We start from the raw sequence: 288,358 nt of genomic DNA, 5'->3' as shown, positions 1-288,358 counted from the left end.
TACAGATTTTTCCTGATATGCAGCAGTACTTGACATTTCATTGGATTCTTCCTGCGCTTTTCCATTAGTGCATTATAATAGCACCAAACCTCAACTCCAGATTACATTTGCTTGATAGAAATGTAATTGCATTCTTTTGTGTGCAGGCGAATCTGTGTGTATTTTCCCATTTATAATTCAAATGCCTTGTCACAGCTGAAGCACTTTCTCCCGAGCAGGTCAGAGTCAACAACATTATTTTCAAGTGTAGACCCTTCAGGGTTTAGTAATCAACATCACAGTTCATCAGTTCTATCACGACTATCCTTCACACATAAATCATCTCAAATATCAGCTACAGTGGCACTTCAGGAACACTTAATCAACAGACTTTCAGACACATAAATACATATTTTTGTCTGCATACTGGCTGTGCCTCGCAAGGTCCTTGGCCACCGGTTCGGTGGCTGCATCCTCACTTTGACGGTGCTGGAATAATGATGCAGAGTCTGTACTGTGCCCTCCCTGTGAGCAAGCTTGTACAGACGCACAGATATTCTTGTCTCGCTTTAATTAACGTGACAAAATCCTTTTGCAGGGTTGCTTCCCGTGCCCCTTTGATTAGCTGTGGATTAACAGGACCTTTATGTTTTCCTCGCTGCACCCATGTTTTCAGCACAGGTTAGCTCCCCTATTACTAAACAAATGAATTAGTGCCTGGAAATGTGTCATGCATATTACCTTTCAGCAGGAGGCACATTGAGCTGGTCAACAATAAAGAGCAGTTCAAGGCGTACCATCCAGCAATTCTCGTTTGTGCTGCTCTTTAAAGCTTCACCTGATTTACTGGGATGCTTGTTTATGCTTAGCAATGCAAATGTGTGTCTTCCAGCAACGTATATCATAGACCAATTAAAACATATGAATAGAAGTGCCTCTTGGTGATTGGTCATTGTGTTAGTCACTCATGAGCAAAGTCCTACCTCGTAAAATGCAAACACAGTCACAGGCATTAAAACAAGGCTGCTAAGACCAGCGGACAAAACACCAGACTGCCATTGAGTCCAATAGGGTCTGCAAGAAGACCTTGTAAAGTGTTACATTCACAGAGAAGACGTTCACTTTTATCTTTTTTTTTTTTTATATAATTTTTTTTTTTCATTGTATTCACACTTTAAGGAGGATTTGCCGACCTCACGCAACCTCAAGGCTAGTGATTCAGACGTGAGAGCTACATCTGTGCCAGTGGAGTAACATTAGTTCTAAAGCCATAATGTTTTGATTTTCCCTCATATTAATCTGAAGAGAAGCCCTGTGACAGATTTGAGATCGTTCAACGGATTATTCAAGTGATACACAAAGTATTGTATTTCAATTGCAACTAATTTCAAAGAAAACAAGTACAATCCACATGTCTGGCACATGACTTTTGAACAATACAAGGTGTTGGTATGAAATAGTTGAGATAAACATTAGGACTCATTTTACTTGATCTGCCCACTCAAGATTAAAGTGTGTGGCCCCTGAACTAAAAAGAGATTAAAAAAAACACACAAAAAAAACATTCTATTAAAACAAAGAAAAGACAATTTTATCCAAGTCGGCACGAGTTTGAATGAGTAAAGAACATTCCAGGTGCTCTTATTTCGTTTATTTTCATCTGTATTTTTTTCACCAACAACTTAATTGTGTTGGCAAACTTTTAAAATAAAATCTCTGTCATATGCTGTTCTATTTCACTCCTTTACCTTCCCCGTGGCATGTCCTCAGCGTCAGCCATGTGTTTGTGTTTACTTGTGTTGTAAACACTTTCCGTATTGTTATTGTGTATTGTGCTGCGCTGGTCTTTGGCTGCATTAAGCGTCCGTGGAGACCAGGCATTTCCCTGATGTATAAGATGAAAGACAGAACAAAATGCCCCTCATTTGGTCCCAGTTGGTTAAGTGTGTTCTGATCACTGCCAAGGTCTGGATGAACAGGAGCCGCACAAAGGACCGTGCCTTGCAACCACACAGGCTCACAATAAAAAGGGATTTGCCTCAGTTAAACGTCTCGCGCGCTGAACCCCCAGAGGACAGCTGTGTTGGTGGCGTTGCACGGGATGCGTCAACTTTCTCAGAATTGATACCCCAGTTCAAAGCGTTAATTTTAGTTGCATCTTTTTACTTTTCGTTATTCACAAACTTTGCGGTGCGGTTTAATTAAAGCAAGCAGTCAACACAAGCACGCTCTCACCGTGTCCCCCCTCAATAAAATGGTAATAGAAGAGTAAACACCGACGGGAAGGTTAAAGGTGAGAGGTTAAACTTACAACTTTGACCTCTGGGGGGGTTGTAATTTCACTTAATGTGACCTTGTATATTGATCCATTTCCAGCTCTTGAGTTAATAAGTCAGCCGTCATCCGGAGGGTGGGGGGGGGCTACGTCAGTGTTAAATGGCACAACACTGTTCAGCGGAGAATCATCTTAAGTTTTTACGGCTCCCGTCTCCTCCCCTTTAAACTTGGTGCACCTTCATTAATATTACTTCATCCTATGATCTCTTCCTCATTGTGCATGAATGCATGGTTATCCATCTCAAAGCCTCCCACCTCATTTTTATCCTCTGTGAAGGATAACTCTTTGTGTGTGATTGACCTATGTTAATTCATACCTTTTTTTTTTGCATAAAAGCCCTTTTATCTTCCTCTTCATGATGAAAGTTCGCTCTTCTGTTGAGTTTGTTGTTAATATATCATGATCTGATATTGTTTAATATTACATTACCCTTTCATTTTCAACAATATATACAGTGAGTCCTTGATTATTGTACATAGGAAAATAGCATAGGAAGGATTCAGCATTTTCTTTTCAATATAGATATGTACTTGATCATATTGTTATTCAGCTTTGTTCCTCTCATGTTTCACCGATTTACATTTTTTGTCTCACACTCTTCTCTTTCTTCCTCTTTGCACCTTCCTTTTTTTTTTCCATAACTGTCAGCTGGCTAAGTATCGTATGTACTATAATGGGATGATTTGTTGTTACGGAGTCATCTGTCACCAAAAGCTGAAATAATGAAATGAGATCAGGATCGGTACTGTCTTGTCTGTAATGAATTATGCAGGGGGTCAGGGGCCTCTGTTTTGGTTATCCTCCACAGCACAAACACGGACCTCAGGTAGTACACTCATCAGTCCTGCTGTTTACCACCATATGGAGTCAATGGACTGGGACACTCTGCCTGTGCTAACACACACACACACACACACACACACACACACACACACACACACACACACACACACACACACACACACACACACACACACACACACACACACACACACACACACACACACAGACGGAGGCTTATTAAGCACACACCCTTATGCCTAAAGTCAATTTCATAGTGATACCAAAGATGGATGGACAAATATGTATTTATAGTGTCCAATATTGCATCATACAACCTTGAAATTAACAGTGAGCATTTCTGGAAGGAGAGAAACAGAAGGTCACCAAACAGAAGACATAATTTAAAAGTAGTAATTTGAACGAGAATTCATGCTGTTGTGTCCAGACAGACAGACAGAGTTGGGAATTATGTACATTTCACTGTGTTGGAAAAATAAATACAATAACTTGACTGATACAAAATCAAAAGGATCCAAACTGTGTAACATACTACATTTTATTTTATTGAGAGATCTATTCATATGAGGCAGAAGCTGCACTCTGCAGAAGTGCAAACTAATTATTTGCCCCCATTTATGCTTATTATGTGAATTTAAAATAGATGATAGACATTAAAAGTGGTTGATAATCCAACAATCACATGAAAGATAAATTATGAGATCAAATAAGAGACAGACACCAGGGATTAAAAAAAAGACTTTGGTGCAACTAATTTGCATGTATTAGACCAATGGATGATAGAAGGACTGATAGAATTAAAGAGGTGACTGTTTTCATACAGTTTATTCTGTTTAAGTTCTCTTATCAATTACACTATCCCCATCTGATGGTCGTTGAGTGAAACTGCTGCCTCTTCTAAATAAAACTGCCAGGAAATAAATCTGAAAAAAAAAAAAAAGAATAAATTCCCGTCTTATTATTTTAAAGGGGACAAAAACACGCAGTTAAACACATCAGGCCTCTGGATCAATATTTTATCTTTTTTTTTTTTTTTTTTTGCACGTCTGTCTGTGTTTAATTGGACGAAACTACCAAACAAATTGAATTAGATGTTCCCGCCTCTGTACAATTGAGATATCTGTTACAGATGATGTGCCGTATAATGAATGCCTAATTTATGTAATTAGACCATTAAGCATAATCCGAGCATATGTTGTGAATGCCCTGAGGTCTTCTTTCAGGTACTCCCTCTGATGTTGCCCAAGAAACAGCTAATGGACCGGCCTGCCGTCAGGGGCTCTGATAATAATCCCGGCGTTTGATGGAATAACGGAGAATTATATTTCCCACCGTATGGGATGTGACAGGTATTATTTTTGGTTGTGATCACGCGTTTTTCGATTCCCTTTTTGCGGGAATGCATACTCAAGGGGGCAGTGTGTGAAGGTGGCCTTTAAGTAGTGTGGGTGTCCCGTCATATAGGCTGAATCTGCCGTGGAGCGGGTTCTTGTGAGAGCTCTCCCGTCTGCTAATTAATTGTCATTCTGCTGAATATTCATACCTGATCATCAGCGCGTCCTTAATTGCTCCGTAAAGCATCTCTGGGGGCTGAAAACACCGCGGATTTAATTAGAGGCGCAGGCCAATTGGACGAGTCGGGAGCTATAGCGCACTGTACCTGTCTTTTTTTTTTTTTCTTCTTCTTCTTCTCTTTCTTTTAACGCACCGGCCAGCACGCGGCAAATCCCCTTAAGTCTACAGGCCTGCTCATGATCATCTGCTGGGAGGAAATTGAAACAGCTCACGTGGAAAATTGCGGGCAATTTACACGCATTCATTGGGATTACAAATGTTTGTCTTAAAAGGCAAATTTGTGCACCTCTAGCGACGATTTGTTTATTTATTGGTTGGTTATTGGCCTAAATCTACATTGCCTGGAGTCTGCCATGGAGCTTCGTGCACGCAGTCTGCAACCAGGGAGTAAAGCACCACCTGGAAATACATGGAGGGAGAGAGAGAGAGAGAGAGAGAGAGAGAGAGAGAGAGAGAGAGAGAGAGAGAGAGAGAGAGAGAGAGAGAGAGAGAGAGAGAGAGAGAGAGAGAGAGAGCGTTGAAAGTATCTTTAAAAGCAATAAAAAAAATGTAATCCGTATTTTTGCATCCACGTACAATCTAGACTCATTGAAGAAATTAATTTTAATTGACTTAAGCAGTTATGCTTTTAAAACCTCATCCCCTGAATAAGTGTTTTCCATTCCCTTGCACACTGAGTTTAAATTTCTCCTCATCGTTTCCTGAATGGCAACTCCTCCGTAGGTCTGGGTGGCAGCATATCTCAACTCGATTCAGTGTGACAATATTGTTTGGCTATCATTCGCTGCTTTAGGATGAATGGCATCGATCCTCTTTTAACAACATTTGTTTCCTATTGTGTTCTGGGGGCGCAGCAGAGGAGGGCAGACGTGTGAAAGTGGCTGTTTGATTCTCTTTTTCATCCGCATGACCTCAGCTTTTGTGTCTCGTCACCCTGGGAATGTCACGCCTCACTACTCTACTTTAAGATGTTTCAGAAAGTGGCCTTTGTTTTCGCTCCTCTCTTTTTTTTTTTTTTTAAAGCTCACACAAAATTGTTCTTGGTCCCCCCCCCCCCCCTCATGCTATAAAGGATACTTCAGGCTGAGGCACGGTTCACAAGTGCAATGCAATTTGGCTTATCCCAACCTTTGTTCGGTTTTCTACAAATGACCAAACATAGTGCAGACTTGATCTACTGCTGCTTGAACTCAGAAGTTTGGGAGCGGGTAAAAAAAAAACAAAAAAAAAAAACAGCCATTCAGATACAGAGTCATGGTGGTATTTTCAGTGTGTGCATTCGACGAGGGACAAAAGGCCTACCAATATCCCATAACCCTGAAGCTCAAAAAGCCACTGCGCCTGCGAGTGAGGGGAGTCAAAAAGGAAGAATAAAACTCAACACTGCATTTGTGGATCGGTTGGTTAATGCCGACTGCAGCAGGTTAACTTGCAGGGCGCAAATTTGCACCGGTTTTTGGTGCAAATAAATAAAACGGATTATTCATTTCAAATGGAAAATGGAAAATCACGCGTAAAAGAGAAAGGCGTGAAATCCACCAGATTTGCGGCACGCCTCAGTTTTTTTTTGCTGTGCGATTTCACCATTGTATAATTTCCTAATTAAACTCATTTGCAAGAATTAAAAATAACTGTTACCTGCGGACCGATCTGCCCGCCTTGAGCACGGACATATTAATCCGTGTGAGATCGGATAATTCAACTTTTCGTCCCGATCTGTGACTGTGTGAAAAGGTTGCGCGTCAGAAGATGTTTGGTACTTGGCAGTGTGTTGTCATTATCCGCGGTGTTTAAGGTAGGTCGACAGGGCCATTTCCTTTTGGACGAAACCTTTTCAGCTCAACGTTAATGTGAAATGACAGCTGTTAAAAGCCACTCTGCGGGGAAGAAATACGGCAAATGTAAGTTGATGGGTTCAAAATCTAGAAATATAAACTTCACAATCTTTCAATTCGTTCCACTTCACATATTTAGTAATTACATGTAAATGAAAAAAAAATAATAAATACACGGGTTATATTTCCCTCCCTTTTATTTAATTTGTCCTCGTCATTCCCGTTAGAAAATAAACGAGTACTCATTTATTTGCACTGACTGTGGCTTTTAGTTCGGTAAACATTCAGGACGCTCCTCTGCAGCCTGCTCCATGGTTTCTGGGCGAAAGCAGCTCTGAGTCCCCCGCAATGCGATTCTTTTCGTAATCCATCAGACTGGTGATGGGGTGCACTGTGGGTTTATGGGGGGAAATTAGCATAAATTATGAGTAAATCTGCGTGTGCGTGTGTGTGGTCCCTGGCATTGCAAACCCTCCAAGCGGAAAGGTGGTCCTGGCCAAAAGCTTGAATAGCAATAGCTCAAAATAGGCTTCCCATTTGGTTTTCACATTCATATAATTGACTTATGGATATTTTATACAGTTTTCGCCACACCATCCTCAAGGGTTTATTTGCATTTCTGAAGTACTTTTGAATCTTCTTTACATAAACACAATAGACCTGATTGCCTCATGAAGTTTCACTTTGAACAGCATTGTTTGCATTGTGTTGATGTTTTCATATTGTCTGCTTCCTTTGCTCAGCTTTGGGCCAAATTAGCTTTGAGGAAAAACTAATAGTGGGCTCATCAACAAACTTGCTCATGGCAAATTATTTTGCATGGCGTCTGCGTTTCATAAACAATGTTACGAGTGTGATTAAAAGCTCCTAAAAATAGGTTTTCTCAGCTTTTTTCCCCGCCCCTTCTTTAAAACCAGCATTAAAATCATTAGTTGATCAAAAGGTTGATAAAATACTTCATGGACATCTATTTCATACCCATGCGCACAAAAGAAATACATTTTAAAATAGTATAAAAATAGGTGAACAAATAAGTACAATTTTAAAAAATCGCATAAGCGCTTTAAACTGCAATATAACGTATACGCCAAATCACATCTAGTCTGAGCTGCTCGTTAAGTGTGACCATAAAGTCCGCAGGAGAAGTATTAGCGCATACCTTCACACCCTGAGTGCCATCGCAGTTCAATTCCGGTTCCCGAGTCTTTTCGCCCCTTTTTCTGTCTTCAGATGGAAATGATTTCCATTGGCCCAAGGTGTCCATGTAAATAGGTGTAAATGAAACCAGATTATGCCTTCCTCCCAGCCCCCTCCTCCCATGGCAATTGTCATGTGATAGCAAAGAGGTGGCACATTAATGGAGCGCCTCTACAGGGGTCTTTTCTGCTCATGTCACTACATAAAACTATCAGATGGTTAGAGGAAGGCCATGAAGGCATACGCTTAGCGAGTCTTATCGAGGACGCCAAATGAAGTCTATTCAACTCTGCTAGCGGGACAAGCTGACTTACTTTGCAAGAGAGACTTACGGCGGCCGTCACTCCATAAATGTGCAGCGGCTCCTCCGTTGCTCGCCTGCACACCGCGGAGGCGCTCAAAGCGGCTGCTTTACGCACAGTGCAACCTCCAGCTTCGTCCGCACTCAAACTTTCCTCAGCAGTTGTTTTCATGAAGAGAAGCAGGCTTTCGGTGAGGACTTAAAGGAGAATATTTTTTTATTCTTTTCTTTTTTTTTTACTTGCTTTCCTGAAAACATCGAGGATGCCTCGTCCGGGGAGAAACACGTACAGCGACCAGAAGCCACCTTACTCCTACATCTCTCTCACTGCCATGGCGATCCAGAGCTGTCCCGAGAAGATGCTGCCCCTCAGTGAAATCTACAAGTTCATCATGGATCGATTCCCGTACTACAGGGAAAACACCCAGCGGTGGCAGAACTCTCTGCGGCACAACCTGTCCTTTAACGACTGCTTCATCAAAATCCCCCGGCGTCCAGACCAGCCAGGTAAGGGCAGCTTCTGGGCTCTGCACCCCAACTGCGGGGACATGTTTGAGAATGGAAGTTTTCTGAGACGCCGCAAAAGGTTCAAAGTGCTGGGTGTGTCTGACCACCTGGCCCCCAGTAAGCAGTCGGACGCTGCGCATTACCTCCAGCAGCAAGCCAAACTCCGGCTGAGCGCCCTGGCCGCCACCGGCACACACCTGCCCCAGATGTCCACCTACAACCTCGGAGTGTCTCAGTCGTCAACCTTCAAGCATCCCTTCGCCATCGAGAACATCATCGCCAGAGAGTACAAGGTCCCGGGGAGCCTGGCGTTCTCCACCATGCAGTCCATGTCGGCCGGGTACCCGCTCCACAACCAGCTGACGACAGCCTGGCCCCACATGTACAACACCAGCGTGATCGACACGGCGGCCCCCATCTCCATGGCGAGCAGCGACTACAGTGCCTATGGCGTGCCCATCAAGTCCCTGTGCCACGGTGGACAGTCCCTACCGGCCATTCCCGTGCCCATCAAGCCCACCCCGACCTCCATGGCCGGCTTCTCGGCGCTCCCTCCCCACATCCCCGCGTTTCTATCAAACTCTCCGCAGTCTCTGAGCCCGACGTCCCCACAGACAGCGACGAGCCAAAGCAGCCCCGCGACCCCGAGCGAGACTCTCACGAGCCCGTCCACACTACAGTCCGTGGCTGTGCACTGACACCCCCCCACCCCACCTCCCCAGGCTCTCTGCGGGCCCCCTCCCTCACCAAACCCAAAGTTTATATTTTCTGCCGTCGGAAAAACTATCAAAGGCGAGTTGCAGTTGCATAACGATTTATTTGTGTAAGTGTTGAATGTGTCGCTTTAAAATTGTGTTAAGTCCAGCACAGAATCGCACAGCGAACTATTTGCTCTTGAAAAGATAAATTATTTGATAGTTCTATTTTTCATTTTGTTCTGAGACGTGTTGATGGAGGGAGCGTTTGTTTTGGGCACCATACACTCTCGGTTTCCCTTTTTTAAGTGCTTACAAATCCTGTGGTGGTTTTTCAGTTTTATCCAACAAGCAAAACTTTTGCACAGTTTCTGTGTGACCACTGTAATGTCAATGAAATTGCGAGGCAATGGCTCCTTGTTTTTGTTTGCTTTGAACACTGGAATGATGGGTAAGGGCATACCAAATAGGAATAGGATTTAGATTTGTTCTTATACCGTCACTGTAAAATAGAAAGCAAATGGAAACCTTTTCAAAACTGAAAAGTAGTATTGTGAGACGTCCTCAAAATGCAAGATGTGAATATTGCAAATAACTGATACTGAAATGTTGTAAAATGCACTTTTTAGTTTTATGTTTTAGATATCTATTTTCCAGAAGAAAAAAAAAAGTTCTGTGAAGCATTTAATTTAAAAGGCTGTGGTGACCATGTGTATCAGATGCTGTAAATTTGTACTTTTTGTTTTTTTTGTTTTTAGGTAAAGCATGCATTCGGGAAAAAAAAGTGTTGTTACTGTTGTTACTGTTGTTGTTGTTGTTATTGTTGTTTTGTTTTATTATTTTGCAAGCATGCGTGCTTTGGAGAAGTGTGCAAATAGTCTGCATTGAACTGGGAAAAAAAATATGGTCATCGAAATATTTTCTCATTAAAAGTGACGTAAACAATCAAAAAGTTTCTGAATATGTCATCTTTTTATTATTATTATTATTATTATTATTATTATTATTATTATTATTATTATTATTATTATTATTATTATTATTATAGGTACTTGAATTTTTTTCCAGTAGCAGATTGGAGCAATTTTTGAATGGGTAAACGCTTTATTTAATAGTAATAATAATATTATTAATAATAATAATAATAATAATAATAATAATAATAATAATAATAATAATAATAATAATAATAATGTAGCATTGTGGTGTAGGGAGGCAGACAGACTGTGGGGAGAGAAGTGAATCGAGCAGCATTAGGATTCAGGGAGCTGTGATGCTTCATCCACAGCGCAGACAACCGGGCTCATTCATCAAACAGGCCCAACAATAAACATTTAGAACAGCTACGCACAGCGTCCAAATTCCTAGATAATTCCAACATCGAATAAAATAAGCACCGTGTTATTTATTTAAAATTTTTTTTACTTTAATTGTGAATTAAGTATATTGTGTTTTTTTTCCCCGCTTAAATTCGAGGGAACGTCATTCAACAGGTTTAAAAATAGAGAATGTGTATGTATGTGAAAATGCGTACCAAAACACTTTAAAAGTTTAAACTGTAAAAAAAAACAACCAAATATATCTGTATAGAAAGAAGCAGCCCTTTTCGGGGCATTAAACAAATACATTAGAATTCCGTCACTTTATGCAATCCAGTAGATCAAATAAAAGGGTCTCGGGCCACTTCATTCTCCCTCATTCACTTGTATTGAAAAGGCAAAGAATGGTAAACTTAGACTGGGCCACCAATGTAGATTTAGCCTTTTTTCAGCAAGACAAAAAGAGTGATTTTTCACAAACACATTGCTGACTGGGGAACTAGGAAACGAGCTGCGAGACCCTTTTGGAATTTAAATCCACCCCTCCCCCCACGGACTGTTTGTACAACAGTGTTAGTTCTCTCCTTTTCTCTCTCTCTCTCTCTCTCTCCCCCACACACTTTGTGCATTTGTGTGTGTAACATTAATTCTCAGTGTGGATGATTACATGTATTGAAACTTAAAAAAAATAAAATAAAAAATCCAGATTACATCTGAAAATCTGATTGGTTGGGAGAATTGCCTGATATGGAAATTAAATCCTTTAACACCTGTGTCACACAAATCTACAACGATGGGTGGTGATATATAAAGAGTATTTACAGCAGAATTATTATATTAGTACGTTTTTATATTCACGTTAATTTCAGTGTACTCTGTCCTACATATGTGTTGCACTGTTTAAGGGTTTATGTGACATGGAAATCCATCTTTGAAATAAAAACCATAAATAAGCAGGTGAATTTTAAATCTGCAGAAAGTTTTTATTCTTTTTTTGCCCAAAACAGAAACAAAGTATGATGGAATTTAAAAGCTATTTAAAAAAATAAAAAACAAATCCAGAAGTACTCATTTCTGCCATAAAATGAACACGGTTGTTTAAAGGGTAAAAAGTCCACGTGGGTATTTACAATATTTGCCTGGTCTACATTTTCTTTTTTTTCAGAAACACATTTAGCTTCTCTTGTGAAAAAAACAACAACAAAATAAAACATGACCAAATGCATTTGATCTTTAAAAACACATGAAACCACTTGTGTTATAATGTTGTTACAGGTGGGAGTCCATACATGCTTCATCCCTGACACTCATGAACTTGTAACAAATTGTCTGGATTACAGTTTTTCAAATAAAAGATCTCTTATATGCCAAGAATTTTTGTCAGTATTTTTTTTTAATTACTTTTTTTTTTTTAAATACAATCAAATGAAGTTATTTTCCATTTTTACCATAAAACAAATATATCAGGTTGTTGAACTCCAACGTATAACCCAAGACTGCATTGTCCTTGTTCTTTCAACTATGTTCCGCTTAGACAAAGAAGAAGGTCATCTTAGGCAGGGGGATGAAATATAGACCCACATGCAAAACCCCAATGTTGTAGTTTAATTAAAATAATTCATTAAAGTGCTGGCCCAAGGTAATTAGCATGTATAATTTATGATTTGCTTAATGCATGCAGGCAGTGGCCTCTGCAATAAACTCAACTTAACCTCAAGTAGGGAACTGATATGGACAGGGTGCTGTTATTTACTGTGTGTTTACTGTTTGGATATTTGTCAAGAGGAAGCAAGTGTCTCGGAAAGCCCTGGCTGTACACTGTACACAAACAACTTTATCTTTTATGTGTTTATCTTGCAGATTTATGCTCACTCGTGAGAGATGCTGTCAGATTTGTTGTGTGTGTGAAGGGGAGAAAGATATTGGGAATTGTTTTCTTTTTCTTTCTTTCTTTTTTTTTATTCTTTTAGTGTTTCTGCTCACCGTTATTCTGCTGGTCACTGTTGTTGAACGTGGTTTATGCTGCTGACAGAATGAGGATGGAGACAAACAAAGTAGCTCATCCCCTCCTGTCAGCGCTGACTTCAACAAGAGGCCAAGTAACCGGCGATAGACAAAACTTGCATAATTATACTCCGCAAATGTGTCAATCCTTGACAAGCCTGTGACATGGCTAGTGGCTATATTTTATTTCCTGTAAGTACAAGCAGTAGGTTTTTTTTTTTTTTTTTTATAAAAACAACAAAGCAAAACCAATATTTTTAGATGGAGCTGTGGACCATGGTAAACAGATTATACTTGGTGGCAAACAGTGCAACACTGGGCTGACTTGACAGGCAGAACAGACACTTTCAGATGCACACAGATAAATTGTTCTACTTTTGTGAAACATGTGAGCCTACAATCTATCTGAAATCTACTCCGAGGTATGAAAAAATACAAATAACGTGCCATTTAATCCTAGAAACACCAACGTCGCAAGACTTTCGCGCAGACAAAAAAAAATAAATTACAAAATCCAGGGAGAGAATTAAACTCCACAGGTTTCAACTTCCTTGCCCGTCCTCATAGTGCATGTCATCATTATAACAGTATGTGGTTAAATCATCTGTGTGACCGCCAGGCTAAATACATTACATGGCTGTGTCAGAGGGCAAAGGGCAGGTATAGTGGGCAGCTGGAGGGGAGAGACAGGAAGGGGGGAATGCAGCAACATTCAAGGCTGGCTCAGCCAAACACCCATGTGTGCATGAAATTAGAGTGTCAACATCTGATTCATGCTGCTGGGTGGTGACTGTGAAACAAATTATATCAGCGGGTGGCAGCGGTGAAATTCTCACCGAGCTGCAGCAGGCAGTGGCTGCGCAGAAGTTATAGCAGGCCATAGATTCTGTTTTATAAACTGTGAAACTTTTTTTAACTCAATAAATTCAGAGGCTTTCCATCTCACGCGTCGTCTCGCCACAAAAGCAGGGTGAATATATTTATATTTTGAAGAATTGTGTTTTCAGTAAAGCCCTCAGCTGAACATGGAGGATTCTTTAGGCACCCTAATGGAAGGAGGTGTCTTAAATTAGGTTCAGTAATGGGATGACAATTGTTATTCAAGATAAGGACGCGTATTGTGACAGGCATGATGGTTTGCAAAGGAAAGACTTCCCGCTTTCATTTTTAACAATTATCTATTTATAAAGGATAAAAACACTTTGTTCTTACTTTTTGCTTGGGTTGCGAACAGCAACCTTTTTCTAAGGTGTTGAAGTACCAAATTACAAATACTAACATTACTATAATGAAGTATTATTTAGAATGACTTTTTTTAAGTATGTAGTTTCATGCATAATTTTTATTCGTACAATAATCTACTGTAATCTACTTTGCAGAGTACACCGAAAAATTGAATCAATATTTAATCCCTTTAATCATAATTTTTGTTGCCAATAAGAAACATTTTTTGACAGAAAAAAATCCTGCCTTATATTTACATTTGCGACCGCTGAGTAATTTTTCTATACTTTATTGTTTGTCTGAGAAATGGGTTTTCAATGGATATATTATATACAGTTAAATTGAATCATTTATAGAAAAAACAACCAAATACAGCAGTTTTTCAGAGGAGTACATTTGACCTTTACTTGAGCATTTTAACAACAGTACATCTACTTAAAAGTGAAAACAATTTAAACAGTGTAAGAGTATTCGTACCTGAGTACAACATTTTCATTACTTTCCCACTGCTGCTCTTTGTCAACCTTTTACCTCGTGTCAGTAAAACACAGAGACTTTGAGATGGCACTCTTGGAAAGGAAATAAGTAATTTTGTACCTCATAAACAAAGCTAATTGCACAATTAATGAATTTGTGTTCACGAGGTAGAAACTGCACTGAGTATTCCCGAGATCCTACTTTCCACTTTCACACAGAAGATGCAGCTGTTCCGTGTGCACAGATGGATCACCTGCAGTTGCGTGAGGTTGTGCAAGTTGTTGGGCGGGTTGAGGCAAGGCCAGACTGTCAACCAACAGAGCACAATTCATCAAACTTCAGGCTCCAGACCTGTCATTATTAACTCCCAGCCATCACATTTGACCCGCTTGCAGTCTGCTGCTTTTTAATTACAGTGTATAAATGGGGTCAGATAAGTGGGCTTATCTGATTTGGACGTTTTAGTCATTCATTGTTCACATTTGTGGACAATGATGTAGATGTCAAATGGATGACTGCAGGAAAATGTACTACAGATTTTTTTTCAAAAAGTGTTTTGATGTGCTATATATAGTTCTATTTTTAGACTTTTTTTAGACCCTCCCTGCTTGTCTGGCGCATCAGCTGGATTAACAGCCTATCAGCTAATTGTATAAATTAATGTAAGAGTCCAAGAAGTTCTTCAGTTAAAGGTTGACCGGGCGCTTTAGTGTGGGAAGCCAGCTAAACAACCATCCAAACAAGTTGCTTTAATGAGGGTACTTATCAGATTTGACACTGCAATGTTTTTGCTTCTCAAGTGCTTTAGCTGTTAGGTGTGAGAACTGTAACAGATTCTGTGGATTCTAGCAGCCTCCTATTTCCCCTTTTAAATGTGAGACGAAAAGCTAATTCATCACCTTTCTTTGGGATCTTATCTACCCTCTCCAGCCATAAACTAACACTTACACAGGACTTCAAAGGTGCGCTTAGGTAGCAGAGGTGAGAAAAAGGGGCCTGCATCCACTTGGGACCGGTTCCTTCCAGAGATGAGCTGGAGCTGATTAGCAGGAGTGCGCGGCGAGCCCCGTGGGGCAGCAGCTGGAGGAGAACTCCCCTCGGGATCAGGGGAGAGGTGTACGTTTTGACAGCTCCCTTCTGTCCCCTCTGGATACTGCAGGGTCAGGGCACCCTCAGCGGGCCTGGGCTCCACGCTGGATAGGAAGTCGGCAGTAATTGCCATTCAGCCAGTGGGACAGAAACAGAGACAACAATAAGCAGTGAAGAACACACAGCCCGTTTCCTCTTTGTCTCCGTGTTTGAGGAAGGATGCTACCTCCTCTTAGACAGAACAAAGCTGCAATAAACCTCTCACATTCAAATACAATCTTGCAGAAGTTGAGGAAGACGACCGTTTCGGCGAGGCCAGAATAGATGCTGCGCACTTGGAGGCTTTCACGATCCCAGAGACGGTCCAGATGGCTTCTTCTTCTTGTTGCATGACAAGACTGCATTGTTTTGTTAATGTAACTTCATCGGTCTTTGATCTAATCTCATGTTGTCATGCTCGGTGTGAAAATCTCTATTAAGTGCATGATCCTGCACTACGCTCATTGTGATTGTGATAATCTCCTACATTGAAATACCACTTTGTTCCTTTGTTTCTTTGTTAGTGAACACAATGTGAGGTTAATTAGCAGCCACTGGTAACCTCTGCGTTCCTGGATACTTCATCACAGCTGAAGTGTACTCTTCACCGGGTAACAGGGGCTGCTGGCACTAACAAGACCAAACACAAGGCCCCCAGCCAATTGAAAGTAAGCAGAATACAAATGCAGCACTGAGTTAATCCTTTTCAGAGTAACACACAAGCCCCAAAAGTATAAACTGTAATTGTCTCTTCATGTCATTAATTGCTCTCATCATTGTTTTCCTTCTCGTACTGAAAACACACAGCGGAGGATTTGACTAAACCAGCACAGCGTCACTATTTGCAGATAAGGTAGCAGTGGTCACATTTCTCAAACATTAAAAAGCTTTAATGTGGTTAGGATCGGATTCCAAGGTGTCACAGTGTAATTTAGCTTCTTCTGTGGCGCAGAAGCTCTCAGCGCAGTGCATTTATCTGCAATATTGCCCTTCCGCCACTTCAGATCTCCCCATTCCCTGGTGGTCTAATTTATGTTAAGTCACAAACCTCCCCTATGGCTGTTTTGAAATGTTCAGAATGGAGACTGTGTGCTCCAGGTTTATGCCAGCACCACAATCCCCTGTGTAATTGTTCTCTATGGGAAAGCACATCTCAGTGAAACCATCTGCAAGTCCATGGGGCAGTTTCCTAAGAATGAGTGGACTTCTTAGGGGGTTCCACCGCAATCCAGTTTCTCTTGTGAAGCAAGTAATTAATTCAAATCTCAGGAAGTCAATAGCTGCCTGGATCAGAGGCATGTAGCACGCAGCTGCTGATACCTCCAAACACACCGCTTGTCTTCTCAGGAAGTCGCCAAACAAAAAGGTTACAATGGGCGCACACATCCACACAAGGCTGGAATAACGCCACTTTTTAACTGTGACTTTTTTTTTTTTTTTGTCTGTGTACTCTTATCATACAGTGCGTCGCACACTTCATTAATGAAATTGTAATGATGATGAGAGTTATCTATACACTTGGGAAATGTACAAATGATGTAACGTCATGTCAGTGAACATGCTTTCAAGGTTCTGGTGCTCCTCTAGCCATAATTATTTATCTCTTGTATTTATATTTTTCTTGTAATTATAGTGACTATAAGATATTAAAAACATTAACATGGCAGGCTCCCTATTTCCACATGGTTCGTATCATCTTCATGTAGAGTTGAGTGAAAAGAAGCCCCAGATTGTGTGGCGGTTTTTGTGATGATGCGCTTAAAACAAAAGTGGTGTTCTTTCTCATTTTCGACTTTTTTTTTGGGGGGGGGGGGGGGGGGGGGCTCATTAACTTCATTAGCAAAAGCACAGAATGATGAAATGCAGTGAAAGAGCGAGGGCAGCACTTTAAGAACCACAAACGAGCATCACTTGCTGCCTCCATCTTTCTCTTCAATGAACTGTTAAGTAGAGCAGACAAGAAGAGCCTGTTACTTTGAGATAGTTACTCCTGAAGTGGACCAACTCCATTTTGTGCAACGGCTGAAAACTTGAAGGTGTTGGACTGCTTGCAGACTCTGTCTGTATTTCCCAGACATGATCTCAAACTTCAGTTCTCCTTCACTTGCCTGTATGATCTCTGAGCTGTCAGACTTAGATTACTGTGAACAGGGGGGGGGGGGTCTCTCCAATTCACAGGCAGTAAACTTTTCACTCTCCTTCTTCCAAAGGACGGGGGAAAGGGTTGGGCTAAATGCCTTGCCGGGCTGCTCCCCACACTTCATTGTTATCGAGCCCATAGAGGAAGCCACTGCTGTGCTTCCAGCCTGTCTCTGACAACAAGTGTAAATAAGGATCTGAATAACAAACAGAGGCATCCGAGCCTGCGTGTCACAGTGAGCTTCACAGAGCTCTGCTTCAGCCCTGCGCTGGCCACCTTAATGACTTTGTTGTCAAAGGGAGCGTGCAATGGTCAGCTAATTTCTTTTCTTTGGCATCATTGGATGGCACTGTAGCAGACAAATGAAAAGCAGAGACCTGTGTGTGTGTGTTGTGTGTGTGTATGTGTGTGTGTGTGTGTGTGTGTGTGTGTGTGTGTGTGTGTGTGTGTGTGTGTGTGTGTTATTGGCTAAGGTCTGGTCGAAAACGTCAAAAAGCTTGACATGAAGAACATGAGAACATGAGAACAAGTTTTCCATGTAAGTTGCGGTGAGGCTTGTACTCTGCAGTTTGCTCTCGCTCTGGTTGTTTATTCACACCAGTTACATGATGAACAACTTGTGGGAAATGCCTCAGTACAGGATGATTGGCAGGACACACAGGCCCTGCAGCACAGAATAAATTACAGATCTTATTTACGATTCACTTGTTAAGTATCTCAAGTAAGTCTAAAGTGGAATGGTCATGCGAGATTCACGACCTCGCCTCGTGTATCATTATTTAATGGAGGTAAAGGAACATTATGAGCAGTGTTTGACACGTCCAAAAAGCTCTATTTGTTGCCAACAGCACTTGTCGAAACCTGTTAACATTTTTTTGTTTGCACGTGATTTTCTGACTGTGGCTAAATCCTCGTGGTGTCACCCGAGTCCGTCTCCACTTGACCTTTGATAGTCAGAAGCCGTCCTTCTTACTGCATGGAGTGTGTGTGTTGTGCAGCTTGATTGAGAGCCCTTGAGCATATCAGCAAGTTATGAGTCTACCTCCTTCTGACATCCTCTCCCGGTTGGTGAGAGTATTGTGCCGAGGCTGGAGAAGTGCTTGCCCTTCTGGCCACAAATCAGCAGAGAAAGCAAGCTCGTATCTTCAAAGGGCGAGCCTCTCTCTGTGATTTACAGCCCCCACAGAGACAAAGTTAGGCACGGCCACTGTCTCTGCACCTGGGCCTTTATAAAGCAGCCAGGATGAGCTCTTTGCCGAAGACATTCAAATGTACAAGGAGCAGATTAGGCTGACTCAATCTTCTTTTGCCTGGAGAGAGAGAGAGAGAGAGAGAGAGAGAGAGAGAGAGAGAGAGAGAGAGAGAGAGAGAGAGAGAGAGAGAGAGAGAGAGAGAGAGAGAGAGAGAGAGAGAGAGAGAGAGAGAGAGAGAATAAAAAAAAGAGAAAGAGAACCCGGCTGACTTCAAAAAGGCCTCTTTCCCTCTCCTTTTTGAATGAGTGAAAGGCTGCGGGAATGAAAACAGCCTTGTGTATTCAAAGTGCTAATTCACAACTTATTCCTCTAATACACTCATGGAGCACTTTTAATTGTGTTAGTTCGCATTCCAAAGACATGTTTGTAGCTTTTAATTGGGGCTCTCTTTGAAATCATTGAAATGTATGACTTGTGGGGCCAACTTAAACAGTTCTTATGTGCTTGGCTTGGAGGCTTCACGGCTGCCTTTCATTCCCATGCCTGGGTGGCAATCAAATATTGGTTGTTCGATAGAGTGAAAGTGTTCCTGCTACTATGCAAACACAACGTTGGTTGTTTGTTTGTTGCATTGGTCTTTGTTATTGTCGTCGCAAAATCATATATTTTTCTTATATGACATTTCATTAATGTTTATTTACTATTTGTAGTTTGAAAAGTTCACATGAAATGTGAAAATCAAACATGGAAATAGTAAAATGTTTGAAATGCAATTGTTAGTCGAGATGCTTTGAAATGATAGCCTTATTATATTAAGTGCAACTTTCCAGAAAATTTAAAAGAAATAAATTAAAAATACCAAACTGAATGTAAACATGTTAAAACAATAGTAAAAAACACCTCAGAAGTGGGATTGATTTATGACATGATTTCACTCAGGTATGTATTCATGTCAGACTGAAATGCCGTTGGAAAAGACGGTGCGTGTTTCCTCCTGAGGGAGGGGCGAGGGTGTTTTGGTGGCGTTAGAAGGGCCACAGCATATCTCTGTCAATCTTCACACATGTCTGCAGCCTTCAATAGAATTTGGCAACCTCTGCAAGTCGCAGTTACTTTTTTCAGATAAACTATGGACTTCTTTCTCCTTGAATGAATTCTTTCTTCAGCCATTCTGCCTTCCTCTCCTGAATCATCCTTTAATCCAGAGAAAGAGGCCGGAGAACTGGCTGTCATTTAATGCGGCCACTGCCAGGACTCTTAGCTTAAATAAAGTCAGTGTAGCATGAATCTAATTCTGTGGATGTATGGGCCCGGGATGGTGAATGTTGCGTCTGGAGAGCCAGTCCTCCTCAAAACCTCCGTGCGAATGCCTGGCGACTGCACGGTTACCCACAGTGAAAGGACCACCCACTTAGGGTTGAGAGGGGATTTGAAGCTTCCCTGCCTGCTCATTCCTTTCCAGGCCTTTCTGATACTGTTTGAGCTCATCCAATTGTGCCGCTCTTACCATTATTCTATAGCTTTCTGAAAGTAAGTGTTTCTTTTAGGATTCCTGTTTATTTTGATGCATCTTGAAGGATTTCTTTGTGTGTTTTATTAAATCTTGCAAAAGCACTGATAACACAAATTTCAACCTGAGTTTTGCCGCACTAAAGGTGTCTGCCCGAGTTTGCATAGATACATTAGTACATTAGTCTTAAACTTTATAATAATGTTTAAACAGAAATCAGCTCCCCTTGTTTGGATTTTGTTGAGCCACACACAGCAGCCCAGGGGCTTCCCTCTCTGCTTTTTTTCTTTGAGGTCTTGTATATTTGGATTTCCCGCTTCACTGCTCCACCCCAACATGTTCATTTCCAACTGCCCATCTCCATTTACAACCTGTTTTTATCAACTTTTTCCACAAAGCACAACAAAACAGAGGGAGGAGAGCCTCGCTGCTCGTGAGGGGGTGGGGGTGGGGGTGGGCGAACACGACCAGAAACATTGTCCATGAACTTCTCCTCATCTCCATCCCCCAGTGTTATAGACAAACAATCCTTTCCATATGCAGAGGACGGGGTCGTGGCGTTAACAGAAGGAGGAATGCTTTGGGGAGAAAATATTGTTCAGCAATGACACAGAAGTAATTTGGGTCTCACTGAGTGATTTCATCAGGGCCTTTTGTTGCCTCAAAGTGTTTGACCCAGAGGTCCCTGTCAGCCCTGTTGTTAATGGGAGCCGGAGCAGAGTGACAGCCCCAGAAAGTAAAACATTTTACTACTAATAGTGGGCCTCCAGAGGCTTAGGCATAAATATTTAAGCTCTTCTCCCTTGTCCCAAATACTGGGGGGTCTCCATGGTGCATTTATCTATAATGCAAGAAAAAGAGCAAATATATCCGCTAGATGTTACTATACCAGTTTGCTGTCAATTGTTTTTGGAGCATGGTACAATAAAATGTGTTTTAGGGGGAAATGAAGTAATAGATACTGTACCAATTGCAAAGATGCAAAAATAGGGGCTTTAAACTGGAATTACTGGTGTGATCATTAACACGATCTGAGGAGAGCTCCCTAAATTCGTCCAGCATGAAGAAAAGGTACTAGCTTTGGCCTGTTTCTCAAAGTAAACTTCATTAAAAAGGCTATATGGCTTGTGAAGGTGGTCTGACGTGCCTTGAATGATGGTCTCCACAAACAAAGCTGCTACACAAGCCATCGAATTATCTCTGTCAAACTTTGGCGTAATCTGAGCTGATCCTCTTAAAAATATTTAAATGAAAACATTTGCACATCAATGGGCTCCATGGCAACACTGTGTGTATTCTTCTTAGGGGTGCCTCTTTAACACCGAGCTTTAGAAAAGCACATCTCCTCCGTTGTGTTGACAAACAACAAAACAAACAATATTAAATGGAGGAGCTGAAGTTTTTCACATCATTGATGGATAGAGGAATCTGAAAGGCTGAAGGGACTCACGCTGAATGAATACTCAAGTTTGAGACGTCGGTAATTATATGATTGGTGCTCGGGATGTGTCGTTATACATGGGCTATAAACCAGAGTGAGGGCATTTTGAATAAGATGACCAAGGTTGTGAGAGTGAATCTAATTCAGGACTCTTCATAAGTATTCACTGAGCTGCCCCATCAGTGCTTTATAGCTGCGTATTATTGCTCTCCACGGGCAGAGACCTGAGAGGAGCACCTCTCCCCCTAGTGGCAGAGAACACGCCAGCACTTTTGAACTTAAAATCCACTCTCCCTGCTCAGTCTTTACCCAAACATTTCTCTGTTGGCTTCTGAATACATTATGAAATCCTGGGATGCAACTGCTGCAGCAAAATGTGATTATGTTTGTGAAAATAATATTGCTTCTGTGCTACTTCCTCTGCATGCAGGGGAAATGGGCGAAGCATTAATATAGCTTGTGGCTTAATCGGGTTTGCGATGGTAGGTTAATTAATTTGTGGCTAATAGGCACAAACATGAGAAAACAAACTTCTTTACTTTAAACTCGGGCTGTACATGCATCTAAGTAAGTAATGTAAATTATGCAGATTGTGTTGATTATTCTGACAAAGAGGTTTTTGTAAGAAGTGCTTTAAAAGATTAGTGCTTCCTGGCATTTTATCAATTGCACACTTCCATAAATAAGCTGTGGATTTGAATTATTAGTCTGCTTTGCTCTAACAAATATTGTGCTGTGATTAATGACACGGGTCATTTATAAGTTATATAATATCATCAATTTCACAATACAATAGCATCTAAACTGTAAGTACACTCTGCTACAAGCTTGTAATATACATTACAAATATGAGCCTTTACAACTGATGATAATACTGTCAATCTTTTGCAGGAATGACAGTGTTAGTATCTGTGTTCACACAATCCAAGAAGCCAATTATACTCTCCTGTCCTTTACAAGTGCACTTTTATCTTCAGCTTTCCCAGAAGCAACTGGATCTCTGATGCAACACACACACAAAAAAAGATGTGAGCTTGAACTGGGCCTTGTAATTCTGCTGCAATCCATGCCTGGAAACGGATAGCTTACAGAAATAGAGCCCCCCTCTGGTCCTCAGCATAAAATCTGCTTTAATCAGCAGAACATCAATTAACAGTTAGAAATAAAATGTCACCTTGGTGTTTGGGGGGGTGGGGGTGGGGATGGGGGGTTGGGGGGGGGGGGGGGGGGGGGGCTGCTCCCCTCAAGCTTTCATTGGTAAAACTTCATGAAAAAAAAAAACTTTTTTATGGTAATCTTCTGATTGTACTGTGTGCTGATGCCATTTTCATTTACTGGAGGCACTAATGATGTTTGCAAAGTTTTAAAACTCAACAAAGCACTCAGGGCCAAATAGTTGTACCAGAAAAATGTTATTGGTAATCTAAGTTTTGGATGAGAAAATGTTGATTTTGATATTCAGTCAGTTCAGAAATGACAAAGTTACTAAAGAAGATAAGTTATAAATACAGATGGTAGAATTTAATATGATTTGAATAGCAGGTTGTAGTCTGATTTCATTAAAGAATTTTAGATATGGTAACGCCTGAACTTCACTTGATTTGAATAGAATAGAATAGAATAGAATAGAATAGAATAGAATAGAGTAGAATAGAGTAGAATAGAGTAGAATAGACATATATCAGCAATTTTTTTCTTTCATTTTGAATGTAGTAAAAATATTACTTGAAATATTGACCAGAATAATCTTTTGTTTATTTCTGTAACTAAAGGCATCTTCTTAAATGTTTTGGTGTAAAGCCAGGTCATTCTACCTGCTCCCTCTTTCTAATGATTTGGCCCCAACAGCGGCGTTAGATCTCCCCCCGCCTAAAATGCAGGAAGTATATATGACACTGCGCCGAGGTGGGACTGTGCAGCATATATCAGCCAAGTGCTTCCCAGGTGATAATTCTTTGAAGTTAAACAGCCATAAAAGGCTTGAGAACTCTGACCTTCACAATCTAACTAAGCAAGAGAAACCAATGATGTGGAACAGACCCATCGCAGCACTCACACGATGATAAACCGCGCTCCAGCTTTGCTAAAAAATAACTGTATGTCTTCGATGACATATATAGCGCCAGCATTTCAATACGATCCCAATTTATTTTGCACTAAAATGGTTTATTGTCGGCTATAAAGCATATGCAGCAAGAGGCGGAAGGACGAGGCTGCTTCAGTGCAGCGGGAGTGTCTCAAAGGCACATTGTTCTCTGCGCTGCTCAAGAGCACATCTCAGTGATGTGTCTCAGCTCCTGCAGAAGGCCGTGAAAAACTATCAAAACTTATAAACCTTATCATTAGTCTGCCTCTTGTCAGTCATTCCTGCTACTTTACTAACAGCTAGCTGTTTTCGTTTGACGACTTTCGACAAACTTGAGAAAAACTTCTATCGGGAGTGGAAATTTTGACACAACAACATATGAAGTGTTTTATAACAAGCGCACACACACCCGCGCACACACACACACACACACACACACACACACACACACACACACACACACACACACACACACACACACACACACACACACACACACACACACACACACACACACACACATGAATTTACAGACATTTAGGATCCTCAGCAGTGACTTTGTGTCAAAAAGTTATCACAGAGGGTGAAATGAAAAAAAAAACAAAAAAACAAAAACCCCTTCCTGCTTTGCTTGTTGTGGGACTTGTGTCATGATGCGGGGTCATTTACAATCCTATAACATATTCAGACGCTGAGCAGATAAGCGGGCGATACATCTTTCACCATGCTTGCCCTTCACACTTGTCATAGCAGCACCATAAACAGCATCCATAACAATTGAATCCACAGAGGGGAAAACCTCCGATATGCAGAGGAGCCTGGAGCTAGGGCGTCCTTTGCAAAGAAATGGATATGTTTTTCAAGTCATTGTGAAAATAGAAAAGCATTGTTCTTCTCTCTAGCACTATATTCTCAGCAGGAAATTCATTTTATTTAATTTTATTTTTTCTTACAGAAAACAGCTCCACAATTAATAAATAATGTAGTATTTAGCAAGAACATGGTTTTATTTGTATTGTTATCACTGTTCTATTATTTGTACTTTGTGGAGGAAATCTTCATGGCTCTGCAATTAATCACAATTAAGAAGATTTTGACAAGAGCTTGGGGAGAGAGGAGACAAAGCCCTCTTTCTATATTCCCATGGAGAGCACTGTGAACTGATGGGAGAGGTATGCAGGCAGCTAATGAGATACATTTGCAGTGGGTCTTGTTATGATCTTTGGTTTCCTCTGTGTTAAGGGAGACCATTGAGGGCTACAATCGCTGGCTGGAGAAGAGAGGACGCACACCTCTTTGTTTCTCTAAACCTCCTCCTTAGATCTATTACAGTGCATTTCACAAGGCTAAGTACCATTTAATTTAGTTGCCCTCCCATATTTATCTTGTGCTTGTGATTTATGGGGTTTGAATCTGTGCACTGGAAATGTAGGGGATCTCTTTGTGAGGTCGGCCCACAAAATTCTATGTTGAACAAACAGTTCATCCTTGTTTTGATTAATAATTAGGTGAATTACTTGTGCATATCGTAATAATGATCATTTTTGGTACCGGTACATGTGAGAATAATGGTAGTACAACATAAACTCCCAAAATAAAAAAGCTGCTTTTCCGAAGCTGCAAAGGTAAATTACCTTTGTACCCTGATCTGTACTCGGGAGCCCTGACTTCATCTTTATAAAAGATCCTTCATAGTTTTATTATTATGTTTCTTTTCAAGCGAGATTTTCTTCATTTCTGGTGTTCAAGCTTGGTTTTGAGAACAAAGTCGGCGCTCATGACTTTCCATTAACTACAGATTATTTGTACTTTGTACAAAGTACACCTTTAAAATCTTTAATACGCCACAACTCACCCCAAATAGCTTCCATTTCTATCTTAAACTCAGAGCATGAGTGACTCCAGTGTTGTAAGTGGTGAGAGGTTTAGGGAGAAAACAGCACAGCAATAGGGAATGAAGAGAAAAATATAAATCCTTCTGTTCTCTGGTCACCAACGGATAATAAATGCTGTGCTCTGACCTGTCCTGTTTATCCCTGACTTTACCTTCATAGAAATCCCAGCTTTGTGACAGTAAAGCATTTATATTTATATTTATATTATTCTATTTCTTCTCAAGCTGGGTTTTAGGGGGAAGCTCACCATGTTGCATTGCACTATTGTAGGGAAAACTGCTGAAAAATATAGCTACAATACAGTATCTTTAAAACAACATCTTTAAAAAGCGGTGGGGTTAAATCACAAGTTACTTAAACAAAAGAAATACCCAGCTACTTTGCATTGTAAACATGTGCAGTACTTTAATCATCACTCTCTAGGATGTTTAAATGCTGCGCAGACAACTATGTTGCTCTGATAGATCAGCTGAGCTGTGAGCACTGTGTGTGTCAGAGTTAGTTGGAAATCAGAAGTGGTGGACACATATACGTTGGTCTTTGTGAGTGTATTTGTCGAGAAGGAAGTCCAACATTTTCAAAAACACACACATTATTCCTAAAACTGCATTTCACTACACTGATAATGTGTGCTTGTGACAAACACACAGCTCAGCCCTAAAATCTCGTGTTTCTATAAAGTGAACTGAGACCAACAGAGCAGGCCTCAGTCGTGCTGATTTGAAGAATTCTCACCTGAAAAACAAGTACGCTCTCTTGTACTTACAAGTAAAGAAGAGGTGTGAACATACTTTCACATTTCTAAGCCTGAGAAACACTGATAAGACAGAGGTCAGGCACCTCGACATCGAGGAAAGTTCTTTGGAGAGAGCTGCTTGTCAGCACTTGTCTGTATGTGTGTGTGTGTGTGTGTGTGTGTGTGTGTGTGTGTGTGTGTGTGTGTGTGTGTGTGTGTGTGTGTGTGTGTGTGTGTCTGTGGGTGCGTGCGTGCGTGCGTGCGTGCGTGTGTGCGTGTGTGTGTGTGACTGGAGGTGTTTAAGGTGTGAAGCGCTGACTGCTTTATGAAAGTCTCGAGACTCTTCAAAGTCCAGAGCGTGTGACATAAAGAGGCGCCGATGTGATGAATGGCCCCGTCCACCTCTCTAATTTCACTTTTGGAAAAGAAATGATCTCGTCTTGTCCGTGTTTGCGCTGTTGGTTAATTGCTCTTCTTGAGCCGTGTGGAGAAAGTGGATGACAAAGTGAGTCCACCATCTGCAGCAGCTGCTGACTGGAGGGTAACGCCCCGAGAGCACGCATACTGTCCTGACACTGGCATTTCTTACTGCGTGCCGTTCATCCAGGAGTCAGGAGCAATAACACCACGCACTGAATAATTTAGCCATCGCCTCAGTTTAAGTCAGCGATCATCCTCAAAGAGAGCCCTGAGGGGGAATGGCCCCGAGGTAGCATAGTTTACACATGTTCCACTTGGCCTGAATGCTGTGATTAAACAGTCTTCTTGAGTGCAAATGAATGAGTCGTATGTTGATTGTTCTCATTTTGACTGAAGAAATTTTCTCTGGTAATTGTGTGTCAGCAGCAGGAGAAATAGTTGGGGCCAGGAGGATTTTTTATTTTTTTTTCTGTCCCTGTTTAGTTTTCTAAATGAGGTTTGAAATATAAAGAATTTTTGCACTGAAATCAGTGTGAGTTTAATGAAGACAAACTGAAATGATGAAATATGCTTCATAAATGTAACAGTTTTGTAGACTATACACATACTTACCTAATATGTCAAATTAAAAGCAGCTAACTTGCACGAGAAGAGTTATGCTTTTGGTTGCCTATGAACCCCAACACTAAACAATGCCGTATAATGTTAATAGCACTAGGAAGTCTTTCTTCTAACAAAAAAAAGAAAATTACTACTTGGTGTGAGACAAAACGTGTAGCAATGATGTACTTTGAAAAGCCTTGTAATATAAGATTATTCTTGGTAAAGAGTGGAGATTTGTTGAGTGATCTACAGCTCCGTCCCACTTGGCGAAGAGCTGAATTGTGTTTGATTTCATAAATAATTGCAGTCATCAGGGACACACATTGTTTTAGGCTTAACCGTGTTGTTTACCCATGCCACATGTCGGAGGGAGAGACACTGTTGTGGATACACATCGCCCTCAAGGAATCTTACCCAGGGCTCGTGGTTGGCAAGTGTATTAAAGGCTTCTCCAGTGTGTGTGTGTGTGTGTGTGTGTGTGTGTGTGTGTGTGTGCGTGTGTGCGTGTGTGCGCGCGTGTGCGTGTGTGTGTCTATGTGTTTGCATGTGTGAATAACTGAGGGAGAAAACTTAAAAGGGGAAAGAAAAACAACATGCATCTAGTACTTGAGGTATTTAGGCGAAGCTGTAAGCAAACACATCCGTGGCTAATGAGGCCTGGCATATGGAGTGATCATTGGAATTCATCATAGCTGAGTGTTGCTACAGTGCAGCAGTGTTCTGCTCCATCACTTAGACAACCACTAACGACAGTAGAAAAGCTATTTTTTTCCGCCCGAGTGTTAACAAATTACTGACACATCTGTGGGCCAGAGAGGGAAAGTTGAAAAGAAAGGTGATTGATTGTTCCCTTGTTGCCTTCCTGTCAGCTCACTTTCTGTCAGCAGAGGATACATGAAAGATGGAAACCATCTACGCCTCTGGCCCAAATCCCTCTTTGCACTCACAAATGTAGAAATTCTTCGAAAATAACAAAAAGCAAGAACTTTTCTTGTCCTCGTGACCCCAAGAGTTTTCCGAGCGAGAAAGAAAAGGAACAATTGTTTTGGAAGAGGTGTGGCGCTCACTTCTACGTTTGCTCATCAGAGCCTCATGCAGAAGTCTCAGTGGTGGACTGTGAGTGTGTGTATTTCATGTGTGCAAATGTGTACACTTGCATTGGTGTGTGTGTGTGTGTGTGTGTGTGTGCTAAAGTGAGCTGAGAGGTGGAGGCAGCAGAGGCAGAGCTGATTAGGAATCAGCGGCTCTGCTTCCTCTCACTGTGTTTGGTGCTGGAGATGAAAGGGAGTGGAGGTGTGGGTGCAGGTGCTTGAATCTTCATCAGAGCGCTTCGCCTGCACAGTGGAGGGACTGCTACATCCCTATTATGGGTGACTGCAGAGAGCACAGTAGTCCCAGTCACTCCTCAAGAAAACAGCAGCGCAGCATATCCGGCGTGGAGCCAATTAGGATTGAGTGAACAAACATATGCTTCTGTCTCTCTTTCAGAAAAAAATAAAAAAAATCTTGATGAAAGTGCATATTGATGCCATAAATTAAAGGGAGCACAATAGATTGTTGGGCGTTTGTGTGTAAATGTTTAATTAACCTGTTTGCCTACCTCACTGCTGCGGTTTGCAGCTCAAGAATCAATCTACTTTGCAGCCCATTTAACAATACAAGACCTGGCTTGTATGACACATTCATTGGGGACAGCGAGCAGTTGTTAATGTCTTCAAATTAACAAAGCCATTAACCCAAGTGATAATGGTCTGTTTCATGTCTATGTGCAGGTTGTCCAAGGACGATAACTCGGTATAAAACCCTGGGCTAATTTGCTTTATTGCTCCAGGTAAATTATCATTGTTTTAATGATCACAGACACATATTTAAATCAGGATGCTGATGGTCTAAGGTGTGCCACAGCTTTATATGGCAGAGAAGCAGAGGTGGGAAGTAACGAGGTATTTCTTGACTGTACTTAAATAGGTTATTCATGTATCTGTCTTTTTTTGGCTCTAGTAATGGATGATAATGAGGTTTGAATAATAATTGGAAATGTTATACTAAATTGTAAAGTACATACATGACAAAATGAATGAATGAAATTGAACATAAATATCTGTACTTTCGACTATTCACCTCCCGGTAAATTGACTTTTCACTCCTATGACAACTTGACAAAGGAGACGCAACATACAGGTTGTCATCCATCCATCCATTCATCCATCCATCCATCCATCCATCCATCCATCCATCCATCCATCTATCCATCCATCCATCCATCCATCCATCCATCCATCCATCCATCCATCCATCCATCCATCCATCCACACACATATTCACACCCACACCTATGTGCAATTTAGAGACACAATCTACCCTGAATACAAATCTCTTGGACTGTAGGAGACAACCGGAGTATTTGCAGATCGTTCTCTATACAGGCATAACATGCAAACTGCACACAGAAAGTGCTCCAAAGATCCAGGTAGAACACACACACACCCACACACACACACAAAATCAGCAGCAACAGTTAACTTCCTGTCTTTCAAAATGCATTACAGTGATTTGAACTGGCTGATAAAAATGCAGAAGACCCTTTAGTAATTTAGTTTTAGTTTTACTCTCCTTATTACTCAAATCTCGAGCCTCCACTGTGACAAACATAGTTTTACAAACAATCATTAGAGAAGGTCGATGGGTTTACTGAAGGAGGACATGCAATGTTTGGTGTAACAGTAGAAGAGAGAGGAGAAAGCAAGAGGATGAGGATGAAGTTATGTATATAGATGAACACATATCCACCCCTCACCCTTACTATTATTGTGAAAAAAAAAAAAACAACTAAAAACATGTATACATTTCAGAATTAGTACTTATTTACCTAAGTAAATGAATTCAATCAACACTTCGACTTTTTTCATCAATGTCGCCACTTTTACTTAAATAGGAAATGTGAGTATTTTCACCACCACTGATAATTATAAACGACAAAGGAAATGCTAATATTAATTAAGAGTATTTGTATTTCAAAACATAGTTGCCATTCATTGTTCACCCTCAGCTCGTAGCTTCCCTTCATTCAAATATTGATTAAGCTCTTCAGCCTTGTGTGTGAATGTTGTGGATGAGAAAATCTGTCGGGGAGATTTTTACACCAATTAAATTCTCCACGGTTTGTTTTGTTTTTGCTTCCAACAGTACATAATAGTGAACAGCCTGCACCCCCTCCCTTTTTTTTTTCACAGAGATCACAGAACACAGAGGGTGGGGGGGGGGGGGACATGATGACCCCATCCCAGAGGAGCCTGCTGTTTTGCCTGCAAGGTAAAGAGCTGCGATGCAGAGGAGTTTTTTGATTTAATCACCGTGCTCCACAGTGCACAATGTGTACTAGGAGGAGATGGCAATTATAACGCCCATGCCGGCCTGCTGTCCTGCCCGTGTGGTGATGTATTCCCCGGGGCAGCGCAGGGAGACAGTGGCGGGGGCACCGCTACCATGAAAGAGAGCAGAAATCCCCCCTCAGACACACCAGGCTCATCACTCTGCACTCGGAGCCAATGACGAGCCGGATCACTGGGGCGTGCCACACTCAGTTAGAGCCTCCGTGTGTGCAGTATAAACACTTCAAAACAAGGTGCATTGTATTTATTTTTTATTTTTCGTGTTTTCTTTTGTGTGTACTTTTCTGCCAATACAGGAAATCCCTTCACCACACTGACCCGGTTTACTTTCTGGCCTCAAATCGATTTGATTACACAGCTTTGTTTACTGTGCTTTCACACTGTCTTTACTCCTCGTATTAATGCCTCTCTCACAGTCCAGATTTAAAGTCCTCTTTTGATTGTATTGTTTATACTAAGCGGAGAGGAGATGGTTTTATGATACAATATTGATATTTCCATAAATAAGTACTCGCGCCAGCTCTCCCACATACTGCATTCGTCAGACTTTTTCACACTGAGAGGAACTAGCGCAACAACTTTTCATATTGGATCAATCCTACAAGGAATATTGTTGTTTATTGGCAAACATCCTGACACATCATCATACACAATGAAGCGGGCATGAATAATTAATATCCTCTCATACAAAATATTCACTCGCACTCCAATGGTGTTTACTCCCCTGCAGACATCCATACTGAGGATAACCTCTGCTGTTTAGAGGAGCTCTGCGTCTCACTTCTCTGCTGCTGAATACTGAGAAGTTACAAGAGACGCAGTAACAACATGAAAGCGGCAAGAAATAGATCAGTAAATACACAGCAGCACTGTTTAAAGAGTGGCTTGAAAACACCGTGATTGTGTTTTTCGAACCAGGAAAAATAGTGTGCTTCAGCAAGTGCAGCGGAGAGAGAACTGGTTGAATGCAGAAAAGGCTCGGGCGAAGACAGGTGAGCGGATGATGAGTTTCATCAGGCTTCCCGAGTTTAAATAAACATTTGCAGGCACAGAAGATTCATTTATAATGCATACCAAGTAAGATCTGTTTTTCTGTAAATAACCTTGGAAGAATTGGAAGTTTTTTTAATTGCATTGTTTTGAATTTCTTGGGGCTACATTTATTACCTCTGCCCTGTCTTTGTTTAGTGTGTTTGCTCAGGTTTGGCTCCAGCTGTTAACACATATTTGGATTGGATTGGATTTGACTTGCTCCGTCGATTTACGGCCTTCCGCCTTCAGTTTCCAAAAGCTGTCACATAAATTATGCCCAAGACAAAATTATTGTTAATACTTGTGCTCCATTTTAGCACATCCAAAGTTGGTACCTCTGGTTTCGACGAAAACCAACAGACTTACAAGTGAATTTTGTATACCTTAGTGAATGTAACCCAGTTGGGTCCTGTAGACAGTGTGTACAGCTGAATATTAAACTGGTGACTGACTGACTGATGGAAGTATGGTGCAGCCCTGGGGAGACGTCTTTGTGGGAGAAATGACACTCCCCTTGTAACTGTCTCGGAAGTCAGCGCTATCACATTGTCAAACTCAGAACTTGCTTCCCTCATTTCTTTTATTTTCCCCCCATCTCTGCATTCAAAATCATTCCCACAGCCTAAAGCTATGAGCGCAGACTTTTAGTGCACGTCCGCTCTAGACGGGAAGTGTGGGGGACGGGGCGCATCCTGGGCCACCCTCACCAGGGAAAGTGACAGCCTGGATAATTGGCACTAATCAAGTGACTGCTTGGATTGAGTGAACGTCGCTATCTGCTCCCAGAGAAGAGCAGGGTTGACCCACAGAGGTAGTGCCCAAGGCCTTCAGTCTCTCTTACAATAGATTCTGTCAGTCCTCAGCGTGACAGTCATCATCTACCAGCACAGTCCCTCTTTGGTCAATATTCACAAAAAAAAAAAGAAAAGAAAAAAAAGAAGAAGAAGAAAGTCAGAGCTAGAGAGGGAAGGAGGCGGGGGTGGTGGAAGAGGAGAGGGAGTAAGAGAGACGTTTCCTATTTCACATGAAAACGAGGATGTTATGAAGAGCATGCTACATTATTCTTTTTTATAATTTCTCTTACAGCTATTGCTTTGAATTACAGAGGACTTTTTTGTCAAGAGCGAGAAGGAGATGAATCAAAAATTCATCTGAAGAAGTTCTGCATAGGGTGAAGCGAATATACCTCTGGTGGAACCAACATTTGCAAAAGTTCTATCTCCTTAAGCAATTATTAGCGGTGATAGTTTGACATGTACAAGAGTTGTCAACAACTGACTTTAAACAAAGTACAAAGCAGAAGTAAACAGTGCCCAGGGCAAAATTAACTTGGGGGACTAGCCATCTCATGAATTATAAATGGCTATCTATTACTGCAGTGAGTGGTGCTACCAGGAGGCTTCATTCACTGGAAAAGACTAACCTATTTTCAACACATCTGAAAGTCGAGTGACAGCAAGACACGAAAGAATGCAATTCAGGGAAAAAGGAGCTTGTTATTTAGTAAACGAGTTGTGTAATTTCTAAATTGTACCAAACTAACCGAGGAATGCCCCCGGGGGTTTGTGTCATCTGCTGTACACATTTGCCTCCTAACTGCCATTCAGTTGCAAATTAATTCCCTTCACAGAGCACGTTTTAATCCATCTAATTAGCAAAGTGGCCAATACGTAAAAGCCTATGTTTTATCTTTTTAATCCGCACCTCCCCAAAGCTGCCTGGTAATAAGTGAAATTATGTCGGCTCTGATGAGAACACGCCGGGAGGATTTTTTTATTTATTTATTTATTTTTTGACAAACTGGACTTTTGTTGAGCGTTTCTATAGATTAGTAATCAAAGTGAGGGGTGGGCCTCCCCTGGGAGTGCAGCATGAGAGAAATCTGGGGATCAGGGGGATATCGTTTTCTCATATGATGTTTCTCTTTTTACATTTTGAGAAAAAAATGTTATGAGAAGAGATGTCATCAGTAGGGTAAAACTAACCTGTCTCAATACGGTCTCACCTCAGCTCTCATTCAACGCTGGGTGATTCTGCTTCACAATGACGGGAAGAGACAAAATCCAAGGACCAAGAAGCAACGCCAGTTATCCCCTCCTGCTTAAAGCCCAACAACTCAGAAGTGCCTGTTAAAAACACATTTTTCAGACTGGGTTTTATTGTAAATGCAGGATGCGGTTTGTTGGCGGGACACGGCCCCTCTCTGGTCTGCACCACCCCCACCCCCACCCCCGCTTCTGCCGAATCACTTTTTATTACCAATGAAGATTGAATTAATATTCATAGTGATTAAAGCTACTTGAACAGCAGACCAGACAAAATACATTAAATGATTGCATTTTAAAAACACAAGTAACTCTAATGCAGGACGTCCTGGATTTCAACAATAAAAGACACAGTTGTCAACAGCTGATTGGGAAGCAATCAATTACATTTGTTGATTTATGTACTGTAGGTCAGAGGCTTCTATTTTGAAAATGGAAGCTATAATAATTTTCTGAGACATTAAGTTGTGAAGCTTTGTGTTTCATTGAAATGAAAGTCGCCGTACGGTTCAAGCTTCGTCAACAAATGCTGTTGATGGATTCTGTGTTTTTGCAACTCAGACATTTTGCATCTCTGGAGAAACAAGTTTAAACTCAGACACTGGAAGAACAAAAAAAAATCCACAAGATCAGCCCCCTTTTTATTTCCTCTCCACATACCTTCAGAGTATTTTCCCTGTCATAATTCTCAAGGTGGAGATGTAGTACATCCATTGACCTGAGATGACAAAGAAGAGGGATTTAGAGAAGCTCCCAGATGCAGTGGTGCCGCAGCCACAAGGAGTTTGGCTGGTCAACATTGATAAAAGACAACAGCGTGTCCTAACCAGGGACTTGTGCTTGCCAGTGCCTTCTGGGCTCCGTCTCAGGAAGATGGTGGGACGCCTGGATTGGCACCTCTCTGGATACGATAACCACTGGAGAACTGAGAAGCCTGAACTGCAAAGACTCCCTGTAGATCACGCCACTCACCAAAGGCTTCTTTAGACATGAAGAGTAAACAGATGCTGAAAGTCAATTAGACAGAGCATTTCTTTTTTTTTTTTTTTGAGGATTTTTTCACTCCCTAATGAAGAAATATAAAGAAAAAAAATTGTCTTTTAATTCTAAAGGATATTAACCTTTTTTGTTGTCACACAGGAAGCTGGGCCGATTCCTCAGATTGTCAGATCCTAACAAAACTGGATGCTGCAGTGGAAACATCGCCGCTATATCTGTGACTTTCAGCACGCCACACTGAAGACACAGTTTGCTTTTCCAACCTTGCGTTCATTCCCCTGTTCCTCTGCTTTCTCCTTTTTGCAATTTAAGTCTTTGCACAGCGTGTGCAGATCTGCCTCCTCTTCAAAAGACCAGTAAATACAAACCCCTTTCTTACACCAGTGGAAATAAATACATAGCTGCATGCGATAGGAAAACAACACTGTGATCTGACTCTACAAACATGGTGATTGGCAGGTGTAAGGCACAAAGTGGGCTTCAAGCGCAGCTTCACACATTAATTGTAGCTGCCGTTAAAGGATGTTAACCAATATATATTCAATGCTCCCTTTTTAGACTTAGTTCTGAGGAGGCACTCTTCAAGCATGGCAGCGTTGTGCGAGCAGCAGCGCTGCGGATTTCTGGAGACTTGAAATGCCTCCTTTCGTCGGAGCGTCACTGCAGAACAACATTCCCTCCAGGTGTTTATTGGCAACAAAATAAACTTAAAATAACTTTAGTTTGTTTTGAATTGAAAGTCTTCATAAATGAAAATAAACAGTGCCGCAGCGATATGCTCCCGAATTTTCCTCCCCATACAAATGAATATATATTTACTTTGTGTACTTTGGTGCATCAATATTTAAGTTTCTCTTATTTGATTTGAATGTTTCGACAAGGTCCAGAATTATTTATCACCCTGGACACGCCGAGGACACTTGTGCTTTGTTGTTTCTGATTAAGGGCCCCAGTTACAAGCCTATGCTAATCTGAAGAACACAGGATTGGGTGAAGAAGTTTGCAGATGAAAGTCGCCGTGCGCTGATAAAAGGGACAGTGAACACAACGCCGCATAACATTAGCAAGGTGCAGTTACTTCCACTGACTCATAATTGTCCAACATGCCTGGGAGATACACAGATGAGTTGGTGGGACTCAAAAAAAAATCCTCGCCCCTTGTTTTGCATAATACTCAGGGAAGCAGGGAGGGGCAGGTGCGAGTGATCTTCCTACTGTCTCCAAGTCATTTTGTTTATCATTCAAATGCAAACCTTGTTCCATTATCCATGAGGGAGCAGCAGTTATGTGTTAATGTCCCCTACTTCACGGCTCATCCTTCGGTCCGTGCTGACAGCACCGTACCCGTCTCCATGTCACAGATGATGAGAGACAAAAGGCAGACAGAGGGCAGCAAAAAACAGGTAATTACCTCATACCTACACTTTCATACAGGCGACTCCCTCAGCATTCACGTCCCCGTGTAATATAATTAGCCTAACCAGGCCACAGTCTGGTGATGTGTTTGAGGACACGGAGACTTTGATGAAATCTGAGGTGTCAAGCTGACATGAAGGGACGCCAGCACTTTTGCTCCCCTCTCTCTCTCTCTCTCTCTCTCTCTCTCTCTCTCTCTCTCTCTCTCTCTCTCTCTCTCTCTCTCTCTCTCTCTCTCTCTCGCGCTTGTGTTTATGCTGCATGCAGTAAAAGAGCTATCGCACAGGGATCCACTGCCTTTATGGGCTCTATGTGATTGATTATTTAGTGAAAAAACTCCACAGCCGAAATCAGTCTGAAGCCAGCAAATAAAGTCAAATAACAAGGGAGAGTGCAGGTCTGAGGGAGGGAAAGATCTCAAGATGTTTTTGAAGCGAGTCAGAGTCGCCAAAGGCTAGAAGCTCTTCACACTTTCATATCCCCCTTTTTAATATTTCTCCCCCATTTTAATGATGTGCTTCCTATCCTTGAGTAAAGTTCTTCATAGCCAGCCTTTTTGCCAGAAAGGATTTTTTTCTCTTTGAAATAGAATGTAAGTATATATTTAGTCTCTGAGTTTAGAGGCTTACAGGCCAAAGCAGATATTCAAATTTGTGCTTTTATGAATACGCATATTGACGGTTGTCTGGCAATTGCCAGAATGTTAACAATATTTTAATAAATAGTGTGCGAGCTCTGCTTTCAAGCGTTGCTGGGGGAGCATAAAGGTTTGATTTTTCATTCGGCAAAAAAAAAATTACAATAATGCAAATAGTTCTTAACTTACTTCCAGTTAAAATAAAAAAAGGTAGGCATCGATACGGTATTCAAAAAAAATGGTGATGCTTTCATATATGTCTCATGAAGATAAACAGGGTTGATCATGCACACTGAGTCATTTGGATAAATCATGGAGTCTTTGCATGAAGAAAAATCTAATATTGATGATGATGATGGTGGTGGAAAAACTTCCAACGGAGAAAAACAATGAATACCGAGCAAGCAGGCTACCGACAAGCAAGTCTGTCGGTACAACAAAGCCGAGCCTTTGATAGAGCCAGTTTCACAGAGATCCGCTCTCCTTGCGAGCGGCTATAATGAAGGCATCTCACCACACTCTGTCCGTCACAAGCCAGAGCCGAGCTCCTCCACTCAGCCCTTAAGGCCAGCTCAGTGTACCTGCTCCTCTTCTTCTCCCCGACTGAAAGAGGCACTCCTCTGATGAAATACAGCCAGTGAAGTTGGAATGTGTGGCTTTCTGTGGAGGTTTATCGAGAGCTGGGATCCATCATGTTGAAATCATAAAGACTGCACCACTGAAATACGGAAAATTAGGAGCCTGCGTGAGAAGCAACACACATTAAAGATGGCTGCAGTGTTAAAACCAGTGCTGGCTATGAAGTCATGCCTCATTGTTACTTGCCTGTACTTTTGGCAGTAATGCGTCATTATGGTTTTTGTTCAATGCCTCACATGAACTCTGTTGTTTTGTTTGCTGCTTCCTCTTCATTCATTCATCAATCTGTTTCTTTCAAGAACAGGTGTCACTGCTCAAGATCCAACAAGTGGAAGCGTTTGCAGCACATTTGAAACCACCCGACTTCAGTAAAGACCAATTAAGTCAAAAAGACCAATACAATAACTTCCAAATAACTGATGTCTCTTCGGCTGAATGTAATAAGTGATTCAGTCATCAGACCGATCCACACGGAGGGGACGGCTCAGCTAACGTGTCACAGCAACAGCATCTGTCTTCTTTTCCTCTTCATGAGGTCCTGGTGGCAACATGGAGACCAAAGAGGCCCAGACACCCTCCTTCCCTCGCAACTTCCTCCTCAAGCTGCTCCCAGATCAATTGAGAGATTTAATCTCTCCAGTGGATCCCGGGCTGACCTCAGGGCTTCCTCCCAGCACAAGTTGCATTTCCAATAAATTTCTTATTTTTGTTTAAGCAAGGACTACTTTTGAAGTTGAGACTTTGAGTTTAGTGGCGTTGTTTGCACAACACCGAGCTGTGCAAGTACAGTGATGTAGTGGTTAACATTGCCTCTTCACTTTGAGTACATCTGGATGGACTATTCTATTTGCATGTTCTCCCTGTGCACGCATGGGTTTTCTCCAGGTACTTTGGTTTAACCCATCAGTGGAACGATGGGTTGTAGGTTAATCTGTGACTCTATTCTTTGTTAAGACGAGTGTGATTGGCTCAGCTGGGATCGGCTCTGGCGTCCTGCTCCCCTGAACTGGATGAAGCGTTATAGAAGATGAATGGATCGGTCAAAACCAGTCAATATTCTTTTTTGAAAAAAAAAAAGAAAAGAAAAGATAAAAAAAAACAATCCCTTATCAGATTTCATTTCTAGGCACAAATACTCCATAGTAAGTTTTTTAACAATCCCGCTATATTTACCAGCCGTGTGTCTCAGGAGCTACCGCACTACAGCGGTAGTTCACCGTTTTACATTAAAAGGTGGTACACTATTGCTGAACCCATTGTTCTGTATCAAAATATTAACAACTTTACGGCAAAGACGTTGAAAAGGGGAAATATGTATAGAGCAGGCCTCCCCCTCCTCCCTGTCTCGAGGCAGAGATAGCCATTGAAAAAAAGTGCTGGTTCAGTCTCCCTCTGTCTCTGGGCATAGCTTTGATCAGTCCCACCTCAAGACTTATCCTGGAGGGAACACAGCACTTCTATTCTCCGTGGCTAATCATACTTCCTGTCTTTGTCTTTATGTGCTTTAGACAAGCGTCAGATAGAAGCACAGGAACAGATATGCCCGGAAAACCTGGAGAATAAAGCCTCTGGTTGTGCTGCAGCTCTTCTTCTCCAGCAGATTTCCTCATGAATATTTCCACTGTTTTGGAGAGGGAGGATTTCAACTCGTTGCCGCTGTGAGACGACAGCAGTTCGTCTTCTTTTTTTTTTTTAGAGAGAGACAGAAAAGAAAGCCTTTCAGAGTTCAAGATGCCAGAATAAATGTACTGTATGTCACCTGTCTGAGGTGAATGATGTATTTTTAGACGTCGGTACAGTTGTTGGATAACAAAAGATTCAACACTTCATTGTATTTATTGACATATTGGAAAAAATCCAACCCCTCTGTGTTGTTGGACGGTGGTTTAAGATTTAGTTTGTTATCTAATGTCTTTTCACGTTTTAAAATCAATAAGGGCAAGCACATAACTATTCATACAGGGGAAAAAAATGTTTGGAGGAAAATGTAAAAAATTAGAATTCATGATATTTTATGATCGATACCTTAAAATCTTTCACTTGATTCCTGCTCAAATGTTTTCCCCAACACCCTTAGCGTCGTTGAGTTCTACTTATGAAGTACACTAACAAGAGCTCATTAAATGTGTTAGTTTGTACTATTAAACTTCAGATTCCTTGCCGGCTGTACAGTGAAGACATCAGTGTCTCTCTTTACTCTGAGCTCTCCCAGCACTTTGTTAATCCGGAAGAGAAGAGGCCTGAGCACTGAAATGGTTAATAAAATAGATTCACATTCACAGCAGATTCTTTGAGGCAATATTGCTCTGCCTGCCACCAGTGGCACTTTTTTTTTCTTTTTCTTTTTCAACCAAGAAATGTGCTTTGTGTGTTTCACACAAGTATAGAAAAGACCATTTATGCCAGGAGCTAAAGAGAAATAGACAAAAATCTTTCTTTCTTTTTTTTTTTCAGTGAGAAACGAAAGCCTATGAAAAACATCTTGTGCTCTATGTCTGAACTGATTTCCATATCCATGACCACCTGAGGGAGGTCAGGCTGCTCCGGCCAACTTCCTCACAGGGAGAAGGACTGACGGTGACAGGGACACAAACCCTGAGTCAAACGCTGTATTCCACCCGTTCCAACACCCACGCCACTCATTATCCTCACTGGCACCATCCAGACTCTCACATGGATATAGAAATTAATGGCCACAAAAAGAAAACAGAAAACAATCTTTTTTTCTCCCCTTTTTACTTCTTTCTTGGTGTTTTTCTCCTTCTGCTTCAAAGCCTGCAACGCTCTGCTGTGCCCCAGGGTTAATTAACATGAACCAAACAGTGAATGATCAGAGAGAATGGGAAATCTCCAAAGGTTAAGTGTCACATGGGAAGCGTGTTGTCAGAAGACGAAGAGGAGGTATGCTGCTTTTTTTTTCTTCTTCTTTTTTTTTTTTTTTTACATGCACGTTTAAAATCAAATGTGAGAGGAGCAGAGGGAAGAAATGTGTAGGCACCTTTCCAAAACTTTGCATTTCTCCTGTCAGAAGGGCAGAGCCTCAGCGTCTGGCTTCAAACAAGGTCTGTAATTCTGTGACATTTTGACGAACAAAAGAACTCTCGCAGTTTGCTCCAACTTGCCGATCTTTCGATGGATTTATTCACTATTCTGTATATCATTAGAATTCACTTTAGCGAAGTACACACAACACAATTTGATAATGTGATAAGCAGAAGCTCGCAGGGAAAGAAAGAAAGAAAAAACAAAAAACAACCCACATCAATCACAAAGTTAATCACTGCTTTTATGGACCTACTCATTGAAATTGTGTCTCCTCTTGGTATCCGCCCCGCAGGGAAAAAGAGAAAATGACTTCATGATCCACAGATATCCTGGGTAGCATGTCTTGCAGGTGAAATAGTGTGAATTTCCTCTGTAATAATTAACATGGGCTCCTCTTCTCTCCCTGTGGCTTGCCGCTGACATTTGGTTCATGCTTGAGTGTCTGCCTAGCTGATTTCAATCTCTTGCATGAAGGTGAGGGTGTGTGTGTGTGTGTGTGTGTGTGTGTGTGTGTGTGTGTGTGTGTGTGTGTGTGTGTGTGTGTGCGTGCGTGCGTGCGTGCGTGCGTGCGTGCGTGCGTGCGTGCGCATAGGGTCCAGTGACCAGTCTGACAAGGACATTGCATGCAGGGTCTGCCTTCAGTCGATGGGATTAAGCATCATGACAATATGGATTAAAGACCTCCTCAGTCAAACCCGAACCTCCAGCACATTAGAAGCTGAAAGCCAAAAGCCCGAAACACAAAAGAGTCTCGTCAGTGTGCCGCGTGTGTTCCCGCAACGCCGCATGATGTAAAAGGGTGATATCTCACTCACCACTGAATAGATATTTGACAATTCCCGAATTTATCACACCGATCTCTATACATTTTGTCCACCGTGACATATAGCATTGATTTACGCCATGCACCAAGGATGAAAACACCTCAGAATAGTCACCTCGTCCACCGCTGCAACAGGCCTTATTTTACATTATTACATTATGTATGCAGGCTTGAGTATGGATAATGGATGAATCTAAAGCAAAGCAGTTTAATTACCCACCATCATTCTGTCTCACCTAGCTGCAGAGCACACATCTTATTAGCCATGGTGTAAATAAACATTAATATGCCAGCCTGATAAAGACTGTCCTCCCCCCCTACTGCAGTTCTTGGTATATTATCATCATTGCTGCAAAGTACACACTCCCAAACTGATCCAACGGCATGTGCAAACAACAGAAGTGATGCTACAGCCGGGGCCAGACCATTACAACCACTCCATGGAAAATTATCATTAGTGCATCTGGCTTTAGGCCACACACACACACACACACACACACACACACACACACACACACACACACACACACACACACACACACACACACACACACACACACACACACACACACACACACACACACACACACACACACACGCACACATACACACACACACACACACACACACACGCACACACGCAGCCCCATCAAAAGATTCAACCCAGCAGACAGTATTCACACTGAAACGTTAAACAGACTTTACTCGCATGGTGTAGTTTTAATGTGCGTCACACAACCCGCCACATCCTCTACGGCAGCGACACATGAACATGACAAGACAGGGAATGGAACCGCTGCCACAGTAGCACTCCTGCAAGTCTAACGCAAACCCTGCGAGTTTCTAATCTTTGTTTAAAAGTTGATCAAGAGGCGTTCTGGCATGTGAGTCGGGCCAGCAAGTGGCAGCGGTGGAGGCACAGGGGATGGAGGCTGTCTCCGTGGACCAGCTGAAGGAGGGGAGACGTAGATATATATAGAGGGATATAGATAAAGAGGATGTAGGTTAACCAGCCACAGGGTATTCTCGGCACGTGGCAATAGAGGAAAAAGCTTGAAGCAAAGAGAAAACTCAGCATCCAGTCCAGCTTTGAGCATCAAACCGATCCGAGAGTGTCGACTTAAATCCCTCCAGGCAGGCTTTTTTTGTTTTGTTTTGTTTTGTTTTGTTTTTTAACAATGTGCATTGTGACTACTATCTGACATGATTGACTCAACGCAATTAAAAAGAAAGCGTCTGTTTTTAAGGCGCAAACTGTAGCGTAAGTGTAATCACTATATTAAGCATCCTGCACTGAAGCAGTACATCCACAGTCTGCTTCCCAAAAATCTTTTTTCTTGCTCGTCTTCTCCAGATGACAGAAGCTGAACTCTTCAAAGACACACTGTGTTACATGTACACAAAGCTCCTTTACAAACTTCCCCGTGTGTCTATTTCTGCCTGTAGATGGACTGACTGCAGCCAAAACCCAGGAGGAGACGGGCCTTCTTCTGCTCTCTTATGTTGTTTCAATCACCAGTCGACTGTACAAAGGAGGCAGCCTGATGGCGTGATGAGTGCACAGCGCTCGTCTGCCTGTGCTGTTGTCTCAGTTTGAGCCTCATAAAAGGAAACGGGCCTGACGATGCCAGAGGCGGAGGATCCGGCTGTACGGTCTGAGCAGAGAAACATCAGCACAGCGCCATTCTTCAGAAGGAGATGTCCTTCAGTGTGGTGCCAACTCTCCCCGGGGCAGCAGCACAAGACACAGCCTCTTATTTACCATATACAGGATCTGTGCGTGCCCTTAATGAGCCAGGATATTCAGCATCACACAGACAAAGGCCACGCTTTCACTGAAGAAGCTGTGGTTTTGCTGAATTAAATAATGATAATTAAGAAAATATTAATCAAACTCTGGCTCTATAGATGTGTTGAGGGAGCGGGTCTTCCAGCTTCGCCTGTAGGAGTTCTCATTTAGAGTATGCCTGCGACCTATAAGAGCTGCAGGCAAACACACACACGCACACATACACAGGGAAAGATGCACACAATTAAAAGCAGACCCTGGTGGCCTTCTACTCTATAATTAAACACCCCTCGGTGCTCCACACAGAAACACGGAGCCGGGTTCAGATGTGTCAAGGAGAGCGGAGTGAAGGGAAACATGAAGAAGCTGTTGGTTCTCTTGTGTCGCAAGTTTTGTTCAATGCAATGAATTAATAAAAAGCACAAACTAATACCTTCCCGATGTGCAGTTGCTATGTCTGGCGGGCCAGCAGTCGCTTCTACAGCTGTACTGTGAAACTTTAATGCCGCTGGATGCCTGAAGCACCGCCCGGGCTTTTTCTCTGAGGTGAGGGTGGGGCGGAGACGGAGGCGACGTCTCATCAAGTCCACTGGTTTTCAAAGTGTGGGGCAGGCATCCCCTGGGGGGCACCAGAGAGCCTCAGAAGTGGAGCAGCAGCAGGAGAAATCTCAGGGTCAGGGGGACGCCTTTTCTTTGCATCTTTTATTTTTTTTATTATTATTTATTAGATGGTTAAACTAGTAATCGTTTTATTAAAGGACTTTTTTTTTTTTTTTTAAGTAAATTTACAGAGAGGCTAATTACAATTTTATGCCTAAAATATGTTACTGATGAAGCCATATTCACATTGTGATTTTTCTTAACAACAAAAACTAAACGAAATGTTCCAACTGTTTCATGTAATGTGTTTTCGTATATGCTTTTGTTACACATCTTACATACAATATGTCAATTCTTATTATAGTTTATGATTCTTATTCTTCTCATTCTAACAACAATACAGTATAGGCTAAAATGAAGAAGAACGAAACTCCCTGTGCGATCTGAACTGACTTTTTCTGGCCTAATCGTTCTCATCACACCTGAGAAAAGTGTGTGTTCACTTGTGAGCACTTGTGTGTTTAGTTCATGTTGTGCTGCCTGACAGATGGAGTGTCAGGACCTGAACAGAGCTTAAAGTTTGGGCTAAAGAGCATTGGGTTTAAAAATGAATTCAGACCTCTGAGAATAAAAGGAATGAAGTTTACTACTTTAGCCACAGAGAAAATTAGATTTTGAAATAATTTATTGTTCACAAGTGTAACAGCAGACGTGGCTGCAGAACATATTTAAAGATGCTCTAAGCATCATTCAGTGAAAAATGATGACTTGAGCGTGCGTGATAGTAGAGGTGATCGACGTGACGTTACAGCTCTGTGCTCATCCTGCCACATTAAAATAAAAATAAAAAATCACGATATTATGGACGATATAGCCAATCCCACCGTATTTGAAGAGAAATATGATTTTTCTGAGCTTTAAAAAAAAAAAAAACGCAGCCGTCTGAGAGGTGGGAACAGTGTTTGATTACATTTGAAAAAACAAACAAAGCAAAAACCCTCCTCGTAGTGTCTTTTTTCCTTCATACAAAGTAGTCAAAACTCCCTCCTCAAATCCAAATGTTATTAGGTGATTATATGGTATTATTCTTCACCTTTTAGACTTCAGAGTGCTTGTCATTTGGCTCTAGTTGTTATGGTAATGCGAGGCTTTCCATCTCCTTCCCAGCATGCTCTGTGTTTGACATTCATGGGGTTAAAGTCCTCTGAATGATGAAGTGCCAGTGTTTGGGACAGTAAATTGCATCGTTTCAATTGAGAAGAGAGTTCCCCTTGGGTTTGCTGGAGGTCCCAACGGGCTGGCCTTGAGCAGAACAGCATGTTGTACATCCATATAAAGAAAAAAAAAGAGGGGAAAATATGGTGGTACTTTTCTCTTTATGATGCAAAGATTAATCTGTCACCACATCCCCGCATAAATCTCACTCGCTGCTTTGCAAAATACAGTTTTATCTTACTTTACACTATATTTTATTTTTTTTTATTGCCCATAAACACAAACCATCACAAAGGGCTAATGTTCTCATCAATATTATTACAAAATGATCATAAATCCAATCCCTTGTTAAGATTTGAAGCCATTTCTCTCCTCAGCTACTCAAGCGTTGAGAACATTAGACAGAAGCTTTATTTTATCAAGCGATTTCTCCCTCAATAATAAATGATCCTCCATCCTGTTTGAGCTACAGTACACCACTTTATTTTCATCAGATTATTGCACGTTCCCCTTCCCATCCGGTCCTCATCACTTTGTGAAGCAGTACTAATCCTGCCTTTTGGGGCTATATTTTTTATTTTTTTTCGTATCCTTCAGTAGAAATGCCTTGACAACACTGTGGTGGTTATTTCATCCTGAGAGACCACAAACTAAACAGCAGAAACACGTTGTATAGACGCTTGTTTAGTGCTATGCAAATCACCCTAGCCGGGGGTAAAATTAACATTTTCAATTAAAATATTAGCACCAAACAAACACAGAAAAACACACTAATGATTAAATCATCTTGATAGAAACTCATCATAGAATTTGAGGGTGATTTCTTACATTTCTTCAGATAAAGAAAAATGAAGCAGCGTCAAACACATATGACTCTGATTTTATGAAGATGTGAATCTATATTTTCACAGATGAGCTCAGTCGGTGAAGTTTGAAAATGAACAATTATTGTGACCATTTTATTTGGCAAAAACCTTCCAAAACTTAAAAAAAAAAAAAGAAAAAGAATACAAAAGCCGCATAGTTTTTATGAAGGTGAAAATGTTTAGTTGTTTCATTTTCAATTACTAGAAAAATAGAGACGAAAGATAATAATAGAAGGCATCATTTGATATTTAAAATTACGTTATCATATTTATATAACGTGACAAAACATTTGAAGCAGGTGTCATAGTGAAGGCCTCTGGAGCTGTTTTTAACGCTGTTGTGTCGCCCTCTAGTGGTCATTTGACAAAACATCTTTCAATAAACTTGAAATCATTAATAAGAATTGAAACGTTCATTCTTTTGTCTGTATTTTCTACACTTACAATACATACATAAGAGAATAAAATAGTATTAAGTTTTTTCATACCTCATGAGATTGAAACATTTGTGTTATTCTTTACATTTGTTTAGATGCACTAAATATAAAATATAGGAATTTTTCTCTTTTTAAATAAAAGTTATGAATCAAATATCACTTTTTTCCAGAGGTACCTCTTGGTAAAAGGCAGTAATAAATGAAACGGTGCTCCAACAATGCAGCTTTATTACTATCCGTATCATAACAAATATAAACTGGAATACACAATCTTTTTTTTAAATCAATCAAAAAGTGAGATAATTCTACTTGAATTTTGCATTCAAATGGGTTCAGGAAAATTGAAAAAAAAAAAAAAAGGCTTCAGTCACAGGAGTCGTATCCAGAAGCCAGAGTTTCCAGTACATGTGCTTTTAATGTAAGACGAGGCCTTTTAAACCAGTTTCTACTCCTCTGGTCCACAGAGGCTGAGCAGAACCTTCTCGTAGTCTCCTTTGGTGTGTTCCTGCCAAAAGGAAAGACACAGAGCGGGTCAGAGGACCAACAAACTTCACTGGAAATCAGAAATTAGCGGCAGGTTGTGAATTTTACTCACCAGAATTGTCTTGTGCAGGGACTGACCGAAGGTGGCCTTGTACTCCGAAGCCACCTTTTTCAGGTCGACCTCGCAGCGGGACACAATGATCCTGGTCACGATCTTCTCCTTGGCTCCTTTACTCTGCATGGACGAGCACAAGTCAGCACTTAAAAGTTGAACGCGCTCGATACTTAAACCCCGGCAGCTGACGCAACGCCGCGGTAAGACAACTTCAGCCAACTTTGGATCGCTGCAGTTAAATAACACTTTCACAGGCAGTCGTGCTTCTTATTTGTTCTTTAAAAACGTCTCGCGGTCGAAATGGTCACGTTTCCACAAGAAGAGTGGGGGTACCTTCATGGCTTCATGGAGTCTTTTGGCAAAGTACAGCTGCTTGTTTTCAAAGCACTGAACTGGAACAGAAGGAAGGTTATTTTATTAAAGTATTTTCAGTCTAAATGAACATTATTAACAGAATTACAGAAGAGGCGTACCGAGCACCAGGAAGGACTTCTTTAGGTCTCCCTTCACTTCCTTCTCGATGCTCTCCTGCATGTCGTACGGGCTGTAACTCTTGTACCTCTGGAACACTAACGAGTGGAGGGGGGGGAGAAAAAAAAAATGACTCTTTGCTCTTGATAAGGACAGAAAATACACATGGTAAGAAAGCAGGTGTCGTTACCTTTTTGCAGGTGAGGGACACTTCTCTCAGACATGATGGAGATCCAGGTCGCCACATCGGTTCCTTTGATTTTGACTCCAGCATCATACAAAGCCTGAGACAAAGACCAGTGACTATCATCAACACCTTACGAGTTCTTTGGGGCGAATATCCGGTGTTTTTGTTTGAACGTAAACATTATTCACACATCAAAATGATCATATTTGTACTTTCAGGAGGGGAAACGCACCAGAAAATGTCAGCGTTAGAATCACGAGGCTCTGAATTCATTGAATCATTATTATAAAAAGGTCAGTGATTTGGTTTAAGCTTTATTGTTGAAGTGACACTGATGTTATTGTTGGACCCATAGCTTCCAAATCATTTGTATTCAAGCCGGGAAGTGACGACTTACTCTGGCATCTTCATCGATCTTTTCATAGTCCACAACAGAAGATGGCTCGTCTCTCTTTGTCTGAACGGAAATAAAAAGTCGCAAAATTAAAAGAAAAAAGGTTTTACTTTTCAGCCCCTCAAATTTCTACGGTGAATTGTAAATTCTGAAGATGTGCCAATATCTCACCTGCACCAGAGCCAGAAGCAGCTTAGCAAAGTTTCCAGATGTGTCACCAGCCACGTCTTTGTCCAGGTCCTTCTTAATCACTGCAAAGAAACACGTTTTCATGTCATCGGTTCTTTGACTGAATCACAACCGGAGACCGACATTTATTGTAAAATGGAATGGTTCATCGTCCTACAGTTTGCTCTATGAAACCCAAGTAAGCTAAAATAAAAACAAATACAAAAACAAGATATCAACCAGAAAGAATTTCCTATATAGAAAATATTGCAATGCATGTTTAACTCTCGGCATGAAACTCTGAGATGTTTCACACTCACAGTCTTTGTAAACCTTCTTGATCTCCACCAGTTCGGCGCTGCTGCGTGAGCACAAAATCTCAATAAGAGTTTCTTCATCTGTTCCCAAGCCCTGAAAGAGACAGAAACTTTAAAGCAATCGCTTCACTTCGAATCTTTCTGCAGAAACAGCGATGTACCGCCACTGCTCCAGCAGGGGGCAGTATTGCTCTTTCAATGAATCCCCGATTACCTTGATAGATCCTCGGATCTCTGAGGCGTCATACTGGGCTGTGCTCTTCATCAGTCCAAGGATCACACTTTCTAGAGAACCGGACAGCGCCCCCTTCAGGGCTGAGATCATGTCCTAAAAAAAACAACACATTTTGTTACTTGTGTTCCCCACATTTGATCAAAGAGACACTTAACAGAGAGGACTTTACCTTCTTTGCCCTCCTCTCATAAGCAAAAGCAATCTCTCTCCTTTGGGCGTAGGTGCGTTTTGTCAGGACATCAATGATGGTCTGCTCATCCACTCCTGAAATAAACCAGATGCCTGGATTATATATGAACTGTGAGGACTGTTGGATGGCAGAGTAACGAGTCCTCCTCCTCAAGATCAATAGGTTTGCTGTTAAAAAGCAGCATGTTACTGTCGACAGGCTACAGACGTTCCTCCTCCTGCTCAGTCAGCTCTTGTGAAGGTTATATCCGCTAACAGTGATTGGAACACAGCGACCATGAGTTATGTACAATTGAAAAATGCCATTGCTCCCATTTAAAATGAGAGCAAATGTACATTTATTTTCACATCAACAGCTCAAAGCCTCAAACAGTGAATAGAAGTTAAAGTTGTTGTGTAGTTATTCTAGTTAAGCTGCTTTAGGTTTAGAATGCTGGGAGACCTTCTTCATTGCACTGAACGTGCAGCCTTTTCTCACGTTCCATACATTCATAAGTCATAATTACGCGCCTCTAAATTCTTCTGTGGTCTGACGTCGACCTCGGTCCTCTCCTATGACGTGATTGGCAATATAAATGAAAAGGAACTCAAAAGTTCTTTGATCAGAACTTTTATTCACCGTCATAATGGGGGAAATTTGTTTATAGATATTATTCTTTCAGCGAATCCCCAAAAGCCTTCAAAGAATGATCTGCAGTGAGTTTTGGCAGTTTTCAGAAGATCGTTTGCTCCAGCACATGACATGGCCATAAGGTATCCCCCCCCTCCCCTCCTACTCTCATTTGCAGAGAAAACATCTTTCCACATAGAACACATTCTTTATCACAACAAAGTGGTCGGGCTGCTGAAGACTGAGCCTCAGTGCTGCCAGCAGCTCTGGCAGCACTGAGGCTCAGACATGGAGGTGTGCCCAGCATGGCCACAACAGTTTAAGCTGCGATGCTGACTCACAAATACCAGCGACTCATCTGTTGGGAGAAGCTGCAGACTCCAGCACTGATGGACTTTTGAGTACCACACCCACCCCCACCCCCACCCCACACACACACAAGCTGGATCTTACCTTTAGTTTTGATGGCAGTGTCGATCCTGGCAGCATCTCTGTCGGGGTCAAAGTCCAAAGCAGGCACCACGGTGGGGTACAGTTGCTCACTGGCCTGATGATTTAAAAGAAAAAAAGCAGGCAAAGTGATGAAAACACATCCTCATTCACAATGCATTAGTGCGCTATTAAAACCCCCCCCCCCCCAAAAAAGTAGTTATGACTTACCCCAATGTTGAGCGACAGCTGCCCGAGAAACTCCGATACCAAAGCCATCTTGACTCTCCTGAAAAAGATGAAAGAAGACAATTAGAACTCTCCACGATTCCCACAGTGATCGTTCTCAGTTTACACATGCTCCAGGCCTCGCTTATTATGACTGAAGCTAGAATCACTTGAGCCAGTTCTCTTTTGAACAGAGGCCGTTGAACAATTACAAGGCGTCACTTTCACCCCCCCCCGTCAGTGTTTATTCAATAAACCACAAGTCGTTCAGTTTGTTTTGCCTGCTCTGCGATGTTACGACTGGAAACACAAAAGATCAGAATCTAATGGAAAAGTTCCAAGTGAAACCACCAAATCTTAAGATTCAGTACACTTGAACATCATCTGAGCTTCTAAAGTCTTGAAAACTTGTTTTGGGATGAATCTGGAACTTTACTCTAGAAAATGATCTGAAACATTAGGTAATTGTTTTCTCAGCAGCCGGTTCCTTCAGAAACATCCAACACAGAGTGACACACCCTGGAAAAAGCTTCTGTGCTCCACTCTGCTGCCAAAGACGACTACACTCATGCACACAAGCGAACTCGTACAGGAAACAAGAAGCAAAACTACTTTTCACAAAGTTCACAAAGGGAACTGAAGTCACTGTTTCATACTGAAGATTTGAAACAAACTAAATCCTTGAGACTGCAAGGCGAGGTTAATTTGGGCGACAAACGCAGTCATCCAGCACCACTGTGTGGTATTTCAAACTTACCTCAGTCAGAAGAAGTTGCAGAGATGTGTCCTGGTGGCGTTTCAGTGGAATGGGTGTGGAGCTCAAACTTTTCCAATGAACAAAACGGCTTCCCCCTTTTCAGCTCCTCTGACTCACAATCCCTCCCCTTTCCATGCCCTCATGACTCCACCCTGGTCCAGCACATGCGGCTGAGCCATCGTCAGGCAGCTCCTGGTGTTGAAATCCGGAGCAGCTTTTCACACAGTCGCTGTACAAAAGTATCTGCTGTGTCTCGTAGGATCGAATCCCGACTCCAGGGCCAACATGAAATCAACTTCAGTGTATCATTTACAATCAGAACGCTCCCATAGAAATCCAAAAAGTTTATTGTTTCTCTCTTCGTATAAAACACAAAACATATATGTGAAGAAAATAAAACAAACAGATTCAATTTTCTTAAAGTGCTTCAACAATCACATATTCAAAAGGTATTTCCTGTTCTTCTTTCATTTCCAGCTCCTGCAGCCACTCCTACTCTAAACAGACTTCTGAATGAGCTTATTAATATACTTTTTACGTTTGGCTGCACGTCTCCTTCGCTTGTTCTTGCTCATATTCCCCTGTGTCTCCAGGTTGTTCTTTGGCCCGGACGCGGTGTTGTTGGATCCATCCTTAGCCATCTGTGTGAAGAGAAGATGGTAAGGTTTTCAAGAAAAGCGAAAATCAAGAAGCAACATGCAAATAAATGCTAAAAAAAATAAGCATTTTTATCCATCGCTGCATGAAGTTCTAATACCGGAGATATAAATACTCCGAAATCTCGTTTCAGCAGGAATGTTTTTCCTCCACTCTGAAGACGTGTTCAAGTCCTCACTGTGTTGAAATGTGGACAGGCATTCAATGAATGTCAACGCCTATAAAGCCCGCTGAGCTGCTGCTGCTGATACTGGTATGTCCACCATTGTTCCCGTGTTGGTTTGGGGCTTTTGCGGACAACTCTGCAGCACTCGGCTGGCTCAGCTTGTCTGATAAGAAAACGGCAGAGGGCTTTGCAGTGACCACAAGTTTACCACGGAAGCATTTCACTCAAAGTGGCTTTAAGAGAATCCCTGTCAAGTGTATTTAAAGGTGCAGACGCCACTTATGTGGTATAGTCCCATTTGTTTCATTGTAGCGTCAAGTGGCCTGACCAACCTTGGGGAATTGTTTCGGTGGGAAGGTGCAGGGCACTCGGCCGTGTTTACGGTGAAAGTCCAGGACCACCACCGGATTGACGGGTACCCAGGGCAGGAGGCCGGAGGCCGGGGCTGGAGGAGTCGAGCGGTGCACCTGCTGCAGGTCGTACAACTCCCGACTTGCACCATCAGCTGCTCTTAACAGGGTCACAAATGGCTTCCCCGCGCTGTGTGTGATCAGGTATCGTCCTTCGTCCAGCCTACAGAAGCCACAGGAAGTCACAGATTAGGGTTCAAAACCAACAATCTGAAACATGCTGTCGCGTCGTTGGGGAGTCTTGATCTCTTGCTGTTGCACGACGACAGGAAGTCAGGTGAACGGCGCTTCCAGAAAGGAGAATGTGACACATCTATCGTGTCTCATTGAGCAACGGATTGAGTAATCCTCCAACACAAACACGAGGTCAGAATAACCCCGAGGCTAAAAGACTGAACTGAACAAGAATTGCATCAGATTAATGAGTGTGAACACGTAGGTGTGCCGACAGCTCATCTGCAAAGTCTGCACATGTTCTCCAGTGTGTTTAAACGTCATGTGAATTCTGTGTGCATTAAAACCAAGTAACTAGGACGAGGTGAACCTCTGTTCCAACCAGCTTGAAGGGGCTGAATTAGCTTTCGCGGATTTTTACGACACAGAAAGTATCAAATAAAGTGTATTGATTAAAAAAATAAAGTGTATGAATAAATAAACATTTTACTTTTAAACCTAAAACCAAAAGAAACGATATTTCTGCAAACTACCTTACAAGGTAATGGCAATAAGGGCGCGGGCGCTCGGCTACTCCACAAACAAATCTAATACAACCAAATGCCCTCAAGACCTTACCCAGTAAGCTTTTTCAGCAGGTGGTGCAGGATGTTCAATGACTTGGATAGCCTGAGGACGGAGAAGACACATCATCAAGTGGTAGTCAGTCTACTTTGGCTGGAATTAGAATTTCAGCGCCAAGGCGACAGGCGCCGCGGTGAGGACAGCTTCCTCTGATGAAAGGATCACCGGTAAAGTGACTGGATCTCAAGATGACAACTTCAAAATGCGCGGTAACGTAATCACGGTGGGGTTATTAGGTTAATGATAATCGTGTGCACACAAACACTGTTCAAACGGCACTCACTTGAACCCACAGGAGATGTTCTGCTTCCAGTCGTCAGGCAGCTTCCTCAGCAGAGCTACTTTTGATGTGAGCGCATTGATGTGAGCTGCGGAGTCAAACAGAGCGGGTGAATGATACACTGACGACAACAAGAGCCGGCGAGCGCGCACATCAAGAGCCTCGCTTCATCATCCATGTGCCCCCCCCCCCCCCCCTTATTGCTTACAAAGTAATTAGTCTGCAGTGCTTTTCCAACATTGTTACAAGCTTGAGTGGGTGGTAAGCATCGCTTGTTGGTCTTCTCCCTCCCTCTCTGCCTCCCACTCCAGCTGGTGGAGCCTGCCGATTTCAACAGTGCTTTTCATTCAATTATGGAGTGTTTTAACGGCTGTAACTGCAGCCAGGAATAGACAAACACCACATGATGAACCGCACGACAGACTACAAAACAGAGAACAAAGAAGGAAGTCTTCCATCAGCTGGGCTCCTTGACATAAGGTCATTAATTAGGGAAACTGTATTTTCACGTATAGCTGGAAAGTCCCCACTGCTTTCTTTGTTTTATCATAATACTGTTCCCAAACCGACACCGTTTTAATCAATATGCAGTATTTCTTTCCTGTTGCCACTGAGAATTTGACGTGCCAACTTCTCATGTGTATAACTTCTCCAGACGAGAACATTTAGAAAAGAAAAACAAACAGAAACAATTCCTTGAAGCAGACAAATAGTTATTACAGTGGTCAGCAGGACTAATGCAGTGTGACCAGTATAACCAGCATGTTTGTAAATGGAGCTTTTCAGTACCATCAACAACATGCTTAAATACTGAAAAACGGCCAGATATTTAAGATTAAAGTTAAGTTGAAGAAAAGGGGGAGAAACAATCACTTATTGAATATCTTTTGGGACAATTTCATAAAATCTAAATAAATATATCAACATTATTCTTTGGAAAATGTAGAATTTCAGTTATGTGGTTTAAACACCTTTGTTGACAAAGCTATACTTACAACAGTGAGGGGGAAGCCTAAGAATACATTGTGTAATGTAGATTATGTGAAACATGCAGAACTGTGTGATTTGACTGGAAAAAAAAAAAAACTCTTAGCAAAGGTCCTCGGATAGAAACAAAAAAACCAAAACTGTTATGGAGGGGGTTGAGATTACGTAAATGTATGGACCACATATTAATGACAGAAAATCAGTGGGAGTCTCTCCCTGAACGCTAAACTACAGGTTAGCAGCACATGTACACATGAAAAGACATAATTGAAGCTAAAACATGTTGCTTTGGTCGGCCTAGGCATTTCAGTAATCACCCCATAATCAGACACGGCTGTAGTTATGGCAACAAAACAAACGGATCCAGTCCACAGTCGCTGCAGGATGGTGAGTCATCTGCTGACTATTTCACTGGTTTGTGGGAGGATCGGCCTCGTGGCCCACAGTGAACTCAGTGAGTGAAGGAAATGATGGAAGAAGAAGGAAAAAAAAAAAAAAAAAAAAGAGGCTTTTTTTAAGACCCATAAATGTTACTTTGGTTTGGTCTTGAGCTTTTTTTTTTTACCAGAAAGGGCTAAAGAGCTGCTCCTTCACACTTTGATTTAGTTTGGGGAACATTGCTGATATTATTTTCACTAAATTTAAAAGCAGATTCAAAGTGGAAAAAAAAAAGAAGAAGAAGAAAAAAAAAAAAAAAACTTTACCAATGTAAGACAGTGTGCTGGAGTGAAGCAGCGTTTCAGTCCACAGCTGGCACACCTCGCCGTTGGTTAAACACTCCACGCCGTAACTTAGCTGGTACTCCAGTTTTGGCAAGACGTGCAACGGCACAAACTATTGAAGTAAAACACAATGAATTAAATGCATATCGGAAAACCTTAAATGAAGATTTTTTTTTTCTTCTTCTGAGTGACGTGAAGATACCATGTATACCTGATTTTGGCTGCTGCCCACGTTTCTGCTGTGGGTCAGAGGAACTGAGCTGCGCACCATCAGCAGCATGCTCTGGAGACTGTAGAGCTTGTAGAGCAGGTTGCCTTCCACAGGAGCCTCGTAATCGTTTTCGTCTTCTGCAGTTGCCTGCAGGTCTCGTGAAAGTATTCCTGTACGGGTGGAGTAATACAACAGTGGGTGATCGATCGGGAGGCAACGAAAATAAATACGATAGAAGTGCATTCCACAATATGAAAATAAGCTGACACTAACTTTCATGCTCTGTGGTACTGGCGTTGACAAGTGAAGATCCGTGGGAGACGGGACCGGATATTCCGTCCTGTTTCTGTTCACTCCGATGTCTCTCCAAGTACGAAGACACGCAGGGTTTGACCAGGGACGTGGGATGAGAAGGAGCTGCATGCTCCGTTCGTTGACCGGGTGACTTGGGAGAGGGTTTCACGGCGTCACTGGAGGACTTGAGCATGGCCGTTTGCATGCGCAGGATCTCACTCAGTTGGTCTCCCGAGACCTTTTGTCTTTTAGGCTGACGCCGGCAGGGTGCAGCTCCCCGAGGAGAAGGCCAGTGTGGGTTTCCCGGCTGAGTGGCGGGAGGACCGCAGCAGTCTGCAGAACCTGCCGGTGGATTAGGTCGACTCCTTGACATTGCAGACACAGAATCATCGATGACGAGCTTTTCATCGTCGGAGTCCTCGGTAAGAGCAAAGTCTTCAACCTCCCGAACACCGTCTTGTCCCGTCTGTTCAGGCTGTGGTTCAGTGTCATCATTCACAGCGATCTGACTCATATCTGCCATCGGCTCTTCAGTGCTTGTCAGACTTCCGTAACTATCTTCTTGTGCACTTCTGAAGTCGCTCACCGGATGTTCGCTCAAATCTTTAGTCTTCCTTGACTGTGGGGAACCTGAAACGTCTTTGCTCTTAAAACAATGATCCTGCTTCTCCTGCATCGTGTTAGTAGGTGTCGACTCCCCAAATGTCTCCAGTTCAGTGATGTCCACGTCAAAGTCAATACCGTCGTTACGAGGCTCGCAACTTTTTCTGGGGTTTTGCTGAATAAAAAAATAAATAAAACACAAGCCATCAAAAGAGGCAAAGGAAAGGATACAGCGCGTAGAGCGCCATCTACTCAAACATCAACATACCTGAGAGTGCTGGTGCTCAATGTCAGGCAGTTCTGTCAACAAATTAAATATATTTTTACTTCCATTCCTCTTGACGGAGAGTTTCAGACTCTCCTCGTGGAAAAAATGACTCCTCTCTCTCACTGTCATTTCAGTTTTCAGTAGAGGTGAATCTATAAACACAGTCTTCTTCTGACTACTGCCTGGAAACGGACATAAAAAAGGAAGAAAATAAGAGTGACAGCATCACAACACTGGCTCATTTCATGCTGCATACATGACATTTTATTCACAAACACAATCTGATACACACATCATTACACTCTGGCATTAGTTGCTGGAAGCAAAAGTTAGATTGCTCCTAAAAGGAACACCTCCCTTTCTACACACTGTGCATGAGGCCTCATGTCACACCAGACGCGTCTTTTTATGAGCTGATGCAGCGCAAATATGTGAACTAAATAATATTCTGCAACTCGGATGATTGACAGGCAACTTCTGATCCATCAGTGGGCAAAACGAACGTCAGTGCAGGTCGGGGCACGGCAACAACAACAACAACAACAACAACAACAAAAAGAGTTTGAAGCAAGAGAGAGGACGGTAAGAAACTCTGGCTTCACTTTTTAAAATGTTAAAAACACCTACGGAAAGATAAACCGTATCGGATCCTCTATTTGCTCAGAAATGGCCCTGGTCTGACCCAAACTTGGAATGGTAGAAAGGACACAGACTGGTGCTGCTGTACCTTTTGCTTGGTTTAATTTGACGCACACGGGCAGTTCCCATTGCTCCCCAAAGTCAGGGCCGTGGTTGTCCAGCAGCCGGACCAAGGCGTCCCGGGTCAGACAGACGTGCGGCTCATAACAAGTGCACAGCTTCTCTGCATTCCCGTCACGACTGATTGTCTGGGGAGGGAAAACCAGGAAAGGTCGAGCAAACCACACTACAAACTGCATCGGTCCCATACAAGTGACTACCCAACAGTCGAAATACAGATCAGACACACACTTTAACATTACTGTGTGTGTGTGTGACCTGGCATGTTGCAGAGACACAATTAGCACTGCTTCTGCTGAGCAAGACAAGAACACCCTCTGGTGTCTTAAGTGAAAATTGCAAGAGCTGGAGTGAAGTTAACAATAGTCCTGCGGCCATGAATCCCATTCTGGCAGTAAAAAAATCTCTGTGACTTTCTTTATTGGAGCAATTAAAAAAAAAAAAAAAAAAGTGAGACAATTGCTTACAGCATGCATGTCCTTAGCTTTTTTAGCTGGAGGATTCTCTGATGAAACACTCTGATAATCCGATGCAAGCTGTGCATCAGCAGGCACTATCTGGTGGTCTGTAATATTCACAGTGCCCTGGAGAAATAAAAGAAGGGGGGGGGGGGGGGGGGGGGTGGGGGGTGAATATGGAAATGGAGGAAGTTAATCAACACCAAACGACTGATTCTGCAATACAACACTACCAAGCTGAGCAGAGGCAGAGAAGAATGGACAGTGACATTTCTGAACAACTCTCCCCTCGTACCACTGGGCCAACGATTCAAAAGTACATTACCAAGGTTAAAAGCTGTTTTTCAAAGGTCAGAGCCAGTTCTGGGTTGAATGTGCCGCCAGTCAAACTGGTCAGCTCCTGGATCTGGTAGAGCTGAGGAAGTGTCCTGGTGTACTCTAAACAGCCCCGGAAGCATTCCTGAAAAAAGACGTTTGTGAGCTGCGTTAGAACCTACGAAAGACAAACCACAGCGATGTGATGACAGGCGCAATCCTCGCAGTGTCAGTACCTCTGAATATTGCATCGCTCCTTGTGATATGAAGTTGTAGTCGTCAGCACATATTCTTGCCACATCTTGCAGGTACCTCGTAAACTGCATCACTTCGTCGTTCACACGTTTCTGTAAGTTCTGAAAGGAAAGTGCAGATGAGGGGAAAACAGCAGCGCAAACCCAACTGCTAAGACTCAAAAACCACTAAGGCAAATAAAGAGCCGACACGCGAGTACCTGCGGGGGGTCGGCCTTCTTTTTGCTCGTCAAAAAGCCAAGATATATGTTCTGCTCTTTGCTGGAAAGCCTGGACATGCATGAGAACGGCACCCTGGGTTCTGGATAGGCAGGCCCAGCCTCGCTTTTGATGCGCTTCGGTTTTCCTTGTGACTTTTTAGCATCGTCACTGTCGCCTTCAGCAACACTTTCTGCACATGGATCGTCAGAATCACAGCTCTCCCAACAGGACGCTTGGCTGCTGTCTTTAAACCCGACCGCTTCAGAGGACGTCTTTGTAGGCTCTACATCACTGTTTACACTGTTTTAAAGAATGCAAAAAAAAACAAACAAAAAAAACCCCAGGTAAAAACTGTTAGCTTTTAAAAATGAAAGGAAATGCAGCGTTGGATATAAAATAGAAATGTACACTATACCTTTGGAGAAGGGTCCACAGTTCTCTGACATTTGGGGCAAGTGAGTATTTGTCATAAAGTTCTTTGGTAAAGAAGGGACCCTCAGGGACTGCATGCTCCTCCCTTAAAGTTGAGAACAAAAGTCAATGATAATAAATAGTAGTAATCCCAATCAGATTAACAGTACTCGCCTACGTGCTTGGATTGGATTTTAGTTTCGTTTATGCAAGACTGCAACCCGAAGTCATGTTGTAGTGTATACTACATCATATCATGTAAGTACAACCAAGTCTCATGTGCTTCTTTCTGCCTTTCCAATATGGAATAGTAATGAACTGAACTGAAATTAAAATCAAAGCGTCTAACAAATCAACACAAAACTGATCATTTCAGACATTTATTGCAAAATATCTTTTTTTTTCTGAACATTATGATTAACAGAAATTATGCAATATTTAATTTTCTACGCTACAAAACATCAGTCAGAAGTGAAAGGTGTATTAAAATGTGTTTACGCATGTGATGGACTGGCGACGTGTCCAGGGCGTACCCTACCTTCACCTACAGACTCTGAGCTGGATCAAGCAGTGTAGGAGATAGAAAACCTGACTTTTTTTTTTTTTGTTTTTTGACCTTCCCTCTCTGTAATTACTTTTTATAATGACAAGTCATCTTTCATAGAAGTTACAACTAGTCACACAAATATTCCCCAAAACATGTTCATCCATGTTGTTCATCCATGTTGTTCATCCATCCATCTCCTATACCACTCCATCCACCTAATTGCAAAATACATGCATGAGGTTAATTCTAATATAACCCTAAAATGCCTCTAGGTGTGAGGTGAGAGTGTGTGGCTATCTCTCTGTGCTGGCCCTGTGATGTTCAGGATCTACCTTGCAGTTGCATTTGTTTTGATTTTCCTTTTGTAGTTCTTTTGATGATATGTATTCTGGGAACCTTTATCAAACTGTGAGAGACATGAACCAAATTATCTTTATTTGCAACCGGTTAAGACGTGGAACCTAATAGTTTTTCGTGCTCACCCATAACAGTCTCACATCCTTTCTCCCTCAGTGAGTTAAGGCCGGGCTAAGCTCTGTGTTTATTCTCAACATATCATCAATGGAGCACTGTTTACAGTAACGTCTACACTCAAAGTTTGGAGTAAAACCAAAGTCACACATATTACACGCTAAGAAAATAAAGAAAATAAATATAACAATATTGTTTACAAGATATCCCTGAATATTCACACTGACTGCATTAGTTAATTTGTTTGGAACTGAATTTCACTATTTGTGAAAGGGAGAAATCATTCTGTTGCCAGTTTCTTGGTAACATCCAGTTTTATTTGGGGAAATGTGTTTAAAATTCATAGAAATTCAACAATCAAACTACAGAAAAGAGCTATGAGATTAATAAATAAAGCTGGTTATTTTGAGTCTATAAATCCACCATTTATACACATTTAAAATTGTACAGACAAGGTGTATTTAAAAACATGTTAGCTATTATATCCAATTCAGAATAAAAGCCTTCCTGTTTGTATTTAACTTTTTTTTTAAGTAAAGAAAAGGAAAATATAATTAAATATTAGAGGATTGTTTATGAGAATTGTTTATGTGAATAGCTCACGGTCAACTTGCAATAACACTGTAAAATACTAATAATTAAGGGTTACAATTCAGACTGATCTTGAGAGAAAGAGAATATCATTGATTATGGTATTGTTATGTTGTTTCGATCTGTCTTTTCTTTCTTTTTTTTTTACTTTTGTTGTTTTGGGTTGTAGATACTCTCGGTTATTCATAGAATTGACAGGATAAACAAGTTATTTGTTGGTATTTTTCTACGTGTTGAATTATGATCAGAAATAATCTCTTCATTCACTCACCCATTCATTTTAAAGCGGCATGCAGCATCCTAGAATAGTACTCCACGTTGAACACTCGTGTTGTAAGAATAACAGCGAATAGTGAACAGACAGTGTCTATAAACAGGATGTTAAGTCGAGTTAAATGATCTTCACTTACAGCTGCGGATGAAGTTTTAATATTAAAGCGTCGATACAGAACAGCTGAGTTCAGCTAACACGAGCTAACTCAAAGTTACAGTCACTTCAGTTTTAATTAAACATCTACGACGATAAACGGACGTACGGTTCGTGTCGGAGAAAGAATGTCACTCACCACTCCAGCTCCATCGTGGCTGTTGGTTGTCTATGTGTTTAGAAGCGATGAAGATATTGTTAAATACATTTCAGACGTTTAAGTCAGTTAACATGTTGATTTGAGAGTGGAGTCTTCCTCTGGTGAAACGATGCTGACACAATGAAGCGGCTTTGTGCTCATTACTGCCCCCTCTGGACAGAGTCCGTAACTCACCCACTCTATGCCCAGTTTATTATAAACTGATTAAATTGATCTCTTGGGGAAATTAACACTCCTGGTCAACTTGAAATTTTGACATAATTGATTAAAAACGTTGTTGTTGGTTTTTTTTTTAACCATCATTCTTGTCAATTATCATTTGTTTCAAAGTACCAGTAGATAATGACCAGAGATGTAATGGAAATGTATGCTTAGTTACCCCATTACTATTATATTGTTTCATTGCACTTTAAAATACAACGTTCTCTATTCAAAAACTGCTCAAGGTAGCCATTAGTTACTTTTTAATAACACAATAGCAGGCTTTGAATTTAATTTATTTATACTAAATATCTCAAAATTTCTGGGACAAACAATAAAATGTAAATGATCCCACTAAGGTTTTTTCTTTTCTTTTCTTTTTTTTTTAAATAAATGCAGATATTAAGCAGTACTTTTGTTTGTCAACTGGATTATTTTAAACTGCAGATCAAATGGATTGATTGTTAATCCAAATTGTGACCTTACTCAGTAGCTTCTCGTGAAGTTTAAAAAAGCAAAGTCGATTACATGGTGTAAATTCCACTTCCATTCAGTTTCCATACCACTTTATCCAATTCAGGGAGTTGGACTTTTTCCCAGCCAGCAGTGGGGCTGCTCGTCTGAAAAGACACCAGTCCACCAGACAGACAGTCACACACTTGCATTAACACATGCAGGGAATTGGAGGAAACCAAGATACTACTTGATCTCAGTGATATAATTGTATTTGGTTACTTGCACTCCTTACAACAGATATCTTACATTTAACCTGATGTGTTTCTAATGCCAGCATCAGACTTTACGGTCCACATCACCTTTTTTTACAACGATCGCCTGTGAATTATTCTGCCGTGTTGTTTTTCATCCTATACTGTCTATAATATCTTGCTTCTATTGAATGGAAATAATATTAACTCAGGACTTCATGATTCTGTAATGATGCCAGGTTTAAGGAGTCTTTGTGTATGCTTTGCACCTTTTCACTTGGTGTTTTTTTTTCTAGGTTCTTCAGTTTCGGTGCATAGGTGTGAATGCAAGTGTGTGTTGTTGTCCGTCTTTCTGCGTTTGGAGGAAATATTATCTTTGTAAACGTTTGCTTTGACGACACTTTTCATCTGTTAGTCATCATTGCTTGCTGATGATAAACAACATGTATTACAAGTGAGTGATTTACAGAAACATGCAGGGATGACTGTATAAATGTGCTTATTTATAGTACTTTTTAATGAATTGTATTTAATGGAAACAGTGTTACAGTTAAGAGCATGTCTCATGAGGTTTTAAACCTGAAATGGTAAATTAGACTGCATAACAGGGAGATTTGAGGTACGCAAATATCAGATATGCCTGCTTATGTGCAATATATACTTGCTGATTCCTGTTTCCAGAAAATGGTCTTTTCTTCTCCTCCTTACCCAAAACAGCAGTTTAGTTCAATCAGTCCAAATCATCCCACATCCATAAAAAAAAAAAAAAATAAATAAAATATAAGCCTCTTGCAGGGGTGTGTGACATCTGATGAAACTTGGAGATGTGGTTTGCAGCTCCTTGGTCCATGATTGACCTACCTGGACTTCCTTAATGAGGTTCATATCTGCTTCCGACATGGATCTTTTGGGTACAAGCAGCATTATTTGGCAAATACTTTTTAAAATGTGAGCAAGCTCTACCAGCAGACAAACAATTACCCAAACTAAAACCAGCCACTGCACGTGTCTCCTTTTGAAAATAATGGGCATTATTTAGATGTGAATTTATGCTGAAATTACAAAGTCTACACAACCTAAAAAAAAAAAAGGTGAAGTTGAACGGTATATATGGCAACGTGATTTAAAATGTATGGAAGTTATTCCACAGCCTCATCACAGTGCAGTGCGTGAAGCTTAATCAAAATCACGAATGTAATACATGGAAAAATTTAATGAAAAATTTAAATTCCTTGCAGGGAAATTGAGTCATTTTTAGATCAAAGCTCAGAAGCACCACCTGTTACTGAGAATTAATGGACGAGCGCTAAGAAGGATTTTTCATTGAGATAATCTGTATTATTACCAACTCGCTCCAAAATTGATGTTTTAAGTTCACTGTACTAATCTACAAGGTTGACTTAGGTTTGGTGGATATTTCTAAAAAAGAAAGAGAAGCATGTTAAAACAAAACTAATCATTCTTTTTCATTAGCACCTTTTCATATGGGTAGAATCTGTTAAAAGCTGAATGTGTAAGCAGCTCATTAAACCAGGAGTCTTATTATAAAAAATAATAACAGTATTTATTTTATCAACTGCTGTTTTCTTCTTGTTAATTTATCTTGAGAAAGAAGAATTCAAAAGTTTAAGTTTGAATAAATAAATACCAGCAATGGAATGAATACATTGAAATATTTACAGTACATATATAATTTTACTTATACTTCAGTACAATTTACACTAATGTTATACTACTTCCAAAATCATTACTTAATTTCTCAACAATATTAATAATCAAAACCTTGTTATCTGCATTTTTGTTGTTGAGAAGTTCTTTATTTTAAGAGAAAGTACTTCTATTCTTTTTAACATTTTTATTTAATATGGTGCAATTATTACCTTTATAACTGTGCCTTGAACATAAATATGTTTTGCAAATAACTTGAATGAAATGAATGTAAATTGTTCAAATGTAATTATGAGTAGATGTTGTGAAGAGAACCTTTGAGTATCTTTTAACGCCTGGTATTTTACTCATAATGGAGTATGCTTTAGGCAACAGAAGTTGTACTTAAGTACTCTTTCCATCTCTCCTAAATTAAACACTGAACAACACTGATCAACGCTATCCTACGAGTTGGGACACTTGATGACGACCCAAAAGGACAACAGAGAGCAGACACCAGAGACAGATAAACAATCAGGAAAAAAAGCCCATTACAAGCGGTAAATTTTATTATGGGATAACAGCACATAAAGCACATCTAAAATCGATGTGTCCAATGCACTTTTAATAAAGGTAATATTAAAGGTACAGTTTCTAAGTACAATATAACAACATTCATATTAGAATGAAAAGTATTTAAAAGACAACATTAAATTTCTTATTTTTCTTTACAGCTGTATTTACAAAATGAATCAAAATACTTATTTTCATATTTAAGAATCAGACAAGAAGGAGCAAAACTACGTTTGTGAATCGACTACCTGCTAAAGAGAGTTCAAAAGAGCTGGATAAAAAGGTACATGATCATCTGTCCCCATTTAACATCAGTAGCAAACGTGTGACTTAGAAATTTTGTGACAACCACACACGAGTTTCGGCTCTCCCACACTTTGTACTGCGTCTGCATGGGAAACGAATCCACCCCAGCTCCACCCACCCTTCATGTAAAGTTACCCTGTCAGACTGAGGGCACGTTGAACACAGAACATTAAATAAATCCAGATGTGTTGTGTGCCTGTTTGACAAACACAATACAAATACTTAATATACAATGCATTAGTAAAATTTCTGCTCTCAGTGAAAGAAAGAAATTGCGTAACACGAACAGAAGATGGGGAAACGTGGATCTTGAGTTAGTTTTTGCGTCGTCTGAATAAAACAATGTGCAGGTGAACGTTTCTGTCATCACATCCGCAAGAATTTTATTGACCATTTGAGATCAAACACGAAAGTAACCTTCCAGTTAGGTTTCTGAAACACGGTGAGGGGTGACATGTACACGCTAAACAAACCATCTATACACTGAAACCCTCCAAACCCACATGAAAATGATCAACAACACATGAAGAAAGAATCCGAGAAAGAACTTTTTTTTTTTTTTTTAAGCAACGCGAGAATTGTGAGAATTCATTCTCATGTACAAAATACATTGTCACTTCAGTACACGTCTGGAAAAAACCACAAAAAAAGACAATCAAAACCATGTATGCATTTTGTTACACCGAGAGGCACTCAGTGTGATACGTCGTGTATTATTGCGAGCATATTTGAACTGATATTTGCTACAGATTCGAGAGAAAAAGGTCAGCTTCGACTTCAAATGGCAATTCCTTTCATGTACATTTTGAACCCTTCACATGGCGCAACAGGTTTGTGCCACTGGTCCGAGGAAAACCGCTGTTTCAAGGATCGTCTAAAATTGGGAATTAACAAAAGCATACCGAGGCCCTGTTTAACGAAATCCAAGCACCACTTCCCGGCATCAGGTGAAGAACAATGCAGACACGGGAGGTAAATAGTTAGAATCTTAAAACCTGACAAACTATAGCCTCAGTGAGTGGTTTTTTCTTTTTTTTTTTTTACAATCAGACAAAGAAATAAAACAAAAACAAAACACAATACTGCTGTTTCAGTTCGAATATTATAATTCTCCCACAAACCAGAAAAGCAACCTTAAATAGCTTGTTTTTATTAGCAGATACGAGCTTTGCTATAAGTCAGAAGGAAATAAGTGCCTTATCCCAGGACGAGCACGCTGATACAGGTGCTGGCTGGGTACCTTTTTTTTTTTTTTTTTTAAACCTCTATCATTTTTATTATCATTATTATTTATTGAGTCCTAATATCAATAATACATTAATATGCAATGAAATGAATGAACTAATAGGGTGGCCCGGTTTAGGAATCAATACTTTGTTCACGAAATTAACTTACCTAGCACCGCACGTCAGGGCAACACAAAAAATAAATGTCAGCACACCCTATCGCTATCAAACTAATACTAAAGGAGGGAAGTAAAGTAGAAACAGCTTTATCGTACATTATGATGTAATTGATAAACGGATAAATATTCTCACTGGGTAGGTCTTAGTAGCAGTATTTTCCTCTTACCTAAACAGACAGAAGTTACGGAGCTACCTTTATACACGTGATCAATAATAACATTAAATATGGTGAATTAACAGCCGAGAATGAGGGAGAGAGAGTGAGAAAATAAGATATACAGCATACAGGCCATGTCAAGTTCATAGTTCTCCACCTGGGAACAGAACCGGTCAAATATACAGATGGAACATAAAAGCATCCACGAAATCAACACAAAAAAAACCAAATAGTGATAAATAAGAAGTGTATTTACATGCAGATGTTCAAAGACTATTATGCACAAAAGAATGAAAAAATAATACACAGACATATATTATTGCTTGACATTCGATTATGGCTAAAAGTTGCTTCTTGTTTTCTTTTTCTTTTTTAAAAACTATATTCTTAAATGCAATTTTAATCATAAATTCTTATCACCTGTGCTTTGGAAAATTAGTTTTGTTATAATGTGATGACTGACTCATAAATTCTGGGTAACACCACTGGCAACTTGAAGCGTGACATAACACTGATCTTCACAATTTAGGGTCAGGGAGACTCATTTCCACAATTGACGGTCCAGAATTCATTTCAGTCCATCTCGGCCCAGACTGTTGCAGTGCTGGTCCGAGCCAAGTATGGTCATTTTTTTAATTTATTTTTTTTAACACTCTGCAGACCCATGAATTGTTGAAGGCATTATGTCATGCTTTTAAAAACCTACACCTATTATGGATGGATCAAGCTCAGCATTTCCCAAAACCTTTTCATTTTTCATTTAGAAAAAAAAAAAAAAAAAAGTCCCAAAAAAACCCATAAAAAATAAAGAAATCAAACCCTTCTCGTCCAAATAACCCTGTTCCTCTGTAATTATTAAAGCCTTGTCTGGGGTTTATTTTATTCACACACTGTGAGAACAGAGACACACACACGCACGCACACACACTATTGCTTTTTACAAACAGACAACAGAGCAGAGACAGAGGGACCAGCACATTTTACGGAATACTATACACTGATTGAATAGCACACGTTGCGTCGATCCCTTACTTACAATGGGATCGATCTCAAATGAGAATATACAGAAGGACATCACTTCTCAGGCCTGTGTAAAGGCTTCGTTTGTAGGTAGATACCAAGTATCCACGTGTTTGATGACCAGTTTCTGCTTTCCTGCCGCTATTGTAACCACACAACACAAAAAAAGAAAGAAGAAAGAAAGAAAATGGGGCTTTGTTGTGTTTGATTTACATTAAATGTTAGGAATCAGCTGTACGAATGAAAGTCAATTCAAAAAGGATGATGACTGCATCGTGGAGACCCGTAATTGTAACGCAAGGCATATTGCTTCTTATCTTTTTCTAGAGCACATTAACAAGCAACTCAACTATTTCGACTGGAATGAAAATCAAAGCTGAACACATTGAGAAAAGTAGGTGGCCAACTTTGGCCGACCATTCACTTACAAAATACGTAATTGTTGATGTGACTTACAAATAATATATATATATATATATTTTTTTTTTAATTTAAGAAACACACCATACATTTTTGCAAAGAATTTTTGAAAACAGGAAACTAGCCAGATCTCTATTTCTCCATTATTTTTCTGAACAGTAGGTGCTGTGCTACATGCTCAGTGTGCTATGCCAAAAAGTTCAGCCAAGCTCCTCTCATCAGTCGAGTGCTTCAAAGAGATCTTCTTTTTTTTCCATTTTTTTTTTTTTTTTCTTCTCGAAGATCTCATAAATTCACAAAAGAGCTAATCAAATACTCTGCAACTCCAGAGGGGAAAGCGAGCTGCTTCTTCGGTCTACCTGTTACCTCCCTGAGCGTTCACGCCTCGTCGTCTCTGCTGCTCTCGCCGGGGCCGCCGGGCCTCTCAACCTGGATTGTCTAGCAGTGTTCCAGACTGGGTTTTTCTTTTGCTTTTGCTTTGAGACTGAGGTTTCCTAGTCATAGAGGGCTTGTGCATATCCAAATAGCATTGGATCATAACAGAGATTATTACTCAGGTACAGCATATCTACTACAAACCCAAACACAACAGATTTAGTATTGCATAAGAATATTTGGTTTGCTAACAAAGAGGGTTATCATTTGTAAAGACCCTGATGACACCATAACTGATTTTTTTTTTGTGTGTGTGTGTGTGTGTGTGTGTGTGTGCGTGTATAAGTGACAGAAATATGTTTGAAAAACAGCTCTTTATAAAAATGATGGGATTTGTAGTTTTTGTTTTGTTTTTTCAAACTTGACTTGGCGAAGAGGCCCCGTATGGACATGAGTAATGTAAAAGTGATGAATTCTTTTTAACCTCAACCACTTCTCGTGGAACATCCCTGAACAAAAAAAACCAAACAAACAAAAAAAAACACAACTAAATAAATCAAATCAATACAAATAAATGACCTCTCAAAAAAAAAAAAAAAGCACAAAAGAAACTCTTCCCTGAGGGGTGACAGCACGAGGCGCTAACACCTCGCACAAATTGCACGGCAGAGGAATGATAGTGTGCAAACACAAAACAAAAGACAAACAATTGGATTCTACGTTACAGTGGGTGACAGATGTGTTAACATGCTTTCTTGGGTTTCTAAAGGGATATCACTTTTTTTTCCTTTTTGCTCTTTTTTTTTTTTTGAAATGTTTTTTTTTCTAAAAAGATTTTTTCTAGAAGCCGCTACTGAGTTTTGCTGGAATGTTTTTAGGAATCCATTCTCCATTATAGACGAGTAGACTGGAAAGCGGAAGCAACGACTACTGTTTGGCACATCCAGGGTTGTTGTTTTTTTTCCTTTTTTTTTTTTCCTACCACTTCACTACCACACTGACAAGAAAGACACACTCAACAAAACAGAAGCACAACAACAACAAAGCATTCTGAAAATAGCACTTGTCCTACCATTTTTATGTTTCTCCCCTAATCATACAAACAACAGCTAGTCTAATTATTGCAGGAATATAGTTAAGTGCTACCTGACATCTTTTTCTCTCCCTCGTTCTCTTTCATGAGTTTATTAACCAAAACAAGTTACAAAAATAGAAGCTTTACAACCAGACAAGGCTTTGAATATTCACTTTCCCTTCACTGTTTTCTTCTGTGTCCTGTTACAGCTCTGCTGGGTCGAGGCCGCGGGGAGAAGGCAGGTAAAGTCACACTGAAACACTCGGAAGTCGTTCAACAGGAGATCCTAAATGTGCTTTTAGGTCAGACCCTGGATCTCTGTCATTACCGTGAACTTGCATGTTGTATCTTTATCTTCCACTAGATGGAACAATTGGATTACAGTCGCTGTGGGATTTTTTTTTAATATTATTTATTTTTTTGCAGTCCAACCACATGGCGATTCATTGTTGATTTGAGAGACATTGCCGGGACACATGTTTTCTTTTAGCCTTTCTGTTATATGAAAGTTAGTGCATTGCAAATGTAGTATACCTCAGGTTTCTTGTATTTTTAGAAGAAAAAAACAAAACAAAACAAAACAAAAAAAAAGCAGCAGACAAATGCTAAGGAATCCAAAGAACAAAAAACCCTGCAAACATCACTGCGAGGTTTGTTGGTTGTTATTTTGTCTGTGCGTGCTCGCTAAGCGGAGTATCACAGCTGCCTTTTGACAGGTGTCACACCGGCAGTGGTTGAGGAAACGTGTGATAGAGTGCCTTTAGCTTGCCTTCTCATCCGTGCCTCTTTTTATTCACCAACCAGCAGCCACGTCAGCCATCCTAAAAGACATCCCATTCTCTTCCAAACCAGTATCGTCCGCAGCCCCCAGGACTAACCTCTGTGACCATGATTCAACTTGTATTTCTTGTGCACATGCAACACAACACTAGGTAAATATACAAGTCTTAAATTAAAGAAAGGTGTAAATAAAAGTGCCTTATCAATTGAACAATTAAGAATGGTCTAACTACTAATATCATACATGTTATTTAAAATAGATTCTATAAACATTACTTTTTTCTGTATATTAAGTACTTATGACCATATACCCTGTAGTACATTATAAAACAGGTGGAATGGACCCTTTTCATTGTGTTGGTGCCCTGTGCTTCTCCAGGGCACCTGTCCAGAGAAGGATTAATAGCAGATGGCCTTACATGATTTCACTATGCAACAATGGTGGATGGAGTCTTTGACAGCTAAAATCATTGCGTTTTCTTTAGAATTACCAGAATTCTACTGTATTTCTTTTTTTTTCTTCTCTCTTTTAAACGATTGTCCATAGAGGTGCCAATTGCATCATTTTGCCAATGGAACCTCCCTCAAAGTTGCTGTGAGTTTTCATTCCAAGCACGGTGTCCAAAAAGATACGACCCAACACGAGAGAGAACGATGGCTGAACTTGACCAAAATGTGCGCGTTTATCAGGTATTTCTTTTAGTTCGATGATTTCAGTGCATGAGGTTGGCAGGTTTTGTCGACAAGAAACACAAAATGTATTTCTTGAGCGTATTCTTGAAAATAATACTGATGCGGTCATCTTTTAACAAAAGAGGTCTTCAGCAATTATTTATTTCAATTGTTTGATCGTGATCATGTATCACATGTGCCGGAAAATAGTTTTTTTGTATGAGGAATACTAGTAACAATTAATGAATGAAGTCATCTGTGAGTTTGATATATATATATTAAAAAAAAAAAAAAAAAAGCGCATAAGAGGGTCAAGTTCAACCAAACAGAAATGATTTGTTCCTATCTTCTCTTCATGTCCCGTGGGGTGTCGGGTCCCACACGTCTTCCAAAAGAGAACTAAATTCAATATAGTAAACCTTGACAATCAACTCCCTAAGCCCTCCCCTCCAATGTAAAAGAAGTTGAACAGTGTGCCATCTGTCCGCTCTGGTTTGTGCAGGGCACCAGTAAAGTGTCTCAGATTCCTTCTCCACATTCCCCTACGGTGGGCACACTGGCACCTGGCAGGGCTGCTACCCGTCAACGGGCATGGACTGCTCAAAGTCTGATCCGAACAGCTCCTTGTATAAGGGGGGGAAGTGGGCACGTACAATGTCTGGGTATATTGCTTTGAAAGCTGTAAGCTTCTCTGTATGCCTACTGCACAGCGCTCGCAGTGTCGACACTTTGCATATCAACTGTGGAGAGAGAGAGGAGACAGGCTGTTTAGATTCACAGGGAGGCAAGGACACGGAGCTGTGGTAGTGAAAAACATTCCTCCCTACAGTGTATTCCTTCTCACACAGGGGCAAACAGACTTGTAAATATTGAGACAGGCGCTCAGGCACAAGGAAAACGTGACACTTTATATTAGGGGGCTGGTACAATTGATGAATTGCCACTTCTCTCAGGATAAAAGGGCGCTTCATGTTGTATTATGAATGCTTCACAAGAAATCAGTGTTCATTTAATCTAATACACTGAAAATGGTTTATGGCCTGTGGATAAAGATCCTAAACAGTGGGAGATTACGCCGCTACAAGAGTACAACATGCTAAGCAGACAGCCACTTTCAGGGATAATAGATGGGAGTGTGTAATGCACTGCACTGTACCTTTGTGAGAATTCCGTCCTCTCTGTGGTTCTTCTGCAGGACGTGCTGGAGAGCCAGTTGTATCTTTTGCTGGAGTTTCTCCACCTTCACCTTCTCCTGAAGCCATGACCGATCTGGAGGGTAAATATTCACAGCGTTTTTAAGCACACACAAAAAAGAAACAGGCTAATCAAAAAAATAAAAAATAACTAAAGCAAGAACGCAGAGCGAGCACGAGAAAAAGAAATTAATTTTGTTGGAAAAACAGGAGGATAACAGTGTTCATTGTTGTGGGGAATATATGTCTGTCTGTCTGTGTTTCTTTGCACTGTGAATGACACCTACCAGCAGACATCAACACAAAGGCAGAGAACAGGGCGATCTCATCCTCAGACAGGTGCATAGAACACAAGTTTTTCCCAAACTCGAAGACGGAGCTGATCAAGTCGTCACAACCTGCCACAGCAAAGGACAGAGAGAGGGGGCTCAGGATGAGGAAGACCAAAGAACAACATTCACTCTTGATCTTTATTGGGAGAGAGGCACACATGGGGGAGGGGAGAGGAAGGGGAAGGAATGAAAAAGAGCGGCATGCTGACAGCACATGGGAGCATCTTACGCAGAACAGGCAATGCTTTTACTGAGTTTTGCCTCCCAGACGAGTCACTTTTGGCAGTTGGGTGGTGTTATGCAAGCCAAAATGAGGTCACTATTGAGGCTTTTAGTTAAATCAATTATCGGGAATAGAGGGAGACAGGCGGATGCCACCGGAGCTCGGGAAGCCCATCACTCTGCCTCCCCACAGCACAGAACTCTGAACAGGACATTGGGACACATCCTCACAAATGCACAAACAAAAATGGGGAATGGTAAGCTCACATCAGCAAATCTGAATTTCTACTGTCAATATGAGACACATTTATTTTGTCACAATGTGGCTGGAAGCGCACGAAAACCCATGGTGGAAAATATCAGTGTTATCACGGCAGTCAAACACAAACTCTATTTGCTTTTGCCTGGGATGTTTTATGTCAGACTATCAATGATAGTTTTGATAGCACTCTCCCTAAAGACACTCCGTCTGGCTTTATTTATTCCACAGTTACAGGAGCCATATGCAGCAGATCCTCACTAACATCTCTGCTCTACCATAAATAACTGTTGAAGAGACAGCAATGCCAGGTGAGGAAGGGATGAGCGCTCAGTGTTTACTTCCAGGCATTCAGCATTGTGCAGAACAGAACAGCAGACTCTAATTTTGGCTTTTACACCAAGGAAGGGAGCAAGGCACTGTAAAACACACACACACACACACACACACACACACACACACACACACACACACACACACACACACACACACACACACACACACACACACACACACACACACACACACACACACACAGCTGACTCCACTTACCTAATGACTTGAACACATCAGGTCCGGCATATTTTCCATCAAAATAGACTGTGTTGTTTTGCGAGTCAAAGGCACGGCACATTCTGACAAACACAACTTCCAAAGAGCCTGTGGAGACAGACAGGAACAAGATGCTGAATCTGAGCTTTGTTGCTTTTTTTTTTCTTCCTTCCTTTCCTCACAGTTACACATCAGTCGGGGGTGCAAAACACATGATTGCGCTTTGTGCTAATCTTCCACAATATGAGTAACGCAGCCACTTTGAAATAAAGAAGCCTGCCATCAGAGGGGGAAAAAAATAAATAAATCGCCTCTGCAGATGAAAATATCATCGACAGAAGGCTATTCTTCTGTAACGACATGCCAGATAAAAAATGTACTTCATTCAGCAGTGACAGTGCTTATTCATTCAACCTTTATTTAGCTAGATAGGTATTTATTATATCCTACAATTTGCACCACTCTGTGGGAGTGGATAAGAGGATCAAGAAAATGTAACAGAAGCCATGATTGCCTCTAAGGGAGATGTTACTGTTTTAAAATGTCATGTCTGACGAGGGATCTCATCCTTTATTTCATTATTCCCATTGGTTGCGCCAATGTAAAAAGAACCCAGAGAGGGACCCTGGAGAGGCGTTTGTTTGCTGCATGTTAAGTGTTTAAGTGTGTATCAGTGTGTTTGTGCATAAATTCAAATTTGAGTTTATGCACAGCCACAGCAGATTTATATGGATTTCGGTGCATCGAAAAAGAAAATGAGACTATCAGTAAGAAGTGAATGTCAGGTGGGGTTTTTTTTCTACACTCATAGACTCAAAGCTTCATCTTATTTAAATCTGTCGTGCAGTAAGAATTTTTAACAGCTGAAAAAAAGGAAATCTATTTAGTGTTTTTTGATTTTCATGACCTATAAGCTAAAATTCTAAAGAATGAAACATAAAAGCTGATGTGTAATAAAGCCCAAATATATGAAAAAAATTGAATAAAATAGGAATACAACAACATACTTTTTCTAGTGTATTTATATATTCTAAGATGCACCTGCGCTAGTATATAGCAGCAGATATTTCTAAGTGTTGTTATTGGAGCTCAGGAATATACAACTAATCTAATGCCGAGTCCTTCTCGGCTGTATTTGTACTGGACAGAGGCAAACAGGCAGAGTCAGAGAGGGGAAACAGGCGGGGTGGGGTCTCCTCTCGGTGACACTGTCTGTGCGTGTGAAGAAGAGGGCTTTGTGTAGTCAGGTCAGCTACGCCCTTGTGACAATGCCGGGGGTGGGGGGTGGTAGTGGTGGGTGAGTTTGACGGCAGCGGGCCATGTTGACAGGCTGTCATACCTGCTTTCAGCAGCACTATCTGATCGTTCTGACACAGCTCCATGAAGCCGTCGATGCGCTTGGCAAACTCCACCACATACTGAATGGCCTCTGTTATTTTGATAGCACACAGCTGCCACATGACTTCCCGGGGCTGAGCACAGAGAGGACAGAGAATGGGTTATCTTAAAAACAACGGCTCTGATTACTGTAGCTGCTGCGGAGGGCTCCAACGGCCCAGTCGTGGTCAAGTTACCTTGCTCTGGTAGCTCTCCACCTCCTCCTGCAGAAAAGCCTGCCAGGTCATCTGCTGCAGCTCCTCTCTCAGATACTGACATGTCTCCATGTGTGACTTTGAGATGTTCTGGGCCAGGTGTTCTGAAACACAAGCATTGTCAGAAACCCAGGAAGATCACAGTGGAGATGTGATTGTTACCAACACAGCTATGTGAAAGTGAAGACCTCACTGATGAAATACGCCACAGGAAAAGAAGATTTATTTACTGAGCTTTCAAGAAGGAGGAGAGGCGGATACGCGTGGGTTTTTTTTGACTGGGAAAAGGCTTGTTGACATTTTCTTTTACTGCCTGCAGGAAGCTCCTAGCTTAAGGTTGAGGCAAAGCCAATCTAGTTATGACACAAATGCATGGAAAGGAGGAGGGGCGCCATGTTACTCACTGAAACAAAGGTCACATTTTTCTCTGAGAGAAATATTGAGAATAAGAATTTAAATGGTTTTGAAAACACATCTGTTAAAAGGAGTTCCTAGGCACAGGGGAGCCTAAAAAAATGATTTCCCCCGACGCCTGCCCTGCTGGATCCTGATTGGCCCTAATTAATGGAAACTAATTACAAAAAAGAGGCTCTTTTAATGAGTGTTGGAGATGAGTCTCCAACCTCCTGCTATTTTAAGCAACCTTTGTGTCGTTTGCCCCACGGTTGAGCTGTTCTCTCCCCCTCCTCCATTTTTGCCGTCTATCCTCTTGCCTCTTCCTCTCTCTCCGGCTTCTTACCTAGTTCAGCCATGGACACTGTGGGGGAGGTTTCTCCGTTGGTGAAGGAGCAGTAGGGGAAGAAGCCAGAGCCTGGAGCAAAGTCGCAGATGGGCTCCGGCTTGATGCCGTTGATGTCCAGGCCCGACTGGTCAGGAGAAGGCTGGATGTCCAGGTAAAAGCTGCTGACCGCCGAGTCCGGTTTGCTGCCGTCAGGGGTGTGACCGTCCATGTATCCGCTGAGGTCGTCGTGGAGCTCCGTGAGGCCGTTGGCCGAGAGGCCATAGCTTGGTGTGAGCGGCTCCGCCTCCCCGGGCTGTTGTTGGTGGTCACGCTGCTGCTGCTGCAGCCGGTGCTTCTGGACCTCGGCGTACAGGCTGTCTCGCTGCTTCTTCGACATTCGGCCGAACTTCACCGCTGTGATTCGCAAAGATAAAACAAGAGTCAGACTCTGCTGAAACCATTTAAAACTTAACACATCATCCAGAGGCTTCTTCAAGTTGACCAAGAAAATGACCAACGGTGGAATCACTTACTTTATAAAGCTTTTAAAACACACACATGTACAGCTAACTAAGAGAAAAGGTATATCACAGAAATATCCATTGACTTGTTATTTTTACAGTCACAACATACCAACTATTTCTATGATTCTTAAAAATGTTATATGTTATAATTATGGCCTCTATTTGAATCGGAAAAGAAATCTGACCCTAAGAAATACTCTGATACGTTGACATGCAGTATTTTAGATTTGTTTGTATTTATAAGATGAAATTTAAATAATTTGAAAAGGCTTGATATAGTTCAGTTTATGTATAATAAATGTGAAATATATGTAGGTATCACAGTTTGAATTAAGTTATGGAAAAAAAGCATTTTATCATTGTATACATTTATTTTTTTAACAATTTCATATAACAACTATTTAATTAATTGTTTAATGGTCGTTTAATGATAGGATTTGGTCCAAAAAAAGGTATAATTCCATGACAATCATGAGTTTGACTAGTGAAATTATAAACACTCTGATTGTTTAACCTGCTTCCTCAAAAGAACAAGACGTTATTTTCTAAATTTGGCTCTCCTTTCCTGACTCTATAAGGACACTGACCGTTATCTCTAAAAAATACCAAGAGGATCACACTGACAACAGACTGATGATCTGAATTCCTATTTTGATTCCTCATCTTGACATCTCTGACATAAGACGACAACAGAGAGAGTAAACTCAGAAGCACATGACAATTATAATGTGTAAAAAAAAAAAAGAAGGAAAAAGACAAAATTAAAAATTATTGTTTAAAGCAAACGATTACATTAAGAGAGTCTTTGTAAGTCTTCCATTTGTTTTTAAACAAAAACAAAAGACATTGACAAAATGGAAGACTCACTTAAATCTGGATATTCAAGAAATATTTACTCCAAATCCTGTGATAAACAACTACAATATGATAACATTTCTTAAGAAGCATGGTAATTAATAGAGAGCAGGTGAAGACACTGGTAGACACGACCTACTACACCACCCTTCGGTGTATTACTGTGTATAATATCTCGTAGCCCCATGTCAATATTTTGACAAAACATAACATGACAGACTCAAGTTACATCACAAACCACCTGCAGAATAATGTAAGAACAGTATGAGTGATACATTATTGTAAAATAATTCTCACATTTGAGGAGACATCAGGAATTCTAATAATGACTCGAAAATGAGCAGCGTCACAAGTACAAAGTCAAAAACTGGAATTAGCAAAGAGCTGATCAGCCCCTCAAACATGAGCCAGGCTAAGTTGCTGCCTCCTGTTTCAAGGTTTCCAGACTAAACACTGCTGCTGCGAATGAGACTCCTTGGCTGCCGTTCTGGGGGCCTGGCAGTGAGTCAGCCGGCCACTGTGTGTGTGTGTGTGTGTGTGTGTGTCTATGCACGGTGGAAAGTGAGCGACACAGAAGAGAGTGCGGGCAGATGGGCTCTGGTGTGTTCAGTGAAGGTAAGAGTCACCTTCGTCTGTCCTGCGCGTGTGTGTATATATAAAGTGTGTGCATGTCTGTATGTGCAGAGGAGACTATCTACTGCAAAGCATGCACTTTGGAGTTAATTTAGTCACGATTATGTGTCCATGCGAGTACGAAGATGTGCCAGGCTCTGTGCGTATTCAGGTTTCTACTTGTCGGTGTGCACATTGGCCTATATATTTTTTTTTAAACTGGAAAATATCAGAGATCTGGTCTTTTCTGATAGCATCTCCTCAGCCCAGTCTAGTCTGGACCAGCCTGGCACAGCAGGGGCCCCTCCTGTATACATCCCCACCTGTGTGCTCCCATTACTGCAGCTCAGCTGCAGCGGCACTAATGACAACCTCTAACAACCACCTATTTCATCAAACCTCGTTTCTATCACAGCAACAAATTAGGCCCGCAGAAGAAAGCGCTGGCCCACCACTGGCAAACAGCAAGCACAGACCCACATCTTAGCATCTGTTCATGTTGAGAGTTTGTGGGAGAGGTTGTTTGTGTCCAACAGAAAATAGTGGCATTTCAACATAATCACCCGGGTTCAAGACAACAAAAATAAATAGAATATATAAACAAGACTGGGTTCTAATAAGTTCTTCTCCTGAAATATAAATTTCAAAATGACATAATTGCTGTGCCAGTTATTGAAAATGTGTATTTGAATAAGAATTACTTTTATAAAAAGTAGTGAAGTTACTATAATATGGAATTTTAAATAATGAGCATTTGGTTGCTGTGACAAATGAGTTGAGCTCCCTGTTGTTCAGTCTGATGACTGATTCAATCATTAAGCTCAGCTGAAGTTACCTCAGCCGAAGTTAGCTGCAGATCAAATGGTTTTGCACACATTACTTTGTTCTGTGTAATTTAATCAGTCATTATTAAAGTGGAATTTGTTCAACTGCAACAACTTCATGCTCCTGTTTTCCAGTCTTCATGCCGGAGACTAAAAAGCACCTCTCCTTGAAATAAGCTGATCTTTGAACTGATGACAATGAATAGAAGCAGCAACAAAGCGCAAGGCTGAATGTAAAGTATAATTCATGCTTATTTAGAGCCACAAAAGCATAAAAAATTATTAGGAGTCAGTTCTGGGAGGAGCACGTAGAGAGAGACAGCAGCTCTTCAACCATTTTCACGAGCTCACTGAAACGTCAGGAATTTTTTCTTTCTTTCCTCTTTTTTTTTTTTAATTTCACGACAGTTATCAGTTAGCCTGCCTTCGCCCGTGTTTAGCGCTGCCTGACCGTGAGGTGAAAAAAGCGATATAACAGATTGATAATAAATTACGAGCAGATTATTGCAAGAAATAGTGGCATTTCCATGGAGCTCACTGTGCACAGCAGCAACACTGAAGCTTCGATCCGAAGACACTTCAGCAGAGCAGATTATTGCCCACACAGGGGCCTGAACCTGTGCTCTTCACCTCTCACCACTCACCACGCCACACTGCTGGACCCACCCACTTGTTTCTCCTCTTCCATAAAGCACTTACCGTCTCGTGACATGCCCACTGCCAGGCACTTCTGCAGCCGGCAGTGCTGGCAGCGGTTGCGGCTGGTGCGGTCGATCAAGCAGTTCTTCTGACGGGGACAGGAGTACGCCGCATTGCTCTGCTGACTCCTCCTGAAGAAGCCCTGCGCGGGAAAGAGGTGTGGAAACACCCTGGGGGTTAATGGATGAACCTCTGTGGGTGGAAACATGCTGTGCAAATAAGGGACCAATTTGTGTCTTCATTGTGCTTTGCTACAAACAGAACAAGCCAGTGATTTAAAATAAATCTAGTGGCAATTTAAAAAAGAAAAAGAGAAAAAGGTCCTGCTGCTGCTTAACGTACACATAATTAAACTACTGTGATAACATTTTCCTGGCTGTACTGCTATAATGTCTGGTAGTTAAAGAGTGCATTACATCGCCAGTGTGTGTGCAGCACAGGGATGGTGTGTTTGGGTAGGTATGATAACAGTGGATGGTATTTTTCTTCAGTGGGGTTATTAGAGTTGATTAACGCAGTCCTGGCGTGTGCAGTGCTAAAGGATCGTGAACGCACACAGACAGGATTTCTCATCCTTTGGCTTAATGAATTGATTCCAGCACATCATTAACATGCCCCACTCTACTGCTCCATACACATATGTCTTAATTAGCTGCTCATTGGCTGTTTAATTACAAGAAAACAGCTGACAGCTGCCAAGTTGCTTTATAATGGAAGCCATTATGGAAACAGACTAAAACTGCCAGTGACAAGCAGCACTCTTTAATAATGCTATGATTTATGGTCCAAACTTTTGTGCTCTCACATATCATTAAAGGCCTCTCTGCCTGGACTAATTAGCAATCATTAAAGATAGATTTCAGCAGTTTATTCTTTAGTGTTTCGCCCCTTCCAGCTCCTGTGTGAGGGAGAAGAGCACAGTGAAAGGAACCTCTCGCTCTCTTCTACACACACACACACACACACACACACACACACACACACACACACACACACACACACACACACACACACACACACACACACACACACACACACACACACACACACACACACACACACACACACACACTGGAGCGAACAGCAAAGGTGCAGGCTGGCTGAGGAATGCTAATGATGTGCCTGGTGACAAGCATGGGGACAAGAATACACTCTAAGCACAAAATTCCCCTCACTGTGAATGGCTGGTGCATTTGAAACAGTACAAAAGGTGGCTTCAATAGAAGCAACACACTGAAGCAAACAGCCAACAATCTGCTATAATTCAAAGCACTCTCCTTTTGATCATTTTATTTCAAGAAGAGCGGGCTGCAACAGAAGTACAAAAAATATATAAAAAAAAAAAAAAAACCTGCAAAAAGACAGGTCCCTGCAAGGGAACGGCAAGGCAAGGCAGAGGAATGACTTTGTCCTACTAATTGTGGCTTTCTGTGATGTCTGCTGTGATGCTTGACCACTTTAATGATCACGCTGTGTGTTTACACAGCCCCTCTCCAAATTGTCGTAAAACTTCAGCAACATTTTCAAATGTTTTTTTTTTCCCCGAGCAAGCAACTTTCTTTTACTTCCTCAGTTTCCTCCCGTCTTTTCCCTCTCAGCTCTTCTGTCCCTCACACACACACACACACACACACACACACACACACACACACACACACACACACACACACACACACACACACACACACACACACACACACACACACACACACACACACACACACACACACACACACACACACTACCTCCCATGATACAAACAAGTTCAGTTCCCTTTATGCTTACCTTACAGCCTTCACATGTTATCACGCCGTAATGGATGCCTGATGATTTGTCTCCACAGATCTTGCAGGGAATTATTTCGATTTGAGCTGCGGAGAAGAAAAGAAAATGAAAGGTAAAAAAAAAGAAGAAAAATCAACATTTTGCTGTCACAAGTCACTGTACAACATCCTCACCATGGATCCATGTTGGTACATGAAAGAGCACTGTGCTTCTAAAAACATCTCATCCGGTGGCTTTTAAATCCTCACATCCACTGAGCATTAGCTGAATATTTACAGAGTTTTGTGTGTGTGTGGTGTGGTGTGCGCGTGTGTGTGAGTGCTCATGCACGTGTGTGGAGGGAAGGAGGCCATTTTAAGTCCTCACAGGCAGTCAATGTAAACACAGTGTCAGTTTGCTTCTTAAACACTACTTACATAAGAAAGAAAACTCCTCTATGAAGAAAACTCTAATATACCACAGTAGTAGTAATACAAATCTTGCACTGCGACAAAGACTCACTTAGCTACATGAGGAAACGTATTCCCAGTTGGAAAACTTCCCTTCATGAAGCCTCTTAAATTTTAAAAACCATGAAAAACCCCAGGAGTAAATCCACTGCGGCCACAATGAATCATAACATGCCCGCTGCACTCGAAGGGGCTATGGCAGTGACTGTGAGAGCACCTTTGGATGTACCACAGAAAAAAAGGGTTCAGTTGCAGTTTGACTGTGGTGTTGTGCTGTTGACGGGCCCTCTGATTCTCCTGCCACGGAGGACAAAAGCACAGAGAGGACAGGCCTCATCCATCGTTGGCCTTCTCCTCAGGAGTAGACCACAGGGCAACACAACAGAACAGACAGAACACACAGACATCAGAGACGCAGAACTCCCAGCTCGTCCCGCTGTTCCCAGCTTTATCACTGCAGCCACTGATGCTGCATCCCTCTCCACCGCCGCCGCCACCCCCACCCCTGAATCCCTCCCTCCAGAGATCTCTATCTCGTAGCCCTCCTCCACATCTTTAACATCTAGGTCCCGACATCCCAACCGTGCACTCCAGCTCCAGACAAACGCCACTATCTGATCTAAATCGAGGAAAGATCACCGCGGGATATTTTCTCACGATGCAATTTTTTTCTCTCTTTTCCAACCCACCGCAAAGCCCACCAATCAGAAAGCAGGGGGAATTAGCAAGTCTAAAAAGCGGTGGCACATTCATAGTGTCACAGGGTTACATCAGCCTCTCCCCCTGTAACCAGGCCTAACTGTGTAATGCCTCGGGTCTCTTTCAAAGACTGGAAGCCTTAAATATCCCTTATACACCTTAACAACCAGCCTCTTTAAAACTGGTTTGATCACATCAAAAGTACTTTTGTTGGGGTTCAGTCCAAAGATCCCTGCCCCTTTTAATCAGCTGCCTCAGAGCCTGTAATGTGTCATGTGGATAATGTCCTTGTCCCTGAGGCATGCCCCGGAGAGGCCCTTAACACAGAGCCTCTAATCCACTAACCCCACAGCCACACTCTGCTCATTCAGGGATCTCTGTCTGTTCTCCTCGCACTGTTGGAGTCAACATTACCAGCCATGTTTACTTGGAATTAGCCTACATTTTGGCAAAATGAACAAAAGGGAGTGGTGGAACATGCACAATTAATTCTCCTCCAGACAACACCTCCTGCGATTTGCGTTTCTCACGTACAATAGAGGGCACTACACCTCGTCGGCCCGGATTAGAGTGAAATCCAGGCAGGAGGCGGGCTTTGACAACCTAACGGAGAGGGTTAATTTATAATTAATCTTTTCCTTACTGTGCACAGTTGCTTGTTATTTCATTTAGGTCTATCTCTGTATGAGTGCACTCCATTGTTTGTTTTTGTGTTCTCCCTGCATGAGCATTAGCAGTGCAGTGTGCTTCGACTCCTTTAGCATTTTCAGCCTCATTACTTACGTAATTTGTTCTGACATGCACTCACAACAACTGAAGCGTGCTGTAATTATGACTAGCTGTGGTTTTAGCAACCTAAAGGTTGCAGCGACAGGCCCCAGCCATCGGGTGGCAGTGCAGGGCTGTGGTTGTGGTCGTCTTGCCAAGTTAAGCCAAGCTTCCACCCACCCTATCCAGCCCACAGGCTTTGGCTCTGAGCTGCAGCCTCTGATAGCTCGAGGCTTAGACTGCTGCTAGCTTCCCCCCACCCCCACAGCGAAGCTCTGAGATGCCTTCATCTCTCCTGAAGAAGCGAAGCTGGCTGAGTGGTTGCTCAGGCCTGACAGAGGCTGTGCCACATCAGGTGAAAGCAGTGGGAGTAGAGACACAGGGGTGCCAGGCTGGGCAGGGCATACATTCACACAAGCATGCCTCACAAAGCCCTATCTACGGCAGGAAGGACCCAAGTGCACACAGTCTCACCCGCTCACTCACTCCATCGCTGCACAAGCCCCTGGATGTTCAGTGCACTCAACGGTAAAAAGGGTTTGTCTGTGGACCAGCTGAGGCAGGCGTTGCAGTTCCATGTATGAAAAAAGACATCCTCCAGAACATAAAAATATTCCCACACTGGCGTGAGCAGCTTTACATAGGCGAGGGTCAAGGAGAATAAACACTGAGCAACGACTTAAAAGGAGATCAAACACCTCATGAAGTCCCTTAAGTCATAAGTCAATATTTGTCCCTTTAAGTGACTGGTCATGGGGCCCCTAAGCAACACTTAAGATGCTGAGGATGATTTAAACTGAATTCACACAGGGGACTCAATCAAACAAAAAGGCCTACACTTATAAGCACTCCCAATCTGGCAGTCAATAACTATTGACATGAGCTGTGGAGTTAACTGCCTCTTGGTGTGAAACAGGCAGCTGCTGGCTCGCTTGAGCTTGACCAGTGCAGTGCCACTGATCCCATTCACCGCGCCTGCCTGACTGCCTCTCTGCCTCCCTGCCTGCCCGCTTCCCTGCCAGCCAGCCCTGCCTGCTCTGTTTACGACATCAAAGCCAGGCACAGTTAGACAGGCAGCCATGCTAAAGCCCATCCCAGCAGCCTGCCGCTCCACGCTGCACTGCGAGATGGCCTCGGCAACGCAGGCCACTTCAAAGACACCTGCTGAGACGTCAAGATTATGTTTGAATCACACCGCAGCACAATCGCACCGAGGACATGACCATAAGGGTCGGACGGCGGCTAAGGACTGATTTCCTGTGTGCAGCACTGCAGCCTGGCGTGGGTGTCGTGGATAATGGGCATGGCAGAGAGGAGACAGTCAAAGCCGAATGTTAGAGCTCATTCTTTGTCTGTCTGTGGCTGAGCAGTTCAAGGACACTGATTCACAACACTAGCAGGCCCTTTGAGGGGATGACGTGTCACTCAGAGTGCATGTACAATGGGGCAGTGAGGCCTCTGCATGTTCACCCAGTGCCCTTCACCATCTTCTCCAGAGCTCTGAGGCCACCACTCTGCTAAACCTGAACACGGCACAATCAAAATCCAGGGAACGAATGCTGAACGTGCATTACCAGGACAATTTCGCAATTGAGAAGTGAAAGCTCACAGAGGCCCTTTTATAGTGTATTTCATCATATGCATTGAATATGCAGACAGCACAGCACAGACCAGACCAAACCAGACAACACAATTATGTACAGCACATGGCTTCATGCAAGGACATAAAAAAATTATTAATGAGGCATAAAAAAATATACACATATGTCACACTATGTAAACTGATTTATAAAGAAAAAAAAGCTGAACAATTGTTTACTTTTTGGACACATTCATTCGCAGACATTTAGAAAAAAAAAAAATCATATATTGTTTATTGTGGCCTGCAGATAACATGTACAAAGGAAAATAAAACTGAAAAGCCTTCTAGCTTGTGCAAACATGGAAAATCACCAGTCACAATCTCCTGGCTGTATCAACTGAACCCTTGCACTACTGACATAACGTCAAAGGATTAAGATCATCCCTTACATTACAGACCCATGCCCAGGCCACCGTCATAATGCTGAGAGCTTAACCCATTACTCGATTGGACCATTAAATCAGTTTCTCATAGCCCAATGATTCATGATAGATGTGCACTATAAATTAGATCTGCAATCACGGCTTCGATACTGTTCTATATATCCAGAGCTTTTTTTAATGGTTCATTTATAATGCACATCATTCTGAAATAAAACCGGTGAACGAAGGAAAAAAAAAAAAAACTACATTGATGTGTCTGTATGTGGTTTTGTGAGTAAGTGGGTATGTGTGTGTGTGTGTGTGTGTGTGTGTGTGTGTGTGTGTGTGTGTGTGTCAGCCATGTTGTGTTGACAGCTGTCAATGACAGAGTGACGCAAGCCAGTGGGCTCATGTCAGAGATTATGTAAGGAACTGGACGGGGCGCAGGCATTATGAGCAGATTAACAATTCTTCTATCAGACAAACCGTGTTAATATATTCTATTCCCCCCAAAATTTTTGCAACAAAAGAAAACAAAAGCTCATCAGGATCACATGGCAGCTCCCAGGACAGTCATACAAAGCACATTTTCTCACAGAGCTTTTTCACATGGGCAACAGACAAACACCAGAGGCAGTGAACACAGCCAGGCAAATGTGCACTAAGCAACGTTCCTCCATCATCACGTGTGTCTATTTATTTTTCAACATGAACTTCCCATTTGGCGATGGAGATCGGCTGTCAGTTGATAAACGGAGTCTTCTCGATACAGATACCCATAACAGTCAGATCGAGCTGTAAAGAGACGACAGCCTAACAAGAGATGGAATCACAATCCTGCCTCTTTTCATCTGCAGGGGCTCTACTGTCATGTGAAGTCACACAACACAATACTTTTTTATTCCCATTTATGCAGCAGAAGAAAGGTTATTTGAATGTCAGCGGCAAAGGACAGTCATGGCACGGAACACAGGCTGAATAGTATAAATGTGTTATTTGTTTAGGGATCGCAGGCTGTTGGCATATTACCATAGAGCTGCTGTAATGGCATTTACTGGTGTGGCGCACAAAGAAAGTGCACACGACTGGCTGGTGTAGAAAATTCACCTGCAGACCGAAACTCTACGCCATCACTTTAAGAAGCATCTATTCAAAATATACATATACTGAAGTCATCAAAAAAAACATATTCTGACCAAAGGGATTAGAGTCAGGAAAGACATAATTGACACATTTTGATGTCTCTATGCTGAGTCTTTCTAATTCCACCCAATCATTTAGCTGCCTAAGCTGTGATCCCCCTTCACAAGAGACCAACTACATTTGAAGAGATATTTCCGTTTCAAAAAAAAAGAAAAAAAGAAGAAGGCCCTTTAAGCCTCTCCCTATTATTCTTTCATAGCAGTGCAGTGACTTTGCTAAAGCTCAGGTCTGGACTGTTGCCCTGGGCTGCTTTATGGATCAACTCATGCGTACATCTCTGTGTTTGTTTGTGTGTGAGGTCTATTAATATTTCAACACTGCCCAACTCCAGATGCCTGTACAACACAGCAGTGCTTCTCTCTTCATGTCTCTCCCTGTATTTACTTGACTGTTTTATTGAAGTGCATTCTGACACCCTCTATTGGGGGGGGGGGGGGGGGGGGGGGGGCAGGAGAGGGGAAGATGTATTCCCAAACCTCTGCACAAGACATCTCTCTCCATGTCTCTTTCTCCACCAGCGCAACAGTAATTTGGGCACTAATTTATGTGTTGTTGTGGCAAAGATTGACGAGCTTCCTGACTGGGAGTCTGCTTCCCTGCACTCTAGGGGAAACAACAAAAGCCCGGGTTTACCGAGCAGACAAGCACTATGAAGGGTAGCATGTGTGCGGTGCTCTTCTCCCCTCCCTCCTCTGCCCCACCTGAGCTCAAATCTCTCTTCCCATCACACTTTGCCTCCCTCTATCCATCTCACCCCCCCCCCCCCCCCCCCCCCCCCAAGTATCCCCTTCTTGTCTGTTACTACAGTGACAAGTGAAGTTGGGCCCGGGTGTTGGAGACCAGAGGGCACGCCCCCTCTGTGTGTCTGAGCGTGCGCATGAGGGTGTTCGCGTACGCCTGGGAGAACGGCTCACACTGTTTACTTTGATGGCAAAACGCAATCTGTAGACAGCTCTCACTTATGCATTCTACCAGCCCTAGTTAGTCATAGAGAGCTGAGAGCTGCATAAAAAAATAAATAAATGTTTCGCAAATATTTACATGCTTTGTATTAGTACTTAGATCATTTGGTTTGTGTACATTGAAATTTTTTTTTTAATCTAATCTAATGCAATCTATTCAGCATGATAATGACATGCATTTAAAAATGGAAATATGTTTTAGCATTGCAAATGTGAGTCAGAGCTGATTGTGCATTGTATGTTTTACTGCTGCAAGACATTGGGATGCACCAAAACTGAAAACCACTGAGGCCGAAATCACAAAGGGCCGACTGATTGACTGGTGCCGGAGCTGCTGGTTGAATTCCAAGATTTAACTGAGAATTATGCGATGCTTCTGAGCCTTCCACTCTGACCACTCGAACTAAGCGGCCAATGGTTAAAGGCTCAATTGTGTTACCTCTCTGCCCTGCATCTCCCCGTGGGGACAGAAGCCGACTAGGCTCCTGCAGAAAAACATAGGAATATATAAATAATGAATCCTTCAAAACATCCACTGCAATTACACGCAGAAACCTTTACATAACAACAAAGAACCTTGTTCTATTGCACCAGGGAATTTGCTACTGCCATACTGTACAACTTCCTTCCTATAATTGCTGTATTAGCATGCATTTCTGCAAGACACCCAGGATTCTGCAGCGGGTTTTGAATATGTTGTTTCTACTGCTCGCGCAAAAAGGACAAAACTTACATCCATACCTGCCTGGTGTTTCTTTGCCAATGGTGCGACAGAGGAACAGAGCATGTGTGTGTATATTTGCAAAGAGCACATTTAGTTGCCTCACTCGTGAAGTGTGTAAGCGGGGGACAAGAGGAGGGAGACTGGAGGTCCCATCTCATGCTGCTGCTCAGGGTCAGTGGGTCAGAGGCACGCAGCCAGAACACACATGCAGAGCAGGCTGAATAGTTCAGCTGACAGTAATTGTCCCTCTGTGGTCTCCTTAGGAAAACATGTTTCCAGACAAGGCAGACTCGCCGCACGAGCCAGATAGTAATCATGATCTTGATTTGGTCCATCGAAGAGGGAAGCCTCCAGTTATGGAGCGAGTCAGTATTTCCACTGCAGCTGACATCAGCTGAAGCGAGCTGCAGGCAGGAATGTGGAACAGCAATGTCACAGAGCTATATTTCTTCATAATGTGAACTATCCTTTAAATTCATATTTATTTTCTCTTAAACGACTGTGTCATGGTGGAGTCACTTTAAGCTGAAAACAAAAGTACATCGGCAACGATTTAGCCAACTATTTACCAATACAAAAGTTTACATGTTTATTTTAAAAGTTTATTTTCAGGAAAATATTAATGTTTATATTTGTCTGAATTTCACACAGAATAAAAAACAGATCACCAAATAACGTTAGTTCCAAAGAGATAGGATAATGTGTCAGCTGCTTTCTCTTTGTACAGACATCCTTCAAAAGTGACTGCTCTTAGAAGTAACGAGATAAAAAGCATAAGCTCTCACCGTCTTGTGAAAACACGCGACGCAATCGTCAAAGCAAACCTCAAAATTAAAAAGTCCGTTGCCAAAACATGAGCAAGTTTGTCTAGCTTTGAACTTGGAAAGTTATTCTGATCTATAAACAATGAATGCTCCACACAGTGTGTCTGTTACTCAACAGATTTTGCAGCAGGGCTGATGAGCACTGCCTCTGCAATTCTGCTTGAAGGTCCTAGGTTTTCATCAGCTAGAAAAAGAGCAGGCAAGGACAGGGAAGATGAATGACATCAATGGCCAGCCGATACTTCCAGGGACGTGTGATTGAGACAAATGAGCCTTGTTACATTAGCTGGGATACTGAATCCCGCTGCTCAAAGATCCAAAGCTTGATAGAGCTGAAACTAGAGGCACCCAACCTTTCCACAGATCACCAGTGTCATGGGGCCCCAGAAGAAGAGCTTTTCGCAAAAATCGCCTGCTTCACTGGGCTGCCTTCCTTTTTCGGGTTTTATCTGGACTACATTTGTTTTTTGTTTCCACTAACTTTATGTGCATGCACAGACACAGAGCACTGCTATTTGGCCTTCAAAGACTTTCAGGACGCCCACCCCCCCCGCAAAACATACGGAGGGAAAATTAAAGCGAGACACAGCCATTATTTAATCCATATACGGTTCACTTGAGTATTAGTGTCTTAATAAGTAACTGTGAAGACTTCCATCATTCACCATGAATCCCTGGTGCGACTAAATATGCAAAATCATTACTGTAAAATCACAATCATGCAAAATATTTACCTGTGAGCATTTAAAAATCAATATTTATTCTAGTATGCTCCTGTCAGTGTTTATCATAAGCACACCAGAGGCAATGATCTTCGATGGTTTGCTTGTTAATGCACAGCTACGCTACTTTTTTTCTGTAATCATGGATGTGATTTGACCACAAACTTACACAGTGTCTGATGGGCTTGTAGGAAATTACAGTCACATCTTATCATTAGGGTTTGGACTTTGAGTTGTTATTCTGGATTAATTCCAAAAATGTGTTTTAAAAAATGTATTTGTTACATTGTGATATCTTTACATTTAGAAATGGAACATTTCTTGCTGCACTTTTTCAGTTCCCGATATACCGATTACACTGACGCACTTAAGAAAGCAATCTAAAAGACTTGTAGTCCAACAGATCTGATCTATTAAATAGATGACAGTGACTTGCTTGGCAGAGTGAATGGAAAGATTCAGTTTATAAAACTGAGAGATGGAAGCATGGCTGTACACAAAATGTGAAAAACAAAAAACTAACATATTTCACCAAACAGTTCAAATCTGAGTCTCAAATGTGGAGGTTATTTTACGAGGTTTTATATTTAGAGAACACACAATTATTGAAATTAGATATAAAAAAAACTCAAACAAATCGGATATATGAACAAGATTTCATTATGTAAACACATTGAGTGTTATAAAACGCCAACATTTGTTTTATTGGCATCGTGCAGGTGCACATTGAGGCTTGGGCATTTCCCTAATAAGTTCAAGAAGATGAAAAGACTTACAAAAAGTAACACATGAAGAGACGTCAAGTCAGGAAGCAAAACAGTTTTGTATGGATGTGTTGCCTTGTTGTCTATTGATTCATTTGCCTACCAAAACTGGCGTGAATTGAAAAAGCTTGCTTTTTACATCAAATAAAGATATACAATAATGAATTACAAAGCTCGTAATTAATTTGATTGTTTTTGAGTCCCATCAATACGATGCAGTTAGTGACCTTTGTTTAGGGTTAAGGTTACCCTAAGTTGGATAAAACGCCACAGAAACGCAACATGTGATATATTTGAAAACCACATTGTCACTTCGCCTGACACAAAATCATTTACATGGCAATCCGCAAAGCATATCTTTTTTTTCCCAATGTTAAAAATAATCTACAATAACCTCGACATTCGCTGCAGAGGAGCTGCTGAGCGGCTTCAACTGTCATCCTCCTTTCCTCCAGTTGTAGCAGACCGTATGAAAGGCATTCCTAGACGACAGGGGTGCACAAGGAGTATCTACTGCCACACAGAGTTCACAGACTGCTTACAGCGTGTGAGGCACATTCCCTCTGCACTGCTGTTTTCATAGTCCTACAAACACTGGCCTGGTTTTGTTTAACATGGCAGGATTAAGCAGCCATGCGCGAAGCATGCTTCCCTCCTTGCACACTTTGCTTATAATGGAAGGCCCAAGCGCTCCCTGCTACCTTTCGGTGAACCAGCTTCCCTGACTACTGCTGATGAACATGCTGTGGTACTCTAATCCCAGGTAAATAAACAAGTGCCAAGATTAATGATTGCATAAACGCATCCCAAAAGCCCCGGAATAACAATTGGCCCTTCAGTCTGTTCTGCTACCATGCAAAGGATCTCAGTCAACTGACAACCAATATATCCCTCTTCCTTTACTGCTGCCTCCGAACAGCCAGCCAGCGCTTTGTTGCTTCATTAATGGAGCAACAAAGTCAATATTTTCAACATGAGAGTGGGTACACAGTGCTGCACGGAGAGAGAGATCCTCTGAGCGAGAGCAGAATAGAAGGTCTTCCACTGACCTAAAGCTCTTGCCATCCTACATGATGTTGTTTATCAAGGCGCAGTACCAGGAAGCATGGACATCTCTCAGCACCTAACTTAATGACCATACCGCGAGTAAAACTAACTCAAGATCTGGTTGATCAGTTCTGGACCAAAAGCATTGACTTGTTATAACAAAGGAAAAGCTGAGCAGACAATTAGAAGAACATTAGAAATGTCTAGAGAAATAAACCATCACCACAACAGACCAAAAACAAAAAGCCATTAAAGTGACATTAGGAGCTCGGACCATGTTCTCATTTCTGTCATCCCAGGTCTGCAGCTATAAGATGAGCTGTTCTGTCATGAGGTGGGAGCACTGGAGACGGGGAGGAGCACGGAGTGAGAAAGAAGAGAGGAGAGGGGCAGTGCAGTCCACTGGTCCAGGGGCAGGAGAGCGTGGGACGTTCAGATGAAGTGGGAGGCCCCTCTCCAGGAGGTTGCTCCTCAACATGAAGGCAGAGGCAGCACCCCGCCTAATGAGGGGTGAAGTGGAGCCCCCTGTGGGACCCCCTCGGGCACATTCATTAGGAGATGAAAAAGCATTTCCCGCAGCAGTGCATGTGCCTGACTTGGCTCGGACATGTTTAATTTAGGGCCATATGAAAACAGAGGGCCACACCGACCAGATTCGTTGCTGTCAGGAAAATTGACATATCACAGAGTTGGTGAGCCACAGACGGACTAAATGCTCCGTGCAGAATTGATTTAATATTTTCCTGAGCTTTGGTTTGATACCACCCTCTAAATTTACAACATTCCGATTATGAAAGGTCAAGTGCAGTGATACTTTCGGCTCAGAATGAAAACTGTTGAAGACGGGCTATTATGGAGAAAATGTAAGGCTTATCACAAGTTTCATTTCCTTCAATGCATTGCATTTTGTTGCATCTTTTTGGCTTCGGGCAAAAATAATAGATTCATTTAGCCAGTGGTGGTTTGTGGAAAGGAACCAAGGATTATGGTAATGCAGCACTGAACGCTGCAAGCAAAATACAGTAAAAAAGAAACTGCTGCAGTAAGAGACACAGGAGGAATATCTGAGAGGTTAATTTATATGATTGCACAAACCTGCATTCACAAATAGAATCTTGAAAATCTCATAACACACAGGGTTGTTTATAAAGTATAGCATTTATAAAGACAACAGAAGAAAGCGTTTCTCTCGCTGTATGAGGAGGGGCATTACAGGGTATCAATCCATAGTGATTCAAATACATGTCCGCTTATCACAGCCGTTTATCCTTGTTCCTGATGAATCCTCACATTTATTAAGGCTGTCTCCTTGCCTTGTTAGATATGTATAACCAATCTCCTGTAATTAGCAACTGCTAACCTTTGGGGTGCTAATCCCCCATGAATTGTGGATTTGTACATCAAAGCCCACACTTTCCCATATAGCTGGTGCTTGAAATTACACTCTATTTGAAACCTGCAATTATTTGTATAGCATGGATGCAAACAGTCTACTCTTTTATGTCTCTGAGAATCCCGTGGGTTTGCAGTAAAGAATCCTTAATCCACTCCAGTGGAATCCAAATATAGAGTTAACACGAGCTCCCTAAAAATTAGATGCACAGCCAAGTGCCTGCCGTGCTCGTGAAGTGGTGGAAGATCTGTCTCTTTCTGCCTCTCTCGCTTGCTTTCTCAAATTTTTTTTTCTTTTTTTTTTTTCTTTGCATAGTTAAGATTAGGTTTCTTTAGTGGCTTAGATGCATCTCATAGGAAGCAAGAGGGATTGCCCAGGGGCGTAACACAAAATGCTTTGCTGCATGGGGCATGGCTCTGTTGTGGACCTGTTATTTCCCAAGCAGCACTTGAATGTTCGCTTAATAATCAATGATGGTGCCCATTGTTTCATGTAATCACATGTCCAGGGCTCTGTGAACAAGGTGAATGCTGTGCTGCTTGCCGTCGACTGCAATTTGCACCCATTCAAGGCAGAGCTAAATCCATTGTGCAAGGAGGGAGAGATTATAGAGAGTGAAAATAACTGAGATAGCTTCCCCCACACATGAGCACACACACACACACACACACACAGACACACAGACACACAGACACACACACACACACACACACACACACACACACACACACACACACACACACACACACACACACACACACACACACACACACACACACACACACACACCCGTACTCGAAGTTGATGCTGAAGAGGATGCCTGAAGCATTTACTTTCTTTAATGAGAGACATGAGTCTCATGTGTCAGTGATGCACAGCATGGGAACAATAGGGTGGGCTTTAATTCCATCAATCCACTGTATTTATCGTTGTATCGCATCAATACCTGTCAGTTATGCAGGATGAGATAAATCATGCCAAGCTGACTTGAGTCGGGGCCACGGTGCTCAGTGAATGTGCCGACTTTAAACATGAAACTTGGGGTGAATGTGGTTGTGAGCAGTCGGCGACAAATTTAGCACATGGATATAAAAGGAAAAGCAGGAGATTAACTTGTGGAACAACATGACACAAGGATCATCCTTCGTGCACTTACACTGGTAAGTGATTAAATAGCTGAATTAACAATGATGTTGTTAGGTATTTAGAGGAAGCGATACACCTTAGCTGTCACCTAAGCCTTCCATGGAAATCTCTTTACTTACTTTACTGTAACAACAATCCTACAGTTACACTTCTTGCTGCCGGCTCAAATGTGAACCGACAACCCCACTCCCTGACACCCGGCATAAAATGCATGCACAAGCGGGCAAGGTAATAATAAATGACACGGAAAACTTGTAGCTCATTTGCGTGCGCTCGTATGTACGGACGCGACTAACTTTACTGAACAGCATGCGTAAAATCTGTTGTTATCTGTGAGCGTAAAAATAACAGGCGGTGGAATCCGCAGAAGACGTCCCCACATATGTGCAATAACGTAAGATTTATCATCAGGAAAAAAATGTAACATATAAAACGCTTCAAGGATTGGCTTTGAGCGATAGCAATAACCCTGAAGGTGGCTAAATTATGATTTATATACTTTGGCTTGAGAGTGCATGGGGCAGTAATGTATATATCTATGGTAGCTGGGCTTCTCACTGTAGCATAGGATCGCCTCAGAGAGAATACATTTGGTGTAAAATTGCTTCATCTGTTTACAATTCCATTTGGAGTTTATGAGAAAGACAGGCAAACACAGCCTGATATATTGCCCCTGTGTCACGGCATGGCAGGAGCATCCACACAAAGATTCATCTCTCACTTAGAAGCCAAATGATACGTCTAATTTGCTGCAAGCAAAGTTATTTTTAACCTCTCCAGCTGTCAGATAATAGAGCTTGACTGTCAGCGCTGGTGTGTGTGAGTGTGTTAAAAGGTTGCAAACTCTTTTCAATTTACCATTCCCTTTGAGGGAATTACAAAATGCACATTCCCATTAGTTTACCTGATTGACATTGCTTTTTCTTTCATCGCGACGAAAGGCCGGGGGGGAGGGGTGGGGGTGTAAAAATTGAGACTTCCAACAGGAATCTCAATTTGTTTTTACATGCATTGTCAATAACTATGATGCCTTGAGGTCATTGCCGAAAGTTCTGGAAACGAAGGTGGTTTGTGGTTCTTAATTGGACAGTCATTTCATAAAGCAGACAATAACGAGGCCCTACGATTCCCCACGAGGCAGAACTGCGGATAGTCACAAAATTTAGATAAAAAAAAAAAGTGAAACGTAGAATAGTTTGTGATTTTCAGACACAGTGTTTGAAACCTCAGAATTTAGCGATGGGCAGATAGTGTAAAATACCCGAGCAGCAAGCATAACCAGACTTGTTGCCTAGTAACCACGTCTTGAAACTTCATGTTCAGCATGTGACTTCTCCTACGAGAGAGGCATTGAGAAAATACCCCCTGGTAAGCACACCACGTCCAAAAAAGTTGCGAAGCATACTTCTGAATGCTTCATTCATCTAAATAAAAGAGCCTTAGTGGCTTGTGTCCATCGTTGACATTTTCAAGATAAAAAGTATTTAGAAAAAACCCTCCCCCAAAACTATAAAAAAAATGAACATAACTCATAAAGAGCTACTACAATAACATCATCAACAAATATGACACATCACCTACCACCTTCAAATCCTCATATATTATTAAAACCCAGTTTAGGAAGATGCGTCACAGGGAACCACAAGATGTGGTGATTAATCTTCACAGCTATTATTTGATTAGAAAATTTCCCTGAGTGAAGAAGGAAAAAAAAAGAAGAAAAAACTCTGTGCATTTTATCCGTAAGGGTCCGTTTCATCACTATCGAATAACAGGAACTGATGCAAACGGCCGGTTACATAAGGCCATTGGAAACTGTTCTTAATCAATGTGCTGGCAGCGGACTGCACGCTGGTGTCAGTGGTTCAGCTGATGTAATTTAGATGGACACTAATGGATGCCACAGACTGATCAACATGAGTGTAAATCAGAGTACTTTCTGTGTTAGGGGGCATGAGGCATTTCTAACAAGCAGGGCTCGTTACACACTCTGCTAACATAATAATATACCAGGAAAACATGATGTCCTCAAGGCAGAGAAATATCTGAAGAATAATACAAAAGGAGTGGCAGAGGGAAAAAAAAAACAAAAAACGGAAAGAATAGAAGAATTCACGTCAATATGTTTTTTTTGGTTTTCTTTTACATTGAAAATAACATATAGCTTGATTTTATTTTTTATAGTGTTAAATGGACTAACCTCAAAACTTAAATATCACACACATAAAATGCTTTTATTCATCACAAATCGTAGGACGAAAAGCATTGAGTAAACATTTCCACTGTCCCAATAACCACCTGACCTCTAATGTTTGCTAACTCCAGCTTAGCGGCCCGTTATGTAACAGACGGGACACGAGGGGAATGAGCTTTGCTCACTTCACTTGGGCCAAACCACTACAGGCGACTGTCTGCCTGCTTCTCTGTGTTTCATTGGAGCCATACGACACAAAACTATAGCGTGTTCTCAGGGCGGAGGGAGAGTTTATATTGACCAGGTACAGGCTTTGGCTTTAAGGTAATTTAAGATCCAGCGATGATACAACTTCAGCGGTTCTCAGCCACGAGCTTATATGACCAGAGCTCAAGTGGACTGTTATAAAATAGTTCCTGACCTTGGTGGTGAACTGTAAGCTGAAGTGGATCTTGTCGTTAAATCTCCACAAGATCTTATATCACGATGTGAAACTGCTACAGATGGATAATGCACACTGGATGGTTGATAATATACGGGTGAATGAAAAAAATCATTGATACATTATTTGTTTTGTCAGTTTTTGGTGATTTTTTTTTTTTAATACAAAGAACAGATAAACTAAAACCTTTTTTTAAACTATGGTCTACATCGACAGAAAAAATATGAGTTTAAGACATTTTCCATTACGTTGAGTATGTATTTTTGAAATCTTATTAGCTAAAATGATGAAGAATAAAACCAGCAACACTTGAAGTGTTTTAATTTGTCTGTAAAAATATATATAAAAAATAGAATTTATGTGATTGAAATATCAACTTTTCTATTACATAATACTTTTTAAAATTGTTTTTTATTGATAATGCATGATGATCGTTCTTCTCAATGATCTTACAGGTTATTTTAACAGTGGAAATCATAGCTTGATAAGTTAATGAGTTTCAAACATGAACATCTTTTGTTTTTTTGTTTTTTTTTAGCAAATAAGCTGATGTAGTATAACGCTGCTCGGGCTCAAAAAAGCTGCTGAAAAAGGTTTTATGTATTCCAACAAAGTGTTCACATGTCATGCTTTAGTAAAGCAGCAACTGTACGCTGGTTGTGGTTTCACATCGGCAGCGTCTCCTGCCGCACCTCATAGGAAGCCATGCTTCATACTCAGATGCCAAAAGCGGTCTTTAGTCATTACGTAAGTGGCAGCTAATCGTGCTGGGTCAGTGCTTGGGATCTAATAAATCGAAGGCAATATGATCCACCACAACAACTTTCTACGCGCTGCCTCGGCCCATCTAGAAACACAACACTCTTTATGAATTGGAGCAAACCACATCCAGTGGTGACGCGCTGAAGGAACGATCCCTCCCTCTCCGCCGTCTTGATATACGAGATTTATTTCTCTGCCTGTTTATTTGGCAGAGGCACCACCTCATTACAAAGGAGCACAAAGCTTGGGGAATTTTCTCGAAAGCCCATTGCAATTCTCCTCCATGCTAGTTAAATTACAGAAGAGGTCACAGCAGGGGGACTTCAGAATGCAGCGGCCAATCAACAGCAGCAATTCTCCTGGTGTGTTTGTCAACATTGCTGCCTTGTGTAATTGGCATAATTGTCAGGTTAGAGCTCGGAACAAACTGGGCGTCCTCTTGGCGAGCATGGGCCATGTCATTAAAGGGACATGTTTCTGGAGGCGCTCCCAGGGACACATAACACGCTAGCATGTTGGAGCGACAGCTCGCCTGATAAAATGGCTGCCTCTTATCTCTACTATGCATATGAAAGGCTTATGCCTTCTCCATGACAGATTCTATGCCTCATCACCACGGGATTTGCAAAGATACAGCAGAACAGAAGCCGGGAGAAAAACAATGTATCACATGTACAGCCTCATCTTAACGCTGTCGGCTGTTTGCGTGCGTGTATCCGCGTCTGGATGTGGACTCAGGTTTGCGGTCGGTTCGGAAAAATACAGATGGAACATGAACACACCACGCTGATTAACATCTAGTTTGATTTACGTAACAAAATGTGTATTTTTGTCTCATGCACTATGATTCTTAAATTATAGGCAGCAAAATAAACTTGGTAATCCTACAGCGAACTTAAGTTATTTTGATAATCTGCAATGAAAACTTGATATCATAATGATATAGTATCTAGGTATAATTACCATAATGATGTAGGGGAAGAGAGTGCTGCAAAATAATCGGTTATATCATCACCGCTGGGTTGCATCGTTATTAATCTGACAGCACTAATAAAGCGCTTTGTTTGTTTTCTGTGATTGCTCTTTTACTACCAAAATAAACAACTTGGCTCCTTTGAGTTACAGCGGTATAATTTGTTGGAACAGCAAAGGCATTTATCTATAAATTTATTTTCAATTTGAGGTAAGCTGCAGTCATGAAAGCTAAATCACTACCAGGGAGAAGATTATTCTAATTACTAACCAGCTGTCGCACATGCTGCATGAGCACAGGATGTGTCAGAACACAGAACACAGAGCAACCAGTAATCAGTTTCACAGAATCATCTGAGCACACATTTACATCTTGCACTAAATGTTAAACATGAAATTGTCTTCATTTGTATGGTAATGTTTCGAAAACTAAAAGATGCATGTGCTTTAATGTGGCACGACAGAGTTAAAAAAAAAAAACCCAAAAAAACAAACACACATTTTACGGTCAATTTGTGATGCAATCTCGAAAGCTGGGTGTTAATTTGCAGCTGGAATAAACCGGAAGGTATTTTAGAGTGGCTTCCACTGCTCCACGGCTCGGTCTCTGGGGTTTTCTTTGCCATTTGCACTGCTCGCGCTGCAATCCCCCTGACAGGCCTGTTTATGACTGCTCTGCTATCAGAGGGCTGAGCGGAGCCAGGGACGAGCCTTCATTAGAGATTAAAGTGACCGTCGCAAAGTCCAAAATCATCAATGCTTCCCGCAGCAAGGCGAGGGGAGACGCTGAATGGGCTTAAGCGCATGCATCAACAACAAGTCAGTATCAGACGAATCCTCTGCTTAACATAAGTTCCATTTAAATTTCAATGTGCGTTCATGAATGACGCTTGAAGACAATTTTTAAATTGGTTACAATCAGTGTTGTCATGTTTGTGGGTTTGCTGCTGTCAGAGAGAGAGACGCTGTTTGGCAAATACCATGCATGACATTACTTTCTGAAGACAGCAATATCTCAAGAAGGAATACTCGCAATTCAGTTGCAGTCATTTATAAGAGACAAACAGGGATGTACTGGATCATATTAAGATCAAACAATAATGATGTGTTATTACAGCTATCATATATACTACATTCCCTTGTAAAATAATGTTCTTAAAGCCAGACTGGCTTGCCTCTAGTGGGTAATATCATCCAGAGTTCAATTTGTGAGAAACCAAAGTGTTTTTGTATCAAACAAATCATTAAAAGAAAAAAAAAAAAAAAAGAGTAATCAAATCAGATATGTTGTATTAAAACATACTTTTTTGGATTGTAACATGGTTGAAAATCTGACATAAAAGATCAACCCACTTGACTTTTACCGTTTTTTCTTTTTTTTTTTTTCTTTTACTGCTTATGAATCTCAACAGCTGTTAACAAAAACATTTCATTGTGAATTTCTTAGGAAATTCAATATCAGTCAAAATGTTCGTCAGATAAATACATGCTGTGAGAGAGTTTCACTTTCAATGTGTGAGACCTAGAAGGTCTGATTTATTTTTATTTCAATACATTGTTCAATGTGCTTTGTCTGCTCTGCTGGTGAAGTGCTTTTAGTCAATACGAGAGGGATATATTATACCCCTCCTGTTAAAGAAATAACTCAGCAGAGGGGGGAAATGTTGATGGGTAGATCGCCCCCATCCTTTCCGCAAATTGCACCGAGTGCATCCATCATCTTATCCAGATCCACTTGGTTGTAATAGACATTACAATCACAAGACAGATAATATGCAGTTGGATGAACCGTGTAGCCTTTTGACCATAAAGCTGACCATAACGAGGTAAGATGTCTTCCCCCGGCAACCTTTAAATCATCCATAAATCAGGAGATGCTCTTTTATTATAACAGTTTTTGAGTAGGAGGTAAAAGAAAAAAAAATTTTTTTACTGATGATTTTAAATACAATCTGTGAGCTCCTTTACACCTACACTGCAGGTAACAAAGAGCAAAGAACAGAAAAATAATGGCAGACAGAGGTTAAACAAAGCAACAAAGCCTTTATACACATTACGCCATTCCTCCCTCCATCAGGATTCTTGCTCCAACTCCAGAACAAAGCAGCTATTCTCAGAGGAACATGAAAGACAGACACCTGTCAATCACGACTGGTATGACTCCATATTTCCTGTGTCAGAGGCTGCAGGATGGAGAAATGTGCAATATTCTGATAATATTACATGCAAACTAATGCAAGTCAGAACACTTCCCTGCTGGCCAGAAGGAGGGGGAATGAGAACAGGTAATTATCGGATTGCCTCAAGGCAAGAAATGATAGAGATTGCAGAGAACGGGGATATTTAGCCCTGCTAATGAAGGCCCATGCTTTGGGAGTACCAGGAAGGGGGAGCAGAGGGAAGCTAGGCTGTGCCTCAGCAGGAGGTAGCGCCTGATAAGACCAACTTACATAATGGCGACATCCAGGCCTGGCTCGCTGTTCGGACTGAGGCTCCCTGTCCCTCACGTTTTCCTCTATAGATTCAACATGGCCAGCCAAGGCGACCAAACATTGTCTGGGTTTTCAATTCCCCCTAAACGGGACCATTTAATACCTTAATTTACAAGTAAATATATGATGTTTCGGCCTGAGCAGTGGAAGGAGAGAGATGCAGTACAATTATAGCTGGTATATAAAATGACAACCATTTGATAAGACATCATATGTGTAGCGTATCAACACAATCACAGAGGAGAGACAAAGACATGGATGATTTGTGTCAAGGATTGTGAGAAAGATCACTCCCCTTGGCGGAGTCTATTTAACCCCATTGAAGGGTTTATATTTGCCCATCTCGACAGCCTTACTTAAAGTGCTGAAAAATAAAAAGAGATTGCTTATTTTGTATATGCAGCACTTCCCCCGGACGGATATGAAAGTTTAATCATGGCATTAGGATTCACAGGCATTCCCTTGCTAGACCTGCTTGCAGACATCAGAATTGCTAATTTGCTGGTTTGCCCGGGAAGGGCTGGCTGGTGGTTGAGGAGGGGATGAATGGAAACAGGAGTCTGATTTGTCCAGATAACCTTGAACCCCAATGCTCTGCTTCCTGTGGATTTACGGAGCTCAATCAGTCCCTCTTTATCATGTTGATCTGAGCTGCTGTCCAGCTCCGCGGCCTCCACAACGCCACCGTCACTCTTACCTGAGTACTCTGAGACTGTGTCATCAGTCTGAATCATTTCCTGCTTTCTCTCCCGCCTGTTCTGACACGGCCGTCAACTTCTGCTGAAACGTCACGAGTAAATACAGAAAAATAATTGCCTTCAAAGACAATCTACGCTCTGCAGCGTGATCCCAATCAGATATTAACACTAAGCCAAAAGTAAGTGTTAGACAAAAATCATAGTAATTGTGGCTCGGTTTCTAATCTGAATAATTAATTTCTATTGCTTGTGATGAGAATCCACCGGAGGCACAGACATGATAAAGAAGAAAGGTCCTGACAGGGTTATGAGTCAGCAGAGATGTGAAATTCAAATTAGCCAGGCTAAGCAGTTTGGAGTTGATGTTGATTTGAGTAGACTCACTGGTCAGCCTACAGTACAGTACAAGAGCCCACGGCTGAAAGATGGTGGAGTTACTCATGGGCACAGGTGCTTTATCAGCAAACCACATAAAGGGGTGAAGCAGTCATAAATGAAAGCTGCGCTCCCGATGTACAGTCTCTCCATATTTACTGTAGATTATAAAATATTCTCCCGCAAATAAACGTTCCTCTTCTCTCCCCAACGCCACCTCATGATTATCTACTGAGTAGCTGATCTGAGTGCATAGTTAGAGCTGTACTTGTGCTATTAACAAAATTAAAATGGGGATCTATCATTGGCAGGGAGAGATGGAGCAGCAGGAGCAGGAGTCTCACTGTTTTCTGTCACAGCCTCAGCTGCGTGCACACACTCTCCTTGCACACAGCCATCTTTCACTCAGCCAGGCACTTGCCTCCTCGCCCACTGTGCCCACCAGGCCCGGGCAGCACATGCCACTGCCAAACATCCATTTACTCCCCGCAGGACTCCTACGTATCTGAAGTGGCCTTGTCATTGAGACCTGTTAAGATTTTACTGAGCTACATTTGGGCACACAGGTGAATAAATACCTGCTATTTGGTGAGCTACACACAATGCAAGTAATTAAACGCTTAATTTAAAACCAGCTTTGATAACGTTTCCTGTAACACTTTGTCAAGCTGACGGGCCAGAATTGATGGAGGGTAGTAATTGCATCCCTGTAGAGAGGCCAGTAGCTTTCGGAGGTATGTGTGAAATTACTGTAACCCTGTTGTCCATTGGATGAAAAACACACACCATAGTCCCAGTGCTACATAATGTATACCGTGGATGCATCTGTGAGTGTTTGTGTACTTATGTGTTCAAAAGTTCAAGCTGTGGGAGCAAACGCGCATTAATTTGCCAATATATGAGCACCGTGACCTGATGACCACAGATATGTTCGCTCAACAGAGAATCCCACCTCCAACATCTTCGCCTGGAGGCAGGTTTAATACTAACCTGCAGATGCTGCCTTTGTCTTTGAAGTAGAGCGATGGATGCACAAGAACAGATGGAGATGTTGGATGCTTTCAGGAATTATTAATGGCACGCTATGATCCCAAATGACCTTCAGCAAATAGTCTCCCCGCACAGGAGTACACAGGCAGCCCTGCACATCCATATTGTATTTAGACAACAGACCTGGGTCAATGAAAACCCACCAGGCCATCATTACTGTACCTGGAACTCTAAGCTTAACCCAATTTGGAGCGTCTGTTTCTTTCATGTAACGGCAATGAAATTGCTTCCTATCATATTCAAAAACAATGGTAGTTTTAAGGTTTAGGCGCAAAACACACTAATTCTGTGAATCCCAATTGGTTTCTTTCCCAATAGTCCTTTTGGGGGTCATATAGAATGTACTATTGTGAAATCAAATGTATGTTGTGAATCCACAGTTCAGTTCAAACCTTGTTTTTTTTTTTTTTTTTTAAACACAACAAAAAAGAAATGTTTAGAAAACGTATGACAAAATATCTGATAAGCACAAAGGTTTGTTGAACTATAAAAGACATGAATATTGACTAAATTATATTAACTTACATATATTTCTTCCCTTACCAGCCATACCAAAAATGGAAATATCCACAAGTATTAATAAAATTCTATATTCAAATAAATTTACGAACATTTATAATCTTAATCCTTAATCATTTGTGTCCATGTTTTATTTCCTGGAGGTTTTCACAAGACATCGTGACAAAAAGGAATAAGTGGGGTTAACAACTAAAATTCAGTTGATGGAAATAAAGATTTTAGTAGAAAATCTGATGCAAATTTTTGGAAAGCAAACATACATCATGAAATAAGTTCACATGAACAAGCAGGTGTAACAATTTCAGGAATACACATGAAGACCTCAATACCACACTCACACTTTTTCATAGTAAAAGCCTCAAACTAATATTCCTCTATGCAGAATAGCCTGAGTTTCACTTATGATCTGTCAGATTTTTCAATCTGCTGTTTTCCTGTTCAGTAAAAAAAACAACATAAAATATCTGTGAATTGTTCCTACAACAAACTGAGAACTCTCTGAATGGTCGAAGACAAAAACTGACCTTCTGAAAAACATCACCCCTGCACATGCTTTCTATGAGATAAAATGAATAATTAGAAAAATAATGTGAGCGTTGATGTGTATCAGAAGAAAAGGTCAGATATCCTGAGATTTGGCACCAACTCACTGAGTTGCGTCTAATTTCAAATGAAGTGTTTACAGCAACCTTCTTGTCATTAAAATAAAGTGTAATTTTCGAGCTCTGCTGTGAACAGACATGTAATGTAATATGTTAACGACATGATAAACTGAAACTTCACAGGACTCTAAAGCAATTCTTATTAATAAATATTTAATCTAAATGAATGACTTCATTGTTGGAGTTCTGTGGTTTAACAAACTGCAACTATAAGAAGGGGAAATCTCGGCTTGCCTTCAGCCAGATGATCTTTTCATTGTTAATACACAGTGTCTGAATTGTTCTGTTTTACGTTTTACAAAAGCTTGCCTGTTTCACTTTATATCGCTTTTAATACAAATGTATTGTCATTAAAATGCTGCCATTGGTTTTGTTTACCAACTGAAACCTTTTTTGTTCAGTTTCTCCATGTGAACGCTCATTATCCGGCTCTTGCTGGCTTAAACGCACACACATTAAAGAAAGCTATAAAGAGAGTTACAAAGAATCTCCACAGAAATGCACGACTGCGAACTGAACCAGACTCAACCTGCAAGGTTCAAATGCAACGAAGGCTTTACACATGTATGGATTTAATTGTGGTGATACAGTTCCTGTATTTAGGGGGAAATGTGAGCTATTAGGATGATTCAGGCAACCGTGCCTTGTAATGTTTGTACAGCTCCTGCAAGGTCTGCAAACCTCAGTTTACAGGGAATAAATACAGTGGTGGTACTCTCATAAGACACTGCACGTCTTCAAAGAGCTACATCTAAGGGAGAAATTGATCAGACACTTTTTCTCACACTCGGTAAGGGTAGAAAGGAATAAATTATTTGAACAGTGTCTATCTACTTATATACCACAGCCTCTGATTAATTACCTCAGGGCTTGCTAATGAGAATTTGTAAATGAATACAATGTTAATCTACTATGTATACCATGTTTACTCAAGTTTGCGGAGGCCAAAGAAAAAAACAAAATCCCTTATGTATAAATTATAATAATCCCACATCAAGAGAAAGAAAAAAATCCATGCTGAGATCAAAGCAGAAAGGCGCGATCTAATCATGTGTCAAAAGATCAAAAAACAACTTCCTTTCCAACTCGAGTGGGCAAGGTATGTCAAACGTACAGTAGTTTACCTCTGATCATCTTAAATTTAAAATCGGCTTCACCCGTCTTTCATCATTCATGGGTTCATTACACCTCTTACTTTTAGTTTATCTACTCCAGTAGCTACGATTGATAACAATGGAGATACTACAGCATGTGACAGGTATTTACGCTGAAAAATGTTATTCAATCTTCATGCAGGATTTACATATTATAGCCTGAATTGTGGCATACAAGTGATGTGTTTTTCATTCAAAATAGTGTGCTTTCTGTGCAATTCAAAACATGTAATATGTAAGTGTAACAGGTACGACAGTGACAGGCCTATATAAGGACCTACCTACCCGGCTTCCACTCTTAAAGAAAAGGCCTTTAACTAGCCACTGAATATGGTTTTTTACTGCTTCTGGATCCCAACAATTGTTAACAACAAACGTGAAATGCTTTTTGGAAGTCGGACAATAACCAAAATTTACTACTTGGACTTAATAGACTCAGTTTCCCCTTTGAGGTCTGAGAGGAAAGTGGGTTTGCTTTACTTGGCTTTTAAAATAAAATTACTTAAATTGTAATTGAGAGTGATTTTATCCCTCAATCAGAGGGATTTGATAGCACTTATTCCCCCTGTCAAATTGCACCCTGCAGGTAACATCTTTGGTTTCTTTCACCAGTGTCACAGACCAGGAAGTTTTATTTCCATAAAAACACAGAGCTCAATTGAAAGCCATGTCTTTCCTGACGGTGCCACATAAGTAACTCCGATGGCTTTGCTCTGAATTAATCCTGCAATACAAATAAGACATGAATGGCAGCATTATTGCCGCTGTTTTTATGTATCCTTCTTTGAGAATATGTGTTACAAGACATTATTGCCGGTGATATTTTTATGTTAACACGACTCTATTCACAGTGGTGACTGCTTCTCGGTGAGCGGAAAAATATTTAGGGTACGTAAGCATCAAGCAGTTAAACTGTGGGTGACGTGTTTGACAGTGGGACGTCATTAGTGGGGTGGGCTGTGCAGCTTTTAGCCTAATTGAGAATGCTCTGTTTGGGCAGATTCCTCCTCTGTTGCCCCAAGTCACACATTAAAGGCATTATAACAGCCATTAGCACAGTAGGAAGAGGACTGTCTTCCTCTACCCTCCAACTATTGACAAAACCAAAACTCGGAGACGACAGCTGCTGATTTGTAAGTAAGTGACAGATCCCTGCGAGCAAAGGAAAGTAGCTGTGCAGTCTTTTTGCTAGAAAACTGTGTGTTTTCCATTGAATGGCACACAAACCTAAAAGTTTACATGAGGATGACATTTTTTTTGAAAGTATTTATTTCAATTTATCTGATGCCTTTGTCTAATCTATTGAATTGTTGGAGCAGTGGAGATGAACAAAGAGAGAGCTTTTTTTTCCCCAAATCAGTGCGGAAGAGCCTTCCTTTGCCTAAATTAGGCTGCTGTAGGAGGGCGATCATAAGCAAATCCCGAGACTTTGAGCGAGGGTCTTTGCTGACGCTGCTGTTGTTGAAAGTGGACTAGGCTGAGCTTAGCAGCCACGTTGACAAGGACCTGTGCTCAGCACTAGGAAAGCTCTCATCCAGAAACAAGAAGCCCAGGGGAACAAAGACAACAATATGCCAAAAAACCCACTTGAAAACAACAAAACAACACAAAAAGCCTCCAGAAGAGTCAGTGGTGGGTGATTGCCAGCTGCACTCCAGATTACCAGGCTCTCTGAGAGTCTTTCAGTAAGTGCTGAGAGCTGTAGCATCATCTCTAGCTCCTTAATCAGTTCTGCTGGGGAGGGATGGATCCCGACATGCAAAAGGCTCAGCACGATGGGAAATAAACTCATAATCAGCAATCAGATATTCCACATTGCTGGAGGGAGCGGGAAGCTCATCTCAGATAGGTCAAGGATCTCTCCACAGCCAGTTAACCCCTCTGATCCAGCTGGGAAACATGCACACACTCATTGTCGAGGGAAGGAATTGTGTAGTTGCTTCCGATAAGTGACTTGCTGAATTTTGATGATGAGACCAACGCGCGCAAACTGACAGCACCCTTTTTTTTTTGGTCATGTATAAACTAGGTAAATACAGTTTCAGTTTCAAGACCCACTTCACAGTGTTATAAATAGTGGTGGATTTCATTAAGGCATCTCGTCCGTGACTACGCTATGTGCTGTGGCTTTAAACAAAGTTCATTGCCTTGCACATTCTTCCTCCTTTCATCTTAGTAATTAGCACTGAAGCAGCATTTCTTTTATTTCAAATGAATGCATGTGCATAAAAAATCAATCTTAAGCAGACTCTTCTTGCAAGGCTGTTTTTCTTTGTTATTTATGACAATAGATTCCTTTCATGCATCTTACGTGGCAAGAGGAGTGCCTTATGCTGCAAACCTTGAGGTTTTGTTTTTTTTCCATTTCAGTTCGACACTCTAATATGCTCGTTTATTTTCTGCCGAGAGGCACAGTTAAGTTAAGAGACAGCCACGACTTTAAAACTTGGGGGTACAAAAACCTGTGTCTTTTGCATTGCGTGAAGAGCACCCCCTGGTGCTCAGGAGGATACACAACTTTTGTTGGCTCATCAGCGCGGACGCCAGATCAGATGAGTATAAATGACTGCCGTCCTACAAGTAGAACCTCTAATGGCCTCTGCTGGGACACATAATCAGAAGACTCGCACACTTCTCTCCCTTTTGTAATCAAGTGGCGGAGCACATGTTGTGACGACCTGCGTTATAATGCTGCCTGTTCCCTCGTCTCATCAAAATTCTGTGCGCTTCTCATTTTTCATCCTTTCTTCCCTGCCGGGGTCCCGAGATACCGCCCTAGCTCTCCATGAAGCAGAGGGGAGTATATCTTAGTGGGCTCTGACCTCTGACCTTTTCTTCATTCTGCCATTCTGAAGCATGTTTTTACTGTAATTCAGGCAAAGCACAAACAATTTATGGTCTTTTTCAGAAATTCCATGGATTTCTTTGAGTGAAACTAAGGAGATCTATTTCAGAAAAGTTTAAAGATCATGGCTGTACGTCAATACGACTTCAGCATTAGCACTGAATAAGACATACAAGCTCATATCAGCAGCTGTCACAGGAAGCTTTTTTTTTTTTTTTTTAGTCACCCGAGGTCATATTAACACCAGAAAAGCACTCTTCCCTTGTTTCACCTCTGCGGCGCTGACGCAAAAGGAGGACGAAGGTGATAAACCCCACAAACAATACTCCTCTTCTTCCCTGCTGCCAGCATGCTTGCCTAGCAGGAAGATCTGATTACAACTGAGAAGAGAGCAGCTTGGTGTTTCATGGAAAAGCAGGTCAACTGTAGTGTGCTGTCAGACCTCGGGAGTCACCGGCCCAACATGGAAGGAAAAGACGGAAGTTTGTCTCCAACTGTACCGGCTTTATTTACTCAAGCATTAAGAGCAAAGGCAATGAAGGAAGTGAAAGGACTGTGCATATGACTCAAAGGAGAGATGCATTAGTGTTGTCTGGTGTTGCTCCTCACCTTCTCCGTCTTTGGGTTTCTCCCCCGTCTCCCTCCCGCTCGCACACGAGAGACAGAGCTGCCCCACTGCCAACACCTGACTCCTTATGTGTTTTTCTGTCCTCGGTGTTTGAGTCAGACAAAACGTAAAATCAATAATGCTTTTTCTCCCCCATTTCCTCTTTGATGCAACTTCAAAAAGCCAATGGACAGCCCTCCAGAGGCCCACGGAGGAGGAAGAAAAAAAGCCAATGGTACGAAACATGCTCAGAATGAAAGTACAGGGGAATAAAACTTCACCCTTCCTCTTTTAACTTCTAAACCTCAAGTGGCAAAGCATGTAAGGGCAACGCATTGCACATGTGGCTGAGATGGAGTTCTTTTTCTTACACTTTCATTTTATAGATACTTTATAAAGGACAACCTGGATTTAAACTGAAAGGATAAACGTCTGGATTAAAACACTAATAAATCATTACGATGTAAAGCAAAAGGGTTTCTTTATCACATTGTTATTCTCTACATCGCCTACAGAGGAAGCAACACGAAGAAAGGGAAGAAAAATTAAAGTAAAAATGTACTTTAACTCCGTGGACTGTGGTATATGATAATCTAACGAGCGCTGACAGAGAAAGTATTCTATCAGCAGCTAAATGCTGCATGACAGGGAGACACTTCAAAGGATCTATAAGTGACTCCTGAAATACTGATGGAAAGTAAAGTAGGAAATCATCCTTAAGTTAAAGGCATTCCACTAAGCCCGGTTGGGTTTTACCTGACTCGAGAGCCAAATGAAGAACCCTGACTGAACTTGCCGTTATGGAACGAACACAGATCCTCTCCTATAGCCCGGTGGTTACCTTGAGTCACTGCTGTTTGTCGTCCCCCGCTGTTTGATTGGACGTAGGACAGGAGAGTCGTTTAACCTTGCCTGTGACTGCACTAATCTGTCAAAACCACAAGGTGTGACTGACATGACAAGAAGAGTGACAGGGCTGCTTGGCACTCTGGCAATGACTTGGATAGAGTCCGTTCAATGTTTATACACTAGATATGATCAACTGGCGGCCCGTGGGCCACATTCGTCCCCCGTCTTCATTCTGAGTGGTCCACCGATTTATTTCCAAAGATCAGAGTGATTGGTTTTGCAGGTGAAGGGAGGAGGAGGGTTATTTTTAACTACACTTGAATTAGTTATCAATCATAAGAACTCTGTAATAACACACACAATGAATTTTGTCATCATATTTCTGCTTTTAAAAACAAAAAACAACTTCTGTCTTTATTAAGGACTAAAAACTCTTTAAAAAATACATATTTACGTAAACTAATATATTATACTAAAATACAGAAATAAAGCTTTAATAATACACTCTTTTGATTCATGTGATTTATGTTTCTCTCCTCTAGGTGTTGGAGAGCAAATATTACTTTTAACATAAAACTCAACATGAAAGATTATTCTTAATATTGTTGAATTAACACATCAAATGACATAAATTTCAGAAGATCCGTGTCCATTACTGTGCCCCTCTCCTCTCCAGAGTGCACCTCTCGCTCTTCCCAACTTCTGTGGAACCAAATCAAAAATCCATGCTCTCAATGGGCAGTCAATATCTCATTAACCAGTCCCTCTACACACAGTCAGGCAGCCAGGATGTTTGTCTCAGTGTGCACAGCTCAGACTGGCACACCTCACACACTTTAATAACCTGTGGGGACACCATTCCACTTCCTCCAGCCAGCGAAGAGGCAAGAGAGCAGGATAAGCCACACGCCTTCATTCTATTTGTGGGACTGCTGTTCTGTCTTTAACCTGCTCAGGCGATGCATTCCTCTTTTCTAATTCCACTTTAACGTGGAAGTGGTGGCTTGCAGAATTGAAAGAATACTCAAAATGATTTTATCACGGCACCCGAAAATGCAACACCTCTTGTTATTACATTCTTTCATTGTAATTAGGTCTTTTATTTCAAATCCTTCCAGGTGACTTGTGCTATATTTGCTTTCACCTTAATCTGTGGCAATTTTATCCTTTGGCTCTTCATGTCCTCACTCCCTAACTGGATAATAGGCAATCTTGTTAACCTCTGCTTTAATGTGTGAGAGCCTGCAGCACTGAGTAGTGAGCACTTCACTTGGCCACTGATGGAAAGAGACAAAGAACACCAAATCTACAGCAAATATTTACAGCCTTGTTAACATAGCCTTAAAGCGTGTATCAGAAGATATTTGGCTTTACCTTCTCCAGGGCCCCAGAACATTTTTCACAGTCTAGTACACACTTGTACTAAATCACATATTCATGTGCTGTCTGCATGCACAGTAGTGGCTTACCGGGTCCTACTTTTCCACAATTTTGACACATTGTTACAATACGCACACTCTGCTACAATAATGCTATTTTTTCCGAAGGAGTTAATTACATGTACTCTAGATGAAACGCACGTTTTACCTTTACTATCCACACATCAAACAACTTTCTTTAATTATATAATTGGAATTTTCATCTTAATTGTGCTGAGTAGGCTGGTTAATTTGCATGGGGTAATGAGAGGGATGTTTCCATTACAGGTAATTAGGTACTTGAGAGGCAATGGTGTGGTAGAGGGGCTGAACTGAGAGGAGGGACTGGGTGGAGGGGAGTGCACGGTAGAGACAATGCAACACACACACACACACACACACACACACACACACACACACACACACACACACACACACACACACACACACACACACACACACACACACACACACACACACACACACACACACACAAGCATTATTTTTGCAGTGCAGAGCACGAACAACATAAATAAGCCAAAAAAGGCACACGCGTGCAGGATAATAGCGTAACAATATCAACATAACAATTTTTTAAAAAGTGTGTAGAGGCTACGAGTCAATGTGCTGTTCATCCATTTCACTGACCTTTTTCAGGAAGAAATTATTACTGCCATTTAAATGAATTTCCAATTATATTGCTTGTTCACATTTTAATTTCATTTGTGACATTGCCAATGTGTCCTATGAGGACACCTTGTCACAGTGGCAGTACTGGAGAATTAGAAGTAAAATAGATCTTAAAGACTGACAAATGGACTCAGTTACCTAGTAAATACACTTTACCGTTCTCTCCTATGACGAGCACAGATGATGTCAACGAGGATCAGCCTTTTTCATTTGTCTTGGTGTAATAAGTAAGTGTTCTTATTACTTTCTCAGAAGTAATTTGAACTGTTGCAGTATGCCCTGATTTCATAAATTCCTCACCATGAATTACACTTAAAAGGACATTAGGTCAAAGGTCTTTCTTTCATGAGTCTCCTCACACGTATGATACAGGGCTTCATTTTTTCTTATATTACAAACATCAAGTTTATCCCAACTGACTGGTTTTCATACCAGATATGAACTTTTATACCCCCCCCCCCCCCCCCAAAAGTAAAACAAAAGACTGTAACATCTTCAAAACAACTAGTAATGCAATGCAATATTAATTTGGTTCCAACACATTTTACTTAGTTTAAGTAAAAATATTTGTTTAGAGATGAAAATCGATTTAAAACAACGTCACCAAAATATCTTACTCAAGACAAACAAAAAAAAGTTGCACATATCAATTATCAGTTTTTTTGTATTTTTTTTGTATTTAATTTATACATAATTTGAATTGTAGGTGTCTCACTGAAGTTATTAGAGACTATTGGATTATATCATGACTACATTTGAGCAAATGTTTGGATGATTGTTCACGCTAATGCAAGGATTAGAAAGCCTACGTTAGTGTGGAGAAATAAAACAGGATGACGTGTGCGTGTGTGCGTGTGTATGCATGCATGAGGGAAAGCGTGTGCTCCTGTAGTGAGTGTGTGTGTGTGTGTGTGTGTGTGTGTGTGTGTGTGTGTGTGTGTGTGTGTGTGTGTGTGTGTGTGTGTGTGTGTGTGTGTGTGTGTGTGTGCCTGTGCCTGTGCCTGTATGATGGAGGGGGGTGGGGGGAGATGGAAGAGCTGGGATTAAGCATACTAGATCAACATCACAGTAAACTGGGAAGACCCTATCCTGCTCTCATGGCCACACATGTAAACCCGACTACCCCAAAAAATAGGTCAGTGGAACACAACACATTCACACACGCAGATATCCACACACACATGCACCGGTATCAACTCAAAGAATCACAGTCTGCCAGTCGCGCCAGTGCCTCGGTGCCCGTCTGCGACCCACGCTGCCACACACACGCACATCTTCCCGCGGCACAGACACGTCCTCTGGACTGGAACAACAGGATTAAGAAAGGGGCAGAAAAGGAAAATCGCCAGGACTCCCACCCCACCACCTTGTAAGCTAACTAACATCTCTGCCAAAATAGGAGAAAAAAAAATAAAGTTGGGCTGAAAAGCCGCTCCTGTTGGAGACGACCGCGCGTAAAGAGCGCACCGGCTGCGTCTACACAACAAACCACGCTATCAAAAAAGAAATATTGATAAAAAAAATTAAGCATTGTCCGTGTGCATATTATAGCAAAAATGAGAATGTGCAGTTATATCGCTTTTTTAGACTTAAAAAAAAAAATCTACTCATGCACGGACAGATAAATAAAACGCGTAACGGCGCACAATCAGAAGCGCTGTGTTACTGTATTTTCCCCTCCCGCCTCTCTCCTCTGTCACACTCATGCCTTGCAAATGAAATGCAAAGAGTTGGCAGCCTATGAATAGCCGTACTTCGCTACTTGTTACTCCGGGCGCGGGATGCAGCGTGTGCATGCATTTGTGGTCTTACCTTTCATAGCTGAAATCACAAAATACATCATTAAGCTTCGGGTCCATAAGAGAAGAACTATCACCAGCGCAAAGCCTTCCACTGCTGTCTCAGCAGCAGCTGGCCAGCACAGCTTTCTGTCTCTCAGCCTCCGAGCATGACCACACCAGAATCCATGTGACTGTGACATCAGTGTTCATGTCTGGCTGCTCCCCACCCACTAGCCTTTGATTGGCACAGCATGCAGCCAGTAGGGGCGCTGAGAGCTCAGGCAGGGAAGCTGGCCCTCTTCCCACTGATTGCAGTCTCAGTCTTGTTGGATACCGGCTTGGTAGACACAGCACACTCGAACTATCTTATCTTTTCAGTGCATGGATAAAGTCACAACCAGCAATTTGCAGACAGCATTTGTTTTTCCTCCACGTTCTGTTTCCTTCCTGCTGTATTGGTTTACTGCTTTTAAAATGGTGCACCGTCAAGGATTTAACAGAGCGGGAAAAAAAAAAAAAAAAAGCCAGAGGGGGATGAAAGGCTAGATGGGGATAAGCGAGAGGTGAGATGAGGAGAGGACAAAAAAGATGGCGCAAATAAATATGGGAGCAGAAAGAATGGATTAAGAGAGAATGTGTAATTATTGTTCTGTGGCTCGGAGATAGAAGCACTCTCCTCTCCTCCTCCCTGTCTGCAGATATGAGTGATCAGTGTGAGGCCAGATGTCTGCGAGCAGCGGTGGGCCCTTTGCGGAGAGAAGATGAGTGGAGCCACAGCATCTTCCCCTGACCTCTGAGGACCTGCGTGCCCCTCTCTCTCTCTCTCTCTCTCACCTCTCCTCGCTCTGTCTCTCTCTCTCTCTCACCTCCCTGCACTCTCTCTCTCTCGCACACACCCTCTTTGACAGGTGAAGAAGGGAAGATAGTGACGGAAGGGTTTGGATGATCCCCTCCACCCCCACAGCGTCCAGGCGATGAGTTTCTTGCTATCACTTTTTTCCCCTCTCTTCCTCCTGTGCCCCTCACTCTTGCCCCCTGCTTTCCATTCCGGTCTCTACTACCCCCCCTGCCCCCCCTCCTCTCATCCTCTCTCATATGATAATCTGTTCTGACTCCTAACCAGCTGCCTCTCTCTGATACAATATTCTGGTTTTAGTGCAATCCAGCCTTGGCCAATAACCATTTGGCAATTCCATGAATAAGCTGGTGCTCATATCATCTCGTCTCAAGACAAACATCACACTGCTTTGGTTTTACACCCTGCAATATTTCACATGGAGAAATTAAAATATGCATTTTCACCCCATCAATATTTCACTTTTTGATTTTGAAGGCTGATTTCACTTTCAGTCTCCACTACAACACTTTGTCTTCGCAACAGATTTATGACTTTTTCACAGACTAATCATTTTATTCAATCAAAGCCATTGTAACACGTGTGTTAGTATTTTTTATTATTAGATCCATAAAATTACAGAGGTGGCAACAGTGTTTTTTTACTATGACGCAAGACTCACCTCCTTTACTCAAGTAAAAGTAAAATGTACTTAAGTCTTCTTTGATTTTCGGGCCGCTCCCTTTTCAGATTACCTCAGTAGATGATATGATCTCCATGTTTGAGTTGTTTGATTTAGACGTTTTACACAGGATGTCCTTCTTTGCTCAAGGACCAACAGTGGTGTCCCATTGGTAGTTTGATTCAAACCAGCGAACCGGCAGTTACAAGCTCACCACCCTACCCTTGTACCCATCACTGCTCTAATGAATTTATAGAATTACAGAAGTGATAATGAAGATAGTTTATTCAGCTGATCCCGGCTGGTAACCCAGGCCCCTCCCACACTCAAGGTCAGGACTTAATCCGATGTGCCACCAGGGGGACGACTCAAGTAAAAAGTAAATGTGACATTTTTACGTTTGTGATTCAAGATATGTGAGTTATAGGTCAGAAGGGATCAACTCCAGCCCTCCACAGCCCTGAATTGGATGTTGGAAAGTTGTATAGATGGATGGATGGATGGATGGATGGATGGATGGACGGATGGAAGAAAATTTATCAAAAAAAGAAATGAATTAAAGATCCATGGCATAATATAAGTCAAAGTATTTGGACTGGTTACCCCCCACTTCTGAAATTCAGCATTCCTTCAGTGTCCCCTCGTGTCCTGTTCAGTGACTACGGATACTTCTAACTGCATACAAAATGGAAATGAGTACTCAGCAGCTTGCAACATAAATCTTCCCATGACAATGTTTCATTAGGACCTCTATGATCCATTAGAGTCACTAAACACATTAACTCAGGTTGTGTCAACACTGGTCTCTTATTGCACCATCTAATGAACAAAATATAATTCAGCAGCTGATAGAATCAAATGGAGCGTGCCTGGAATGTAAACAAGACATACACGGGTCATGCTAAACTATCCTACACAACGTGATGTAAAATACAGTGCAGTCGTCTCATTTCAATGTCTGTGTTTCCCCCACGAGACCTTCAAAGCTCACCAGATGAGTCAGAGCTGAGGCCTACGCACAAACACGTTCAACTGCCACTATCTCTGATTGTCTCTCAGAAACTGGCGACTGATTCCACCTTTCAAGAACCAACATGGCTCAATGCTGGGGTGTATGGTTACAGGAAAAAAAAACCAAAAAAAAAAAACCCACAAAGAAAGGTTAGCAGTCTGTTGGCAGTTGCGTCTGTTGGCTGGTTATCTGAGAAGATCTGAGATGAGGAGAACATCAGTATCACAATCTGAGCATCAGGAGAGAGCTGTAAGGAGGCCCATCTCTTCCAGACCTTTTAATCTAGCAGTGTGCATGCGAAGAACCGCTTCTGCTAGAGCTCCTTACATCAGGTTGCTTCTGATAAAGCCAAAAGGAAAGTCACAGTAAAAGAGAAATTTCTCAAACATATAAAAAAAAAAGAAATCCAATAAGTTGTTTTTTTTTAAGAGAGATAGAGAATTTTTTTGCACTAGTATTGGATCTTGAATGTGAACAATGGTAATATTCAATATTCATACCACACCATTTCTCCACGACAACACACTTTTTATGCTTCCCTATTTTGAAATGATGAGTTGCTACTGAGTACGTTCACAATTCGAAGTTGTGCTTCAACCTTTACATTTGCATTACTGGAGTTAAAAGTGTATTCTTTTAACAGAGAAAAGTTCTGTTTTAAATAAATTGTTTATAAAACATTTATTTACAATTCTGTATTCCCAGAAAATCTACTGCCTGTCTGAGAAATGTGCACACACACACACACACACACACACGCACGCACGCACGCACGCACGCACGCACGCACGCACGCACGCACACACACACACACACACGCACACGCACACACACACACACACACACACACACACACACACCAACAAAGACATATCCCTCATACAAGCCATCAACAATGTGTTCTGCGGATGCTTCAGAGTATTAGGGAAATGGTCCCTGTTAAAAAATGTGGCTGTTGTTCTGTCCTTTCAGCTATGCAATAAATATAGTGCCTCCAACTGTATATAATTGTGCTTAAAAGCTCAAGCTTCCCTAAGGACGAGTGTTTCAAGCAAAGCTGCTTCATTAGCTTTCCATCACACTCTTCCTCGACTGCTTCACATTACCAGTGACAGAATGCCAATACGCTGCTGATAGCCTACGTGTTCATTAAGGAATTGATTAAGTCACAAAGGGGCTGATGGTCAAATGTCTGAGGGTGTTAATGCAGTGACGTGAAGCTTTCCATAGGATCATTTTCGCTGATAGTTTTTTGTGCCCCCAGATAGTAAATTCTCAGTGTTTCTGTCAGCACCTTATGGGCAGAGACGCTGAGCAGGAGCAGGCACTCAATTTCGGCATTCAGATGGGCCAAGTCATGTGTCTCACAATCCTCATGGATTAATTCAAGCAAATGTATTTACTGTAAACAAGCCCCGTGGAATGAAATTCAATTGAGACGTGCTGCAGAACATCCACTGGTGCCCCCGGAGGAGAGGAGAGGACGAGACCTGATAATGGCCTCATTAGCAGTCTGTCAGTAGCCATTCCATGCACAGGCTCACCATGCAGCTGATCCACATTAACTCCGACAACACTGGAACTTTTAAGACTGTGGTGGATATGCTTTCACTCAGTCACCTTTGACCCCACAAGATAAACAGTTTTGAAACATCTCATTTTTTTGGCCCAATAATTTCTGTATTTTAGAGAGTTGAGGCTTACGCTCCACCATGAAGCTGCCTGGCTGTTTGGGAACTGCACCATCAGCCCGAAGCAGCGGTAGAATTAACAAGCTCCAACAGGCACTCCATGAAAACAATACAGATCAATTTAATATAGATGCCAAGGAGTGGAGGGCATAATATTAGAACCATAACAGCACCGGCCCACACCACACAATCATAAACCAATTTAGGGCCATTCCAGGCAATTTCCTGGGGGCTTCCACTTGTGGGAAGACTTCAATAAATCACACAGACAACAAAGGAAATATCTATTTCAGTGAAAATAGAGGACACTATTGGGTTATGTCCAGAGGACTGCGAAGGGCTGCATTTCAAGACAAGTTTAAATAAGAGCGGTAGGAATTTAGAAACATACAACATGCCACGGCTGTTCCAGGACATTATGCGATGCGTGTCCACAGGAAACACTGTTAATTAATTCCATCTAATGGATTTTCAATGGTGAAACGCAACGTGTGTCAGCCTCCAAAGTAGCAACTGTGAGTAAACATTAAGTTTTTATTTTATAAAATTTTTCTGCAGTCATTCTCACATCAAATGACTCTAGATTAATGACTAAATACACTGGCCTTCATCCTCTGTACGAGCAGCAGGCTGGGGCCAGATCACTCTCTCTTTATCTGTCACTAAATGCACGTACACACAAACACTATATTTATAGAATAGCAGAGTCAACGTGGGGAGATATGAAAGCATATCATTCCTACATAGGTGAAGTGTACACCCGTCAGCTGTCATGTAATCAGAATCAACAACATAGTACTTATAGTGAACGCTTGACAAGGCTATAGCCTTTTGTTTTACTGCCACAGTTATTTATAGAGCTGAATTTAAATATTCTTCAACAAACACAAAAACGCAGGCCTGTGGTATTTCCAAATCAAATCAATCCTCATGATTTTGACCCGAGACGAAAAAAATGCAAGCATTATGTTATCGCTGCATTATAGTGGTGAGCTATCAAGCCTCAAAGGAAAATCCCTGGTTAGATTCCAGGGCAAGGTACTTTTCTGTGGTAAGTTTGCAGGTTTCTCTGTGTGTGCATGACTTTTCTCAATGTCCATCCATCCATCCATCCATCCATCCATCCATCCATGAAAAGAAGTTCAACCTGGACAAGTGGTCAGCCCATCACAGGCTGAAAGTCACCGTCACATTGTCACCTATGGGCAATTTCAGTCATAAATTAAAAGTCAAAAGCATATTTTGGGACTGTGGAGTACCAAGAGGAAACTCCTGCATGTGCAGGGAGAACATGCCAACTCTGCACAGAAAGGCCGTCAAGTCTGGACTTGAGACCAGAGGTAGTTTCACCGTGAGGTGAGAATGATGGACTGCACAGAGCCAGAGTGCGGAGTTTGCATGTTCTTCTCAAGTGTGGGTATCTCAAAGTACCTCGGTTTCCTGCCACAGTCTAAAAACATGCATGTGAGGTTAATTGGTGACCCTAAATTGCCCCGAGGCGTGGATGTGGGTGTGTGTGTGTGTGTGTGTGTGTGTGTGTGTGTGTGTGTGTGTGTGTGTGTGTGTGTGTGTGTGTGTGTGTGTGTGGCTGTTCTTTTCTCTGTGTTTGCCCTGTGATGAACTGGTGACCTGACCTTTAGCTAGATGGAGCTTACTCCTGCCCCCTTGCACCCCTAAGTGGGATAGAAGATGGATGGACATGTTATCACTGCAGGAAAGTTCTCTCTGCATAATGGCCACACATCACAGTGTTTAATGTAAACTTGCATATGTGGCAACAGTAAATTCACCCTTTTATTCATGACCAGGATAATGAGAGGATGCTGTGAATAATTAAATAAACAACTTCTACAAATGCCTCCAGTTGCTTTATAGTGCCTGTTGTGATTAGCACAAGTACAGTTGCTGAGTTATCTTTTATTTATTTTTCATCATATGTTTGCTAAGTTGAAAGCCAGACCATATCTACCTATTTCTGGGCACTTCAGTTGGAAAAATCTGCCTACAGGAACTTGATTGGCTGATACAACCTGAAAAACTTTTTTTCACTAAGTACAAATACTTACTGAATAAAGGTTGTCATTCAAATAAAAGCAATACAACAGTTTATTTGGTCTATATGATAAAAAGGAAGTGGTAAAGCGAGCTCATCAATGAAGCTGGAAAGCTATCATATATCTCACCGAGCAATGCTTTCAATAGATCAATAGAAATCAGATTTAACAATGAATTGTGCTGCATCTCTTTTGTGTGAGGCTGCCCTTGGGGACAGAAAGGAAAAGGATAGGAGGATAGAGAGAGAAGGAGCGAAAGGGAACGAGGAGAGGAGATTATCGCAGGCATGGCAGCCTGTGTGAGAGGCTTAGCTTGGCTAGGCAGGGAGGTGGAACCCTGTGAATTCTAATGAACTGGCAAGACTCCCCCAAAACCAGCTCCATCTCCATGGCATGGAGACGATAGGAGGGAAGGAGGAGGTGATTAGGAAGGCGCAGACCCTCTACGGCAAACCAAACAGAGCAGGTCATTTTCCCTGTGATAATTATGGCTATAACCAGGCATGAGGGATTGGTAATGGACCTGCTTATTCTTCATGCTCCGCAAAGGCAACCACTGAGCCTGTCAAGGGGAAAAGCATGATGATGTGTCTTTTTTTCTGTTAGTAGGGTGACTCCAGTAAGAGTTGCAATGGCTGCTGAAAAGGGCAGCAGGGGAACTTGGCCTTTGAGGGAGAAGTTAACGAATGAACTTCATTATTGAGGAGCATACCAGGGAGACCCCCTGGAGTGTGTGATGTATTACCTAGCGTCAAACTTACACACTCCCCCAGCATCACCAGTATAGCCCGACATCAGCTCTTGGGGGGGGGGGGGGGGGGGGGGGGGGGGTACGCATGTAAACTAAAATAGTTTAACCTTCTGGCTTGAGGCTAGAAATGAAGAAGACAACAGAAGACAATACAAACTGATGCACAGCTATCACGTTTTAAAAGTCGTTATTGGGTTAAAACAAAAGATTAAAATCACTTTGCATTTTCGTTGCTCTGGGAGCAACAATTTCTCAGTTTTGCGAACTCTTCAAACAGTAAAGTGAATAATGAAGCATCGCCTTTTCCTGGGACTGCTAAGTGCAGAATCCTTAAAAAAAAAAAAAAGCTTTAACTTAAACTAACACATATTAATGTGACTTCAGGTGATACAGTGGGTCCAGCAAGACATCCCAGATCAACTCATTGCAAATTACTCTCATTTATTAAAAAAAACAGCTCTGTTCAAGCATGAAAGAAACTTTTCCTAAGTTCCTTGAGCCTTTTAAAAAACAAGCCACCCACCGGAGGGACTGTTTTTCTCAAGATTGAGGGAGATCTTCAGGCTATGTGTGATGTGCACCACTTAGCCTTCCCCCTTCCCCTCTTCCACCAGGCCTGCATGGAGTTTCTCTTTGGTGGACGGGACAAAGAATCTCTTTACTGTGCGCACTCTCAACACTTTTTACTCTTGACTTATGAGGATGCCACGGGTGCAGGGGAGTGATTCATCACTGGATGTGTTCCTCTTGCACCCTCACACATTAGTAATGTGGTCCGCTGAGGAGGAGTCCTGTCATCAGTCTGTACCTGGACCCTCTGAACAAGGTAGGTCAACAGGAGGCAGCAGCGGCTGGCCCACTTTTAGTCTTTCACAGCACCTTTAAGTTTCCTCCTCTGCCACAGCTGAGCCTGACGGACATACAGAGACCAGCTTGGTCAAGGGGAGGCACTACCTTGGTGGTGTAAGCGCTGTACTCGCTATATCTGTTGACTCAGTGGAGCTTGTCCTCTGAATGCCCGAGCACAGCAGGCCAAATAAAACTTGGTGAGAGGTTAAAGCGAGAGGGGAAAAGAGTATCTTCATTCAAGATTTCAAAGTCCACAAGGAAAAAAAAAAATAAAGTGGAGAAACAAACACGATATGAGTCATAGCTTAGATGAAAAGTTCCCAGACTTAACCATCTGAAACGGCCTGAGGGAATTTCATCACAAGACTCCCTAGTCTTCTGTAATAGAGCCGCAGCAAAATAACACATGATTGTCTGTTCTTTCACAAAATACAGAGCCCCCTTTAAGTCAGCATAAGCCTTTGACCTTAACATTGCAGGTAATGCACGTTTAAATACCTACCTCACTATTCATGTTTGTCATTTTACTTGTGAAGATTAGGTGTAAAAAGGCTATTTGAAACCAAAACACAGGATTAAGGGATAATGCTGCTCTGTGTCTTGTGAGTCGACCTTGATTCTGTAATCCAGCACAATACTAGAGAACAGCATATTTCTCGCGCTTGTATATTCAATACTCTTACTGTAGAACAGCTCACTCTGATGTAATGGCAGAGGAATAATGGCACCATGCTGAAAGAAAGTAATCTGAATTAAGGGGAACTTCATTGTGATACATGTGTAATAGAACAGGAAATAGTATTACCGGAATTGCACAAAGAAAAATATTATTGACAGCCCTTTTTATATTGATTAGATATAAAAGAAGGCTTCTTGAGTGCATAAGCTGAAGGGCGTAAGAAAAAAAACAAAACAACATAAATAAATAGTTCTGAGTTACGCAGATCTGCACTTTCTAATGATCGCAGTGAGGAATGAACTTGATCTTTAAAGTGAGCCAACCTGCAGTCAGCCATGGTGTTATTAAGGGCTGCGCCACTTAATCAGAATGGGCGCCAATTTAGCAAGGTGCTAACTATGCAGGTGGGACCCTCTATGGTGTCAAACACATTATAGAGCATGGTGTCACCTGACTCCCACATAGCGATGTACAGGATACATGCTCCACTCTCTTCTCCCGATCTGCTTTATTTTCTTGACTCCATATCTCCTTACCTGCCTTTTCTTCCCCCCCTTACACGGTGCCGCAGACACAGTAGAATGAAAACCTGCCTTTGATGTCTGGGATCCTATAATGCTGAGCAGAAGAAATCCGCATGCCTGTTATCTGCAGAATCTTAATGATGACGGCTAACTTCACAATGGGTTAACCACATTTCTCTGTTCTCGCACAGCACACCCACAGAAACACAAATTAATAGCAACGCGGAAAAAACAGGATTCCTCTAATAAAGCAGATTCAACAAAATGGGCACAACGCGATCAGCACAAATGTCAATGTATAATATCACCGAAAGCTTTTGTGAGCACGTCTGCTTTCTTCTCTGCATGTGGAACTTCTTCTCCTACTTTTGTTTCCAAACAGAATGACATTATTTGTGGGAAAGTTATGATCCCCACAGAAAATGATCTAATTGAGTTTCTCTTCACATTTGATCGGTATGCAGGTTTTGTGTTTTGTCTTGATGTTTCTTTTTTCCTTTGATGCACTGTGATGATTAATATTGATTTCGTAAATTCAAAAGAATTACATTACAGGGCATGTCTTACTAATTTATCCCACAATATTTCAACAATTAAATGACATGTGCTTATCTTACCTGCTTTTATTTATGTGTAACATTGCAGAATTATTATTATGCAGATCATTTATAACAATAAATTGGATATTTTTTCTGCCACACTGTAAGTATGTTTTTAAAAAAAAAGAAATATCCAAATCTTCACAGGTGATAAGTTTAAGAACAAACTATTATGGAGCTCATCTCAAAGCTTCCCCATCAGCATCAGTCAGGATCATATCTGGAGGAGCTCCATGACCTCCGCCTCTGTCGCCTTCCATGAATCAAACCTTTCATTACACGCTGACACCCCTGTCCTGTGCTCAATGTGTGTACACTACGGGAAAATGATGAGGCATCGGAAACCTAATGAGAGAAAGATAACCTGTGCCGGTGCGGCGATGGGCCGACTGTGTGCTGCAGCGACAGCGAGTCCAGCCGTGCCCTCCCAGCCATGCCAACCGCTTCGCCTGGCAGAAGCCACCGTCGCTCCCTGGCCCCCGTTCACCCGAGGCGGCAGACAGCCGGCATACGAGAAATCACCGGCAGCAGACGGGGCCACTTATTCTGGCTGGCCCATCGAAGCATTGTGTCCTTGTCACATGTCACTTACTCTTGTTCTGTGGTTTGACAACACTTCAAGTCAGGGTTATTCAGTTTTGCATGAGACACAAAAGGGAAAGGCTGAGCAAAAGCTGACAGGGTCTGTCTTTACTCCAGTTCATATTCCCAGAAAGACAGAAGAGCCAGATTAAAAGCCAACAAAAGCAGCGCAACCGCGGCCCTGCAAAAAAACCTGCCCTGCAACCTGACGGCCCCCTCACTACACTCCACCTCATGAAAGTCCCTGAGGCCTAGAAAAGATGATAAAAAGAAGAGACTTTATGAAGAAAAACTTATGCAAAGAAAGTGCATGTACAAAGGCCATTTGCAATTTTACAAAATGGCAGACATACAGTAATGCTTTTACTGAAAAATGAGGAGCTGCCATATTGAGTTGGAGAGGAAAAGACATAGCAGGAGAGGAAAAATAGAGAAAAATCATGTTGGCCTGGTTTACGACAAATAGATGGCTCTATTGATTTCCCTTTTACAGTGACTGTCCATCCCTCACTGTTGTGATTACACTGACCTATTTCAGACAAAAAATTGCCGTCTATTATAGATTAAACCAAAATGTCCAAAAAGAAAATACTCTTTTTGTGGAGCAAACAAATAGAGTAAGATGAAACATAACCTACAGTACAGAAGGAGGAAAAGATTGTGTCAATTTAAGCATTCAATGTTGCTCTGGGAGAAGAGGAAACAACCAGTCCCCGTACCACGCTGAGAAACAAATAACTTTCCACAGAAAGAAGAGGCTGCGCACGTAGTTGGTGCCCGGCATTGTCGATGTCAGTTCTAACAAAACGGCAACAACATTAAAATCATTTCAATATTGCTCAACTCAGGTTTAAACACCATAATGTCAATTTTACAACTCAGAATTATGTTTGGTAAGAACAAGAATGCACAGCGTATTGGATGATAATCTATTGTACAGCATGTGGTACTGCATTGCATTTTTTTTTGTTCTAACACACCACCACAGTCTTCAGTGTTGTATGTTTTGTGCTTCCTTTGTGTCTGTGTGTACTGCCGCGTGTGCTCGTCCTGCTCCACTATGTCTGCGCTGCGCGTCTCACTAGACTATCTCTCTCTCTGCGTAGCTCAGGGGACTCTGGCTGGCTGATCTTCATTATCAGCCCTAGCTTAACAATGTACTGGATGCACTTCCCACATGAGTGCAACTAACAAATCCCCACAGAGCTGAATCAAGGCAACAATGTGATGAAATACCTTCAAACAACCACTGAGCATGGAACACTGAGCTATGCAGAGACAACTCTCACTGCCCCGGGCGATTCCACAGGAGTGCGCCTGTTGCCAAGCAAAATTAGACAGCAACTGGGACATATTATTCTCCTAAATTGGCAATGTACAGCACTATTAAGAACCATAAATCTCATGTTTGATTAACGGAATTATCTCAACTCAAAAAGTCAGTGCATTACCAGTCGACAACTAAGACATCCGAGCAGGTTCTGCTATGTCATATAGTAGTAAAGAGGACTCTTTACAATGGTGAGATTAATAAGGATCTCAGCAAATTTCAAAAAATGTGCATCAGACTGCTTTATTTTAATGTTCTGCAAAGAAAAAAGGCAAGTGTAAAAACCGAGGCTCAATGACAAAATTTCACTGAAACTCTCCATTTCTTTTTCTAACACTGTTAAGAAAAGTCTAAATCATGTGGTTCCTCTGAAAAAGATAGGCTGCACGAATAGTACGTGTACACTGCTGACGATGGGAACTCAATACAAGCTGCGAGCAAATAAATGAAGACGCAGGAGTAAAGCCATGTTTCTCAATCAGTGTAAGGAGTCTGTCACCAAAATAGAGATGAATACAGGGAGGAAAACACCCGAGCTCTCGACAATGTATCTGCAGACTGAAGTGAGGAAGCCTCGGCTGTCTTCTTTTCTCTTTTTCCAGAGTTACATTTGTACTACTGCCTCCCTCTGGCCATTTTATTCCCAATATGAAGCCAGACACATCCCATAGACAACACAATAACACACACAGTTATAATGTGTGTGAATAGATGACAATACAACAAAATAGAAGTTATTGTATTAGTTCCAGAAATATTTTGAAGTCTTAACTGACAAACAGTGTGAATAGGATAGAATAGAATAGAATAGCATAGAATAGAATAGAATAGAATAGAATAGAATAGAATAGAATAGAATAGAATTAGTGAGAAGAGCCCAGCTGGTGGTGCAAAAAGAACACAAACAAAAATATATTATAATAACTTTATAGGACAAAACAGATTTAAGTCTTCAAGACGTGTGTGTGTGTGTGTGTGTGTGTGTGTGTGTGTGTGTGTGTGTGTGTGTGTGTGTGTGTGTGTGTGTGTGTGTTATTTCAATAACCCGATAAAAAATTTTAAAAAGCCTTTCATAATTAATTATGGTGCCTCTGTCATATTTTCAGTGTTTTCCAGTCTCAGATAAGATGGAATTCCACTCTATTCTTTATAAAAGTGTTTCTTATTTGAATGTGTCCCAATATTGTTATTTTATCCTCCTTCAGAAAGAAAACTGCAATTACACCACTTAATGTGGATACACAGATCCTTGTCTTTGTTATGCATCATGGCCTGATCAGTCATATGATCAGCGTGTCGTATACGTACAGCTGCAAAAGGAAGAAAGAGGATTAGTTTTGGGTAATCAGGAGATCTGCTCTGTGCAAGGAGAGCATCCTCACTACATGACCTGTGTGCATATGTGTTAGCTAGCTTTCTGCTATACGAGCCGTGAGACGGAGTCCCAGACTGCTGATTGTAGATTAGAGGTGAGACGTCTAATCTCACTGTAATCAGCTGCTGCATCTGAGCCTCTGCTCCGCACCAACTCTCTCAACAGGTCCAAACAGAAACTCATCTAACAGCAACGCAGCCCTGCCAAGGCAGCAAACAGCGGTGCTACGTATGTGGTGTCCACCACTGAAGATAATAAAAAAAAAAGACAACACATAAATGACGTTACTGATCTTTTACTGTCACATCCTCCTCAGACTTGTCAGTTTAAGAAGTCCATAAACTTTTACTTTAATTGCATGTCACAGATAATATCGAAAACTGTCCAGAACATTTGCAGAAAAACCACAGCTGATATCTTACTGAGAAGTACAGCTATGTGGTAGAGTGAAGTACTGGTGAAGGGGGAGCCCCTTCTCAGGAAATGAAGAAAGAAAGAGGGGACAGACAGAGGAGAGAGGATGCAGCCTCAAACAATAAATCTGCTTAAGTCCTGAATGGAGAGAGGACGTCACCGCCTCTGGCACCGTGATATAAGTATCTGTTTTCATCTAGAATACTTCACCTTCTGATGGCTTAATGATTAGTGAATTTGGGTAGATGGAAGAGGGAGAGAAGAGAAGGAAAAGAGAGAAAAGGAAAAGAGAGGACGCTGCCAATGAACAGCTGCCTCTGTAATTTATATTGATGAGGGGACTGGCATGGCAGGGAGCTTCCAGCAGTTTGATCACTCAGGCAGAGTGGGGAGTTAGTCAGAGACACAGTCCATCCCTGTGGTCCAGGTTGGGCTGGGAAGACCTCCTAAACACACACAAACATACACATACAAGCAAGACTGCCAAGCTCACATTACGGCAGAGTGGACCGGCGGAGTGGGGAAGCCAATGTTTTCACTCGGGGAACAGAAATAGATCTACAGCCCGGCTATAACCATCTAGGGCGTAGACATCTCCCTCATTATTACTCCACCAGAAATATAATCACCAGACTTCTCTGAAAAACACCTTCCCTCCACATTCTCAATGACCATTAACTGGCCCTTGAACTTATTCTTGTGCACACAGCTCTGACGAGGCTCTACAACCGCTTCCTGTCTGTGAGGCACACCAATCAACTACTTGTTAAGGGGCTTTACTTTGATTTCCTCACATGGACAAGATTTGAATATTTCTCCCTGAAATGAGACAGCGTAGTCCAGTCTCTGCCCAGGGCTTTGAACCCAAGACTCCTAAATCATGCTCTTTGATTTGAGCCCCCTTCCAGTGTGGAGGTGCTTAGCGCCGCACTAATTAAGATAGTGGGGTGGTGGATGGTGGGTCCAAGCATTTCTGTTCTACCTTGAAGATATTCTGACAAACACACTCATGCACACATGCACACGCATGCACACATCAAAAAGTACCACAGCCCCTCCAGACAAGCAAATAGCTTAACACACAATCATGCTACTGTTTTGACGGAGCTGTTTAGGTGAGGTAGAGCTGTCTCGTATTGAAGATCATATCCTTTGCCCTGCCCTCTGATGTAAGAAAGAGCTGGGGTGTTTTACAGGGGGAGCTGTAGCTACGCACAATCAGAAATGCTCAGACCACTCTTAGAGAAAAGCCCTCTGGCCTTCCCTCTCCACAAGTTTCATCAGAGTGATCAGAGAGAAAGGATAGCCTTCAGGGCTAGTCTCTCCCATTCACACAGTGGGGTACGAACACACACATCTGGATGTACACGAATGCACAGACACACTGCCGAACACTGCACAAAAGTGTTTTTACACATTTTTTCGATTGCACTTCACATGTGTCAGAATAGAGTACAAATCTCTTGGAAATCATTGATTCCTACAGGTTTGAGTGTTCATCAATTGTTAATGAGGAGACTGAGATTGAAAAGGCAGAGGTGGTTAGATAAGGCAAAAGCTGTGTATTATTATTGAAGTGCACAAAAGAGCGTGGCATCTCACGTGCCAGACATGTGTCACATACTGTGTCTGAGGCTTTCAATTTTGCTGATATGATCTGTAACTCAAGAATACAAGCTCCAGTAGTTAATGCAGCTTCAGAGGTTACAAACCACCACACAACACCACATCCGTGTTGCTCAGCTGCAAGGCTTTGCAGAAAACGGAAAACAAAGAGGTGCTTCACCACACTGCCTGCTTCAAATGTACATGATTATCCAGCAGTCATAAGACTGCATAGCATTTTAATTTCCTCTCTGGGGTTATCATCATATTCTTCCCAGCATGGAGATGGAGGAATACAAAATGGTGAAAGTGGATGGCACAGATCTCATTGAAGGTATTGATTTATTACTGAGCAAGCCCTGCAATCGCATGTCCATGGGGGATGATGAAAAAGAGTCAGCACAGACACCAACACAAAAGATATCATCTCTACTGTATTTTACCATATCAAAAGTAAAGTATTTTACAATATGTGAGACTTGTAATATGCCCCGTCTTCTAATTAAAAACAGAAGAAAATTGTTTTACTTACAGGTATGTGTCTTCTTTGTTACTGAGAGACCTGCAGAAAAGGGAAAACAAACATGAGAAATAATGTCAAAAACAAATGTAAAGAGCAAACACGCCGCCTGCTTGACATGGAACTTAGCTGATAGCGGGCTGATAGTGATGAAAGCAACAGAGACAGAAACCCTGTGTTTCATCAGACCGTGACTGACCAAGGTCACTTAGGTGGCACCCCCCCAGTAATTATGTGTGTAGGCTGGTGTCTAACTAGCGGCCATGCAGCATCAACAATGACAAGGTGGCTGAGACTCTCTTCTCTGCAGGCAGTGGATGTAAATGTAACTAAAACAAACAACATTTGGTATGCTAATGTGTTGAGTAGCCTCGCTGATTGGGCCAGAGCATGAGTAAGCCTTTGGCCCTGAGGTAGATGGAGATACTTTGACCTTAATGTTTGTTAGTTAGTCCTTTATTTACACAGGAAGCCTCAGTGACATTGGGACTTTGTTCAAGGGAGACCATGGACACAAATGTAGATAGAAACCAGGGATATAGTTTAAATATATTACTCGTACAACATTTATTTTCAGTACATCATTGCTCATTGTATGATGACCAAAGGAATCGTTTGCACTTCGGTGTTCTGATGCAGAGCTGGCTTTTTAATGGAGATGCTTTTATTTTTGCAAAGTTTACAGACAATGTTTTTCAAGCTGAGGCAAGTTTATTGTATCCACTATAAATACATTATTAGATCTAAGGGACTGTTTACTGCACATTGAATGCTTCGCATGTGACTCTCTTTGCCTCTGATAAGCTATAAACTGGCTACAATGCTTGACACAATCAATAAACAAAGAAAACCAACGCAAAACATGCATGCACAATGCCTCCAACAAAAATCTCACTCTATATTTGTAGCGATCACAATATTTATAATGCTTGAAATCTTAAATATTGACGTTTTTATAAACATCAGGTTAAGTATACGGGACAAGTAAACTAAAACAAAAACTGGTAAGAAGGCAACTGTTACTTTTGAAGAAAAAAAAATACTGCTGTGTTTATCGCTTGAGTTGCTCTGGCTTGTCCTTGCTTTCACAGTAGTGGTGTAACAGATCTGATAAAGTGTAAAACGAACACAAGCAGCAATATCTGCAATTGCAAACTGCTTGTAAAACAAGTGGTCAATCGAACCATAATGAGTCAGACCTGGCCGAGGCAGGCAGAGGTGGAGCCGCTCTGCCACGGCCGCTCAGACCGCATCTCCTCACCCCTTCAGGTGTCAACTCATCAAATGAGCCACGCCGGCTTTTGCCGAGACTCCGGCTGCTGCTTCTGTCTGCAACATTGCTCTAATGCCCCAGGAGCCTGATGCGGACAAGCACACAGCCAGCTGAGGTCCCCAGCGGCTCTCTGGATGCTCATGCTTTGCAGGACGAAAGCACACTAATAGATCCCACTTGTCATGCGGAAGCAATGGCTAATTTTTCTACAGCTTGCATTTGAAACTCGGGGGACAGCAAGTTGACATGATTCAATAACTCTCTGTGAAGAAGGCGTCTGGCCAGAGATAACAATGTTTCAGACACGTTTGAGGGGAAACGAGTCAAAGAGCAACGAGGGGGAAAACAAATAAGCCCTTCAGCCTCCTATAGACGAAGAGAAACACAACTGATATCAAATCTGCTGAACAAAAAGAAGGAACACAGTCACCTAGGAGCAAGCAGTCTGCGCTGGAGCAAGAGTATTGTTCTCGTCGTCACGACCAAACTGTGAGATTGCACTATTAGAAAATAAACAGTGATGCAATTCTAATTCAACACTTCAATCAAACGACATGAAAGCCAACAGGAGCTGATGGTCCTGCAAAAGACTATGTTATGGAGTTAACTTGCTCTCTGTTTTGATGGGTGAGACAACTTCACAGGCCATGTAAAGAACATAGCAGGCCTGCTTAGTGGAAAGTGTATTAGAGGGGAAAGACTAACAGGCAGCTTTTTCCTGGCTTTAGTTCAGACCTTGCTGTGCCGTAACAAATGCAAAATAGACATCCTCACATTTCATCTTTTTTAAACAGAAAAATATTCCAAGATGGAAAAGATATTATGTAATCCAAGTTTCCATGAATGTACTCAATTTATTTAAGCTGTAAAAAGTTATGAAAACTTTGAAAGGACTGCCTAACGCCAGCATCTTGTCATTTTATAAACCACATTTTCCCAATTGCTGGGTCATTTTCAGGGAGAAAGTTATTTTGCCAGTATTTTTTATTTTTAGTGTTGTCTTTTCACACTCCTTTACAGTAGGGGGCGATAATACCTTGTAATGTGAGTTCACAGCTTTGAATCGACATGATAGAAGAAGACCTGCTTGCGTTGCAAAATGCCAGTATGATACAGTATATGAGATGCAGTTTTTAATACTCAGGAGGACAATGGAGGTTAAAAACCATTTGTCCTATGCAGCAAGGTGTCCGTACATGAAAACATGAAGGTGTAAACCTGAAGAGGGATCTGGAATTGCTTATGAATCGACATCTCAAATTGTGCAGCAGCTTCATCGGGTTGCAACAACAGGAAGTGTAAGTGGTCAGGAAAATTGTTTTCGGCAGAATCTTTTTTTTAATTAACTTTTCAGAAGATATAACAAAAAACACAGAAGATAAAACAATAAAAAAAAATTTAACACAGCTTTACAACAGATTTTGATATAAATGTTTCAGAATTTTTTTTTTATTAGAAAAAAAGTATTATCTTTTCAGGTTTTTTTTTAAGCATCTATGAGCAATCGAGAAGTTTTCGATTTTTAAAAATGTCCGATAATGAGAATAAAAAAGTCCATCAGTCAACCAACTGACTACTTAATGTGAGACAAAGAAAGTGTGGTGTGGGAGGTAGGGGGCCCTGTGTGGTTCAAGTTGCGCGAGGGGGGCTCATCGTCTCACACTTTCAAACCACTGCATTAGTCAAATGTTTTTAACAGAGGAAGTTAAGGTACTGTGAGGGTGAGTATACAACGCATGCACATACGTTTGCCCAGCAGTAACCACTTGGACCACAATTATATGTTCATGACGCGCTCTGCTCCAACCTGCATGTTTCTAAAACCTCAAGTTTTTAGCTTGACATGAAAGGTGCAGGATTATCTAAACATTGTTGTTCAGTCAATAAATGTATAAAATCTGTATGGAGGAATTTCGGTTTTTTTAAATGTCTTTTGGTAAACTACGTAATACAAATGATTTGCACAGTCAAGTCTATGTTCCAGGGGACATTTACGGTAAAGGATACCCTGGGGAACTTTCAGCATAAACAAACAGTTTTGTTTTCAGACGTTTGGAAGTTCCAAACAATAACATATTGTGTGTATCCCGAAGGCTTAAAAACACAAATTGAAAAAGTTTAATTGACTTGGAATATTTATTTATTTTTTTTTAAACTTGCATTGACTAAATGTCCAGCTGGCGTCTTTTTCAACTGTGTGTCTGTCCACATGCTTTCCCCCAAAACTTCACAGTTTACACTGCACAGGTTATTCATTAAGTTAAAATAACTGCATCCGCAGATAAAGATAAAAGCAAACCACAACAAAACATAATGCAACATAAAAGACTAACTCAAAACTAAAAAAAAAGTAAAAAACAACAAACACACTAGTTCTTACATTGACTGAAGATCTACGTTTAATAAAGATCCTACTCATTACTGTCCATCTCCCACCAATCAAATCCTGAACAGCTAGGGATTAGCAGACTCTTCTCTTAACTATGACTGTATTTTAGCAAAAGATGTTGCCATGCAGGTTAGAAGATGCAGAGGGGGTGGTATGCGAGCCCACTTCCTCCTCTATGTGTCATTCAGAGCCCTGTGATTGGAAGTGGCAAGGAGAAGAGGCCATAAAGCCAACGAATGAGTCAGGCGGTGAGAAAGAAGGAGTTCGCTCTGGGCACTGACATTGGCAATGCCTGCCAGCTCCTGTCTTCTCCACTGGATGGCAGGTTCAGAGGTCAGTCTGGAGGTGAAACTCTCCTTGGCTGACAAACAGGCTGCCGTAAACATGCTTACAGCTTGAAGGCTGACTTTTAAAATCTCCACGTGCATTATGGGCACTAATAGAGGTTCAAGTTGAACCATAAGCCTGTTGCCTGTAAGAAGAAGCACCTGAATTCTAATTTCTGCATTACCATTTGTTACAATGGAGGGTGGGATACTTGTCACTGCGTGGCCTTTGATCAGTCATATTTTTTTCTTGCATCGGTAAACAATTCAGCTCATGCTCTCATGAGACATTGCCTACGCTAGAGAGGAAGAGTTTCACTGTGCAGGCGACTGGAGATTAACCTGCACCACATCTATCTGCAGGGGGCCACACATCCTGTAAACATGCCATTTAGACAGGAGGAGAGTGAGTCTGGGGTTTGGCAGCCACAGTGCTGCAGCCGGCTGTGGAGCGCGGTGCCATCGCAGGCGACTCAAAGTGACAGCGTTGTAATGAAGTCTGAGGCACACGGCAGGCTGTACGTCATAATTTCAGGTTCCTTAAAGCCTGACAGGGAATGATTATCATGGATGGTTATTGTCACCCTGCCTCCCTGGTAGACGAGGCGTGCTCTGGGGTTGTTGCACCGTGACATTCAAAGTTACAGTCTCCTTCATATAATGGAGCTGTCCTCTCAGCGCGCTAATGGGAGCGATCCATTTAACCTGTGCCAGAAACACACAGACGAGGAAGTTCCTAATGCGAGGCCTCTCCCGTGGGGACGTCACACTCCCCCCCTGGCTGCTCCCTTCCTGCTGCTTGATTCATTGACTGGCGCTCCTCACTTATCCTCATTCACTGTTCAGTCTGGGGAGACAGGGAGGCTTGCTTCCTGCTGCCTGCTCCACATGCCACTGCTGCACGCCCGACGCACACAAGGACACAGCCAGCGCAACAGACCCAATTGCAAGAAGATGCCAGTGAGGGTTCGGCGCGGGACTGGCTAGACACCTGCTGGAATTACGGGTCAATATCACTGGCCTTGGGAATGCCAACAGTACCAACTCTCTGCAGTTAATTAGTTAGTAAGGCCTCTCATATTGACAAAAAAAGAAAAAAGAAACTCCACACCGGAATGGAAGGTTTGCTTATAGTCTTAATGAGGGTCACTGTATGGGACTCTTAATTTTAGTTGACTCCTGAGGTTGCTGGTTAAGAATGGTGGCTCAGCCATGGTCATCTTAAGAATGATAGATGAAGCCACAATCAGCAGTCCATCTTCTGCCTTCTGTTCCAACTAACAAATTGCTGCTACATTCCTGAGAGAAAATAACGAGAAAAAATTAATGTGTTCCTCAGCTTGGCCATTATAGAGCTCCAAAAATGAGCTCAGGTTTGTTCGAAAGACTGTTGTTTATGATGCCGTACAATTAGAAGAGGCAACACAATAGAAACACAGACAAAGAAAGTAGAATTATTATATATTTATCAGGTCCCTTATTTAGACTGGGCTTTAGTAATGTGTTGAGAGGGCCTCTACTGAGGAGCAGAGAGTTTCAGAGGGTTAAATCTAAGGGGCAGAGGGATGCATTTCCCCGCATATTTTTCCCTTTAGAGAAATTAAATGTTTTTAATAAAACACATATTTATATTTGGGTTAAACAGTTACCGACGATACAGAAAAACTCACTCGATATTTCCAATTAAAAGTATCTACTGAGCACAAAATGACTTTGGGTCTTTTGACAATAATAGGATATAATGACAAAAACATCCGGAGTTTTCTCATTGAAAGATCACCACTTAGTGCAAGACAAAAGGAACACAGAATGAGCTGTGGCTGGCATTGTGTGGCTTACGCTGAAAAACACTCTTATATTCAGTGAAATAATATCTTTTTTTCCCCTAAGCTTAAACTAATGTTGCAAGGTTAGAAAGTATAAAACAAGGTTAGAGTACAAACATGTGATACTATGTTCTCCTTGCATTAATGCCCGTCTCATCAAAAGTCAGAAAATATGATGGATGAGCTCGTTCAAGGACCTCTCTCCTGTCTTTTGGCAGTCTTTGCGGAGGCTGTGCTTCATACACAAAGTCATTTAAACAACCCTCCCTTTTGCTGTGACACACTTAGTCTTATTAGCTATTATACAGCTATAAACTATACATGCACAATTTAATGATTAAAAAAGCACAATGATTCTAATCAGCTGCCCCCTAATATACTAAAACACTTAATCCATGGAGAGGCCAACTCTCTTGGGAGGCTCAAAGAAAAATGACTTCTCTGTCTCCAGGCGCTGTTATTTCTGGTCATTTCTAATTGGCTTTAACTAAAAGCAACCACTCTGAGACTCCACAGGTTACTCCAATGCATCGCTATGGAATTGTCTGCAAATAGAAGATATACATCCAAATTAGTTTTAGAGGACACCACAATTGTCTTTCAGAAGACAGAAGAAGAAAGGTCAGAGGAAAATGAAAGCATACATGCATTACTGAAAAAAGGCACGGAGGTGGAAGATCCCCATGGAAGAGCAACACTATCGGGGTGACCCTGACATCACAGACGCCCTGGCTGATGTGAGGCTCCATGTCAGACTCATCTCGACCCTAACAAATGTCTCCCAGGTCCATGTACAACATGTCCCCCTGTGCAGTTCTGCATTGCTGGGCCCGCGAGTCTCCAGGTGAGTCCTCAATGCTGTTTGGTGGCTCGTGAATTATACATTGCAGCAGAGGAATTGACGTGGCCCAGGAGGGCCGAGAAACAGCAGGCATGGCTGGGAGGCAGACTGAAGACTCTGACGGAATTTTAATTGTACCACAGGGAACGCTGCGATAAGTGCTATTGTTATTGGTAAGACACTGCTGCACAGGTTCACTTAGCTGAGCGATTAAAAAATGACTCTGTTTTACAATGTCCAGCCCCACGGTTAATGACTCTTCTGAGAAGAATGGTTCATATTACTGTTGTACTAATATTTATGACTGTGCTGTCTCTGCATCCAGTATTTATGTGCAACATGCTCAGAGGACCAACAAACATGGCTAGGCAAAAAAAAAAAAAAAAGAGAGAGAAAGAAAAGGGCGACGAATGAGGAAACGTCTCCACACTGAACAAGAAACCACTCAATCAGAAACCACTGAGGTATTCCATTCAGTTGTATTGTTGTGTGATTCAGTACAGTACTGCAGGTGAAAAGCCAAAATGGTCGAGTTTCTGCTGCTCTGATGTTGTTCACTTTGATCCCAGCTCTAGCTGTACTATATAGTAATTCTCCTCTGAGTGTGAGCTGGTCCCAGGGGGCCTGATGGATGCAGGAAGGCCTTGGGCAATGGTCAAAGACAGGCCAGGAGCACAAGCAGGCCTCTGTACACTCTCTGCACTGGCACTTCCCAGCCCAGCGGTAATCTCTCAGTGATCCGGCCTCAACTGCACATGAAACCCAATAGCCTTTCAGCCCGCACCATAAATAAAGACAAACCACATTCAGCAGACCACCATGGATTATGTTACTGTTACTGAGCTGTACTGAACAGCGTGGACAGACCACCAGTGGCTGCGTTTACACATATATAATTTCAGATAAATTTTTAATTATACAGGAGGTTAAATTAATACTTTGACAAAGGACAGTTTAATTAAAATGGTGTTATTACATAAATCCATAATCTAGACTTTTTTTTAAACTACGCATACAGGTGTTGCATCACAACATTATAGTGATGAGATTTGAGCTTAATCTGCTAAGTAGATAACAGCAACAATCCTCAGAGACAACTATCCATTTTCTCTAGTTACCTTTTTTTTTTTTTTTTTTTAATCCTATTCAGGGTCATGGGGGGCTGGAACCAAGCCCAGCTCACCGTGGGTGAAGGCAGGAAACACAGAGATACACACCAACACACTCACGTTCATATCCGCAAGCATAGCAGAGTCAACCGTTGACTTCAAATGCACGTTCTAGGATTGTGCGAGGAAACTAAAGAACCTGAGGCACATGGAGAACATGCAGACTCAATACAAGCCCACTCTAACTGGAGACTTCTTGCTGGGAGGTCAGAGTGCTAAACCATGACTCGACTACAGCCCTCCGCTGGGACTTTATGTTTTTCTCAAAATACATTACAAAGCATACAGAAGTTGAAATCTAAACGGGAAATACAATTACCTATAGTCCCTGGAGCAAACACTCCACATGTACAGTAATAGATTGTAAGAATGATGCAGCTGACCAGCAAGGATAAGGCCACACATGTTGACCTATTCAAAAGAGCGTAAATATTCAAAATTCTGTGACGTATGTACAACCTCAGATCGACATTCATTACTTGTTTTGTTTTCTGTTTTTGATTTCCACTCATGGTTTCAAATGATGATTCACAGGCCACCTACTTCGGGAAACCACAACGGTAGACTGCCTTTGCTAAAGCTGTTTGTCATTTTAACAGATCAAGCACTTCTCAAGATTTGTTTATTCAATCCCCACCTGTCCAAGCCTGGTATGTATTTCATATCATCTCCAGAACAGCAGTTGTAAAAAATGGGATTAGAATAAGTGAGTTGATTTGTGCTCTGACAGTTTGTGACAATCTGTTACCAGAGCGGCACAGGTCTGTCAATAGACTGTACACACACACACACACACACACACACACACACACACACACACACACACACACACACACACACACACACACACACACACACACACACACACACACACACACACACACACACACACACACACACACACACGCTCGTATAATCACCTAGAGGGAGACTGCAGCTTTGATGACAAACTAATGTCAGCTAATATCATCTCTACAAAGGCTGACTCAGAAATATACAGGAAACCTTTCATTACCATCACTCATTCAGTCTCAATTCTCATCCAGCAAACTACTGTACACTTGTCTAATGAACAAGAGTCTGTGGGGAAGGATCACTCTATGCGAGTGTGTTGGAAGTCAAGGTCCCACAACAGTGGACTCGTGGCACTGCTGATAAGGACTTGGCTGTAATTGCTCAAAAGGGAGGGAACTGCAGCCCCATTAGGTCTGGTCTTAGCACTTGCCAATAAGCCAAACTGCCCCTCTGAAGCCTCCCATGTAATGAAAACTTCCTCTGAGATGAATTACATGTCTGTCAATCCACTAATTAATATCATGGACTCTTCTTTTTTGCTTCTCTGCAGTAACGAACTGAGTCAGTGAGACGGGGATTGAGGTATTTTGAGGCACTGGAAGACATAAAGGAAGGAAAGGGAAAGGCAAACTAGCGAGCGCGCTGCTACTATGATTCACTGCAGTCATGGTCGGCACTTAGCGCAGCATCTATTTTTTATGTATTTCATAATTAAAACCTGCGAGTTCTGTAAGCCCTCCATGCTCCATGTAGATCAAAGGTAGTCCTATTAGCAGGGAGTTCATCAGTTGAGCCACTCCTCCATTTCTAGGCAGAAGTGCCATGCTTAAAGCACAAATACGCTGTAATTACACACGTGTGATAATGGGACAGCCATGGAGCTGGACTATGATTAATAGAACAGAGATCACAGTTTCCGCCTCCTTTTTCAAAGCTAACACAACAGAGGACTTTACACACGAGGATAACCCATGTGTAGCAGATAAAGAGGTTGATGAAAGACTGAATACATATTTCACACATCCCCTCTTGTGGTGCAGGTGGAGTGTGCTTCAGTTTGTTGCCTTCTCCCTCCCCGCTGCATTCTCTATGTAAATGTAATCGGAGGATAACACGGGATAAAGCACTGCAGAGCAGAGACATGATGCCTGCCTTCTGCGGGGATAGAGGGATACAAATCTACCTCACACGGTGTAATGAACAGAGTGAGCTGCGTTGCGTTATTTATTTGTCCCACTGACTCCTGGGTAAGTTGATGCCACAAGGTGCACCTGTCTGGGAGCTCAGGCTGTGAGCTACTTTCCATCAACACTGTAATTAGACAGCTGATGAACACCTGAATTCTTTCTGTTCTTCATTGTGACACTATTCGTGTTTATGCTCCCAAACTTTTTGAATCCTGTTCTCATTTAATAAAGCCGCGCCTGTTTGCGAGTCTTAATAACAGGTTGCATTAATTTCGTTTGCGACCATTTCAGAGAGAAAGTCACTTCAGCGCTTTGTATTCCTATCTTCAATAATCTTGTACTTTCACAAGATATGAGTAAACACTTGAGAAAGGTTCCCCGATTTAATATTGTAATGCCTCAATGTCGAAATGCTCCTTCAAAGTGGTTTGAAAAGTGTGGAGCGAGCCTCCCGTGAGGGGTGCCAGAGAGCTTTAGGGAAGCCATAGCACACCAGCAGGAAGAATCAGTGGGTCTGCAGATGCCTTTTCCCAGCATGATTATTTCTTTTTAATTCATTAGATGCAATCATGATAAAGAGTAAAAAGTGGATGGTGAAACTAATATTATTTTAAACATTTATTGTAATACTACTATCGTTGTCAAATAGACTCATTTTGAAAATTGGATTTATTGTAAGTGTAATTAAAAAACAAACAAACTTCTAAGCAATACCAAAACATTTCCGTACTTTATATGAAGATTTACCAATGTCTTTTTTGCCTACGGATCCCAACAGCCGCTAACAACAGTCACTTAGGTTGTGAGGTTGGTTGAATGCTTTGAGCTGCACTTTTGAGGATAATCTGAGGAAGAATCTATGGATAATTACAACTTGCTTAAATTGAGTTGGGGGGGGGGGGGGGGTGTTACAGTTTGTTGTTACAAAATATGCATCAGTTATATTGGGCAAGTTGATTATATTATTCTAAACTGCCAATATGGAGTAGCATTAAAGCAAGCAAATGGAGGATTGAATTGATCGATTAATGTACATTTTAACTTGAACAGAGAACGTGAGTACTCTGTTATGTTCTGACAAAATCCCTCACACTGGAAAGTGGACAAACAGCTCATATAGAGTCAAAAAGCAGAATGTTTATATCTTCTACTGTATCTTGATGCTATAAAGTCTTCCTGCCATCACTGGGGTTATTCTTATGTCATTGCACAACAATGTCAGAGGAAGAAGTTGTGGTGAAGTCATTTGAGAAAAAACTATAATTAGCTATAGTAGAATGTGCACACTCGCATAGGCATAGTACTTTTTCACTGCCTCTTGCTTACCGACAGCAAAACAACTCTCCAGTCTCGTGCCAAGCTCAGAGTAGAAAGCAAAAAAACTGAACTTCCTCTTGGTTCCTGGGGTCGGTAACAGTTCACGGTAAAAAATGTTCAACACAAACAATTGGACAAGTTAACAGGAACTGCTGTTGGTTTATTGTCGGAAGATAAACTGGCTGTGTGATTGCGGATGTTTAGCTATGACAAAACCTTAATGATCGTTTCTTTTGCGTACGTTCAAGTTACCGTAACATGCCGATGCAGTCCACTAGATAAATGGTACGAGGTGCATACGAGATGAGCAGACCTCTCCAAAACACGCACAGACAGGATACCGACACTGAATGTAATCACATCGTCGAGAGGGGTCAGCGCTGGTGTCTGGGACCACATGTATACTGCGACCACAGCCATACATTCTAAGCAACATGAAAGCTTGCAGCCGTGGCCGGCAGTAATAATTAATAGCATACTCTATAAGCATTCCATTAGGTGCAAGCAGCTGTCATAAACATCTTAATTAATTTACAAAGCAAGCAACTGGGGAATTATGGCGACGTAAAAATCTGCTTCCCTCTGCCGCTCCATAGCACTGGAACAGATCGGGCTTTTAAATTTTTAAACATGCCTTTCATGTTCTCTAGAGCACTAAAAAGCCTTTGAACAGTCAGCTTGTTAGGAGATGCACCTAGCAGCCCAATACCTACGGGTCGTCTTGCTATTCTTTTCATACGGTGACAGGAGGTTTTGGGCTTCTCTCTGCTGCTCTGGCTTGACTCAAGGAATCTCTCTCTCCCTCGTATTTTTTTGTCACAGTGACATAACAGCATAGTGTTTTCCCTTCTTTTTTCCCCCCCTATCAAGGACTTTATATGAGCTACTGGTCTATCTCCATTTCCTGTGTTTGTATTTATCCAGTGAAAACACACATTTACAGATAGACCGCTGATGAGATTTCTAATCGTAGCTACTGACTTGACATGGCAAACTCATTGCGGCGGTGTACAGAAAAAGAAAAAGAAAAAAAAAACACACACACGGCATGCTTTATGTTTAAAGCAAATCCTCTTGAGAATACTGAAAGGTGCAGGTGAGAGACCATGACAACAAAACTAGGTTGCCTCCTCTGCACCGTACTGTAATCTGGACACTATTGTGCCAAAGCAAGGGTCAGGATGCTGTGGTAAAAACTCTCTTTCCAACCTGCTCTCACTCAGAGAGGGCAAGATTAGACTGGCCACTCCATTATAGGAGAAAGGCTTAAGAGCATTTCCACTTTCAGAGCTAGGATATCAGCAGCTTCTGACACTAAGCAGGGCTGACCCATCACTTTGGAGGGGGTTGAGTAGAGGGCTTCGACTGTCTTCACTGCAACACAGTTGAGTCTGGGCTGAAATCATTTTTCCTGACCACTCCAGTGTTCAAAAACATACAGTGCTCTCATACAACAGTACACATTTGAATACACTGCCAAGAAACAGGGCACATGCACCCTGTCTCCATTGCTATGCAGTATATTGTCTATCTACTACTATGAATCAGTTTAACTATGCATAACATCTACAGTATGCCATTTACCAGGCGGACATGGAATTTTAATGTGCCCATTACTCCCTGATGATAGCCAGGCATCGCATCCCTTTTTTCTCACTCCCATTCTAACCTGTCTCTTTCTCCTCATCTCTCTCCATTTCAGCCCGTGCCATATTTGCTTAACCCAGCTAGTGTGACAGCACTCAATGCTAAAGCACTCCCAAGGCAGATGATCAAAGTCAGCAGTCAATTCACATTACAATGCATTGATTTGATGTTTCCTAACCTCCCAGGCCTTTCTCTAATGCTGCCAAGGACCTTCAGGATATTTCACAGTGTACCCCCTTTCCCAGCTTTGCTCTGACTCGCTCTCTCTCTCTCTCGCTCTCTCTCTCTCTCCCTGTGTGTTTGTGCACCGTGTCGGAAACTGAAAATATGGCTGACAGAGATGTTTCTTTGGTCATGTTTGCATATGATTCGAGTATATTTTGTCTAGTTGAAAACTGCTGGTTTAAAAATAACAGACCGCCTGACTCAGTTCAAGGATAGCCACTTCAAAAACAACCTTCCCTTTTACAGCGTAATTATTTCCCTCATTCACCTCCTGTTTCAAATATTGTTTTAGAGTAAATCACTCCCTTGTTCTAATAAACCACACTTCGTTTGCTCCTCATCACTTATTCATTTGCAATTCTTTACCGAGTTGGCTTCCATGCTTTAGTGACTGCCATTTCCCTTTGAGGGGATGTTCAGAGCACTTCCATGTTTTATTCAATTATGAAAATCTAATATGGAGGAAAGGTGTGCATGGCACTCACTTATAACCATGCATTATTTCACACATATTTACTCTGCCACTCTGTTTCCGGAGGCGCAGACTCGAGCGCGCAGCCCAAACAGTGCACATGCCAGTGGGCGTCTGTCATTGACCTTTATTTGCAATAGACAGAGTGAGAACGAGTTACCATATCCATGGATAACAACTGAATCTATTGCATCGGTCTTGCCTTTGCATGGAAGCTGTTTTTTTTTTTTTTGCACTCAGAAGTTGTCAAAATACGTGAGCATCATTGCAACGGCACAGTGACACACTGACCTACAAGCACAAAAGAGAACTTTGTCTGCCTTGATAAACACACACACACACACACACACACACACACACACACACACACACACACACACACACACACACACACACACACACACACACGCAAAGTGACAGATACAGAGAGATAGGAACAAAAAAATAGTAAAACAAAAATAGGGGATAAGAGAGAAATAAGAACTATTGATTTATGCACAAGAGGCATTCTTTAAACAGTATTAGTCATCATGGTTGTGTGCAAGAAGCTGGCTCCTTAATTATTCGTCAGAAGGCAGACAAACTCAGTGCCGCGTGAAGAGCGCCTATTGATTTCTGCCCGGCAGATGGGACACTCTCACTTATAGCAATTCACAGACCATGTGGATGATCAGAAAGACAGAGATGGTACTTATCTCTATTTCAATTTACAGGGAAACAATAGAGCAACTAGTAAACATGGCCATTATCCAATGAGGTGCACTTAAGACTTTATCACGTCGAACTAAGTATCAGTAACATGGCCTGGCGGATGTCTCTGGCAGGTGAGTGGCACCTGTTGTTACATGTCACAGTGAGAACTCCCACCAACAGAGAGCGAGATGATATCAATGATAAATCATAGTGCTAAATGTATATAATAGATCTGCATATGTTTAATAAGGTGGATTATTTAAATCGATGCATCAAGTTTCCATTGCTGGCTGTTCAGCATCTGAAGTCCATCCCAGATTATCCTTGATGAATATCAGTGCATACCCCCCTGAACTAATTATACAATACAAGGCGAACACAGAAAGAGAATCACGTACGCACACATTCACATCTATAGACAATTTATAGTGACTAATTAACCGACCATGCACGCAGGGCGTACTATGAGATTCATAAATGATCCACCATACTGCCCGTTTCATGTTTTTGATTGACAATGCAAGCCTTAACTAAAAATACATATGCACAAGTCATTTTCAAATGAACAATACTGCAATAATAAAACAAAATGAAATCTGTTCAAATTTATGCTTAACAAATAATAACTTGAGCATTGTAATTCTTGTTGAATCATTTTCTGTCATTTCCATAATCACTCCACTGTCTGATCATCTGTTTCTGTTTAGTCAAGTGTGTAAGTGGAGTTGGGAAAGATAATAAAATAAGAAAGATGTTCATTCTCATTTATACACATATACAAGTGCTTTAACCTTATGGATCAGTTTTATAGGAGGAAGATATTCAAGAATATCTAACAAAATGTTTTAAATAAACCTAAGCAGTGTACAGGGATGGGGAGAATCAACCCTCCAATTTGGAGACACCCCCTCTTCTGCTATTTTATTTTTATCACAGGATGGATGAAGTCAATCTCCCTCTCACAGTTATTCAAACTACTTCACCAGCAGACTGGACTAAACACATCCATCAAATGTATTTCAAAATCTAAGTAAAGTGGAGCTGCCAACTCTTACGTATTGAGAGTCAAACTCACGCTATTAACTCAAAGCTCTCTCGGTCTCTCTGTCTCTGTCTCTGTCTCTCTCTCTCTCTCTCTCTCTCTCTCTCTCTCTGATGCGCACACACACCATTTCGCATTTCTGTAATAAATTTGATATTATGAACATCAGTTTTTACCTCTATTTTTAAAAATAAAGGAAGTACATGTGCCATACAAACTATGTTGCAGGAAACATCCCCTCCTTCAAATTTCTTCAAAAATAGCATGAGGTACAGCAGGCAAATTTTTACAATAATTATGCTGCATCACATTCAAATATTGCAGTTGATATCAAATAATCAACAAATACAAACTACACACGCACAAACACACACACACACGCACAAACACCCTATAATAAAAGTCTGTTTGTTTCAGTACTGTCTTTCTTTCTTCCTCAGTGAGGTCTCAATTTTAAAGTGCTACCCTATTGTTATTTCATGAGAAGGGCTGAGCACGGAGCCGGAGCCTCGCCTGAGCGTCAGAGTTAAGAATTCCCCTGCATGGCTACACAATACACAGACAGCACATTTAGAGATGTCAGCTCCTAACTAGAGAACAGTCAGTGAGGTGAACCTTCTAACCCCGTGTACTGTATTCGCCATGTCTAGCCAGGCTGCGCTGGAAATCCCAGTTAAAAATGCATCTGCTGTAGGTGATGCAGTGGTTAGACCATGTTATGGGGAGTGCCGGGCAGGCTAGTCGGCTCACATGTGCCGTTCATGACCCTGGTTAGTGAAATGCCACTACTGTATGCCTCATCACCACTGCCTCCCCCTGCACTTACATAATTTACACAAGCGAAAGGAGGAGGCACAGGGAGGGGGCGGTTGGGGACTAGAAGGGGGGAGGTGATGAGCTACAGGGAGCTCACGTCCAATTGCGTTTGGCCATGTGGAGAGACAAATACGGCAGTATGAGAGGAGCTCATGCCACAGCGGGATTTGATGACTACATGCTGAGACATCCCTACGACATGCTGATAGACAGTGTAAGACCCCACCCCTCCGATGCATTTACAAAGCCAAGCAGAACATACAGTAGATGCAACAAGAACAAGGCAGAGAGTCTGAGCACATTAGAGGTGCACTGATCCAAGACCATGGCATGGTTATTTATTAATCAGCTGAGCTTAGCTAACTGCCTTCTTAGATGAACAGTTCAGGTTTGTGCCACACTGCAGTAAGACAGCAAATTTGTTGGCATAGTGCAACTCCAAACACACAAATTAACTTCAGATAAAGCAATTTGTCAGTGAAATGTGGCTTTTTTTATATATATTTTCTATTTTCTTGAAATACGCATCAGTGTTTCATTAATACTAGAGAGAGAGTGAGAATAACATATCACACACGGAACAAACAATCTAAAGCTGTGCACTGTAAATCCATTTGTGCTTATTTGGCTGCAACACAAAACATTTCTATGTGATCCAAAGTAAATACTGTCAGAGTGTACAGCAAACAAAGAATGTTTGCCCATTTGCACATTATTCATCTCCTAGGGTGAAGTCAGTGATGAGTAACAGCATGGCGATGTTGTCAGTAAATACACTCTAACATACACAAAATCACCCCTTTCATGTTGTACTTTTGGAGTTCACTGGCACCACAACACTGTGCGCTGACAATGTTTTTTTGCCAATTTCAACACCTCACAGTTGGGGTGTCAGCACATTGAAATGGTGTTGAGAAACATAGCCTTTTAACTGAGAAGAAACATCTCTTGGAGGGAAAAAAAAAAAAAAGAGAGAGAAAAGAAAAACAGAATGGGATGCAATTCTCCTGAGTATATCCCCCTCATGTCTCTTCCACTGTTTTTTTGGCAAGCCGGGTAATGCACAGGAAAGCACTGGCACACAACACTCTCTACCTGAACACAAAGGGAAACATCTCAGCCTGGAGTTTGGGCTTCAGAGACTAATAGGAGGCTTGCACATCACCACAGGGAAAATGAGTGTTAGCATTTCCATTGGCTTATACTGTTGATGCAAGCTTTACAGAGTGAAGTGATATCACTAAGTTCTTCATTACTTTGGAAGGCTTTTACAGAGGTGCCACGAAGGTGCCACAAGGCCTCTGAAAACACTCGATGAGGAAGCTGTGCGGGAAAGGCAGACTGTGGTCATTACAAGACACTTCCTTTCATCATTTTCGGGACTACCTTGCACATTTTCTCACTCGCGCAGTCTTATGCAGCACAGAGCTGGGAGAACCAAAGCCTCTTGGACAGTTCATTTAGGATAATGCGGTGATGAGAAATGAGGAGCAGGGGTGGGGGAGCGGCGTGTGAGTGTGTGTTGGAGTGTGTGCGTGTGCGTGCGTGTTTCAAATCACGTCTGATAAATGTATCTTTTCCAAATGTCTCTTCTGCATTTCAAGCAAGAACGCAAAACATGTCAACCAAGACAAGAACGATTATTTTCATAACCTGCTGAAACATAAAAAGGCTATCTAAAGTGCAGACATATAATTACTTTATGAATTCAAATGAACAACACAAAAAGGATATTTCAAAGAAATTTCACATAAAAAAGATGGAACAGAAATTATCTAGAGGCTTTTTTCCCTTTCTTCAGACTTCAGAAAAGAGAAATTTATTTCTGCCTTCATCTCTAAATTGGATGCAATTTATTGCCTCTCCAAAGCTCATTTTTCACTGGCTTGCAGGATCCATGGGCCATGGCAGGCAATGCGTATCTGCCCGCCTCCCCTGGCCTCGGGTGCTAATATGTGGAAACTGGCCTGGGGATATGGAGCCCAACCAATGGAAGAGGAGGCAGAGGGACAGAGGAGAGAATCAATCCCTAATCGCTGAGGAGGAGGCAGCAGGAGGGGTGAAGAGGAAGTAAAAAAAATAAAAAAATAAATAAAAATCAGAGAGAAAAGACAGAAAGCAGTGTGTTTACCAGCAGACATTTGGGTGCTGTCAGCTGACTGCAAGAGCTCTGGGATATCAGAGAAAGAAAACTGAGTTATATAACCAGCCTGTTAAAGCAAAGGGAGAGAGGGTGAGAGAGACAGACAGAGACAGAGACAGAGAACAAGACGGGAACCAGAAAAAAAAAAAAAAGATTGCCATTTAAAGTGACAGGGACAACATGATCAAAGCAGAAACAAACATGGTACACAGTGCAAGTATACAGGCACCAGACAGGCAGGTGAGTGTTTGACCAGTGGAGAGCTCTGGTGTGTAGTTAAAAATGCAAGCAGCACACATGTGAGCACAGGTCAGAGGTTATTACATCCATCATGCATGCTTTATCTTGGCACAGGGTCCCATGTAAGCAATGGTTGCGGGCCCCTGGAGACACCCTGTGGTTGCCTGGTTACCGTTTCACTATGAAGTTTTTGGGCTTCATCCAGTTCCACAGAAAAGAATCTCAGACAGTCCAAGTCACACGCCAAGCCAATACCCACTAAGACCACTAATAGCCTCCAAAAGTCCACTCAACCCCACAGAGCCCACCCATCAACTACCATTAGCTTTGCACTTCAGCTGGACTCCCACGCTCATTTATGTGGGTTACTATAAAAAAAATTGATGAATTAATGTTCTCATTTGCATAGAATACGAAATAAGGGCTTAATTTAAGGGAATCTGTTCACGTTAGACGCCACATGCTGTGCACCCACACAACGACGTTAAGTACAGTTAGCTCAAGGTGCATTCTGTCCTGTGACCTTGCTGTTACACTTCTGCAGAGCAATGAATAACTATCACATTTCTTTGGCTGACAGCTGACACCAAGAGGCCCAGGTGATATACGAGACATGACAAGTGATTCTAATTAAATGTAGAGCTTGTGGATGTAAAGTGGCAGGAAGGGAACAAATCCTGTCCAGGCAGCAAGCGGCAAAGCGGCATGCCTTGCTCCAAACGAGATGAGCTGGGCTGTCAGGGCTGCCTCAGCTGTCCTGTAAACCTGGGCCCAGCTCCCCAGGGGGACTGACAGGTTTCAGCTGGAGGGGAGAAGGCACACCGCAAGCCTCCTGCCCCTCCGCAACAACAAACACATGACACACTAACTCGCAGTTCTGATGCAAAGCAAACGCTACAGAGACCATGTGCATTTGTCACACAACCATGTACTAACAAGGTACAAAGCATGGTTGTCTGTAACTTAATCTCAGACAAAGTCCACATGAATGCATGAGCGTGGGTGTAATTCAGTGACTAAATAGAAAACAGGCTAAAATCACAAAGAATCAATAGATACAGGGAGCAAGACACCTCTGTTGCTACTGCATCCCACTCGTATTTGCACCATGACTGTATTCATCCAGCTCAGGTAGAGAACAAAGGAGTAGACATGGTGAGAGTTTTTTTCTTCTTTTTCTTCTTCCACAGACAGCAGAGGACCCAGTGGTACTCAAAGCAAACATGAGTGTCAGTAAGTGACACAAGACTGCACTTTACAGAGGACACTCAGAGGGTCTTCAGGTTCCCAATCACACCCGTAGAGACAAGCCTCACCAAATCAGTTAACCTCTGACCCATTTGGAACAACTTGGGCCCCAGGAGTGACGGTCAGCCAGTGAAAAGACAAACATACATTGCACTCTTTTCAACTGACAGGAGCAGTCATGTTGGTTGGCATCTGTCCTTTTCAGAAAGTAAAAGAACAGTCATAAGTTCATTTAATGGTGGCGAGACACAGATATTACAAAGCCATTGCCATTTCCTTTTTGCTCTTGATAAGAGTTAAGCGTTCAGCTTCATGGCCTTCACACACTGAACCCCCGTTTACACAACATTTCAAGTCAAGAAAAATCGGTTTCACCATTTTTGTTTGAGAAAAGTTTTGTGTTTAGACAGTGACAACTTGAAAACAATGTTCATTTAGACGGAAACTGCAGAAATACTGAAAACTATGTTGTTTTCCTGTAAGTGGGTGCTGATTTTACGAAATAAAAGTGACTATGTAGGCATGAAGGGAACAGTACGATGCAAACATTGAAGATATGCCTCTTGGCCTGCATGCCATATGCTGGACACTGTTGGCTTGGATGTTGCATGTGCTTCCCGAATATAACATTTACTCAGTTGTACTGGAATTGTGTTGTCATTGCCCAATACAGTTGCTTTGTAATTGATTGAATAACAATCATATATTTGTTTCTACAGAGTTGCATTGAGTTGTGTTTTTTTTGTTGTTGTATGTATTCAACTTTGCTGCTCCCTGGACGCGTGCACGCACACACGCATGTTGACATCCCCGGTCTTTTCACTATATTTGACCCTCTTCAACCTGTGTTTTCAGTTTGCTCCTCCCCCTGTCCAGCCCACAATCACTCTATTTTGGGTGTCTTACAAAGCCGCTGATGTGATTAGAGGGGATGATGATTACAGTTACATAACAGAATCAAATTAATTTGTGGCTTGAATACAGCAGCGACGGCAGGAAATCACTCAAGTTCTCAAATCTCCCTTCCTTCTGGTTCTTACTGTGTTCCCTATCTTCAGTCAGCACCCTGCTGTTTCCCCCTTCCACTGCACCACTGCCCCCTCCTGATTGCACAGACACACCCCTCTCTCCTCCCTGCCCCTCCCTCTAGTCAATTAAAGTCACATCGAGGGATTAAAAGGAAGTAGGTCAGTGGAGCATTGCTGGGGAAAAAAAAAAAATGCAACAAACCACGTCAGAAGTCACTATGTCGACCTTGTGAAACATGGACCACACTGGCAGCGGCTTGTGATGTCATCCTCTCCACATAAAACCAGGTTCAGATCCCACAGACCAGGCTCTGCCCTCACCTTGATTTCTCTGCAGCTCACAGGAAACCCACCTGGAGGGCGGCCTGGGGAGCTGGGCTTTGGTGGCGGACACTTGATACCCTTACAGGATGCTTTGTCTCCTGTCCCCAAACAGATCCTCTTCAAATGCAGGATTATAGCAGTGCTACAGGCAATGAGAGCCCCATAGCTCCACTGCAAGGAGACAGTGCCAATAGCCACCATGCTAGGCAAACACAGCACACATGGTGTAACACTTTCATGTCCTTTTCATGCAAAGGAACTGTTGGAGGTCTACAGAACATGCACATTAGTGGGCTTCAAAGTCATTCATCAAGTACAAAACAGTTGTGACACCGCAAATAAACAAAACAAATTCATAATACATTACATAAGTTTTACATTAACTGATTGTTTTCAATAGTTTTCACAAAGTCTATAAAACCATGAAAAGTCTTCAGTGCATTAATTTATTACTCATCAAATTTGCATGTCAGAGTAATTTGTTAAAGGTTATAATTTCATCCAAAAAGGACAATACTGACAAAAACTTGTCTGTCCAGGACGAAGGGACGACTTCACTGAATATATCTTTGTGAAAGATTGGCTGTGAAGTAAGTCATTGGTTTTCAAAATCATCAAGGAGCACCAGGGGGGTTGGAGCTGCTGGAAATCTCTGGGGGCTGGGGCGAGCCATTTCCCACGAATATCTATTTTCCCCTCTTCGTTTTTGTGAAGAAATCATCACATTACCAAATAAGTGGCGTGGCAAACTTGACAAAAATATTACAGCGTGCATTCTAAGAACTTCATATGTTCTTAAATGTAATGAAGATTAATGTGAATTACCAAAAACAACTTGAGATTAAAACAATATGAATAACAGTTGTAGACTATATGCAGAGATTTGTCAGATATCTTTAAATCTCATGAGCTCAAGAAGAGCTGCTTTTTTTATGGCGCATGCATCCAAAAAGGAATTAACAATAACATCAATGAATAAATTAAAATGTCTGCATTATCCTCATCTAAAACACAGATATTATAGTTGTGGTAAAAAAACAAAATGACAAAAATCCTTTAAGAGGTTTTATCACCCGTCATTTCATTTTTTATTTATTTTTTTGGTCTCTTCTTTGCTTATACATCTTCTTTTTTCGGTAATAACTACACCCACATGTTGGTAAATATTTCAGTGTCATCAATTCATCCATTCAATCCATACCACATAGAGACATGAGTTCATCAGAGCTGAGGAGCATCTGAGTCATGTTGAGAGGAGGGATTGTGTAGTAAGATTACCCCCCCCCCATCTGATTGGACCATTAGAAGTGGTCTCCACAGTGTGATTGAAGCTCAGCAGGAGAGGCAAGCGGCGAGCTGCCTCACGTGTACTGTGTCATGTCATGAAGGTGCTGCTGTCAACATAATGCACTGTACACGTCCAACTTAATCACAGTCTGCACACACTGGAGCAGAGTGAATGAAAATAATGGCAAACAATATAACAAGCTTGTCACCACTGCACATTAACAAGTGGAAATTATCTTAGCTGGTTCCATGCTCACCAGCTGTGAGTGTCTTTGCAAATACTGTGAAATGGGGTTTTCTGTGACAGACACAAAGACGAGACGACGCATCTAATTGTTAACCAACTCCAAGAATTGAGATGAGAAAGGATTTGAAGTAAAGGGATGCTTCAAGTAATTTGTTTACCTTCTTGATAACAGGAATACAGACAAGACAAGATTAATAGTCTGGACACTGAGAACGATTGAAAAATGATCATACAAGCTTTACAATTCATTCTGAATGCTTGAGCGAGTGCATGAATCAATCATCAGAGTGTTTGAATAACCAGCTGGGAATAACGCCAGATCTTAGTATGCATTATGCCATACATATATAGAGATATATACGTTGCTGTGCCGTACGTTTGCCGTGATCATCTACCTCCCGGCACTAATTTGGAGAGACATCTATACTGCAATTCATGTGAATAAATTGACCCCAACCCTACATGTTATCTTTACTTATTGTTGCATGACTGCACATTTTGCAGGAGGTCATCTCATGTTGAATCATGCTTATGAACGGCTAATTCCCATGGCAGTCTTTCATAGTCGGAGGAATTAACTCACTGCTTATATGAAGTCTGTTTTGCGTGTAGTGTTTTGAAGGCTTTCTTCATACTGTATGTGTCATGTGAGCATTGTCGGGTCCAGATGTGACCCTTTTGGCCATCCTTGATTGCCCTGCAAGGGGTAATTGATAGAATGAGAATCAAATAAAAAAAGAGTACGTGATGCATGCTAAACAACAGCTTTGCTTTTCTAGTTCATGCTTTGCCATGTTGAAATATTACAAACTGAATCACCACTATCAAACAAAACATGTAATTAGTATCTTAAATAGTTTGGATATTCATTTCAACCAGCTTACTCCGTCGTACCTAAAGCTAAAAACTTGACTTTCAAAGTTTTGGAGTTTTCGTTTTTGAGTAAAGGTTCCAAAGGATCCAAGTGAACGCTCTAAATATGTTCAGAGTTTAAACATTATGTAAGAATCATGTCCTCAAGTTTTAGTGGGATGAAGATTTGCACAGATAAATCTCACTGCTAAGCTACCTAACTGACGCCGATACACCGAGAAAACCCAGGGCACATCAACATCCAGCAAACAGATTAAAAAAAAAAAAGGCAGTCAAACTTTTGGGATTGATCTGTGAAGTTGATTTAGAGAGGCTGAAATGACAGAGTTGATTTAGGTGTGGGCAAACAGGCAAACCGGCAGCCACACCAAAGTCTGAGGGATTTGCAGCTGCGTGTCTAATGCTCCCTGATGACCACTAAAGGGACTAGATGGAGGAAATGAAATAATTCCATTTGACATCAGATAGTCCAAAAGATTTTCCCAAGCTAAGCTCATAATGCAGCTCTCTTACTTCCCATCTAAATCTTTCCAACACAGATCTGCTGCGTGAAGCCATTACTGCTTAAAAGACTATTATTGTGTCATTTGTAGCACTCATAGTTCGTGCTAGTTAGAATTTAATTAAACTGGAATTCTTTGTCATATATTCAACTGACAGACGGCTTTATCCATGTGATTTTTCTTTCTGATCTCAGAAGAATTACTTTGGGATGAAATGTGAAAACAGCAATGGTCACGCTCCACCAGGAAAATAATACCAAACGATGTTAGTTGTTTTGAGTAAACAATTGTTTTGCTTTCTGAGGTTATACATCCACGATTCTAAACTACTGGTGCATGAGATAAATTACTCAATTTTTCTGGACTTTTGCATGGTTCATATCTTTATTGAGTGAACAGATTAACAGATCAGAGTACTGTATTGACAAACATAAGAAATGAAAATGAAAATCTACTTTCAACATGTAGAAAGTAAATGTTCAGATATGTGATATCATTTCAGCTGCAATAAAGGGTAATCAACATGGGTTTTGAAATGATTGTTTTGGGAAGAGTCTATGGCATACATACCGTGAGTGACTGATCAATTTTGTAAATGTGATTTGCTTATATTGCTTATATACTAGTCTGATCACATGACTTGAAAATACATTTTGTTTTGAAAACATTCTTCATGGACAGAAACCAAAAGTGTTCTACAGAGCAAAAACTATAAATTGATATAGGTATAGGAGTATGGCCAGAAAACATATGCTGACGACGATGAAATAAACCCCAGGATTGCATTCACGTTCCAAACTCTGGAGTGGTAAACTTAAAAGTATGTTTTTAAGAAAGGATTCATCAGCCTGATCTGAGTGCTGAGGTCTAAACAGCTACTCTTGGTCTTCAACTACAAGATGCCTGTGATGTACCTTGACGCACTTCTTAATACAAACCACTGAATCTAAAATCTTGAAAAGGAGAGAATCTTGTCACCATTTGCATGTCTGCATGAATGGAGTGTGAATGGGTGAATGTGACCACCACTGTGCTTTCCTACTGTAGGACGTGCCGATATTGTGCCGTATAAATGGAGTCCATTTAACATTTGCTTGTTAATACTGCTTAAAAACTGCCATTATTATTTAATCCCAAGTTAGTCAGGAAAGGCTTCAGCCCCCATGACTCAACCTGGACGAAGCAGCTGTGGATAATTAATTGATGGATCGATGAAAGACTCTGTTAAAATCTTATATATAGAAGTAAATTACGTGACTCATGCACAGCCCCTATATCAGGAACAATGTCGCTGCTGGATGATAAGTTAATCAGCTTTAGATACATCTGGAGGCACACACACTCTGACTCAACTTCTCCTCTGCTTCTGCGTTGTAAGATGAAATACAAAACTGATGGAGGATTAAAAAATAAATAAATAAATAAAATAAAAAGTGGTCAAGCCTGCCACATCAACATAACATCAAGGCAAAACTCCGGCAGGGATGCTGGCTCAAATCCACATTTTGAGACTTCCGCCATAATAAGCATGTTATCGCATCCTGATTTCAATTAAAGCAGGACACAGATCTAGACAGCTGCATGTTAAAGCGCCTGCACCTCAGCATTCCACATCATTATCAGATGAGGAGGAAACTGAAACAAACCCGATTGGTTCTGTGACAAATTGCTGCAGGTCACGGTCTGAAACTCACTCGAGTATCCATTTGTTGTGCCTATCACACGGAAAAAAAAAAAATCACACGATACGTTGACATCAGAGTTTTGATTAAATCAGCGTTGTTGAGGACAACATAAACCTTATGTCTAGAATCCTGAGAGAGGGTGAAGCACTAAGTCAGTGACACAATAAAAATAAATAAAAAAATGACAATTTATAACTTGCACAAAACGAAATGCCCTAAACATGTGGTCAACTATATATATTTATGTACTTGAAAATAAAACTATATACAACTGACAATCTTCTGCACTTGTTTTTGACAACCAACTGTCATGGAGGGCCCTGCACAGGTTGTACTTAAACAACACATCTTTTCCCCATGCTATTAAAGCGTTGTCAACAGAAAAGTTCACCTCCAGTTTAGGAGGGACAATTGAACAAAGACATCTATATTGCCTCCAATTGTGACCCTTTGAAGAAATGGCTGTGACAGTGTGAAATACCACAGGCTCGTCACTGTGAGGATGAAAGTCTAAGAAAAGCAAGGGATGAAATCTGCATTCCCGAAAGAGCCTGCTGCTCTAATCTTTGCATTGTGAAGGCAAAAGACGAGTGAGTCAGATTTACGTCACCATTTGTTTGCTCTTTTTTCCACCCACAAATGGCTCTTCCTGCTTCCTCTTTCAGACTTGCCTTAAGGAGATGAATCGTTTTACAGTTTAGTTCCTCATTTAAATGAAGTGGGCGGGATGTGGGGAGGGTATTTTAATCACTTATATAAATATTTGCATTCACAAGGGCTGACCCTTGGAATAGTCTATTACTTCATCTCTTTCACCCGCTGGCCCCCACCTCTCATCCAGACACGCTTATTTACCTCTTCTGCGCTCCCTTTCAATAAGCCTCCAACCAGCCTGGAGACATTAGCATAGCCACACAGCTCCACAGACCAGGCGGCTATGAAGCTTTGTTCTACGCTTTGTTCTGAGGGGACAAGTGAAGCCTGCTATGTGCGACTAGTAGCGAGCAGCGGAGGGGAGAGGAGGGGGGGGTTGGACCACAGGGGAGACTGGCAAGTCCTCTGTATCTACCCTCTAATGCTTTGACAGCAAGTAATAAATTGATCATAGCGCTGAGCGTGATGCCGACCTTGAGATTTCCTCTTAAAGTAGCTGAGAAATAGAAAGAGAGAAGTGGTCATCATCGCACTACAATGCATGTGTGATTTACAGGGAAGAGCCAACGATAGTGATCGGGGATGGATCTCAGAAGAGACAAGGCTCCTGCATCTTTAATTGTTCAGAGGAACAGAGCCTCATCACAATTATAGAGCATTCAGGAAGCCTCCAAACTCATTTAGCTCTTCTCATCTGGGAACAGGAATCCACTAAACACAAATTCCTCTTCTGCCGCCTGCGGCAAAAAGCCTCTTTTTTTTTTTTTTTTTTAAGATTAATAAGATAAGAGATTTAAGAATATCCAAAAGACAGAGGAACAGACTCATCGTTGAAGAAAAAACATCTCCACGTGTCAGCAGGAACAGAGGGGAAGAGAAATGACTACTTGTCAACACCATTATTGTCCATTTTATTATATTAATTATAAGTATCCTGAATTTTTTTTTACTTTATTTCCTTTTCTGTGTGCAGTTTGCACATTTATGTGTGATCTCTGTGTCTGCTCATTGTCTCCCTCTTTATCTCTTCGTGTACTCCACTGAAATAAACACTGCACATCAAGACAAAAACAGAAGCAATGGATGCATTAAAATATAAATCAAAGTCAGTCGAGTAAAAGATGAATTCATGATCTTTGAACTACTTGAGCAAAAATGCCAAACATACTAAGTCTTTAGCGTTGTTGTCTTTGTCTTAGTTAAGGAACATATGGATGTTTACATCATGACCATTGTGATGGACGTCCCTGGGTGACAGCATTAAGTGCACTCTGATATCACACGTGGCCCTGGTGAAGATGTAACATCATAGAATGAAGCATAGAGGGATAGAAAGGTGTCAGCAGGTATCTCTGACGCACGCACGCACACACAGACACACACACACACACACACACACACACACACACACACACACACACACACACACACACACACACACACACACACACACACACACACACACACACACACACACACACACACACACACACACACACACACACAAACACACACACACACACACACCCTTTCAAGCAAACCACACCGAAGCTTTCAGAGGCGGTGAAAGCAAATAAATATTTGAGGTAAAGTCCTGCTACCTTTGACAATGTACATTTTTAATGTTGCCTCAGACCGGTGATGCACTTTATTGGTCCATTGTAAGAAGAAACTATCCAGAAAGAAAGTGTACTCATATGACCTCTAATGACATTATGCAACATGTAAGTACATGTATATCAGCTCTCCTTTCTGGTTTTGTCAATGCGACTCAAAACAGGTTTTTGAAATCAAGGCATAAGCCAAATCCTGTGTTGTGTTCACCAACGCTGACAGCATGGACCGCAGAGCACTAAAAGGACATCGCCAACATACACCTGTAGAGGGCATTGTAATGCATGTAACCCAGGAAGAGGAAAAAAAAAATACAGACTAGGCACAACTGTCACCACAGCGCAAGTCTCCCTCTGTGTAATCACATCACCCTGATCATTGCTCTTAAGTCATCATGGTCACATGAGAGAGGGGAAAAAGAAGTGACATAATTTCCTCCGTTTCAGCACATCTGTTCCACATCTGACAGCCATCCAGACAGATTTAGTGAGGTTTGCTGCCCCTGCTGTGGCGATTGTAAACAGGCCATTCAGCTTGTGTTGTTAACTCAAACAAGATGTGAGGCCCTGGGCCAAGTCGGCGTTCAACCTGGGATCTTGTGACAAGACTGGACTCAGGACAGATTGGGCCTCTTACTGAATGACTGTCTAAACCACGACACCGGGTCTGAGATCAGTATAAGAGGCAAAAAATTTGAGAAGAGGGTTAGTCTGCCATAATCCATGGTAAAGTGCTGAGCAGACAACTCAGATTGCATAATACAGCCTACATCAAGAATGGCCTTAATGAGGAGCGGGCCTTTCAATTCACCTCGCAATGACGAGCAGTAAAGGAGAGAGAAGAAAAGCACGTGGCCACTGGAATCCCATTTGTATTTTCAAGATGAGCTCTCTCAGACAAAGGTGTCGCTCGAAAGTATTACTGTGTAATGTGGCTAATCTCACGCCGAGGATATTGTAAATGACTGTTTAAGACCTCTCATTCATCTGCTGCACTTGTTCACACTCATCCATTCGATCAGCATCATTTAGCACGTAAACATGCTGCTGGTGACAGGTATCAGAGCCGCCTCTCTAATCATACACATACCTCACCATCGTGGCATGTCCTCATCTATCTCCCTCTCCTCAGAGGCAGCACAGCCTCCCAATCAGTATGGATAATACCCTGTGGACCAACTACAGCCGTCTCCACAGACAGAGAAACACTGCAGCTAAAACGAAAAGACAGCTCAGGCCCATTTAGCATTGGTGTGTTGACACTAATGGACACACAGACTACACCCTCATGTTTGAGAATAAGGATATTATGCAAACATGCAGCCATCCCTTCACTATTCACCCCTAAAGCATAGGGTGGCGGGGGAACAATTGGTTTCATGGGTGCTGTGGGGTATCATTTGGTAAGGTCTCCCTGTCTCTGCCTCTACTTTCTGAGCCGGGGCTGGTGGAGTTTAAGAGGAAGGGGTATTATCTCAGACTCTTGCCAGCCCAGTGCACTCTTTGGGATAATGTTCTTATTGGGCGTGATCCTCCAACTGCAGAAGTCATGCTGTCTTTACTCAGAAAAGCAGAAGGGGGACTGGCGGTGGGTGGCTGGTTTCACCCAAACAGATTTAAAAAGAAGAAAAAAAAATAAAGTTCCTGTTACACTTGCTTAAACCCACATGTTTGCAGAAAATTAGAGAATTAGTAATAAGAAGAAAGAGGGTGATATTACTATAATTACTCTATAATCACACGGGAAATGTAAAGAAACAACTCGAATATATTGGTTTTCCACATTGAAAAAAGACTGAATTCTTTTTCAGTTTTAAACATTTGATACACTGAGGATCTTGTTTTAAAAAAAACTCAGGTTAAGTTTATCTTTCAGGTATTGCGTTGTCAAAATATTTTATCATAGATAATACTTACAGTGCTTTTTGGTGAACAAACAAACCGCTCAGGGTTCATGTGGACCAAAGAGAACATTTCATCTACTCGACACAGCAAACTTTGAAGAAAGTTTCACAGTGGTAACTATAAGCTGTGTCAATATTTGACTCAGACCCTGGCAGGATGTTCAGGGGGATCCGGGAGGATATATAGTTCCGTAAGTACATTACAACACAGGAAAGCAATAACAGCACGAGTGTCTAATATCGCTGCATGGGCACAGAACGGAGACAGGTACAACCTCAGCTGACCAGAGTAGGTTCATATGGTCTCGTCCTGATTGACTCGAAGCTCACAGAATTAAAACACTGTTCTGTTCGCACCTCCCCTCCAGCCTGGCATCAGAGAGTCTTTTGAAGAATAAATAAACAATCCATGAGGCTTCAGGTGACAACACACAGCACACTGGCAGCAGCTCAGCATCTGATAAAGTCCATCTCCTTGCCCATGGCTCACAATCACAGAGATCAATTTCAATCTGGAGACGTGATAAAGAGAGTTGACGAAGCGCCCCTGCAGCTGTAAATACACAATGTCATGTCTGAAAATAACTGATGAGAAATGATCTAAGCTCAAAATGTGCATTGATTTCATTGCCTCTCCCTCATCCCATTCTCATAATTTCAGCTATCAGTCCTGCTATTCGCGGGACTCTAAAGAGTTTTAAAAACAGCACTGGAGTCAAACGCTTACAAAGATCGCTGTTCCTGCTACACAAGTAAAAGCTATTGCATTACAGTCTTTTTCCCCCGTGCGGTTTCTGTGTTAGCTAATCTAAATGATATAGTGTCATTTCATACGGCAAATGTGTTCTTTATTAACTAACAGACATCCTAGAGTCGCTCGCCAGACGGAGGTGATTGTGTTATCTGTGAGGCCGGCTGTGCAACTCTCCGCTGGGCTCCTGCAGCTCGAGGATTGTCCCTTACCTCCCCACTACCCCAAGCACCGCTTCTCCCCTGCACTCTAATTGCCTCCATTACTGTATCTGCAGTCAGATAAAATGCTAATTTCACAGCACATTAATTTCTCCAGGCTGAACAATAAGCAACACAAAGCCCAGGCCGCCTGTCTTTGCCTGGGCAAGCACGTCTGTGGCGCTGGGCTCCTTCCCAGTGGTAGAGGAGTGAGAGCACCATTATGCACAGGTCAATGAAATGAAGGAAAAATCCATCGATTCTACATTTGAAAAGAAAACACAGGAGAAGGGCCGGGGCAAGGTGATTTATCAGTCTCAGACGGAGTCTGGCAGTCAGGGCTGGAAAATGCTAAGGGAAAAAGCTCCATCCTTATTTCCCTGCTTCAGCCATGCCATAATACAGTAACATCTGTCTATGAATAGATATAGCTTTGCAACCTTTACCTGTGACATTCAGAAATAGAATCAGACATGCAGATACAACTGCAAATTAACTAAAAATGAAATGGTGTTGACACTATGAGGATTTTTAATAGAACCCGATCTCTGATCTACTTAAATATTATGGGGTAAATTAACTAATTCCATATCCATCATTTCTTCCTTCTGGAGTTCATCGATCATCCCTATTTCTCTTGCTCTGAAGCACCCGTCTATGTACATCAACCTAATGTTCTCATATTATATGCATGGCTAGATTCCTCCCTCCAGCATCTCCAACTGTCTCTGGATTAGCGAGTCCACACCCCACTTCACAGATCAAAATGTAATACTTCCCATCTTCTAATGGCCACACAACACACTTCATTTATTCAACCCCAGTTCTTAATAAGTTATTATCAAATTTTGCCTAATTCTATTCAGCCCTCTGGGGTAGCAAGAACAGTGACAGAAGTGCTTTTAACCCCAAGCAAAATTTGCATTTGTTTGCAAGTGCGTGTGTGTGTGTGTGTGTGTGTGTGTGTGTGTGTGTGTGTGTGTGTGTGTGTGTACTTGTGCCAGAAGCAAAGAGAATCCTGACCCAAAGACGCTGCTCTTGCGAGAGGCAGATTTCTACACTGAAGCGTGGCTGGCCGTGACTGCTTCTGATAAGCCCTTCACATAAAGATCACTGCAGGGCTCACTATAGTGTGCACCAACATAAACAAGTCACATCAACTCACAATTCAACCCTGTAATTATACAGTACATTACCAAACACCATGAAATACTAATCTAGCTACAGTATATGCAAACGTTAGGCACTACTTTTTTTTTTCCTCCATCAAAACAGCACCAGTTCAGCGTATTTATTACAATACAATGCTGTTTTTCTCTTAATGCAATCTCAATCTGTCTATCTCTAAGTATCACAGCTTTGAGGAGTCAAATCATCTGTTGCAGGGCCAACTGACGCCTCCCTAACAGTGCTGGTCATATGAATGATTTTGAAATATATGGTAAATGGCTGTTTACTTTTTTAGTACATTTTGAAAATTCAGCAGTATGATCAGTCACATTCACCCATTCACTCACACAGTGACGGTGACTATACAAAATGGTCACACAACACTGGGAGCTTATGTTCAGTGTCCAAAGACACTTTAACATGTGGACAGGTGACATGGGGGGATAAAATGCCAACCGTAGGATTGGAAGATACCAATTAAACAGGCTGTAATATAGATTGACCAAAACTTTAAGCCAATGGTGTAGGCAGCAATAGCCATTTGGTAGTTCACAACCAGACTGGGTCAGATAAAGCCAGCATGTTTCTCCTTGATGGGTCAGAAAGCCCACCAAAGTCAGAAAAGGTCTGTGTTTTTTATTTCCCTAGCCAGTCCTGAATAAATACCCTCTATATAAGGTGACGTAAAGGATACGGGCAGATTAAAGAGACATTTAAAGACTGCTTGGGACATTATAGTTCATGAGAAATTAGAAAAAAAAAGTCCCTTTATGCAGAACATGAGGTTTGTAAACCTTGGTGACTCCTTGTGTCTCTGGTATTCAATTTCATGACGGTTGTTGCGGAAACCAGCCACAGTCCACCCTACAAACGTCATCACAAACTGTAGAGAGCAGACATGAAATTTGAAAAAATTTAAATAAAAATGGTTAATGATGAAAATACAATGAACCTGCACCTGAATACATGATCTCATATGCAACAGCAGATGTGTTACCTAGAGCCAAACTGAATTCTGAATGAGAAACGGCACTTCTTCAAATGTTGCATAATGATAATGGAAGTCCTACAAAACTAAACAGGTTCATAAATACATTAGAGTAATATATAAAAAACTGATAAAATTAGTATATCTCAGGAAATATGTTCCAATTAACGATAAACCAAAACAGAAAATTCGGTTGAAAATACACTTAAGCAAGAACAACACAAGCTTCAGCAAATTTAGATTTTACAGTGTTAACATGTGCAGGAGTTGATGCCAGAAAAGAAAGTAAAATAAAACATCTTCTTAAAACTTCAACTCTTGATGCCAGTTAATATGCCACTTTAAAAAAAAGTTAGGGTAGCAGGAAGGCAGCACGCACACACACATGCAACTACATAGAGGTGCTACTTAACCTCTAATGCATAAATCCATGCATTCACAGGGAGAACTTGTAAACGACACACAAAAAGTTCTCAAGCCTTGAATCAACCCTGTGAAGGAAAGTGAAAGTACTTCCAAAACCATGTAACACTTCTAAAGTTATTTTTACAGTAAAAGCTGCCTGCATTCCATTTTAATCAAGTCAAATAAATAAACTAGAAATTGGGAAAAATATGGTGTTATGTCTGTGCACAGCACATGTTGAGATTTGTTTCTAAATATGTGTGTTAGAAAACATGTAATAAGAACCCATGAAAAGATTAATGAAATATTCACTGTATAATTTCTATTTGGGTCTTGTAACAGTTTTTAAATTGCTCGTGTGTGTGTGTGTGCATGTGCGTGTGCGTGTGGTAACTATTTCAGTTAGATAATCAATTTTAGGTCTTTTTCTTGACATTTGAGACACTAGTGTCTTTTCAGATTCATTGCTTAGCAGCAGATAACGAAGGAAGGACTCCACAGATGTTGGAACTTAAGTTTATTTAACTGCTTTTTTCGTTTTAATTCAAATTATCTGTAACACACCGACTTTGGGGTATTTTCCTGGACTATAACAAGTGATCTAAGTGCTCACAGGAATTTTCTTCTGTATATTACGTGTGCAGCTTGCTGATTTTCCCCACTAAAATAAAAACAATGTGCCATGTTTCTTCATAAAATAACACAAATCCCATTCAGTGTCCAACGTAAACCTCTACAGCATAACAAGTGTATACATTTCGAATGTTTACCGTCCACATAACTGAACGGAACTGGAAATCTGTTAAAACACAGTCAGCGAGTGAAAGGCTTAAGACCGGCCGGCCATGTTACATCACACTCTAGCTCCTATTAACCCCCCCCCCGTCCCTGAGAGCTGTTCTGGCAAGTCTGTATGCTTCCTCCTGTTTCCATTCAAACAATCGGAGCGCTGTGGAAGTGTTGACAGACTGAGCACGCCCGCACTGGCTGCCTGGCTGGGGACTGGGTGGGGTGGAGTGAGAGAGGGAGGGAGAGGGAGAGGGAGAGGGAGAGGGAGAGGGAGAGGGAGAGGGAGAGGGAGAGGGAGAGAGAGCCTGCCCGAGGAAAAGGAAAAAAAAGATAGTCTTCTGGTTTCACAACCTGCACGAGGGACAATATGCAGCCAAGCTCTGTTAACTCTGCAGCTCAGCGTGCATAAGGAAGGCACACGGCTAACGGCTCCAGCAGATATCAATCAGGTGTTTATCAAAAAGAAAATTGGGGGGGGGGGGGGGGGGCTTATGGGGTGAGAGGTGTCCCTGGTAGAGAAATCAATTGGTGCATGTTTGCGAGGTGATGGCAGGTGGGTTGCCATGATTCCTGCCTCCCCCTCCCCTAATTAAACCATTACTGGAGGGCGTGGAGACTTGGAGGGGATTACATAATGCACTCCAATGTGCGAGAATGGGCCAGTCCCAGTGGACAGCAGGCACTGAGAAGAGAAAGAGTGGAGGAGAGAGGCATTTGAGGCATTTGAGATTAAGAGCCTTTCATCTTCAACCAGACTCATATTTCCTAAAGTTAAGTATGAGATGAAGACTGTGCGATTACTCTCTCCCTCTCCATCCCTCTCTTTCACACACTGTCTGCAGATATATACACTCTCTTGGTGTCTCTCTCTCTCTCTCTCTCTCTTTTTTTTGACTTTAGTGGAGGACTCACGAAATGTGCATTCAAATGCCTGTGGAAGACTCAGGCTCCCAATCCCCAGTGCTAAATACAGGAATTTCTAAGAATCACAGTTCAAAAAGGAGACACACAGCTATCTGCTCTCGCATTTCACAAGAGAGCCAGAGTCAATGGCTTGGCTAGGATGCTTCAGCGTGGAGTGAAATATCTCAAATGTTTCACAGAAAACTACAGGGTTGCCCAAGCAGACAGTAGATGTTACTTGTAATTTCTCCTCACAGCACTTTTTTTTTTTTTTTTTGTAATGATCAAAACAAACACACACGGAAATAACATGTCTGAAAAATAGAGGAGATGTCTGGCATCCACTGGGAAACTATTTCACTAATGTAATCAAAAACAAAAACCAAAAGAAAAAGACCTGATGGGAAAAAATGTGTTGCAGCCAAAGGAAAATACAGGCATGTGTTTGTACAGTATCAATTTCCACAGAGCACATGCAAATTGCACTTGCACAGTCTTTCAAACAGTCTCCGCACAGAGAAAACGCTTTGTTACTGCCCACACAGGTCATAACTTACACCTAAAAAAGGCTCCTTGCAAAAACATCCTTTTGCAAGCAGTTTGAAGCGCTGCCTCCAACACTGCACTGTGTGGGAATCGCTTCCCATCACGCTTAAAAACACAGAGAGGCACTCGTACAGTAAGTCGTGAACCAAACAACGATCTTCACACAGGCTCATATGTGTAAGATGGGAGAGATTATTGTAAATCCCACATGTGGTAAAATTGTTTCAGCGACGGATACGGGAGGCAGGAGAGTAAATCAATCTGATTGCTCACAAACAGCTGGAATCGGCTGAGATGCGCTCAGGTTGGGGAGCTATCACTCAAACCCCAAGAGACGGCACACTCAAATCCCTCTCTCGGAGCCCTCTCCATGTCAAGTGGATGTGGATATCACGACATGAAAAATGCCTATTCTCTGACTCCAATCACGCAGGTCCTCGTATGATTAAAGCAATGCAGCAATCAAGCAAATTCCTGGTTGTGCCTGTGTGTGCGTTTTGTGTTTTTTTGTTTTTTTTTTTGTGTGAGTGTGTGTGTGTGTGTGTGTGTCTGTGTGTCTGTGTGTGTGTGTGAGCGAGGCAGCGATCGCCACCAGGGCAGGGCTTCTCCACTTGCTGAAATAAATCCTGCCTCTCCAGTGGTGCCAGACAGCAGACGCTGTCTTTGCCAGCTGTCTGCCATGCCGCTCTGCTCCGTTCTACCCGCCACTTGCCACTGCTGTCCGATGCTCGGCTCTCAGCTCCTTGTTTTCATAACAGTTCCGGCACGGACGGCTGGCACAGCTGTTCTGTGGGTCCCCACGGCCTTTTAAAAAAGGCAATAAATCAATCTAGGCACTCAATACAGGCGGGAAATTGACCAATTAGAGTGGCCCAAGATGCTTATGTTCAGGCGGACGATTTTACAAATTGGCTATCTATTTATACCAACACAGGCACTCGACAAGAAAAACTCACTGGCTGCAGTAAGTGCATTAATGGTTGTTTTTTTTTTTTTTACTCCTTTTTTTTTCCTTCTCAGGCATATAACCACCACATCTGAGCATTGTGAGGCCCTGCTGCTTAATCACATGTCCCTCATTCAGCAGTCTTTGTAGAACTACAACATCCCTTATAACTCCCATTGTTTCTATTACCAGCACACTGAAAAATGTGTAATTTCATGTTTGTCTTTAATGCTTAATGTTAAAGGATTTTTTATTTTATTTTTTTTTAAAGGTCATGCGCACTTGGTTTTAGTAGCGATGTCTGAGTATTTATATTCACTTGCTCTGAGTTACATTCTTGCAAGTATTTGTCAAATTCTAATTCTTTAAAGGATGCTTTGAATTGTAATAAAAAGTAGTGACTTTTGTAGGCATATTCAAATAAGTTAGATTTTTCTCACACAGGCTTATTTCATGTCTCCTCAATTACTCAAATTAATGTATTTGTATATATTATATATTATCCCATTCAATTGGCACTGATGCAAGAGCTGCTAAACATGTTCTCCTTACTTGTAGAACATTGGCAATAAATCCACATTCTATTCTAGTGTATTCTAATCTATTTCTGCAATACTTCCCAGTTTCATTACCGTTTTCAATTGTTTGCATCACAGTCTCTACGTGATTGTTCACAGAGCAAAAGACAAACACAAAAAAGTACATCACCAAGCATCTCATTAATTAATTTGATGACACTATCAAGTGTTATCAGCTGTCCAGTAAATTGTACGCATTATATATGAACCTTTACATTCAGCAACAAAATCTATCTGTGCTTACCTGTTCATTTGTTCACCTGTTTACCTGATTGATGTTTATTTGGCATTTATAAGACAACAATGGACTTAATTACCACTGTTGTTCCATCTTTTACAGCTTCAGTCTGTTGTCTGTGGAAAACCTTTCCTCACCCCAAAACAGGAAATTAACTCAATTAAGAGCTACAGGTACACTGGCATCTGTTAGCAATCTGTCTACGCACGAGCATTTTTTTCCGCTCTACCCCAAACACATTTATCGGAAGCATTTCATTAGACGGGCTGAACATCATCCTGACGCCGTTGTTGTGTGATAATCAATCTCTAGGTAACAATCAAATAACAGGCTGCTCGCGCCTGCCCGGCTGTATTTCCATATGCTGCTCTTACAACAGGTAACAGCACAAGTTTAACATTCAGCCCCAGAACTGGCTGATGCAATGCTCAGACTAAATCATGCACAAGATCCAGAAAATGAGCCACAATGGTGGTTTTGTAGAGCCGCTGGCGAAACGTGGTAAAGCCTAATTAGTGCTAGTCTGTAACAAAGTCCACTGACTACATTCTGAGGAATGCCATGAGCACAAGCAGCGGTCCCTTATGTTATGCTAAGTAGAACTCCAGAGCATCATTATCATTCACAGTCTACTTGCCTGCAGACTCATTTATGCTTACATGTCACTTTCCTTCCATACAGTCTAATCAGCTGATTATCACACTGCACACATACGCACACACAAACAGTGGAGACTTTAAAGGTTACCGTCCTTACAGCTTAAAACTAAACCACATCGGCACGCGGGGTTTCCTACATTTAAACAAAAAAAATAATAAAATGGACAGGAAACACAAACAAATAGGAATGTGTTGTTTCTCACCAGATTTTCTCTCTAAAAAAGAATAGCTTGTGGCTCTGTGCAGCAGCAAAGGGAGAAACCATGAGTCAATCCCCTCTGCTCGACACGACTCATCAGTCGGTCATTTGCTGTCGTTCAGTCTGGGCTGTAACCATATATAACGTTCAGAACAAAGTTCAAGGGTTAGACTGAATGATTGTTACTACAAAAAAAAAGAGGCATTTTTGCTGCTTTCTTAGCACATATTGCTGGAGCACTCCGAGAAATATTTAAATAATAAAACAGGATTCAAACACTTTCATTCTGATGCTATCAATTACCCTCTTTATTCCTCAATTCCAACCCCTTAAATATTAATATGATTCCATAATGAGGCTGAGTGGTCGGAATCACTCACTGTCCCTCAAGGCAGCTTCGCAGTGGACGAGTACACAGACCTCGCTTGATGAATAAAACTATCCCATTAAGCTTCACTTCACCACTCGTACATGCCTCTGTGGAAGTTTTGTCTTGATCTTTGTCACAGGACCTACATAAAAGGCACCCTGCTCAGTCTGCAGGTGCCTCCTCTAATAACAGCATTCCTCACCTGGTGTCTTTTAGCTGCACGCTGCCAAGTTACAGTTAATAAATTGTAATTTGGTGTGTGTGTGTGCTTTTGCGTGTGTTAATGTATTTGTGTGTTTTTTGTAGACATTAACACTGAAGAGTAAACTATCCGGACTAAACAAAGAACTTGCAAACAATTACTTGCAAACTATTTTCTCCGCTATGTCTGATGCGCTTGAAATAGTTTCCCATGCTTCTGAATGAACTACGTGATGAATTCCATGGGGTCAGTGGTTTACAGACGAAGGAGGCCCTTTCAATTACAGCCTGATGAGGCCTGAAAAGAGACGGTCCTCTGCGGAGAGCACAGAATGAGAAATGAGATGCTTAAGATCACTGAAATTGTTACATTTCAAAAAGCAATTTTCTTAAATTGCTGAACAAGTTACTAAAATCAGACACGCAATTAAGGATCAGATTTTTGAGGGTGGAATTAAAGGAGTGGCTCTACTATCAGCACTGTCTGGGGTACAGGCAACCGTTGCTCATCTCCACAGCACGGCTTTTATGTGCAGGACCCCATATCATGCAACTCACACAATCTAATTAGCTCCCCTCAAATAGACGAACACTCATTTTTGAAATGCAGCTAAAAAAAAAAAAAAAAAAGGGCACAAGATAACTTGGGCTGCTGTTATTGTCGCATTTATCGACAGATCCTCCCTTTCATGTGTCATGTGAAAATGAGTAGCCATGCTACTGAATCATCACTATTTAGACAGTCAGCTAATACACTGTGAAATGAACACTGCTTCGCCATCACACAACCACATAAACCATGCGGCAAACGGAGCTTCTGACAAGAGCGTATATTATTTCTGTAATAGTGTATTAGGAAATGATCCCCTCGTGGAAGTGCGTTGACCTTTCACTGAGCGACTTAACATAGTAATCTTCAGAGAAATTAAGTGACGACACAGGCTGCGACTTCCCTTACAAATTCAATAGTTGTATTATAAAAAAAAAAAAAAAAAAAAAACCTCTCATGTGAATACATGCATGTACATAGCAATATATCTGCACCAAGAATCATAGACAAAGTGAGAGAGACACACACACACACACACACACACACACACACACACACGCGCGCGCAGGCGAGGCAACCAGTGAACCATGAAACATCTTCATCCATCTCTGTTCCCATGGCAACAAGTGAAATCATATTCCTTTTACAACTTTGTTCTCCACTCAAAAATGTAACCATCTGCTAAAAACATATAGTCGCACAGAAAAGTTATGTGATGAATATTTTAGAGGGCTTTGCTAGCAGCTGCAGGCATTATGGTCCCTGGCCAACATCTTCCTTCCAGGCAGAAAACAGCCACATCCTCCCCCACTGTGGATGAGGCTGAGGGGGACGTCCTTCTTCAGGAGAGTCCTGGCTGCTCACACTTCTCTGTGGCTGTAAATCTCATATCACAATGATGCATAATTATAGCTGACTAGTCCTCGCTTTAAAAACATAAAGTTGTAGTTTTTACTTTTATATAAAGTGCAGCTATGGTTAGAGGTCTACGCCACTGCCTATAATCACACAAACATTAAATATAGGGGAAAAAAAACATACATTAACTATTATGATATATTGTAGCGATAAAATTAATAAATGTGCAATGATTCAATGCTTTTTCTTGATTAAATGACAAAATTGCATGTGATTGTTTTAATTGCTTGAGCAGTTTTGTCTGAATATAAGTTTCTTGACAATATAATATAATTGCAATATAAAAGGCCACAACAGTGAAAACAATTTAACAAAAAAACTAACATTTTCATTATGTTTCCTTTAGTTACTCAATCCTAACACAGCTTTAGCACTGATGAACAAACGATCTATCTGTAAATGAGCCGAATAGTAAATGCATTTTCACACCTCAACAGTTCTTTATGATGCATATGTCTCTGAAGTTTGATCAAAGAAAACTCCTCTTTTTCAATTGTCCCAATGGTATCTTCAATGGTCGTAATTGAAATCATCACTTCCAGTTGTCATTCCAATCATGCGATTATCTATTCTCTCACTTTGAAGGGAATCAAATCACAGACACTTTTGAGAATTGCTCAAGTATTGTTACAAGTATTCATCTACACGACAGACCGTCACTCATGAACATTTCATCTTCTCTCTGTTTAACTTCATCCATGCAAAACAGGGTTTTCAGTTCCTGATGTTGAAAGAGAAAATATATTATTAGCCTGAGCAATACCTTGAGACAGAAAACTGATGTTAATGTATTAATAATAAGTCTAGACCAGATATGATACACACACACACACACACACACACACACACACACACACACACACACACACACACACACACACACACACAGTATAAGTCCCAGTCCCAGAGTTTCCACAGTATAAGATGGGATTACTACTTGCTGTTGTGACCAATAGGTACAGTAATTAAAAAAAATGTATGTGGCCTTTGACTCTCATACTTAAAGGTCCCATATTATAAGTTTTTTTTTAACAATTTCACATGGTTATCAGAGGTCCAACAACACTGTATTCAAAGTATATTGCCCCAAATGCAGCCTTTGTCCTGAATTTCAGCCGGTCTAAAAGTCCCTCGAGTGAGCTCTACTGAGAACAGGCGATTTCTTTGTCTGTACCTTTAAATGCTAATGAGCTGTGTCTGTCCACGTCTACTTCATGGCACCCGCTCGTAATTTTAGATTTTAGAGGGCAGAGCTCATCTACGTGTGTGTGTGTGTGTGTGTGTGTGTGTGTGTGTGTGTGTGTGTGTGTGTGTGTGTGTGTGTGTGTGTGTGTGTGTGTGTGTGTGTGTGTGTGTGTGTGTGTGTGTGTGTGTGTGTGTGTGTGTGTGTGTGTGTGTGTGTGTTATTTCCCCAAATGATGTCATGAAGGGAACATTTCTCATTCACCTGTATGAGCCCACATTTGCTAAAACGTGGAGCAAGCAAGCGAGGGAGATGACAGACTTTTTTCCACTTCTGGCGCCTCACATAGGCTTTTGGGACACATATTACTGTTAGAAAAGTACATTTTGCATAAAATAGGACCTTTCAGTTTTTGTATTATTTTATAACTGCAAAATGTTCCATTCCATTGCCAATAAATTCAGTTTTAAGAATATATGCATCAAGTAATAAATGATAGTCTTTCACTTATTTATCACAATTTCCTCCTCAAATTAACAACAATATTAACAATATTAACAATAACAATAATAATAATAACAATAATAATAATAACAATAATAATAATAATAATAATAATAATAATAATAATAATAATGATAATAATAATAATAATAATAATAATAATGGTATGGAATCTAATGAGGAAATAAACAGAGTGAATTTTAAATGACCTTGCATGTAGTTGCAGAGCATTAAATGAGTGCTTTAAAAGAATGAGTTGGCAGGACAGTCAACATGAATCACCACTAGAAGGAATCCAGACCGCTCCAGACATGACGTCAGGACTTCACCTTTTGATTATCACTTCATAAAAGCTGTAAGTTAGGTAATGATTTCCTGTTTACACTTTCAAGAATCACGAGGCTATTTTGATGATTGGAGTTTGTTTTGAAAACAAGTTAGCCCCGCCTCTAGTGAGCATCTCTTTGACATCATGATGTGCTGGCAAAACGTGAAAATGAACAATTTCATGTAAAGTCGGAACAAACAAAGAAAACAACCTTAAAGTTCCTTGAGTCATCTTCTACAAGTGCATTAACTAAAGTAGGGCCACATGTGGAAACAAATAGGTAACAGAAATCACATGGACTATTTGTGTGTGTGTGTGTGTGTGTGTGTGTGTGTGTGTGTGTGTGTGTGTGTGTGTGTGTGTGTGTGTGTGTGTGTGTGTGTGTGTGTGTGTGTGTGTGTGTGTGTGTGTGTGTGTGTGTGTGTGTGTGTGTGTGTGTGTGTGTGTGAAAAGAAAAAGAAGAAAAGTGAAGTGTATTTAGGCGCCCTGCTGATGGCGACAACTAACACACTTCAGACAGCGCGGCTCAGACTTCCTCGCTTCCAGTCTGGATCTGTGCCAGAGAGCTTCACATGGGCTGAAACCCCATTGTGTACCCGTGGGTTCACTCCTGTTGCGATACATTACAGGTGGACGGAACACTGCTAAGAAATAAAAGGGACAAGTGAAGCAATACATTAAACTCCGGGAGCATCTAATTCATTAAAGTCAGCATTTAATAGCCAGGCTGGCCATTTAATATTTCATCTACAATGAGGCCAATTTAGAGGAGTTGAAACGGCTTGTTGGAAAGATGCCCATTTTTTAGCGCCGTGTCACACGACACAGCCACATTATTTATTCCTCCCTCTGTCCCCTTCACCTGCCAGAATTAATGGCTCACAAAAAAGCTAATTATCCGGCTTAATCTGGATTATAATGTATGTTCTCCTGACCAACAGCAACAGTTTGTGCAGCATATGTAGCAAGTCTGCGGCGTCGCGCTGACCTCGTGTCCAACATTACTCTGGAGGACTGACACTGCGCACACCAGATGGGGGGAGACTGTGTGTTTCCTGGAGAGGTGAGAGTCGGGATAAAACAACTTGCATCAATACCAGAGCCAGCACATCTGCCTCATCCTGTGGTCTCGATGAATTTACTTCTCCTTTTTTTTTTTTTTTTTTTTTTAAAGTCCTTCCACTTTTTGCTTGTCTCGGGAGCAACAGTCAATACGAGTGACCGGCCCCGGGGAGCCGCACACGGCCCAGAGGAAATGTTTCACTTGCTTTCTTTGGGTGTAATGACACGTTTAAATTCCACCACAGGCATGTAGTGCACACTCTGAGGGAATTTCTGAAACTCGCTCTGTTCTTTATTTGCATTTTAGAAAGTTGGAATTTGTCTTCTGTCCTTGAGATTATAACCACTCCAAAAAGTTTCAGAAGCAGCAGTTTCCACTGTTAAAAATGTTAATGAATTAGAGAAAACATGAGAAATGTGCTTCGGTAGAGGAGACCGCAGGTACTAAAGACGATGTGAAGGCACCTGTTGAGTAACTATGAATTAGGTGATTTTTTTTTAATGTGTATATATGGTGCAACTTTAAGCAAATTAGGGAAATATGAGAACAGATTCTATTACAGTACATATGAAATTATTTTACTTTTACCCTCAACATTTGAAACATCTGTATTTTAACACTTCTTAAATTGCCAAAACTAGACAAACAGAAGTTTCACTTAGTAAACCTTGGTAATTTGTATTTATTGGTTACAGTTGTCTCACCTCATTTGCCTTAAAGTCTATTTGTACATCTTTTGATTGGGTATGATACACTTATTAAAGAGAAAGTCCCTAATTTGAGTTTAGACACTGCAGTTTCCCCCCGTATTCCAAAAACGTGCATTTTAGTTTAAATGGTGGCTCTACATTGCCTCTGTGTGTGTGTGTGTGTGTGTGTGTGTGTGTGCGTGTGTGTGTGTGTGTGTGTGTGTGTGTGTGTGTGTGTGTGTGTGTGTGTGTGTGTGTGTGTGTGTGTGTGTGCAAGAGAGAGAGAGAGAAAAAGGGAAAGAGGCTTTATAGCATTTTGCAGTTTAGAAAATAGATGGATGAAACACTCAGTTCTAAAATAATGTTTTATCTAAAAACAAATAATTGAACCCTTCTCCTATTACCTAGTCATTTCCACTTCTTCCCAAAAAGCACAAAGAAGGCATGCAGCCAAACTTTAAATTGTGACTTCAAAAAACGTTTTTCCGTCTTCCCAACCTCCAATCACCTCATCCTGAACTATCTGCTCAAATACCTGGATTTAATTCTTTTCTCCCCGCGGTGGCATTTGATTTTGGCAAACAGCACGCTAAATATAAACTATCTAAATATAAAAGCAGTTATCTGGACAGAGTTGCGTTTGATTATGAAGGATCTGAATCATCTGCGCTTGAACATTTGTTCAGAATCTGTAAAGGCGCTGAGCAGGTACAGAGTAAAAATACTAAGTATTTACTTAAGTCAAGAATTGGAGTACTTTTGCCACTACTGGCAAAGAGACATGTCCCTTGCTGATAGTGACATCTGTCTGCAGTAGTAACACTGACACCTATTGGGAGAGGAGTGATTTCCTGGATAGAGTGGGACAGGTAGTATATATATATATATATATATATATATTCACCTCTATCTTAGAGAAGCAGATTCAGTGTCTTCACAGTTTTTTTTTTCAGGAAGAGCAACTTTCTACAACTCTAATAGAAACATGTTCCATACTTCATTCACTTCCCCTAAAAGTGTCTCAATCATTGGCATCAGGAATTCGAGCGACACCCCCAGCGCACGCTCTCGAGACAACACACTGTTGTGGGATGGGGGTTATGTTAAAAAGTGGGCAAAGGATTTTAGCTTAAATACAAATACTATATCCGTCCTTCCCTTGTTGACTGCATCCCCGGGCTTAGACACAACTTAAAGTAAATCTTACCCCATTCCCTCCACCCGGCTCTGGAGGGGAGAGGTGGCAGTGGGGGAAGGAATAAATCATTTGGCACTTGAGGCCCCATGAGGAGCCCAACTTTGCCTGTAAAATAATCACAAATACAAGTGAAAATGTTCCATTTTGAACAGCATGCTTCCTAATGTAAAAGTGGCAGGTGGCATATTTCAAGTGGGCTTTGATTGATCCCCAGCTGTTTGTAAAATTGTCTGTCGTCACAGAATTCAGGTCAGAGCGATAAGCATTGTGGGCACTCCTTCTGGGAGTGCTGTTCACATGTTCGGAGTCAGGCGTGTGTGTGGCAGCAGCAGGCCGGCGCCGCCGCGCCGCGCAGAGGAGGAGACGCAGGGGGAAAAAAAGTTTAAGAGTTAAAAAGAAAAAACTATTTATTCTTAAGATGTGCGATATGAACTCGCTTGAAACCGTTATATAAACACATTCTTCCGTTTCACTCACTAAAATGTTAAATATCATGTGTATAATTTCGACCTGTTTAAAAATCAGACGTCTATAGAAACTAAAACGAATTTTCTAAAAGAGAGAATCACTCACTGCCAGAAAAAGGCAAATGCATTTTAAAACAAAGTAATATTAGAAAAGATGGCAGCTGTAAATTATTATTATTATTTTTTCTATTTTTTTTTGAGGTGTCTCTTTTTTTTTCTGCCAACCTGGCGAATAATCAAAGCCTCCAACAAAAGGGGGGACGAGGGGTGGGGGTGGGTTGGGTGGGGGGCGGAAAAATGAAATAAAAACTACATGAGCAGTCATACATTTCTAATGGGACTCTTTTAATCTTGCAAGGGAGACTTTCAATAGTGAATTAGTCTTTTTTGTATTCCTTTAATGCGTCCAAGAGAAATATATGCAAATCTCGAGCTAATGCTAACAGCAGTGACAAAGGAGCCAGTTATCTCTGCCTTACCCAGCCGGCAGTGCAGCAGTGGCCAGCATAATGCCTCCCGATTTCAACAAGGCCTCCTGGATCAAAACCAGTAATGAATACATGTGGATGTTCTCTGCCAGAATGATTCCTATCGCCTGCTCGCCAGCGCCGTGGTCGCGGCTGCATGTGTTGTTTTAAGCCTCCACCAGGCTGAGGGGAAGACGTCTCAATCTTTTTTTTCCCCTATTCTGAAAAACAATCAAATGTTGTTGTTTTTTTTTTGTTTTGTTTTTTTGGGAATGATGATTCTCGGTCTGCTTGAAAACAACAAAAACAAATTGCAAACAGACAAGAGAATAGACTTCAAAAAGCACAGAAGTCTCATCGAGACGCGAAAAACAAGCCTGGGAATTTGGAATCAAAATATGGCGTAGTATTTACTGTAATTTAGGCAACTGGATATCACTTAAAAGTAACATTTACCAGCAAAATGTTAAGTTGACCAAACTTATGTATACGCTGTAACGACTGCAGTTATTGATATTTTGATAAATGCATAAATGAATGCATTTGCCACATGATACTTGATGCCACACAATCAAAACGCACTGATGTAGGCATTTGAAATCCATCTATTTTCATTTTGAGGGCCTGCCTGGCAAAATCTAAACGTGGTTAACTAGTAGAGGCAGAGTTAATCCTTTTATCTAGATCCCTGCTGCAGGGGATCCCAAACACACTCTGATTAAAAAAGGAAACGTGGGCAATGAACAGTTTAAGAATCATGGGCCCTAAACAGATAAAGGCGGAACATCTTGTTGCTATGGCAGTGCATATGGAATGACTGGCGACAGTTCTCTCCTCCGTCTAATATATTCACATTATTTATGAAATATTTTATAAGTAGCATAGCAAATGCTAAATATAAATCCCAAGGAGATGCTCTGTGCCTTTCCAGCTGGAGTTGTGGAATGCCAGTGCCTGTGTTACACAGCTTCTCCTGCGGAAGAGGCTGGGTGTTTGTTCACAAGACACACCGCTTTTGATTCTCCCGTCCTCCCATTCTTCGACGTGAAGGAGGAAAAAAAAAAAAAGAAAGTTTAAAACAAGAAAAAAGAAACCTCAATCTCTTTTTACATTGGAAGATAGAAAACCCATGAACAAAAGAGACAATTTGATCTGCTCATGTGGGAAATCGGATTTCTGTCTGAGATTTATGCAACGCACTCCAGGATACAAGCAAAAAAAAAAAAAAAAAAAAAAAAAATCATAAAAAGAAAATTAGAAAATGATACCTTTTAGAATGGGTGCTTTTTATATAGAAACTGGAATCTTTAAATCTAAGAGAGTCCGTGCAGATAATATTCTTTAACAGTGAAGAAAACTCACAGCGTAGATGCAAAAAATAGATTTTTTTATTTAATTTTTTTCCTTCTTCCTGTGCGACAGTCAGAGAAACAGATGTGAACCAGACATCCAGAGCACAGGACATGCTCCCTCCCTCACATATGATGTGACAGAGCGGGACAACTGCACCGCTATTTCTCCTGTCAATACTCTCCCAGCATCCATTTTCACCTGGCTGACACCTTTTACTGGTCAAGGGATGAATAAATCACACTTAGTGTACTCCCCTGGTACTTTGACTAAAAAAAGGATATCAACATGAAGGAGGACTGCAGTGTTTTCCTGTCATCGCTGCCCCTGAGGTGCGGTGAAAAATTATCGTTGATAAAATATCATTTTTCAAAGCGCCTTATTGCTCTTTTAATCTATCCGCCACAATGGATGGCTTCTGGGATGCGTTTCATTTCATCTGAACACAAACAATCTTTCAAAGGGCTTAATAACAGTTACACAAATGAGAGTCATTAATTACCTGCTAATGGAATAATAGATGTGCCATCTAGTGCAGCTCTACTACCGGAAAGGTGTGGGGCTCAAGAAAAAAAACAAAACAACAACAATTATGTAGGACTCCACTTGTCTTTGAGCTTCATTAGTGCTCCGACACAAGCGCCATAATGCAAATACAGGCACAGAAATATGCTGATCTGATTCTGGTTATCTGTTTACATAGATAGAAAATTTCACAAGTAGGAATCATTTCAGCTGTATAGAAAGGCTAAGGTAAAGAAATAATGCAGAAAATGTGCTGCACTATGAATATTACTCTGTAGATTCCTCAGAAATGTTCTATGGTTGTTTTTGTTTTTCCTCCATATTAATGAAATTTGTGGAGATAAAGTGTAACTGCGGCTTAAATACATTCCCAGCATTAATCTAAATAAATTGCTCAAACCCTGAAAAGGGGAAAAAAAAAACTCCTGCAAATGATGGCAAGCGTGTGTCACTTTGGCTTCGAGATGACAACAAACTCCACGACTGAGGGAAGAATTTCACTTTGATTATCAAATCACATGTGACCGATGTGACACACTTGCAGCCAGAAATCACATTCATCTTTCTGCAGAATCAAAAACCAACATATAGATATTTTTCATCCTAACCTTACTGATAAAACTAACAAATAGAGATGGATTTAGGCAGAGAAAAGAGTAGTTAATGAATGATGAATTAGAGACGAGAGGAAACATCATAAATTCTGACACGCCGCTGTTGTCTGCTGGATGATAAACAGCACTGTTGGATGGAATCTGCCTCTCTGTGTATCTCTCAGATGCTGGCTGCCACTTTATCTCTTCCATCCTGCTAGATTACACCTCCAGGGTTCAGGTGGGAATCAATCATTGCTATTATTACCTGAAGTCACAAGATGCATCTATCACCACTAAGGTTACCATAACCTCAATATTAACAGAGGAAAAGCCCCTCTAATAAACAGCAGAAAGGATGGGCTGGCTGGTGGGATTTCATCTTCCTTTCACTTTTAATAAGGCACTCAGAGGAATAAAGATTACAGGCCATATTTAGCATGCAGAACAAATCAGGCTCTTCCAGGCTCTTCCTCTCCTCCACTTCTCATTCTGGTTAGTCATTAAGACCGAAGAGGAGGAGGGGAGGGGGGTTCTAGTGTGGAGAGGCGTTCCCTGGTTCAGCAGTCATGCTGCCGCTCTCTGTGTTCTTCGACTGCCTGCAGCTGCCGTTAATAAGACTTTTCTGAGGCCTGATATGTGTAAACTTAGTAGAGAGTCTCTACCAGCTTGGTTAGACCACTGGCTCTCTCTCACTCTCTGTCTCTCTCTCGCTCTCTGTCTCTCAAGCCTATATAGTTCACCATCAGACAGATCAAGTGAGGGAACAGTGGTTACAGGTCCCGGGGACACAACCCTGTTAATGTTCATCCTCTTTTATAAGCCACCATTACACAATGGTGTCTCTGTAAAACAAGATGCAGAAAGAAAGTGAGCATCAGGGCAAAAATGGCTAAGCTTCTTTGAGGATTAATGGAATTTAGTCAAGTAGCAGTCTGTGAGTGCATTAGAGCAGCTAACATGAGGTCATGGCACCGCCGAGTGTTTTCACACGCCACCCCTGACATGAATCATTCATTGCCGTTCAAATGAATATCATCAGCTGAATGAAATATCATTAACCACCACTAAAGTCTTCCCATAATAATATACCTCCAATTAAACTATGATCAGAGCATCAAGCCTGATAATAGATTCACACCAATTAAGTTAGAAATATATTCAAAGGACTTTTCACTTTGAAACCAGTCTTGTTATTCCCCTCGACATCCAACAACAGCACTCATTACAGTGGCTCCAAAACTAGAAATGGAGAGACCATGTAAATATTTAAAACCCTCACAAATATATAAATATTCATTCCAGAATGATTTGATGCGCTAAATAAATAATCCCTTGTTAAATAAATGACACCCTAAATAAAACTTTAAAAACAGGAACTGGGGAAATGAAGATGAGATGAATCAGAGGGGAGGACTCAGGCGAGAGGTGGAGTGAGGGGAAAATGTCAGCTATCACTCCACCCTATTTGAATTCCTAATGGCAGCCATGCAAACGAGCCGGGCTAATTAAAGCCCGGCAACCAATTAGACAAGTTTTAGCTGAACCTTTTGGGGAGGTACTCAGGCTGAACCACGGGGGAGGTGGGGGTCTGTTTGGAAGGTGGAGTTATGGAGTCAACTTGAGACTTTTCTACAGTTTTATTCTTTCACGTGCTAAAACACACTTTTCTATAGGTATATGTTTTATATCGCTCAAGGATAGGGAAAAACAATTATTATGCGTTGATATATATATATATATGTATCTCCTGAAAATTATCTTGAACTTGGAGTCGGAATATCCTCCATTACGCTCAAACCTCTTATTGGTTACTTTTCCTTGTCCTCATCATCTGATGTGAAATTATTACTGTTCTATTACGCCTCTGATAGATGTCTGGTCCTACAGGTTTTCTCTCCCCCAACATGGTGGACAAGACATAATCTTGGGTGTCACCTGGCCTATTCTGCTTCCCATTTGACTGCCTCTTCCAGCCTCCTGGCTCTCTGGAGGGCCAGGCCTTTATGCTGCCGGAGACTGTCCTATCACACACTGGGCTGCAGGAACAGCGCTTTTGTGATGGCTGTGATTAGTCTTTTGTGTTCCCAGGTAGAATTAAGATGAAATTCTACAGGCAGTCATTGTGTTCCTATCTTCAGGACACTCAAAGAAATATGTTGGGTTTTGAAGGGGTGAAATGAAGCCCGCGGGGCTTTGGCAGACCTTGCTCTGTGGGGAAATACACAGTGAAAACACAATAGGAACAATCTTGTCCTTCAGTTTCCCTTTGTGCTCTGCTGAACCTTAGTCAGTGCTGCCCATTTACTGTAGCTTCTTTTTAGCAGAGCAGCATTGTCTCACCCAGCCTGCCTTTTCCCTTTTTTTTCCCCAGCTTCTGAGAAAGACCCAAAAGCTGATGAGATGACAGCCATGACTTTGCCAGAGTCTGGGAGACCCTGCGGGTTTATTATCCACATTCCTCCAAGTGTTGGGTATGCAAATAAAGTTTGGGATGGCGGCTTTCAGATGTGATAATTATGGATTTATTTGTAAGCTGTCACTTCCCTTAATGCTCAGGGACATCAAAATAAGTTCAAATGCAACCATCAGAGAGGATCACATTTGTTAGTGTACCAGAGATTCAAAGAACATGTGATTCTCATGACGCCAAAGGTCTGTCAATAACCACTCATTTAGACAGCCGTGTGCTTTGGAGACCTTCCCTGCATGCCGTCGCACTCACACGTCTGGTAGAAAATATTTACATTTCCTCATTCGTTTAGATATTCAAACATCAAGGCGCTTTTATCAGCAAATAAAAACAAACAAAGACAGAGAATAAATCTTTATTGCCACCTCATCCCTGGTAACAGATTAGAGTTGCGTACAACTGTTTTAAGATACTTTCAAGCTTCAGGAGTAACATTTCAGTACACAACTAATGTGGCAACACTCCTGTATAAATCCCCTTTTTCATCTGTGGACTACGCGGCCGGTTTTTGAAAGAAGGGCATAAATGAAGGACCACAAAGAAAGCAAAACAAAAAGCTTCACAATGAATTACACGTCTATTGTCTTGCTTTGAGTGGTGCCTAGTCGGGTGGAGAGCGGGTGAGGTTTTCCCAGCTGCTGTTTCAGCATCGGGTGGAGAAAGGCAGGGCAGAGCGCTGAGCGTGATGCCTACCTGAGAAACAGCCTGACTGCCACGGCTGCCTCACATCACAGACTCCCTGATGGAAGAAAATGGCTGAGCCCGGAGAGCGCTATCTTCCTCCAGCTTAATTCTCAAACATTGGTCTGTCGGCCTCTCGGAGAGTTCTCTGTCATTGTATAAGTGCACATTAAGGCCTGATAAAAAACTATAGAATCCAGCCATCCGTCTTAATTTGCTGGGGCTCGTGAGCGGGGGAGTATGAGCACCGAATACCTGCCACTCAGTGGAAGAAAACTGCAACTGTAGGTGGTGAGCTCGGGACAAAGTGTCTCCGCTACTGCACTCATTAACAAGTGTGACAGATAAATGATTATTGTCCGGTAATCATTTGTCACTCACATGTATCGAGGACTGTTGTTTAAATAGTGATTAATATGCTTTTTAAACTCACTAAAAGGCTGGAAAAGCACGAAGAATAAACTGCATGGCAAACATCAACTTCCATAAAAGGTTCTATTAATTTATGTGTTTTTTTTCAAAACCATTATTGTAGGCAAACAACATAAGCAACACATTTGTATAGGTAGGGTGTGATTTGTGGAAAAAGAGAGAGGGGCAAAGTCTCTGAAAAATGGAGGAGTAATGTTACTTCTCACAGCATTCTTTATTCTATAATAACTAGTAAATATAATGAACTACGAAACAGAGGGGTATCAAACGGAATATTCATTTGACCAAAAACTAGTTTGTTAGAACCCAATATTTTCATTTAATTAAATTATTAAAAAGAGCAAAAATGCAGCAACCAGGCTTGGTATGCCCTAATATAAGCATCCACATACCGGCTCCTTACAGCCATTATTAGAATGTTTAATGTTAAATTCCACAGGACGTCTGACATCACTGAGTATGTAATCTCAGTTATGTTTATTAGTGTGACTTCTACTCATGATAACAGAGAGGTATTTGAATTTTGAAAGAATATTATTTGGTGTCTTTGTATGTTCTCCTGTTAAAGTTGCTTTAATTGTGGTTCGTGGGTAATCACATATGGCATACATGGAGAAATTATGCGTAACAACAACCCCAAAAACCTTACGTTACAGACATCTGAACTTACCTTTTATGTCTTTTGAGAAAAGGAAATGCATTTAAAAAAAAACAAAAAAAAAACAAATGAGAAATACTAGGTTACTTAAGAGTATGATATGCAGTGAAGTAACTCTCCTTACCTTGAAATGAGTTGATTTTCATATGGAGACAGCACACAGGAGAACAGCACCGGACAAAAAAAAAAAAGGAAGAAGAGAGGCATTCAGTATATTCATACTTCTTGGACACAGAATCGGCTGTGACAGCTTATAAGAGCAATGTGATTTCTATTTCATAAATTCAATTTATGACCATTTTCTTTTTGAGAAAAAATTGTGTAAATGGCAATGAAATGACATTTTAACTGCACAGCTCACACGTAATAAATCGTAGCTCATGGAGCACAAGTGGTTGTCTTGTTGAAAAGAGTCTAAAACACGTGTGTGTCAGCCCTCTGCTGGTTACAATCAGGAATTCAGATGATAAACGACGTACAAAATTCATCCCGTTATTACAACACGGGCCCGCTCATTGCAAACTAAATGAAACGTAATGATAGGAATCACAGCAATGACAAACTGAGGTTAAATACTGTACCCTACTGGCAAATACATGTGTTATACTGATAAATAGAGCCGGCTCCCAGAGTATGTCTCTTAGTTGGTCTGTTGGTCCCTCCGTCTCTCCAGCTCAAATTGTCTCTCTTTCTGACACACGCACAGGCAAGCACAAACACACACACAGGCACACACACGCACACACACACACACATAGAGGGATACACAAACACACAGAGACAAACACTGATAGACAGAACTCACACACGTGCGCTCACGCTGAGACGGTGGCTCTCTGGGGGCTGTTTCACAGTGGCGCTGGGCTGCCTCAGAGCACATTCTATCACCAGCGCAAGATAGCATCTGATGACTTGTGCGATGTAATTGAAGTGTAGATTACTATCTCTCATGTGCTTGCCAGATCAAAATAATAAAAATGCAGGGAGGGAGCGATAGTGAACGTGAGCAGGCTACTCCACTGTGGCAGAGTTGTACATGCCTTTCCACTGCTGGAGACGGAGAGAAACCTCACAATCCTCCTCAAGAGGACGTTATGCCACTTAGAAAATTGAATCCCCCTCACCTCCCTCCTAAACTGCACTCTGGATGCGTGTATGACAGGCCAGGACATGTTCCCCTCATACAGAGTGAGGCGGAAGCCGGGGTGTTGAGAGATGGGGAAGTGTTGGAGGACATGAGCGTCACTGAGTTGACGGACAGCTGTGACAGCGCTAAGATGTCGGAGGTTGGCTTTACAGGAGTCAGACCTGGACGAACAGTTCAAGGACATCGAAAAAGCTCGCAGACTTCCCGATATAAAATCTGTGATTTTGGAAAGGATCGTCCTTCTAGTTTAAAAGCAACCTAAATGGAAATTGTAGAACAATAACCTAGTGTAAAAACAACAAAAAGAATCTTAAATTTTGGGATCAATGAATGGAAGTCGGAGGGGAGAGATGGAAAAGGTGGAGAGGAGACGAGAGACCGTGAGGGGTGCGCGAGGAGAGCAATGAGCAGCAGAAGCAGAAAAGCATGAGCGCACACAAAATGAGAAAATGATCAGGTTCACACATGAAGCGAGGCCACCAAATTTGTCGTTGTGTAGAAGAACCCCTCATTACTGCACCTCGTGGGCACTCGACGTGGCCTTTGAAGTGCTTTGAGGTACATCATCCCATGAAACGAGCATAGTTAATCCACTTGTTAATCAAGTGTGCTCATGAGCTTATGTCTGAAGTGGCTCTTTCTCCTTGGAAAGACTTAGAGCGTTCAAAGGAAACCGTGGTGGGGTGAAAAACAGCAAGTATTGTAAACTTCAGACTAAATCAGAGTGCAGCTGTGTCAAAACAGATACAATGTGTGAAAATCACAGCAGGATTCATGCTCCGTGACAAATACTGACTCCTAAAATGCTCAGTGAGGTTACCATTTTTAAGAGGAATTATCAAATCAAATGTATGTCAGTTAGTCTAAACGAGAAATTCTACACATTGTCATAGTTATACCTCCTATTATACGTCTCAAAATGATGAAAACATGCAAAGTCAAATATTCAAGAGGGGACTCTAGATGATGGGAGTTTTCTCATGCTCGTCTTCCTCTTTCCCTGCCCATCGTTTCCTGATGAATGGATTGTCCCCTTTTCTATTGACAGCAAACAGGGAACTGACAGAAGTGAGAGAGGGATGGCTGCCTCACCCTCACTACCTCACTTTCTCTCTCTCTCTCTCTCTATTGCTCTCTCTCTCCCCCCCCAAAAGCCTGTGGGCCGCTCTGAGGCACAGCCACGGAGGCCCGGCGCTGCCTCCCCCTGCTGCGCCAACAAGTCTCCTTTTCACTTCAATTAATGAGCCATAAATAACCCAATGAAGGTGTCAACAAAGAGCACCATTTATCACGGCTTTCACCAACTCCACTTCATGTGACGGGGAAATCTCATTCCCAGCCTACAGCTCACCCAAACAAAGACAATGGGAAAAGAGCGAGATTTATTCCTGGACAAACACTCCAACCTAGAATTCATCTTGCACGGGGACTCTCACAGGTGCAGCGATTTGACAAATATACCAGGAACAGTGGCCCCGTGCCTTTGTTAGATTTCCACAGTCAGACTAGCAATAAATTTGGTTAAGAGTGGGGGGACAACACTCTCGCTAAGCTCCCAAGAGGCTGCCGGGGAGCTCATGTTAAAGACACTTCTTTCTGTCTCAGTCTACTTCAGGGCCGTGGATCACAAAAGGCAGCCAGGGTCTCGCTGAAAAAAAACAAAAGGGCAGTGAATACAAATGAATGAGAAAATCTGTTGGAAAATATCAGGCTGGTCTGAGCAGCAGGAAGAATTGCTTTATCAGGGTGTCCCATAAATGTCACTTTGAGTCAACAATGAGGAAAAAAAAAAAAAAGTATACAGCACTGAATCATAGACCTCTCCTCTAAACAGAATGGCTCCCAGTACTGTGCGGAAAGCAGAGGTACTGTACTATAGTGAAGTGTTTCGCAGAAAAGACGCAAACTCTCTGAATAATATATGACAGCTTGGGTTTTGAATCCGACATTAAAAGTGATGATGTGAGTACAAACTCAGCTCTGCTTCATGTTGGATCCACGGATCAAAACCTAAGGCACAAAAGTGAACAGTAAATAGTCCATCTTCACAGTAAGAGGGTCTATTGTGTGGAGGGAAAGCAAAAAAAACAACAACAAAAAAAAAACAAGCAGAAGCTTCTGAATACATCTGAACGCAAGCATTTTCTTCCTTGCAGCTAAGCTGGAACTAGTGTCTATACAATCCTGCTAAACCAATTAATGGTTCCTGTTAACCCACTCATCTTTGGGGAGGATTGTCTTTCTAAATAATACAGCAAGATGTCCCCTATCCACCACGCAGCCCACACACACACACACACACACACACACACACACACACACACACACACACACACACACACACACACACACACACACACACACACACACACACACACACACACACACACACACACACACACACACACACACCCACACACACACACGGCGTGTGACAAAGACTAGCAGATTGTCACATAAATCTAGGGCTCCTCTCATACCACAAACACACATTGGAATCGGAGGTTCTGCACAATACGGAGGATGGTGGAAGTCTTTGTCTGGCTGTGGAGTGAATCCCCGATCTAAACGCCTCCACACGCCAGACACTTTGATGGCGTCTGATACATGCTTCATAAAATAAACTAGCAAGTACGGCATATAACGCCGAGTCTATTCAGACAAGAGAAAAGAGGTAAGGGAACAAAATCAAATCCATTACTGCGAAAGGGATATTAAGTGTCGTTATCACAGAAAAACATAGCATTTGTACAATTTTCCAAGCCACCCCCAGTGATATAAATGTCCAGCAACCATAATCAGTCTGGGTTACAGACACGGCCAGAAAGCTGCGATAAATGACATTTCCCAAAATCACGCTGACATTTTCTCTTATCAAGCAGCAGGCACTGGCATGGTGAGAGCAGGCTTGTCAGTCAGAGGCAGACAGGCCTCACACCTTATCACAAGGGCACTCAGCCTCTCTGGAGCTAATGCTGAGACCGGGGATGAAGTTTAGAGATGGGGCTAAGGGGCAAAGACCGATACTGAAGTCAATTCTGGAGCTCGAACCCCCAAATTTCACCAGCACAGTTGCATCGAGTCTCGACTCCTAGGTTGTTTAGAAACGGAGGCTTGTAACTGGACTTCAGATGGAAGTCGATGTGGGAAATAAAAACTGCCTGCTGCACTTCTGCTTTGGTTGGAACTGACTTTAAAGCAGCGGATGCAGATAAGGCTGATGCTACAGCACGACTTTCCATCCTCCTCCCCCTCTACCCTCGCCGCCGCCGCCGCCACCTCTGCTGCAGCTCTACCAGTCAGCCTCCCTCGGAAGCAGACACAGAGCGGAAAATTAAATATTTAAGGTTGATAATGACGCTCTTCATTAACATGTGATTCCGAATAAAAAGTGGAATACATAAATAAAGAAATAATAGAATGCCTATAAGCGGACAAGTTGAATGAGTTTCGGTGATGATAAAAGGGAACGAGCGAGAGCTGCTTCTTCTTCTTTTTTCTTTTTGGTTGGTGAGAATATGATTGAAGCAAAGGGGAAGAGATCAGAAAGAAATGTCAGCCTGGGAAAGAAATGACATATAGTGTGCATTACTGATTGTCATGTTTTTTTTCTCAAGGCTGCTGTAGGAATCAATTACCTCTGCATTTTTTTTTTTTCCTTTCTGTGAGACCTAACTTTTGTCCTGCTGTTCTATGCTTTTTGCTCATCACAGCTCCGCTTCTACATTTTTCAGGGTCCAGATGGTACATTTCTTACGGTCAACACTGAAGCTGGACTTCCAGCAGCGGGCTTAGTTTCGGCCTTTCTCCGGAACAACACACCGTCACCTGACGCGGTACAGCGAGGAGGAAAACCAGAGATATTCTTCTGGCAATTTCACAAAGGTGCCCAGATCGCGGTCAATGGTCCGACTGGCCCGGGTTGGTGAAGTAACAGACTCGGGCGACAAGTTCCATGTTTTTCTGTGGGATGAAGATTTGGTTGGAGATGGCTGTCTGAAGCAGCATTGTGGCAGCGAGACAATAAAAGTGGGGGAGAAAGCCTTTATCCCTGGCAGCACATGTCTGAGTCAGAGCAGTAGATCCTGCTAAGCCTCAGTGACTCACAGCACAGCTCGCAGTGCGGATCATCAGCTGTGTTTCTCTGATGTGGAGGAGCTTTTCAAAGTCAAAAGCATTACTTCAGGAATTCAGGGTTAAAATCTGCATGAAATGAAAGGATACGCAAATAAACACCAATGTTTATGAGAGGAGCGCGTACAAAACATCTACGGTTATGACGAGTATTTCGGCTATGCGGTGCAGATGAGCGCCGTTTGGAGATTTGGAAAGAAATCCTGTTGCTGAAGAGCAATGGGATCACAGTTTGTAGTTAACAGCGAGCGCAGAGGTGATAGATGGGTTAACGGGGCATAAATTATATAACAGCAGGTAAACGCAATGCTCTCATTAGATTCCAATGCTGTTATTTTCCCCAGGAGTAGCAACATAATTGATGTCTCGCTCTTCCGTCTGTTTGTTTTACCCGACAGAATCAGTGAGATAATTCACACGAGGCTGCCACATTGCCATTAAATTAAAAAAAAAAAAAAAAAAAAAAAGAAAAAGAAGCAAAAGTGCTCTTCGTCTTCTCTCTGATTATTGGGAATGAAAGGAGTCTTTACACAAAAGAAACCTGGAATAGAGAGCAGTAGGTAACAAGAGTTGAGAAAGTTGTGATTTCAAATTATTATTTATAAAACAATCAGCCGACTTCCTGTTGAAATTATTTAAGTTGCAATGGAGTCGTTCACAGATTTAACATACAATCAATCATAATGTCTGCAGCAGTTAAACGGCTGTATACGTTTCTCCCCTTCCACCTTCAAATTTCTCATTTTAATATTTGCTACTATAATAAATGGTTTTATAAATATACCGAAAAATGTACATCCCTTTATTATCGTTGATTTCTGAAGTCTGTTACTAATAATGCAGTGTTTTTGCTGTTTGTGCCCCCCCCCGTCGCGTAGTTGCGAGTGCAATCCTCTTGTCATCTCTCACACAATGACACAAAGGAAAAAATTATTCATAACATTGCATGAGTAACGTCATGGCCAGCCCAGGCAAAAACACTGATTATATGTATGACTCTGTTTAATATTTACTTCTGAAACTGCTTATGACAACATGACAGAGAGAGTCTAAACAACAGCGGCTTTTGATTTGGTTAAATTGGTCACCGAATTTGTGACTGGAGTAAAAATGTGTTGATTTAAGGCAGCCTGAGTCACTGAGGCAGAAAAATAGATTAAAATGGAGGTTCTAAGACAGAACAGTCTGACTGAGGATTTCAGATGTATTTTTCTTTATATTTAACACATTTTGTTGCCTTTTGTCTTTAATTGTTGGCAGTTATTAGAATTGAGGTTTTTTGTTTATCAGATCATTCTGCGCTGATAAAATAAACCCCAAAAAGTTTGAAACATTGCTTACATTTCAATTGTGATCACTATCATTTGCTGATTAGAAAAGCTAAAAAGAAAAAGAATTTAATTGTATTTGAATTAAATTACAGCGAAAAAGTAAATGTTGATATTATATTTGAGTTTTCTAGTTGTGCCTGCATGTTAATAAAAATGTGTTTAAATTTAAAAATGTACCCAAAACAAAAATGAACTTAATCTATAGGGACAGTATAAATGTTTTTTTAAAAAAACCTGTTGGTCAATGAAAGTAAGTATGCTCACCTTCCAGCGCAGCTCTGAAATATGTCTTTACTTTCCCGCAGACAGTTTTGTCTCAGACTGGCCAAACACAGCAGTGCACAGGGGTTTGCTAAATCACTGAGAAGTTACAGGCTCCAATTTCTCTTTACAACCTTGACTGAATTCTGTTATAAAAATCTAATAGGTCTATTACAAAGACAGGGATACTCCAAATCCCCGCTACGTACACAGGGAAACTGCTTGGGACACGGGTCCAATTTATTTCCCTCTGACATTTTTTCTTCATTATGTAGTGTGTTGAGCCCGCGGCCACAGTCAACGGCAGCCTGTCCACTCTGCTAAGTCTCTAAGTGGGACAGCGCTATTGTGAAGGTTGGAGAAAAATATACTATTGCTCTATAGTGAAGAATTGGACGAGACATAAACAAGGATGATCATAAAAGAAAATCACGTCAAAGAAGCTGAATTATGGCCGCAGAATAACAATCAGTGGCGTCGACGTTTCCTATTAGGAGTGCACAAAGTCTCCAGCTGTGAGGACCTTTTTAGGAAAGAAATGAGAGAAAATAAAAAGCAGCTATGCTTAACATTTGACATTCATTTTTCAGGGAAGATATCTGATGCCCAGCGCAGTCGCTGTGATCAATATCTAATCTGGAGAAATAAATTGCTGCTGTTTGTCTTTCATCTTTGAGGAAACGTATAAGCATTCTGACAACACCGTGGAGGCATTAATCAAATAATGAAATAATGATTTGGGGAGGAGGGGAAAAGAGAAGCGCACCGTAGCCCGCTCTGATATTCACTGTGACCTAGTGTTGTTGACATCCTTGCATCTTGTATCACATCCTGTTACTTCAGTGCAGTCGGGGGAACTTCGGGAGAGATCATCTCCTCTCTTTGTCAGAAAGCAAAGCGATGAATTGGATATCTAAGAAAAGGTATCAGTCCCCTGTGTACACTGTGAATAATACACTGTAACATGCATGGATGTCATACACTTGTGCTTCTGACCTTCCTCTATCTGACAGTAAAGAATTCTTTTTTTTTTTTTTTCCCCCATTTATTCTCAGCCCTTGTCTTTGCAATTACCATGTTCCAATCTTGCCTTGTCCCCACAGTCACCCGCAATACCCAGAAGGATCGGCAGTCTTTCTTCTGGTGCAGCAATTACCACCCCTATCTCTTTGAAACAAAAAGTTTGGTGTAGGGATATTAGAAAATGTCAAATTCAGGTTATATTTCACTTAAGTCCAAAGGCGGTGCGATGTGCTCTCAGGAAACACTATTTTCACAGCCTTTGCATTATGCATGAACTGTGAGGTCCATCATTATTTTCTACAGGAGGCAAAGGAGGAGTGTTTGCTATCAGCAATGCGTGGAATACATGACGGGAAAAAAAAAATCCCCAGGTATTGACTTTCACAGTGGAGTTAAAAAAAAAAAAAAAGAAGAAAGAAAGAAAGAAAAAAAAAAACACTTTAGGAGCAAATCTTGCTCAAATTTAGCAGCTCAATTAGCCAACGAACGATGATTGACTTCAACACGCGTTTTAACTTTTTTTTTTTAGCAAGTCTTTATTAAGTATCACTTTTTCCAGAGTTGAGTCAAATACTTCCTCCTTCACTGATGTGCATGAACTGTGGCCTCTTATCACAATCCTGCAGGACAGACTAATCACATTCCTGTATTTCACCTGCATGCCTGACATGCTTTGCTAGAGCTCATGATGAACCTTCTCAGGCAGGCATGACACCACTCTGTCACCGATGGTGCCAGACTCTCATCTGCAGAATATACCACTGCTCGTTCAGACTCTACCCGTGCTTTTGCCACGACCGCCAGTAATAGAAATAATAAAACTTTTTATTTTTATTTAGTTTTTTTTTTTTTTATAAAAAGCTCCCATTAAATCATATTTTAATAGTTTGGCTGTCACGCCATGTCCTCAAATTAACAGCTCAGTGCAATGAGCATGGCTACGATAATGCTCGACATATAAAGTAAAATATGTAAATAGGAGGAGTAGCAGGCCAAAGGATTCAACAGGGGGTCCGTGCAGAAATAGAATATGAGAAGTTCTAAACATATGGCTGAAACCGAGTGCGATCCCTGTGGCGATGCATTTTTAATTACTTTGCTAACTAGATAATTTCTCCAAGTTTCCAAGATCTAAAAGCAAAAGAAACAGCAGCTCAGAGAGTTGATGAAGTGGCATCCGTGCATGTGATAGACAAACTTACATTACTATTTTTATTTTTTTTTTATGCATTTTGTGTCACCCACAGTGTTTTTATTACATTTCTTAAAGTGATCAGATTGCGTGGAGACCCATTTTGTATTGGTCAAAATTACAATGTTGTTAAAACATTCTGGCTTGACTACATGTTAACTTAAAAAGACTAAAATAATTGATCTGTTTGGTAATTCTTTATAACCCAATTATGGACTTATTAATTTACCTTTTACAAGATTTCTCTTAATTGAAATTTTATAAACTGAAGCAAACAACTCTTGCAATAATACAAAATCTAATGTTAATTATCTATGTCCTGACCTCATCTGAATATTATATATATATAAGCTGCTTATGAAAATGTATTATGAAAAAAAAAAAAAAAAAAGTAATGAATCAAACTTATCTTTTTCAATTGTTGGTCACAGAAAAATCCCAACATTATTGTTTAAATGTGACAAATTCCAAATCTGTGACACTGAACTATACTTCTTTTTCAGTTTTGATCTCATACTAATATTCATCTGAGCAGAAGTGAGTTTGGTGTGTATATGAATAGTTCAGGTTTCAACGGATATGTGCGGACATTATTTGAGGCATTGCATTTATGACCAAATAAAACGTATTGTAAATTAAATTGTGGCACCTGAACTTTTGAGTTCACATGAGGTACAATTTGATCACAATAACCTTGGAATAACAACAAGTCTAATTGTTTTCCCTTTATTTGGATGTAAAGAAGTATGACTATAGTTTCACTTCCACTTTTTTCTTAACTCTATGCAAAGTTCTGAATATATAGAGTTATGTAGTCAAAAAGATTCTGTATAATTTCTGCGGCCCTCAGCATGCATATTTTCACACGGTATATGTGATTTTTTTTAAATGTTTTTTTAATGTGCCACATGACCACTATAATTTTAATTTAGTTAAAATAAAAAAAAGGACTATTTTTTTTCAGAAGTTGAAAGCCTTGCTTCTGTTATAAATTCCGGTAAAAATCCAGAGTTTTTCCCCTCGCAGTGGTGAAGTCTGTGTGGCCTGATGGAAAAGGGGGGGAAAAGTCTGGTGATGTAACAGCCTCCGAGGCTGAACGCTCCACACCCTCTTCCTGCGTCTACTACCACTGCAGCCTTTGTGAGGCTTCTTTTCCACCCCGTTTTATTGTTGTGTTTGCAAACACTGACAAAGCAGAAACACAGCGTCACAGATTTGTTTAAACTGCGTTTTAGGTCGGCTTACGCATGGTCTGCCATCTAATCAGAAAGCCTCACTCTTGAGGTCAGTCCTCACTGTGAAGTTGGAGTCGCGCTCGGTTCCTGCTCGGAAAGAAACTGTTGATGAAGTGTTACGAGAAGGAGGAAAGCTGTGTGACAAAATTACTTTTGAGTGGATCTGGCAAACAGTCCACCGACATCTGTTTTCTACTAGTTCAGCGACTCTATGTGATGTTGAAGCCCGGTCAGGCCAAGTTAAAATAGCAGTTGCTATAGAAACATAACAGGATGGACAGCATTGTCGGCTGTGTGGTTGAAGGTCTGGGATGAAGAGGCTTTCATTGTATTCACAGGTTGGCGAGTTGAACACGTTTTTTAATGAAGAAGGAAATATCCTGTTTTGAAGGTGGCTTGTTTTAACCTTTAACCCATCGTGTAATTCATCAAGAGGAGAGTGAACAATACTCCACCAGCTGACTCCCAGTGTGGGACGGTGCAGCTGAACCTGAAAACAAGAAAGGCTCTTTTAGCCCAGAAAAGTGGAAGTGGACAGATGGTGCTGCTCCGGTTCGAGCCTCGTCGTTTTAAGTGAAATCATGCAAAAGAAACAACCGCCTTCCCTCAAAGGAACGTGGTTAAAGAGAAAACAGAGGCAGGTTGCTCATTTTCTCCAGTTGAGTTCAAGAAAGGTTTTCACACAACAATGAGAATGCCTACAAAGTCACTTTCAATTCCAAAGGTAGCAGCTCAGCTGTGCAAAGAACAAAGCCTCCGTACTACCTGACCTCCGAGATGAGTTGTATTCTCCACCATTACAGAATGCACATTCAATTACAGAAGCTGGAAACAGCTGCGGGGCGCTGAACGGGTGAAGAGAGCCAGACAAGACAGAAATTAAGTTTGTTACAGACTGATTTTCAACTTCACTTAATTCTGCCTCTCTTTACAGAGCCCTTCCATACTCTAGTATTTCTCTTTTTTCTTTCTTTTTTTTTTCTCTTCCTCAACGTGGAAGCAGGATTTACATATTGCAGGTAAACTGGGGAATAAAGAATGCAGATCAAATTAAATCTCTCGGGAGCTAATTAGTTACAATTAAGTTTCTGCTTCACTTGTTGTGTGGGATTATTTGGTAAACACCTACAGAGTGTTGAAGGAATCTTGGCCTTTCCCTTGAACTTGTGAAGCGCTCCATTCATGTAGCAGAGATTTAGCCTTTGTAATGATATTTTTATCATATTAATTACCGTGTGTGGATCCTGTGGTGAGTTATTGACATCAAAGTTGATAGAGACGTGGCAAAGGAGTGGAACATTCACTCCACGGCTGTTAGAGGAAACTAAGCGATAAAGAAAGCGCGTAATAGAATGGCCGGTGTTGTTATTAAAGGGGGGGCCAGGAAGTCATTGCACAACCAAGGTCTGCCTTCAGTTAATTGCATGTTGACTTCATTAACCTTGATGCTCACTATTAAGTACCTCTTCCACACGGCCTCATTATATCTTAAACTGATCTCTCAAAAAGGACAAACACATTGAGTGGGATAATGAAGGCTTGTTGCTCAGTTGAACTGTTTACCGACAGCAAAGAGCAATGTCACATTATATCAAACAACATTTACTGAGGCTTTTCACTTGTCGTGTGCGTGCGTGTGTGTGTGTGTGTGTGTGTGTGTGTGTGTGTGTGTGTGTGTGTGTGTGTGTGTGTGTGTGTGTGTGTGTGTGTGTGTGTGTGTGTGTGTGTGTTGGTTTTGTCCTGTCATCACATATCACCATTCATTTGTGCACTTCACATGACACATCTCTTTCTTTTTACAGTGCATGTCAAGTGGCGGAGTTTCGATCCGCTGTCAAACAGTGCAAATGCACCTGATGTTAAAAAAAAATTTTTTTAAAAAAAGAGTGAAGACTAAAGAGAATTCCCTTTGTCAAATAATACGTTCCTGCTGACTATTTTCTCAGTCAACTAAATGAAAATTCAAATTTGAGTTTAAAACAATTTTTAAAGTAGTATTTTAAACATTGTCTCTGAAATATATTGTATATTTTCAGTAAAGTGATCATATGAATTTTTGTGACACAACCTTCACAACTTTCTAGGTGAAAGTTCTGTTTTAAAGTTGCCGTCGCCTGGCGTCCGACTAGTGGAGGGCGAGCACATAACAAGTAACTGGTGCTTTGTACACGGATAAAACACAAAGCAACGACTTATTCTCACTAAGATTTCTTAATCAAATGCATCAACAGGGTGGATCATAGGCATGGTGTGTAATATTCGTGAACAGCAGTCATGGAGTTCTCCAGTCGATGTACATATGTAGGGCTCAGATCAGAATGTCCAGTCTTGCAAATGCATCATCTTGTTTGTTGTCGATCCCCAAAAAAGGCTAATTGAATTTGTAAATACAACAGAGCCTGGGTTGGTTTCCTTAAATTGCAAAAGCACACATATTTTTTTCAAAGAGCTCTATTTACCTAAAGGGATCAGATTTGTTTGCATTAATTAAATGACACATATTCTCTGTTTTTATACTGCTGTTTCACATTAATAAAAAATAGCCGGGGCTCAACTCGTCTTTTCCTGAGAACACTGAGAAAAGTCCAAATATGAGCAAATACAACCAGAACTGTCTGAGAAACTAAGAGCAAGAGAGGGAGGCTGAGATTTAGGCATTGTGAAAGTTTTGTGAACTGACCCTTTAAGTTTTTTAAAGCTAATAGAGTTTAAAACATCATCTTAATACCGGCCGAGCTGAACAAGCGGCACGTTACTGATCCTTTCTCCAGGTGGTGCAGAAGGTGTTTAAAGAGGAGGTCTGTGAGCTACATACTTAAGTTGACATTGGCATTCAGCGCGCTCGAAATGCAAAGCGTTTCGTATTATAGCGGAGAGGGAAACGGCACCTGCTGGGCAAACACACCATATATTGTAATGTAGCTTAGCAGCACTTGCCCAGCTCCTTGCACTACAAAGCAGTCCATCAAAGTGAGATCTGAGAGGGAGAGAGAAGAAGATCATGACTCTTTTCACACCTTGTCAGACTGACTCGCCTCTGCCAGTTCCTGACCGGACAGTGATTTCCTCTCTGCACGAGAGGAATATCACCAAAGCTGAGCTGCAGCACCACCCCCATCCCCACCCCCCACCAAAAAAAAAAAAAAAAAAACTAGAGACGGAGGTGATTGTTAACGCCAGAGTCCTTTTTAATAAAGATGAGAACACGTGAGTGGTTTTGAGGAGGGAAAAATCTCATGTCGATATATATTACACCTCTGCTGGTTTCATCTGAGAGCCAAGCCACACCGTTTAATAGGGCGAATTAAGCTGTCAAATGTTTATTCCTATATGCTCTCATCGCTGACAGGATTTGGTGTGCTTTTCTTATATTAATTATGATTTGAAAGAAGATTCAAAAAGCAGAAACAGAGATTTGCAATCACACGCCACATTACATGAACTTCTCGGTGCTGGCAAAAAAAAACTACAGCAATGCCAGAAAAGTGGCCGATCTTGAGATTTGAAGTTATCTTTTAAAAAAAATTTTTTTTAAATGAGCAAAGGAAGTTGATCATTTCACTTTTTTGGAAAGTTCTACTGTATTAAATCTAAATAAACCCAGTCATTCTTGTCATAAGAGCGATGTCTGGATGCTGGAGGACTCAACGTTAAAACTTGACCTTATAGTGTAGCGACAATAGACACTGTGCAATATTAATGTGTTACAAGTCAATACGAGCCGCTAAGAAAGAAAATGTCGCTCACAAACTAAAAAAAACTAAAACTTTTATTGTCACTAGACGACTGAACTGTAAATGAACCTGCAGAAGCATTTGGCTGCTGCAAAATGTCGCAAAAATAACATGTTCATTTTCATATTAATGAATAAAGCAAGTGTAGTGAAAACACCTATTGTCCCGATGAAGCTTGTTGTTCGCTGACATTATGTTTCTTAAGACATTTAACACTGCAGTTACTGTTACCCTGCATGAATGGATTGTGCGGTATATGGCCTATCTGTTTTTGTCCACTGCTCCGACTGAATGCCTTCCCGGCTCCATTTCATGAGACAAGACGTCGAACACAGAGGAATTGTTTTTGATGAGTCAAAACATCAAACTTTGCCACTGGAGAAAACCAACGCACAATGTTAAATATCCTGGTCAACAGTTAGATTACAAGTCACACTGAGAACTCCTGCTGCGTTGGGGTCTCTAAAATGTCAAAGGAAATGCTTTGCCACATGCCAAAGGCACTTGTCTCCATTAACGCTGCGCCGGGGGTGGGGAGGTGGGGGGGGGGACTTACTTAGACTGACAGGCGGCAACAATACTGAAAACTCTCCCAACTGTGAGACTAGAGAGACACAAAATGAAGAGAAGTGAGAAAAATGGGTTTGGAACTTTCATTGTCCTAAGCTTTCCCTCCACACAGACGCACAGCTGAGCCAGTGCAGCTGGCCAACTGACAAATGGGAAAAAATAGTCCAATTTGAGCTGGTCGTTAGCAGTCGGAGCGCAGCATTCCAGATAAATGAGCGGCTGCCTCAGGTATGGCAGGAGATCTTCCTGAAGCATTCCTGGGAGACCGGACCATACCACGGCAACCCCTTAGCCATGCCTTCGATCCGACAGGCCCGACACTACAGCAGAGGTGACCTTGCAGTGCCGCTCCTGCCGGGCTTCTTATTTTTACACTCCCCATCACAGCCCCCTCTTCTCCCTTGGCCTCCACCTCTTTTTTTTTTTTTTCTAATCCCCACTTAAAGAGACAGTGCAGCGGTTTTCACATCATTAAAGTCCTCTTACATCTAGTTTGTGTCTGAAAACAGAGGCAACAACTGAGGGAGCGAACAAGAGAAAGGTGGTGTTTTCTTTTTCTCCATGTGGATGCAGTGTGAAGGATGGAGAGAGGTGGAGAGAGAAAGCGAGGCCAAACTCCATAAAGGTGTCTATGAGGGGCTGAGCCGAGTCAAACACTGACTCCGGATGTTTGGACTTTGACTCTCCCTTTGTTGTACGTCTGCCTCGCTTCCACTTCCATGTGTTTGCGCGCGCGTGTCTGAGTGTGTTTGTGTCTGACGCCGTGTGCCAGCGTGCGCCACTGTGCTTAAGTATATATGTTTCAGTGCCAGCTGCCAGAGCAGGGCCACTTTCTTCTGCACACCCACTGTGGCCTGTGGGACCGTAATCTTTGTCAATGCCACGCTGGGAACGTTTCGCAAGAGCCCTGAACGGAGTGGGCCAAACAAACACGGACATGGTTGATTTCGCTTGTTTTTCCACTCTATTTTCAGGACATAGCAAGTGAAACCCTGATCCAAAGGCAGTATTTTGACATTACCAGATTAGAAATGAATCAAAAGCCAATTTACAAAATGGCTTTATGCCCTAAATGAACTGTCTGCAAATGGAACCGCGTTCAGTGACAGAAAGAGAAATATGTGAAAACAGAGAGTCCAGGAAATGTTCTTTTTCTCATTTTTACATTAGAAAATGACTCATTTCCTATTATGCTTTCATCAGCCACGTTAGGTACACATATACCATCTATCGTTCTCATCAGTACTCTACCGTAGATTTTTCCCTGACAAAGACAATGATGTTCAGTTTTTGTACAATTGTGGTTCAGATTCACTGATTATAGTAGATTTTCTTTAATAGACTAATTATAACTTTTAATAGAGCACTTGTTAAAGTACTTTGTCACTACTCTGAGGTCTTATTGACAATAGAAGCGCATGTTTAATTATATTTAAAAGATTTAGACATATATTTCCATTCAAGCACATTGGGCAGTGCAAAACTGACCCAAACCCTTCATTTTCCCAACAATTACGGCTATTTATGAATGACTAATTATGATTTATGACTGAATATTTGTGAATATGACACATTCCTCACTGGAAAGTGTTTAACCTTCCTGTTTACCATGGATGAATTCAAATAATGAAAAAAAATGGAGAAAAAAAAGAAAGCTCAGTCAAGAAAGTAATTCATTATGGATATTGACATTACTGTCAATGGGGCTACTTTATCTGTGTGAAAACAGTTGGTTCAACCAGCTAAAGAAATTCTAACAAGAACTAAAACAGCTCAAATCAATGACTGAAAAAGGCCTAAAGAGCAAAAAACCACTGAAATGCTGAAGAAAATATTGGTCCCTTAACTAAAGCTATATGTTCATAAGCTGTGATCCGTTTGTTTTAATGAGATTTTATTAGTTTTTTTGTTTTTTATTATTTTAGCTCTTTTTGTCATCAAGCTTGCAGATTCCTGCACTGGGTGGATGTTTCACAAAATGATTAGCATGTATTAACCAGTGAACAGGCATTCTGTGTTAGTTTGGAGGATGTGAAAATGAACAAATATGGTCTCTGACCAAATAGACGGTTAACAATCTTATAAACTCCCCACTGGGTTAGCCAATATATTCTAAACACTCCTAACATAATGCAGCCCAACATAACATTACAACCAAGAAGCTCAGAAGGAAACATTCTGATGTTAACGTTTATTTCGATGCCAATTAATCTTCTAAAAACACAACATTTAAATTTTTGCTGTTACATTCTGGGATAATCTTAATGTTATTTTAGAATGGTGAATATGAAATCTAAACTTCTAAAAAGACGTACGCCTTATAACAACATATTTTGATCCGTAATTATTTTCGTACAAATAGTAAACTGTATATTTTACCAATCGGACATAAGAGCTCTGTACAGCCGCTCATAGACGTAATTTGTAATAAAGTCAGGAAAACTAAAAACTAACAAACTTGCCGACACCGGGGGTGTCCAGAGCAAGTCACTGCTACATGATAACTACAGTTAGTTATTACGCGCCATACCATTCAAGACTCCAAATTCACGGCGCCACAATTTGAAGTTGGTAGAAATTGCTTTTACCTTCACTTACTATGGATTAATCATGTATGTTTGAGAACGCTCAAGATTGATACAATTGAATGAATCTATCAACAATAAATACTTTTTTTTTTTAATAAAACATCTCTGGCAATCAAAAGCACTACTGAAAACATTCACCTTTGAAGAAATATAATTCGTGCTCGACATGCTGTAATTGACCCCGTAAGATCATACAAGTGCACATGTAGCCATAATATATCATGGCTAATAGAATCGCTTCACATTACGATAAGTTTCGGTTGAAATAAAACATTGTCATCTCTGTGGACGATAACAGGAAACTCTGTGTGCCTGTCATCAGCCTTTTAACACTTCACACAACCACTTTGTGACAACAGCTTCATTGAATAAATCATGACTATTGATTAACATGCGCACAAACGTCTGCAATGGTACATTCTGAGGTTTGTTTCTCGAGTGCCAAGCTCATTTAACAGGGACTCTTTCATGTGAGTAATTGTGCATGCTTCCAGCCATCTACAACCCCCCCTCCCCTCCACCCCCCAACACCACACACCCATGTAAAATAGAAAATCCCACAGCTATTCCTCCCACAGAAATTAGTGAGTTGTGATGAAGCGAATTGAATCAATGATTGCCTTAAGGTCAAAACCTATTAAAAAACATTTTCCCCCTGTTGTCACCAATTATCTGTCCGGATGTATGCAATCTCATTTTGGGTGCTACAACAATGTGTGACACACCTTGTGATGGTGATATCTATTAGTAATCACTCGGCCTTTTCTTCACATTTGTAGCGCCACACTTGACAAACTAAGCTTGCGTGAATAAATACTGAACGGATAAGTGCTGAACTTCTTTTCACAATATGTCACCACATTTAAAACAGGCATATTGAGATTTTGAAATAATAAAGCCTTTATTTTATATAAATGGTCAAAATATGCTAAATCTTTACTTTGTATGTTATGAAAGCTTCAATGATATAATACCTCCAACAATAACTATAAAACTGTTATAGCATCAATGATCATGATTATATTAGTGTTGTGCATTAATTAATTAATCTGCCGCTTTTTTTTTTTTAAATCAGTAAAACGTTTACTTCATTTTCACTAGGGCCTTTTTTCTCCCCATTCTGGACAAATTAAGCATTTGGAAAAAAAATAATCTTGGTGAATCAGTGATGAAAGCTTTCGGACCTCGTATCTGTCAAGAAATAACTTGTGAAGAGAAAATAGGAATAGGAATCGCTCACATTTGTTTTTTCAGACGTTATTGCACCGTCGGATGCTGCTCCAGAACCGTCTGTGAATGTCTTCCGCCATGTCTTTGCCCACGATTAGCATTCTTTGTTTTCTCAATGTCCACTGCTCTGTTTCATTTATTTGCTGCATATTTTAAAATTCTTTGTTTAAACTTAGATTTGTGGGTTTGTTTTTGTTTTTTGAGTGACATTTTACCAGCGCTGTCGGTCAAATATGGGAGTAATTACTGTTTTTTGATGTAAAGGATCGGCAATACGTTGTCATATAGTGCCATCTGGTGGTCCAAGATATATGTACTAAATATTTTTGATATGTGAGTAAATAAAAATTGCACAATGAGCAGAACAGCTATAAAAAAATTAGATTTATTCAATTTCTTAAAAAAATTACTTTTTTTCACTAGTTAATTTTTATCGTCTCGGTCATATAGGAATTCCTAAAAACAAACACAAACACTTGGGCTAATGCGAAAGCTAACAGCCAGGGTGGGAGGAAAGAAAGAGAGACTCCAATGTTTTCAAGTATGACATTTGTAGCAAGTAGCACGCTTGTTTTAATTATGTAATAAATGTCATAATAGTATTCACTTATCGAGTGTTACTGCCAAAGTTATAGATAAACTCACATATCAATTTAAACTTTTTTTCTACATTAATGCTCACTGTCAAATCTGCATATTGGCCTATACAAAGTCATCTATCCGTATTCTGTGTTCAGTTCGTGAAATATTTCAGTTTGTGTCCTGAACGCTTATAGACAGACTGATGGCGCAATACCACTGATAGCCATTGGGGGCAGAGTTGAGATCAGAAGCAAAAAACGAATGGCAGAAGTGTTAGAAGAGCTGCTGTGGGATGTCTTAAGGTTGTTTAACGGCTTCACAAACCACTGCAATCATTTAAAAAAAAACAACCTTGTTGTGCTTATTTAAAAAAAAAACCTTCTTATTCTTGATATTCGACCAGTATTTTGATTTTGAGTTGCGTTCATTCCAATGCATCGTCTAAAGTATAAGGGCAGTAACATTTACACTGTTTGAAGAGCCCGTGTTTATCTTTTTTTTTTTTTAACATAAAAGAGTTTTTGGTAATAAGCACATGTTAGACTCAAGGAGTATTTGTAGTGGGCATGTCTACAAAGTTGACATTGCGTGACATCATTTCAATTTTACAACAAAACTCTTTTGTGTGCAAGATAACACCAGTCACAGGAGAGAATAAGAGAAAAGGATGGGTTCTAACTGTCATGGTTTAGAGAAAGGATCCCAGAGACAAGGAGCACCCTGGGACTTGTTCAAACACCTCAGTGTAACAGTGAGTATGTAGATCTCAGCCCCCAGCCAGCCATCCAGGTGCCCTGGTCATGCCAGATAGTCCGCTTCCTCACCAACAAATGAGCCACAACTGTGTTGGACAGGCACGCTCATTATAAATGAGGATGAGAAATTGTTACGGGGGAAATAGGGAAGAGCCCGGGCAGAAATCCTGTGACTTTCCTCCCACTCTGAACATCCCTCTCTTTTTCGTTTCCTCCTGTGGAAAGCCGAGGACCAGTAGAGGAGGGTGAAAGCATCTGGATCATGACCTTTCCTCAGGCGCACTGAGACAAATTAAAGCCAGACATCTGATGAGAAGAGACTGAGGAGACCTTCCAAGCTGCTCCAAGAGCGGCCCCGACGCTTCCACACTTTCAAGTCACTGCACATATAACAGGTTACATTTCCCAGCTATTTTAGCAGCAAGCTGAGGGCGTGCATACCATTTCAATATTTTCACTACCATTTTTTGTTTTTGTGCACGAAACTCGCTCTGAAATATAACAAACATTCAAATGAAAAAAAAATAAAAATACATAGCTTGGGTAAACTACCTCAAATGACGGCGTAAACCCAGTCACATCGCCGAAGAGAAGTCCATCCACACCACAGATTAATTGTTGATATTCTGAGGAGATTAACATGGTCTGGTAGTTGGACGCTACCGAATCAAACATCCAGACGATGTGGTTGAGACTCAGGCTGAGCATCCAGTTCATCAGATTTTTCGGCACTGTGGCTCTGACAGGTTCATTTCAGTCGAGACCAACAGAAGCCGCACATCAGGGACGGGCCAGACTAAATAAAGTGTTCTCCCTGAGGTCTACACGGAAAAAAGACTCTTGGAAAATCCTTAATTGCAGAGGAAAACCAAGAAACAGAGAGGCCGTTGCTTAATACATCAGGCAGAAGTGCAGAGATTGGCTTGGCGTACTCGTAATTAACCGTGCATCGCGAGCCGGCCAGAGGACCTGCTTCAGCAGTAGCGGAGCATGTAGGTTCGGACTGACTGTGCAAATTTCACTGGAATATGGCTAAAGTAATTGAGTTTAGTGCAAAATGAATCAGGTTGATGAAATGTCCAGAGAAAGTTCGGAAAGTGTTTTAACAGTATCATGACAGGCTCATAGTTTATTGTTTTTCTTTATTGTACAACTCTAAAGAACACATGTTCTGGTGAACTTAATGTTTGAGGTAATTGTTATGAAAGATGTACACTGAAGAGAGAAAGCTTTTCAGATGAAAAGACAAGCACCTATCATAAAATTATATAAAATTGTATAAAAGTAAAAGCTGGAAAATTGAACAAACTGCTGCAAACAATAATAAGAATAGTTTTGATGAGGTGGAACTTTTACATTTTATTCATTTATGGATGAACAGAGAGTTAAACAAAATACTTTCTTACCTGAGTTAGAGACAGATGAGGCACCGGCAATGGGACAGCAACGCATGGAAAAAAAAAGCAAAGAGAACATTTTTAGGCCATAATTCACAAGACAAAAATCAATACATCTTATACAGTGCTTTTTATTTTTACTTTTTTTTTTCAAACTTATAGCGGGTTGCTGGAGCCGATACCAACTCACCACGGCTGAATAAACCACTGTTTATCATACAGCAAACATAGAGACAAACACACACTCACAATCACACCACAGTGAGTCATCAATTCACTTCAAGCGCAGGCTTGTGGACTGTGAGACGAGAACAAAGTTGGAAAAAGCCGTCGAGCTCACCACAAAAAGCCAGCCAAACAGATCTGAACCAAGGATCGTGCCACTGTGAGGTTTTAGTGCTACTAACCGCTACAGCAAAGTGTAGCCTCAACTAAATCATTATTTCATGTTAATTGCGACATATGAGTGTCAGTTTAAATAACCTATAGATCAGGCCGCAGCGACAACATTCAAGGAAGAATGCGACCGGAGGCATTTTACAAGGAATAAAATAAGACGTGACCTTCAAGACCTCGAAGGATTAAACGTACCTGTGAATTTTACATGACTCGTCTGTGCCCCACAGAGTGAGAGGCTCATCTCTCTGATCTGCTCAAATAAAAAAGTACAGTTGAGTTTGTAAGACATAAATATTCTCCTGGAAGTCTCCCTCCTCTCTGCTACTCCCAAAGCCGTAAATCTATACAGACAATCACAGCGGCTAATCAACACTTTGGAGTAAAAATTCAATAAAGGGAAAAACACTATTGTTTGAAGTACCGATTATGCAGCGAGGACAGTTGTTACACTGAAGTAAGGTTTGTAATGGGGGGGGGGGGGTTTCTCTGCAGGAGAGCCTTCAGCCAGGCCTGAATACTGATGCATCTGACTGATTGCCACGTCTGTGGGATCTAATTTGAAAGGTGGACAGTGATGAATGTCTTTCCTCCACTTACTGGCCATCTGATGTATTATGCATCCCCATCTGATCAGAGAGGCTGATGAGGCGCGGGGAGACGAAGGGTGTCCATGTCCGACGCACCCTGACATTGGTTATATAAATGAATGCACCTCCACGCCTTTCATTTCCCAGCTCACAGGTCACGGGAGGAGCTAATAGGGCCATCGTTAATAGGGGATGACTGACTTCAGCTGGGGCCGCCCGTGCATTTTGATGGGCTCCACATTTGACAAAGTCTCTTAACACAGTGGCTGAACCACACGCTCCTGTCAGCCTGGAGTCTAATTGTCAGAGACACAAACGTGGGCAGCAGCCGGAGGATAGTGCTATCGGCTGCCCAGCCACCACTGTGATCATCCGTCTGTGTACATCTTGGCTCTGCGTGAGAAAAGGTGTGCTTACTTCAGTTGTTAGGCTGCAACAATAAGGGTCCTTTTACTATCACATCTATCTGTCAGTCAGTGGCAGATAAGATGAAGAAACCCCTGTGATTTAGGGGTATTTATTTGATCCATTGCTACTGGATAGTGTATTTTGTAGCTGACATGATGTTGCCAGCCGTATAACTGAAGGAGTGAAACCCTTATATTAGCTCGGAGGAAAGAGCCTGAGTGCCGTGCCGTGTTTTGTTCTCTCCCCAGGAAAAACAGCATTGATAATTGTGTCTCTGCTGAGGGAGTGGAGTAGGCTCATTCTTTGTCTAAGTGTCCACCAGGAGAGCACTTTCTGACACAACCAGGGCTCCTGAGCGCCCATCAACTGCACATTTTAATGTGCTGAAGCAATATTAACCGCAGCGGCAAATAAAAAAAACCCCGGTCCAGGCGGGCCCAACGTGGGCCCTAACGAGTTTACGGCTGCCCTAATTGAGCCATTTTCACATCAGCTGCTGTTTTTTTTTTTTGTCAGATCAGGAACTACTCTCCCACTCCCAGCTGTGATTCTCCCTCCGACAGTCAACTCATGCCTCCCCCGTAAACCCTGCGCAGCGGAAGGTCACGTCGTTGGCACGGATGAATCCATTCGCAGCAGACACACCTCGAGAAAGGTTTGTAGTAGAAAAAAAAACATCTTCTGGGAATACAAAACAGGATGTATGATCATTTTTCAGGACCGATCAGACAGAGCACAAGTACAGAAGTTGACAGTTATTATGAGCAGAGTTTACAACTGCATAAAAAGCAGTTTTTTAGCTTCTTTCACTCTCAACCATTATCCGAATTTTGAATATAACCATTGCATTCATTTGTATAAATCCATATGCTGATTATGCGGCAAACAGCAGTGTTTACCATCCAGAGAGCAAGGAAGCCATCTTTAATTCATTAGAAAAACACACTTTGTGGGAAGACTTTCAGAGGAGGCTTTACATTAGTTGCCCTGCTTTAATACATGATCAGTATGCAGCCGAGCCCCACGTTAAAGTAGTGGATAATGGGTGAAAAAGGCTGGGGTGAAATAGCGTCCTCCTCCAATGAGCCATTAATTAGTGCTGAAGGAGGTGAACGACGTGTTCAAAAGCAGAGGATTTTTCATTAGTCATCTGGCGGCTGCCACACTAGTCATAGAGAAGCACAATTAGCCCTAGTACCAGCAGCACGGCCGCCAATCTGCTGTGGAGCCAGCTGTAGGATGGCACTGTCACAGTCTGACAGAGGACATGACCAAAGTAATGTCCGAGCTGTCCGTACATGATGTCAGTGTCAGTGTTTCTTCTTGATTGAAGTTTCTTTTTTTTTTTTGTCACACATTTGCATTGATTTGAGATAACACGTGTTCTATTATGGCATATTTGGCATAATTAGACGGCTGGAGCGGATTTCATGAGGAGACACTGCATGTGATCTAATTAGCATTGCATTAAGCCACTAAAATCAAAGTTGCAGCACATGGGCTTTGGTTTCAGGTTTTTTTTTTGTTTTTTTCACCTGTTCGGGGGCAGTTCAAGATTGTCCATTGACTGAAGATGTTAAATGAGCCCCTATATTAAGTTAATGGTTGACATTATGTGTCCAACCTGATTTGGTGCACAAGAGTTATTCTAATCAGTTCTTTGTGACTAAATGAGAACGACAGTAAGTATGGTGATGGCGGGGAAAGATAACAAAAACTTTGTCATTCAGTAAACTAGTCTAAATTTGTGTCTTTAAACAGGAACAACCCAGACAGCCCACATTAACCCTGTCCTCTCCTCCCTTCACGGGCTCCCCATCACCTTCTGTGTTGATAACTTTTAAAGCATGACATGGCCAAACACCTTTTTTACATTGCCAACCTCCTTCGCCCCAAAATAGAGCGCTCAGGTCGACAAATGTCAACAAATGTGACTTGCAGTCCCACACACCAAGCTCAAAACCGTTGCGCACCCTCCCAAGATAAAGCAATTGTTTGTCAACTACCTGTTCATCAAACATTTGCAACTTTGCTGTGGTTATATATTCATGAGAACAGAATTCACAAGGTGGTGATTATTACATTTTTGAGAGTTTTTACATGTAAATGGTCCTTTTAACAACTTTTAAAAGATTACAATGCACACAATGGTGCATTTGTAAGTCTTTTTTTCAGTATCTCACGCAAGACAAAATGTTTGAGATCCCTGAGGCAAACACGCAAGTCACACAGACAAAACTGTTAAGTCTTTTCAGCTACTATTCTCAATAAGTAACCACGTCTCCAGCCAAAACACCATTTGCGCCCTGGTGTAGTTCCTCGTCCGTAGAACAATTTGCTGATGGCATAATCTCATATTTACAGGCTAACCCATTAAGTCGACGCAAACATTTTTACAGCCACATCTAGACTGCTCCTTCAAGATTTGTAACTATGTCATCTTTCAATAACATTCAACCTTAGTGGCCATCAAGTTTGTTTTCTTCTGTACAATATGTAACTAATGTTTCTTTTGAAATCATAAACTGTGTGTAAACACTGAATGTACCACTATAAAATAAAGCATGAGTCAGGTTTCAAAAGATCAAGGCCCCGGTGTTAAACTTGAGATGCTTGTACTCTGGACAACTATGGCAGCAGACATGAGTAGAGCAGGAGGATTAAAAAAAAAAATAAAGAAGACAGTTCTGCTGTGAATGCAACAGTCACGTCTCTATAATGCTGAGCGATTCTTCCTGACTCGTGTAAAACACATAGATCTGCACACACGTGTGCGCAAGCAGCTTCACTCAGCCTCTCGTCACTGATCGCCCTACAGCTTTTTTATTTATTTGCTTCCTGTCGTGATTCGTTGATAAGTGGCAGAGAGACCAAACAGTGAAAAGTAAGAAAACAACGCCAATATAGTCATTTAAAGGGAGTCTATTTTGAGTCAGGGACAGCTTCTCTCTCCGTTACTGAATTAATCAAATCCAAAGGACATCATCTTCAAACTCGACATCCCCCTAAAGGCGAGCATCTCATTCTGTATGCAGCTGAGGAAGCTTCACAACATCCTAAAAATACAGCGCTCCTGGAAGAGAGGTGCTCTACCAGTCTGAAGGGGAGCATGAAGAAGTAGCAGGCCCATGGGAATAGACATTGTGATTAGATGCGAAAAGTCTGCTTTCATAAACAGCATTAGTTCTTGTTAGACATCCCACCCCTTCCCACAGATGCAAGACCTCTCTGTTTTGCAAAGCAGGGAGAAGGCATTATTTTATTTGCGTTTTCCTTTTCTGAGATCTTTACCCCCACGTGTTAAACACGAGTGGGCAAAAGCTGTTTCTGCGAGACAGGTGTTTGGACTAAAAACTCAGTCCACATTCATCATCCTGTCCCCACGTCTAGTAACAAGAAGCCATCTCAACCTGTTTGTTCGGTTTTTTTTTTCCCCTCGTTCACCCACTGCCTCTTTGAGCTAATCAATTTGCTCCAGGCGATTGCCGTGAGTCTGTGATGGAATAATAGGAGTCCAATACAAATTCCAAATGCACCAATTGCATCAGTTTATCAATTCAAGTCCATGTTAGTATGGTCTCAGACAGAAAATTAAACAGTGATGAGGTGTTTCACAGCTTATTGTTAAACAGTGCAGGCTGTGTCATCCACTTAATGTACAAAATCATTCTTTATTTTAAATAAGAAAATGTTACACTGCACCCAAATACATGTTTTTGAACTGGAGTACCTGGAGGAAAACCACACACACACACACACACGCACACATTCACAATAGAAAACTCTTTTTGTTGTAGTTAAATGATATTACTTGAAAATATCTGGTTCGTGGTGATGTATCGTCTGTAACTATCATAATAGTTGCAGTTGTTGACAGAGGCAGTTTTTCCATTTTAATCTTTCTCTATTATCGTTAAAATGTGCTTTATTAAGTACTTGAAGTGAATAAAGAATAAAGTGTTTGAATAAAATAATGAATTGTTATGACTTTCTTCCAAAAAAGTAAAGAGAAAAATCCTGTTGAGGAAAGGCATCCCTTTACCTCTAAAAAATGTTCTAGAAAATCAGCCATGCAACTTCTTAATACTTAACACCAGATACATTATACACGATATTTCTCTAAGGAGTAAATCCGATCAGAAATTGCATTAATCTCCATTGGTAATTGTTCTATTACTATTTAATACTCAATAATTAATGTCATTAAAAGGGTAAAAGATGCTCTTTCGGGTGAGGTAGGGACTTCAGGTGACATGAATACAAATGATATGGCACAACATTTCAATTCCAAAAGGTAATAGGAACAGACTCGTTTACTGCCCATCACTCAATGTCAGAGTCAGTTATCAACAAATTTGTCTTTCTGCCAGGTTGTCACTCTATTGACTCCCCTATTACTCTTCTTCCTAAATTCAAGAAACATAATTTCAGAAGAAAACACGCTTTGAAACATTATTAACAAAGAAAAGGAGACTGCTGTGCCAGGATCACAGCTTAAATGAAAAGAAGAATAAAAACTGCATCATTGCACTATGCAAAGTTTTCATTCCGCACAAAGCGTGCTTCAAAGACTTCAAAGAATTCTCATATAATTAAACAACTGCACAGCTATTACAGCCATCTGCAGAGGTTTTGAAATGTCCAGTAGATGGAACTGTGTAGTTTCACTATTTCATTTTTATTATTATTATTTTATTATTATTTTATTTTTAAATCAGAATATGAGATAAGCAATGATCAACAGTGAACAAATTTCAATCTGAGACAGGAGTAACTCATTTTAGTTTGATATCAACAGAGCCGGACCGTAAAATGATACAATAATAACCTGTATTATTTTAGTGTCAGAGTGATATTTACACAAAAAAATGACGAAAATATTCACATTTAATACACAACTTTTATCAGTCTTGTATCAGACAACCAGTCGATCCAGATGACACAAGTGTGACTTGTCTACCTCGATTCTTACTCAAACAGTGTGACCCCAGTGGATAAATTAGGAATTGCAGTTACTTTCGTTAGATACAAGCATTTAATGTCTTCCTTGGATTGAAGAGAGTTCCGATGCTGATTCTGATTTTTGAGTTCCGATTTTGGCCTGTCGGTCACATTTTGAACACCGTTGATCTAACAATAGTTTTCACTTGCCAAATAATAGAAAAATGTTGGAAAATGGGATTAAAATGTAGCTTTTGGTGCCTTTTTAGGACAAAATAAATGAGTGTTTGAGTCTCCTGATGATTTCTATAAGCACCCATGACTTTCCAGTAAAGTGTAACGTTGTGTCTGAGTAAAGGGTTTAAGTAAAATACATCCAATTTGCCAAGATTCATTCACTATATCAGCTTCAGTTTTCCTTCTTCTATAAATATCTACTTCTTTAGGTTACTCATATGTACAGCTTTTTCCACTCCAGTTAGTCACTAAACCATTTTACAGCTTCTAGGCTGGAGGGAAACAGAATGACTGTTTTGTATGTGAAATGTTTTTCAACATAAACTTTAGAACCAACGTGGGAGACATGAACAATAAATGTCACGTTTAGGGTATTGCTGTCCACATATACTTTACCACATTATGAGTCGAGGTTCGTGTACACGACCAATTTGTCAAAGCATGCAAATAGATTTCTTTTTTTGCTCACAGGCAAGACCCTTTGGGCTTTATCCATTGTGTTTCAAGAGACAGTTTATAGCTCGACTCAAAGAAATCCTTAACACCATAGCAGTTTGAAAACAGCCAGAAGGAAGACACAATAAATTCCCCTAATCCATTTTGATTACAATGTCTTTTCATCTAACTTTAACAGCCATCTAAACAAATAGTGCTGTGTGCTTTTGCACTGAGGCAGCTATTTTAGTGTAATGCATTTTGAAACTGGGCAAAAACTTGTCTTGGTAGCCTGCAGTTAAGTCGTGTATTGACTGCAGTCAGGACGTGTTTCTTGCATAAAACACATTTTCTACCCGACTAAAATATACATCTGTCAGCAATAAATAACACTGAACTGAAAGCAGTATTTAAAATCAAGAAAGAATCCTCACAAAATGTTAACTTTACATCACATAACCAGCAAAGCAGTCAAGAACCAGGAAGTGATGACTGAAATGGACAAAGACCTTTGTGGTTTGACGAGAGGTGTCAATTGGATATAAATATTTCAGTGTTGATGCTTGTTTAATTTTTTGCAACCAGTTTTCCGAGAGTAAATCAGCATGCCTCTAATCTATTCAAAACAAGCCGATCCACCGCACACAAACCTGCCTGAACGTTTCTGATACCGCTGTGGCTGATTTATTGTCTCAAGCAACACATTGGCAATTGCAAATGCTCCTAAACGTACACGCATCTGGTTGTGCGCCACATCCTCGCCAGAGACGGTGGAATCCCGTTGTCCGTCAGTATTGTGAGGCGTCTCTGGGATATGGATGAAGCCATTTTGTGCACATAGTTCTTGTAAAATGAAGTGTATATAAGTAATAACATGCAGGAGGGTCTCCTCTCTGCACCATGAATGAGTCGCTCCTGCCGTGGGGAGCCGGTGACATGATTGTGATTGGACGAGACACAGAGAATCCAGATCAAAGCAATCTCTAGTGTTTTGGCCCCCAGCGCAGTGTAGAGCAGGCCCACACACACACACACACACACACACACACACACACACACACACACACACACACACACACAATGTATATACATACACATGAGGACTAACACTGAAACACATGCATCCTCTCCACCTTTTCACTCTCACACATGTACACTCACACAGGGTGTCACACATTCATGCACTTTACCTCACAGATTCCGTCTCGATCTCTCCTGACACATTCACACATGTACAGCCGACACTCTAATGCACTCACTGGCTGCACAGTGTTGATTTGGATGAGTAAGCAGCAAGAGCCGAAGTACGCTCCCGTGTCTTTTCAAAGAGTAACATATACAAGTTATACATTTAAAATGTTAATTATTAATATTGACTAACCGGTATGAGATTATATGCAGTGAGGACAAAATTTTACTTAAAAATTACAACAGGAAATCTAGAGTTATTTGATTTATTGGAATAATCAAATAATTACCTTATTTTAATCCCAAAATGAATTACTAAATAGGAAATACAGTTAAATCTGTGCAGTAAAATTAAACATATGATATAAATGAACAACTGAAATAACCACAACCACTGCTGCAATCCCATTTCCCGATAAAGTCACATTCTACAATCTTGTCGTTTTGAGGTTTTAACATTAATACATAGCTTTGGGTTGTAGCTTTAAAGGGGCATTTCCTTTCTGTGTCACTTTACACGTATTGTGAATTTGAAATGAGGTTGTAAGAAAATGCTAGAAGTATAAATTATTGTTCACTTTGGTAAGATTTACATATGAAACCTCAGAAACAGTATTGGCCAATTGTCACAAAGACAATAACAATGTCACACATTAGATATGTACTAAGAGATTGCTGGCTCTGGGATTAACAGGGAATCTCTGATCAGCCATAAAAATATGACTATTGACAGGTGATGACATTCTGACACCTTTCTACCAGAACATCAGAAGTTACTGCGGTTTCTGGTAGAAAGGTGTCAGAACACACTTCACATCACAGTCCCTTGAAAATGCAAATTAAACAATATTAGATAATACTTGCTTATTATGTTATGGCTGATGGGTTGTAAGATATGATGATGAATGTTTGGATCTACAGCCAATAAAAAAGCATAACTCTTCCCGTGTTAGTTATATTTGGCAGCTGAATTACAGCTCCATCTGCATTTGTCTCTATTAAGTTTGAAAATAATACAATTCCAAGAATGTGTAATTTAAGAAATTTAAAGTAACACTGTCCACATTTCATTACCGACATGATGTCCTCTCAATATTTTAAAGAAAACTAAAACAAAAAAACTCCTGCTGTGAAAAGGCCTTCCCTTACCCCTTGAATCTGCCTGGTGCCGAGGGAAAGCCCGGCCCACATTTTGAAAAGCACTGTTGTACATAATAACACAGTCGTGACTCTTTAACGCGCTCATTCAATCATTTATGCTCAGTCAATTAAATATTAACCACATTGACAGGCTGCAGTCCCCACAAAGTCGTCTCTTGTGCGCAAGAAGCAACGTTTGGACTTTTTCGCTTTGCAACTAAGCATTTTAGCTGTAATAATAATACAAATTCAAATCTTTAAGATTTAAATGTTGGTGGCGCCGCTCTGTTTTCTACTTTATTGTTCATGTTCTACCTGCTGCTTTGCATCAACAGGCTCCTCTCATGTCACTGCTACTCGGATGTCTCGTCTGACTTAGAGAGCCGAGGTGAATCTGAGGTGATGATGAGGAAATGCCCTGTCTGCTGCACGCAACAGCAGCACACATTTACCACGCTACAGATTCAGCTCCCCTGCCTCTCTCTCGACTGAAACGGACCATTTGCAACGCAAATACAATTATTTTTCCCCAATATATTTAGCACAGTGGGTAATGATCTCACTGTGGCGAGCTGCCAGGATACATACACACAGCACCCTAGTTTGAGTCTGAGTTTATGAGCGACATCATCAGATGTAAGCGTGCGCCGATACGCATGTGAACAGTCTTGGTCTTGGTTCCCCCCCCACACACACACACACACTGAGGTTGGTGTCACGTTTGCTGTGTACACACTCAAATCCAGGCTCTTTCTTTCACACGCTTTTGTCTTTGGAATCACGCACGTGCAGACACAAATGGGAAAAAAACTCCTCAACCTGTTAGCCGCACAGCGTGCATCTGCTTGCAGATGGGGGCGGAGCTAAACCAGAGCTGAATGGGAAGATGTGGTGCCTTCAATGTGACCTTGCTGGTGACATCAGACCAGAGTCTGTGCTTTGTGGAGGCAGGGGCAGACGGTTTCAGACTGACACACACACACACACACACACACACACACACACACACACACACACACAAACACACACACACACACACACACACACACACACACACACACACACACACACACACACACACACACACACACACACACACACGCGCCACTGAAATGGGAGCGCAGAGCCGCGGTTACAAGACTCCCAGTCTTATTTCATACTTTCCAGTGGTAACAGTTAAATTGACATTTTCTGTTCCCGCCATCCCCCATAAATGGAAGCCTCCGTTAAATTGCTTTCATATGGTTAATCCAAATTAAGCATGCCCGCAAAATAAAGATATTCCATTTCATTTGTGTAGCTGATGATTCCAACAAATCTTTCCTTTCCTTCTCTGTGTGCTTGCAATACCGAGCACTTCGGATTGAATAACTTCAAATCTTGGAAAAGACCCAGTTTTTCTCAAAAGTGTTTGTACAAGACAATCCTCTATATTTGCCATGGCATGAACGATGAATATGCCAGTATTGAAGTGTTTTAGTGGCTTAGAGAAAAGTACATTGCAGTTGGAAAAAGTTGCTTAATTGAACCAGATACTCTATTGTGTAACATTCACGTTCTCTCTAAAACCAACAGAGAGGAAAAGAATGTGTGAAACAGCTGAAAGAATGACAGAATTATCTTCATGTCGTAATTCACGCGGCTCTTAAAGCCCGCTGATTTATCCCAGCAGTGGTCGGATACATTTCCTCCTTCATAATCAGTGACGAAAAGGGAATTAGAGCTGCGTTCATTAAAACAATTTCTTTATTCTGGTTCCTACTGCTGCGTGCCCTGTTTGAGATTTTTTTTTTTTTCAATGTAAAGATTCTCGAGACAAAAGTGTAAAGATATTCTGGAGAAATACTGTATAAAAAGTACTGTATACATTCATCCTATCCACTTTAGTTAACTCATCCCATTAGTCGAGCTTGCTGGGCTTAATCGAGTGGGAATTCAAATTGTTTAAGTTTCTCTGCAGTGACATGCTTTGATCATGTTCTCCATGATTTATGTCGCCAAGATAAACCAAACACTGGAGCGACTGTGCACCAGATGTTTGAAGCAACCGAAGACAAGACAACCGAGAGGAGGGACGTCAAAGTCATTTTAAGTCAGAGTCCACATACAGTTAGATCCCAACTGGGCAGGACCAGTAAAATGATAGCACTCAAATGTTTTGCTTTTGTTTTGGTGCAAAGAACGAGGAGTTCATTCTGAAAACTGTCCCATTAAATACACTTTTTGACAAAACCTATGTTCAAAAAGATTACATTTTGCAAGTTCTGACACTTTACATTATATTTTCACCCTTTGTAATGCCATCTGTTGGGCTGCTTGAAACCCCTGGACCAGAGTGAGCACTTCACAGATATATGGAGTGGCTTGTCTGCATGAGTTAAAAACATAAATAACTTGCATTCGCTCTGCTGACACAAAGAAAAAGGAGACCTTTCCCCCCCCTCCTCACAGAGGGAGTGCAACTGCTTCTTTAAAACAAAAAGCGATATGGTCTTAAAGTCCGAACGCAATCCCTCCCTCTCCTCGCCTCGACACTTGATTCCCACAGGCTTCTGTTGATTCCTGCACTCTAGTGTTGATAGAGAGCAGACTGATATCATCCTCTCCAGCACACTAAAGCCTGTGTTGGCTTTTTAACCCGTCTACTGATAGAATTTTACCATTTTCAGTCTTATGCATACCTGCTGATAAAGTAGAAAAGACATCCCTCATACTTTACACACACACTGCCTCGTTCTAACCTTAAAGTCAGCCTCGTACACACCGACATTCAGTCGGTATTTACACCATCGTTGAAGTGTGGGTTTGAATGAGAATAGCAGAACAGTGATAAAGATATTTTTTTCCCCCCCATTCTCAACTTGGAATGTCTTCACCGAACAATTTGCATTGTTGAATTGAGGCATGACACATCACTCTGCTGTCCCATGGTAAATGGGATTATATGCAGACAAGTCAAATAAAAAAAAATAAAAAAAATAAAAAACCCGACGAAACACTCAGGGTGACTCAGTTTACAAGTTCAAGTCAGGACACATTTCAACAGCTGGCTCTACAAGAGCTCTTGTGCAATTATCAACAGCAACAGCAGGGAAAGAGCCAGGAAAGGGCCAAACTTTATGTCATCCAATAAGACAGCACCAAAGCCAGTTCCACTTTAGCAAATTTATGAAGAAGGGTATAACAAGTGAACACTCCGACAGAAGAAAAATCAGGTCTTGCTGCCTCAGCTGGCAATAACATGTCTTAGTGATTGTTCACCATCACCACCATGAACAGGATCTCTTGATTAAAAGGCTTTGAGGGACCTTGATGTTGCCATGTATACTGGTTAAAAACCTTAAAACTGATAACTGTAGTTGCTTCACATTAACTCGTCATAGATCTAGACAATGCTGCACTAACTTCGGCGGGCTCTCTCTTATCTAGCGGGGCTGCATTGTGGAGTAAAAGCAGCTGAAAGCCATCTGCTGTGGAGGAAGAACTGGCTGCCTTAACAAGTAGGCAAACTGTCAGATAGGATTAATGCTCTACCTTAAACCTGAGTTAATAATAAATGGGCTGTTTACTTGTTCAAGGGGGAGGCCATAGATAACAGCACTCAAAACCCCTCCTCTTACTGCCAAAAAGATAAATTCTGGTTAAGTGGGGACCTGCCTGCATTGTGGCCTCCAGTTCCCCAATCATTATGAACAAAAACAAGAGTTTTACTCTCACTTACTAATGGAAAAGGTCAGATTGAATGCATGTGTGTGCCACATTTTGTAAGAGCCTTTGGGATATTTTGTTAAAACTCAGTAAATTCGGAGGCCAGGCTGGACTGATGTTCATTTGCATTTTCCTTCCATGGGAAACACCACAATAACACCTCTGACAATTGATCATGAAGTCTTTATTACACACGACCACCAGGTGCTACACCCATCTTCATGAAACCAGCAATGGAGGGCTTCAAAAGATCGCTGAAGGCGGCTTTAAAACCAGCGACGTGCATCACCTTCTTAGCTGCTGATGCATGCAAGAAAATGTGGGAAAGAAACCCCTGAGAAGGAGTCAAAGAAATGTCTTCTCTCTCCTTCACTCCTAGAGGGCTATATTAGCCCACGGTGGGGATTTAACTAATGAGCCTAGCTGCTCTCCAATGAGGGCATCCCAAGACAGCCTTTCTCCGACAATTGGTTCCAATGGGTTTAAATGCACTGGTCGTTGCAAAGCTCCACTCTGTCCAGGAGATTATAAAGTAATAAAATAGATGGAGGAGATGTAGTAGAGAGGTAGCATTTTACATTATTTCCTGTGATGATGATTGCCATAAAAAATTCAAGCCAGTAAGTCAGGGAGGAAAAGAGACCACATATAATTTACAGTATAATATTACTTTCGATGCATATTAAAAATACATTAAATGCAAAAAAAAAAATAAATTCACACTCTATTGAGCATTGCACTTTACCATAAGAAATCGGTTAAATTTACATTCAGCTGTGTCGGGAATTCACAGTTCAATTAAAAGACCCTTTACTACTTTGTATGATCACTTCTGGGACCACTACTAAACTGTTCATATAGCCAGTATTTTATTTCTTGGCCAGTAGCTGCTCACACACGGCAAAGAATCCAACTTAAAAAAAAAAAGTAAAAAAAAAAATAAAATAAATCCCTCAGCTTCTTTCTCAATCCATGAATTCATATTTATTTTTGTAATTTGCTGCTACTGTGCATGTTATGCGCAATTCTGAGATTTTCCTTCTCCGCAAAAACATCAATGATGCAATAATAGATTTCTGTGCCACTTGGGAATAGCAGAATGACTAAATGTATCATTGCCAGTGAATCACTTTATAATGTGGATATGGAAAGAATGTGAGGTAACACTTGCTTATTTACAAATCCGTCACACACGCGGCAATATCAGCATCAATTTGGATTCTGTGCCTCTGTTCACCTGATAGATGTGTCCGATACTCACCGCAGCCACAATAGTGCTGTTTTGGCCTTTTGCTATAGAAATGCTTGATTATGTCAATCCGGGATTTTACCAACTTTGAATGTTGTTAAGTAGAGGGCAGGTAGAGTAAACCGTGTTAATAAGAAGTGGGGTTTTTATTAAATGAAAAATTGCTTCCTGCTGTGGCTGGGGCTAAGTGGGGTTGTGGTGAGGACAAGTATTTAATTGTTTACTAAAATATTATTGAGGAAATGCCCCAAAAAGAAACAAAAATAAAACACAATTTGGGGCCTTTCAGATATTTTTTGTTAGTGTCTCTGACGATAAAGTCAGCTCCAGCTCAGCTTTAATCTGGTAACACATAACATTTGCGCTCATCTTTATTAACCCATTACAGGCATAGAAAAGCAGATATACACAAGTTTAATAAAAAGGTTTACTGACAATTGAAACCATTTTGACCATTTTGTTCTGGCTCTTCTACTCTGCATAGGTTCTGTTTGCCTCCTCAGCCATGACTGGTCAATACTTTTCAAACTCCAAACAGAAACTTGAATGCCTTCCGGTACTACAATCTATTCCCCTTGCTTCCCCTGAGTATACATTCATGTGGACATATCTGTTCATGGAGATTAAATAAAACCCAACTATGTTTAAGCTCAAATCCACTGCAGGATGTAAAATAGTTCCAAACAGACCTTTCAGGTATTTGTTACAACTCATTGCAAAAACCGGATAATTACTGATTTGGGGTGTTAAATATGAAATAGCTGAGAGGTAATACATGACAATTCAATATATATTCATATTATTGTCAGAATGGACACAATAGAAAAATTTACACCGAGTTGTAAATCAAGTTATTTAGTGAGATAAATGCTTAAAGGTTATTTGCTGTGATACTATTTGTCTGCAGTTGTTACCATTCAAATAGCTAAATCCTGAGTGGCACCGAGTGCACTCTGCATTCAGGTGGTGACCAGGACAGCCGGGAGACGCTCTGAATATCTAAACGGGAACACTCACACACATAATGAAACATTTCACAAACATGCCCATGATGTTTTACAGGCAAACAGAAAAAAAACCACCATGACATCCAAACCATGGGGGCTGTGCATCCTCACATCAAGGGAAGATATTTTCACCTCAAAAATCTTGGCTCGACCCATTCATTCATAAAGATCTATTTCCATCTTTTGTCAAATGTGCAAACAAAAACTGCTATAATCCTGACTGTGTTACACGTGTGTCAGGAAAGGATTCTCTGGACTGTTCCTGTAACATGAAGCGCTGACAAAGAGCTTATGAAAGGGGATTAGAAGGCGCTTTTCAAGGTGTTTTTTCCACATCAAACCTGCACTTTTTTCACACACCACCAAAGAGCATGGGTGTGGCATGCAGAAAATCGCTTTTTCTTTCAAAATCTCTCGTGTGATTGCTGAGCCTTCTGACAAACCCGACGTGACAAGATGTCGAGCAGCAAGAAAGGCATTTACAATAAACATCTGTCGATGGAAACTGTCATCCGCTGCGATTATTGTGCACATGCAAAAGTAAGTAGACGGATTACCGAAAGGAATGAAACAGTAAATCTACTGATTGCTATTGACTGAATATTTCTACAGTGTATTCGTCATTGCCGCTGCACACTCACAGCTGACTTTATCCAAGCAGAACAGTCACATGGGTGTGTCCCTGCACAAAGATGTCTACTCAATAGCCTAAGCTTTGTTTTCTTGACAACCAATAATAAATAAACCTTGAACAGTCACTCACTCACTCTCAAACTCTAAGACTGGGTTATCCTCCCTCATTACTGAAATGTTTAGGTTCTCTTCTCATTGAACTCAAAACAAGGGAGTATAATTCCTTGTCTCAGAACTGATAATTTTTTTCCCCAACAAAACCAGCAAAGGAGCATCTTCTCACTTTTCTTCGCTCCTCTCCTCCTTATTAGGCATCCAAGGGACTCTCATTTGCAACACTGAAACGACGCCGTGAATATCACCCTCAACTGCTAATTCTCAGAGGTCTCCGAGGTGGCATAAATCATTAAGACAGATTCTCCTCAGAGATGCTATGGTGGTCATGCACCTCTCGTGCCAAAACACATTTTGATTTCATTTGCTCTACGCTTTGTCTTTGGCAAGCCCCATAACAAGCGGAGAGATGTTAAATATAACTCCTTGTTAAGGTAATTTGCGATATACTCGGCTCATTGAATCACCACAGCAAAACGGGCTTGATGAAATGGGTGTTGCAGGGTTTGGCCACAGAGGGGACAGAAGATTAAATGACACATAATGCATCACTTCAGTCACTTTAACCCATCAATTGATGAGCGAACAGTTGATTGAGTCTCACTGCAACGCTTGTAGGTGAGCTTTCCATCTGCAGCAGATGCAGCGATGTGCTATATGGAGGATGCTCATTGTGAGGGAACCATTGTTCTACTGCTAATCCTGGCTCAGCTTCTCAACCAACCAGCACTGGAGGCTTAAATGCAGCAGCTCTTTTAATTCTCGACTTTATGCTGCCGTTGTTGCGCGCATCTCGTAAATAATACCAACAGACTCAAGAAACCGGCTCGCAATTGAATATGAACCATGTCTGTAAAAATGAATTGTGACTTGCAAATTAAGTTTGGTTGGGTTTTTTTTTTTTTTCCTCTTTCCTTTCCTTCCACTGGCTCTTGTTGTCTGCCAGGAGATGTGCAGTGGCAGAGATACGACTCTAGTGTCGAAGAGCACATCAAAGACGGGGCCTATGAGAGGTCTGCTTTACCTTTGAACATAGAATAGGATTGGAGGCTGCGCCAGCTCTCTGCAGGCAAGGCTCAGGCTGATCAGAGGCTGCCCAGCGCAGCAAATGCAGCAGCAGTGGGCACAAACACTCATAGTATAGTCAGTTTCAAAGGAGCCCTCTACCCACCACTGATAGCCTACACAGAGTGAGCACAAGCTTTGCCACTGAGGGAAACTGAGACTGTATGCCAAAGCACAACACCCTGCAGAGCTTAGGCAGTGTCATATGGAACAAAGTTACTGATTCAACAGTCTCTTGCATAGTTTCTCCTAAATACTGCATTTCCCACTATGCCGAGCCAGCATGAGCAGAAAAGATAAGTGCATACTTGAATAGAAGCTCTCAGGGGGAGGTTCAGAGTGTCCACATATTTATTCAGAAAAACAAATCACACACACACAGACACCTTTATGTCTGTACTGGCCAATGGGAATTGGATGGCACAGATAAATTCAGAGCGCCACGCTGACCTGTTCCCAGGGACGGACTCAATTAAAATTAGCTTTATGTTTCTTTTTCGTCAATCCGTCTTCCACTTCTGCACAAAATATTAATTACATGAATCACAGTTCACAGTCTCGCAGTTAATTGTTCAGCAGTAGAGCATTTCACAGGGCCACAGCTGAAGCCTGGGAGATGAAAACAGAATGGGGGGGGGGGGGGGGGCATTCAGGACAGGAGGAGGGGCATTAATGCTTTTCCACTGTCACTGGACTGTAAAACGCAGATGGGACCCCCATCATGTGTTGTTCGTCAGCCGGCACAACAGTCATTGCATGGAGATATAACCACACCACAAAAACATTAAACATCTAAAGACTACATCAGGTAAAACATCTGTTGAATAATCAACATTTATATGTCATGTCCAAAAAGCCAACAGGCTCAATCATGGGTAGTGTGTGTGTGTGTGTGTGTGTGTGTGTGTGTGTGTGTGTGTGTGTGTGTGTGTGTGTGTGTGTGTGTGTGTGTGTGTGTGTGTGTGTGTGTGTGTGTGTGTGTGTGTGTGTGTGTGTGTGTGGGTGTGTGTTACATCGGTGCTGAACAATGAATCAAATGTTCAAATGGAGGAGGGGACACACATATTCACACCAAGGGGTCTTAATTCTGAATGACTGGAGACATTTTCTTGAACAATTAGGTAAGAGATTCAAATGAGGCCTATCAACTTTACTGCATGGTGTCAAAATTTATATGAATCTTTAAAAAAAAAAAAAAAGAATACTGTATATATAAATTTTAAGTGCTATCTGAGCTGTTTCTTTTTTTATATTTGTCTATGTTTCCATTAGGACTTGATTATTAATAAAAATTGACAGAGGTCTACATTCATGAGGGTATTTTATTGCTTATGTTTGAGCCTTTTTTTTTTTTATTTGTCTTCTGATGACAGAAAATAAACAAATTGTGGATTTTTGTGGATGGTGCTCTGCTCAGGATTAGCTGTAATGGAAGCTGGGGTCGACTCCAGCAGCTCAAAATTCCTTTTTTTTTCTAAACACATTTGTTTGAACATCCCACACATGATGTTGTCCATAAACCATCATGTCTTTGCTGAAAATATAAACAACTGATAGCTCTCCGCCCTTGAAAATGTAATACAAGATGTTACTCACCCAATGATAATATTAAATCTCCAGTAACGACAGTCGATGCTGTGAACTCATCCTAACACTGAAGTTATATTAAAGTCCCTAATCATAGTGGATAGTCTTCTCACTGCAGAGCAACATGATTTTAAAATCATTTGGCAAATTATCTCTCAAAAACGTGCGTGGGTAGGAGCGTGTTTATGAGCACAAACGATTATCAGGTTAAGTAGAAGAAACCCATGAGCAAGCAGTTTGCTTGCTTTGTTATCACTACCCCCATATCTTTGTAACACATTTAGTGTGGACTGCACAACTTTACCAAAAAAAAGGTCTGCGATCTGGCTGTTCCCCACCAATTAAACAGATAATTATGCAAATGCAGCCTTTACTTAGTCGGCGAGTGGGCAGAGGCAGCATCGAGCGTTTTCTACAGGCCAAAGGCTATCGCGGCGCTCGCACAGGAGAGTCTACAGTAAGGTTAAGAAACCCATTCATGATTTAGCCTCCCATAAGATTGCAGACACATTTGCTCACATATCTCACATTTAATTATCAGAAACAGGAAGTCAACAAGCTGAAGTCAATGACCACAAGGAGAAAAAGAGAAAAAAGAAGCATCCCTGCTGACTGTGCAAAGAGCAACACTGGAATACTGTAATTGTGTACTGAATCCGTATCAGCCTTTTTCCACAGATGGGAACAAAATCACATAGTGAAATATTTCTCTCCAATGGACATAATAACTCATTTTGGTTTGCCTGGAGTAAAACTTTGGTCATGATCCAAATCAACCAAAATGGGGAAAATGGAGTGGAATTGTAAAGTGACAAAGGTGCCAATGCAGTTTTAGTATAAAGGAGGCCTCATTAGTATTGGATGTATCTCTTCGAGCACGACGACTGCCAGATTGAGCGGTTCAAGGAGCGTACCGAGCCATTCAAGATGCACACTGCAACAAAATGCTAATGGCAGACACAAAGCACTGTGCTGACAGGATTTCGATACAGGGATTTTTAACAGTCAGAGAGAGAGAGACAGAGAGAGAGCGAGGAAGCGGGATGCTCGAGTGCTCTAATCCCACCTGCCTTTCTGTATACTGGGGGGGAAGAGACGAAAGAAGCCCCCAGGAAGTTCAATATCTGCTTCTGCTTGACCACATCTCAGCCCCCTCGTTGAGAAGCCACATCTCTATGGCAAGGTGAAGCAGCATGGCTTGAAGAGAGGCAGGATTAGACGTGGCTCTCCGGGGCAGGCCTCACAGCTGAAACTTGCATGAGACGGCCAGCATGGAGTCACATAGAGAGAGGCCATGGGCAGAGCCCCCCCCCCTTGCTTGAACTGGACCCCCAGCTGCTCCTTAACCTAGGTGAGTGTGACAAGCCCTCTCACATAGCCCATCAGCCACTGGCTGCGGGGCTCTGCGGGGACTCTGGTGGGCTTCGTAGGTCCTGGCCACTAACCAGGCCCCTCCTGTAAGGATCTGGTAGCCACGCTGAGGTGCTCTTTAAACTGACAGGACTTGCGCTCCGGAGGCCGAGGTTGGGGCTTACCTTTGCAACGCATGTGTTTGTTTCTTAGTGACAAACAGAGGGCTGCTTGTGCCTGCAGAAAAGACACGGTGAGGCTGACATGTTTGGATTGGAGAGCAGTCAGGCCTGTCTACATAGCTGCAGTGAAGCAACAAGGGGCTGCTATAGAGCTAATACTGACAGAGGAAAAACCTTCTTACTGCAGGAACGAGGATGTTTTCATACTGTAGCTAGGTGCTCATGGATACTGGTGGAATAACAGAAAGGTCACAAACTTATTGTACCTTGCCAATCACACTAATTGTTACTGAACTCAAAAGAAAACATTTTTTTTCCCCCAAAGGTCTCCATCAATGTCGTAATAGGTAATCATTGGTTAAACAATCTGTGGGATCCAAATCATTTTCTCTAGTTTCCATAGTTTATCTGACCTCTGTGAACAGAGGTGCCAGATTTGTGTCAGTTACAGTAACATGACTCACATTTTCCTCAGCTCAGCTCTGACTGTTTACCACTAAATAGGTGGACTTCATCTTGCTTTATCCTCCATGATACTCATTTGTTTAGAGGGATGAGAAGACGGACACAAATAAAAAAGCTCTACTTGAAGAACTTTTTGATGGAAAAAATTGAATAAATGAAGAGGGAGAAGAGTCTGTGGAACTGACAATGTGACGTTGTGGTTTGACACGGAAAAAAAAAACGTGGTAATAAGCAAGTCAGTTTAAATCAGATTGGAAGAGAGCCTTTTAGAAAATGCTTTGATTTAATGTTAGGCGTACAAAAAAAAAAACTGAGACCAGATTTAACGCCATTATTACACAGTTCAAAATCAGTAAATGAAAAAGATTTCGTTTTTAAAAAAGATATGAAATCAACTGATGATGCTTCGTCTGGATATTTTGCAATCATAATTTCTTAAAATTAAAACCAGTGTGACCAAGTAATTCTAATCTGTGATTAAATATTTTAGACCAAAAAAATACATCTTTAAACAATGTAAAACTTATACATAAATAATCATTATAACTCAGGTATTCTGTCCATGTATGGCTGAAAGTTTGTCTGTAGGCCCTTGCATCTGCCGGTATCTTTACACATGTAAAGTACGTTACATACAGACATGTGCAGTGGTGTTCGCCACACATCAACAGGCCGGAGCGACATGTACGGTGCAGCACCTCAGAGCTGCCTGATGGAGCGAAGCACACACACACAGTGAGATAGAAAAATCAAGTCTCTCTATTACCTTTCCACCACCAGACTGCACGACAATCACAGCACCACAGACATAAAGTTGAGCTGTGTTAATTTGAGCATTACATATCCACGGGCAATCTGCAGAAAGACACCAATTACACAGAGTTTTAAAGTGTCTAATTGAGGCCCTTCAGTCTGAATATGTTATTGCCAGTTCTGATTCAAGAATGAAGACAACATGCTCTGCTGCAGTCTGCCGCTTACTCTTCAAGGGATATGTGGTGTTAATAGGATGGGTGCTCAGCCTTTGGTTCGGCGTCCTCCTACTGAACTAGCATGCCGCAGGGTGATAATCCTTATTTTGTTGCACTAGCTTATTACAATGCTAGCAGTAAATTTTGCATTTAACCACAGGCCCTAGCTGCTTGATGTGAAAGCAACCCTCCGGAGGGAGTGTCAAGTCTACCGCATATCATGAAATGTCCTATTGTGCTGTAAAGAAAACTTTTTAAGTTGCAAAAAAAATTATGCTTAGAAAAAAAAAGAAGAAAAAACCACCAAGCATCACGTAAGAGGAAAACTGCAGAATGCTCTCATTTTTGACGTTAATTATCACCGCCATCCTCTGCGTTGATGTTACACTACACTTAAAATAATGACTTATGAGTTTAAAGTGAAAGCTTCGAGACAGACAGGCCTGAAAAGACAGAAGGCTGTGATGAATGTGAATGATTCCTCTGACTTAAATCAAAACTCCTCCAAATTGGAGCGCTGATGAACTTGGTTGGCCTTTAATTCCACTTTTGCTGCGCCACAAATGCAAGGCTTTGTCCACAGACTCCAGTACGGGTCACACTGATTTCGATGACTCTAACTCCAAAAACAGCCACCAGACTCTCATTAGGAACCCCATGTTGGAGAGCATGAATAATGCAGCACACTTAGAACACTGGCCAGCGTCTGTACATTCACCAATGTGTTTGATCTTGTCAAGTTTAGCTCACATTTCTGCATTCATTCTGTGGCGTTTAACTAAGCAAGTTCCCCCGAATGCACACAAGGGTGTCGCAGGCAGTCACTGGTATTTGATGGGTATAAATATGGGAACGTTTGAAGATTAACCCAAAAGACTAATGCTGCTGTAACACTTGCAACGGGTAGATCAGCTAATGAGAAGCCAGCCCTGGTCTTTGGCATCATAAACATTTTCACCAAATGTATTCCAAAGCCCCCTGGAAAAGCAGCTTGAGAGTTCTTCCCCTCATGTACTGTACTTCATCTCATTACCAGAAGGAGTCAAAAACATCAACAAGAACTTTGAAGCTCTGAGCTCTCCTGTGAACCAGAAGGCACAGAGGTGAGAGTGGGCATATTAAAAAATAAATAAATAAATAGAAAAATGCATGAAAATAAAAAATAGTCCATCCAGTCGACCCACTGAGGTGTTGCAGAATACAGCGACTCTATCCACACAGCAAGTGCTGCAAGTAGCAACTTTGGACTTGAATAACTGTGTTCTCTTTATCTCATACACCAGGATTTATTTTGATCTTATGGTTAAGAAAATGTCTGTCAAAAAATCTGCAAGTAGTGCTTCTGCTTCAATTGTCAATTTCTGTATTTGACTCTGTATGTTACAAATGTGTGAACAATTGTCTGCGATAAGATGGTCAAAGAAGGAAGACCCTGGAAGACCTGGACATAAATACAAAGTTGAAATTCTGGGTTTTCTTTCCAGATCATAAAAGATAAAACCGTTTTGGTTCGGAGAAGTATGTGTGCCAAATCCTATAAGTTCATATCAAATACATCAATAGATCAATAAATCTATTTTTGTAGCAATAAGGTTACCACATTATCTGAGGAAGAATGTAATCAGTGGAGTCAGAAACAAACACCTTTTCGAGTGTTTTTTCTAAAGAATCCAGTGATGTTTTACAAGAATAAAAAAAAAAAGAAAGGCACCTCAGAGAAACCAGAAAACTGATGGAAGTTAATACCAAGCCATCATGTTCCAAGCCCGCTGATTCAAAAAGACTTGAACAAAAAGGGGGAAATAGGCATGTCAAGCTTTGCTTTATTGAAGGTCAGCGTAGCCTACTTGCAGTGTGGGCAATCTTCCCCTTAAGTCATTTAGCTTTAATTTCCACATCTGATATCACAAAACGTGCTCCCTGTAAGAGGGATAAGCTTAGCATTGGCCAGAGCTAAAAATAATAAGTCTTAGATGTTAAGAGACCAAGGTTTGTTCTCCCAAGTCATTAGCTGAGATAGCCGGTATAGTGACTTTTATTCCCTGAGAGGGGTACCGAAGGAATGGTACTCTGCCCGTTCTTGCCTTCAATGTCATTCCAAAGAGTTCGGTCTACTCCAAATAAAACAAGACTTTCCAAGAAATATGAATCCAAAATCAAAGGTTCCTGACATAATGAAGGTCTTTTTCCTCCTTATGAGCACAGTGCTGAAATTATGCTCTCACAAGTAACTTATTTAGTCACCAAGACGCAACCTATCAAGTCAATTTAATGATGATTATCCGAGTACAGTCCCCGGTGGATGACAAGCTGCGCCATCTGCATAAAGATAAGATCATCTCCAACGCACACTGGAGAGATACTATCAATGCCCCAGTGAAAGCAAAGATGAGAAAGTTCAGCAGAATTACCACATACTCATCGAAGAACTCAATTACAGTAAACAAGAATAGTTAATTTGTTGCCAGCAGATAATCAAACTGGATTAAGCTGATAAAAAATGATTTTAAGGTGCTGTGGCAGGGAATGGAGCAGCGCGCCAGCCAAAATGTTTCCAGCGTGATAACTCAGCCGGCTCCTCCTTAAAGCACGTTGGGATATTTGATACAGAGTCACTCATCCTGCCCCTCTGACAGCAATGAAGGTAAAAAGTTAGGGGCTATAAAAATGATATACATGACAACGGCATTTCATCATGTGTTGTACCAGCTCCCAGATACTCGCTGTTAGCTCGGGACCCAGAGGAGCGTCTGTATCTCCATGATAAACTCATCTGGCATGATTTATTAACTAGTGAATCACACTCTGCTCTCGCTCCGCAACGCAGACACACACACACACACACACACACACACACACACACACAAACACACGCATTCACACTGACACACACACACACACATACGGCTCCACAGCGTCTCCGGAACAGTAAGCCTTTCCACAGGGACAGTCAAAGTCATTAGCACCTCCAAACTTTCTTCATGCTAATTTTTGCTTTGATATACTGGGGTAGCTCATTTAAAACATAGTTCAGAAACATGGTGTTTAATGTTTAAAACTTTCACAACCAATACAACTTTTTGCTGCAATCACAGACGGGAGCGTCTCGGAAAGCGTATCTCTCAAATTCCTCAAGTTGAAATAAAAAAAATTTAAAAAAAGAAACATCATGACTCGTTTGTCTTTCAACTTGTCTGTGGATTCAGTGCCTCCGCTCATCAGCACATCGCTGTGCTCTGGCTAAAGTGACCTTGCAGAGGTTAGGCTAAGGCAGCTGTCTTATCACATCGGCCCTGCCCAGGTCTCAAGCGGTCCATCGAGTGCTCTGCTGGCACCAGACTGCACAAAGAATGCTGGCATCATTTCATTCTTTGAGCCTCCATCTGCCACGACTCTGACCAAGGGGCTACTTCTTATTTTAGACCATCTATTCGCATCCCCGCGTCCGTGTCCGCTCATACAGACCCCCACCGGCCCATCACCCCTGTCCCATTTAGGCCTCACATCCACTCTTCAAAAGCAAAAACTTGGGTTCCCAAGGCGGAGCTGGGCTGAACTCTATGAAGTAGACTGGAAACATCCCACGTCCTTTCCCAAACTTTGTCAGGTGAAGGATAGTTCTGCTCGAGTGGACAGAGGGGCAGCGCTGCCCGCTCACTTACACAGCACTTTAAAAGGAAATCCCACACAGCCGCCACAAAGCTAACAGGAGGACACGCTGAACGCTTTCTAATGAGTACCGTTTATTAATAACATGCTCCCATGAATATCAGAACAATCAAATCTCTGCATTTTAACAGTGTGCTATGATTTCAAAATGAGCACAACAAGCTCTAAAGATTTAATGTAACTGTACAATTATGTCATCAGCTCAAAAAAAAAAATTTTTACATTTTCAAATTGAGACAAATCTATTGTCATCATCCAAAGGAAATCTGTTTTTCTACTATCATTCACACTTTTGCTTATCTCTCCTCTTCGTCACTCACAAGTATACATCCAGTCCCAGTATACACATGTACACAGTAAAACATGGTGCGGCCTCTTTTAGGAAACGCATCACAGTTTTTTATGACTACTGCAACAACCCGGCACACCAGTCCACAGACCGCAACATCTGTAATGATGGATGGCCATCACATTCTAGCTATCAAAATAACCCCAAAAGAAATACATTTGAAGTGACATCGATGTATTACCATGGGGGAACGGCTGGACATAATTGACTTCATATGCAGCGAGAGTGAGATCTGGCATGCAGCTGACAGCTCTGCGGAAATTTTACACCACACAGACGGTGCCGCTGTGGATGGCGGACTGTGAAGACCAAATATTTGGTAAACAGCCTATGTTTTAAAATAACATGGCTTCTTTTACAGACTTACGTAAAGATTAACATTAGCGTCACCATCACTGGAGAAAAGCCACTTTTGTCGAGGAGTTTATGTAAAGACATGTACCAACATGAAAATAGATGAACGGGTGACACCTATTGAGTGGTGCATGCTTCAGTATTGTTGCTCCACCTTGTTGCCTGGGCAGGTACCTGCAAACGCAGTGCCAAGCAATGAAAGATTGCCAAAGAAGTGTCTGGCAGAAAAAAAACAAATTCACTCCTGCTGGATAAATCTCCACGGTAGGATGTGCACCTGAGGCCACGACTGTACCAGAACACTTGACTTTGACTTTTTTTTTTTTTTTTTTTTTTAAGTTTGAAGTCTCACAGGTGTGACAAAAATTTACTGTAATCATACTCAACTTCTAAATTACAACAATTGGGATAAGCAAGGGACAGAAAACTTGATATCGGGAGGCGTAGGCAGTACAGTTGCGTGTATCTACTGTACACTTCTCGACCTCCTGCTTGAGAGCGAAAGGTCCAATATAAGAGAGAAGAACCCGTTTTTATCTGTGACCTCCATTTCTTGAACGTTTGGCTTCAGAGCTTCTGTTTTTTTGTGCCTCTCAGCTGCACTGCGCTACTACATTATCTATTCTACATAAGTTGGAGAAGACAGTACTTTGGTGAATTTGAATTGTTCTGTGTTTTAAGATTACTCCCCGGTGTGCACATCACAGCCCCACACCGTTCGCTTGGAATTCGAAGGAAAGCAGATTAATAAATCATAATCCCGAGCTCAGCACTGCTCAGTCACCTTTTTTGTTGTATCTAACACCCCAATTCCCAACAGGCTGGGCACAGAGAGACATGTAAGATCTGTGCTGCTCAGGAGAAGGGAAACAAACAGGTGGTGTAAACCTCGGCGGGCCCAGCGTCTCCGCACGAAGCCTCCCTGACTCTGTCCTATCAAAGCAGGTTGCGAGACCTTGCTGCAGTTAGCTGGTAGTCCCTTGCTTTGCACACTTAGCGGCCTCTGGGAAAAGCACTCCAGGTGCTCATTGACTTGCATGAAGGCTGACTTTAGTTCTCACGCTGGTGCATTCAGAAGACTGATGAGCTGCTATTGATCTCTTGCAGAAGATGCTGTTTTCTCATGTACGAAGAAGATTATACACGTAATGGCAAGAAAAGGATTTGGCCAATTATCTCCACTGGTTATTATTCCGGTAAGCCAAAAGAAATTATTGCAGGGGAAACATTGCGCATTCCCTCCCTTGTTACCGCTGCCAGTGGAGGATGAATGTGAATCCATCTGATACAATGTGCCTGGAGTTGGTAGAGTAGACTGCTATTACCCATGAGTGCTGAGAGATGCCCAGCATAAGTGCGATGCCGTTTGCTTTCAAGGACACTTAGGATCCCAAGGTACTTGTTGAAGAGGAAGAATATTATTAACCCCAGTGGCAAGCCCTTCCATTTCTTCATGTTTCACCGGCAGAACCGTCAAACCGATATATTACAACAGTTCTTTGAATGGTGAAAGCTAATTTGACTTGGGGAAAATTGTTCTGCGTAAGGTCAAAACAATGCCACAACAATGGCGGAAATGGGGCATTTTAAAAATAACTAGACAGGAGAGGAAACTTCAGAAACACAAGCTGTTCTTTTTTTTCTAGGCCAGTGTGCACCAGCTTGCCATGACTAGACACTTGTCTAAGGGAAAAAAGAGGAAGTAACACACTTGTACTTTAGAGAAAAGCCAGATGAAGGCTGATAGATGCATTACTTGCTCTTAGATTTCTGGCTCCATTGTTCACTTGAGGAAACTTTGTTAGACCTTTGTAGGTCTTCACTTCGTACGACCTTGGAAATTGTCGCGTGACAATTTTTTCATTTTCACCGACCAATTTCAGCTACAAAACCGATCCAGGGAAAGTCGAACCGTTGGATTAACAGTGAACGTCAGAGGAAGTGGCAACAAACTAAATTATGTTTACATTTAATCCATAAACTAGTACAAATTAAAATTTTGAGCCCATCTGTCTGCCCAAAGGAATTCCAGTGCTCATTATCCCACACTTTAAATGTGTTAGTGGCACACATACAGATGAAGATGTAAAGCTTGTTCCTGCTGTGGCACTATAAACTTTACTTTAAATTTACAAATTTGAAAAAGTAGAATCCTCTTTTTGACAAGCATGATATAGATGATATCAGAAGTAGAATTCAGTCACTTGCAAGCACGTTTGACAATTACACATCAAATCCTGTTTAAAAGGTACTGTGTAGTATCACTGCATGTGTGAAAAAAGCCGTGCAAAGTATGATATATTGCTTCAAGTGAAGTAATTTGAGGCTGCCAGTGTACTACAAGTTTGAAAATATAATGAAAAAAAAATCAGTGGGAGTGGATTTAAAAGGGAGTAAGATTAGCAGCCCTCTGTAGCTCCTTCATCCTCTTCTGTCTGTGCTGTCGGAGCTCCAGGCTAGAGGTTCAAGGCTACGTTTGCCATTTCTTGCAAATTTAAATTAAAAATGCAATATCAACTGGCTCCGCCGCGTTGATTGATGTATTTTTTTTTTTTTACCAGTCCATTGTGAGTCTGTCAGTGTTACAGAAGGAGAATGCTAAATCAATCGAAGGAGAACTCTTAATTTCTCCACCCTCTAGAGGCCCAAAACAATGGCAGGCAGGAACCGTGTTTGTTAATGTGAGAAAAAGAGAAGAAGAGGAAAAAAAAAAAAGACACTCCGGGTACTCCATTTAAACAATATCACCTCATAAGTAAGCAGTTATTGTATGCAAGTCTTTTTTTTTTTTTTTCAAACTGATTTAGCCGCCCAACACAATTTAACAGTCATTTGGCTCTTGGACACTGTTCATTCCAGTCGAAGAGGGAGAGACGCCACGGAAACTCGGAGCTGAGCAGGTGTGCTTTTACTCTTGTCTTTTCAGTATAGGACATGGCAGTATGACAATATTCTGTCTCCCATCCTTAGTGACACAAGACTCTGGAGCTCCCCTATAATTAACCCTGGCTGAGCTCCAGCCCAGGTAGTGCAGGAGAGGAGGCCCACTGACTGCCAGCATGTCTGGCAGACACCATCCATTCCCCAAACCTGGAGATGATCCTGCACAGGAGACACTTTGACACTCTCCACCGCATTCGCGGTGGACGCAGCAGAGCCCCAGCCAACAAACCCATCTGTGGAAGTCATTATTAGATCACTGCTAAAGACTCAAACGAGACCCTCCGCACTGAAACTCAATTCTGCAGATATATTGTTAAGCAATCCGTACGCAATGTTAGTGTTCCATCCGCTTGTTAAATCAATCACTTGTTTCTTATACACAAGTCATTTTGGAGAAAGGAAACACCTTTGTGTCGGTCAGCTTGGCAAACCTGACAGGCTGTAATCTGTGTTCACGTGAGAATGGGTAATAAGTCTTTAACCAAACCGGGAAACCTCGGTGCAAAAGATTTCAGTTTGGGAGCTTTTTCTGCCTTCCCACACCCACTTCCACATGCGTCACTTGCAAAGTACCTCCTTTTTCTCTTTAAATTATTTTACAATTTCCATCAAATAATTCTATTTTAAAATCCAAGTTAAACAGAGGTGGCAACTCTCACGCATCAAAAGTGAAAGGCAGCGTATATTCTCAGACTCTGTCACGTGCTAAGCAGCATATTTCAGTTGATATCTGAGTTCCTAAAAAAGTTCAGATAAGACTTTGTTGTTACCAGCTGCTGGGATTCCAAAAAAATACATTTTCGGAGTAGTTCATCATTGATAAACAGGCCGGACCAGAATCTGTATCGAGTGTCCCTGCTAGGATATATACAATTTCGTCTCGAATGCAAGACTTCCACAGTATCCAGAGGTGCCGAGCTTTATTGTGCATCAGCATTTTCTAAAAGGACCCATAAGAGCTGCAACATTCTGGGTATCATCTCAGTCCTCGTTGGATAAAAGGAATCCATAAGCCCCTCATTGTTTGCAGTTTGACCAGGTGCTTGGCACATAAAACCCCTACATTCATCTGCCAAAGCCTGCTGGCTTACACACAAGACTTGCAAACATCTCTCTTGCTCATTGCTCTGAAAATGGGACTTTTTAAAAAATAAAAAAATAAAGTAAAATCGCAAAGCACATAGAAACATGAACTGTAAAAATGAAAACCAAAAGGGGAAATTGAATGAATATTCATATCAACTGTGTAAATGCGCCATTATCTTTTACTGACGCTCCATTGTTTGTCATGGTTTGCGACGACTCAGCTTTAGTTAATGATAAGCATGTCTTCACACATAAATCAAATTAATAACACATGCCATAAAAATAACAGCCTACTCCCCCTTTGTTGCTGTCTCGCAATGAATAAGAATGTAGGGTGAACCAGGGTTTGGTTGAAAAAAAATGAAAAAAGGACAAGCAATCAATTAATATTTAATTCATCTCCAAATTAAATATTGAGAGAACAGGAGGTTGTTGTTTTTTTTATTAGATTAATTTGAGTGTTTTTCCGTCTAGCATTACACCAAACCCTTTGACCCTTGTTGTTTTATCGGATGTACTTTTCTTTCTAAATGATGGATTCATGAAAGGCTGGCTGCACAGGCCTGCCGTTCCACGCAGAGTTCCTGTTATGCTGCGAGCATGATCTGGTTTTAAGCGTCTCAAAATGTTTCTTTTATGATGTTTACTTGACCTCGTTGATTAAAATAAGTTCCACGCATTAGATTTATTGTGATGATCACATCTACATCTTTTCTTTAATCCCAAAGCTCTGTGTTCAACAAATTCACAAACAAGTTATTTGTTCTTTCGGGACTCATAAAGAAAAAAAAAAAACAACCTTGAAGTAATTTAACCTCATTAGATTCCCAATTAAAAGCTGTCAATTATGGATGTTGAGCAATTTCACAGTATTTTTTTATTTTTTTTGTCTTTTCAAAGTAAATTGGAGCCAAATATGATACAAACTCTAACTTCTTTCAGTCACCATGAAACAGGAGGTTTCCAAAGTGAAGGGTGGGCTTTCCATGATGGCTTCATGTTGAATGAATCAGCAGCAAAACTATGGGGATTAAGCAGAATGCTTTTTTATTTTTTGGGAGTCACAATGAAAATAAATTTTATGAAAAAAAATTTTTTAGAACCGCAGTTTTTTATGAGACAGACCAACTGAAGCATTGATTAAAATGCAATTGTTATAGCAGGTTCTATATAGAGACAGATATTTTTGCTTCCCATGTGATCTCAATACTACACAACTCCAAAAAGACTGGAGCTGCGTTTCCCTACTTGGAAGCAAAATATTAATTTTATCTATGCTGACCTTGCAATTGACATGATCACCATCTTCATTTCAAATTTACATTCCTCAATTGCTGCTCAAGTGCACACAAAGGAAGGGACTCTGTGATTTGCCACTGAACCTTCAGAGGGCAGAAACTATGCTTGTTAAGCTTCGACATGTTCAGCATTTCCCGTCGGAAGATCATTGTTGCACAAAACCAAACTCCCTGACTCTTGAAAATAGTTCCTGATATTCAAATCCTCAGATTCAAATTATCAAGAAATATCAGACATGTGATATATATATAAGACAGCGTTAGGTGGTATCAGATGTATCAGCGATAGCGAAAGTTAGAATGTAATTTCACTTTCCATTAAATACACTGCAGCATTAATCATTTCACGAAATGGATGTCTGAACCTGGTCTGTCGTTAAGGGTCAAACAATATCCAAATGTGTGACACGGGTTGAAACCGCCCAGTGCTCGGCAAATCAGCTGGGCACAAAATACCCTTCTGTTCCCACTGTCACCTCCTGGTACCTTCACGCTTTGTGGATATATCTGGGAGGGAGGGGGGAGGCGGGGGAGAGCCAGAAACCAGGGGCTGAGGCCGAGGAGCCTGGATAAATTAGCCAAACCACTTAGGTGATTTCAACTAAAATTAGCAGTGCTGCCTGTGGGCTCCATCAATTCTGAACTTGCTCAAACTCTGACAAGCATGAGGGGGAACTCCCCCCCCCCCCCCCCCCCCCCCCCCCGGCCTCGCTATCTAGAAGCTCCCTCTGTCTGGTTTTTCTCTCTTTCCTCCTTAAACCCTATCCTCCCCTTTTCCCTCCGCTTTTTACTACAGAGAGCTCCAATTAGGTATTTTCCTTCATGTCTTTCCTCAGTCCTGCACCAGCATCAGTTTCAATTTAGGAGCAACGTCCTTGGTGTTAAAAAAAGATAGCTCGGACCTCTGGGGTAGGGGAGGAAAAAAAAAAACCCTATAAGCCCTTTTTGCAGGTTGAAAGCAAAAAAAACCAAAAAACAAATGGTGGCAGTGTTTAAAACTGTGCCGTGATTCATGTTCAAGGCTCACATCCAGCATCCAGCTCCGCGCTCACAGGTTTACACACAACAGTGCGGGAGCTGTGAAACATGATCTGAACAGAAGAAAATAAAATGAGCTGCAATTTCAAAGAGCTCTGTTTTAGGAGATGTTAGACAAATATTAGCAGGAAAGCTACAGAGATTCATCTTTTATTTTTCTCCCCCCAGCAAATTCTGATTCCGGTTATCTGACTGGCGACTGTGACTTAATGAAACAAGAGAATAATCTATCCATGTGTGATTTTCTTAACAAGCAGCATTTATCTACACCTGGTTTTATTTTCTCTTGAGAAAATTGACAGTCAACAGAAAATGTCAGGTGCTCATCAATTAAGTAATACCCCATTTTTCCCACCATTTTAGTATTAATAATAATAACTATACATTTAATTATAGGTACAAGGGGTGCAATGTTTTGATACAAAGTCAGTTCAAATAGAAATCCCACACGGAGTAACTCATTTCACTTGTTGGACCTGCTGAGGAATTAACAGTCAGATTATATTGCTGCGGGATATTGACACCCACAGAGGAGAAAATGATGTGCGAGTTAAGAGGCTTTGAAAGAGGTCGGTAAGGCGGGTATTTGAATTCGACTTCATTAATTTCTTTTAATATTTCTTGATAGTAAAGACATTTTTTGTAAACTGATAAGATATGATTATAATGATTAAGTTAATAAAAGATAACTTTAACCACGTTCTTGACATGCCACACTAAAATCCAGACGTTTTTTGAAAACGCTTCTTCTAAAGTTTTGGGGAAAACTGGAATTTGACCGAGAGCGTGAACTGTTATACCTCTCATAGCAGTTCAAAGATCAAAATGTCCTTTTATATCACATGAGACAATCATAAACCTTCAATAAAACAAAGGCAGTGTGCTTTTGGCTTGATTTCGTGTTGCAATATGTCGAAACCGTGAGGCAATTGAAAAATGAGACGGGAGGTAGAAGTGTTTACGTGTTCGATCTGAACATGCGAGTTTTCAGACCTGATTTAATGGTGAGTAGTGTCCTGTAGGAGTGTATTCTAGTCTAGAAGCTACATTATGTTGCTGTTATGCTTGTCATTGTCTCCCAACTACCACCATGCTGGAGTTGCTCCTATTCTCAGACGTGTGACGCTTTTGTTAAAAGTGTCTGCTGAAAGTAAATGTAAAAGCAGAGCGGCAAAAAAAAGGGGGGGGGCAGAGGGTTATCTGGGAATTCTGATACGGTCTTAAAAAATATATATATATCCTGAATAATTTAATAAAGGTAAACATAATGACATTTGATTTGAGGAGCATCCCTCCATCCATATATGTTTATCAAGTCAACCAAAAAGTTCAGGATGATTTTTTTTTTTTTTTTTTTTGCATAATTAATTGCTCACTGTAGTTGAAGCTGCGGGGTGAACGGTACCTTTCATTGCTAATCAGACAGCGACTCATCAGCACTCAGACAGCTTTTCTGCTCCAGCAGAGCACAGGAGCATGAAAACCCAAACACACGTGCAGCACACATACATTTAGGGGGATAAAAAAGGCATTTAAAATCATACTGCTGTGACTCACTGAGAGTCAGACATGTAAACATGCATAGAACTGAGGACTCCCCAAACCCTGAGAGCATGCAGAGAAAGACATTTCATCGGAAATACTGCACGGCTCAACCAGCCGTGCAGACTAAATTGACCTATTCTTTAATCGCTTTTAATGAAGACAATGTGAGCCCAGAGTGCCGCCGAGACCGCCAAACACTGTCGCTGCCGTGGCGCCGCGAACTGGCTGCCACATAAACAATGACGAGCAGCTGATTTTTAATTTTAAATTGTGAATTCCAAATCATTTCTCCCGGAGATTACCTTTCCCCCTGTAGACTCTCCCTAATTTGTTCAATTAATGGGAATGGTGTTCCCATTAAAACGTCAAATCCGAATGAATTCCATTTGAGATGAAACTGCCTGTGACAACCGGTTGGTGGGAGATCTCCGACAATGGGAATAAATGAAGCTGTTATGGTAACGTGCATCCATCTCAGGGATTTTTCTTTTTTTTTTTTTTTTCTAATCCTGTCAAGTGTCATTTCAACATGTTGAAAATGTCCCTTGACATTCCTTCCCGAGCAGATTATTCGGCTTTGTTGTCTCTAATAATCCGGACCTGTTCATTCACCCTCTGTTTTTTATGAACTCCAGTCAAGAGTCAGAGATTCTGCAGAGACAGAATGAAATTACAAGAATCCGATGACACCGATTTTTTTCCGAATGACGCAACCGCTAACATCTGTCCTGTTTTTTTTAAATGAGCCAGACTAATACAACACAACACAGACCATCTCAGCACTCATTACGACCCATCAAAAAGTTAAATGAAAGTTCTACTAGGCTGTAGAACATCCAAGGGGGGGGCGGACAGGATTTGTGCAAAACAGAACTGTCTCCTGTTTCTTTGTGGAAAGAATATGATGGTTGCTTTAAAATTTGCTAAATAATGTATTCTTTGAGAAAACCTTAAGTTTCTCCATCTGTCTGATGGTGGTTGGGCTTGTGCTTGTGGTAACTGACAGCAGCACTGCGGAGGCTCGCAGTGTGGCGACACGACTCGTTTAGCAAAGGTTCACTTAAGAGATGTGTCAGACACTTTTAGTTACTTGTACTATTTTGAAGAATCTAACACATTAATGTAAATTGGCTACATTATCTTCACTGTATCACCTCCCAGTTGAATGATTCTTCTGGGTGAAGGCAGCAGTCATACAAACTAAAAAATCATCACCATCAGCTCAAAGTTTGAAAGGATTTTAGTGTAGTTTTGGTTTGGTTACCTTCATATTTGTGAAAGAGAAACTTCATACTATTATTGTGGATGGTAACAGTGCATCCTCACTTTTGCTTGATCCAATATACTGACAAATATTTGGTTTGAGGAATTTCATGATTTCAAGCTGGAAAATGGAATACTGAAAACATTCAAGTGATGCATTTGTAAATTTAATAAACTATATAGATCAAGTTCCCTCATAATAATGACATGGGATTCCTACCCTTGCAATGCAGTTCCGTCCTCCGGGTCTCCATGTGAAGTAACACAGTTACATACATTATTAGAATTCATTTTGTTTCACCCTCCATTTTCTACAGGGGCAGGATCGGTAAAAATGTAAGCAGACAAGTGTTCTCATCTCTACTGGGAGCGTCTAGTGGAGGACATTTCTATGGGAATATGCGAACATTCTTTATTCGGCATAACAGCTCCTGCAAACCTATTGTTATGAGTTGACAAGGTGCTCCACGGAAGCATGTCAGCTCTTATATCAAATTCGCCATTCTGACCTTCGCTCTAGTTTCAAAGTGGGGGAAAAAGGAGTCCACGTAAAAAAAAAAAAAACAGAGTGGGCGAGGGCTGGGGAGAGTAAAGACAGGAGAAGTTATAGAGGGGAGATTTCCAAGGACGACTCCAACTTCCTAATGGAGTCTGCATAAGGTGGAGACTGGTACCCCGGGGTAGAGGATGAGAGCAACCAGAACAAGGATTCCCTCCGAGGCGAACAGACAGGGCAGGGGTCAAGGGCAAGTAATCAGATTACTGGCAGCTTTACTGATCCAGCGTAAAGAGATGAGTGAAGCAACAAGACACCTTGCATAGATCACCTATTGTGCAGATTCCGTGAAGAATACCTCCGTACTCTCCACTGATCTGTATCCACTTGTCTGTACTTATTTATATTTCTATCCTATAGATCCTTATTAGCTCATGAAAGCCATTTTATTTTGATGTTGCAAACATCATAGTGTTAATCCGTTATACCAGTGCATCTCTATAAGACTGCTGCTACAGGGAAGTGGACAGTGAGAATATTCTTTCTATAAATAAAACATCAACCAGGGGAACGTAATTCTTTCTGCATCCTTTTATGACGTAATTGTGTATTTTGGCAATTCAGGAGACTCACTGATACAAAGACCAAAAAAATAAAATATGCTTGCCAGCGTTAACGTAATGCAACCTTCAATATGCGTTTCCAACTGCATTTTACAGTCGAATGCACTTTCTACACTCACTTGTTCACTTTACACAAAACTCTAAACGCACAACACTTTATCAGAGGCGATACAAAAAAGTAAAAAGGAAAATCTCCTTTGTCTCCTGTTATTTCTGGCTTGACAAAGTGCTGAAAATGTCACCATTGCAACACTGTCTCCATATGCTTCCAGACATCATCAAAAGACTATTTTTACTTTTTATTGGTAAATCATCAACTTTTATTTGAAAGTAAAACAAATGACAGACGTTTCAGCCCCTTGGCGCACCATCATGTGGGCAGGACAGCAAAGCCAGGCAGCCTGACGAATGCCCAGCCAAGGCAAGCTGGAGGGAAGTAAAAGACACTCCTCCTCAAACGGGCCCGTCAGCTTTCAAAGAAGCAGCCATTAGTGAGTGCTCATCAAGCGGGAGCAGGGGCCCGTCCATTCCCCCGGAGAAGCGGAGCAAACGGCGGGCCACAATGCCTCTATATGGGAGGAGGGAGTCGGAGGACTACAGAGATGAGCCCCGGACCCAGTGGTGTTTCCGAGCGGAGTCAAGCCGTACGTCCCAGGCACGCTCAATTCCCAGCCCAACTGTCACTGCTGGCACTCAATTCAGCCCCTTCAAGCACATAATCTGTGCTCGTATGGCTGTTAAACACCACACTCTCCGGTCCTTCACTCATTCCGTGCCATGGTATTGTTGTGTCTGCCGTCTTTCTATTATTGAGCCATTAAAGGATTTGGATGGAGAACCATTTCTCAGCATATGGTATCTTGATCAGTGACAAGTAAATAAGATAGAGACAATAAGACAATAAATTCTCTCTCCATACATATATATTTATATCTATATCTAAATTTATATATTTATTTGTGTGTCTATGTTTGTGTGCGTGTAAAATTGAAACAATGTGGACCTGCGTGCAATACTATTTACAAGGACCAGACGAGAGCCGACCGATTCTTGCGGGTTGGAGGGGCTCGCTGCATTAATCCTGGTGAACACAGTGGGGTCTTAGGTGGCACGGTGCCACGCCGGAGATTCCCACTTACGGCTATCTCTCCCGATGACAGAGCGATAATGTCACATGGGTCCAGGTGAGCAAAAAATGGCAGCCTGCTTGAAGCTCAGCCGGCTGCTTTAATTGGCTAAAACAAAGTAATTTGAGTGCAATATGGGGGGCACGGGAGGGTAAATGATGGGACAGAAGGTCATCGCTTCACTTTTACTCTGCTGTGTGCCATCCACCAACACTCCCAGCATGTGCTACAGTTAATATTGAGATCTATTATACACTACCCTTTCACCATCTGCTTCACAGGGCGAGAACCTGTGCCGCACACGTTATCGAAGAGAAAGAAAGAAAATTTTGTTTTGCTGCACTGGATGTCTTCTTGAAAATGTAGCTGCATACTTTGATCTCCATGGATCAGAAGACACTCGGATGTCACTGATGGTTGGTAAATTATGACAAATGATGTAACATCATCAAAGCAGCTTTTAGTGCAGCACAAAGAGTACAGAACCTTTTAAAATAGCCTCAGTATCCACAAAAACCTCTTACAATCATCCTTCAGCCTAAGGTGATATTTGCTTTGTCTGGCCAGCTGTCAAAATCCCCAAAGTAGATAGTTTTCGGTGTTTGTACAAGAAGAAGCGCCAGCAAAACATGTTCTCATGTTCAAAATAAAGATGTTCTGGCAATTCTGCTTGTGATTATGTGATTACTTAGTAAACAAACTGATGTCAGACAAATACTTTAATCTGTGAGAGTTGGACATGTTCTGACATGTTCACACTCAAACAAGTCAATACTGTACTGCATTAAAAGATCTTTTAAAAATAGTTTAACAATTTCAACTTTCACATTATAGAACACATTATAGAAGCGATGGGTTTGTAACCGAAGATGTCCTACTGTAGATATTTTCCAATTTAATACCGCATGCAGACAGCATTTCAACAACACTTGTATATCTGTGTTCACTCGGCCGTGCGTCTGTCTTTGAGTGTGCACTGAAGCGTGTGCGTGCGTGCGTGCGCGCGTGCGTGAGACGAGATACATGATGCACCTGTGTTAAACAAATGACCCCCATTGCCAGTGTGGGTTTTTCCCAGGTGTGGCTGATGCATGGATCATGTGGTGCGAAGTGCTCGGGGCCACATCGGCTCAATCGTCCTGGGATCATCTCTGAATGTGGCCCTGAATTTGCATTGAGTGAAGGAATGGTTCAACTCCTCAACACAGCCTTCAATGCATTTGAGGCGCAGGGGGGAGGAGTGTTCTGGACCAGCCCCCTGCAGGCAGAATCAGGTGTTATCTGTCTGACTGGGGACACCACCATCAATCTCTCCTGTCCACTTTACTTTGCCCAGAATCAAATCAGCATAGTGTAGTACATCTGCGCTGACAACATGCACACAAGATAAGCAATCGACTGTGTCAAAATTTTGCCATGTTTGTCTGATGTGTTGGAAGGGAGTCGTGATAATGTATTTATCATTACCTGCAACTGGTTCTGCTTCTCGACATTGTTGTGGAGTACCACGCTGCCGTTTTTGTCTCCCGATCCCTCGTTTAAATCCTCAAGTTACACGTTCTCAGTGGCAACAAGCCGGGTGTAAAATTAAATGTCAAGATCGTTGCATTGACATATTATCCACAAAAAAAAAAGGTATTTTTTAACCAACATGTTGGTTTTATTCGAAGATTTTTATTGCAAGCTTTGACAATGAATTCAGGTAGAAGTGGTCGGCTCAAACCCTCGGTCAGATGTAAAAACAACACCGGAGTATTTGGTTCAGCTTCTATTAAACCTCTTACACACCTCATTCTCATCTTTAAACACACATTACCTGTGCTGCTCCTCAAGGGTCAATTTTATTCTCACTCTAATTTTCTATTTACATGCACTCTCTGCTTTCATATCAACAGGAAACAAAGTCTCGCATGCTCTGCTGCGCGAACAGAGAGGTGTTCTTCAGTATAAACTCTGGAGAAACAAATGATATGACATCATTTTTACACAATATGAAGAACTATGGTTATGGTGCAAGTGTGGGGGGGAAATAAAGTCTTTTATCTTTTGATATTTTCATGATCAATCACGATTCTGTTTCATTTCTCTGGCTCATTCAAAATTCAGCATTTATGCTTTTAACTAATTCAGGCAGACAAAATAGCATCAATGGACATGCTGTTCTTTTCACTGGTTAAATGTTGAATGAAGGACTGATCTGAAGATTTCACCATTACTTTTACAAGCAACTGAGGTCTGGCCCCAAGCTATACTGCAGACCTTAAAGTCCACTGTGAGCTTGCCTGCAGCTCACTGAGATTCTCCTTATTGCTGGGGGAAACGCTTCAGCTCTTCAAACTGGACAGGACCCGAATTAAACCAGACAATTTAGGAAACGTATGCATGGCTTACGTGTGGCACAACTTCCACAACAATTCTGTAAAACCACTGTATTTCTACCACCTAAAAACTCACCAACAGCCTTTGAAGTGTAAAAAGGAGGCAAACAGCAGCATCAATTCCCAAATTATTCACATTAATCATGAAAATCAGAGCAGCGTTCGCACTTCCAGAAATGAGCTGCACTCGTTTATGCAACACAGCATTCACACCAGTGTTTGTACTGGACTAAACATGGTAACCTATTGAACATTTTGAAAATGAGATCGGTCTTGTGAGTTTTATCCAAATATCACATACAGAAATCAAAAAAATCAAAAAACTAAACTATGGATCTGTAATTCATCTGTCTGGGGAAAAAAAAGGCTCTGTGTGCTCGGGGCCAACAGGCAGCAGAGAGTTTAGAAAGTGACACGTCCAAGGGAGAATCTCAGAATCACCCTAAAGATGCAAAAAGAAGCAGAAGGTGAGGATGGAGGTGATACACCTCTGTTGACACCTGGTCTGTATGATAATCTGATCTGTGTATGATGGTTTGGAGTTTGAAAGGCACTTTGTCCAATTAGAAGTGTGCAGCAAATTTCCACCTGCCCCTGACAGAGATGAAGTGGCTCTTTCAGAAGACACTGTGGCACTGAGCCAGCAAAGAGAGCCCAAACACTGCAAGTGGAGCAAGCAGAAATTAATGAGCATCACAAGCCACACTTGTTTAACGCAAGATGACACCGAATGAATACTTCCTCCGTTAGATTGTTTTATACTATATTTCAATTACAGGCATACAGCTTTTAAAAGGACATTTTGCATCAACAATTAATAATAAAAGGACAAGAGTTTGTGTTTGTGTTTTTTTTTTAGCTTGATATGTGCAAAATATTTGCCATTTTCTAAGTGAGTCTGAAAAAAAGGGTGTCGTCCTTGAAGTACTTAGAAGTAAAACTTATTTTGTAGCATTCTTAAAAAAGAATCAACAGGGTGAGGAAACACACTATTTTGACTCTCAAAGGCGACAGTACCTCCACTCTGCAGGCAAAAGTGGCTAAAAGCAGATCGTTTTCATGAAAACCTGAACAGCAATTTTTTTTTTTCCATTATCACTCTGACAACTTTCATACGTATCTGATATTTTTCAACCGAAGTCTGAACGATGATTCGCATTTCATCTGACTTTCACATTATTCAACAGGACCAGCATCATAATTCTCCACCTTAGGAGGCGAGACAATGCAAGATCCAATTTCTAAAACACATACCACCAGTACACAGTACACCAGGCCACCATTTGAATTTACTTGTCCTTTGTTTGTAAAACTTCTGATTCATTTGTTAAAGATCTGTAGTGTCCATATTTCCAGAGACTACACTATTAACACAGTATGTGTCTTGACTCACACAGTGTTGGTGTTCATCGCCCCCTTCAGAGCCATACTTTATTTATACTGTAGTTTGATGGTGGTTGCATTGAAATTATGAGATGAAATTTATATCTCTGAAAAAAATTAGATTTGAGCATTGAGACCCGCAGAGTAAACGTTCTTGAATGCTACTTTTAAAATCACAAAGTCAAAAGGTCAAAATTAATCAAGTCAAAATATCACCGCAAACACCAAAAACATGCCGGTTAACTATCTTTTGAAGAATGGTAATACATAAAAAAAGATTCACACAAACACATTCCACGAAAGTACTACAAGTGTTTCTAAGACTGAATGCTAAAGCAACTCAGCATTACCATCCAACACACATAAAGGGCTTTTCTCAAATCTTACATATTGCATCTTTACAATAACTATATATTCTACAACCCTATATAACCCTATAACACCTTATAGATCATACACAACATAACTTAAAAAACTTAAAAAGCAAACAAAAATGATAATAAGCGATAAAGCCTTATGATAAGTTAATAGTGCTCCTGCAGTGTGCCAATATCACCCTCAACCAAAAGGTTTTTTATCTTCCTATTTCTGTGCGTCTATTTCAGTCTGTCACATAAAAATAGGCTTTTAACAACCGAGCACGGCGTTAATTATTGCCCCTTAAGTACGGCATTACTAGAATAAAGCTGCAAAATATTGATTGATCAGACAGATGATATTTGTCAGTGAATAAGGATCGGAGAGTCGTACACGGTGAAGAGTGACTCCGTCTTTCAATCACTGTCAGAAAGCACAGCAGCAATGCTGCATTGATTGAGCCCCATCGTGCCACACTCCGTCTTAGTAACCCCTCCTAAAGCAATCCATTCACAGACGCACGCAAGAACCAAATATTCATTAGCAACTGATTCATATTCAAAAGCTGCCTTTTGAAAGCAACAAAAGAGGCTGAATAGTCTTTGACAGGCACGTTACAATGATTGTGTGACATACTGTGTGAGGTAGGAACAATTGTGATCATCTTCTATTATTCTGTGAGTGGAGAGTTGTGTTCACTGCTGTTGTCTGCCAGATGAGAACATTTGTATGAACAGCGACTTTATTTAAGACAGATTACAGTGTTACAAACAGAAACACGGACCGTTTCATATTCTCACATTTTGTCTAATTACACAAATATTTGACACACGTTCGTGTCAACAGAACTAGTAAAAAGCTATTTTGATGGGACAAAACCAATACTAACGGGTATTGTTTAACTACACCAGCTCACAAGCCCTTAGTAAGTGACAAAAAAAAAAAAAAAAGGAGAGACGGCTGCTATGTTAATAATTAGTTAGTTCTGCGCTCAAAAAATTCTGTCCAACCTCACCAGATTTTAATCAAAGGCTGAAAATAGTAGCTGATTGTAATCGGCACTCAGAAGTCACCAGGGGTGTTTGAAGAGCCCGTCAAGCCTGAGAGTGGAGCTAATTCGATTAAGTGGTGGCAGTACCTGGAGGGGACGGATCTGTATCTTTCCCTTTTTTATTTATGAGATTAAGTTGCGCTTGTTATTCCAATATAAATAATCAAGCCAACAGAAATGACACTGATTTTCAAGTTGTTTTATCTCTCATGTCTCCAAAAGTTTTTTTGTTGTTGTTTTTTTTGTTTATTTCAGGTAACAGCTAAACTTGGTGAAGTGATACCGTAGCAAAAAAAAAAAGAAACTAAAACAAACATGCGGTATGTGTGCTTTGCCATCCTCAATATTGTTAGCTTATCTCTATGTGATAGAATCAAAGAAAAACAATGTTTGCACTTCTGAAAAATGCGTTGTTCTTGGAACAGCGGTTTCTTTGTTTTGTTTTTTAATTTGGAAAATTCGGTGATGGATTTGTGAAAATGAGAAGTAATAACCTCCCATGTGATTATATAGCATTGCAGAGACTGAGGAAAATTTAAAAAAAAAAAAAATACTATTCCAGCTGATATTGAGCAATTTGTGAGTCCACTCTGTCTGGTCTTTAAAGAGCCCTGAGAAGACATGAGTGCACACATTGTTCAATTACATTACTACTCTAATGAAAAGAAAAAAGCACATGGATTATTCTGCTTGTTTCCTTTTGTGGCCGCGACTCTTTTTCTTGTGCGAGCCAAGCAACAATAAGCAATGGATAGCTCCATTTTTATCGGAGTAAGATGTCATATTCCCCGACTCAACCGAGTCCTTAAAGCATTGTTTGCCCTTTCAGCCCACAGAAAGCAAGATAAATAGTAGTAAAGAGGCTCGTCTTGAGGTGTGCCGTTTGAATAACACACTTCAGATTTTTCCAATGTAACCTCTTCCTGTTTAAAAGCAGACACACGCACGTAACGAGGGGGGAAACAAAAACCCACCTCTGTTCAACATGTGCCAGCACTCTGCAGCTTGCATGGAAGAAGTTAGTTGATAAAAACAGGAAAACTAAAAATTGGAGATATTACATATTCTGCCACATAATTAAAACCATGCGTTTTAGATACAGCGACGACTCTAAACTGCCCCTCGGTGTGAATGTGAATTTATAGCCATCTATTTTCTGTGATGGACCCTGGACAGGTCACTATATTCAGCTGGAAACGAGTCCAGCTCCTCCAAACCCTGGGTTGGATGAAGCGGTATAGAAGACGAGTGGATGGATGGATGGATGGATGGATGGATGGATGGATGGATGGATGGATGGATGGATGGATGGACTTCACACGCCACACATAAGCATGATTGTATACATTCAGTCTGATTCTGTTCAAAGGCGAAGGACTGATGCTTTGAACGATACTGCAGGTCAAAGTTTCCCAGTGCTAAGACTGTCTATGTGAGGGGCTTACCCACCTTCTCGGGATCGTGGAGATGTGAAAGGATTGGCACCAGATGTAACACAAAAAAAAATCCTCGGAGTGAGGCTTTAGACCCCTCTCTCCACCTCTTTCCCTTCAGGCCTCTTCTGAGGGGCCCTTTTCATATCAGAGAGGCACAGAGCAGCACTGATCCAAGCAGTGCGAGTACTTAGGTCACAGTGTACCACATTAAATTTAGACTCCTTTAACGCCCTCCAATAATGCATCTGGAGTATTTCCGATCATAACTATTCAAAAATATCCGTCAAAGATACAGATTTCTGTAAATGGGCCATAGATCTGAGCTATCAGTCACCACTGGAGACTTCGTATCAAATCTGGTGTCTGTCACCAGTTGAAATTTCCTCGCCAGCCCCAGTTAAAGCCACTGGTGATTCAAACTCCAAAATAAGCTGTCCCACATGAATAAAACTTTGACAGTCTGTCTAGGTTAAGTATCTGAACTTTTTGTATGTATAGATTTTTAGGCTATGCGAATGAAAGCAGAAAGTGGGTTACTTTAAAAAAAATTAAAGTTCTTTAAAGTACATTCTTGTGGCAGTGTTTTAGTTTTGGTATCTTGTTTGTAAAATATTTTTAACTTTGCTCAGTATTTAAAGTGTTTATTCAAAAATAGAAAACACTCATATAATAGTGAAACGTACACAAACTATTTGTAGTGTACTTGTGTGACAAAAAAAACAGATCCTCTACTGGTTAAAAGCAAAATGATACCACTGGAATTCTAGTCAATTGGATTTGATATGTCATATTAAACTAAATAAAGAAGCTTGAAGTCTGTTCACATGAACACCGGAGCTACTGAGTCACAAACATACAGTACGTTTCAAAAGCAGAATCCAATAGCAAAAACCTATCATGCATCCTTTTTTTTATATCAAATACAAAAAGACCTGCGTTGTTGTTTGTATTTTGAAATGAACTTTTCTATTCTATTTCGTGGCAATCACTTTGGTAGAAATAAAAAAAAAAAGTTTGAAGTTGTATTCAAACTTATTTACAGCTAATCCTCAAATCTAAATAGAAATATTATCAAACTGCACAGGAGAGACATAAAAAATTGCTCCAATATTACTAATATGAATGAAGTTGTGTTTATTGATCTGGCCCCTTTGGGTCACCACAGCAAGTCCCTGAAACTTAAGCACCATAGGCTTAGATAGTTTTTACACAGGATGTGTTTCCTGCTGCAACTTCCTGCAACTGCTGAACCCAGGTCACCAAACCTGAAGGTGAGGACTAAAGCCAATTGTACTAATAGTAAAAAAAAAAAAAAAGTTAAGCACATCTTAAATCGCTGCCATATCAAAAAATGACCAAACTGATCATAAGCACGATGAAGTGATCATCTCTCTCATTAGAAGGGCTTAAAACATCTTCTGCACAGAGCCGGCTGCACCATATGGGTGAAACATGCAATACACGCATGTGAAATATTAAAAGGGAAGATGTTAACTAAAGAATTTATAATCATGACAAAAGTCAAGGAGATACAGTGCACTCACGGCATGTCCTTGACTTTTGTTTTGAATGAACTAGTGCACTTTCACCATTACATAAATTGCAGGGTATAATAACATAAAAAAGTCACATTCAGTAGAGTCAAAATTTCAGCATAAACTTCACCAAACACATCGCATTCACCAGTTTTAACCTTGAATTTGCTCAAAGAGACTCAGTTGGGACTGTTTTGCATCAGTGGTTCCAAAAGTATTAAACTTAACTACTTTGATAGATCAAGCTGAATAAAAGAAACATATAGTGTGTGTGTAGTGTGTGTGTGTGTGTGTGTGTGTGAGAGAGAGAGAGAGAGAGAGTGTGAGAATCAGCAGTTTTGTCACAATAATTGATATTTTGGGGGAAAAACTTCTTTCAAATTTCCAAAAAATGTGATCATACTTTGTTTCTGGCACAAAGACACAAAGTGAAGTATTCCAGATTTTGTGACGCTGAATTTCAGCTTTTTAAAGAGTAAAAGAACACATGAAAAAATAAACAAATAAATAAATCTTTGAAAACTAAGGTCAGCAACCTCTTTAGACATCTTTTTTTTTGGATACACCTAAATAAAAGAAACTCCTTTTAATTCAGGGGCCACATACAGCCCAATTTAATCATGAGTAAAGCAGTTCAATAATAAGTTAGAAATAATAAGTCCAAATGTGACCCTTAGTGGCATGAGAATAAATCTATTTTTACAGAAACTGTACAAGAAGAAATTTTCAAAAGATATTTTTAAACACAAAATACTGTAAAATCTTCAAAAGATCTTCCGTCTCAATTTTGTTGAGTTGATTTTCTCTTTAATTCTTCAAGGAGATCATGCTGAAAGATAACCTGTGTATGTATGCAGAAATTCACCCACACAGTACGACAGCTTTATAGTCACTGCTACCATAACCTGCAATACCATACTTTGACTGATACGGTCTCTGGGTAACATTTCAATCCCCACTCAATAAATTAGAAACAGCATTAACTTCTGTTGGAAAATAAAAGTGTTTGCATTTTAACGTCATGACATCCGACTATAACGTCTGTCACTGTACCTGTTCAACCGTATTTACCTACAGCTGATCTTCTGCCAATATTCAACAAATGCATCCTTAGATAACTGTTCAAATGATATTGACCTTTGAAGCTCATAAGAACAGGAGACGGTATTGTTCAGAGGCGGCGTTGCCCCGGTCGAAACCAGGAGCAAATGTCACCAGATGTAACAGCGCAGTATACAGCTGAAGAAAGAACCGAAAGAATGGGCTGATGGGTAAAATTTAACAACGTTAAGTGTCTGACAGCTACCAATAAAAATCTTGATGGTATTATTACCTCAGCCACACTTTACAATTGAAATCACAAGAGGACTGAAACTCAATATGATGTTAAAGGCAGTCAGTCAGAAAAAAAGAAAAAAAAACGAGAGAGGCATAATAGAGTTCCTCTCCTGGATGTGTCCGAGCTGTAGGCTCGGCTATCAGCTTATACCTGTATCTTCATGCTCTCCAGCGGGCAGAGAGCCGTAATTCATTGAATTTGAGAATGCCACAGCCACAATAATGCCGCTGTCCACTCGAGTGGTGTGCAAGCCCCCTCGCCAACGCCTGGCTTTTTGAGATTTTGTGTGAGAACTTTAAAAAAAAAAAAAAAGTCCAAATCCCTGCACCTCATCCGTCTTATGTCAACCACTATATAAAGCCCGCCACTTTAGTTCTCAGTCCTCTTTCTGCAGCCGAAAATAAAACAGGTGGAAAAAAAACTCTTGTTGTGTTCATTAAGAAGACATTCTTCATAATCTGACTTTTTATTATAGATTGACACCTTATTCTTCCCCAAAACCAATACTGAAATATGCCGTTTGAGGCAAAACTTCTTGAACTTTTCTCCACTAACCATAGCACACCTCACTCAATTTTAGAAGCAACAAATTTCATACATACACTATAAGTATTCTTTTCCTGCATGTCAAAGCAGAGCAATCCTCAGACGACTGTCAATGTGAGTGACAACAAGTGTGTGTACAGTATATTAAGTTGAGCTCAGCAGTTCAGATCAGTCTATATTACACTACCAAAACACACAAGCACACACTTTCAATATTCAAACTTGAGCTGAATAATAATCTACTCACTCACATCAGATCTGGGGCTTCAGTTTCCCTGTACACTTGCGAGGTTTAAAAAAAAACCTCTGCAGAGAGCGTCACCTTACATAACCGAGCCATTAATATTGATTGTTTCCAAATTTGCAAACGGAGAGCTTGCCGTATGAAAATAACGCCCTTTTCTTCTTTCCAGTAACGAGATCCACAGCACCTTCAAGGCCTGTTCTCTGACCCACTCAAGTCTTCTGCTGAAATAAGCCCTTTCCGCTTAAAAGGTATTAGGCACTCAGGGTTAAAACAGTAAACGTTCTGCGCGCAGGATAAGAAATGTGCATCCTCAAAAAGTCGAATACAGCTGGTGTGGGGAAAAAAAGAAGAGAGGAATTAAAAACAAAGGAAACTGTGTCTGACGCCTTTCAGATGTTGCGTTCTGTTTGCTTTCTCGCGCTGGCGTATTGGATTGTAATCCTAAAAAGCATATTATGATTCTGTGACACAACTGTGCACCAGAAATGTGTTTTTCTTTTATTGTTTTATTTTGAGCGCTCCAGCACTCAAATGTGCTGCAGCAGTCACCGACTGCCGTTCCCTTTCAACAGAACATGTACATTCTAACATGAACACTTTATCAAATAAAGCAATTAAGCCACCATTTCTTTTTTCATGAAAGCAAGCTTTTCTTCTGCTCTCCTGCATGATGAGCTCTATAAATATTCCTGTTATTACATTTATGAAACGTCTCCTTTGTGACCTCTGCTAAGCCTCTTTTAATACAATTGACAAACTGTCCTGATGCTGTGACGCTGTGTAAACCCACTCCAACATTGGTAAGTATGTGGATTAGACAGAAACTCACACCAGACTGGCCGTGTGGAGTTGCTTATGTGCTGCTTATATATCAATTTATTAAGAGATTAGTGCCTGTGTTCACTATTGAGTACAAAATCTGAAAAGGCACAGGAGAGAATGAATACATGTGAGGTGTGTTTTGACTTAAAATAAGTTCTGAAAAAGTTTGAAAAAACTTTTCTGTGACCTCTCCCATAATCATTTCCAAAAAAAAAAAAACATTCTCAGAATTTATTAAAACACCAAAAACTAAGTTTCAGTGCGCAGATCCTCATGTTAAACAGCAAGGATCACCCGACTGTTTTTTTTTTTTTTCTTCTTTCACCCATTCAGCATTACATAACAGAGAAAAGGCGTTCTTTTTCCTGTCTTTCTCTTTCCCAGACACACTTTAATCCTGTGTATATAGGGGTGGGGTGAATATATGGGTCAGCAGGTTAGCAGTGTCTGAAAGTCAGACACTTAAGAGAGAAAAAAAAAAAAAGAGAGAAAGAAAGAAATCAATCCACAAAGAATCTCAACTACCTGTCTTTGCCCCGCTATTACATAAGCGCTCCGGCTTGTGCCAGCCCACAGTCACACACACACACTCCCTCTCTCACACACACACACACACACACACACACACACACACAGTTTCCCTTCAGTTGAAGACACACTCGCTAAAGTGCGGCGCTTGTTTCACACTAACACAATCTCGGTGACAGTGGGTGAACTATTTTGACAAAAGTGGAAGAAGAAAAAAAAAAAAAGATCTGCCGATGGTGATTTCTGCTCTTCGGTTGCGCGCCTCTGTTTATGGCTAAACCTGTTACATAACCAGCTTACATTCCACATTCACCATATCACACTCTAAATATAACCTTGCGCACAGGAAGAGTGCGCACAGAAAAAAAAAAAGAAAAAAAAGAAAAGAAAAAAAAGAAAGCACAGAGAGACATCGTTCAGTGAATTAATGGTCACATCCACACGGGTCGTGTTGCCGAAGTGTGTCCGTCACAAGACTCTGCTGGTGGAGAAGGAGCAGAGAAATCACTATTTCTTTTGAACTTGGGTGAGCCCGGTTTGTCTGAGCTGGAGACAGCAGCCGAGAGGGGGTGTGGTTAAATACTGTCTTGTACTGTACAACATGGACGGGACGTGATGGGATAAATCTTGTTTTAAAAAAATAAATCGCATAATATGGCCACACTTTGAAGGGAGGTGACTGATAATAAAAAAAAACACACACACTTTCGGCTTCACTCCTCTGATCATGTGACGGTCCAGTCGCATTATTCACAAATAAATAAATAAATGGAAAATGTGCAGTGCTTTCATGCTTGAAACAGTGTTTGCTGCCACTAAACAAATTCCAGCTGCCGGGGCGTCTTTTACTTCCACACAGGAATAGTCTAAATGTGTGAGCAGGAGATGCGAAATCAACCCGAGGCAGAGTGCGCGGCGGAGGACGCGTCCCCACAAAGACGAACTGGGGGACTTGATCGATCAGAACTGAGCCACAGTTTCCCAAAGTTCACTTTCAACACTTTGACATTATCGCGTCTGAGCGCGTGGATTTTGGCCCCGGTGTTGGCACCGGGAGAAGGTCCCGCTGGTCGACGCGGAGTTCCTGGATAATTGATTAATGTTGCAGTCAAGAGTAAGGAGAAAAAAAAAAAAAAAAAAAAAAAAATGTGACATGTGTGAGCGAATCACCCCTTTATGATTTGAGCTGTCAGTGGAGCCTGAACACCAGCAACACACACGAAGCAATAATTACAACCGAGCGCGCACTAAATAAGAATAAAGACCCCGCGTTGCTTGTAAATATTAAGGCACGTCTCCGTGCGCGCCTGAATTTAGACAATGTGCATTTATCCACGAGGACGCGATTTAATTCATGTTGAAGTTAAATAAATAAAAAAAAAAAGGAAGAAAAATAAAAACCCTCGATTGGTTGCTGTTCCTTCGTCCTGTATAAAATGTGATCCGCTCACCTCTGTTGGTGCTGGAGCAGGTCTGCCTTCGAACCGGGGCTGGATGGTCCGCTTTCCGGAGCGTCTCCAGGTTTACCGGGGTTTCCCTGACCGGGGTAGCCGGCTCCGAGGCGCTGTTGCCCGGGTCGCTCGCTGGATCTGGAGGGGACTCCATGTTGAATCTGAGATACACTGTTTAACTACCACTAGTACTTTAAACTAATTCTGTGCGATCTGTGAGCTCCGACACTACGCCTTGCTATCTAATTTAGACTAGAAGTAAGAAATGAGAAATGCGAGTGTGTCTGGAGGTGGGTGTGTAGGTTTGATTGTCCACTAGCAGCGCTAGTGAGAGCTCCAGTCATGCACACTGGAAAGGGAGAGGTTGTCAATAGCCGAAGAATAGATGTAGGCCTGAAAGTAATCCATGCAGATCGACCCTGCGCAGCTTTACATGGGAACAGCAATATTCTTTTTTTTTTTTTTTATTAAAGTCTCACACCCTTTCTGTGGTTTTACGCAACCATGCATGATTTTACATTCAAATTTCATCATCTGGGATGTTATACAGGATTATATACATTCAGACCGATGATGAATGTGGAAGTGGAAACTGTAGAACTGCCAAACTACAGCTAAAAGCATTTTATATATAGCATATATAATAACTTCAATAAATAATCCAAACCACGTGGATTACAGAGAGGGACACTCCATGCACATAAAATGCATATGTTGTTCAACTCCAATTGGTCATTTGTTTAATCAAATGCTCTGATGTGTTTCACATCAAACAGTATTATTAATGGATAATACTTGAACAATGCAAAGTATTTGAAAAATTTGGTAAGTCTTTATATATAGCCTGAAGTTTTGCACTATAGTATATTTTATTCTACAGTATACCTCCAATAAATTCTGTCCAAAACAATCTGCCACTTGGCAAAAAAAATATATATATAATTTTTTTTAGATTTTAGAATCCACATATCCAGCATGATTTCTTCTAAAGAAAATATTAGAAATAGAATAAATAAAAAGAATTCCAGAGAACAGGTATTCCCCTGACCAGATGACCCAGATGTTTTCACTCTCTGGCGCCCCCCAAAGGAGGGTCACCCCCAAACTTAGAAAACCTCCAATTCCAAAACTTTTTCTGGGTTATGAAACTGAAATCAGTGTGTATAATCTAGAGAAAAATATCATGTTGTGGTTATTTTATGTTATGTGGGATCATTACAATCATCAAAATGTTCTCTTGATGTTTGCAGATTCTACCAAAAGCTATTCTGCCACCGTGGATGTTTCAAGCACCATTCTGCAGGTTATTTCATATCTGACATCAAATCCCACAACTTTGATGTCCAGGGATTCAAACGGGAATAGTCAGAGCGCTCTTTATTGTTTTCAGGAACACTACCATCATCATCATCATCATCATCATCATCATCACGGTCTCCTCCATCCTATGGGAGGCTGAGTGAGCAGTCTGCTGCCTGCAGCCGATGAAAGGACGTCTTTCTTTACTCGCAGAATAACCTGCGCGTCTCCGCTCCGGCGGATGAAAGAGCGGGACTGACAGTGAGCTCGGAGAGGACGCGTGTTAAGACACTGCGCCGTGTATCAGACGACATCAGACGTCAGATCGGGGAAGCCTGGTGTCTGTCCGTGCGCGCGCCCGCCCGCCGCTTGTTTGAGCACAGATCACCAACACCACGCTTGCTGCACGTGATCGGCGGCCCCGCCTCCTTCACAGAGCCGCACGTGGACTTTGACATGGCTCTGCCCTCTCAGCACACAAGACACGCTGCTTATTGACAACACGGTCACTGAATAAGTTTTAAATAGGCTCACACGCATTCCACATACAGTCTACTATACTATGAGCTAAAGCTAAAAAAAAAAAAAAGGGATCTTTGATTAAAAAAAATATTACAGCTTCTACTGAAGTCTGGCTTTACTATTTTGAGCAGGGGTGTCAAACATTAGGAACGTGGGCCAAAACCAGTCTGCGAGATGCTCCGATCCGCCCGCCAAACCACCAAGCAAATTATAAAAATATCATAGAAAACAGATTTTTTTTTAAACAAATTTGTTAAGATTAGCAAACACAACACAACAGAGACTCGAGCTGAGATATCGCTGATGCTGCCATGAAAGATAAGCTCCCTCATAGCTATCAAACGAGCATCAGCCTTAAAGCCTTGCTGTCAGTGGAACATGTATAATGCAACAGCTGCAAGAGTTTTTAGGACGTTTCACTATTTTTGCACCAGAAAGTCATAAAAATGGGCTTTATGTCGAGATTGAAGTCATTTTCTGTAGTAATTGTTTGGTTTTGCAAAAATGTAAACATTTTCACCACGTATACTGAAATAAACAATACATCAAATAAAAATGTTTTAAAAAGCTTAAAAGTTCAAATTTAAAGGTTATCATGGGAGAATGTTCCTGGTACAACCCACTCAAGATGAAATTTGATTGTTTGTAGTCCCTAAATTAAAATGTGTTTGACACTATTGATAGTCGTCGTTCCTAAAAGGTTTCCCATCCACAAGGCACCATAATAGTGACTCGAAACGACGTAGTATATATATACCAGGCTTATAGGTGGCGCTGTAACTCTGCCACAGAAACACACCAAAAGCATTTCAAATAACGTGTTTCTTTAATCTGATTACTTTTTTCAGGTAACAAGTGAGGAATTATTTTTGAAAAAACAGTAATTAGATTAATGTTACCGTCCCGTTATGCCGACCTTGAGTTCAACTCAGTTAAAGGTTACACAAACCTGAGCCGTCCATTGTCCACGCTGTGTGGGAAGAAAACTTTGGAGTTTACAGTGCAAAATTCCACCTTAAATCTGAGCCAGCAGCGAGAAAGCCGGCGCAGGAAGTGAAACTGATTAAAAAAAACTGCAGACGAGCTCCGCCGCCGTGAAACAGACAGAACAGATTTGTTGAAAAAAAAAACTGTCTCATTTGCTTCATATGATGGAATCTGCAGAAAGAATTGAATGAGACTGAAAGGTCTAATGCTCTATAGGATGCACATCATGTTTTTGAAAAGTAACTAAAAGTAACTAATAACTAAGTAATGCAGCTAATTACTTTTGAAAATAACTAATCAGTATAGTAACGGGATTTCTTTCTCGGGGAAGGAATCAAACAAACAAAAAAAAAAACCAATCCTCTGGAATCTGTTATTGTTGTTGAATTGCTCTCAGATGTGCAGAAAGCTATAGACTGCTGAAGTAGTTTGCCTGTACCAGTACTCAGCGTATCAGAAGGGTTGTGTTTTCCATGTTTACAAAAATGATGCACTCTTAAAACCTTTTTTTTTTTTAAGAAAAACAAAGTGGCACCACTGAAACTACACCAGAGTTTAGAATGTTTGGTTGGATTTCTGTCATAGATTGAAAGACACTAATAACCATAAACAGTATTTTGTGCTGCATCTTCATCAAAACATAAGGATCGCACAAATTTGTTGTTATTTTTCCAAAGCTTGGAAATAAAAAATCACGGGGGCTTCCTATTCTCGTTCTTTTGATGTCCCAAAAGGTAATAGGAATAAATATTTATCAGGTTCTCTTAGCATCAGAATCTCATTCTGCGTCACATACGCAACTCAGTTCATTTAATCAGGCAAAAATAATCCCTTATATTGAGTGCGGCTCTTGTAATTGGTCATTACGTTTAATTCATTTGTTTGCTCATGAGCGAGATAAACATTTCATTAATCAAGGGACATAAGGGTAAATAGGGACAAGCACGGTTCTTTCACTAAAGGTTAGGGAAGTGGAGTAAATGTGGTTTTGTTTATTATGCTAATGCACTAACACTGAGATAATTACTTTTAAATAAAGAGGGGATAAATGGAATCAGCAGATAAAAATATTTGGCAATTTAAGGTTTGACTTCCGACACGTGTGGACTTTGTCCCAAAAACAATTGTCAGTTTTCATGTTTCCATTGCTGCAATCGCATCATGTAACTCGCCAAACAAGCGCATGATATAACTTTTGGAGCAAAACTGTGCTGAAGGCCGACTTTTGACAGAAAGCCAGAAGGAATCTCTCACTGCCAAGAGAAGAGGCCAACTTCCATTCCTTCTGCTCAGCCTCAGCGCCTCCAAATTTCCCTGACCTCCTGACCCACTGCAATTTGACCGCGTGAACCCCGCGCTCACATTCCTCGCCTGTTGCATGTTCAGAATTGAAACTGAGAAAGTTGAACTTGAGAACGTAAACAGACACAGAGTCTTGCCTGTAAACAAAAAAAAAGGAGAAGAAAAAGGAGAAGACACAAACCAGCACATGTCTGCAATGTGGTTGTGCACACAAACCACACTTTGAATATAAAATAACTGGTACACACGCACGTCACACACGTCCTTCAATCTGTTTTTGCTTTTGACGACATAAGGATCTTTTTTTTTTTTTTATCCATTCTAAATTGCGCCCATTTAAAATAGGTTAAGAAAACAACACAGGCGCACACTCAGACAATACGCCGCCCCGTGTCTGAGCTCAAAAGACACAAGGACAAGTTTCACGCCACCACTTTAATTTTTGAGTTAAAATGAATTATGTTGCTGTCACATTGTCGAGCATGGGGAAGGATGTGGTGGATGTGAAGCGAGTAGAGTAAGCATGCCTGCCGTGATCAGATGATTGATTAAGCTGACACTGGCTCAGGGGTGCAACACCGCTCTATTTTTCTCCCTCATTATGTAAGGCTATATTTCAAATCAGGAGTGCAGCGGAGGAAGACACCAGAGACACAAGACAGGACACCCTTCAAATAAAAAGTTTATCAGACAACAGCCAAGGAGACTGATGAGTTTCTCCTCTAATCTTGTCTTGGGAGAGGCGAGGGAAAAGAAGAAGAAGAAGAAGAAAAAAAAAAAACAAGCCTGTCAAACAGAGTGAGTTTTGGTACCTAAAACTAACTGATTTCTAGCGGTTTGCCCATAAAACACAGCTTTCATTTTATAAGTTTATTTAACGATAATAGAAATATTTAGACACTGCAAGTACTATTGCACCTTAATGATTATTCCCGTTTGTTTTAAAAGGAAAGAAACAGAATTAATCAACCAATAATAGCCTGCGTGTTCAAATCATAATCAATCTGACTAAAACAGCGCGGCGTAAAATCATCACTGTATGAAAACAAAACACTGCAGGAGTCATCTATTTCCACAACGGAGAGTGAATTCTCAGAAAGTCACTTTTTTTGTTTTTTCTTCCCTGCACGCAGACGATGGTGACATTTCTCTGTTGCCTTACAAATCGGACATCAGAACCAGAGCCCAGCAAACACACAGTTCTTTGCATGCTCCATGCAGTGCAGAGTGCCAGAGTGTAATGAAAGAGACATATTAATGGCCTCTCACTTATTCATGTGTCGGAAATGAAGAGGCACAGTCACATTTTGAAATGGTTGACAGAATAAAGAGCCAACATCGGGGAAATGATTGTATTTATGATTTCAGGCTGACAGATGACAGTATCAAGAGAGAGACTGAGTGACACATCTCTGACAGTTCAAAGTGTTAAATGATGTGATGTATGGCAATATACTCGAGCATGGGGGCACTCCCTCTTATATATTCACACTTTAAGAATCAGAGCCTTCAGAGTGCAGGCCTGGGAGGCAGATGAAAAGTCACTGCTGTTATTACGGCAAACATGGGAAGTACAGTATTTTGTACATTACACATAATGCATGGAAGCATAGAAATTGAACCGCAATGCAATTCTGGCAAATGCAACGTGTTCCAGTATTGCTTCACTTGGGGTGCAGAGCCTCTTCCGCAGAGGCAGCATCACTAGCACCACCTAGCAGCGGCCTGACCACACTAAATCTGTGGCCAAAACAATGTCTCAATTACAAGAAGAAACTTCAGTGCATGATTGAACTTTCATGTAATTTTAGCAGTTTGCATCTCGTTACTTCTTTTCAAGGTTGCGTGGCAGTAAAATAGATGCTTTGATATTGCCTCCGCTTTGCATTTTCCAGCAACTGAAGCAGCAGCGAGGCTGAACTGATTCTTGATAACATTTATACATTTAATGCAGCTGAGTGCTCGTACTGCCGATTTCTGCCTAAGGATGAGGTACAACAATTCATATTCAGTTATTTTATTTAATTGAATTTTTTTTAAATAGTCTCGCTGCATGCATCTTGGTTACAAAAGCGTGAAATCAAGACAGTCACACTGCTCTTATTCATGTCGAGTCAGTTACTTTATCATATGCGTTCATACAGTCTGCACCTCATGATGGTTGTTTCCTGCCAAACAGTCCATAACACTGCAATGTTTGACACTGGCAGGTGACAGTAAACTCCTTCCTGTCTGAGCCAGACGTGACTCATGGCATGTGCATATAGAGTTCATATGACTGGGGACTGGAATGATTTTCTCAGTTAAAAATCAGAAGGTGAAAAATGGCGTGGTTATTTGTGCCTGACAGAAGTTAAGAGCTTTTCCCTGAGGCCCGACTGCCTCCCTACTGACCGCAAGGCAGCCTTCTCCTGCAGCATCCACTCACCTTGTGAGATCACACCTCGACACCGGCTGCTTGCGATGGCACACCCCGCAGCTTCACAGCGCCTGTGCATTATGGTCTGAGATGGGAGTGTTTTTTTCATCTGGACGCATAACTCTGGAAACCTCCATTTCTGTTTTTTTTTGTTTCTACACACGACGTCTGCAAAAGTTAAACTCTCAGGCAGCAGAGGCAGGAGCGTTGCGAGCAAGGTCAAGGCTTTGAACTTGTGTAATTTGTAGTGTAATTACTGCCTGGTTCTGCGCTGCATCAGGGAATCCGTTGTGACACAAACAGGTCCCACAGGAAGAGATGAAAGCAGTCTAAGGAAGGAGGATCTCAATTAGAAATGTTGCTTCGGAGGACTGAAAACAATTCAAACTGCAAGGTGCAATACTCTTTATGAACCTATAACAGTGCAGTATATAGACCTTTACCTGGTCTGTTGTCAGGAGTTATTATCACAGAACCACCTTCTCAGATGTGGTGCTGGCAGGAACTTCCTAATTTAGAGGATGAAATAAACATGACATGACATATAATTTTCATGTTAATGGAACCTCTAATCACACAACTGAAAAACAGAGTCAACTAATGGCCACAAAGGATACACGTATCACATGTTTTACTTTTTTAATTCTTCGACCCACCATCATATATGTCAAGTTCTTCATTAGGACCACCTGTACACCCGAGTTCATTCAATTCACCATCCAGTACATTAATGAAAAAGAAACACGTAGCATTCGAAATATACCTCTTCTGCTGTTTAGAGTCTTTGAAATTGAAGTATCGGGTAAGTTTTTATATGACGCCTTCAAACAATTACGCTTATGAGCTTGCACTAAGGCTCGTTTTATATTTAACTATATTTTAACTAAAAAAATGTTTTAATTACATAATTCCAAGTTTTGACCTCCACTCATTTCTCCACTCATTTCTGATTATTTTTCAAAAACACAATGGTAAAACCATGCAAGCAAAATACATCTGCCAGACCCCCAAGATTATTCCTATTAGATTATCTATTTGAATTATGGCTGGCAGATACTGGAGTGGGATTTACTGTCACTACCAGTCTCCAGGAAGCACACAATAAACATAAATTAACAGCATTCTTGAATATGACTCGAATGTGTTTTGCTTTGTTCCTGATTTGGTGTTGACTAACATGTTGTTAACAGGAAAATTACACTGAATGTAATTTGCAGGTCCTGAATTACTGCAAACATTGTTTTGACTCGTCTGTCAACAAAGCGCCACGGTCGCCAGCCCGTACTGTTGGATGCGATGATAAAAACAAGACAGCAGCAGCACATTGCCTGCCTGATCCCATCTGACAATCCTCGCCCCTCCGACATCACTGTGAGGTCTGTGATGTTGGGCGGCTGCTAATTTAGCCTTTAGCTCCATGGTACCGTAAATCACAACACTCAGGAAGACAAATGTCAGAACACATGTTGCCAGACTGTGTCTTTGAGCAGAAGATTCCTTTAATTGGGTGTGCAGGGACCGGGTCCAATCCCAAGCACCCTCCTCTTCTTCCTCCTTCCTCACTCTCCATCTCGCGCTGCCTCTCTCAACATACTAACAAAAGGCTGGGAGATGAAAAAGACGACGACAACCCATCCCTACTTTGTGCCATTATAGAACAGACACACTAGGGGTAAAGAGGTACGATGCTGAACATCAAGGAGAGCTTTATATAACTCTCTTTTTATTCGCCTTGTTTCATGTTTATTTTACTTCTTCAAGCTATCATGTCTGATTGACACTGCTCCCTGTCATAACAACCATTATTCATCGAACCAGCTTATGGAATACAGTGATAGCTTCTGGATATATTTGTCTGAGTTTAGGAAAATGTGTAAAGAATCAAAAATGCTCTCCAAAGTATGTTCGGTGTCATCTCATCATCAGTGTTATGATTCCACCCTTCCCCTTCCTCTGTTCACGCACACTCTGAACTTCAGCAGAGGGAATAGAGATCATAAAGAATAGATATTCAAAGGCTTTAACACAAAAAGACTTTCCTCAAAGCCTGCCTCTCTCTGGATCCGTAGGGCAAGGGGAGGGTGAAATGTCCACACAGAGGAATCACAGGGCTTAAGTCAAAAGAAGCCATTTCATTCCTGTTAAAATTCATCATGCACAATTAGGGTAACATGAGCTTTTGAGTAGAGGATTTCATCATTTCAAGCTGAATTTGAAAATGTACAAAGGCAAAAATGTATACGTTTGCAAACACGATTTAACTCATCAAACCTTGTTGTCATGATTCATATCTATAAATAGACATGTGGTAGTTATAGTGGTTAAGTGGCTCTCAGTCGCTTTAGTAGTAAAATTAGTGATCAGTAGAAAGTTGGCTCTGTGCTTGAGGTAACAATAGAGCATACAGAAATCCACTCATGTGATGCAAAATGACCTCATAAATCAGACTTTTCTCCTTTCTAAAAAAAAGCATACCCGAACTGATCAGAACTATCATAACAGATAACTAATTGTCAGGATTCATTGTAGTTCTAATATGATTTTTCATTTTCTTAGAATTTAGCTGCATGTTGGTGTAGTGATTAGTCCACTTGCCCCCACAGGGGGCACAGAATATCCGTAGTTTGGGTCCAGATTAAAGCCTTTCTCTGTGGAGTTTGCATGTTCTTCCTGTCTGTGCTTGGGTTTTTCTCCCCTAAACATTGCTTTCCTATCACAGTCCAAAAACCATATCTTTGACATAAACTGCACTTTACTCATAACTTCATATGGAGGTGTGAACGTGAGTGAACTTCTATCTGTATTTTCTCCTGTGACGGACTGGCGATCTGTCCATGGTGTACCTTACCATCACCCATAGGCCCAGCTCCATGTAACTCTGAATTGAAGAAAACTATATATATAAAAAAAAAAAAAAAAAAAGATGAGGAAAAAAGGCATTTTTAATTTGTTTTTCCCCAAAACAGACTTAAAGACTGGTGAGGAGTAATGAAACTGATCTATAGACAAAACCAATACATCCATCACCTTGTCTATCATGTTGGGTTTATCCAGACATGGTTGACTGTGAGCTGGTGTCCATTCCCATCATGACAGGTGAAAAGTCAGGGTACACCGGCGGAACACATCGCTTCATCTCATGGCTAACACAGACATAACCTGAAGAAATAGCCGTTGGACCAAGCTGTAATGGATTAATAGCTCTTCGCAAAGGGAGCGTGTCATCTATCAAGGAGCAGATCATGTTCACACATGAACCCAAAATGAATTAAACTGAAGATGAGGTCAATGCATGGTATCTTCATTGAAAAGCTTGGCGGGAGCGGAGAAGGGCCTTCATTTGCTTGGAACGTGCGACCTTACCACTGAAAGCTATTGAACGAGACACAGGTTCTTCACACTAAAATGTAGTAATTTTAGTTTTTCTTCATACAGCCTTATACTCTTGAAGAAATAAATGATTTTAACTAACCTTGCAATGATTAAGAAATTATTCCAAATTTAACCGTCTATGACTGGTTCCCCATCCTGCGTATATACTACTTGATCCATGCCAGAAGATGACACTGTGTCTATCTGTATGTTACAACTTGCTGATGACACGCTGTGACACTGAGCTCAGTGGCCACATCCTTCTGAGAACATCCTGTTGATCAAATGTTGGGTGTCGTCTTGGTCTCATGTCAAACTGTGAACATCATGATGAGGAGGACTGTTTAAATTACAATTCTAATTGAACCATGAAATGTATTGGTTGATTCAGGGCTCAAACGCCTGTTGTGAGTTTTGCCATTAAGCTCCTTGTTTGAGAACAGTAAGTTCTCAAACAAGGAACAGTTGGACATGTGCGTTCCATAAGGTCCCATTAGGTTTGCCTGTAATGGTTATAGTGCATTTTAGCTCCATCCTGAAATGTCACCTGGAAAAACAAACGTCCCATTTTGGTGAATAGTGTATTTCTAATCCAGAACTTTACTTTGTTCCACTTCAAATTTGATTTGTTGGAGATGTCAAAATCATAGATTGGATATTATGTGAAGTTTTCAATGACTTTATTTTGAAGTGTACAAAACAATCCCTTCAGAATCTTCTCAAATGTCAGATATTGCAGTCAAGATAACCTTTTTTTTTCAGAAAATATCACACTGTTTTGTGAGATCTGCCCAAAAGTTATAGGTTTGTATCAAAGATAGACTCACACAATGGTGGAAAAAAGCCCAGTGTGATTTCTGGAACTTGTGAAGCCAATATTACTGTAAAAGAAGAAGCAAGCTGTGTGGCTGGAGGCAGCCTACCAATGGGTCAGTTTGGTAAAGAATTTCCTCAAGGGGATTAATAAAGTACAATTCTTCTTCTTCTTCTCTTCAATGGTAAACACAGAACATAAAATAGCATCATTGCCAGTATTTTGTTTCTGTCCAAGTTGAGGCAGTGGAAGATTTTCTAATGCATAAAGTGGAAATATGACTATTTTGAGAAGATTTCCACTTGTTTCACCGCAGTGCGGCGGAGAACGGAAAACAGTTTCATCCCATATTCCTGCACAAAAAAAAAATAAAAAAATGGCTCTCAATCATGTTTCACTCTTATTTTAGACGGTAGGTGCAAGGATTTCTCCAGACTGCCCTGTGATGACATTTTAAATCAGGTTACACGCATGACAACTTTTAGTCAGTCAAATTAACGAGTTTCTGGCAGAAATAAACCAGGAGCTTATTCATTATGGTTACAAGTTACATTTTTAGTTACTAAAAAAAGTAACCAGATGGTGTGGAAAAGTAGCTCATGTGTTATAATTCATTATTTTGCTCAATCTGAATTTTTTCTTAATGTGACCATAGTTAAAATATTGTATTTCTGTGACACAATAGTTAAGATGTCTTCACTGTGTAAGTCAGTCTAATGTTTGATAAGCTCTAATAAAGTTCACTTTGGTGGTGCAGATACTTTGTTTTGCAACTTTACCTGAACACATTCCTGTCAGTTGAAAAACAAAACCAAAAACTCGACCAACATGCACACAGGGATTATAAAGATAAGCAAATGTGTATATATCACAGCTATTGTAGAGACAATAAAAAGAGAACAACTTTGAATGATGTTAAAGCTTCCAGGAGGCAAGAAAGACAAAAGCAACTAAAGAAAATAAGATCAAACGTCACTAATTGTAACCGTGTTACTGATTTGTTACTGATTTCTGCCAAAAAGGGTGACATGGTTACCTCCCTGAAGCCTCCATGAATTTTCAGAATGTTTTTATTTTTTCAATATTGAAGATGAAGTTATTTGTTGGGACAATTACCAGAATGAGCCTCTTCCTCTTCCTCATTGTTACAATGGCTCAGTAACACAGTGTAAGGGACAGGTGCAATTTCAGTACAATTCATATCATGAAATTTAAAAACAACAAAAAGCTATAATCAGATTACACCATTTAAAAAAAAATTCAAAATTTAAACACAGGATCACATGCTTAAAAGTAATTTTCTTTTTTTTTTATTAGTCCCTGCAATCATCTGACATCATCTCTGTTTGCTTCGGCAAGACGGTGCACCGAGCGGTGGGGAGCGATGGGCCATGAGCTGCACAGCACCACTCTAATGAGCAGAGCTGGACACAAAGAGAGTCTGGACTGTGTTCAGCATCTCTGCCCATTATCTGGCTCTGGTCCAGTACACAGAAATTAATTCCCATTCCTTTCAATAACAATGTTTTCATGAGCATTGCCGCCGCCTACAAAGGCTGGGCTAAGTGTAATTATCACACTTTAAGTAAAGTTGACATGCTGTGTTTAAAACAATCATTTGGTTTGGTAAACGCGTCACACAAAACATTTCAATCAACAGCGATAAAAAATAAAAAGTTCAGTGTTGATGAATAATCCGATTGAGCCTTACGTTCATTCCACATAAGCAGAGAGTCAGTTGAGTTAAAGAATAAGTGAGACAAGATCAATCAGCAATGAGTTTTGGTTTGAAATGAAAATAAAAAGATTAAATATCATTTGTATATAAGAATATAAAGGCTACTTCAGAGGTGTTGCTTCAAAGCCCCCCCCCCCCCCCCGTAATCTGATTACCCTCTGATGTCATTGGTGTGAAGTGATGTCAGCTCTTGTGTAAATTTACCATGAACCATTGTAGTAAAAAGGTTTTTTTTGTTTTTTTAAAAAGCCTCATTATTCATTTGGGTACAGATTCAATTTGAAATGTGTAACAAATGTGACACTGTTTATAAGTCACATTGCCAAAATAGCATTATTGTTGTTTTGGCTTCAGAAGCAGATGTACTGAAGGGGAAATGTCCCGGACATATTAATGTTGACAGTGAAAAATAAGGAAGCCTATGCCAGCAGCTTTATGAAGAGAAATAATGAATTCAGCCTTCAAAAGCTAGTTTAAAGAAATAAAAGATCCAACTGAACAAGTTAAAAGGTTTACTTCCTATAGTCGAAAACATTAAAGAAATATTAGTGGCATTTTTTCATTTTAATTGCTTTCAGGCAGCAACTTGAGGTTCACTCTCAGTAACGCCTGGGCTCCCGCCATAAAGAATTCCCTGGATCCGCCCCTTGTTGTTGAGTTTTTTTAAAGTAACGGAGAAAGGAGAGCGTCAACCACATTGGACCCCCCAAACCAAACTCTTGCAACACATGTTTTTCTAGTAGTTGAACAAAGTGTTAATTATTGTTGAGATTGAAGTGCAATCGAAGGCGTCACTCTTTTTGTGCTGGTGAGAGGCTTTTAATTTGTAATCTGGTTTGTCAATAATACAGCCAAGCTTATTTTTACATTTAATTAACTGCGATAATATGTGAAAAAAACAAACAAACATATATATATATATATATATATATATTTCAAGAGAAATCAGTAATTACAAATGAGTTTTTCTGCTTGGAAAATCCTCATTGTCGAACTCCCAGATTTCATTCGAAGCCCAAAGATCCCCCCCCCCCCCAACTTCTATGACCTGTGCTTCTTTAGGTAAAAGAGTAAGCAAACTTTGAGTTTCTAAAAGTATATTTAACAAAAAAAAAAAAAGTGTGGGTTGCAAAACAACAGACTAAAACTCACCAAGACTAAAATAGACAGCCTGTAAAAGAGAATTACATAGAGACAACAGTCAGAGCCGCCGTTTTCCCCCAAGGTTTTCTAAAGCCTGCATTGTTGACAGTAATGTTCGTCTTCAACAACAAAACAAGTCTCCACTCTTTTTCCTAAGTGGGTTTTTTTTTTTTTTTTTTTTTCCCCCCACACAACCAGACCCCATAGTGAGCAGCAGGCACCTTGTATTGATCAACACAAAGTCCCAAATAAATGAGTGCAGAATGAGAGCTATGCTCCAGGGATTTCAGGGGAGCTGCAGCTCCATAGGTTCCCATCAATTTTAATCACCCCACTAATGAAGAGGCTCCTCTCTGTTGGATGTCCATAACTCACTGTGCCAGAGCTACCTTCACTACCTCAATCAAATCATTTCTACACAACGCGCCTCTCCTCACAACTATAATGACCTTTTCAAAATAAACAATGCCCACATTAACATGGCTGAAAAATTGGTAGATATGAATAGAAAAGCTAAGTGTTTTTACAAGAAGAATGCACAGAGGACGGAGCGACTTCATCAAGCTCTTTCAACTTGTGTGCCAAGACACAAAGCGTGTTTGTAATGAATTAATGAGTAAATCATGACCTCACAATCTATTTAAACCGCTAATGGGCTCAGGTAAAATACTCAGTTTGATACTTAACAACAAGAAGTAATTCAACACGTTTGTTTATGCTCTGCAAGCCAGTTCTTTGTTTATATAGGAATATCATTGTTGGGGAGGAAAAAAACACTTTGAGCTTAAACTGAAATTATGTACGGAAAATTATGTTCCTCCACATTTATTCAAACAATGAGTCCTAATAGATTTTACACGCATTACGCAAATTGAAGTGATATTTTGTTTTGATCTTTATAATTTAGCTTCCAAGTCATGAAGAAAGACACCGCAGTGTATGTCAAAGTATAAGACAAGGTAATATGTGATATTTTTTACCATCCATCCATCCATCCATCCAGCCATCCATCCATCCAGCCATCCATCCAGCCAGCCATCCATCCAGCCATCCATCCATCCAGCCATCCATCCATCCATCCTCTTCACCACTTATCATGCTCAGGGTCACGGGCCTGAACAGGACGAGTGTTGTAGAAGAAGATGGAATATTTTTTTTTTTACATTAGGTCATAATGGTCACAACTAGAATTTAAAACTGTTTGAAACTTGTTTAATTTCAAAGATTTTTTTTTAGATGCATCTGTAAACTGTCAGCGTCAATGCATCATCAGCCAAATTTAAACATGTGCTGTAGATTTTATTATAAAGCACCAGTAATTTTTTTTTTCTCTCACCAGTGTCAATAACTCATGTCAGGATGTTTAATCGCTCAACCTTGTCTTGTTGTTTTTACCCTCAAGGTTTTTCAGGAGTTATTGAAACTCTAAAACTCAGAGAACTAGTTACTTGTGTAAGTGCGCACACACACACACACACACACACACACACACACACACACACACACACACACACACACACACACACACACACACACACACACACACACACACACACACACACACACACACACACACACACACACACACACAATCATATTTCACTTCTTGTGACGTCCAGAATCTTTCTCCCGCATCTGCTCCGCTCACTGTAGGTAAGGGAAAAAATCCATCACCTTCCCCCTGGGTTTGCATAAGCCTCTCAAAGAGGTGAGTCACTGCCACTGGGCTATTTGTTGCCACGTTCTGGGATTTGCCCTGTCTTTTCAAATTTGATATCTGAACGCTCCATAGTGGGCATCCTCGCAAAGGCTCCGACTTGACCCAGGGTGATGAACAGCATTAGATATTTCCAGTAAAATGTGACCCAATGTTTGAATGACTTAAGCAATATAGAAGTACTGGGACTTTAATTGAGGGAAATCTGAATATCTGGATTAGACAACTTCAATAAAATACATGAAAGAGTAAAAAACTAAATTAAGTAAATGTGTGACAATATCTGTACAGCGATATGTGGAAACATTTACTCTCCTCTGAAAGCACACAGTTTAACTGGAGTACTCTCTGGGTGATCTCTCAACTGGAACACATTAAATTCACTGTGATTAACAGCTTGTGTGGAGAGCCTATGGTGAGCATTGATGTTTGATCTTTCATTTGTGATGTAGCACATGGGGCACGCTTTGTGTGTTGTTGTAGTAGCCTGTGGGCACAGTGCACTGTGTGTGCAGGCAGGGGCAGTGGGCCAACTGGACAGAGACATTGCTCTGGTCTCCGCCGCTGGCCTGACCTGCTCGTACATTCACATTAAGAGTGGATGTGAGCGGCTCCGGCGTTGCTCTTTTGACATCAGTCTGGGAATACCCCTGACACACGGTTGCATTAGAAAAGAGCACACTGTTGTTGATCCAATCATAAATGTGAGAATAATATAACAAATGGGCGGAAAAAAAATGTCTTCATGGCTGTAAATCTCGTCTGTTTGACAGACAAGGATGAAACAGTTCTCTGCACAGAACTAAAATTAAAGAGTAAGATAATGACTACAACCTGATGAATGAGTTTGTGTGGCAGGCATGTCTATGTTAAGATGCATTGGTTATTATCGATCAAACTAAACAACCTGATGGAACTGACTGAAAGTCACCTTGATATAATTCTGGCTATCAATCATCTGGAGTGCACTCTTAGTCATGGCTGGCAGTGCCATTAGCATCACCATGGCATTGTTTGGTGAAGACGACAAGGCTGTTCCACTATGATTAACACAACCAAGAATCATATCCTTCTGTCCCACTGTAGCGTCTATTGTTTCCCATTTAGCTCACTAATCTCCTTTGGATGCCTCATCTCTGCATTATAACTATCCCAAAATGTCTCAAATGTCACAGTGAAAGTGCTTCTGTGTGAGATATCATGCTTGCCTGTGCGTTTGGATTTTTAAGCCTTGCATTGTCAGGCGGGTGTATCACAAAGAGAAAATCTACCATGGATAATTAGTTGAGAATAAGGTGTGGAGAAGCCAGAAGATTGCTTAAGGTTTTATTTTTCTTCCAAACAGACCTCTTAAGCCTTTTGTGTGTTTTGTAAACAACACTGAACATTCAGAAGACACTTACATTAACTGAAATTAGCCCACAGCAGAACTATTGCTCAGATAAATTTCCATGAATTTGTGTTTCATCTGCAAACAATTACAGTACCAGACCTGAGCTCCTGTATATCCTCAGGAATGTGTAATCAGATTGTATCATAGACCACGATTTACAATCCACAAGTCCTCGGCACATAAGGCCAGACAAACATGCCCCCCGCATGTTCACTAACTTTACACCACCATCCAGTAATAAGCTGTACCGCTGCCAGTGGTCACAACAGAAGCACAAAGAAGCTTTGCACTGAACACCTGGTCTGGGATGAAGGAGCACAACACATTTGCCCTTCGGTCTCACATGGGCCGCATTCAGACTCAAGCTACGGGCTTCCTAAAGATTCTGTGTGGTTGTGAGACATATGGCTTAGGCTAGTGTTACGTAACCCTCAACCCTCACCATCTGCCTGGAGGCCCAGGTGTGCAGAGCCTGCCAGCCTCCGACTGAATCCAACACCACTGGAGCTCTGTCATTCATGGCTTTTTAATCTTGCCACCATCCCCTCGCTTGTTCCAATTACCAGACGTGCACGTGTACAAATAAGCTGTATTAATAACTGTGGAAGCCCTTTCCAATTTATCTGAGCTGAGGAAGGGAAGACCACGGAAGCTTGTATCGTTGCTACGGGAGGGAAGGTGTAGGGGGATAGTCATACCTGGCGATTGTTGACAGGAAGGCCCAGTGCACTGAGCAGGCTGGGAGTTATTGGAAAATAAATCATAAATCATCTCACCTCAGTGACAGGGAAAGGCCCTCGCAGAGTGCATCTCCTGTGTGGCCAGACTGACTTCATCTGATCGCCTGCTCCTGCATTGCTCATGCTAATACGGCTCTAACGAGTATACATGAACCACCACCGAGGATGGATCATTAAGGAAAAGGACCGAGAGAATGATGAGGAAGGAAAACTTGCAAGGAATAACTTTGACCTCTCCATGCACACCTTTTGTTACAGAGTTCATCTTACAAACCCTCTCGGCTCCCATGAGGCGTGTACACTTGTTTCTACCCAGAGGTAATTTAGCCAGCAACTCCTCCCTTCAGGATATCAGGAGGTAAAATCCATAGTGGCACTTCAAACACCATGGGTGGCTTTGCATCCGCAGCATGGACAGGCTTATTGTGAGTGCTAATGCTGCAAAATCAACAAACGTATCTGCCTTTACAAAAACAGTGCAGTCAGGTGACTGAGCCATTAGTAAATATTGAGTGGTGGGGTGTCCTGGTAGAGTGGTCTGCAGATTTATCTGTGGAGAGGAGTACAAAGATGAGCCCCCATGAGGATTCAGAGAGAGATGGCTTGTGTTTGATCACCCATCAGGTGTCAGCGATGTTTCGGCTGTTAAAAACACAGGAGAGGCTGCCGCTCTTGTTTGTGCCAAGCACATCTCTTCAAAGCGCCTCGGAAGCTCTGTCGCTCCTCATTTAAATGAGAAAGTTTCTTTCAGCTGATAGCGAGCGCTGGTGAATCTCCTGTTGACACAGGACATTATTTTTTCCCTGTGAAAATACATCAGTGTTGTTTTTCTGCCTCGTGGTTAAAAGGTGATTAATGACCAATTTTGAGATTCTATCAAAGCAACTGTGCTGTTCTGCAAATCCACCTTAATTACTACACATTGTTCCAACCGCAGCACAACAAGAATATCATGTCAATGCTGGGACAAGAGAAAAGAATGATTTCATTTTGTTGTTGAATTGTGTATTTTCAAATGCTCAAATAGGGCAGAACATTTGCTTCTCAATCATAACGTCACGTTTGTTATTATTATCATCAGTTTTCTTCCCTAAGAACACAAACTGTGAACTGAATCTCCACTTAATTGCCACAGTTCTCACCTCGCCGACATAAACAGAAAGTTGAAAGTTAAAGAAAGAAAAAGATAAGAATGAAATTTATTCCTGCATACTATGATATGGTAAATGTTAGTGCCTGCTGCATTGCACTCCATATCACTTCGCTCCATATGAAAAATAGTTTGCTATTTTGGAACCCCCTGGCAGCCATAGTGGATCACCACAGACCCAGAGCTCATTTATCTTTTGTCAGAGATGAAGCCAAACTAACGCCATCTCCTGAAGCTGCTAAAGAATGAGGAGGGACATAGGGAGGGTAAAAATAAACCCGGAGCACAGGTAGCTACACAAAGAAGTCATTCTACAAGTAATGGGTGGCTTCTGAAAGTGGAACTGTGTTTGGAACTGTCTTTCTACTTGGAGATCATATTATTCATTGTTCAAGTTTATTAACTTACTTTTGCAGGCGTTTGGGAGAGTTCTTTCAATAATGACAACGTGTGTATGCAAAGACACTGTTACACGGGAGGTTAATAGACTAATTGAAAGACGATTTTGGTAAGGTCCACCTAAAAAGCCTGTGCAAATATAATGCTGGTAGGAGCTTATAGAAACGTGCTACCATGTGTGTCAAATTAAAGGGCTGCCGCAGGGAAACCCACTGTCTAATTAATCATCTGAAAGAAATGCACCATCGGTGGATAAAACAGTTGAGCTTCATAAATGAAGCCACTTGATGTTCTGTTTAGGGACAAAGAAAATCCAGTATATTTATATCGTATTGCACACAGATATCCATCCCATGTCGTTTGGATTGACATGAATTTCAAATCTGTAACATTTCGGTGCTTCTCGCTTTATAAAAAGACTGTTTTTATGTTCTTTTGCCCATTTTATTAGACACGAAAACACTGACACAGCAAGAGGATTGGTTCTAGTCAGGGTGCAATTTGTGAAGAAAGCAGCAGGGTGGATGTTTTGACAACATAGGGGGGGTTGATAAAAATGACAAGAAAGAAGGTTTAAAAAAAAAAAAAAAAAAAAAAGCAATAAGAACAGGGTAGATCAACAAAGCTTAAGAGTCATTGTTTTTTTTAGTATTAATTCAGATACAAAATGTGTGGATGTAAAGCAGCCAAAATAAAATTCACAGCAATGACAAATGTTAAATGGTCCACCGTTTTTAGAGACTTAGAATTGTTTATGCCATTTGTTTTCCTCAGTGATTGGCATCCAACCAAAATGGATGCAAACATGCAGTTTGAGTATAAATTCAAAGTTTATTGCGTGAGTTTCACTTGCGATACTCAAGAGGTGGCAACTCTGCCATGCCTGCATTTCAAAATACTCTTCTATATGTGTTGTTTTCAGAATACATATCAGTTTATAGAAAAAAGGTTTCTATCATAAGCTCCAACTGAAAAAAATTAAATAAAATGAAATATAAATAAATAAATAAATAAATAAATAAATAAATAAATAAATAAATAAATAAATAAATAAATAAATAAATAAATAAATAAATAAATAAAACAAGTATACTTATACTTGATTAGTTATACTCACACTTTTCTTTCCCGCAGCTAATTTTTGATGTGATTGCTGTGAATCTGTCAACTGTGCATTTCCAATCTTAAAATCCTCTGTAATAACTCTCGACTTAGTGGTTTACACTTCTGCTGTGGGCCAGCAAACAGTACCCCCCCCCCCCCCCCCCCCCCCCCCCCATCTCTGCTCCTTTGCACTTTCTCCATGCTTGGCCAGGTAAATCATCATCTTCTCACAGCGCCAGGTATAAAACGCACACCTGCCTTGCACAGTAAACACACAAACAAGCCAATACATAGGAACAGTCTACAGGCACACAGTTACCTGACTATTGGCCTGGCTCTGCCAGAAATCTTAATTGGCTGTAGCTGTTTACACAAATCTATGTTAGCCTGCAAACGTATGCCCATGTTCCCATGTATAAGCCAGTTAAAATAATATAAATCCTTCACACCTGTGGTGCCCCAGATAGAAATGTCTGCCAGCAATAAAAACATTGCCACCAGCTACGGTAGGTTTCTTCGACTACAGCAAAAGAAAAGATAATCTTTGTGGTAAAGGTAATATTGACAGGAGCAACTTCTCAACACAAAATGTACGAATACACACAATACATCTGAGTTTCACTACTTGATAAATTACTTTTCAGAACTTTACTTTTAATTGCTCATGGTTCAAACATATTCAACTTGCATTGTGGGTGATTTGTCATAAATGTATTGCCTGAACAACAAACACTTCAGGTCACATCAGGTCTCATTTGGATTGAACAGCTCGGGATGAAAATTAGACATTAAATACATTGAAATGCCATGAAATGTCAGCGCTTCCAAACATCTCTATTAGCGTGTTGTTTTCCAACTATCACCCCAGGTGATAAAACAAACGGAAGGCCTCTGCGTGATAATGTTTATCTTTAAATAGCAAACGCTCTTGGAGAAGAAAATGCCAACAGAAGCTGTTTGTCACTCACAATAAATCCCACACGTTCACAAGCCATATGATTAGCCATCCTTTGCATTTTTCAGCTCTCTACATGATTGAACGGCTCTGTGCTACAATAAACTACAGCTGTAGAATGGCATATCTCTTTGACAAGGCAATGAAAGATCAGTTTATGTCTCCTCAAAATGAGCCATTTCTGGGGCCCGGTACAGAGCTGCTTTGTGGACAGTGTGACAGTCCTCAGGTATATCTCTCAGCATGGCGCAGGCTGATAGTGTAGTGGGCTGGTGTGATACACTGCTTGGTTACTGTTACAGATGGATGACCCTGATGTGACTCTGGGTCTGTCTCCACCTCTGTCTCTATCTGTGTACCTCGGAGGGGTTCCACTGAGAAGGCAGCCAGACAGACGCACCCACGGCCACACACAGCCAGTGAGCTTGTCATTGGGGAGAACACACCATGACTAAAAAAGGCCCCACTGTGATTGCCTCTCCATGCCTGATGTGGTCCGATGATGGCTCATCCCCAGCCCACAGATGAGAACTTGATGAACTGTCAGGAACCAAATGGCTTTAAATGAGAAATCGACATACAAAACAGCATATAAGGAACATGATAGACACAGTGGGATGCTCATACATCTCCTCACAGGTGGTAATACCTTGTGATTGCTTATCTGTGTCTCATTTAAACACAGTCGAAAATGCTTTCCGACACAGACTATATATTCACATTTCACCCCACTTCACTAAAAATACAACAACTGGACACATTTCCATCGCAGTGTCTTCGTAATTATAAAAGTGCTGAAACAGACTGTACACATTGTTTCATGTTGCACAGCTATTATCAAAGAAATGTATTATTCTTTTGCGCAGTAAAAGATTTCATCACATCTGTAGCACTCGGTAGCTGTATGACTTTGATCTCAACGTGTCTTTTTAATCAACTTCCAAAAAAGACGTCTTCATTGTTGCAGGCCGTGGGTAGGGAGCACTGGGAGACATATGCTAAGTTTATCTTCAGCAAATAGATCAGCAGTGCTTTCATATTTTTGCTCTATAATGGTCTTTTTTCCCATTGCACTGGGCCCATTTGGCATTTTTTGCTGCTGGGCATGACTCCTTAATAGAATCGGAATTCCAATTTGACTCTCCCGCTTAGCAGCCTTAATTTGAAGACAGCCTGTCCACAGCCTTGGAACATGGAAGTCAGTAATTTGAGCAGACCCCCCCCAGCATTACCGCGACTGCATAAAGCATAATTCCTGGAATTTTTATTTAATTTTTTTTTAATCTTTGAAGGCTGCAAATGAAATAGCACTATTTGTAATGTTTTCACATTGTTCATTGAGATCGTGCTCCATTGTCTTGTGATACAGTTCACCTGTTTGCCTGCCTACCCCCGACTGAGTGGTCAAGGTACAGGGTCACCAAGAGAAATAAAGGGCCGGGGTTGGTAGAAATTCACACATTTGCTCAAGGACACTTCAAAAGGATGGATGTATCCTGTCATGGGGGCCTGAACTCAGACCTTCTGGATGAAGGACAGTCTGGATCAAACATCTAACGTCAGGCTGTGGCAATTCACCAATTCCCTTTGCACAAAGACACACAATGAGATTGCACACCTAAGCTGTAATAGCACGGGCATCAATAAATTATTAGCTTTAAGGCAACAGACACAAAGAGGCTGCTAATTGAGTGTATAATTACAAGACCATGAAGGGACTTAAGTGGCTCATCAAAGCACTAACAACCATGTGACTGGTGGCTTCTTGAGAAACCCTTAAAAAGAAATTCATTGCGTGCAATGGAAGTGATTGCCTCCTGATTGTAAATGTAGGATCATGCAAGAGAGGGTTTAGAAATCATGGCTTATCCGACATCTTAAAGACAGTGTTATGAAAAGATAATAGTTTACAGACTGGCTAATAAATTGCATTTCGAGGTAAGGCAAAAAAAAAAAAGAAAAAAGATTACCCGTGCTTGTTATCTGTTTTCTACCTCACTGAGTGATCATTTTTAAAATGACTCATGCTATTCGTCATACTCGTGTATTTTCACATAATTATCTAAGTCGATATAGCCTCACGATTGCTCCGTCAGTTGTGAATTTGAAAAACAACCGTTCAGTGGTGCTTAATGTTAATGGATAAATAGGCAGAGAGGAGAGAGATGAAGAGAGAGATAGCTGCCCAGTCTGCTGGCACTCAGACCCAGCTGGGTTATATGGAGGCAGTGGCTGCCTAATGAGCCTCTCTTACCCCAGAGAGCTCACCCCTCTCCTCTCCCTAGAGCCCCATAATATAAGGATAAAGGACTGCACACACTCCATCACTATCACATGTGTTGCATTTCCAACACACAGTAGGGGAGCTGCTGAAAACACAATCTCTGTCTGTAATATGGTCACTTCCTCCCCAGTCAGCAACACACTTATATTGTCTTAATCCACAGGAGTGCCACGGATACCCAATACAAATACGTATATGTGCAACTGAGACAGTTTTTGGTAATCACCGCTTTGTTGTTTTCAGTGTTTGATTTCACATAGGACTGCACTCATGGAAAATACAGTCTATCCCTTTCGCATTAAAAGCACCGCCCGCGCAACATTTGTAAAGGTTGATCCTGCTTTGTCTTTAACAACACCCTAAACACGTTTTCTTTGGCAGGTTTAAAATTCATGGCTTGTCAATGAAGTTCGTCTCGCTTCCCGATGCTTGTAAAAACCCAGCTTAATGGTTTTTTCTTTGTAAGGTCAAAGCAATAGCTTAACCTGTGCATACTCCCCTGACAGTTGTAAATTCCAATAAACGGTTCATGCCAAAGTGAGTGTGAGTGAGTTATTCTGTTAAGGAGGATGGTGGGCAGAACTCCAGTGGGTCCTTTTTCCATTACCACAGCTCCCTGGTGCCTAATGGTCAAGCTCCGTCTCCAGTGGGTAAATGTTTAGTCGACAATAAGGAACGAAGACGCTCACCACAAACAGGAATACAGAGGCCAGCATGGGCAGGGAAATAATGAGCTACTATCAGCCTCCCTGCTTCCCTGCCTCGACCACAGCCAATGCTCATTAGAGCCCGGGTGATGTGCGGGAGAGTTGAATGCGCTCAGTCAAGTGGTTCTCCACTCTTCCACTGAGAAACCTGTCTTCGTATTCAAAACGAGAGGGAAAGAATCAACAGTGAAAATATTTGAACAATCTATTCAAACACCTTGTGGATTGTACAGAAGGCAGGCGGCCAGAGAGCAGTTGTTGAGAATGGGCAATGAAGAGATGGCGAAGACTCATAGGCACTTCAGTGGGTTTTTTTGTCATGGGCTGCCAAAATGGCTTTGATTTACTGAGGGACCTATTGATAATTAATTGTATCATCTGTTTCCTCCTCCACTCAAGCCAAGAAAAGCGAACCCCAACTCTTCATCAGAGGGCTGGGCACAATTCATACCATCAGAGAGGGCGATTGGACTGGAGCTGGCTGTGCAAGCTGTCAGCAGATGGCAGCTGAAACTAAACACCTTTCACTCCCAGCTCCGAAGAGAACACAGACTCGCGAGTGCAGAACTTTGCCAAGATACAGCAGAAACAATTAATAGTGTACTTATGAATACACCACTCTTTATGCTGTTTACCTAATTAAAGCACTTGGACGGTGCAGGGCGTTCTCATATTTTCTGCTCCTGTTGTTATACTGAAATAGCTGACACTGCAAGCATCCGTGTTGATTTCATCATTATCTTAGCCGCTAAAAATGACGATACAGGTTTAGGCTTTTATCCGCACATGTGATTGTTCATGGCTTTAATATTACCTGTCAGATAGCTGTTTCACATAAATAAAGATCTCCCACACATATACAGAGTGGGCCCTGTCTACAGCAAGCTACAGTACATGGCCGTATATGGAACATACTTTTAGCTCAATAATTCATAATCTTGGAGGGATGCTGAATAATTGAAGTGAACTTGGAGGCCTTTCAGCGCAGCAGAGCTTTGCATGTAGCTGATGGATCTGTGGGATTCAATACACATTACAGGGGGAGAGGGGAAATATAGTGCTAAGCTGTGTTTCTGTTTTCACTGCACATTCATTGATCAATTATTCAGCTGGGCCCTCTGACTGTGACCTACAGCTCTGAGAAAAGGCCTGAATCTTCTCAGCCTAAGATGGGTCGGTGACAGCATTTCTCTTATTGTGCTTTATCTCGCGCTCCAGCCAGAATGCACTTGCAGAGAGTATAAAACGCACGCAGGCTTCTCTCTGAAATGCTCCCATGTTGTTCAGCTGCGGTGGCCACTCTTTCAAATATTACAGTAACTGTCTTTCATCTTCGTAAATGAGTCAAAGCGGCGAGGCTGCTTGTGAAATGAGCAGCGTGGCCACTCGAGGCAACTCTGTTCTTTTCCTTGTTCTCAGCCAGTCTGGGGAAAGAGGTGAAAACGAGAGAAAGGGGTTTGCTTTTAGAGAGCTTGGGGGAAGACGGGAAAGGAGGGGATGGGGGCGGGGGTGGGGGTCCTCCTGATTGAGTGTGGCTTTATCACAGAGTCCTTCTCATGAGTGCTGGATCTTTTAATCAAAGAGATTATTTCACAGTAAAACCAGCCTTCCAGCCAACATGACTGAAAAAGCCTAATTAACACAAAAGAAAAACACTGTGCTTGTGCAAAGGCCCTCGGAAAAGGCAACCTCCATCACTGCATCTGAGATAGCCTTATATTGCCCAGGAAAGCAGATATTCACTTTTTTTTTTCCTACCACAGTATATGAGTATATCTTATAGCTTTCTATGCATACAACAAATCGGGTTTAGTTTATTGTAGATCAATCATGAGTTCATTTGAATACAACAATCAGCTGTACTGAACGCCGCGGGGCTTGAGAAACGGTGCCGTCTTTTCTCACGTCTCAGGTCCGTCTTAAAAAGTGCGAGAGCCACTGGACTAACCCGGGATGTTTGTTATGCAGAATCAGCCCTCTGGGATTCACTCTGCATTGTTCACGGCGCAAAAAAGTAAGTGTACCTATTGAGGCCAAAAGACATCCTCGTTGAATCAGAATAGCCTGATATACAACCGTTTAGAGGTCAAGCTGAGCTTTGTCTGCGGTGATTTATGATCCACATGCTCACCTACAGCTGTAGGGGAGAATACATGTCATATAACATTGCTTTGTTAGAAAAACACAGTTTGATACCATTTTGATAGATGGATTTGAAGTTACCCGGGCTTTCTGACATGAGCTGAGTGTGTTTTAGACAGAGGTGTTTAATCTTCATCCTGACTGGTAGGCTCCTCACGTCCCCTGAGCTCCTTGTTTTCCTGTATTGATTAAAATCTGCCCTATCCACCTTCCTGGTGTAAGAACTCCTTCAAAGAAGGCTCAGTGGGATTATTCACTGAGAAAAACTTAGCCCGGTCTTTGTTCTGCTGGTTGCTCTACCTTGTTCAAAGAGGAAAGTCAGTGGGCCAATATTGATACAAAGAAAACTTGGTTATGAGCACGCGTTTTGTTTTGGCCCCCTTGGTGACTGTTGTATTTTCATACGGTATATCTGGTCATTCATCATAATGTTACATCACAAAGCTTATTCATAAAAATCTGAAGTGGGGGAGCCAGAGGTGACCTTCATACAGAACGGACAGCTTCCTTTTTCATTCCATCTTGACCCTTGAAGCTGCGGTCTGCACACAGCAAATGAAGTGGGGGATTGAAACAAGGGATTAGTTTGGAAATGAGCCCTGCCCTATCTTTAAACAGCGACTGGCTGAGGCCTGTGTAGCTTATTTTTTTCTTTATTGTTGCCAGAGTGGAGGATTTGAACACACACATTCACAGGTCCGTATCTGTGGGTACTTTCTACAAAGGTATGATGCCAACAACCACTTAATTCGTGATTAGGGCTTTATTCAAAGGCGTGTTTATTCTCCCAGGAATTCATTAGATCCAGAAGCTGCTTCCATTTTTTTTTTTTTTTTCCCCCATTCCTGCGACTCATTCCCCCAGTGAGGTGATTTAATGCTAGTCTCTAGGTGATAAAAAAAAAACAAAAAAAAAACTGAAGAGCATGACCACAAATACACTGAATACATTAGGTTGTTTTTTTTGCTACAAACACAAGGAAGGTTATTCTATCATTCAAATTATCCAGTGCATCAACACATTTCTCCTGCGTCTTGTTCCACAGACATCAAATAATTTTAGGTTTAGTGCCAGGTGACTTAGTTGTAGTGTTTTAAGGTTGCCACTTTAAAAAAAAAGAAGGTGTTTTTGTAACAGTAAAAACTACTTTTAAAAAAAAAAAACTTTTCTGTGAAGACTGCTACTATTAAAACAAAGGAAAAAAAAGGAAAGACCGTGAACATTTTAATTGAAATAAGTCAAGAGTTGTTAGTTGTGGATAATATTTCAACAGATGTTTACTTTTTTAAAGTTTTTACCTGAGAAGCAATAATAGAATTGTTTATTTGCATCTCTTATACGATGATGCAAGTTCCCGTTTTATCACTATGATTCATAATTTGTCTTGAGAACAACTCCCTTCTGGCTTTAATTTTGAATTCAGATGAATTTACTCAGGCAGAAACTATTCTTCAGCCCAATACAATATATCTTTCTAATTCATATAAAACTCACTTTCATGACTGCATTTAATGCACCTGCCCACACACAAGAAGTGTGGAGCTAAAACTCTATTAGTTGGTTTTTGTCTTTTGTTTATCAGATAGATTTCCAAAATGCGACAACAACACACTCCAAAAGTACTGAACAACGCGGTACCATATTATGAATCATTCAGCATCACTAAGTGCATGTACAATACCCACATTACTGTCAGCACAATTTGGCTTTTTCCCGTCACACACGCGCACGCTACTGGACCTGAGCACTATGATTCAGAAGCACTTTAAGCAGAATTTCAGCTTGAATCAGGAATGTGCCACTACTCTCAGGCAGCAGCTGCTCTGCATGCTGGATTTAACTGTTTGCCTGTATGACTGCTGCCTACTGCTGCACATCCAATGAGAAATCTACATCTCAAAGGATAGACCGAAGTTTACCGACAGTGAGAATTGCAATATGGTAAAAACAGGAGAGAGTCGTTTCAATAAAAGAGATTTTTGGAGGGGAAAAAGCTAAAGACTTATATAGGTTCTGATTTTAACTGTCACAATGAAATCAAACACTTACTGTGGATTAAGAAAATAATTAAGCTCATACTTGATACACAAACAGCAGTGACTTAACTAAATAAAACCTTTTTGTTTTTTAAATACTTTTCACATTGAAAATACAAGCTGCTATCTAGATTACCATTTAAAAAATCCACAGGAGTTCTTTTTAAATTTGAGATCACAAGTTACCAGATATGCATATTGAGTCAGGATGAAATAGAATAAATAAAAATAAGATAATATATTTAAAAAATCAACATTGTTTTTTTATGTAGAAAGCAAGGTATGTTTATTTATACGGTACTATTCCACAAACAAGGCATTTCGACGTGTTGCCTATGACTTTGGATAAGCATGAAAATGTGACATTGAAGTAACATTAAAATTCCTTTGAAGATAATTAAAACTGAGATAATGAATGCTTTAGTGCATTGGAAAATCAAAAGCAACAGCAGAGGACATATGAAGACAATATCTACAGAAGATTCGAAAAGTATTTATTTGGCCTGAGATCATTTAGTGCTTCATAGACAAGTAGTGGTACTTCAAAGAGAATCTGTATGGAAGTAAAGCAAAACATGGAGTAACTGGAGGTCAGAGGGAAATCTAGCATTTCAATGCAAATGTCCGTGTTTTGTACTGATTTCTTCTTTTTTTTTTAAGATAGCAACAGAACTGAATTTTTAAAACATCCATGTCACGCTAAACTATTTCATCTTGGCGGTGAAAGCAGCCTGGAGTAAATTCACTCTCCACCTGTACCGTCCGCCTGTTAGGAGATGATGTGTGTACTGTGAAGGCTATGTTTCCAGACGGCTTCGAGCTGAGCGGCAGTGTACCATCTGTAGCAGCCAAGGGGACAACTGTTGCTCATTAAATTAGCCAGCTCCATCATCCTGATGCATCAGAGGAGTACCTGGGATCTGAGTGACCTTTCTCTCCCCCACAACCAAGCCCTTTCCTTCACTAATATAGATGCAAACCCAAGTAGGTCAAACACCAGGTATAAATCTTCCTTGGCAAGCCGCGGCAGCGTTTGCCAGGTACGCACTGCAGGCTGGCGTAACGGACTGTGAGTGGAGGTGTGGCTCAAGCATGAAGTGGGCATGCTGGTGCCGCTGCCAGCAGGTTGGGAGCAGCTTGCCGCTGGCCAAAGGGTTTGCTTCCTACATGGGGACCATTTGGCTGCGACAATGCGTTTCTGAAAACAGGTATTTGTTATCGGAATCAAGCTGACAGTGCAGGAAATACTGTGCTGTAATTCATCCAGAGGGCAAAGATTCTGAAGTTTCAGGTAACTTTTAGTGTTTAATATTTGGATTTTTCTTCCCTCATCAATATTACTAAGAGTGAGGTCAAGGTTATGACTCTGTTGCGTCTTATAAGTGGTCCCTGATATACTTTTCCTTACTAGTTATTCTATCCTATTTAATACTACAGGAAATGATTTTGACCTTTGAAGTTTTCCTGCAGACAGAAAGGCCCTGCCCTCACCAGGTTATAATACCACAATGAGGAGTCCATAAAATCATTGTAATGGAGGGTGCTGCAGGACAGAATGTAAATGCTCACAAGTAGTAACTGGAGGCTTTCAAAATATTTTCTCAAAGAAAAAAAAAATTGTGATAGGAAGGAGTATTAATATGTTAGACATCTTTCTTGTTAAGTTTTGACAAACTTTATGTTACAAAGCTTCTGATTAATTGAAGCAGTCTTCCGCAGCGTATAACTTGAGAAAAGCATAGTATGTTTCCACTTGGGTGAATAACACAGGTGAAACTACGCCTGTACTGGGGAAACGTACAAGTCTTACAGGTTGACTCCAACTGCTGCGTGGCGAGGATGCGAACCACCACAACCTATCAAATTCCAAAATTCTAAAAACTGAAAAACCATGTGCCAAAAGTATCCACAAGGTGATGCATTTGGATCAGGATGGCCAACGTTCCTCAAATTGCTCATTTGATCAACCTAAAATGAAATCACCTTCACAAAAAGAGAAAACGCCCCTCAGAGCAGATCTGCCGTCCTCCGCTACTCCAAAAGTGATGATGGTGAAATAAAACAATGACTTGTAAGGACAGGTAGGATATGGACAGCCTCTTCATTGGACAAAGTAAATATTTTTCCTCTCACATACAATTTTAACAAACTATATTCAAACAAAACTGAAAGCTGCTGTGCAAAAGATATTCACAAAATGAGGCATTTAGTAATGTCGTAAAACTGGATGGATCAAGTTTCCCGACCGATTTGCCTCTTTAACCACAGAACCATACAGGGTGGAGGAATGGATAATGAAAGGATGGACAAATAAAAGGACAGATTTAGTTTAGCTGAGGGTTTTTTTTTTTTAATTTTACTGGAGAACATTAAAAAAAAAAGATTAAATAACCCCTTTGCCAATTCCTTGTTGTCTTCAATCACCAGCTTTGAAGAAGCTGCATTAGATATGTCTCAGAGTGCACACACTGTCGCTGCACGTGCGCACACAGTCTATGTAACCTTACATTTTCAAACCTCTCCGGGAAAACTCACACCTGTGGTGAATTCATTCTCTTCTCTCCTCTATTCCACTTATATAAGGGGCACAACAGGGCCCTCAGTGGTATACGGCAAGGCTCGGGCTGAAAATGTAGTGAGACATCTTTACTTCAAACCTGCACATTCTCCACAGTCACTGAGCACCGGGTCTCAGCTAGAGGTTGAACATTGGTAATGGTGAGCTATTCAATGTAAAAATGTTTATTTATATTGAAAGTTCAGTGGTAAGTCATGATAAAAGTTCAGGTTTGACAACAATTTGTGGTTCGTTGGGTGTGTTATCCACTCATTTTATACTGATATTTGCTAATAAATCATCATACATTAAAATAAAACAACTTAAAATAGTGTACTATGAAAACACGATGCTGATGTTCTGGTTGCACCTCCGGGAGGATGCTCAATGCCTTCACCTCTCACACCACACATGCTTTGTCTCAAGCCAAAGGGTAAATCGTTGGTTGAATGCCGGACTACCTAATGTTTTTCAAGTTATAGGATATTATTGACAGTGGCTGGTGGGATCCTCAGGGCCTGCAAAGACGGTACTATTTGAGCAATCTTATGAATCCAGTACTGAACATTGTGTACATAAACTTGTTACGACAACATAATCATTGCACTATTGAGTTTGTAGTAATCGTTACAGTCATTGTAGGAACTGGTTTCTTTGTAAAGCACTGCGAATTGCCCTGTGTTTGGATGGCGCTCTATAAATAAATTTGCCTTGCCTTGCCTTGGATAAAGTAATATATAAACAAAGTTTCTGCTGGAAGAGCTCTAAAAGGCTTTCTCCAAATCCCACCAAACTTTTGGTTGTGTGTTTCACTTCCTTTCAGACGAAACACACAACTGCATAATCAGCCATCGTCAAACACACAAGACCACAGATTGTGTGTCACGATGACAGATATCACTCCATTTTCTGTCTGAGAAAAATCACAGCGTAGCCACTCACGAATAATCCTCTCTCACGAGTGAGATGCTTTTAATATAAAATAATATTATTTCTACATTTGGTCTGAAAAGATTGTATCTCTTAGACTTATGGTTGTGCACTTATTTTAATTACACTTAGAGGCTAAAAAAAAAGGTGTTAAATGTTTTACTCTTAATGTATTTTTTCTGTCAGGATTCCACCTCTAATTTGACTGAAGCTGACACCATCATTGAAGCAGAAACACTGAATCCAAACTGGAACAAGCCATTTGATGGGTCATAAAACCACACAGTTCCCAGCACCACCGCTGAGCTTAACTCATTACGGTTAAACCAATTCATAAGTTAACACCAATCAGTCAATTTATGTGGGTATATTATCAGCAATATTTGTTTGTAAAGATATAACCATTTTTTTTTCTCCCTTTTTTTTCCCCCTTTCATTTCAGCAGCTGTGCCAACCTGAAGCTCAGAGAGCTTCTCCGTGGAAAATCTGCAGCAATCAATTACAGCTCAGCCTCGGGTCACCTGCCTGCCAAAAGTTGTAGGACCCACATAACACACACACACACACACACACACACACACACACACACACACACACACACACACACACACACACACACACACACACACACACACACACACACACACACACACACACACACACACACACACACACACACACACACACACACACACACACACACACTTGGCTGGTATCCTTCACACATTAAGTAAAAGTACTCACAGAAAAAGAAAAAAAAAAATCACCAAATGTAAAACGAAACTTTTATTTAACCCTTTAGGACAGGAGGAATCATTTTTGTGTCAGTTGATGAATACTGGTGATGTTAGTATGTCTCCCTTTAAAGTCGAATCTAAAGTGAAATCAAATGAATTATAGCTTTTCTGTACAAGACAAACATTGACTTTGCATTGTCCCTTTTTTACACGTGTAAATACTTCTATACTTCTACCTATTGTTGTTGCACACCTTGTCTTATATATATAGTCAAATTTTTGAAGATGTCTTTTTTGGGGGAGTATATATTGTTATATTCTGCTTTATCACATGTTTAAACCTAGCACATATAGTAGCATACATAAGGTAATTGTAAAACATACAATGATATAAAGCTTTTTATTTCAAAATTGTGTTCACATTAAAACCAGTTCTAAAGAAGTGAATTTTCACACGTTTTAATCGGTGAAATCAATCAGACACGATCAGTGGTTATATTAACCTGCTACTACGTTAAACATTCAAAGATTAATAATTTAAGCAGTTCAATACTTATTTTGATGGCAACAATATCCAGAGGCTGATTGCTTTCTCTACAGCCATCGGCCACTTCATTAGGTACACTTGTACAATCTAATGCTTTGTTAAATTCATTTGAGATTAGAGGCCCCATACAATTGGATGTGAAAGGCATCACACTGGTAAACTGATTGCTTAATTATCCTTATCCACCACAAGTCAGACTATTACAGCAAACATGACATTTCTATTTTTTTGAAGTGAATTGTGAATTTTTACCTTCCCCAATGTGGTCACTTCTTAGAAGACTGGATTTCTGCAGCATTTATGTCTAAAAACTGAAAATTCCATCATAGTTTGGCTGTGGCGTTATTGTTAGTTTGGCTGTCATATTTGCAATATACTCTCCTTCTATGAAACAATTAAAAATAATTGAGAACAGCAATTAGTGTTAATTAAAAAAAGGCACTTTCATACTTTGCAAGACGGATTTGGCCTGTGGGCTGCATGTTTGACACCAAAGATGTGATCCAGTAAAAACACTTAAAAACACCATATTGTCGTTTTTAGAGATATTTTTTCAAATAGTTTTTTTCTATTTTTAATGAAACATTTATAGTTTAAGTGAGATATTACTCTGCCAACTGGCTGACTTTTTTACAAAGGGCTTAAAATATGTCAGCAACAATCAAACCCTTTCACCGCGCAAACACTAATCAATCCTATTTAACGTCCTGTTTCCAACCTTTTTTCGGTCTCTTCAAAATGAAACGCCGACACAAATAAAACATGTCGGTGAGGCGCGTACCCTGACTTTCAGAGGTTGAAGAGCGGTAGCAGAGGTAGCTGTGTTTAGCCAGTATAAAAAATGAAGGCCCGTATTGAGTTTGTAGGCCCGCAGCTCCAGGCAACGGTGATAAATCCACCTGTGAGAGAGCTTGTATCAGACAGGCCCAGGCCACTGGCAGATAAATCGACTGGCCCGTGCCCTGACTGGGAGACGCACCCCTGTGGGCTTCCCTGCCGCTGAGAGTTATATTTCCAGCTCTGTCCCTTGTAGGTTGGAGCAGCGCTTGAGGATACGAGAAAGCTAAATGAAACACTAATGCACCAAGTTTCCCATCAGAAATTTCCATAATTCATTTCCACACATTTCCTTGAGAGCACACTGTGGGATTTGAGGGAGGGGCTGGGAATCTAAATGTACCAGCTGTGTGAAAGGAGGCGTCTGATCAACAGCTCAGTGGCTGGAACCCTCTGTGAATTTTTGAAAGCCAGCCACGTGACCCTACAGGTGTACTCTCTTATCTTTCCAACAAGAGTTTGTTCTTTTTTTTTTTCGCCATCATAGTGCGGGCAGACTTTGTGTAGTCAGAATGTGCTCAGCCTCCTCCCTCAACCTCCTTTGGATTTGGAGTTTATACAGTTGAGAAAATCTATTATTTTATGTTGCACATTTCAAAGAAATCCCCTTTCTCAGCCATTTCATTTTCATCAATAAATAAGCCAGATTCTGCTCTTTCATTCAGCGCTTCAATCTATGTTGAATGATTTGAGGGGCTTAAACCTGCTTCAGCGGTTCTCTTTGTGCTCCTGGTTAAATGTTTCCCTCCAGTTTGTTTTTGTTGCTGTTAAACTACTTAGTCAAACCATTTGTTCTCTGGAAAAATAATGCTCTTTTGGACCGCAACGCAATAAAGATATTACTTTTGATGTTGTCCTCTCAAAACAAAGGCGGTTTGTATCTGTTTGTGTATTGAGCGAAAGCCTGAGATTTTCAAAAACACACGGCTCAAAAAGTTTCACAGAACACTTTCAGTAACTGAATTTGCTTTAACGGTAGTTGTCCCTAATTTTGTTCTTGTGACATTTTTCCTATCCAGAATTCAGCCGGAGGAATCATGAAAGAGATCCTTCTACACGTCCAAACTAAAAATACCCAATGATTTGTTTCATATTAATAACATTTACGGTGGAAGTAAAACCCTCCTAAAATAATGAAGCTGTAATTAGGCTTCGCAAGCATTGTTGGATGGAGAACAAATGGTTTGTACCCACAGTGTTTAGAACACAGAAATAGTCTGAACACCAGGTGCTGTAGAACAATATTCCCTGCAGTGTGATGAATTGGTTGACTAAAGAGGGTATTCATCCAAAAGCACCATAGTCTGCAATACGTGATTGCTAAACCTGACAAACTCAAAGAGAAATGGCATGTTCCTACTATTTGCCATGCATCAAAACTGATTCTCAAAGATTGTAATAGGATGAATTTGACATTCTCGACTAAATCATGTTTTTTTTGGTATTTCATACCTAAATAGTTTTCCAAAACGCCACCTTGACAGTCCATAGTCACACCAGTATAGTAGAACAGTGCAGGTGTGGGTGAAGGGACGTCAATACATTGTCTCCTCTTTCTTTTTATAGCAATGCGCTAAAGCTACAAAGTGACAAAGGTGAAATTAAGATAAGTTAACACTTGTGTTCCATTGTCTGGAAAACAATCCTGATCGCTGTGTTTTTTTTTTCTTTTTCTGCCCCGTTAAAAAGAAAAAAAGATAAACAATCCTCCAGGGGAGCGTTTGCCCGTGGTAAGACACAGGTGGATGGAGCCCAGAGCAGGGTCACAGTAAAGATTTATACTATGTACAAAGTAAAGAACAGAAGAAAAATGGCTGTTCAAGTAGCGTCTCAGTGAAGCGAGTGAAACAGCTGTTCACGGAGTGAGGAAGTGGTCAGGTAAGACAGGCCT

General features: G+C 41.1%; 4 protein-coding genes across 5 annotated transcripts; 1 reads left to right on the top strand and 3 right to left on the bottom strand.

Annotated features, from left to right (window-relative positions):
- Positions 1 to 8,289: 8,289 nt before the first annotated feature.
- foxb1a (forkhead box B1a) lies at positions 8,290 to 9,231 on the top strand (the record flags this gene model as incomplete). Its single annotated transcript, XM_080475650.1, has 1 exon — positions 8,290 to 9,231. The coding sequence occupies one exon, from the start codon at positions 8,290 to 8,292 to the stop codon at positions 9,229 to 9,231; it is 942 nt and encodes a 313-aa protein (XP_080331776.1).
- A 37,319-nt stretch (positions 9,232 to 46,550) lies between these two features.
- Positions 46,551 to 51,351, bottom strand: anxa2a (annexin A2a). Its single transcript, XM_080474856.1, has 13 exons — positions 50,923 to 51,351; positions 50,169 to 50,226; positions 49,962 to 50,055; positions 48,879 to 48,973; positions 48,689 to 48,802; positions 48,478 to 48,568; positions 48,161 to 48,240; positions 47,993 to 48,052; positions 47,599 to 47,692; positions 47,411 to 47,506; positions 47,271 to 47,329; positions 46,935 to 47,057; positions 46,551 to 46,844 (listed from the first exon to the last, which is right to left on the bottom strand). Exons 2-13 carry the CDS (start codon positions 50,214 to 50,216, stop codon positions 46,785 to 46,787), a joined length of 1,014 nt encoding a protein of 337 aa, XP_080330982.1. The 5' UTR covers positions 50,217 to 50,226; positions 50,923 to 51,351; the 3' UTR covers positions 46,551 to 46,784.
- Positions 51,253 to 61,012, bottom strand: ice2 (interactor of little elongator complex ELL subunit 2). The gene is made up of 15 exons (XM_080474855.1): positions 60,892 to 61,012; positions 58,721 to 58,822; positions 58,305 to 58,605; positions 58,087 to 58,206; positions 57,861 to 57,995; positions 57,545 to 57,661; positions 57,046 to 57,205; positions 56,319 to 56,500; positions 55,427 to 56,225; positions 55,154 to 55,323; positions 54,925 to 55,054; positions 53,237 to 53,321; positions 52,948 to 52,998; positions 52,078 to 52,318; positions 51,253 to 51,563 (listed from the first exon to the last, which is right to left on the bottom strand). The coding sequence occupies exons 1-15, from the start codon at positions 60,903 to 60,905 to the stop codon at positions 51,420 to 51,422; spliced, it is 2,751 nt and encodes a 916-aa protein (XP_080330981.1). The 5' UTR covers positions 60,906 to 61,012; the 3' UTR covers positions 51,253 to 51,419.
- Positions 61,013 to 69,221: 8,209 nt separating this feature from the next.
- On the bottom strand, positions 69,222 to 252,952 carry roraa (RAR-related orphan receptor A, paralog a). Of its 2 annotated transcripts, XM_080474700.1 has the most exons (11): positions 252,637 to 252,952; positions 128,151 to 128,180; positions 80,422 to 80,507; positions 78,637 to 78,778; positions 75,141 to 75,536; positions 74,384 to 74,505; positions 74,149 to 74,281; positions 72,810 to 72,917; positions 71,732 to 71,842; positions 71,408 to 71,520; positions 69,222 to 70,991 (listed from the first exon to the last, which is right to left on the bottom strand). In XM_080474700.1, the coding sequence occupies exons 1-11, from the start codon at positions 252,788 to 252,790 to the stop codon at positions 70,827 to 70,829; spliced, it is 1,560 nt and encodes a 519-aa protein (XP_080330826.1). In that variant the 5' UTR covers positions 252,791 to 252,952; the 3' UTR covers positions 69,222 to 70,826. The 2 variants fall into 2 exon arrangements, with proteins under 2 accessions (XP_080330826.1, XP_080330827.1); XM_080474701.1 differs by lacking the exons at positions 128,151 to 128,180; positions 252,637 to 252,952 and adding an exon at positions 112,668 to 112,772.
- Between the last annotated feature and the right edge of the window lie 35,406 nt (positions 252,953 to 288,358).

Source organism: Lipophrys pholis, assembly GCF_963383615.2.
Source record: "Lipophrys pholis genome assembly, chromosome: 11".
In the NCBI taxonomy this organism is placed as follows: Eukaryota; Metazoa; Chordata; class Actinopteri; order Blenniiformes; family Blenniidae; genus Lipophrys; species Lipophrys pholis.
The sequence above is the reverse complement of the archived record's forward strand: the minus strand, read 5'-3'. Positions and strand labels throughout refer to the sequence as shown.

Bases quoted from the DNA above. Each gene is read 5' to 3' on its own strand.
- anxa2a (XM_080474856.1), bottom strand. From the start codon at position 50,216: ATGGCTTTGGTATCGGAGTTTCTCGGGCAGCTGTCGCTCAACATTGGG. The intron at 48,053-48,160 runs GTGAGATATTGG...ATTTCCGTTCAG, and splicing joins TGCTTCTGGCTCTGGTGCAG to ACAAAGAGAGACGAGCCATC. The intron at 47,507-47,598 runs GTAACGACACCT...TCCACTCGTTAG, and splicing joins TGTCCCTCACCTGCAAAAAG to TGTTCCAGAGGTACAAGAGT.
- ice2 (XM_080474855.1), bottom strand. The intron at 55,324-55,426 runs GTTAGTGTCAGC...CCACCCGTACAG, and splicing joins CAGTACCACAGAGCATGAAA to GAATACTTTCACGAGACCTG. The intron at 53,322-54,924 runs GTAAAGTTTTTT...TTGACTCCGCAG, and splicing joins CAGCACACTGTCTTACATTG to CTCACATCAATGCGCTCACA.
- roraa (XM_080474700.1), bottom strand. From the start codon at position 252,790: ATGGAGTCCCCTCCAGATCCAGCGAGCGACCCGGGCAACAGCGCCTCG. The intron at 74,506-75,140 runs GTAAGAAGCCGG...CTTGTGTTTCAG, and splicing joins AGTGTCCATGGCTGAACTAG to AACACCTGGCCCAGAACATC. The intron at 71,843-72,809 runs GTAAGTGGAGTC...TTGCTGTGGCAG, and splicing joins TGATGTGTTCAAGTCATTAG to GTTGTGACGACTTGATCAGC.